General features: G+C 36.6%; 4 protein-coding genes across 4 annotated transcripts; all 4 read right to left on the reverse strand.

Moving 5' to 3' along the window:
- Positions 1-3,953: 3,953 nt before the first annotated feature.
- On the reverse strand, positions 3,954-66,653 carry Zdhhc21 (zDHHC palmitoyltransferase 21). Its single transcript, XM_077797855.1, has 9 exons — positions 66,573-66,653; positions 58,821-58,952; positions 52,518-52,716; positions 51,206-51,304; positions 43,050-43,161; positions 39,727-39,865; positions 17,481-17,597; positions 5,492-5,535; positions 3,954-4,939 (listed from the first exon to the last, which is right to left on the reverse strand). The coding sequence occupies exons 3-9, from the start codon at positions 52,669-52,671 to the stop codon at positions 4,807-4,809; spliced, it is 798 nt and encodes a 265-aa protein (XP_077653981.1). The 5' UTR covers positions 52,672-52,716; positions 58,821-58,952; positions 66,573-66,653; the 3' UTR covers positions 3,954-4,806.
- A 17,002-nt stretch (positions 66,654-83,655) lies between these two features.
- Positions 83,656-86,102, reverse strand: Cer1 (cerberus 1, DAN family BMP antagonist). Its single transcript, XM_026398604.2, has 2 exons — positions 85,596-86,102; positions 83,656-83,952 (listed from the first exon to the last, which is right to left on the reverse strand). The coding sequence occupies exons 1-2, from the start codon at positions 86,100-86,102 to the stop codon at positions 83,656-83,658; spliced, it is 804 nt and encodes a 267-aa protein (XP_026254389.2).
- Positions 86,103-103,061: 16,959 nt separating this feature from the next.
- Positions 103,062-150,320, reverse strand: LOC144254549 (FRAS1-related extracellular matrix protein 1-like). The gene is made up of 14 exons (XM_077797856.1): positions 150,236-150,320; positions 142,075-142,539; positions 137,466-137,667; positions 136,607-136,751; positions 125,543-125,672; positions 122,697-122,769; positions 116,591-116,740; positions 114,742-114,980; positions 113,908-113,955; positions 113,507-113,671; positions 113,058-113,186; positions 112,503-112,618; positions 105,288-105,373; positions 103,062-103,261 (listed from the first exon to the last, which is right to left on the reverse strand). Exons 2-14 carry the CDS (start codon positions 142,537-142,539, stop codon positions 103,062-103,064), a joined length of 2,148 nt encoding a protein of 715 aa, XP_077653982.1. The 5' UTR covers positions 150,236-150,320.
- Positions 145,709-229,106, reverse strand: LOC113189689 (FRAS1-related extracellular matrix protein 1). Its single transcript, XM_077797334.1, has 25 exons — positions 228,873-229,106; positions 223,538-223,632; positions 220,778-221,094; positions 219,252-219,463; positions 213,127-213,450; positions 209,363-209,471; positions 205,329-205,460; positions 201,090-201,602; positions 200,286-200,428; positions 186,928-187,124; positions 186,167-186,257; positions 184,670-184,837; positions 180,927-181,135; positions 178,519-178,612; positions 177,310-177,408; positions 174,969-175,221; positions 168,889-169,083; positions 167,572-167,757; positions 166,157-166,353; positions 162,979-163,201; positions 160,269-160,413; positions 156,409-156,550; positions 153,120-153,315; positions 150,236-150,500; positions 145,709-145,805 (listed from the first exon to the last, which is right to left on the reverse strand). The coding sequence occupies exons 1-25, from the start codon at positions 229,104-229,106 to the stop codon at positions 145,709-145,711; spliced, it is 4,836 nt and encodes a 1,611-aa protein (XP_077653460.1).
- Between the last annotated feature and the right edge of the window lie 59,252 nt (positions 229,107-288,358).

A 288,358-nucleotide genomic window follows, 5' to 3' on the forward strand; every position in this document is an offset into this window, starting at 1 on the left:
ATTAAGTTCCCCACTCTCTCTCCAATTTTTTGGCTATTCACTACTCATTGATTCCTGTCATCTAGAGTATCAAGGGGAAAGGACATAATAATAGTAAAACTTATGATAATGGAAAATATCAGTAATACCAGTGATTTAAGAATCCTAAATATTGTAACTTCTGTTTCAAATTAGCACTAGAAGGCAGTATTTGCAACTTCTGAAAAACAGATAAAAACACAGTGAATTCTGTTGTTAAAAAATTGCAAAATGATAATGCAAGAAGTCAGAGAAAAGTCACTATCTTAGAGATAAACCTTCACCATTCCAAAGATAGCAGAAATGCTAAATATTCATTGACAATATAACATTGGTTCAAAATACTTCAAGCAAGTAGGTTCTAATACTTTCTCATACTCTACTGTAGAAGATTCTAGAATTCAACTGAGAATGGCTAAAAATAGAATATACTAAGATCTTTCATTTATAGACAAATTCAGATGTTGATTCTTAGAACAGAAAGCAGCAAATATGGGCATTAAATAACACATTCATTAGTTAATTATATGGTTAATAATACTAGCAAGTAGTACAGACTAAATGTACTTGACTTATTAAATACTTATAATTTTTCAAAGCAAGCATAGTAGAGCTTGGATGAAATCTAATACATGTGCCTATGTAAATTACTTAATGTTTTTAAGTATAAGCTTCAAATAAATTCTAGATATATCTATGTATACTAGAGATCACATCAAAAACTTGCTTAAAGAAGTTACTACACTTTAGTAAACTTGAGCTAAGTAATCTATTAATACATGAAGCACAAGAGAAGTACTCATATACTTGAGAAAGTCCAGAGAGAAACTAGCAGCAATGTTAATGAATATTAATGCCATATTAAACCACAGCTAGACACATTATAATTTAATAGTAATATTGTGAGAATACTAGAACTGCCCCATGATTTAACAATAGAAAATCGTGTGGTCATAATCTAATTAGTTCACACTTCCTAGTTGGAAGTATTGTCCTAACTTAAGTCTTTGTAATTAGCATTCAGAATTTAAAAACCCTTTTGAGCAAAACGTATCTCTAACTAGTTAACTTGTGTGGAAGTGACTTGAAAATCTGAGAATAGTTAGAATTAGGCACCATACTTAGTGAAAATTCCTGTATGCATTAGTAAAAATGCACTGATGTTAATTCTGACAGAAATTATATTCAGTTGTCATACTGAATTTTTTGCATGCTGATATTAACTACTCCATTTTTCTTTTATTTTTTGGTGCTGGGGATTGGACCCAGGCCTAGCATGTGTCCTACCACTACACTACACCTTCAAGCCTCTACTTCACTATTATAAAAGGAAACTATTTATCTTCTAAAAGAAAGGTTAATATGTTAACTATAATTTTAAATAGCTGTCTCTTATGTTAATCACAATTTTTAAAATATGACTTAAGTAAAATAATATTTTCATTACAATGACATATAGGCTAACTTAATATTTTTAAACTTTAAGTTTAGGTTACAAAGTACGATAACTCTTTAGCCAAATGCTTACTTTAAGGATTCTGAACTCCGTTCATTTCTGCCTATAATTTTGAGCCTCTATTGAACCCATAAACATTTCTGTTTGCAGACAACAACAAATATGATTGTTCATGAGTTACAACTGTATCCTAGAAGAACCTTTCCTCTCCAAAAGCCAAGTTAATGACTCTTCCAATGTAAAAAATTCTTTAATTTATATTTGGCTAAAATTTAATGGAAAATTCATAAAGAAAGCTTTAGTCCAACCTGTAGATTACATTAGTAATCTTACTACTCCTAATTATTTTCTAATGCTCAACACCTTTAGTTATCTTTGTGGTTATCCGGAACACATAATAAACTGCCTACTACAACTAGAGGTATAATTCTGACCAAAGAAGTTAAAAAAGAACAAAGAAAAAAAGTATAGCAAGAATTACTAATCTCTTTTTAGTTGTTTTCAGTCAAGAGTGCCAGTTTAAAAAAAAAATCATTCCAAAATTTGAGAATGAGAAAACTAAATGTATTTTTTAGATATTCAGTAAGACATTCTAGATACTTAGATGCCTTTATAACTATAAAAATTTGTGTTTTATAATAAACTAACTTTTAAGGTAATGGCTTTTCTAAGTGTCAAGAATTAATTTGCCAAAATACGATTTAAAATAAAATACATGAAATGGCTTAGTTTGTCCTGATCTAAATTTGTGATTTACAGTAAGAATTATACTAAGAATATACTTAATGAAGCAAAGTAAGCATAACATTCTTTTGGGCTAGAAATAACATTGTCAACAGTGACACATTCATTTTCACAAAACTTTATATTTTTGTACATGAACGCCTTCTTAGTGTGTACCTCTGACATGTTCAGAATTTACTTATGGGACAGTAAACCTCTAGAGCCAGTATAATTACATCAATTAGCCAAAAGAGGGCGCAGAAAGAACACCAGAGTTTAAACAATCCCTAGGAAACTGCCAACTGGCTACTATCAATCAGATAGTCTAACAGCAACTACAAATCTCACAGTCCGGTTAAGTGTGCTAACTTGAGAATACTATAAGTTACATCATAAGCCTATATAGATATACTTTAATATATATTTTTATATAAATGTTGATATGTAGCACTTCTGACACTCAAACAAAATGATTATATGCTTATCTAGTGTATTAGTTTGTAGTCCACTAACTTAAGAGGAAATGGGTACAGACGGAGCAGGACCAAGGAGGGTAAAGAGAAAGAAAGGAAGAGAATATGCCCTAAAAACGATAAATCTAAGAAAATAAAAAATATATGTCCTTGGAATGGGAAATAGACTTCTCTCATTACCTTTCAGTGTAGCTACTGTTAACTATGTGAAATATGTCCATAAAGCTCTGTACAGGGTCTTCACTTGGTTCCGCTGTTTTCTCAAAGTCTTTTTGTAAAAGGAATATATACAATATAAAGTATTCAACTGATATCTACCTACATAATAGCTACAATACTTCCTTTTAATAGTTGGGCCACAACGTCAAATTTGGTCAGTTAGCTTGCACAAAATTCAATCCAACTGCTTAACACACATACTAATTTTTATAAATATATTTCTTATATTACATTTACTATGCTTCTGATTAGCACCAATAAATACCTTCATCTGCCACTTCTAAGTTTTAAAATATTAACACATTATAATTAAAACATAAAAACATGTTATTATTTTTGAGGAGAGTTGATTCTATTATTTTAGGATATTTTATAAGATATTTACAATTTCTGAATGAACTAGCCATAGTATAGCTAATTGGCTGACAATGGTCACCTTCTGTTTCATTAGTTCCCAGGTGTGATTTTTTTCTTTCCAAAGTAACCAAAGAAAAATATTAATATGGTCCAAGAATAGTAGACAATTTCAATATTCTCTTCAAGTAAATGTAAGTACATAAATTTTTTTAAAAAGCATGGATTTTGCAGTATTCCAATGGAAAAAAAATTAAAATCTGAATTTCCTTCAAGCACACTAAATGACTTTTTACCCAAATGTTCTGTGCTTTCCAATCACTATTAGCAACTTAAATTTGTATAATGCTAATGATAAATATAGATTATTCTATGTTATTATTTTAAGGTCATTTCCTAACAGCTACTGATAAAAGGTGTTTAGAAATACAAATTGTAGCTGGCCAATGAAAATTTAATTTCAATTTAGGTGATTATAGGTACATGAAAGTTAATAACTTACTTTTACTAGTACCTTCTTATAAATAAAATTTCAATGAGTTGGCCACTATCTATTACATAAATGTCCAATGAATAGTTTTAGATTCACTAGTAGATAAATAAAAGTAAAAAGGATATATATTTTTAAAAGCACAATACTCTTCTTTACACTGTACATTATATAGTATCTAGTTATACTGGCATTTTAAAAACATATGCATTCTAATATAATTGCACTAGAAAAGTAACTGGAATTATTGCAAATTTTCTACCCTTTCCTCATTAAAATTTTAGGGTAAATAGGAATGTATGCCCACTGGTCACAAATTTCTCTTGGAAGCAAATATACTAAAAACAATCAATAATTACAACAGTAAAGGGAAAAAATACAGAAAATTAATGTGGAAAAAAATCAACCTTTTCTTTATTATAAGGTAGGTAGCTGGTGTTTTACTTTTGTGGTGTTTTATTTTGGTTCTGGGGAGGAGAAAAAGAGAAAACATTAGGAAGCAACTCCTAAGAAAACACTGCCCTTTGTTGTTATTCACTTCTACACTGCATTAAAAAAAAAAAAAACTTGCAGCACATATAAAAAGAAGTATTAAGTATTTTAACTTGTATTTGAAAAAGGAAATTTACATATAAGAAGGTATATATCAAGTTTTGTAAAATCTGAATAATTAAATTCAGATTTCATTAGTACTGCTTAAAGGTGAAAATTTAAATAAACATCTGAAATTTCCCATAAATTAAAATCTGTAACACAGTCAGTACTAAAAGGAACTTATGTACAATTATTTCATCCTAATCGCTGCCTTTTGAGTTTAATAACAAAAGCATTTATAGAAATCTCTGTGGAAAGCTAATTTGAAAGTAAACATGCTTTAAAACTTAAATATAGATCTTGTATTAGTCCCACAACAGGATCAAGATCACTATTAAAATAAAGCCTGGGGCACATTATGATGCCTAAGATTGGTGGGTGGATTTTAATTGACTTGAAGACTGTCATAGTTCTATTATCATAAAACCTGTAACGCATTTCCAGCATGGAGGACCCATCTGTGCCCACCATCCATCTGTTTAGACGTGATTGGCAAAGTGGTAGGGAACGCGCAGTGGTTGCCTCTGCCTGAAAGGAATGAACCACAGGATCTTCCAACGAGTGCCAAAAACTTCTGAGAAGGTCTGCTGCCATGGCTTTCGGGGCCTCGATCTACAGAAGACAGCATTATTAGTGAAAGACAGCACTCCCATGGTGCACTTCAGTCAGCTAAAACAATACAGGTTGGCTGGGGATCCATTACTGGACTCTGATGAATTGTGTCCCAGCATCACAAATACAGCTTTTCTTTCATTGTGGCATGCAGCTGAGTTTTAACTCTGGATAGCAGATATTGTATCTGCATCGTCAATCAACCTAGAGCAACTTTTGAAGCAGAGGAGAATCTCAGGATTAATAGAATAAGTGTCAACAACACAGTGGCAAATCTCTTTTGATGTACTTTCGGGACAAATAATTTAACTTACTTTAGTTAGACAAGGAACAAAAATGATCACTACTTATTTTGTTTAAAAATTATCCTGGCTGGAAGACCCCTTACTATAAGACTGGAGTATGTCTGTCTAGCTAGCTCCAGCCTCAGACAAGGCTCCAAGAAAAAGTCATTATTATATTACCTTTCCATTACATATACATGGTTTTCAAGTGTGGCCAGCTGTTTCAATTTTTAAATAAGAGCACTACACAGTTCACTTTTATACTTACATCTCTTCGCAACAGTTTGACATCTTTTCAATAGATGTTGTATCCTATTAAAAATAAAAAAATACTCAGATGTAACAAATTTATTTTTATTCTTATCTATTTTATGATTTAAATCCTATTCATAGAATATTCTGAAGATTTAAAATTTTAAATATATGCACCGAGAATTTTAAATGATGTATATACACTGTTGCAGTTCCCTTGGAAAAACAGAATCAATATTACATTATGACCCCAAATTATTCAAATACAAAACCTCACAAAAATTGTGGGAGTATGACTTCATTAAAATATAAGAGTTGCTTTCTTGATCATTCTTTTAAGTCTGGTACTTATTTTCAATTCAGTAAACATGCATTTTAAAATGGCATTATTAAAGACACTAATGAACAAAGAACTAGTAAGAGTCAAAGTACAACTAGTTCTAGATTTCTGTAAATAACAAAATTCAACAAGGCAGTTTATGAATTTGCCATATCACAACATATATTGCTCTGAAAACTAAAGTTAGCTCATTAATATTATTTGGTCAAAACAATTTCTTTTTTTTCAATAGAAAAATCATTCTTCATAGTAATACAATTTCTTATTATGTGTTTTCTAAAAGACTCTAATAAAATATAAAAGAAAAATAACAAACAGAAAGAAGACAGCTTCTAGAAATGCTGGTTTAAACTGTGCTAAAAGAAGTCCTGTCATTAGATTGGCAAATTACTATAAATCATACCAAAATAATCAACACACAGATGAACAATCCTAATTTCAGTTAAAAGTTTATATTTCAAACATACTTTAAAGCAGTACAGAATATATTCTTTCAAGTATACAAAAACATTGGCTAAGTCTTACTCTCTCCCCCTTTGCTTTACCTGAATTCCTAGTTCATATAGGGCAGAAGGCAGACTGCACCATTATTAAGTAGAATGATACATACAAATACTTATGGATGCAACTCAAATTTATCTGGTTGTAGAGCTTTTTTTTTTTCCCAATGATGCTAACAAATAACACCTTTATTTTTTAAAAAAAACCTCTTTTTAGAGAAGTTATGTAAAAGAACTAGAAAGGTTAATTATAAATAGAATTGTTTTTAGATATCATGAATTTCAAAGCATGATAAAAAACTAATATGGAATATGTAGCGAATCTATCATTTCTTTACAAATCCCTAGAAAATCTGTAAATGAAGTTCTGTTATTGGCTACTAGTTATCTAAAAAGCAGATGTATTTAATCTTATGTATGCTTAACTGTGGTTATTCAACTGTTCATGCATGAGAAGTTAATACTATGAACTATGTTGCATAACTTCTTCAAAACAATGTGGTCTTTATCTGTTTATGAAAAGATAATCTACAAATACACAAGATATTAATTGGGGACTTTGACAAAACTTGGGCTTAAGGTTTCACATTTGTAAAAGAAGTGAATGAAGTCATTTTGATGGTTTCTTAAAGTCCAAAGCAATTAAGACAGCTCATGCAAAAGCATAAAACAAAAGAACAGAAATCAAGAAGCTCTCAGGCAAGGTGTTTGGATGGCCTAAAATCCACGGGCATGGATAACACCTAAAACCTAGACACATTTCAGGATAATTTCAGGATAATTGTAAAGTCTATCACTTCCAAGATTATCATCAGCTAATATTAAAGAATTTTTTTGCTATGTAGAAATTTACAACTTGATTATAACCTTAAGGAATACATTTGTGGCATTGAAAGAATCAATTTTGGATTTCATGTAGAAAAAGCTTTAATTTTTATGTGTTTTTGATAACTTTCCAGAATCTATTTTAGGAAATAACTAGAATTCTACTTTTTATTTATTTTTAATTTTTTTTATTACACATGGACACAGTATCTTTATTTTTGTTTGTTTATTTATTTATTTTTAAACATTTATTTTTTAGTTGTAGGTAGACACAATACCTTTATTTTATTTTTATGTGGTGCTGAGGATCCAACCCAGTGCCTCATGCATGCTAGGCAAGTGCTCTTCAGCCGAGCCACAACCCCAGGAGAATTCTACTTTTTAAATCATCAGGAGTAGGTTACTCTTTCAAAGCATGTGACATGTACTACCACTTTATGAACAGAATTCATGAGGCTGGCCAAAATAGGTTATTTTTTCACCTCTAGAAATGGCCAATGTTCATCTCTCTAAAAGTCAGCTATTCAAAAAACTGTTAAAAGAAAAAAGTACGATTTGCATTTGGGCATCCAAACATGTCATCAAGTTTTTGTTCTGACATTTACACAATATATTATAGCAACACAAGTTATGTTAACACATTCACAAGCAATGCAGAAACAGCAAATAAGAAGAGGGGAGATCTTACTACTGCCAGAAAGAGCAAAAACCACTTGAGTTATTCTCAAGTGCTAAATTAGAAAAATAAATTAGGTTTTATTTACCTTTTGTTTTGTTTACATAAAAAAGTGGAATTTTTTAAATACTAAAAGTAATTGAAATATTTCGATGCAAAATAACTCGATTAAATACAACAACCAACACAAAGTGTCCATCAGTAAAGGACCAATAAGACATCAAATCTCAGAGTACAAATGCAGTTTATAAACTCGGGTATTCCCGCCCCTGCCAATTCATTCTTCCAGAAATGATAAAAAACAAGTATTTACTGTAAATTACTATAATAAGGTTCTCTTCCTTCCTGAGAAGTATATATGTCTAATATGGCCTAATGATCAAAATACCTCAAACTTTCATCAGTCTGCATAACATGAGAATTCTTTGCACTGGAAGTTTTGGCTTCACAAAAATATAGGTCTTACTCATTTTATTAATCAATACTTTATCTTTTCATGATGACTAATCTTAGCCTAAGGAATGATCTTTCAGGTTTAGTCCAAAAACTAAGGTGGACTATAAAAGAAAATTGAATCCCAACTAATAAGACTATAAGTGAAATGGGGGGGGGGTTCTAGCAGAAGGAGAGAGATGAATCTATTGGTTGGATGTTAGAAAAATGAAGGATAGGGTGGGGAAAGTTGAAGAGCAAGAATTTATCATCAGAGGTTTCCTTGTTAATAAGCCTGATACTGGTAAAGATAAATTGATGTTGTCCATCCAACCAACTCATCCTGCTTTGAGTTCATTCTCACCAAGCAACACTTTGCCACATGTGTTGTTGCATAGAAGAAGGAATATACTGGAGTCCTTTAGCACCCCTAACAATGGTACATAAAGAAATAAACTATCTCTTTTAGAGTCACGGCCTCTGGGCCCAATAAACTTTGGAAACAGTTTCAAAATGGAGTTTCTAGGCCTGACAAACTGGAAGGCCTGTGAAAGTAAAAACATTGCATCAGTAGAAAATCCTCAAAGACAGTTCCATCTAACCTCAGTCAGTGATCATCTCTATTCTTGCTATATTGGTCTTATTGATGTGTCTAACTCTGCTGCTCATAGTTATCTAATTCAATGACTACATATTGAATTAATCTAGAGTTTAAAACACTATTCAGCAAAAATTTTTCACAACTAGAAACAATATACCTGTTTTATCTATTACTAATTACTCCCAACTGTAAGAAAGTTTTTCATTTGACTTCTTAGCACCTCTGGTCAGTGTACAAATAGCAGCTCATTTTATTTTGAGTTTAAATTTTTATAAAGCATCTAGAATGGGTAACAATATAATTTGCAGCACTAAATTCATTTCACCTGACCCAAAATAGCATTCCTTATTTTTAATTAAAGACAGAAAATGTTCTCTTAATCTTAAATCACTCTCCTCCTTGAAAGCCAGAACTATTTCCTCATTTGAAACGAATGGTTCTTTAAGCTTTCAGCTCCAACAGAAGATTAGCTATGTCTTTTATTTGGGATATAAAGTTCACATAATTGTTTAAACAATCACAAAACCAAAGTGAGAAGGCAACAGATTTTAAGTCTTCAGCCACTGAAAATCTCTTTCCAAAATAATTGCCATACTCCTCTTTCTCAAGCCATGTTCTGGCTCTGTAGCCTTAAGAAAATTCCTTAAAAACTCTCCCTCAATTTCCAAATAATAATTCTTACCTGCTAGGTTTTTATGGTGATTAAATTGGCTAATATGTGAAAAGCACCTAGTAACTCCTCAATAAACAAAAGTCCTAGTTTTTATTGCTAATGCCTACTAAACACTTTGAGCGTGCCTGAGGACAGTGTCTCAATTACATCAGAATATAATGCTTCAAAATTATGTCTAAACTAAACAAAAAAGTTCGTACAATGAAAGATAAAGTGACAGAGACTTACTTTTTATATGTGGGGAACTATTTATATAAAATTCTGTGACCACAAGGAGTTTATAATCCATTTGAAAAAACAAGTCCCAAGTATAAAAACCATAATTCATTTACTCACTGTACATCTATCAAACATTTACTAAGTATGTATTTATGACACATCCTCAGCATGAAGGAACTTACAAGCAGTCAAGTTTACAAGAAAAAAATTACATAGGAAGCCAGAAGAGATGATTATTATATACAATAATCTGTTGTATAAATAAATCTTACACTAAATAGAATATCTGAAACAGCTGGAAAATTATGCCCATAATCAATACTCAAATAATTCAACTACTCTTACATTTTTAACACCAAAATTATTCTTTTGATAAGGATTTTGGTTATTAACAGAAAATGGGTATTTAAAAAAAATTTTTTTAGTTGTTGATATTTTATTCATTTATATGCAGTGCTGAGAATCGAACCTAGTGCCTCACACATGCCACGCAAGTGCACTACTGCTGAGCCCCAATCCCAACCCCCAGAAGATGAATATTTAATGTGTCCCTTTTGCTGGGGTTTGGGAAAGAACTAATATAGCAACAGAATATGACAGAAAGAAGCATATGAATCACTGTGGCAAAAGATCACAAGTAAACTATAAGATACACCACTGTTTCCAATTACATGATGTTTTAAAATCAGGCTAAACATTCAGTAGATTTAGATCATAAAATGAATATTTGGGGAAAATTCCAATTAAAAACAAAATTTGTAAATGTTTAGTTTCCTTATCAAAAAATGCAACTATTTAATCACTCAGCAATTAGTAATCCTTTAAGAAAATTAAAAGTACTATTCTATTAAAAATTATAGAAACAGACTTGTTTTTAATTGCTTTAATTTTATTAGAAATAGTTCCAAGTAGTTGATTACACTGAGCAATGAGAATGCACTATAAATATACTTTTATATAGGAACATATTTAAGCTAAGGAGCAATTTATCTCCACACATCATAATTTTAGAGATAGCAATAATTTTGATGATGATTCTTTTTTAAGAAGACTGTCTTGATATTCTATGAAACATAACTTGATATTTAAACTAATACCATAGCAAGGGAGAACCTAGTTTCTATAAAATTCTTTATCCAAAATTCAAAGAAGTCATTATAGTCAATATTAGAATACGACATTAAAGGCATCTAAGAAGAGTGATGAATTTTTCAATTGTAATAATTTTTCTAGGTTTTTATAAAGGTACTGAGAAGATACTTCATATAATATTACAACTGGAAATACTGCATTGGAAATATATTTATTTTCTTTTATTAAACAAAAAGATAATTCAGAAAAGGAAGCAAAAATGCTACACAGAGCTCCCTTTGTAGAACTATAAGTGGGCTAGCTTCAGCATAATTAGCAAATGATTTGCATATCTGCAATGCTGAGTTGGAGTTGAGTAGATCAAACATAATTTGGATAGAGATTGTACTAAATGCTGCTAATTCACCACACTAATTCATTGGAATACTTGGCAAAATTTAATTACAAGAATTAATAATCTCAAGCCTATATTTCTGGGTACATATTAAAAAGCAAGTAAATCCACTAATTGATTAATGAAATGCTATTTAATAGATAATCTTCTTTAAACTGATTTAACATTTTAAACATAAGATACTTTTTATTGCACAATATAACCAAGTTAAAATTAAGTCACCTTTGCATTTGTGATTCTTTCTACAGTTATTTAGGCAAATATTAACTCTGCAAGTTAAACATGAGCAGATACATAGGAGAAAATATTTTCCTTCTTAATGTGAAAAGCTTTCTTTTAAGCTATCTTTAGTAATTCAAACAGAATGCAACAATAGTAGCTATGAGACAAAAGTACAAAAAAATCACAGATTTTTACTTTGTGAAATTAAAGCCTTTTATAAAACTGCAACTAAATACATCTTTCTCACCCTACCCCCAACCTCACCACAACTGAGAAAAGCACTAAGCTCCAGAGACACCATCAAAAGCTTATTCTATTATGTAAACTCCACAGTGCCCAGGAAACAAAAATGCTTGTATACAAAATTTAGATAAACTGTCAGAGGAGTGTCATGGTAGACAATAGCTCACTGTCAGAACCTCACCAGAATGCGCTGGACCAGCTGTTACAGCACTTCTCCATTAACTCTCTCCAAGCCCAGTCACTGAAAACATGACTAACACAACCACCCATCACTATTAGTACTCATTCCCATCAGAATGGACATTACTTTTGGCTGTGTGATCTACTGCTATTCAGAAACAGCAAAAAAGGGAGTTAAATAGTGTAATTAAGAAATAGTTGGAATAATTTGTTCCCCTAAATAAAAAAGAATGTCTCAAAGCAGATTATTTTTAAAAACATCTTAACTCCAATATTAATTTTGGTAAAAATACACAAATACATACATTTAAATTCTGTTTAAAATTAAATAAAAAAGTAATCAAAGTAATCCTTTAAAATCAGGCTTCAGATTAGTCTATTTAACAGAAACATCTGGTTATGTTGAGATCTTTTAACCTTGGAAATGAGATTAGAAATCCACTATTTTTAAGTAATTTCTAATTATTTTTTCTGGGTCACAGATAATCTACTCTTTCTAGGTTTAAAACATCAGATTATCATTGCTATGATTATCCTGTTATCTTCCACCAATAGGATGATGAGACTTCTCTTTTTATACTTGAGATAAATGATTTATATTTATTCCAAGTTAAAATGAATAATGGAGAAAAATTACTGAAAACTGACATACTGTTTCCCTGAAATCTCAAGCTAAACCTAAAGAGAGAGCATTTGTTTTGGCTGTTTATCTAATAGGCTTGTAATCAAGCTATGCAATTTTATATAATGAACTGACATCCCCACCAGTGTTATCCCAAAATGCCTCTTGGATCTTTGAGGTACAGGGATAGGGGATGGAGGAAAACTTCAGTGAAATTATTAAATATTTCTTTTCTTTCTTATGCTACCTGACAAATTCATCACTTCTCACAAAAACATATCCAGATGTGAAATTTCCTGTAGGTAATCTTAATTTTACCATTAAACAAAACAGAAAAAAAGCACTTTACAAAGAAAGTATAATCTATATTGTAATCTTAATTAAAATATTAAATACTATTTTAGTAAGATGCTAATAATTCATTAGATTAAAAATTAAACACTGAATACTAACAACTTTAAATAACTAAGCCTTAAAGAATTTGCATCAATGTGGGAGGAGGACATTCTGGGAACTCATGAATACTGTTTTTCTAATTCAAAAAAAGTAGTGGTTGAGATGCACTATGAAGGTACAAGTAAATGCAATTAAAATTGACAATAATTTATATTGTATTTGCATTCAAGAGTAACTAAAAGTGACTCAAGATCAGACTAACAAATAGAATATAATCTCTTTCAATACTTATTTTTCTATGAATGTTTCACAGATATGCAATTTCCTTAGATAGAGCTCTGCCTGGTACAGAATGTTCCGAGAGGTATTTCATGCATGCAAAAGAGATAAAGCTTTTGGATAGATCATTATTTAACAAATGTGGTTTCTACACTGTTTTAGAAATATCACATCAGAACTCAACATCCCTCCTTTATACAATGAAATGTTCAATATTACAACAACAACAAAATAAAACTGTGCAACTTGAGAATGAATATTATTCATTAAATTCTATTTGCAGAATGGAATAGTCAGAATAGTACTTGATATATACGATCTTTAAAAATGAACAAAAATAACAAACAACTTACTATGTCCAACTCAGAAAAGAATATTAAAATTTTAGAGTAAGGGTCTTCAAAAGATCTTAAAACCTTAACTATCTGAAGCTATGGAGCTAGGAGGTGGGAAGGAAATTGTTATCCTCTGCTATTAACCCCTAGTTTACAGTCCTCACTAGGTACATGTACTCTTTGTTGTTATATTCCCAAGGTCCATTTCCCACTCATTAATGGTTAAGCACTGGAAAAATCCTGTTACAGGAATACAAGTATATATCAATGATTTGGGTAAATTCAAAAAAGCAGATTCCAAAGATGCAAGCATAACCTGTCAATTTTGACAAGACTTATGAACTAGGAGTTCATTATTCTAAATTATGAACAAGTATAAAAGCAGAAAAAGATATTTTAGGGAATAACTTCCTCTCATCTTTGGTAATGTCACTAATACAACGTTATTTATCATCATCATTATTAGAGAAATCACAAGGGATACTAAAAAGTATTTCAAACTCAATAATGAAATATTCAGACATTTCTCAAAGATCTATGAAATGCTAAAAAGCACACAAAGAAGTGTTTGACACCATTAATCATCAGGGAAATTCAAATTAAAACAAGATAGTATTTAAAACTACCAGAATAACTACAATTAAAAAGACTGGCAACAGCAAATGATAAGGAAGATATGAAACAACCAGAATTCTCATATATTATTGGTAGTAATGAAAGATGGCAGAACCATTTGGGTACAAGGTCTGATAGTTTCTTATAAGATGAACCAATCTTATGTGACCTAGTAATTTCAGCTCTAGAATATGTTCATCACCCCATAAAAAAATCCATGTACCCCATAGCTATCATCCTCTGTCCACCAGCCCTAGTCAAACATTAATCTATTTTCTGTCTATATAAATTTTCCTATTCTGTATATTTTGTATAAATGGAATCATAAAGATGGGATCTTCTTTCAGTTAGCATAATATTTTCAAGGTTCACCCATGTTGTAGCATGTATCAGTACTTCGTTTCTTCCATATTTTCATGGACAAATAATATTCTATTAGATGGATACATCACATTTTGTGTATTCATTATCAAATGATGGACATTTAGATTATTTTCAGTTTAGGTTATTATGAATAATGCTGCCATAAATCTGCAAGTTTTTGTGTGGATACAGGCATATAGAACTGCTGAGTCTAATGGTAATTCTACGTTTAACTTTCAAAGAACTGCCAGACTATTTTTTAAAGTGGCTGCACCCTTTTACATCACCATTACCAGCGTATGAGAGTTCTGATTACTCCATATCCTTACCAACAATTCTTATTATCAGCCTTTAGCCACTCTAGTAGTTTTGGAGTAGTATATCATCACAGTTTTGATTTGCATTTCCCTGACAACTAATGAGGTTGAGTATCTGTTCATGTGCTTACTGTCCATCTGCATATTTTCTTTGGATAAATCCTCTCGCCATATTTTAGTTGAGTTGCCTTTTTATTATTATATTATAAAAGTTCTTTATATACTCCAAACACAAGTTCCTGGTCAGATATATGATTTGCAAATATTTTCTATCATTCTCTGAACTGTCTTTGAATTTCTTGATAAGTGTCCTTCGAAGTACAAAAATTTATAAATTTGATTAAGTCCAACTTATATGATATTTTTTTCTTTGGTAGTTTATGATATATTTAAGATACTACCATTGCTTAGTCCAAGGCCACCAAAGTTTACTCCTGTGTTTTCTTCTAAGAGTTATTGTTCAATCATCCGAGACTATGATCCATTTTTAATTAATTTATTGTTTATTCTGTGAAGAAGAGGTCTATTCATTCTTCTGCTTATGGATATATAAAATGCATAGCCCTTCTGACCAACCTGTTTAATGCAACAGCCTTTGGAGTGGCTACCTATTTGAACATGTGTAATCATGTATTCTAAAAAGGTCTCCAGAATTACATAACCTACATGTCATGCATGAAAAATTGTTTACCAGAATATAAATAGTAAAAAAAAATAAATAAATTGGACTTAATAAAAATTTTAAAAAAACTTTTGTGTTTCAAAGGACACAAGAAAGTGAAAAGACAGCTTACAGAATGAGAAAATAGTATCATTTATTGAAAAGACTTTTTTCTCCACTGAATTGTCTTGGCACCTTTGCTGAATATCAACTCACTATTCATATAACAACAGTACTTGCATAGTTGGCCTTCCATATCTGTGGGTTCCACACCCATAGATTTAATTAAACAACCATTGATTGAAAATATTTTGGGGAAAAAAAAACTGTGTCTCTAATGAATATGCACAGATTTTTCTTTTTGGTCACGATTCCCTAAACAATACAGTATAGCAACCATCTACACAGCATTTCTGTTATATTAGGTATTATAAGTAATCTAGAGATAATTTAAAGTATACAGTGGGATGTGTATGCAAATATTAATGCCAATTCATATAAGGGAAATGAGCACTCACCACAAATTTCAGTATCCACAGGGTATTCTGGAACCAATCCCCTCTAGATAGCAAGGGACAACTATATTTTTGGACTCTCAATTCTATTTATCTATGTCTATCCTTATGCCAATACCACATTTTTCTTGTTGATTTATGATAGTGTTGATACATTTTTCTTACTATATTTTTTTCACTGTATATTATGTATTTTGGTAACAACAATTTTTATACATAATATATATACATATATGTTATGTATAATGCTGGAGACCTTTAGCTACCTGTTTACACACAAATAAATAGCTTATAAGAAACAACTTTGTGGGACAGTCAAAAAGGCTGTGTATTTCAAATTTTGAAAGACGTTGACAATTTGCTCAACGAGGTTAAGCCAATTTATTCTCCCATCAATAATGTACAAGAAAATTTATATGCTCTATATTTTGTATAATATAGTATATTATCTTTTAAATTCTTAATAGGATTTTTCTCATTTTTAAAAAATCTTTTCTGCTATGGTAAAGGGATCATCTCTGCATGAAGAAAAAGCATGGTACTATAATGTATATTTCTATCTTACTCTTTCATGGCTTACATGCCTATAGTCTCAAATTGACCTATGAAACATAAAAATAAGTGCACCCCTGAGGGAACTAGTACCTAATATAATACTTCTTGTGTTCAATACAATTGTTCCAGTTAGGCAGTGTGAAAAAAAAATGAAAAGGCAAATAAACAAGTAAATAGTTTTTAAGTTCATATAAAAATAGATGACACTATTTCAAGATTTTTCTGTACCAAACATAAAATGAGATGATGTCAATCAGCCTTTCAGACATCCTAGATAAGCAATGACAATCACTTATTGCTAGTTTGTATATCAAACTAAAAATACATGCAAAAATAAAAAAAATTACTAATGAAGTGTACTAGCAACTCAATTTTTGAGAATTTAGTCTAAATAGTTTAAAGAGAAAAAAAAGAGGGCTGGGGATGTGGCTCAAGCGGTAGCACGCTCGCCTGGCATGCCTGCGGCCCGGGTTTGATCCTCAGCACCACATACAAACAAAGATGTTGTGTCCGCCAAAAAACTAAAAAATAAATAGTAAAAATATTCTCTCTCTCTCTTTAAAAAAAAAAAAAGAGATGAAAACAGTGCTATCTTTAATATAGAAAAAGTGACTGCATGTTAGATGCCAATCAACAATAAAATAGTTAATTAAAATATAGTATATTCATTAAACAGAGAATATATAACTATTTTAAAAAGCTGTAAACACAAAGTATGTAGTCATGCAAAAATACTGTTAATCTTCAAAAACAGGATACAAAATCTTATATACACTCTCCTGAACCTCATTATAACTTTCTTAAAATTATATACAAGCATATGAAGGAAATATATTAAAGATTATAGGTGATTCCTCCTTTGATGTCTAAATTTTTTGTAACTTTAGAATTAAGCTCATAATTAGGTAATATGTTCATACAATGTCACTTCACATTAAAAATATACTTACTGTGATAATACCAATTAGTTGTGTATAAAAGAGTCCAGTTATTCCAACTAACATAGTAATACCCATAAAGGCAGCTAGTCTCATTATGGCCAATTCATGTCTAACAACAAAGAGGTCCTATAAAGAAAAAAGAAAAGAAAGTCTCAAAAACAATTTGAAGAGTTGACTGTTATTGCAATAAAAATCCAGATTTGAGCCTTAATACATGGCCCCATTATTATTTTAAAAGAACTACCTCCCCCACTCTTGAGCTTGTGCCCCTTAATCAATATATCAATATTTGAAAATTTTTTTCAATAGATGAATGGATAAAAAAAAAGTGGCATTTATACACCATGGAGTATTACGCAGCACTAAAAAATGACAAAATCATGGAATCTGCAGGGAAATGGATGGCACTAGAGCAGATTATGCTTAGTGAAGCTACCCAATCCCTAAAAAACAAATACCAAATGTCTTCTTTGATATAATGAGAGCAACTAAGAACAGAGCAGGGAGGAAGAGCAGGAATAAAAGATTAACATTAAACAGAGACATGAGGTGGGAGGGAAAGGGAGAAAAAAGGGAAATTGCATGGAAATGGAGGGAGACCCTCATTGTTATACAAAATTATATATAAGAGGTTGTGAGGGGAATGGGATAATAAACAAGGAGGGAAATGAATTACAGTAGATGGGGTAGAGAGAGAAGATGGGAGAGGAGGGGAGGGGGGATAGTAGAGGATAGGAAAGGTAGCAGAATACAACAGTCACTAATATGGCAGTATGTAAAAATGTGGATGTGTAACCGATGTGATTCTGCAATCTGTATTTGGGGTAAAAATGGGAGTTCATAACCCACTTGATTCTAATGTATGAAATATGATATGTCAAGAGCTTTGTAATGTTGTGAACAACCAATAAATAAATAAATAAAAATTTCAATTTACAATAGTAAGCTGAAAAACAAAAGATTTCATTACTCTATTATGTCAAAAACCCTTCGATCCCAGGGCTGCAAGTTACCCTATTTGTTTTTTAATCTATTTGTAGGAAAAACACAAATGAATCCCAGATGATACACAATTTCGGTCTACAAAGAAAATTTTATTTCACTGCTAAAAATGTTGAATGAAAAGCATGTAGATAAAATAATGCATAAGAAACAAAATTCTTGTAATGCTCAAGTTTTTGCTTAATGAAGCAATCATGTTGGAATAAATTTGTATTTTTAAATAGAATTATAGCAGAACTTTCTGTATTTAGGAGTCCCATCTTTTCATTTTTATATGTTTAATAAGGATTCTGAATTAGTTTTTTTTAAGTCAAAAAGTTTTTGAAATGACTGTCTTAATATTCGACGGCTATATAACACTTTAAGTGTCTTGGTGAATTTTAAGTTTTTTCAGGCTAATGAATAAGTGATTTGGGTGCACATTATTATTAGCATATTATTAAATATGCATATTAGCATGTTATTAAATATATTAGCACATTATTAAAGTTCAAGTAACCAAAATACCTATAAATTATCTAACTTTGTCAAAATAAGGGGAGAACATGTGTAATAGAATCACAAGGATCCTAATTCAAGCCTGCTTCATTCATTTTTTCTATCCCACTACCCAACTACCACCGTCATGCTCTGGGATATGTAGAAGAAATGTAAAAATGATACATAGTTCTCCATGCCCTCAACAAGTACAGTTTATTTAGAGAGAAAACTCAACATTTCAGAACTCCAAATGCTATAACAGGGATGTGTGCAGAAAGTACTGTAGAAATGAAAAGCAGTGTCTAGTAGGGACAGCTGGATATGCTGCAAGGGAAAACTAATTTTTCTGGCTCAAGGTGAAGATCCTGAAAGTGAGGCAGGTACACGACACGAAAACAAAAAATATTTCATTCACCATCACTCCTACCAACCAAATATACCACAGGAGGGAATCAAAGAATTCAGATTTCTTCAGGAAACCAGTTGTTGCTAAGCTTTGGAGTAACAAAGCCACAGTGAATAAAAGCAACAAGTAGACTAGAAAAACTACCCCTCTACCCCCAGCCAAAAAACCCCACAAGCACCCACATGCTTTCTCTTATACTGATCATGGTTACTAAGTAAAGGTATTCTGGAAGCAATACCAAAAGTAGGGAGGCCACTGAAAATAATGCTTAAGACGAAGAAGTGATACTTCTCTGTGTATCACATCAATAAACCACTACACTCAGGTAAAAATCTGGTACCATGCTTATTGTAGTGTCTATGTATTTCTTAACCATTTAATATGAATAAAATTGTACTGCTATTTTTACTAGATTCTTTTTTTTTTTTTTTTTTTTGGTACTAGGGATTGAACTCAGGGCACTCAACCACTGAGCCCCAGGCACAGCCCTATTTTGTATTTTATTTAGAGACAGGGTGTCATTGAGTTTCTAAGTGCCTTGCTAAGTTGCTGAGGCTGGTTTTGAACTCACAATCCTCCTGTTTCAGCCTCCCAAGCCACGGGGATATTTTTACAGTATTTATATAAAACAGGAAAATGTTTTGATCTACAAGGTTCTTATCCTTGTATCACTGAAGAAGTTTTTGAGTATTGTGCCTCCATTTTCTCTTAGCTTTGTGGTCTTGCTGCATGGGTTTACATAGTATAGTAATTTTTAAAAATATATATACTGCATTATAGTAGAGTTTACTGTACTAAAATTACCATTTTGGGTAATATAATATAATAATATACAAATAAAATCCATCCTCTCTTTTCCCAGTGAAAAGATTTTTAAAAAAATTTTTGCCAAGTACAATTTATAAATGCCAGAGATGGTGATAAGACTAAAAGATCTAGTCATAATATTAGATTTATTCATTTGACTAAACATTTACAGTATTTATATAAAACAGGAAAATGTTTTGATCTAGAAATTACTGTTTATTACCTTTACACTTTCAAAAACCAATTATATTCCAAGTACACACATGCATAACTAACACCAACACTAAATCCATATTTTAAGTCATTTAACACTGTTCTCCTGAGTATATCTTTAGTTCTATCTTAGATTTTTTTAGATATAGCACTCTCTGAATCTAAAACATTGGCTTAAGAAACTTTATCAAAATCCCAAAAACTTATTCACTATTCAAGATCTTTACAAAATGGGCTGTACTGTACCCACCCAAAACTCATGTGTTTAAGTCCTAAACTCCAGTGCCTCAGAATGTGACTACATTTGAAGATAAGCCTTTAAAGCAGTAACTAAATCAAACTGAGACTTTCAGGGCAGACGCTAAACCAACTCAACTGCTGTTCTTATAAGAAGGAGAAATCTGGTCACACAAAGAGACACTAGGGACACTCCCACATAGAAGAAAGACCATGTAAGAACACAGCGAGAAGGTGGCCATGTGCAAGCCAAAAAGAAAGGCCCAAACTGGTGACACCATATTCTTATCGACTTTCAGCCTTCAGAGCTTAAAGAATATAAATTTCTGTTTAAACTATCGAGTCTATGGTATTTTGTTATGGTAGCCCTAGCAAAATAATATAATCAGTAACTATCCCTTATTGTTTTGATTTCTTCCTATTTTTCATTAAGACATGCTGACACACTATCCTCTTAAGAATGAGGATACCTGAAACCACACATAGCCTCCAGCACATTTCTTCTCATCACAATCTTCCTCTTACCCCTACCAAAAGGTAAAGGATACTGATTCATTCTTCTGCATCAAAAAAAAAAAAATCTTATTTATTTATTTATAGAAGAAAAAGTAGGCCCTAATCTCCATCATGTGGGATTAGGCCCTAACTTCCTTAATAAGACTCCTGTGGCATAAGAATTAAAACCAAGAATCAATAAATGGGATGGACCCAAACTAAAAAGTTTCTTCTCAGCAAAAGAAACAATCTGTGAGGTGAACAGAGAGCCCTACATCTGGGGAACAAATCTTTACCCCTCACACATCAAATAGAGCACTAATCACTAGGATATATGAAGAACTCAAAAAAACTAGACACCAAAAAAACAAATAACCCAATCAATAAATGGGCCAAGGACCTGAAGAGACACTTCTCAGGAGATGATGTACAATCAATCAACAAACACATGAAAAAATGTTCATCATCACTAGCAAATAGAGAAATGCAAATCAAAACCACTCTAAGATTTCATCTCACTCCAGTCAGAATGGCAGCTATTATGCATACCATCAACAATAAGTGTTGGCGAGGATGTGGGGAAAAAGGTACACACATACACTGCTGGTGGGACTGCAAACTGGTGTAGCCAATATGGAAAGCAGTATGGAGATTTCTTAGAGAACTGGGAATGGAACCACCGTTTGACCCAGCTATCCCTCTCCTCGGTCTATACCCAAAGGACTTAAAAACAGCATAATACAGGGACACAGCCACATCAATGTTCACAGCAGCACAACTCACAATAGCTAAATTGTGGAACCAACCTAGATGCCCTTCAATAGATGAATGGAAAAAAAATGTTGCATATATATCCAGTGGAATATTACTCAGCAATAAAAAAAATAAAATCATGGCATTTGCAGGTAAATGGATAGAGTTAGAGAAGATAATGCTAAGTGAAGTTAGCTAATCCCCCAAAAACAAATATCGAATGTTTTCTTTGATAAAGGAAGCTGATTCATAGTGGGACAGAGAGGGGGAGCATGGGAGGAATAGACGAACTCTAGATAGGGCAGAGGGGTGGGAGGGGGAAGGAGGGGGCATGGGGTAATTAATGATGGTTGAATGTGATGATCATTATTATCCAAAGTACATGTATGAGGACACAAATTGGTGTGAGTATACTATATATACAACCAGAGATATAAAAAATTGAACTCTATATATGTAATTAGAGTTGTAATTAGAGTTGTTACATATAAATAAAAAAGAAAGAAATGTTAGGAAAAAAAGGTATCGGCCAAGTAAGTCTTTCCAAGTTTTCCTAACAATCAAGTGAAGTCATAAATATTAAAATGACCTATATACTTAAAAATATTTATTTATTTATTTATTTATTTTTTATTTAGTGGTGCTGGGGATTGAACCCATGGTCTTGTACTTGCAAGGGAAGCACTCTAACAACTGAGCTATACTCCCAGCCCTCTTCATGCATTTTTGATACTATGTTTGCACACTGCAAATGCCTTCTCTCATTAAGAAACTTTTCTTTATGGTATTTTTTGACAACTCCAAATGCTTAAGTTTAATGTAGTCCAATTTATCTTTTCTTGTATCAATTTTTGGGGAGAGGGTGAATCAGGGTTGAAATCAGAGGCACTTGACCACTGAACCACAACCCCAGTCCTATTTTTGTATTTTATTTAGAGTTGCTTAGCACCTCGCTTTTGCTGAGGCTGGCTTTGAACTCACAAACCTCCTGCCTCAGCCTCCCAAGCCTCTGGGATTATAGGTGTGCCTTGCCCCTGTATCTATTTTTATATCCTGTTTAAGAAGTTTTTATTGACCCTGAACTAATAATAATATTCTCCTCTATTATCTTCTCAAAAGTCTTTTTAAAAGTTTTATAAGTTTTACCTTTCACATTGAGGTTACTAATCCACTTAGCTGTTGGTACACCATGAAAGACAGGGATCTGAATTTACTTTTACTGTATGGATATTCAATTATTCCAGAATAATTTATTTGAAAAGCTGTCTTTTCCTCAATAATTAGAGATCAAGTATCCATACATATATGGGATCTGATTTGGCCTATTTAGTTCCTTCAGTTGGTTTATTTGTTTATCCCTGTGCCAGTGACAAGTATCTTAGTTACTATGACTTCGTAATACATCTTGACACCTGGTAGGCTAAGTGACACCATCTTGATTTTCTGTAATTGCTTATTCTAGATAATATGGATTTCTATAAAAATTTATATTAAAATCTTAAAGTTGGATTTTCAAGTTACAACACACAAACGTATATTCACAAATAACATTTTCTTTTCCTTAAGTTCCCCAAGTTTCCCCCTGGATATTTTGTACTTTTTTTTGTCGGATTTAATTCAAGAACTTTGTTGGTTTTTTATTCTATTTGTCAGATTTAATTCAAGAACTTTTTTTTCTTATTCAATTCAGACATCTGCTATTGATTTCATTAACTAAAGGTTTGTGAGCAAAAATTTTTTTCTGAATAAAAATAGAATTAGTTTTTAAAAATACTGTTTTGAAATCACTAGGTAAACTTTCTTTAAAACCCAAATTGTTTCCACAATATATCATCTGCAAGTAATTTTATTTATTTATTTCAGTTTATTTCTTTCAGCAGTTATACCGTCTCTTTCTTTCTCTTGCCCTATGGCACTAGCTACAACTTTTAGAACTATATTCAACAAATACAGTGGCAGTGGGTCTCAATGTCTTGTCTCCCAATTCAGAGGAAAAGAAGTCAATAATTCATTTTGGCATGCTGTAGTTGGCAGAGGAGTATTTTTGTTCACATATTTTCAGAAACATTTTATCTTTCATTTGCTTAAGGAAGTTCTCATCTAATTCTACTTTGGAAAGATTTATACATGAACAAATGCTGAATTGTATCTTCATAAATTGAGAGATCAGCATTTTTAAAATCTAATTTGTTAATGTAATAAAATATACTGACTGGTATTCAAATGTAAAAAAAAAAAACACCTTTCATTCCTAGGATAAACTCAACTTGGTTAGGCTGGTTATTATATAATTCTATTCAGTCTACTAGTATTTTGTTTAGGAGTTGTTAATCTATGTTCACAATCAGACTAGTCTATAATTTTCTTTCTCACATTTTCCTTGATTGGTTATATACCCATGAGAAGCTATCTACATAAAATAAGTTGGGAAGATTTTACTCTTTTGTTATCCTCTGAAAGAATTTGTGACTGAAATTATCATTTTCTTTCATATTTGACAGAGCTAGAACTTACTGATCAACCTATAAGTATTTACTGCAGGAAAAATTGTAGCTACTCCTTATGACTATAGGACTACCTGTTTCCAATTTCTTCTTGAAGCTATATTATGTCTGTAGATCAGGAAATTAGATCACATAAAAAATGACAACTATCTGAACTGATCAAGAGAATTAATATAATCCTAAGAAAAGATCCCCACTACAGTAGAGAACATACTCTACTAGTAGGAGTTTTCTGTTTTGGTTTGTACGAACTGATATGCTGTTTCTAAATTTTATGGGGAGGTTGAGCAAACACAAAGGAGAACAAGTAGGAGGGTCTGTTCCACTGCGTATATTTTCAACAGGGCCAGTACCATCCCCAAGAGGAAAGATCTTAGCTATTTCAATAATTTGGGGCCCTACTCAAATCCTATAAACACAATCTTATTCCTTAGTATTAAACTTCATTGGAGGGTTGGAGAAAAAATGTCCATAAAACCCCAAACACTGAAAAATATTGCTTTACTGTCTAATATGATTTATTATAAAAGAGTAATAAAGCTATAATTATGATAATATGGTATAATTACAAGAAGAAGTAAACAGACCAATAGACTAGAGAAGAGATAGAAACATATATACACACATATGGATCTTGATTCATGACAAAGTGGACACTGTACATAGAGGAGAAAGAATTATCACTTCAATAAATGCTGACAAAATCAACTGACTATTCATCTGTGAAACAATGAAATCCTTAATCCTATCTCTAGTTAGAATTTAAAAAAACAATTCTAACTACAAATGGGAAAGACAGAAAAATATAGTATCTAGATGACAATATGGGAGAATTATATCAGTGATTTTAGGCTAGAGTAAGACTTCTTAAATTGAACTCAAAAAAGTGCTACCCAAAAAGAAAAAGACTGGTGATTTAGAATACATTTAAATTAAAAACTTCTATCAAAAACTACCATTAACAGATTGGAAAGGTAAACCACAGAGTGGAATATTTATAATATATACAATTTTTAAAAAAGTGCTAATCTAAAACTTCCTACAATTACAAGAAAAAAAGTTAAATGGACAAAATACTTAAAACAGGTATATCTCACCAAAAAGTTATTCATAGGCTCACTAAATACATGAAAAGGGGCTCAATCCCAGTAGTCATCAGAGAAATGCAAATTAAAACACAATGAAGTATAGTTCACATGCACCTAACTGCCAATGTCAGAAGAATTTAAACAGGTATTAGTGAGGTTGTTAGCAACTTCAACTTACACAGTCTACTAGTCGAAGTTAAAGTCTTACAACTACTTTGGAAAACTGTTTTAACAATATTTAAAGGACACACACATAACTTCTGACCACTAGCACTTTTAGCTGTACATCCAAGTGAAACATGTGCACACAGAGAGCAAGAGATATGAACAAGGATGCTTAATGCTAGCATTGTATGTAATAATCCCAAACTGGAAACAATGTAAATGTTCATCAACAGATTGAGTAAATTATTTTATTTGACATGAAATACTCTGAATATTTATGGCAATGTTTAGAGTAATGAATATTAACTATACCTAGCTCAACAACTTACAAATGTTGTCCAAAGAAGCCCTGGAAGAATCCACTGATTTATGTATTTTAATTTTGGGGTACTCTGCCATAGGTATATCTTATTTTATTTTTGTACTAGAGACTGAACCCAGAGTGCTAAACCAATGAGCCAGATCCCCAGCCCTTACTTATATTTTATTTAGAGACAGGGTCTCACCGAATAGGACATTGCTAAGTTGCTGAGGCTGGCTTTGAACTTGCTATCCTCCTGTCTCAGCCTCCCAAGCTGCTGGGATTACAGGTATGTGCCACTGTGCCCCCCTGATATATTGTATTTTATAATATAAAGAATTCAAAATGAAATTATAGTAGAAAAGACAGTTATAGTAATAAAATAAAGAATATAAAACATTTTATTGGTTTTAGAAAAAACAGAAATCTTTAAAAAAATAATAAAAGTAAAATATTTAGTTGCAAATGACTTGTGAAAGGAGAGAAAAAATATACCATATAAGATACAGAAAAGGACACAGAGACAAAGGAAAAATAGAAGAGTCAGAGGGACTCTGATCTCATCTGCCACTGTCTTGGCTCATGCTGATCCATTCTCACTGACCTTGCTCTTTCTCAAATATATCTGGCCAATTCTCATATTAGGGCCATTATATTTGTTCTTCCCAGAAAACTCTCCAGATATCCACATACTTATCCCCTCATTTTCTTCACGTCTTTGCTTAAATATCACTATAGAAAATACAGAGTACAGATTATCCCAACATTCCCTATCTCCTCGCCCTTTTTCACTTTTTCCAAAGGAATTATTTCAATCTGATACAAGATTATTTATTTATTTGTGGTTTGTCTCTCTTAGCAGTAAATATATGTCTTGAAGATGGGGATTTGGGCATGTCTTGTTCAGTGATGAGTCCCTGGAGCCAAGAATGGGCTCTATCTCATAGCAGGTACTTAAAATATTGAACAAATGAATAAAAATGAAGAACAATGCTGGACACAAAAAGCAAGTCTCCTCCCCCTGAGGAGACAGGGATTACTGACAAGATTTTTCCACACATGTAGTGGCAGGGATAAACACAGAAAAAGTAACTGTAGGCAACACATACACAGACATACATGTCCTCACGCACAAACCAAGAGAGAAGAGGGGCAGTTCCATGAAATAGTATCCCTATCCTGCTATAATCTTTTGGAATGATATATAAAATTCCAAAGGTGGTGTAGAACTAGACAGTAGTGAGGGCATCACTGCTTGATGAAAGTGAAACGAAATAATTCAGAGTTAGATTTGGCTACTTTGGATCTAGCAAATAATTCTTCCAATACCTGGTCTATGAATTCCTTGAACTTATTTCTTCTTACTATCTTGTCTTGTATAAGTTTTAATCCATTCTAAGACTATATCCTATATCATTCCCAATAATTCTTTCCATAACATAACTGCAGTGTCAAGTGTACCACTCTTGACACTTGTACCTCCTTCTATCTTTCAAGTTAACTCCCTGTAGGCCATTAATGCTAACAAATTCTCAACCTCAGTGGGACCTCCAATTTGTTGATCCAACCATCACTTCATTTTCTATTGTTGGCTTCCCCTAGAACATTCATTCACCTTCTACTTGTTCCCATTCTATGGACCACTGTTAAAATTCCTCTTTCAATATGCAATCAACATTCTTGACTCTTTCTTGCCATTCTTCTCCTGTTTCATTGACTGTTCATTCTTAGTTACCTTTCTTTTTCCTCCTTACCTTTATGACTCAAAATTTATGAGTAAAGAGGGCTTGCCCTCTAGATCACTATTCTTCTCTATCTATACGTACACTCAAAGATATCTCTAATAAAGTTCATGGCTTTAAACCTCATCTTTAAACTGAAAGCTACTAACTCATACAACTCGGCTGAAATTCGATTCCCTATCTAACAGCCTAGAATCCCTTCTTGGATGTCAAATAGATACTCAAAGTAGACAAGCATAAACCAAATCTTTTAATTTTTTACTAAAACCTACTCTTTCCTCATCTTAGTATATGGTATCTGCACACTTCCAGTTGTCTAAGCCCTGAAACCTTGAAATCACCTGCAACTCTTCACCTTTTATCTCCACAACCAAATCATCAACAAACCCTGTTAACTCTTCAAACTCTTAACAGGCCACTTCTTAACACTTTTACCCCCACTGTAATCATCTCATGCTTGGACTATATTTTTTTTCTTTTTGCTTCTTTGCTTTTCTATTTCTTTTTTAATTTTTTAAAATTTATTGGACTATATTTTAATGGCCTAATTTTTAGCAGTCTTCCTGCTGTCATTCTAGTCCCTAAATTTATTCTTCTCAATAGTTGGAATTTTCTTTCTAAAATCTAAATGAGATTGTGTAAATCTACACAAAGCCTTCAATAGCTCCCAAAGCACAACCATTAAACATCTTAACAAACAAGGGTCCACCTGCCATGTAGAGCTTGGTGCACTCAATCCAATCAATGCCTATTACTCTCCCTAACTCACTCTGCTTCAGACATACTGATCTCCTGGCTGATCCTCAAAAAACTCAGGTAGGCTCTACTTTGGGGTATTGTCACTGGTTCTTTCCTCTGCCTAAAATGTTCTTGTTCCTGATAACGGTGGCTTGCTTGAGTTCTCAAGAGTCATATAAGAAAGGCCTTCCCTGACTACATCATCAATTACCACTCTCCATCCCTGTATCCTTTATTATGCTTTAAAATACTTACTTTGTTTGCCATACTTTTGCTTACTGCCTGTTTCCTACAATTAGAACGTAAGCTCCTTAAATGCAAACTTGGAACAGAGACCAGTACACACATTAAGCATGCAACAAATATTTGTTGAATAACCAAATGAATGTGTTTCTCAATTTGTTTTACAAATAAAATTTTACACATAAAATAATGGTTTTCTATCAATTCACTATGAAACAATTTTCAATTACAATCTACTGTCTCTAAGTAATTTTATATGTTTTAATGAGACTAACCAGGAAAGTAACAATTCATGATCTTCCATCTACTGAAGGGTTTATCAACTTCAGCACTACTGACAACTGGAGCTGGATAATTCTGTTGTGAAGAACTTCCCTCTGCATTGTAGGATACTTAATAGCATCCCTGGCCTATGCCCACAAAATACCAGTAGTCCCCAACTGTCAAATCAAGAATGTCTCTAGACATCTCCCAATATCCCCCAGGGAACAATATCTCCCATATCCCTACAGAGAATCAGCACATTATTAGTAAGGATTTTATTTTTCCTGTTTTTCAAGAAGAGAAATAGTTTAGACATCTGAGATGGCAATTTTCACAGATTTGAATATTCAAAATGACTAAATAATTTAACTTGCTGAGGGTAAGTTCAGATGATAATTACACTTACATTAAAATAATTTTAATTTAATCCTAAAATAAAATTCTATTACATCTTTATGCTTTTTTGCACATTTTAGAATAAATGCACTTAAGTTTAATAATTCCAAAATACAGGTAAAGAAGTTACAGATGAATTCTGTACAACCCTCTCCATACACGAATCCCTCTAGTCCTGAGGTAAAATACACATTTTTCAGTCTTATTACATTCTAAAGTAAATTAACATTTAAGGAGGAAAAGAATCATTATTTATTACCTCTCTAGTGACTCTCACTGAGTGTTCAGAATTAAACATTACATTTTGGTGCAGACATGGATGCAACTATCTTATAGAGCAAATTTTAATGGCACCTCACTGCAGGCAGAAAGTAAATATTTCATAAAAATTATTTTGCCTGCCTTGCCATATTCTGGCAGTAAATTTTCTAGAAAAGTTAGAGGAATTCAATAAGAAAATACGGTAACATATTTTCTTGCTAAATTTACCTCTTAATGTAGTGCTACAGTGTTTGTAAAAGAGTGACAAAAAAATTGCTGCCAAGTTTTAACAATTTAACCATTTAATCTTAAAAAGATTAAAAAGAGTCTCACAGAGAAATAAAAACTGCAAAATCTTCTATGTTAAATGCTATTGCATTTGTAATTAATATGCTATATAAACACATTTAATAAGAAAATATATTAGTTACTTGGTACTGCAGTACAAGGACAAGATTTATTATAAGGTTTCTGAATCCCATCTGTCAGTAAAAGCACAGGGATATACTGACAAATGTAACTATTATTAGAATAACTATTATTAGAATTATAGAATAGTCTAAAACTAGTTCTGTCTACAAACTACATACCTGACACCATGCCTTTCAAGAGAAAAACAAGACCAAAAATGTTACTAAGGGACAATATCTCTACTAGCATTTCAGAATACATGAACAAAAAAGCCAAATTATTTTCATACTACCATTAAAAATAATTTTCATCTCATATTGATTTTAATTCCATAGTGTTCTCTGTTACTCTTATCAAAAATTCAAAAAGCTTATATTTCAGCAATCTTATCCATTCATTCATGACCATAATAAATAAATTACCTTGTATGTATTAAGAAAACCAAGATTTTTTAAAATATAAAATATTTTTACAAATAGCAATATACTCAGGATTCTTTAAGATTATACAAAAAGATTAAAATGAATTAGGAAGAGATTTACCAATATTAAAAGCTACCTGCAACCAAGTCTTCTGGCTATTTCTATTCTTTGTTAGCCAAAAGCCTAGGCGAATAATTTTGTGGCACAGTTCTGACATCAAATCCCTAGCAACGCTATTAGACATCAGCCAATTGGAATAATAATAACGTATCTTCCTAGCAGAAGAGTTGGCTGGGCTACTAAACATTATTTATTTTCCTTTTCTGAATTTTGGCAGCAGGTCCTTTATTGAAATTCTCCTCTCTTCTCCTTCTGTCACCCCATGCTCTCATAGCCTTGAATGCAGTTAGTATGTTAGTTTTTGTCCTTGCCATAAAAATACAAAACAATCCATTTGAAATCATCTGAATCTATTTCATAAAAAAAAATTTTAAAAATACAACTTTAGAAGTAAAGTGATATGCCACAAATGACTAACTACCTTAATACTAATAACCACAAATTATTTTTTTAAAAAAAGAGTTTGTGCTTCCTCATATGGAGAAATAATAATCATTGTCTACAATACCTGACTGCCAGCAGGTTTAAGTGTTTTTTAGAGTATGTTTTAACCTACTAGAATGCCTTTAGAAGATATATTGAACAATCTTTATACAAAATACTGAAGCAGGGTTGCCTCCATTAAAAAAAAGAAAACATCAAGCCAGGCACAGTGGCATATACCCATAATCTCACCACCTTGGGAGGTTGAAGCAAGAGGATTCCAAGTTCAAGGGCAGTCTCAGCAATTTAGTGAGACCCTTGGCAACTTAGAGAGACCCTGTCTTAAAATGAAAAATAAAAAGGACTGGGGATATAGCTGAATGGGAAAGACTTCCTGATTCAATCCAAAAGAAGGAAGAAAAGACCAACCAACCTATCAAAAAGTACACTGAACATTCTTTGAAGAGCAGATTTTGTGATACTTTATTATTTATCAATCTGGTTTTTTTTAATGAAAAGCTATGCTACAATAATACTGCTTTAAAATTTTCTTCAAGCAAAAACATAAAAAGTATTTGCAAGCTTGGTATTATACCAAAGCATGACTTAGGGACAGACAAAAATCAGCCCAAATCATATCTCTGTCAAATGGTTATTCTATGACTAGACAAGTTATTGAATCTCTCTGAATCTCAGTCATTTTACTTGTAAAATGGAAACCATATTGTTTATGCTCTCATTAATACTTCAAAAAGTAGATATTTTCTAATAATCCAAGTAATATGAAAACCCAGAATAAGATAATAAAAAGTAAAAATTATGAAATATGTGACTAATAAAATATTCTAGGACAACACATAATAAACTTAAGACAGTATACTCTTTAAATAAAATGATACCTTCCTTCGTATTTAATTAAAAAGCTGTAATTTTCTTGTATTGCTTTTGATAAACCAATATGATTATTATAATAAATTCAATAATGTACCAAATAACTAAAATTTCCTTATGAATATTTAAATAACCATATAAAATAGTCAACAAAACAGATCTTGATCAGATGAAAGTTCATTTTCTTTAATAGCCATCCATTTTACCAAATTAAAATGCCAAATCATTCCCTAATGCATAGGTTTTTAGATCCTTACAATAATTTTCATCCAAATAACTACTTAAAGACAGACATTAGTTTCAAGAAGATTTTTAAGTAAATCCAATATTATACTGTATTGGATTCAACTCTTTTTCCCATTATAAATGTAAATGAGGGTCAAGTGAGGTTAATGTCCAACATTTTAAAAACTTTTCCAGACTTTTCAAAGTTTATAAGTTTTACTGATTTCTGCTCCTCCCAAAAATGTTTAATTTATCCATACTATTCAATTTTTATCCATACTATTCAATTTATCCAAAACTATTCAATTTTCTGCAGTTTTTCTAGATATTCATTTATTTTTGCTTCTTACACTAATTGTGAACTTTGGAATTTTTTGATTACTTTTTTCAAAGAAGATAGTATATACTAATTATTTTAGGTTTGCAGCCTTTCCTTAGCATACCGCTTAGAATGCAAGTCAACATTTATAGCTTAAAAATATAAATCCAAAATTTGAGCATTGATTCATGATGAACTATAAAATCCTTACCTCCTACACTCCTTAATCCTTCTTTCCCTCAACAAAGAATATATTTATGAATTTCCTCAAAACTTCACCAAGTAAAACCAGGTAAATCTTTGAACATCCCTGACAGATAGATACTTTAAAAGTAAAGAGATTAAAAATGTAAAGGGCTGGGGAAATAGCTCAGTGGTAGAGTGCTTACCTAACATGTACAAGGACCTGGGTTCAATCCCAGCACCACAGGGTTGGGGAGGAGAGGGGAAATCTAAAAAGGATTAAGTTACTGTTACCAAATACATACATACATACATACACACACACACACACACACACACACACACACAAAAAAAAAAAAATATGTGGAAATTGCAAAGGAATTACAGTAATCCAGTTAAAAAGAGCCTTCCTGAAAACAGAAAGTGAGAAAAGAGAAATGGAGAATCAGATTTCCAAACTGTTCATATCCCAGAATTTGAGAACAGTCTGCCTTCTTTCAATTCTTTCCCATGAGCATAACTATAATGTACCAGTTTCTTCTGAGTACAAGTTAAGTTCCATCACAACAGTTAAAAGGCAACTCAGTTTTTTTTGCTTTTGTTTAATGAATAAACACTTTCACCTTAAACAAACAAACAAACTCATAAGAGTGGTTAACACTTCATTTTCCAACCTAGAAGACAAGGATTCAGCTTTGGCATTTAAAGATGGGCTACAAAAGATACTATGCTGCCATCTATCTACCTGAAAAGGCACACAGAAATTGCAGACAAGAGTGTTCACTTCAGTCTGGCTAATGGACTATAACAGAGTATAGGATCAAAGCCCATGGCATACTTTAACTTCATCATTATTTCCACAAGAAAGATGCACAGTAATCATTAGTACCACTTCCAAAGATACTTGGCGACTTTTGGTGATATTTATTCCATATTCCAAAAAACAAAAACAGTAATAATGAGAATGAATTAAAGAGGTTTCTGACACTATCTAGCCAACTTTACACACATAATCAAGAGCTGCATATACTTTTTTGTCTTTGGGAAAAATAAAGGGAAAACAAAGAAGACACTAAAAAATGATGGCAAAGAATTATTTGAAGAATATTCCACTACAAAACACTATTTAAAATATCAATAGTAATAATGGTGACTTTTGTACAGGAATAGTAATTTTTCTACCTTTGCTTTAAAAAAAAACATAATGCCATCTTCAAAAGAATTGCTATAGAGAGAACAATGTTCTATTATTTAGCCTTAGAAATATTTGGTATACAGTTAGTATTTTACAACACATTTAGCCCTAAAACTGACTGTTCTAATTGATGCCTCAAGGTATCTTGCCCAGTAATGGTTTCCCTCATCTTTTCATTTGTTTACTCTACACCTCACTTATAAATTCTCTGAGTTCAATTTCCTGAAGAATAACAGTTCCCAAAGCTTAGGGCCACAGAAGTTTTGCCTCATACTATGCTGCAGGACATCACATATGCTGATTATAACATGAGTACTGCTTCCTGAAATTGTGGATTAGGTAGAAGTGATTAGAATCACCAAAGGAGAAATTTTTAAACAAAGTCCTGTTGTCACTAATGTCTAATAGAGAATTGTTTGGATGACATCAATGCTCCTACCAAGAACCCTATAAAAAGCCAAAGAAAACCCAATTAATTAATAAACAGCTGTTAGAATTTATTGGAAAGTAGTCAAACTAGCCAGAATTTAAAAGAGAGAGTAGAAATACATTAAGATTAGTCCTACATCTGCACTGCTTTTACCTTGAACAAGTTAAACAACTGGAAGGCACAATCCATAGTAAACACCTCAATTTTTCCTGAGACACCAAAAGGATACACCATAGAAGTAAAGGCAAACTGTCCTTCACTAAAACAAAGCTAGAAATTATATATCTTTATAAAATAACAATAAATATAATACATGTCATCTTCCAAAAAACTAAAGTACTTAAACCAATGTTCTGCTATTTAGCATTAGAAAAACATGTAATAAAACTCCTGAATGAATCAAGATGAACCTTCTTTTATATCCTATATTTAAAAAGCAAACACAGAGTAAATCATATCTGGAGTTAGAACACATCAACCAGATCTTCTTATAAGTTATCAAGCAAAATCCAATAAAAATTTATGAGGCATGTCAGAATATTAGACCAAATATCTGGAAAGGAAGAGGAAAAAAGTCAATAAAAACAGACAAGGAAATCTCAAAATTGAAGTTATCTGACACAGACATTAAAATAACTTTGAGTAAAATATTTTAAAAATAGATGACAAAATGAAAAACTGTATCAGAGAAGTAACCTATGAAAAACGGGATCGAATAGAAATTATGAAACTGAAAGATGAAATAACTGAATTAAGAATTCAATAGATTAGAGCAGAAAAGCTGATTAGTAAATCAAAAGACAAATCAGTAGAAAATATCTAGACTAAACTACATAGGGAAAAAGGAAAATGCAGAAAGATAGGCAGTACAGTGAGACCTCGTGTATATTTAATTAGAATCCCAAAACTGCAAGAGAAAAAGTAGGGCAGAAGTAATATTTAAAGTGATGCAGGCCAAGAAACTTCTATAACTTAAAATTTTCATTCAGTCCACAGATTCAAAAAGTTACATAAAAGTATCCAAAAGGAAAAAAGCATCAAAAGTAACACTGAAGCACATCACAAAATTACAGAATAACTGCTAAAATACAAAGAATAAAAAGAATCATAAAAATAGCTACAGAAAAGACAAACATCATTTCTATGGAGGAAAAAATAAGCAAACACGTGGCTTTATAACACAAATTATAAGAAACCACAAGACAATGGAATAACTTAAAAAAAAGCCTGAAAGCAATTTTCAATCTGTAATTCTTTGTCAGCCAATAAATGCTTCAAAAATGGAGAAGAAATAAAGACATTTTCAGGTGTATGAAAATTGGGAGAATTTGTTTCAGCAGACTTGAAGTAAAAGGCAGGAGGAAAAGAATCCCTGAAGTGGCTTAGAAATTTATGAAGACACAAAGACTAAGAAAAGCACCAATATGTGGATCATTCAAAATAAATATTCACAATATATAATATATGCATCACAACATATAATGAATGCATAAGTAACAGCAACAGTGTTTTCTTGCCATGTGATTTTAGTTCTACATCTGCTGAATACCACACCATACCAAAAAATGATAATGGTAGGGCATGTTCTAAGGGCACTGCATTCATTATGTGGGCAATGTTCACAGTCTAACTTATATTAGACGTCCTCAAAAATATCAGGAAAACTATTTTTTTAAAGGAGTAAAAGAATAAAACCATTAGAACAGAAAAATTTCAATTTAAATGGAAAATTCCAAAATAGACAGGAAAAGGAGAAAATTGAAAACAAAGAACAGATGGGTTCAAATAGAAAATAAATAAAAAGATGACAGAATTAAACTTAATAAAAATGAACTAAGTATTTTAATTAAAAGACAATGACCATTGGGCATGGTGGTGCATGCCTATAATCCCTGTGGCTCTGAGAGTAAAGCAGGAGGATCACAAGTTCAAAGCCAGCCTTAACAACTTAGTAAGGCCCTGTCTCAAAATAAAAAGGGCTTGGGATGTGGTTCAATGGTTATGTGCCTCTGGGTTCAATCCCTGGTATCAAAAAAAAAAAGGATAATGACCAAGACTAGTTTTTTGTTTGTTTTTAATTAAAATATCTGCCATCTACAAGAAACAGAAAAGACATAAGAAAAATAAAATTTTAAAGTAAAAATTGTTTTTATCGACCATGAAATCACTCACCAAAAGAAAGCTAATACAACTAATCAAATAATGGGCAAGAATCATTACTATAGATAAGAAGTGTATTTTATAATGATACAAGAGTCAATTCACCAAGAATATATAACAATTCTAAATTTGTGTGTGCCTAGTTGTATAGCTTTACATTTTCAACACCTAAATCAATGAAATGAGTAGGATTCATCTCAATGTATACTGAACATTCATTTTGCTTCAGTTCCAGGAATATTTTGAGATATATAAATTATAAAATACTTTCTATAATTTTAGTCATAATTTTGGTCCTAGAATTTCGCTTTACTCTAATAAATTTAGTTAGAAACACTGATAGCAAACATTGCATTTTATGTATTTAAATTTGTCTAGTAAAATTATCTTTTCTTATATTGGGTAACATTGTGTTAAAGCTCCCCCCTCCATAAACCTATCTTGATAATGTATATAAATCCTTCATTCAGAGAATATATCATGTACAAGATTTTAAAATATGGATTTTTCAATAGGATGCAAAGTGATCTTAGAAATGTCATAATATAAACTCTTCGAGTTCCCATTTTATTACCTCTAATATGATGGTAAATTATAAAAACATCCCACTTAATGCAATAAGAATAATGTAAGTCAGGCTAAGAGAAGACTATCTGTTCAGCACTATTAGATATAAATAACAAATAAATTATAAGTTATTCTGGGGATCTAGACTATAATTTACTGATTATGAAAGTAACTTTTATTTTAAGTAATATCATCTAGGTTTTTTACTTTTATTTAGTAATACTATTGATTAACATATTATGACTGTTTAAAATTAAAAATTCAACAATAAATTGCTCTAAGGAAAAAATCTGGTTTGAGTTCCTAAAACCCAGTTTGTACTAACTTTTTGTATATTTTTCCCTAATATTTTTAATCTTTCAATGAACTTCTATTATATTGCTATCTTTTTGCAACATTCAGTATGCACATTAAAATTATATATGTGTACATATAAAGGTACATAGATATATTCAAATATCATCTATACTCAGTTTCTTCCTTTAAAAGAAACAAATTCTTCCTCTAATTGGCATTAATACCTCCAGATTTTCTATCTTACACTTAAAGAAAGAAATCAGTGTATAACTTCAAATGTTTTAATCCTTCAGTTAGTTACCACCATGACATTCTTATTTCATTACTGGAATTAGTATATCACGAATTTCCCAGTAACCCTACTAAATGGCCTAAAATATATTCATTAAAATTAAGAGACCAAAGAAAAACTGTTCTCTCCTTCTAAGGGCTTTCATTAAAATGAAATGTAACATAAACTGAACATCTAGTATATACCAGAAATTTTTACATAATTATCTTATTTAATCTATTATTCACATTTTTTAGAAGAAATATAATTGAAGAGGTAAAAGAACCGATCAAAGGTTATACATGTTACGAGAAAAGCTAGGCTTTGATCCTAGGTTATGTCTTGTTTATGAAACCAATATCTTTCCACTAACAGCTGGCAAATGTAAAGAACCTGATAGTTAATATTGTAGTTTTGCTGGTCACATTAGGTTCTACTGACCATAGTCTCTAACAATACTACTCAAATCTGTAGTAGCACAAAAGCAGTCATAGACAATATGTAAACAAATGAGAGCAGTTGTTTTCCAGTAAAACTTTAAAATACTTCAAACTGTCAAAAACACTTAAGAAGAGAGATATATTTAACCCAATGCCCCATAGTTTGTCAATCCGTGTTCTATACTATAATGCATTCCCTTTTAGAGATCTTTATCACTAACACCACTACATTTTCTTTTCTCTCACTTTTAAAATAATATCTCAATTTTACTGAGCCATTTTATTTTAATGCTTTTCTTATTAGGCTTAATTATATGAAACAGTTTACTCAAGAGAATTCTGACAAGTTCTAACTATAATACTCATTATACCAGAAATTAATCTATAAATAAGAACACATATTTCTAAAACCAGAATGAACAGCCCATATTTAAAATTCTCTTTTCAATTTTTTTCAGTAATTAGATTGTAATTTCAATTGCTCAAGTATATCTCAATAAATATAATCATAAGCCCTCACTGATATATACAGTGAAACACTAAATATCTAGAAAATACTTTTAAAATTCTTCAAAATGATCATGTATACTACAACAATTCAAGCACACAGAACTTAAGACTTTCTCTCGTAATTTCCCTTATTCTCAAATTCAATTCCCAAATTCTGTATCACCACAGAACCTTTTTTTTATATAAAGGTTTAAACAGTATAAACTGATATAAAAAGGAATGAAAAATTCCTTCTCCATCAGAGGTTTTATTCTTTCTCCCTTCCATCCCTACCTTGCATCCTCACCTGTAAGCCTGATCATTCTTGTCTGTCTGTCTATCTCTCTCTCTCTCTCTCTCTCTCTCTCTCACACACACACACACACAAACACACACACACACACACACACAGTATTTTTTAAAATGCAATCCAACACCAAATAAAATGGAAAGCATAATAATCAAAAAATACAAATATCAGGTTCAAACCTCAGCCCTATAACTAAAACCAGGTGAATAGTCACTTCTTAGCTTTGTGTCTTTTGGTACACCTCTATTAGTCTCTCTGTGTTCACGTGGTGTTGGAAAATTACAGGATGAGTGAAAATAAGATGTACATAGCCCAGTGTGGACACAGGGAATCAAAATTTCTTGTTACTGCCATCACCACTATCTCCACCACTGCTACTGTGGGAAGTCAATGTCTACTCCACTCCTCTACAACAGGGAAAGCACTGCCTTGAATGGTATAAACATAAGGATAACTCTTTAAAAAACACCCTGCAAACTCACCTTATTATTATTGTTAAAAGTCAAGGGCAGAAGGAATCCTTTTTCTCAAGAACTTTTGTTTGAGAACCTTTATAAAATTAAACTGTTTCTATGTTTTTTTGTTAAATTTCTTGACACATTTCTTAATAGGTACACTACAGCTGTACATAATGATGGGATCTGTTGTTACATATTAGTATATATGTGCACACAAAATAACAAGAAAATTTAGCCAATAACACTCCCCCTGGATCTTTATTCCTGAAAAAAGAATTTAACAGTTTTTTCTTTGTTTTTCATCATGTAGGTATTTTAAACCAAAATACATGTATTAAAAGATCTAATATGTTGGTTTCTAAAAAAAGCTACTCAACATTAAGAAATAATCATAAAGGGATCAGATTAAGGTCTACTTCTTAAATTCTAACAGTTTGGGGCTTATTGTTTTTTGTTTTTGTTTTTAATCTTTTGCCCTTAAAGGAACCATCATGCTAATAATTGTATGCTACAGCTACTCCAACATTAGTGTATATAAACATTTCTTACCAAATTACGCTTTTTTACTGGAAGAAAATAATAATAGTGGCAGAAAGAAAACATCAGTGCGTAGCAAGTAAGAAGTTCAGTGTAGAAACACAACTGTAGAAAAAGCCAATGATTATCTTCACCAACACAATTGTTAATCCTGAAGAAAAAAAATGAAAAAGAAAAAATATTTTAAACTTTAACAAGATGTTCATTTCAGGATCAGTAAGACTAAAATTAAACTTGCATTACTTCATATATGCTTAATTTCATTGAGATGTGCTAAAGCCACTCAAACAGAAAAACAAGCTGTATGTTAAAAAAAAGATATACCATCTTACATTTGTAAAACATTTCTTACTTAACAAAGGTAAACCCACATATATACAATAATTCTTCAACTCACAACAATCCAGTGAGGCATGAAGAACAGATATTAAGTAGTCTCCTTGTGTCATTGATGGAAACAGAAACAAAATAGTTAAACCACTAGCCAGAGAATGTACAGTTAGAAGAGCTAAGGGCCAATAGAGAAGGAAGAAAGAACCCTCTTTTGACATTCTTCTTCCAGCATAGTGTTCTAACTGTGGAGAGCAATGTGAAGTAAAACAGCTTAAATTTGCTACTCTGACATAAATGCTAAGTGTTTACAATTTTCTTTTTAAAATTCTATTCCTGGTTGCTGAAAATACAAATGTATTAAAAATCACTTAAAAATACTAAAAGCTACATTTCCAGCAACGTAACAGAGAAGTCTAAGTAGGATAAACTATTAATGTTATAATTCAAAATTTTTCAAACACTAATTTAAACTGAGTATTAAACTGTTCTTAACTTACATAATATATCCAAACTTTCAAACTATTATAAAATTCCAGGAGAAAACTCTAATTTAAAATTAACTTGTATAAATATTTTCATTTCAAAACAGTATTATACTGTCACAGAAAAAAAGAAAAAAGAGATAAAAGGTTGTGCTCCTAGTTTAAACTGTTATTTTTAAAGTATATCACTAAATTATTTTTAAGTAAAACAGAACTGGGAAACCTTGTGGAGGCATTTATTAGATTTAAGAGTACACATTTTGTAAACAAAAAGATTTACTGTTGTTATTTATAAGCAGGGTTGTAAGAGAAGTGAGCTTATGCATGCACTCAAAGATGTTCTTTAAGGGTTGGGGATATAGTTCAGTTGGTAGAGTGCTTGCCTTACATGCACAAGGCCCTGGGTTCGATCCCCAGCACACACACACACAAAAGATGTTCTTTAATAGCTGTGGTTTAAAAGATGATATCCTTGTCCCATGTTTCCTATACCCAAGAAGTTTGGCAAATAGCTGCTATGATCACTGCACTCTTAACCAGAGAACTTTAATAAGCATTAAATCTATTTAGATCCCGTCCTTTCCAATCTTATATAATCTTTTCTACTTCTCCTCTCCTACCACTACTGTGAAAACTTTAATAAAATTAGGGAAGCAATAAGCCTAGAAACAGAGAAAAATACTTCCATGATAGAATTTGGGTTAAAAGGCACTTCATTTGGTCACCAACAAGCTAGTCTTTATCTCTTAAACAAATATCACTAACTTTTAAAAATACATTTCCAAGCTGATTTCTTTTTAAATCTTTAAAACTACAGGATTCTTTTGCAAGGAAGCATCAATATCTTGGCATAATAATGTACCATGAACATTATTATATTTTTAGTTCATTAGAAACATGACTATAAAAAGTGCTTAAAACTGAGTTCTTCAGTAATTACCACTTTTCTGAATACATGTTTCACATACCTGTTTTTAATCTATTACTGTGATTGCAAACACCATTGAGGTTTAGAAAATTATTTGGGACTTAATTTGTTTAAATCTAAAGCATATTTTAAAAATAATATCTATATGTCACATTATATTATTCTGTTGATAGTTTTAGACAATGTTTAAAATTTTTACATAGTAACAAAGTGCTTTTATTTCAAGTGATCTTAATTTTCCCTAATCTTGGGAAATTATCTTCTATTTAAATAATCAATCAAATTGCCACTAACAGTTTGCTAATTAGCTGTGCCATCAAAATAAATAATCAAAAATTTGATATTTTTGGTACAAAGTAAAAATTTATTCTCTAGAATATTATATGCTGATGCTCAGAAAATACCAGAATGAAACATTTATGTTTTGAAGGATTGATTCATAAATACAAAGTTTTTATGTTGCCTTTTTGTAAAAATTGTCTCCATTCTAGAGTTTTCTTCCTATCTCTCTTCCTTATAATGTGTGAATTCTACGTTTTAACACTGGGATGTTTGAGAGCATTAAGCTAAGTGGAGAAAAATGATAAACGCAGTTATAAAGAATACTGTAATGTAGTTAACTTTGTATAAATGCATGCATGTGTGTACAAACATAAATATATATGTATATAGATATATTTATAAAGTGCTACACTATACCAGTTTAAATATTTATACAAGATCCAATGCTAGGAAAACAGAATTAAATACAATATCTTGTTCACAGATTTCAGTGACAGCTTTGAAATGAGATACAATACAGAATTCTCACAGCATTTGTTTTCAAAAATTCTACTTTTCAACTGAACATTTTAAGTTTTACAAGAGAGCCCCCTATTGACCAAAAATGTTGGCAGTTCAACAGAATCAGCTAATTACTACTTACACACATACAACATGCATGAAATCTATTTTTTTAATTTTTTAGTTGTTGATGGACCTTTATTTTATTCATTTATTTATACGCAGTGCTGAAACTCAAACCCAGTGACTCATGCAAGACAAGCACTACACCACTGAGCCATAACCATAGCACAACATGAAATCTTAATACCTACATCTAATACATAGAACTTAAAAAGGCGTATGGAGTAGAGGCAGGTTATCAGGGTATCTTTAGTTGAAAAAGAAAAGGCAAATAAAAATGATGGGATGTATATGGTTTGTTATAAGAAGAACTAACAACTACTATTTAAGTACTTCCTGCATGACAGATACTGTACCAAATGCCTCATTTAATACAAGCACCTCAGTCTTTTTGTACATTTGGGTGCATGTTAATTTTTATTGTTCTGCTCAAATATCTCCTTGTTGTTAGTAAAGGGAATCTCTGTGGAAAAAAATGCCTTTGGGAATTGACAGAACCATATGACCGAATAAAATATACATATGACCTTACTAGAAATTTTTTTTAACTGAATAACTTAATAAAATTTTTGTTTAATCCTGGCAAGTTTGAGGTTTTCACCAACTTGTTTTTTGTTTTTATTTTTCTTTACTTTTCTTTTTTCTTTTCTTTCTTTTTTGCTAAAAGTGACTTATTCTTTTCTTACCATGGACAGTGATGATCCATTCTTCTCACACAGTGGCCACAGCGGCTGCAATGATGGGAACGCTTTGGTCTCAACAAATTACACTTGTTACATAATTCCCAGAACTCCCTTTCTAGAGAAAGAAATTAAAATGCATTTAACAAAGACAAATGACTAATGCTAAAATTCAGCAACAACTGTTTAGAAGATTTTATAGGAAGTCTTCAATATCTAAGAGATTTCTAAGTCTCCAGGAAAAATGTGCCATAAATGTTGTTGTTTTAGTCTATGTCTGTCTTATTTTTGTGTTTCTAACTTTAAATATTATGAAAATAAAAGATTACTGTTATAGTCAAACTAAGGAACAGAAGCAATGTATTTAAGTTTTGCACATATTGCTAGAATATAAGTAAAATCCAATGACAAAACCCTAAAGTACAAATGAATTATTATATCAAAACAGAATTTATTTAAACAAACTAATTTATAGAAACTGTATTATCTAAAAGCAAAAGAAGAAATAACATGGAGTCCTGGGTTCAACAAATTAATAAGTTGAAATTAATCCTATAAACTCACTAGAAAAACAGAGATGGTATTCACTCCCAAACGCTTTCCATAAACCATTTTTAAAATATCAATGAATTAATCTGAGAATATGTACAGGAGCAAGTTAGAGTAGGAGATCAGAATGGTTTAGAAGTATCAAAATAGTTTCAGTAGTGAGGAAGGTTATAAAAAGATTACTATATAATGCAAATAAAGAGGCTCTTCACAAAACTGTTCTATCACTAAGCAGGGAATATTCTCTGGTATATAGTAAAAGAGCACACAATGACATTCTATGCTAAAAACATGAGGTTTGCATAAGTAAAAAGGCATTTGTTTTCATTATAAACTGTTTTAATCAGACCCATAAAATTAAGGGACAGTCATCTTCCAAGACAAATCAAGTGCTCTTATATAAATGCATCTTTTAATATGTATTGAAATGAAATTTAACTTTTATAAAATTCTTAATTTTTTTCAGCACTTATTTTATACTACCCCATATTCTGACTCTCACATTCACAGTGAATATTACTATATGCAGAATGTGACTAACATACAAAAGGTGGTCAACAAATGCTTGCTGAAGTACGAAAATTTTAAAATAAAAAAGGAAATATTCTAAATAAAAATAAAAGATATTAGAGGTTTTCTAAAATGATTTAGAAAATCATTTTCTAAATTGATTCCCCATTTGAATTCTATTATTTTAGTTTAATGGCCATGAATAAGTCAACATACTGAAATTTTATGTGGTAAAGCATCAGGGAAACATTTTCTGCTACAGATGTCTCTGAAGAAACCAGTAAGTACAAATACAACCTACATAAAATTGATTTTTCCAATAAGAAAGTTGATAACATTATCTTTTACACTTGAAATCTTATTTTAGAAGAAAATCCTTTTATTTCTTATAGTTCTTATTTTAGTAGAAACATATGTGGGACAGCAACAATATTAAAGCTGAATTTAGATACAATTAAACTAGTATTATTTAACTATAAGTGAAATGGAAACTCATCTATTATGTAACACATTATGATGTCACAAGCATATCATTTTTCTCCACTTAGCTTAATGCTCTCAAACATCCCAGTGTTAAAACGTGGAATTCACACATTATAAGGAATAGAGACAGAAAGGAAACTCTAGGAGATAATTTTCACAAAAGGGCAACATAAAAACTTTGTTTATAAATAAATCCTTCAAAACATAAATATGTTTCATTCTGGTATTTTCTGGGCATCAGTATATAATAGCCTAGAGAATAAATTTTTTATTTCATACCAAAAATGTTATATTCTATGAAAAGAAAGCATTTGGCTATGTCAGAAAAAGCCTATAATTCTGTAGTTTAGACCGCAGGCTGGCAAATTACAGTCTGTAGGAAATCCACTCCACCACCTGTTTTTGAATCCCATGAGTTAAGAATGTGATATGTCAAAGTCATATATGACATGAAAAAATATATGAACTTAAATTTCACTGTTTATAAATAAAGTTTTATTTGTTATATGCCCATTAATTTATGTATTATTCATGGCTGCTTTCTGTGCTACAATGACAAAGCTAAGTTGTGACAGAGACTTATATGGCCCATAAAGGTCAAAATATTTACTATCAGGCCTTTACAGTAAAGAAGAGCCTGACAACCTGTGGTCTGGACCATAAATTTGTTTAAAGAAAGAGCTTGGCTAAATTGAAGATACTACAGAATATCTAAAATGAGAAAGACCTACAAACAGTTATACACACATACATACGCACAATGCATCCCTATGTGTTCAGAGAATAAGTTAAAAAAAATGACTATTATAAAAATCTAGAATCATAAAGTACATCTACAATGTTTTTGCTGTGTTGCAAGTAAAAAAATCCACCTTAATTTAACCTACATACTGATAAAGCATTGCTTAGTGTCTTCTCTTTCCTTTTTCAGGGTTTACTCAGCTCAAAATAGGACCTTGGTGAATGATACAGTCTGATATCTGATGATTTACTGTTGAGATTTTTGTAGTAGCCATCTAACAATATAAAATAAAAGCCTATGGTCTGGGGCTATAGCTCAGTGGTAGAGCGCCCACCTGACACGTGTGAGGCACTGAGTTCAATTCTCAGCACCACATAAAAATAAAGATATAAAAATTATTTCAACAATTTAAAAAATAAATAAGTAAAAGCCTATGAAAGAGAGAATCCAATTGATAATTTATGGTACTTACGGAAAAATTAAAAGCAAACACATTTTTTAAGAGAGAGAAAAAAAACAAAACAAAGAGAAAAAACACAAACTGCATAAATGACTGAAGTTGTTTGAGTAAATAACATCACATTATTTAACCTGGATCTCTATTAATGCTATAAATGTCTGAATGAATATAAAGCAATGTTTGGTTTGATTTGGCTGTTTTATTCCCCTTAAGGAATCAAAGCTGGGGACATGGTTCAGTGGTAAAGCACTTGCCTAGCATACATGTGGTCCTGGGTTAGATCCTCAGCATCACAAGAAAATAAAACTTAAAAAAAAAATAAATAAGGACTCATCTTCTGTTCAAGTCTTAAATAATCACATTTTATGGGGCCCTCTCTCTTAATTACAATATTTTAAATCACAAAGTACTGTTTGAGGAAGAAAAATAATACCTGAACCAAAATCAATACAAGATTTGTATCCTAATATAGGTTTCCTAACAGAAATAGTAGGAAATAAATGTCAATAAGTCTCTTATGGAAGACATTTTAAAAACAACATAAGAGGAAGGAAAACAGTAAAACTATGTATGTCCATGATCATTAATCACACATGCATCCTTAGAGCTTGAGGTAAAATTTTGAGGGACAGCATCAAAAAAGACTATATTTAAAAAAAAAAAAAAAAAAGGAAAGAAAGAGAAAAAAACTTGGAAGGTTTTGTTCTGCAGCTCAATTCACATAGCTAAACTATGGAACCAAATCAGGTGTCCTTCAACAGATGAATGGATAAAGAAATTGTGGTATATATATACAATGGAATACTATTCAGACTTAAAGAATGAAATTATGGAATTTGCTGATAAATGGATGGAACTGGAAAATACCATGCTAAGCCAATTCCAAAGAACCAAAGGCCAAATGTTCTCTGATATGTGGATGCTAATTCACGATAAGGGTTGGGGACATAGGGAAGAATAGGGATACTTTGGATTAGACAGAGGGGAGTGAAGGGAAAAGTGGGGGTATAAGGGTAGGAATGATAGTAGAAAAAAATTGGACATTATTACCCTATGTGCATATATGATTATAGGACCCAACTCCACATTATGTACAACCAGAAGAATGAGAAGTTAAACTCCATCTATGTATGATGTGTCAATGTCATATATAACTAATTAGAATAAATTAAAATTTTTAAAAATGAAAAAAAAAAAAAGATTTTGTTCTGTAACACTATACCAAAAAGTGGCTTCAGGGTCCTGGGGATATAGCTTAGTGATAGAGTGCTTGCCTTGTACCATGAGGCCCTTGGTTCAGTCCTCAGTAATACACACACACACACACACACACACTCACAAGTGTCTTTAGAGATGACAAAAACATTGGAGTCACACACTCAAGCTAAGAACTTGACGACAAAAACTAGAGATGATTGTGGTGACAGTTGCAGATCTCTGTGAATATACTAAAAGCCACTGAATTGTACACTTTAAATAGATGATGGCATATGAATTATGCTCAACAAAGTGGTGTTTTAAAAAATCAAAAGATTGAATAAAGTCATTTCATAAAATGTGAAAGTGATAAAAAAATGATATTCTTAAATCGAGGTGTTATTTTATATTTGTTATTTCAAACATGCATGTGAAAATTTCAAATAGTATAAATAGACATGTACAATTCACTTGATTATTTCATCTACATGCCCAAAAGTTTTTTAAATCAAATTCTGGGGATTTCCTCATAAAAAAAATGGGACATTCCCTTGTATTCAACTTGCCTCATATTTAGTGGATTCCAAGTATACTAAAGTTATTCATAAACACATAAACATACACATTCAGAAAGGTATGCAAAATATTTCAGAGTAATTCAATTAAGATGGTTAAAATTGTAAAAGTATTAGGGCTTTAAGTTTCCTTTTGTGAAGAACTTAATTATATAAAACTGTTCAACCTTCAAACATTACTGAATAAATGTCACTATTCTTGGGCTTCAATACTTTATTCATGATATATTATTTTTTACCGCTAACATTTTGTTGCTCTTTTTGCCTGTTAAAATCATATTTATGCTGGGCATGGAGGCACATGCCTATAATCCTAGAGGCTTGGGAGGCTGAGGCAGGAGAATCATAGTTTCAAAGCCAGCTTCGGGAACTTAGCAAGACTATATAAGCAACGTAGTAAGATCCTGTCTCAAAATATAAAAAGGGCTGGGGAAATGGCTCAGTGGTTAAACACTTTGGATTCAATCCCTGGTACAAAAAAAAAATCATATTTACAAAAGAATCAGGTAACCAGCAACAAAAAGTATATGATGACTTCAATTTTCCCTAAAATCATAACAAAGGTGAAAAAGAACTAAAATTATTCATCTGTACATAGATCTATGGTAAAAAGATAAGAGACAGGGCTCTGGGTTTCACACCAGCTCTATAACATAATAGTTGTGTACTCTAGCATAGACAATCCATGCTCCTGAGTACCCAGGCTTCCTACTTCAATTACCATGAAGATCCTGTAATATGAGACAACCACAGACTTTGAAAACATTAACATATAATACATAAATGTATTTTCTGATTGGATAAAATGGAAGTTCTTGGACTCAAAGAAAAACAGGCCAACTGTCAATTAAAACAAGATATAATGCAGATACCCAGAGTCAGAACAACATGCCATGATATCTTCCATCACTAGCATTTATAATCTAAAATAATACTGTGGTCTAATATGGACTCAGTGAGATCTACAGATATTTGTTGGTATTCAAAATGTTTTTAAAATTCTTAATTACGTTTGTTTTGTTGTTGTTGTTGTTGTTGTTGTTTACTTTTTTGGCTGTTGTTCAGGAGTGGTAGTGTTGTTGTAGTACTGGGGATTGAATCCAGATTTTTTTATGTTTTTTTGAATGATGAACTTTCTCATAAAAATTGGATTCCAGTTTGGATGTGGTTTGTCCCTCAAGGGTCCATATGCAGAAGACTGGTCCTCAGTGTGGTACAGTGACAGCTGAAACAATCTTTAAGAGGTAGGGCCTAGTGGGAATCACTCAGATAATTGGGGGTACTGTTCTTGGAAGGGAATACCAGTCTCCTAGAGTAAGTTCTCATGAGAGCAAGTTGTTAGGAAAGCCTGAGCCTGGCCCCACTAAGTAACTCTTCGGCTTCTTGTTTGGCAATGTGATTGTTCACTCCCATATGCATTCCCACCATCACCATCCACCATGATATGATGCAGCCAAAAGGGCCCTCAACAGAGCTGAGCAGATGCAGGCAGCCATTCCTGAACCTTCAGAACTGTGAGCGGAACATTTCTCTTTTGTTCATAAGTAACCTGCCTCACCTATTTCATTATAGTAATGCAAAACAAACACACACACAAAAATGGATTTCAGGAGTGGGTCTTTATTATAACTATACCTGAAAATGTGAAGTCAACTTTTGGAATGGTCATAGGTTGGAAGAGTTTTGAGAAACAGGTTAGAATAATGTAGAATGCTGTGTGATGGGCCTTATGGGAAATTCTGGTGAGTGCTCAGAAGATAAGACTAGGGAATTAGTCTTAGATGGAAAAGAAGATTCTATTGGAATAAAGCCTTGTCAGAGTGTATTTCATGTCATTTGGACTTTCAGGAGCCAAAATATCAAGCTAAATAAGCTTTTGCTTTATAAAGTTAGCCCACTTCAGGTATTTCATTATAGTGACAAAAAGCTGAATGATACACCTATTTTGACTTTTTAAATTTTAAGACCCAGCAATCTAATTGCAGGATGATTTCACAGGAACTGGCTTGTGGCTGCCACTATTAGATTCAACAGGAAAACCACAAACCTGACTCCTTTCACTAATTGGTGGTGCCTGGAGCCTGTAGGCATTTGAGTGTTTGATCATTACAAACAAAAAGAATTTATCAGAAATCCATCCAGAATTAGAAAAAGACTTCTTTTTACTTCTGGATTTAGTGTTAAAAGAGATTACACACATATACTGTATATTAGAGAGTTTTTGGCTATGCCAGTTGAGAAGAGGGATTCTAAGGCTTAAGGGTACTACCCTCTCTGCCCCTACCAAAAAACAGAAACAAATTGCAAGGTGGTATTTCTATAAGTTAATAAAAACTAAATATTTGAATGGTATTCAGAAACTTCTATAGCTACAGCCAGGCACAGTGATGCAGGTCTGTAATCCCAGCTACTAAAAGGATCACAAGCTCAAGGGCAGTCTGGGCAATATACAAGACCTTGTTCAAAATTAAGAAATAAAACGGATTATAGATGTAGCTCAGTGGTAAAGTATCTCAGGGTTTCACTCCTATTCCCCCAAAACATAAGAGAAATTTCTTCAGCTACATAAACATGCATAATATTTTCATTTAACCTCTAAAATTTTACAGCCAAGTAAGCACCTAAATGATGGATCCCAAAAAATAATAATCAGGACTTATAGGAGGCTCTATAAGTGACCTGTCACTTAACCTCAATTCACAAGGAATTACTGCATTGGTTTCCAAACTTTTAATGAAATTACTATGATCTTTTGAAAATACTGACACATGTACTGACATCCAGATATTCTCATTTAATCAATATGAGATATTTTAAAAGGCCCCTAGGTAATTCTAATGTGCAGCAAGCTTGGAAGTTACTAAATTACAACAGAAAGTATTGTAGTTCTATAGAGTACTACAAAGATATAAATTCCTTACTAGAACAAAGTACAACGTTCTCAAAATTATATAGCAAAAAAGCAAAAAGCAAGACTCAGGAGGATGAGTTTATACTATGTCTGGTATATAATAAAACAAGTAGTATATTTTTATTTACTTTTGTTATTTAAATGGTTATTATGCAAAAGGATGATCAAACATTATGTTTAAATGACACTACATTAAAAAGTTTTCAAATGTTTCACTGACTATGTTAAAACTTGGAGATATATAGGAAACAGTGTTCATAATACTACAAATATTTACTCTAGGCAATATTACATTTATAATATCATGAGGTATATGGCAACAGCAACAAAATTCCTTTCTTAAATAAAAATAGAATTTCTCAGATAATTATATTTCATTCAACAAATATTTGTTGCACATCTAAGTGACAGAGATTCTTCTAGACATTAGGGATATAGCAATAAATGAAGGAAGAAAACCCAAGGAAAATAAATCTATACTCTTACAAAGGTTATATAGATCTGGAATAGGTAAAAGGAGACAAACTGAAAAAGAGAGAAGGGAATGAGAGGGAAGTGGAAGGGACGGTTTGCAATTTTAAATAGAGAAGTCTAGAAATAAAAATGTGAGCAAAGACTTTAAAATGGTGTTAAATGATAGATACAAACACAGTATTTAATGAATACAATAAAATACATTGATAAAGATAATAATTCTTGTACCAGCAAAACTGATAAATCCAAAGAGTAGCATACCTCCATGTGGGATCTTAGGGTTCTCTGGGAGTCTTCCTGGGTCAGTTATTGAGGCCCTCACTAAGGCGACCAGACAAAATATGGCAATGCCATAAAATACTATTTAAAATAAATAAATTAATAAATTAGTCATTTACCCTTTAAAATACATTATCAACAAGCATATTTGTGTTTAAAAAGTATATATTAACTAACACTATTCAGGATAAATAATTTTTAAAAAGATGAAATGAAAAATTAAATAATCAATACTGCCCAAACTATACTACATGTTCAATTTTAAATATTATTTTGCATATTAATAACTTATAAATTTGATATAAACCAGTTTCTTTAATAAGAGTGACTTCTCATCAAAAATGATACAAATGGACCCTACTATATTTGATAGCATTTTAAAAAATATTTTACTCTTGAATTTTTCCATTAATTCTATCTTCAAAATTACTCTCAATTAGAGATGTTCAATTGTGCCTTTTGATGACTCTTAAGATGCTTGAGAATAAAGAATTAGAAACTTTTTAATTTTAAAATTAAAAATCAGGAAAAAATAGCAAGGGAAAACAGATTCAGTCTATAATTTCACAATTTAAATTAGTAAGACACATGCATTTTGTTGAGGGAATAAAAACAAAACACACTGCACATGTAAAAGGAAACAATTTGAGTGCTCACTCCTGGACTAACTGCATAGCTATAAGTCAGTTTTATCATCTGTATAAAAGAAATTATATAACCCATAGCTCTTTTGAAGTAGAAATGAGGTAAAGTACATAAAAACAATGTACATGTACATATACATGTAAAATATATCATTCTGATCTATTTTAATCATAAGCAAACCATTAACATGTATTTTATAGCAAAAATTAATTATTCAGAAGTTCAAAGTGAGGTCATAATCAACTTCATAATCAAAATCAATGATTTTAGTAGAATGAAACTCTCATTTCCCAATAATGTACACTACCATCCCCATTCTTAGAACTTCCATATTTGCAATTAAATACAAAACAGAAACATTAAAAATGCAAACATAAACTGCTGTGTTTTTTTTAGCAAAATGGTCTTTATGTGTATTTTTCAGACTTAGATAAATATGGAGATAGCTCTTCAATATGCAAATATATAAAAACTATTATTTTAAAAACTTATTTAATTTTAAAACTTATTTAATTTATAATAATAATAACACTACTAAAATAATAAATACATTAAAAGGAAGATTATCATAGTGGCACTACTCTTCAAAAACATACACAATGAAAAAACTTTAATTATAAAGAAAACAAATAAAGATCTAAAAACTTACTTATTATTACTATGCCTGGAATATGTCCTTCTTCATAGTGAGGAAAGAGGACAATTTTGGGAATTAAAACAATATTGTATAACCAGACAAAGACAATCAAACCCATGCAGCACCAACCATGTGGGTCAACAACAAAGTGAATCCGGAGACCCATTTTGCAGTCCTATAACTGCCTGCTAACCCACAAGGAAAGACAATCCTAAGAAGAAGGGGGGGGAAAAAAAAGTTACAAACATAGAAAAAATTACTTGACTAAAAACTGCATTTCTGGCACCTATAAAATGCATTTACTAACTTTTTTGTATATTTGATTTTTTAACAATAAACACTTATGAAAACAGAAACTTCTAGGTATTAAATTTCACCAAAAGCTTCAAATAATTTAATTTCAACTGTTCATTATGAATTTCTATTACGAGTGTAAACTGGTATTATCTGCTGAAATTAAAACAATATTTGCTCTAACCCTACAATTTCATGTATAAACCCAAGAGAAATAAGTGTACATGTCCAGCAAAAGATTTATAAAAAATTTTTAGATTTAACTGTAAGACTACTGATGGTCACACAAGTCAAAATAGTGTTTATCCTGTAACGAAAGGGTGTGTATTAACTGAAAAGGAGTGTGTTTTAAACTCTGAAGGGCTAAAAATGTTTATATCTTGATGTGGATGGTACCCTGTGGATATATACATATAGAAACATTCACTGAGCTGTATACTGAAGGCTTGTGCAGTTCAGTTTAATTTTAAAACACAATAAAATGTTTTTAAAATCATGTACAAATTGCTAGAAACATTAAAATTCATAAAGCCCAACTAATTTTACTACTATCTACTCAAGAAGACTCTTGTTTAAATGGGGCTTTGTTTTCAATTGAGTATTAATGATCCACCAACAGATCTCCAAATGAGACACTTAATAAGTTAAGATATATTTCAACTATAGATATCAATGAAATGACTTAAAATATATCTACATTTATAATGCTTAAACAATAACACTTAGAATATAAGATTTAGTGGGCACTTTTTATATCAAATATATAGAAATAACAATAAACCAGGACAATGGTTCTTGAACTTGTAAGAAACCAGAATCAACTGAGAAGCTTTAAAAGAATATATATTCCCATTGCAATCTAATAAATCTTAATTCTTCATAGAGTTCAAAAACCAATAAAACAATTTAAAGTGCTTTCCAGGTGTCTGATACAGCTGACTGTTATCTAGAAACCATTAAACCTGAATCTTTACAAAGATGTCAATACTACAGCTATGAGTTGAATTTACTCAACTCAGTAAATATTGACTGAGTCTCTGCTATACACCAGTCACTTGTTAGACATTAAAGATGCAACTAAGACTAAGATATGGTCTTTGCTTAAAGAAACTAACAGTCTAATGGTAAAGAGTCACAAAAATATTTAGTATAATATAGTAAGTTCCAGATATGTACTCAAGTTGTCAGTAGGGGCACAAAAGAAGGAAATAGTTAAATGCGGATTTAAGCAAGACTTTCTATAACAAATGAAAACTGAGTTCAGTCTTAAAAGATGAGAAGAAGTTATCCAAGAAAGGAAAGTGACAATAATACCACAAACAAAAGAAGAGCTGGAGATATATAAGAGTAAAAACTGCAGGAAGTATTACTAACAACAAATCATAAAGCTTTCTGTGACTGGGCACAGTGACATACGCCTATAATCTTAGAGATTAGGGAGGCTGAGGCAGGAGGATCCAAGTTCAAAACAAGTCTCAGTAACTTAGCAAGGCCCTAAGCAACTCAATAAAAGGACTGGGGACAAAGGACCCCTGAAAGGACCCCTGGGTGTAATCCAAGTACCAAAAAAAAAAAAAAAAAAAAAAGTTTCTATGGATAGTGACTGGTAAGAAATGAGAAATAAAGGGCTACAGCAGGAAGGACACAAAGATGACATTTAAAATGCTAAGACTTCATTCTTAGGCAAAGGAAACCTATCAAAGCAGGAGGTTAACCTGATGAATTTGTTTTAAATAAGTTAGTGAAGCTTTGGTATGGAGGATAAAATTAAAGACAAAGATCAGTTAGGCTAAGAGAATACAAAAGCCAAACTTAGTTTTAGACAAGGGCCAACTAAAGAAATAGAATCAAACCAGTGAGTCTTATTAATTGATTCAATATTAGGAGTTGCAGAGAAAAGAGTCAAGGATGACTACTAGACTTCCAACTTATATCCCAACTATTTTATTCTAAGAGTAATTTATCTTCAATTGAAAAGCCTCAAAGTACCATTAGAGGCCTAGGATCTAGAGACTATCATGCTAAATGAAATACACCAATCCCAAAAAAACAAAGATCAAATGTTTTCTCAATATGTGGATGCTAACACACAACAGGGGTGGGAAGAATAATAGTTCAGTGGATTAGACAAGGGGGAATAGGAAAGACAGTGGAATGAATCTGACATAACTTTCCTGTGTACATGTATGAATATACCACAATGAATCTCAACATAGTGTACAAGACTGCGATCCTAATTAGAGTAAGATTTCATGCTTGTATAAATATATCAAAACAGAGTCTACCATCATGTATAACTAAAACACACACACATATAACAGAAAATAAAAATAAAAATAAATAAAGCTACCAAAATAAAGATTAAGGAGCTATTTAATTCTTAAAGGAATAATCTGTCTCTCCTTCCTAGATCCTGCAAATACTGGGAAATGAAGGGAGGTGGGGAGACAAGAACTCAAATGCAATACCATTCAACAGTTTTAGTCAGATATGGCCCAAATTAGTATTTGCATAAGACTTCCAAAACAGGAATAGTACCCAGGTTTTTAAAAGTAAAAGCTAAATTTCACTATCCCTTCATTAGAAAATGAAAAGACAGATCAGTTATCATTAAAGAAAATCAGAGAGGATAAAGCTTAATATCTGTGTAATTTGATAGGAATCAGTATTTTAAAAACTAAAGAAGTTCATATGCAAATGGTAAGCTATTTACACAGCTAAAAAGAGAAACATTCCAAAGAATGTTAATTTTTTACAGCCTTGCCAACTACCAAGTGCTAAAAGAAATGACAGAAGGTTCTGTTTCTCAACATGTTCAATATTATTAACTTCATGTACCTTTTTGTCCTTTAATGTTTCAGTTCTGTTCAGGACTAAAAAACAGAATGTGAATTCTAATAATTACACAGAATAGAGTAATTTCATTATTTATTTCTAATTTTATTAACATTAGAAACAGAAAAGCATACAAACCAGCAAAACAAGTGGGAAAATTAACAAATACTCATTCATTTTTTAAACTGTTTTCATTTCTCTCTACCAGAAAATAGCAAAATTTTCTCATCCATAAAAGAGCCTCACAACAGAAAATACTGCATAGTAAAAAGTATCATTTAAAAATGTGTCCATTTTTTCCTGAATGCAAAAATGATAAGCTCTAAAAGAACAAGCAACCCCAATTAACAATGAGCACAGGATAGAAAAATAAAACAATGAACAAGATGTTGAATATTTAAATAAATACCTGGTGAGAGAAAATTAGTGCCACATAATCCTTAAAACAGGGTTGTAGAGAAGAAAACGGTTGTCCAAAGAGCTCCAAATCTGATTACAACTACAAACACATAACTGGTAGAGTTGTAGGATCACTCCAGTCAGTTAATATCTACCAGTCGTGGCTTATGGCTGAACAGAAACTATTACACATCCTGAGCAACAAGCAAGCTGAATACAATGCTGCTGCTTGGTCTTAAGGGTGGCATTTTGTTAAGTACTTTCATTAGCAACATACTAATTTATAATATTAAGTGGTGAACTCATAACTCAAACTTTGATGTGACTAGTAGATACACTGGTATTTCAAGATTTTTAAAGATTACTATCTAGTAACTAAACTTGAGTGTAATGACTAATTTCATAATGATGTAAATTACTACAGCACAAACTATTTTTAAAGAAATTATAATTCAACTCTAATTAAACTACACTGAGTAAATATTTACGATGTTCAGATTTTTCCAATGGGATGGATACCACCTTTCCTTTTCTGCCTTTTCAGGCAACTGTATTTCACCACATATTTTCCTCAGGAAGAATATTTATGGAATTAGGAAAAGAAAAATAACAGAAAACTACTATATGACAGAAAATGGTAACATCAGAATGCAGAAATTAGAAAATCATAAAGATTAGCCAAAATAATTATAAGAAATCTTGTCACAGTATATCCCCAAACACAGTTTTGTATGACTCATCATCTTGGCCAAAGTGGTTTGATGGCAGTTCTATGAATATGAAAAACACATTCCATCATTCATTACTCCTGTCTGAAATGTCCCCACTATTCTCCTTAACTCTATTTAAGTTTAACTCACAATTCAGGACAATTTGAATCTCATTTTCCATATGAAATTTTTCCTGGCACTTCAATTCCAATGATCTTTTGGTTCTTAATTTCAATAAAAAGCAAAATTAGAAGAAGAAAACAGCCAATGGTTTTAAAAGCTTGGAATGAGGATGGCCTTCACAAAACCCATAATTTCCACCACATAAAAATTAAAATTCCTGATTCCAAAACACACCAAACACCAAGTCAAAAGATACAGTATCCATGGAGAAAATACTATAACACATGAACGATAAGAGACATACAAAGGAAATACATTAAAAGGCAATTCAAAAATAGAAAATAAAATCCAATAGCTAATCATTACTGATTAGGAAATGTAAAATAACTAGGTATATTTTTCATCAATTTATTAAAAAACTTTCAAGAAGACAGATGATATTCAATGTTGAGAGGACACAGGGAAAGGGCACTCTCATAAATTACCAATGTGCATATAAACTGATACAATCATATGGGGAGGGTAATTTGGCAGTATATATCAAAACGTAAAACCCGTTTACCCAGCAGTTTTATTTTTAGTAATATCGGCAAAGGTACTCGTGAGAGTATACAAGTATACATACATAAAAGGCGGTATAAAGGACACAGCACTTCTTGTAAATTAGAAAAATATAGCACAGCCTACATGTCCATGTAGAAGAGGGGAATGATCAAATAAGTTATAATACATCCATAGTGTAGACTATTCCCAAGTTATTGCAATTTTGAGGGGGAAAAAAAAAGGAAGGCAGACCTATATGTGCATGTCACTACCTATAATGTACTACTGAATTAATAAATTAAGTTTTATGGTGGGAAGGGGGGAAATTTTAACAGTAGCTTTTCTAGAAGAGAAGGGATAGGGGCAGACTAAGAAGAGGCATAAGGGAACTTTCTGTAGTGCTAATAAAGATCTATACCATGATATGGAGTCTGAGTTATACAAGTATGTGAATTTGTCAAAACTCAGCAAATGTACACTTCCAATTATTGCATTTCATGGTATGTAAACTAACCTTACAAAACCCCTGTAAATCAATACTGAACTCTAGTTAATGACATATATTAAAGTATGTGGAGGAGGAAGTATACTGATACCTGCAATTTACTTTGTAATGGATCAAAAAATAATAATAAAACTGATTGATGGATAGACAGAGATGAATATGTGATGAAGTCCAATAATAATAGTTATAAAATCTAAATGATGGGTATTCAGATTTAACACTATAAAATTGATTTCCACATTTCTGTTTAAAGTTTTCAAAATTAAATGTTGGGAAGATAAGTTGAAGAATAGTTCCTATAACTTTTTTTTTTTTTTTTTTAGCAAAAACTACACATAAGTAATTTCTGCATGTGTATAGAGGGGAAAAGTTGTTTGAAGAAAACAGATCAACCAAACTGGATTATCACTGAACTGAAAGAGAAAGAGGAGTGAGGAAGAAGGCTTTCCTAGTTTATGTATATATTTATATGTTCTTCTAAGTTTATCAGTATTATATACAATTCTAAATTATTTTCAAAATAATTTAGAATTATTATGATAATAATTAGTCTATTAAAAATAGACTAAGTGACAGCATTAGTGTTATAAATGTTTAATTTGAGCCTCTATCACTATATATTATTTTTAAAATTAGGATTTTTAAAAACTGCTGTGTGGAAGGATCTGCCATAAAACAACGTAATATTTGCAATTTAGAAAGATATTCCTGTGACTCGTATTATTTACAGCTTATTTCTTTATAAAAAGTCTAATTTAAAAAAATACGCTTAGTTAAAATGTAATATAAAATTTGTAAACAAACTATATTTGCTAATGTACAATTAAGTGCATACAAACATTAGACTCCAAGGATACTATACTAAATAAATGAGAAACATAGTCCCACCGTAAAATGAAAACTTACCACTTGCAAATTCACTGGGATGTGTTGTAATTTTTCTGGTACTTGCATCTAGAAGTTTTATCTTGATTCATTCTTTTTGCATTACACTCCACCAAATGGACCCTCTCTTCAATAACTGTTCTCCATGAGAATCTATTAATGGTTTAACAAACAATCATCTCTCACAAAGATAAAAATTGTAAGCAGCTAAACATTCTATGAAAATGACAATTAAAAAACTTTTAAATTAAAAAATAAGATGATTCAATTCCACCTGATTCAATGCTTTCATATGCCATTCATCCCTGCAGAATTTGCACTTGATCACCATTACAGATGAAAGTTCTCTCTTTTGAAATCACCTAATTCCCATAAAACCAAAAAAGCATTACGTGTCCAGCATTTGGGCATCATCAAATTTCCTTGACCACAAATTTCAAAGTAAAATTTAGATTCTGAGATCACTTACATGACAAAATGCAAGTAATATCTTCCAAGATATGAGGTTAGAAGCATCTACTCACAATTAATAAACAGAAAACAGAAGAGTTTAAAATAGAAATTTTGGTTTAAAATATTCTAAGAAAAAAGTTATCCTCCTACAGTGAAACCACCACCAGAAGAGTCAACCATAAAAGTTAGATCCTATAGCTAAAGCTTAAAATAATAAGTTCTACAATAACGCATACCAATTAACTGTTATTAATTCAATCAATATTTATTAACTTTATATTATGCTTTGACACAGGATATAGATGAAAGAGACACTATACTCAGTGGAGACTGACCAGTAAAGAGACAAGATCAATTATGATGTAAAAGAAGCTAAGAAAGAGGGCAAAAATGCATCTCACATAGTAAGGGTATTAGTTCATAGAACATTTTTCAGGTTTCTGAAGATGCATGTGTGTGCTGGGATGCATTACAATCAACTTCTTTCTTATGGTAAGCTGTCATCAGGGAAAGATTTTCAGAGACAATGAAGCCTGTGAATGAGCTCAATGAAAAACAGAAGCTTTTTCAAACCGAGAGAATAGAACAAGAAAAGATGTAAAAGCAAGCAGAGGAAATAGAAGTAAATGGAAATGACAAGAATCACTGCATCTGGAACATAGGTTAAGATGTGACAACCCTGGGCTGAGACTGTAGCTCAGTGGCAGAGCGCTAGCCTGGCATGCATGAGGCACTGGGTTCCATCCTTAGCACCACATAAAAATAAACAAATAAAAGTATTCTGTCCATCTACAACTACAAAAAAGCTTTTTTTTAAAGAGAGAGAAAGAGAATTTTTAATATTTATTTTTTAGTTTTCGGCGGACACAACATCTTCATTTGTATGTGGTGCTGAGGATCGAACCCGAGCCACACGCATGCCAGGCGAACGCGCTACCGCTTGAGCCACATCCCCAGCCCCTACAAAAAATTACTTTTTTAATTAAAAAAAAGATGTGACAACCTCCTGACCATAATCAATTCAAAGAAATAAATTCCGCAACACTATCAGTATACACAAAAATATATGAATAACTAAAGAAAGACATTTTACCCTTTCTACATAAGATGCACTCTGATACTGCTATTCGATTTTACTTCATCAAAAATATATGATGCTGGTCACAGCCTACTAAACAGAATTCATGACACCAAATAAAGAGTGATCCTCAAATTAAAAAGCACTATGAAATGAAATCATGTCAATGAGTCTGGACTTCATCCTGAATGCAATGGAAAACCATTAAAGGATTTTAGGGAGCAAATCCCAGAATCAAATTTGTATTTGGAGAAGAAAAGCAAAGATCCTATGGCTAAGTTTGGGTAGATGGATAAAGTACTGAAACTGACTTAACAAACAACAAACTAGTATGTCACCTAAGAAATGATGAAGGACACCAAGTGCAGCACACACCTGCAATCCCAGCAGCTCAGGAAGCTGAAGCAGGAGGATCATGAGTTCAAAGCCAGTCTCAGCAATTTAGCGAGACCCTGTCTCTAAATAAAATATTTTAAAAAGCCTGGGGGTGTGGCTTAGTGGTTAAGCACCCTTGGTTCAATCATCAGTACAACAAAGAGAAAGAAAAATGGTGAGAAACATGGTAAGCATCCCAGAAATGCTTATTTATAAGGGCTATGGGGTATGTCTGTGTTATGAAGTGACACAACAGAAAACATACTGGAAAGAGGACAGATCTAGAAGAACTTTAATGAAAAAAAACTGATAGGACATAGTGGTCAAATGAAGTAAAGGGCAGATTATATGATTAGTCCTAAATCTCTGGCTTAGGGACTAAATAAAGTTGGTATCATTCTCCAAGACAGGAAATAAAGAACAAGCTATGAATTTATGAAGTGCACTGTTTACCAATGCAACAACAAAATTATAACATAGTGAGAATGTGAAAAATACATCAATGATTATCAATACATTTCCATTCTCCCTTATAAACTTATAAAACGAACAATACCTGTATTTTCTCCCAAGGTCAATTTTTCTATGCAGCATGATTATTAGATTGTCAAATGTCATTTCTTTCTACTCCAACTTTTTAACCTAATTTAAAGTGGTCTCCTTGCTGTACCTTGCTTCTAAAAACAAAATACCATATGACAAAGTTAAGGAGCTGCTACCCTAATGGCAAATGAATGTATTTTTTAAAAAAATTCAAACACAATTAGATGTGGAACAACAAAAAGTTCTGAAACATAGCCAAAGTGAGCAATGCCACTAAGGCCATAACTCTAGGGTGGCTTCCTAATGTTTCAACAAAACAGTAGTTTCTGTAAGTAACATTAGGTAATACCACTGGCAAATCATCCATGAGTCAAACCCACATCACTCACTGGCTTAACATCAAGAAAATTCTCAACAAACATTTACAGTTATTAGAGCTCTATTACAGATATAGCATGCAAAATGCAACTAACATTTCCGTGCTAGATCAATACCACTGTCACTACGTTGAAATTAAATTTCATCTATGTAGTATGAAAATAATAGTAACCTCAAAAATCCTAAAAATTTTGGGATTACAATATTACAAAGTTTCAAAACTATGACATTAAACATTTTTAACATAGCTATGTCAGAAAAAATATAGTCAATTCACAGAGTAAGTTACCAAACATACCAAAAAAATTTTTTTGCAAGGGCCAAGAGAAAATTAATACTATTCTAGATCAATATATGAAATTTTAAACATTATTACAAGCAAAAATTAGTTTAGAAAACAAAGTTACAGCTGTGTATCTTTAAATATACTTATAAAGCTATTTGATTTGATTTATCCTACTCTGCAAAATGGTTAATCATGGCATTTAGCTCTACTTAAACATGAGGCTCTAGCTGCCTGTAATACTTAACCAATAAAGTAATTTTTAAGATATCATGTAGGTATTCCATTTATTATCAACAGAGTAGTAAATATATCTTGTACAGATGTTAAAACAGAGAAGCATGTTCAAATGGTAATACAGCTGCTTGCTTTCCAAGCTCTGTTTGGCCATCTTTAAAATGGGGCTAAAAATATCAATCTTACAGGGTTGTAATCATGCTTAAATGAGAAGTTGCCTGGCAAAGAAATATCTCCAAAATAGTAACTTTAAAGGGAAGTGTGAAGTAGGGGAGAGAGGGGAACTTAAAGATGAGTTTTACTTCTCCTTTTAAAACTCTAGAATGAAACAGTGTTTCAGGGTCCTATCCTTAAAAGTAGTGATACATATTAACCATACCTCAGCTAATTTACTTCCTCCCCCACCAAAATCTGTCAACTACTTGTTATGGGGAAAATTTTTTTTTTCAAAAAGTATAGCCTTTCAGCTAGTGTTATACCACAAGCGTGTAGTAAAGTTATATTTCTACATGTTTCCCTGGGATTTCTTCAAGCACAAAACCAAAAATAGAAGTTTGATCTAAAACAGAATAATCGAACTAAAAAAGCCCCTAATCTAATCTCTTTCAAGTGCAAGCAGGATGGTAAAAGGAGAAATGAAGCATGGAAGAAAATCATCCTTGATTTCAGAAGCTAATGAGACTATATAATTAAAGCAGGGTATTCTGAATCAATTGCTAAATTCTCCAAGAAGATTTTTGTAAAAACATGGGTGGGGCAAAGTGTCAAAGCATAACATTCTTGCACCATCAATGATTTCAAGAATCTACAGTGTAGAACAAGTATCTAAGCCACTACATTCTGGACAAAACTAAACATAAGCTGTTGTTCTTCACATAAACCTGCTCTTCTGGACACCTGCCTCAGGAGTGAAAAATAAATAAAAATACTGCATCTCTATTAATAATACTGCACTACAGTGACGTATTTCATCTGAATCTTCTAACAAATAGTAGAAATAACTTAGAAGATATGGGATGACAGCAATTAAAACTACCAAATGTTGTTTTAGTCAGTACCAAATATCTATGTGGGGAATATTCATTTAGGAAGGAAGGAATGTGGGAGAAAGGATAGAAAAAGCAAGATTCAATGTAGAATAGAGACAGGAAGCAATGAGAATCTTTGCTTCAAAAATGGTACAAAGAAGCTGGGCACAGTGGTTCATGCTTATAATCCCACCTAGCAGGGAGTCTAAGTCAGGATTCTAAGTTCAAGGTCAACCTGGGCAACTTAGACCCTGTCTTTAAAATACACACACACACACACACACACACACACACACACACACACATATACGCACATATGTGTGTGTGTATGTGACACATTTCATCTGAACATATACACACACACAAACACACATACACGTGTGTGTGTGTGTGTGTTTGTATGTGTGTGTGTGTGTGTGTGTGTGTGTATTAAATTAAATAAGAAAGTAAAAGGAAAAAAACTTCAGGTATGGTAAAAGCTAGACTTGAAGAGGCTAAGGTTTTTCCTGGGTATAAATAAGGCATGTCTTCCAAATAGTAAGGTAGGCCAGCTTCTGGCCACCTAATACCCACTGTACCAAGATATACTGGAAGAATAAAAAAGAAACTAAATTAGACTGTCTTTGCACCAGAATTAACCAAAGCAGGCCTAATCTAAAAACACTAACACTAGATGGAAAATCTCTCCTCACCTACTTGCTGAAGCTGAAAATCCTGCATATGTGAAAGTTATTCATTCTATAATTATAATTTAAGGCTTTCAGAAGTCCAGTTAAGATCATACTTGAGCATTTTAAGTTAGAATTAAAAGCAAAGTATATATGAATGGTATAATACCAATTTATCTAACCTGACCTTTTGTGAAAGGAGCAGCACATAGGTGAGGAGAGTTGATGTTGATTTAGCCTCCAAAATGGAGAAGAAGGTTAATTTACACAGGGAGGAATAATACAAAGGAAAAGAAGGCCTAAAGGGCAGATGACAAACTTGGAAAACATCACATTTTGCCTAGGGTAGATCTAAAAAGGGCAACAAAATAAGCAAATTACCATTATACTAAGGTAGCTATCAATGCAGCTTCACAGGTCCATGAAAATGTGCTTTTTAAACTAGTTGATCCAATTTATCAGGAATTCTTGACCAACAAATCACTATTCTGGCAATAAGACTGGTATTTTTCCAATTCTTTCTCCTATTTATTACTATTATTATTATTATTGATTCAAAATATGTCAAACATTTTCAAATTTGATGAGGTATTTATAAACTGATTATGCCAATAGGTGCTAAATTTTCTTTTATTTCTAACACATTTGAAAATTTGAATCTTAGACTTAATACTTTGCCAAAGTTATATTCTTTATTCAAAAAGTAAAGCTGAATTTACTAATAACCTTCAGGCAATAAAAACAGCTTTTCCTCTGCTTTCCCTGTTAAGCCTGGTACTGACACTATCACTGTGTAGCCTTTTATGCTGAAAAATTTTCATTGACTCAATCTTAATTACAATTCCAGGAAAATAGCTCCATGGAGACACTACTAGATTTCTCAATCAGTTTCTTTCCTAATCCATGGCATTATTTTATTCAAGAACTTTTTCACAGGTTCTGAATCACACACTATGAATTAAAACATAGATTTAAATCAGGCAGTGGGAAAATAAGTAAAAGTTTTATGATTCGCTGATTACTTTTTGTCTTAGAATCTAACTTATTAAGCTGATGGTTATATATATTTATTTTTAAATGTTTAAACTTCTTTTATTAAACGAAGTATGCTATAGACAGGCAACATGACATAATTCTTATCACCCATTTTCAAAACATGCTTTGTTTCATTTACTCCAACCACAGCTTCTAACATATGTTTAAACTAACAGAAATCTCAACAGTTTGAAGAGACCCAGCATAGTTCTATTGTTTTACGTGCAAAATGATGAATTCTAAAGTTGATCTATTCTAGCACTATCTCAAAATTTTACTAATATTTTTCATCAGGTGAATGTTTTAAATATACCTTCCACATGTTAAGAGTCTTACAAACATGGCAATTTTCGAAAATAAAAAGTGGAAAAGCTTTAAAATAAAGAATAAGCCTTAAGGAATTTAGTCTTGACTCCTTAGCTGTATGGATAAGAAAACAACCTGGGTCACTGACCTACCAATGACCCCACAGCTGGATAGTAACAGAAATGGGAATAGAATCTGGTTTTACTTTCCACAAAACCAAATCTCATTTGGTTCTTTCCAGTTGATTTCTCACCTCATCTCTTTTTCAAAAATCTTTTTGCTATTAAGTGATAGCACAACTAAGCCAATAAAAAGAGCAATTCTCTGAATTTTATCTTTAAAATAAATCTAAAGAGTTGGAAGAAGTTAATGGAATACTACATAAAAAGCCTTTTAATCCAGGAACAGTACACTCTAAGCAGTCATCAAATGGTAAGTACTATTATTATTTTTACCACAAGTTAGGTAGTGAATGCTTTTAGGTGCACATATTAACATAGTAGCAGAAGAAACCATTTGAAACATCTTTTTAACTTGCACTTAATTATCCTTATTTGTCTTTAGACAGTAACTTTACCTATGATTTATTTATAGCCCGCCCACAATGACCTTGATTTTTTTTTCCTCTTGTACTTTTATGACTGCTGTACTGCAATATTTTCAAGAAATAATTGGTCAAGTCCTCTTAGCCCTGGAGATACAGACATTCTCCACTGACTCACAAGAGATCTAAAAATGTGACCAAAATATAGCTTGAAAAAGACCATAATTTAAATGGTCTCTCCAGTTAAAATCCAGCAACCTATAAGGGGGAATGGTAACAAGTGCAAACTGCTGCCATCCACCCATAAGAAATTTTCTCTAAAACCCCTTTGGTTGGGGATGGGGGAAGAAGGTCAATAAAAGAGCCAACTATTTCTCCTCCTGGTAGTCCTTTGCCGCTTCTCGCCAGCGGTCTGAGAATGAATGAAAGGTTCTGTCACAGCAGAGAGAAATCCGGAATCCTGGTGCAGGTCTCCGGGAGGGAGTGCAGAAAGGGAAACTGGTTTACAGGGAGGAAACTCCAGGCATTGACTTTGTTTTTTAACTAACCCAAAATCACATCCACTAGAGCAGGAACCCACCCATCACCAGTTATGGGAGGGGCACCGGCGGGTGGCTCCGGTGCTGGCAGAAGGTGCTCTGAAAACCGCCAGGCCTGGGGCTGGGAGGGCGCGGAGAAGTCCCGAGGTTCCCAGCCCGGGTTCCGAGCGCGCGCGGGGACAGGTGCAGCTAGGGCTAGGGAGGCACCGCGAGGGCGCTGGGAGCCGGGTCGGTGGCCCGGCGCCCCGCGGGGAGGGCGGGGCCGGCGGGGGCGTCCCCCTCCCCCCCGCGCCTGCACACACTTACCGGCGCCGGCTGGCTAGCCTCTCGCCGCCGCTGCTCACGCGACCGCCCGCGACTCTACCCACGCCTTTTTCTCCCGCGCCGCCGCCCAGGCCCGGCCGCTCTCCTCTTCCGCTTCCGGGAGCCCCAGCGCCAGGACCGGCCGACTGGGTGTCCGCATGCCCGCGCGCCCGCGCGGGGAGGGATCGGCCGCCGCCGCCGCCGCCGCCTCCGTAGCAGTCTCCGCTTCGCGCCCAGGAGCCGCGATGGGAGCCGCGGAGGGCCGAAAGACCAGAAATCGCGCGGTGGGCCGCCATCACCGGAACACTCTACCTGAAGTACCTCAGTGTCTCCGCCCTTCCCTTTGGTCCCCTTCCTGGCTTTGCCCAGGTCGTCCTTCTCGTCCCCACACCCTTCACTGCACCGGGTTGGGGCCTAATCCTTAAGGATTGCAAGTATCCTCCTTTCTTCAGAGGATATGGCCAACAGGCCTCTCTCCCCCCTGACGTGTTCTTGACGTCCCCCGGTACCTTGCTTCAAGTATGGTCTGCAGCATCCTCTGGAACTTGTAGGAAGTGCATAATATCAGGCCTACTGAATCAGTACCTGCATTTTAACAGGATCTCCGGCTGATTTTTAGGAGTGCACCTTAATCATTGCAAAGTACTGCACTGTAGTGCTTGCTTTACCCATTTTTGACCCTCTGTTTGGGATACTACAGCCATCCAAGATTTTTCCTATTCCTATTGGTAACCTCCATCCGTAGCCAAATAAGCCTTACTTTTATTTCAGAACTCCACAGGTTGTCAGCTCTTCTATCCGTGTAGGATAGGAAAAATAATTTAACTGAGCAATGCTAACAACACATCCCGGTAGAATTTGGTATCTTCACCAAACCTACGAAATACACTAAAAAAACCTTTCCCATCTCATCCCAGCTAAAAGGAATTTGAAAAGCTCAAACTTTCTGCAGTGATGGGCAGCTGGTGTGGATGGAAGAAATAGTTCCTGCTGTATGAAGTCTGTACATAAGATGGAATTGAAAGCCTTCTACCAATAGGTTCCTTCCTACCTCTCAAGTCTTAGCTCCAACTAAATTGGTTTATTTCCTCATATTATGAATGTCTTCCATCTTCTCTCCGATCATTTTAATCCTGATCCAACTTGAAAGTCAGCTGAAATCCTGACATCCCAGAATTCCCCCTCACCACTATTCTTGGACCACATTCATTGTAGCTTTGGGGAACCCTTATGTTACCTTGTATTGCTAGGGTTTTAAAAATATATTTTATCCAGATTGAAATGATTACAAACCCCTTGTGATCTTAAAGACATAGATTAGTTGTTTTCAAAGTATAGATCCTAGACCAACAGCAGCAGTAGCACCTGGGAACTTGTGAGAAATCATTCTCCAGCCTCCACCCCAAATCTATAGTAATAGAAATTTTGGAGGTAGAAGCTAGCAATATGTGTTCTAACAAGTCTTCCAAGATTCTAGTGCACACTAACATTTCAGAATTGCTGACCTAAAGTATTGTATTCCAAAAGAACCCAAATGATAGTGATTGGTTTGACCCCATTCATACAGAGATAGGTTTGAAGACTAGTCACAATTCCTTTTGGAAGAATTAGCTTGGATTTTCATAATTCATTTGATATAGTAGGATTTTTGTAACTTGGGTTGTTTGGATAGGAAAAAAAAAAAACATTAGATAAAAGGAGTCACTTTGAAGGAAAACACATAGAAACCCCTTCCCCAAATCCTGCTACCTGAATTGCATATTGTTTTGCTCTCTCTTCATTTACCCCTGTGAAAGGGAATAATTAAGGTCAAATGATCTCAACATGCCCAAATCAGAATTAATTGAAAGGCATATGAATGTGAATCAAAAGTGTTTATATTTCCAATGCCTTTATGTGTGTGTGAGTTAACATTCTCATATCAGCCAAGTCAATTCCACAGGAATGAGAGAAGTGTTGGTAAAAATATTTTCAAATCATGAAACATTTTTAGCATGGGCAGTTAAGACTATAAGTCCTGTCTATCCTCTGTACTGAAGGTCAAGTCATTTCATCCTAAGCATCAGACACCTGTGTCATCAGATAATCTTTTCATATTTACTGTAAGGATGGAAAGAATACATATATTGCAGTGATGTGCAGTTAGATTATTGTGCCTTCCTGCCACAGAAGATAGTATGTGGAAATATAGATATAGATAGACAGATAATATCAATCACAGTATATTTTTCTTCCAAAATTCCAGTCTGTTTTATGGACCTGTGATGGACTGAAATGTGATTATTAACTAAATTCATATTTATCTAAAAAATAGATGAGGACAATGACATTGCTTCCACTGCTAACTTAGCTCTTAACAAAGGCATACTCAGGGCATTTAGGTAGATAAATTCAGTCAACTATTGTGCTTCTGTGCCATGACTAAGGAGGACTGGATTTTACTGCAATTTTCAAAAGTCAGTGCAATCCAGAGTTTAATCATACAGGCTAATAGCCCTTGGCAGCTTTGGGTGGATGGCGTTCTCCACCTGCCCAGATGGGTTCCATGCCCTTTGCACCCACATTTGATGCACATTCGTGATTTCTTGGTTGCTTATACTCATCTCCTCCATCTGTTTGAGTGGCAGAATGCCCATTCCACAGTAGTCTAATATAATCTAAAAGTTGTTCTTAATTTTTTTTTGGGGGGGATAACATATCTCTGAGCATGTGATGAAAGTTGATGATTCTCTCCACAAATACATACACACACACAATGTATGTAAACATGTACATACATTTATGGACAAAGTTTTACACACTGCCCCACTGTCTCACACTTTTGAGAGCATCACAATGAAGTCATGAATTTTACATAAAGAACTCTTCCTAGGAAAAAAGGGTGAGTAAAATAACTTTTTTTTAAATATCAAAGGAAAACTATAAAACCACTGTGTGTTTAGAAGATAAGAGCAACACTGAATAATTACAAGCAAAATACTATGAAAATGCTAAAGATGCAGCTAGTAACTTCAATAGGATGGGTAAGGGTGATTACATGGAGAAAAGTTCTTGCATCAGGCAACTGGGAATAGGATATTGATTTAAGGAAGCTTGGTGATATTTTTGCAGGGGTTGGGGAGAGTTCTGGGAATTGAACCCATGATCTCATGAATGCTGAGCACACATTCTACCACTGAACTATACCCCTAGCCCCAAGAATAAGATTTTGGGACAAAAAAGGGAAAGAAATTTCAGAATGGGGGAAGTGATTGAACAAAGACATGGATACATGAAAATGCAAGGGTCCATGTGGTGTGGCTCAAATGTAGAGTACATGGAAAGAGAGAGAGGCAAATGGAAAGAAACCGTCAAGTTATGGTGAGTCTCAAAAATAATGTTATGTCTATTGAAGAACCATCAAGCTTCAGACAAGGGCAATGACCTACTTTGAGCCAGAAGAGACTGTTAGCAAGGGTAGTAGCATTATCAAAAAGCAGAGCGATAGGGCATTTGGAAAGATCTAAATGTCCTAAATTGGAACCTAGTATTTGCTTGCCATTTGCTTAAGAATTTTCTGTTAAGGTGAATTTGAGATTCTTATACTTGGTTAAGGGCCAATGAAGAAATTTATCTTGGTGAATGTTTATGTGCACTTAATCTCCACATTAACACTGAGTTAAAATCTATTTGAGATAGAAAGACTGAAAATCAACTTGAACTCAAAAGAAGTCCTGCCACTAATCAGGCTAGGAAGACAGACAAATCCAGGTGCAAAATTAACAGGATGATCTGCAAAGGTCATGCAGCAGTTCTAAAATGCCATAATGACCCCCCTCTTTGGATGATTACTGACTTCTTACAGATGACAACTCAGAAAAATTGTTATTTCCATTTGTCACTGGTGATATTTAGTTGCTCAGTCATCTTCACCTCTTGGAAACATGCAATTCCTAGTTAATTCCCTCTTCTCCTCATCCCATCTTAAAACAAACACCAACCTAATACTACTCCCTTAGACTCACCTCAGAATCCCTCAATGGGAGCATACCTCAGAGAAGATGCCACCCTTCCCACTCTTGTGTAGGAGCGCCCTTCCTCCCTGAAAGGCAGTGAATCTGATTTTGTGGAACAACAGATTTGTTCCTGGACTGATTGTGTCTTAACAACCCACTTAATGATGAAAGCTTCCCATTGTCAGGACTCAAAAATCAAGATTCTTCAGGAACCTTTCTGAGTCAATTGCACAATAAAGTAACTGTCATTTCTCATAATGAGGCTCCACAGTTTACACAAGGATTCTTCCAAGGTGGGAGGAAGAAATGTTTTGAGCAGGTCACCCTTTTCCCTTAGTCTACTTAGAAGCAGCTTAATTTAAGTAAGTGGGATGAAGAGAGTGGGAAGGTTAAATTATCTAAAAAGATGATGAAAAGTCCTGCCTTGGTAAAATGTCAAGAACAACTGTAAAATAGGGCAGGACTGAGGGTGTGGCTTAGTGGTAGAGCCTTTGCTCAACAGGCTTAAGGCCCTGCATTCAATCCCTATCCCTGCAAAATAAATAAGTAATAAAAATTGATGGATTTTGATGATTCTGCCCTTTGTACATGAAGGACGGAGATTGAGATTTCCCCTGAGAGGTTTCATTATAAAAGAGAGAAATGAGAGAGAAAAAAGAGAGAAATGTCATATCAATAGATAAAATAAGACTGGAGCAGAGATTGTAAGCAACCTCAAGGATGTTAAATGGCTTCCGGAGATCTCTACCAGCAGGAACAGTTGAGACAGTAAGAGTGGATTAGGTCACCAAAGAAAGGGGTTGTAGTAAGAGCAGAGACAAGAAGGCAGAGTCTTGAAAAGTGACTATTGTATATTTAAGTATTTGATTAAAAAAAAAAAAAAACGATTAAGAATCTCCTATGTTCCAACTATTCGCAAGTCAATATATCTAACTGTTTTCTATTGAGTTGCAGACCCAAATTCAAATAAAACCCCACCCCCAGATGTTTGTTATATGGGTTCACATAGATGCAAAGCCTTTGGGACCAGCCATGAAAGGTAAAAAAAGTTTCTCTGCCTCATTTCCTGTAAGAGAGTAGGAACAATCAAAAACAAGCCACCAACTTCTTTTTTTGTTGTTGTTGTTAGTTCTTTGTGGTGATTGAACACAGGTACACTTTACACTGAGCCACATCCTCAGTATCCTCAGCCCTTTTTGGTTTTGGTTTTTGCTGGAATTACAGGTGTGCATCATTGCACCTGCACATCAACTTAATGTTTAATCTGTTTGTCCTTTAACTATCTCCATTAATAGCTTAGGGAAAGATACTTGTCACTTTTTAATCCTGACAAGTAAGGCAAATGAGGTGGTGCTTGGTTTTATCATTGGGGGAAAAAAGGATCAGTTTCTAACATCTTATTTGCAGAAGTTTGGCTGTAAGGTACAATGGTCATTGTTCAACCCCCCACACACAAAGAAAAATATCAGCTCAGGTGACTAGAACCCTTTGGATTGAGGTCAACAAACATTCTGTAAAGGATCAGATAGGAATAGTGTGTGTGTGTGTGTGTGTGTGTGTGTGTGTGTGTGTGTGAAATAATCTTTGTAGTAACCATTTAACTTGGCCATTGTATTGCAAAGCAGCCATGGACAATATGTAAATGAGCAGGCATGGTTGTATAACAATAAAATTTTATTTTCAACAACAGGCAGCAGGCCATATTAGGCCCCCATATGTCAGAGTTTGTGGATAATTAGAAACTCAATCTCAGAAAGAGTATAATGAGAAAGAATGCCTGACTTTGTCCCCAGTCTACCTTACTTAACTACCCAATGCCTCAGTTTCTTCTTATGTAAAAGGAAGGTAACATAATAGTCATCGTGGTAGAACACCTGAGGATTAAATGAGTCAGTGTGTGCCAAGCACTTAGACATGGATCTGGTGTAAGAAGTAACTCAACTGGTATTACTCTCATGCTAAGGTAGAAGGCTAAAGACAGTATGAGTAACATCTACATATGATTTGAACATTGCTTTTGATAAGAATAAGAGTATATAAAGCCTTCTCGCTATTTTTAATTTCTTATTGTCCCCTAAACTTCTTCTCATTGGAATTTTCAAAATCAAAAGAGCCTCGTTTCAGAACAAGAACAAAACCCTAGTTATATGCTATGAAAAATTATTCTCCACATCCCTCAAAACTTCAAACCCAACATGTTCAAAAACTGATCTTTCAAAAAAATTTAAAAAGAAAGGTGAAAAAAAAACTTTCATCAAAAGCACCCTAACTCTATCCCTACCCCATATCCCAAATTCCAGAATAATTATTGCCAAAGCTAGAAAACTAGGAATGTATCTTCTCTATTTCTCTCAATCCATCTATACCCAGTCACCAAACCACCCCATCAATTCCACTTCTAGAATATGTCTTGAAACAATTCATTCCTTCCATCCCTACAACACTATCTTAGTTCACGTTGCCATTTTTTTTACCCCAAACTGCAGTAGTACATTTCTACCTCCAATCTTACTCCTACCCCCACTTATTCTCTATACTGTCATTCATGCACTTGTCCATAAAAGCAAATCTAACCATTCTTATTCCCTGCTTCAAGTGTTTACTGTAAAACAGGACATGTTTACCATGGCATAAAATGTCATCATAATCTGGCATTTTCAGTCTTTTCCCTGTTCCCATTTCTCATCCCCTTCCTCTGCCTTGCCTTTTAATGTATATCCCCATTTTACAGATTGGCTTTCTGGACCATCATTTTCCATGCCCCCACAGCGGCTGACTGTATGCTCACCCTGCAAATGTCTGGTAGTGTCTTCCTTTGAAATAACCAGTTTAAGGCACCTTCCTTTGGGCTCCCATTGGATTCTCCTGACTCATTCATCAGGTTGGGATTATCTATGTGCTTATACATCTTCCCCACAAGACAGTGAGCTACATGGAGCACTGATCCAGTCTTATTTTTACATATCTTTCCATTCTTCTCACAATGTCGGATCCATCATGGGTGCTCAATGAGTTGGTTGAATTAATGAACAATATGAAAGAAGAGTCAGAGTGGTTGGCAGACCCTTGAGGAGGGCTCTGAGTCTGAGCTTTGTCTATCTCAGATACTGAAGGTTTGCAGAAGTCAAGGGAGGGGAGAAAAGGGATGGGTGACAGGCAGAGGAATGATCAAGAAGATGAAAGTCTGAGGAAAGGTCATGCTAAGGATCATGGGTCTTAAGGAAAGGCCATTAGATTTGGTGACTAGAATTTTCCTGGGTAATTCAATGTATGTTTAATAACTAGGTGATTTGAACTAGCAAGAAAGTGGATTACTTGGAAATTAGAGGCAGGAGGCATTATTACTGCAAGAAATTGGTAATAAAAGGAGTTAATGTTTTGTTTCCTGCTTGTGTTTTAGGATGAGGAAGACTTAGTTTATCTCTAAGACAAGATCACAAAAAGAGAAGAGACCAGTTAGAATTGGGGACAGAAGCACCAATAGAATGAAGAGCACAAGCAGGAAGGTTAGCTTTGCTAGCTACTTAATTTGCAAAGTCAAACTCTTTGTTCATTCCTTTTTCTCCTTAGTTTTTGCTGTTTTGGAAAGAACTCAGAGAAAAGCATCTATGGAACCATGTAGGCAAGTAGTGAAAAGGAGTCGACCTCAGGTTTAGAAAGTCCTGTACCCAGGAATCTTCCCCAGGCCAGCATTCTGAGAGACTTTCCCAAAGCAATCTGATGATGGTTTTGCTATCGTTTATTAATTACCACGGGAACTACCAGCTGTTATTACAAAGTCTTTTATAGGCACACTGTAAATATTAAAAGAACATATTAAAATCATACTGTGTGCAGTAGCAGCCGATATTGTTTTATGGAGATAGTATCAGAGAGCATGCAGAAGTATCACACTACAACTCCTGTGATCCCTATTTCTTATTACTCCCCTGAAATCTCATACTGACTCATGATTTTAACCCTTCAATCATAGCAGGAAGTTATTTAATGATGTATGCTGAAGCAAATCTAATCCCATAAGTCAGGGTGTGTATTTAGTCATGTAGATGCCTTAATGTACACTCACCAGTCACCTTTCTATCATAAAAATGAGGACAAGAGGATTTTCTTTGAAGTTCCCCAGAGGAGGAAAGAACTTTTCACCTTTTTTATAGTTAAGACTAGTGTGTGGGAGTGCATCCACATTGCTTTATGACCTGTCCAACTATCAAGTGGAATGGTCATTATGGCAAGATGAGACATTTGTCTGACCTGCTTTGTGAAATCTACCCAGAACCAACTTGAAACCTGTTTTGTTTGGCCTGAAGTACATCTTGCTCCCCAACGTTCTCCTCCATTTGCCCACCAGGATGTCTAAAACTTCCATAGGTATAGGTCGTATATTTGAGAGAAAACTAAAAGATGTCCATTGAGATACAAAAAAAACTAGACAATATCTTGGAAATATCTTTGAAGCAATGATATCTTTCCCCTAATTATGTAGGAGAATACCCTTATTCTGAGGAGATGCCTTTTGGAGTATTATGGGCAAAGCGTCAGGATATCCAAAATTTACTTTCACATAGTTCTGAAAAATAAAAATACATGATAAATATACTACCATGCATTCACTAAGTAGAGAAAACAAATGTGGCAAAATGAAAACAATTTTTAATTTAAAGTAGAGAACTTGAAGGTGTTCTTGGTGATATTCTTTTTTTATTTCTTTTTAAAACCATTTCATTTATTTAAAAAAAATCTACATTGTGAAAAAGTTGGAAAATTTCAAATTCCTGAGCATCTCCCAAACCCACTGAATCAGACTCACTGGGTGTGGAACCTAGGGAGAGATGCTGCTAATAAGCACCTAAAGCAAGTTTTAGGCAATAATGGTTGAAAAATCTTTGAATTATAAAGTTAAATACTAATGGAGGAATAAGTACAATAAATGTGATTTTAAAAAAACAATGTATTTTGGGGAGAATAATCAGAGACTCCTATTTTCTCTTGATATCAAACATGTAATTGAGTAGAGTGCATGCTTAGCATGTATGAGGTCCTGGGTCCAATCCCCAGCACCATTACCAACCACAACAAAAAAAAGCAATTGAGTTAATGGGGTAGGAATAATGTAACTCCTTAATTGCATAGAACTGAAAACTAAAAAAAAAACTTGGCAGAGTTTCAGTGAAAAACAACTAAAAGCATCAAGAAGAATTAGGAGAAACAGGATGACTGTGATCCCAGCCACTTGAGATAAGGAGGCAGGAGGATTTGCAAGTTCGAGGCCATCCTGGGCAACTTAGTGAGACCCTGTTGCAAACTAGAAAATAAAGAGGTTGGGAAATGTAGCATAGTGGTAGTGCATGCCTGGGTTCAATCTCCAGTACTGCAAAAACAAACAAACAAAAGGAGAAAAAGCACAATTGTTCTCTTTCTAAAAGAAATCTGAGCAACTGTTCCTAATTACTATGATCAGAAGTTTTTAGTGACTCACTAATTTCCTATTACCTGGCCTAGCAGCAAAAATGCCTGTGAAGTTTTAAAAACCTAAAGAGCAATGTCTGCTATCCACCAAGTCTGCTGACCCATTGGAACAGTATTACTGTATTTTAGATGCCCACAGATAACTAATACACAAACAGGGTTAAAAAGCAATTGCCTCTGGGATGAAATCCAACTCCTCAGCCATGCAAATTTATCTTCTCAAGGGCAGGTGCCTGTCATGGCCCTCTCGGTATCCCAGTGAGCAACCCAATGCCTAACACTAACTAGATTTTAAATAAATATTAATTGAACTAATCAATCAGTGGAATAATAGACTTTAGTTAGAAGCTCTAGGGAATTATAGATAATTTGAAAATTCAGAAATGAGGTGAACAAGGATAAGGGAGCCTGAGTTCAGAAGCAGAAAGCAGGAAAAGTAGATGCCAAAAAAAATTTTTACCTGCCTTGCAATTTTCCATAGACCTATGCCAGAGCATATAATCACTTTGAAGAACAAGCAGGAAAATGGGGCATAGTGTCTCTCTTCCTGCTATTATCTGAATATCTGGAAGCCCCTTCAATTATAGGCTTACACTATTTTCATGGTCCTGAGCTCTCTAGGGCATCATTTCTTCGTGTCCAAAGATACTATTAAGCCCTACAATCCCCAGGTCTTTTGAAAAGGGCATCCTTTCAGGGTCTAGTATGATGTAGGATATGTCTATCCATCACATTTTCACCTACTTTTTGCCTGAAGTTTGAGCAGGACTCAGGTTTCCTTTCAGTGATGTGCTTGCAAGCTACAAAGCACACGTACCAGAAAATCCTGTTCTTTGGTTTTGGGACATGAAGGAGGTGTGTTTGGCTTAGTAAGTTGACAAGAGGAGGTGGTGACAATTTCCTTGGAAAACATTAACCTAAGACCTCATCAACAAGAGGGCCACTGGTGAGAGTTTCTTTTAGAGGAAAGGAGAAGAACAAAACAATTCAAGGAAGGAAAGCAATGAATGAAAATCTAAGCCACTTCAGGAAATGTGGGTGGGGAAGTGAGGCTGGGCTATAGAAAACTAGTATTACAGGAAAGTCCATCCTTTGGTTGGGATATTATTGCTCACTCCTTTCATCACTGCAAGCTCCTGGATATGAACCTGAGATTAAACCAGGTGAAGAGCACCCACGGACATGTCTTCAAAATTTTTCCTATGTTCCCAACATGGAAACCTGACTTTCCTGAGTTCCAATTGGAAGAGTTTTGTGCACATGATTTCCAAGATTTCTTCCAGCTCTTCTGGCCTCTATGCTTTCTTTCCATTCCAATTTATTATACCCACTGCTAAAATTTTTGGCTCATGGAAACCTTTAAGAAGCTCATGAAAATTCAGGACCTTCTGAACACCCACAATATTTGCACACATTTCAGGGGGTTCACGGACTCCTCTGAAACTACTCCTGTAAACCCATACCATCCTAATCTGCTTAAAACTCCACATTGCCTACCACATACATTTTTAAAACCCGATGGCTGCTATTCAAAACTCCCCATACGTATGCTGCCTATCTTTCCAAAAGCAATTCCTAAAATTCATTCATTTAACTTACATGAATTGAATATTTACTCCCTATAAAGTATTAAAATTATAGATTTTATGTGTATGTATATATGTTTGTGTATATATGTAAATATAAAACAGAAAACAGTACAAGCAGAAAGGTATCAAAGATGCATAACATGCAGGACTTGCTGTTAAGTAGCTTACAATCTAGAGAGAAAGATAAGGAAATAAATCATGGTAACAACATTAAAAGTAGAAACAGCTGTGGCGTGATGTTGCTTGACTACCCAATAGGTATCTTCTCCTTATTTCTTGCTATAAGAACAAAGATTTTGTTCCATTATTTAGTTATTCTGGGCATAACTGATTTTATTCAGCTCTTTAAAAGAGAAATGAGTGGAAGAGAATCCTTTTGTGTGTGTATGTGGGATGGGAGTACTGGGGATTGGACCCAGGGGAACTCTACCACTAAGTTACATCTCCAGTCTTTTTTATTTTATTTTGAAGCAGTCTTGCTAGGTTGCTAAGGCTGAACTTGAACTTGTGGTCCTCCTGCCAAAGCCTCCCGAGTAGCAGGGATTATAGGCATGTGGAATTGCACCCAATGGAGAATCCCTTTTCTCTACTATGAACAGTATTATGTGAAGAGTGAAACCCATAATGTCGGGAGCTGCAACAGCACAATGTGACTGAGCAGAGTTTTAGCTTTCAGAATATCCTCAAACTGATAGAGATGAAAGAAGAAGGAACCAATAGTCCTAATGAAATGGTAGAGCTGCACTTGACCAGTTGAAGAATTAGCTGCCCTTCAGACTTCTAGTGAAATAATAAATCCCTTTATAATTTAATGCACTCTGCATTATGTTTTCTGGCACTTGAGCTGAAAGCTTCCTCAATGTTACCTGAAAACAGGCATGGATAATGGGTTTTAGGATAGATGACTAGATGAGTGAGGTGTTTAACCTTGGTTGCCATATTCTATATATGTACATTCATATATATATATATATATATATATATATATATATATATATATATAATGTATATGCATATGTATAAAAGTCTATATATACACTTATGTACATATGTAAATATACATCTTTTTCTATCTTGAATCAGTATGACATAGTAGGAAAGAAATTGAGCTTAGGAGTCATTCAGCTTCTGCCACTCCCTAGAAGTGATACTTTGAAAAGTTTATTTGTCTGAACCTTAGCATCATCAGCAATAAAATGTTCTATACTCCCTACTTCATACATTACATGAGGATTAAATTAAGTAATATAAATAATTAAATAATATAATCTTGGTACAGTTGTCTTATAGACACATGATATATGTTAAGTATATGATATCTATTGATTTTGTTTCTTACATACAAACGAAAAAATATTGTGTACTTTTCCTAGGCATTGATTACAATGATTAAAAATCCCAATATGAATCCTGTTCTCAGGAAGCTTATAGTTTGATTAATAATGATGCAAATAAAGGTATAATTCTGAATTGAGATGAGAGATATGAAGTAAAGGTAAATAGTGCCATGAAATCGTTCGTGTAAGAGATGTACCTGACTTTGTCTGGGATTAAGAAAGATTTTATTGGGAAAGTGGGGTTTGAGTTTGAGAACAGGGATGTGCTAGTGAGGTCATCATTCTAAGCTAAACAGAAAAACAAATGGAAAGCAAAAACATGCAGTTACTTGTTCCTGGATGGTAGGCTTCTAAGGTCAGATCATCTTGTAACCATTTATATTCTCTGCACCTTGCACAGTGGCTGGCTTATCATAGACAGGCATAAATATTTTGTACTGAATGAATGAACTCCTCTAAATTTCGATGTCCTTGGAGAAAGAGAGTTAAAATGTCCCCTCCTTGGAGATAAGGGATCAGAAGCATACAAACACACAGTAAGGCCTCAATAATTGGTAGCTCTTATTATTGCTACTGTTATTTTTGCCTTATAATTTGCATATATTATCTCTGCTACTACATTATCAGCCTTGGGGTGACATCTTATTTATCTTTGAATATCCTAAGGTTCTTAGCACAATGTCTTACATAGAATAAATTCTCTGTAAAAAAACAAATCAGAGAATAATTGACATCTGAATTAGAAATTCAGTTGACAGGTTAAGGAAATTATGTAGCCTACCTTGGTAGAGGATTATAATTCCAAGTCCCATTGAAATCAGGCTTGCCATATGATTTGTTTTGGACAATTAAATATGATGAAAGTCCTTTGTGGTGTATTTCAGAAAATCTTTAATAAACCATTCACCATGTTCTCACTCTCTTTGTTTCAGACAAGAAGACCATTATTATTCCTGAGTGTGGAATGGACCATTGTGCTCCAGTCCAGAGTATGGGTCCTGGAGTAATATAGTGCCAAGATAGAGCCAACCTGTGATGAATACATCCTGTGTGCAAGAAACAAACCTGTGTCTTTACACGCCCCCCAAAATACATATGCTGAGAAAATAATTTTATCAAAGCTAGGTTCAATCTTCACTGAAGGGAATGCTTAATTCCAAGTTTCTAGAATACAAATAAAATGTATAGGGAAAAAAACCTCTAAAAAACTGTTGTAAGAACAAGTCAGCATCATGTCTGGAGGAAAAAAACCTAAAAACCCTTCTGCAGAATATTCATGCAGATAATTAAAATTGCACAGCTTTAATGTCACCACTCAATCTAAAATTATCAATCTCTAGCATATTTTCCTGTTTTACTCCTTTGCATACCACTTATAGCCATCTAATATTTTTCCTTTTCAGTTGCTCGGTGGATAAATTGATTAATTTTTGAACTATGTCTCACCTTGCTGGGATGGAGGCTCCATAGTAGCAGGGATCCTATCTGACCAGTACCATTGTTGTATTCGTAGCCTCCCAGAGCTGTATGTTGCACACTAACAAATACATCCTCAAACATATAAAAATAATACCGTGTACTGATTATGGATGTGAATAGAAATGCAAAAATATAACTAGGAATTGGAAGTGTAAACAAAAATCTTCAGGGGGTGGAATGTAGGGTGGGTGGGAGTTTGAGGGATGGGACTCAGCATCCCACGGAGGGAAAATTTCTTTATATCCCAATTGGTTTAATTCTTTTTTAAAAATGACTAAATGCAGAAGATGGCAAAATGATAATCATCTATTCTGGCCATGAGAGTTTTGTATTTGTTATGGATCCTTTTCTATGCTTTTATGTCTAAAATTTCTCAAAACAAATTTTAAAAAAATAACAAAAAGAGGAAAGTCTGAAAGGAGAAAAGTGAATTAATACCTTGTGGTTTTATAGGATCTAAAGTTTCTCTGAAGTGCTGTTACCTACAGTTGATCATCATAATAATATTGAGGTAATTATTATCAACCTTTTTTTATGAGAGGAAAATGAGGCCAGGATTTATGAAGGGGCTTGCCTTGGGGACCAAGCAAGCCAGGGCAATGTTTAGCTGAAAACCTAGGGATAATTTATATTTAAGAGATGACACCAATATGCTTCAGATGTGAGAGGTAGGTAAAAGGTAAGAAATTCTCTCTGAGGCCTCTGGATAGGTGACCTCAATCTAAAGCAAATATTTTAATACAAAGAAAGCATATTCTAAGTGATTTTAGGCAAGTTTTCAAACTTTTTAAAGGCTTCTTTTTCTCCCTTATATAATGGGGTGATTACCTACATCACATGGTTTTTGCAAGGGTTAGATTTTGTACTTTCTTTAAAAGCCATCACACATTATCTGGACATTAATAGATGTCTGATATTTGTGTATTTCCTCCTAGTTTCTTACACTCCCACATATTATGATGAAACATTAAAAACTGCCCTTTTTACATGTTAAACTGGTTGTAAATAGGCCATTTCATGAGGTTCATGCTATCACTCCATTAATGTTAGCTCCAATGAAGCTATCAGCTTTCCCATCTGGAATTTACATGTGAGCAAAGGGCAGAACAGAGTTTGAATGAAAGAGAGAGCTGTTTGGAGCCTAGGCTTTAGAGTCTATTTGCAAGTACAGATAAAAGGGATATATGCAAAGATGTGAGGAAAAGGAGATTCCAATTGGGGGAGATAGGTTTACATAATCAGAGTAAGGCAGTTGCAAACTAGACAGCTGCTCAATAGCTTTTGGCATCAAAATATACTGACCAGCTGGGATAACACTAATGCTGAACAATTTTATCCTTATGACCACATATTGGCCAATTAGATTGTTTTTGACCACCAAAGGGTATAATATATTCTGTTGTAAATGTCACATGTGTATCTATGTAGCTCATATTCTATTACATTGATGTGTTTCATAATACACACTAAATATAAATGCATTTGCTTCTTTGAAACACCATGTTAGATAGTGTGATTAAAGAGGAATAGAATTAAAATTTAAATTGATTTCTTTTCAAAAAATAATTAGTTATTATTCCATGAAACATTTGTTTGTATGTATGTGTTCATGTGTGTGTGTGTGTGTGTGTGTGTGTGTGTGTGTAGGCACAAGCTCGCATGTGTATGTACTGAAGTAAAGGAATCCAAATCAAGCAATTTTTTAAATGAATTTTTGAATAATTATAAAAAATAATCTGGTTGGGAAAAGTCAATTCGGCACAATGTATGCATACAAATAAATACAGGCAGGAAAGACAATTGCTAAATGACAGGGGTTCAAAGGCTTAAACCACAGGCTGCTTACAAAGTCAGAAGAAACCCATGGGTCAGTGTCATAACCCCACAAAGACATTCAGAAACACTTCTATCTGGGTCATGTCCCAGTGGTACCTTTAAATGATGAGACAGGCAAAACAAATAAGGGCCAAATATAAGATATTTACATGCCACAACATTTCCCAGAATGCTTCATACACTAAAATTCAATACATCAAAACATTCAGAATATTGTCAGACCTTTTCATTGTGGCCTTTGCTGAGTAGAATTTATCATACAAAGTTTTATACAATACTCAAAAACAGTGATCCAAACTCAGAAACCTTTCTTATTACCTAACCCAAAAGCCATGTGGATATTTCACCATAAATTATTTCAATTTTAAATTATTTATTTACAATTTATTTAATGTGACCTCTGCTGAATTTCTTGTTTACTTTCATTAGTGTTTCTGGAGTGAGCTTTAATCATGGTTCTCATCATATAGTTTTTCTTTCTCATAATATAGGTAGCTATTTGGCTACCAAAGATTGTTCCTCTTCCCTATGTAAACTGCTAAAAGTAGCATCAATGTTACTTCTTCAAAGACAGACACCAGACATTAAGAACTTTATACAAGGAGGCCAAGTGCATGCCTGTGATCCCAGCTACGTGGGAGTCTGAGGCAGGAAGATCACAAGTTTGAGGCCCTCAGTAACTTAGCAAGACCCTGTATTAAAATAAAAAATAAAAGGCTGGGTTTGTAGCTCAGTGGTAGAGCACACCTGGGTTCAATCCCCAGTACCACCCCCCCCCAAAAAAAAAAACAATTTTAAAAAGGAGGAGGAAGATGGGAGGGGAAGAGAAACCAAGCAAGTTACTTCAAACATCTATGAATAGAATCATCTGACAGAAGAAGGCAAAACATTCCCTGAATCACAAATGCAGCTACAAGCATGAGAAATCCCTTCTAAAAATATCCCAACTTTTTTTGTTTGTTTTTTCCTGCTGGTGATTTGACAAGCTATTGAAGAAGCCCATTTTTATGATGTAGTTTATTTCTTTTCCTTAGATAGAAGGCTTTTAAAATTTTGGAGAAAATCAATCATGTACCAGTAGTGGAAAGGACTTTGGCAATCAACTGGGATAGTCTCTCATTTGTAGATGAAAAGCTTAAGATGATGCAAATTTTTACAGCTCCTTAACATTCTACAACCAGTTAGTGGTAGAGCCATCACTAGATTCCAAACATCTATCAAAAACTAGAAAAATACTATTTCTTCTAAATATTGCCATCTTGTAACTACTTTTAAAACCACCTTTCCCTTTAAGCATTATGTACCCACTTATCATTTCCAGACTGAATAACCATTGCCTTGTTGTGGTGGTTTTGCTTTTCAAAGGTAATAGTGGGAGAAGTTTTTAAGTTGAAACCTCTGGGATAAATGAATCCTGGGAGCCAGCCTGAAGGGGGTGTCCGTCTCCATGCTCTGTCGTCACCGCACACTGGCACTCCTCCACCTGCATCACTACCTTGATCACGGGAGCAAGGCCAGTGCAGTTCAGCTGCAAGTGCACTGTGGTGAACTTAGCAGGTGAGCAGTGGGAGCAGAAGGTATGGGGGTGCGGCGTCACTCCAGGAAAATGAACAGACCCGCACTTCCCAAAGCAAAGGTTATTCTGAACAACGACTTTTTCACAGTCTTCATGGGTGATGGTCTAAAAGACAAACACATTTCCATTATGTTATCTTGAGTCATTTCCCTATTGTACATGATGCAAAGAAGCTAGAGAGTGTAAATCAGGATAACAGACTAAAATTTCCATAGCTTTTCCATTTTGGATACATTTTGTAATGTCCAAGTGAGGGTATCTATTAGGGCATAAAGCCAACTTAACTAAATGTATTGAGTAAATTATTAGCCTTTTGGTATCCTCAACTTAATATGAAAATAGTTGGTACTATAAATGTCAGACTAAGACATTTTGTCTAGTTGAATGTGACCAATTGGAAAAATTCTAATGACAAACTTCTTATTTAAGTACTCTGTGTTACCATTTTATTCCTCACAGTACATTTCCCATAGTAGGCTCTCTATACATATTTTGTTCAATTGATCATAAAATAGACCAGAACATCACAAGTTTAATTCTGTCCTATTTTGCAGGAACTGTGGTGCATTCAAATCTACAAAGTTGCACGGCAAAGTTGCAATGTATGCACCTGTTACATCATCTTTACCTCTCTCGTAACCTCATACACCTAGTTTTATGTGCCTTCCAAAATATACAAGAATCAAACATCTTAATTATAATTTAATTAGCAATATAATTCAAAATAAGAATTTCAAAGGAAATTTGATGGCTCAATTCTTAGAAGTAATTTTCTAATTGCACATGGGCCACAAAGCAGTTATTATTATTTGATAATTGACTTGTCAGTGCTGCATATCCTTGCCTTTGCAGGCAGAATACTTAACTGCCTCACACAGTCAATTGTCTTATAACACTGCCTGCTTAATTGGGTAGAGTTACTGGACTGTGAAATTTTACTCTTCCCTGCATTGCTTTTGGTTCAACATCTTCATGTTTACGTATCTGATGCATTTTGTCTTAATAGAATTGGAATTGATCATGGTAAGTATATGTCAGCCAATACAACATAAATCTGGAGATTGGGTGGGGTAGGGGGTGTCATATCACATCTAGATTATTTTTTGAGAGCTTATGTAAAAATAAGTTAAACTAAATCATTTTCTATCATAATACTAGAAATAACACAGCAAACATTTGTCCCAAGAATCTCAATATAGTTTGAAGTTGTGGATAGCTTTTTAAAAGTTGGATAGCTTTGACAACTATTAAAGAAACTTTCATAAACCTATGGTTAGGTGTGAAATAGATTAAGACTGTCACAATGAATGTGAAATTTGTTTGGGGAAGAATTCAGTATGTCCCACGTCCCACCTTATCTACAGAAGGAGTTGACCTGTTCACCCACATCCCTGTGATTGCTCTATATTCCCAGTTTCCTAACTGAGGGCAGACTTACTTCTCTGGATAGGACACCCCCAGTCTAAAAATAAGTAAATAAAACAGAGCTCTGTGTCCTTTGATTATCATATTGACAGTACCATTATACCATTCTTATTGCATTTTCTGGCATGCCAAGAAATAACAGAGAGATGAGAAGGAGATGTAGGGAATAGGATCATACTTTGCCAAAACCTGTGGTGACCATCTAGGACCAAGTTTGAAGTTAAGCAAGACTGATTCCCCACAGCTGCTTCCCCTCCTTTCTCCCTGTCTCAGCTGTTTCCCATCTTGCAAACCCCAATCTACTCTACCCCCAGGACACATACCTGGCTGAAGGGCACTGTCCTACAGGTCTCCCAATGTACTTCATGGCTTTTGATGGGCAAGATGACCCCTTGAAAGGCTGGACCTTTTCTGAACATGAAGTGGTGCCAGAATTTCTTGGCTTCTTCTCGAAGAGGAGACTTCTCTATTTTCTTCCTTTCCATTGGCTGAGGGAGGGCCTGGGTCCCAGGTGGGGAGTACTCATTTTCTAAGTCCCCAAGAGGGTACAGTTCTCTCTCAGACTTCTTCCAGATCCTGCCAAACATGGACAGCATCTTCTCTTTCTGCCTCTGGTCTTCCACTGCCAGGCTGGTGCCTATCAGGTGTGGCACTGCAACAAACAGATCCGGCTTGTCCTCAGCTTCCTCTTGGTTGCTGGTGGAGAGTTCTCGGCGGCTCCTTTCTAGGAGCAGGAGGGAAAGAGAACTGTGACTTCCACGGTCATCCAGGCGCCAGCCAGCCTTCCCCAGAGGCAGGAGCACAAGCAATTGAAGTAAAAGCAGATGCATGCTATCAGAGCCCAAGATTCCTTTCGGTTCACAGATGGTGAAGCCCAAAGAGGCTCACTCTACAGGACTGTGAACAGGACAGCCTATATAGAGAGACCTGCCTGGTGGGATGGAAGGCAGGTGGTCAGTAGCCAGGCAGAGTAAACACATTGATTGTTTGCTTGAATTATGTGGTGCTAATGGTGTCCTGCCTTCACTTTGGTTTTGTGTATTTTAGAAGGCCCCAGTGAAAGCCTGAGACCCAGGGGGTAATTAACTGACAGTTTAGCTCTCTGTCTGAGACTTAAAGAGCTGTATTAGCAAAAACAGCTCATTCTTTGCTGGATTTCCCATCACTGTTATTAGAAGAAGGAAGACAGTCAGCTAACATTTGGTGTATTCCTTTACTGTGTTGGGATAGAATAGGCATGACATGTTTTTGAGAAAAGTGTATCAGATAAAAATCAAGGGCACACATTTAACAAAAGACCAGGCCTTTAGGAAAACTATTTAAACACACACACACACACACACACACACACACACACACTACTAAAGAAGTATTTCAAAATGGTATGGAAAGGAAAGAAAGAGGGATGTTAACTTTGTCGAGAAAGAGATTTATCACCTTTTACTTCTATGTGGATTAAGGTTGTTGGCTGTTGTGTAGTAACAGAGTAAAGGGAATAAATACATTCTCCCTTTCCATACATGGAAACTCATAATTCACAAGTTAATACTCGTTAAGTATCAAATACTGGGTGCTAAATTTCACAACTGGCCAATCCTCAGTAAACTTTACAATTGTCCTTAAATTTCTCAGCAAGAATCCTAAGGTATATCAGCTGACTGCTCATCAGTTTTCAATGAGGATGGAGAAATGTTCCCCAACCCCCATTATCAACTTGTTTTTCTTTCTTTAAACAAAGAGATAGACTTGGGAAGGTGGATTCTAAGAACCAGGTTTGATGGCTTGGGGTGTGAGGCTGGCTACTCAGTTCCTTACCTTTCTGAATCCACATCTTCCTCCTTTATTCTACAGTAATTGATGATCAGGTTAAATAAGATTGAGACAGACATGAGTTTTCAGGGATAAAAAGAAAACTTGTTAAATCACTATCTAAAATCAGCCAAGGGAAGAGAAACAGCTGCAAACTTGAAACCCCAGAATTGAATCCAATCAACTCACCACACCATTCCAACAGCATTCCCTCTGGGAATCAACGAAGTGCTTGCTTATATTCCTTCCCCTTTTGATTCAATCATCACATTCCCTTCTTCACAAACACAAATAATCCTGGAATATGTTTCCCTTTTTTAAAGTAACAATTAAGCTTTCTTTCCAAAGAGTGGTCCATTGGAATATTTCTTCTAGGCTTTCGTGTTCTATCTTGATACTCATGCCTGATTTCTGTGAGGTAAAGCCTCAGCTAAGTCCCTTAACTTAGAATAATGAACTATTTTTAATAGTTCAGAATTATATGAGAAAAGATACATTTTACTAGCTCCAAATACCTGTGGAACTTGTGCTAGCATTCATTTAAGGTGCCACTGAACTATAATGAATAAATCTTAATATTTGCTATTTCTTTGAAAACACATTCATTTTTCAAAAATTGCCTGCTATTTGAAATTTAGTTCCTGCTCTAATGTAGGTTAGACAGTCTAGTGATGTTATACACTCGCTATTTTTATTGTTATCTGTAGGGATGTCAACCACTTTTCATTATTTTTTTAGTCCTAAGTTCTTCTTCCTCTGAATCTGAATTTTTTGGGGAGGGGGGTGGGCAGTGCATATAGGGGCTTGAACTCAGGGGCACTTGACCACTGAGCCACATCCTCAGCCCTATTTTGTATTTTATTTAGAGACAGGGTTTCACTGGGTTGCATACTGCCTCGCTTTTTGCTGAGGCTGGCTTTGAACTTGCCATCCTCCTGCCTCAGCCTCCCAAGCCACTGGAATTACAGGCATGTGTCTCCGCACACGGCCTGAATCTGAATTTTGATGCTGATAAATGTTATTTAAAAATTACTCCTGGAGCTGGGCAGTAATGCACAACTGTAATCCCAACAAATCAGGAGGCCTTGCAAGTTCAAGGCCAGCCTCAGCAACATAGCTAGGCCCTAAGGACTTGGCAAGAGCCTGTCTCAAAATAAAAAAATAAAATAAAAATAAAAAGGATTGGTGTTGTGGCTCAGTGGTTAAGTGGCCCTGGGTTAAATCCCTGGTAATGAAAATAAAAATTAAAAATAAAAATCACTCATGGAGAATTTCCTTTTGCTGTTCTGTCATTCCTTACTGAGAAAATGTGCAAATATCCTGAAGGGTAAATCTAGAAAAGAAAAGCCTTCTGTGATGAGGACAATGAAACAAGCCTGATTCTGGTCCCTCTCTTTTGCAGCTAAGGGTAGATGACTTTTTTCACCACCACATGCTCTTACCAATTTCTAAAGGTACGTATGTGATAGTTACAGTCTACTCTTAAGAACATAAATAAATATTTTGTAGCTTTTAGCAAAACTGTGTGGTTTCTGCCAGTCTTCAGTTGGTACTGGCATATAGTTATCTCTGAGTTTGGGTTAACCAAATGGAGATAGGTCTGGAGGAGGCCTCCACACACAGCAGGAAGCTGTTGTGAAGAGAGCATCACAAATTGTTGGTGTACTATGTACCAAATGCCACAATGAAACACAGGCCTGAGCTTGCAAGTATGAGTCCAACCAAAAGGCAAAATCTGCTTCCTGGGCCAACTTCAGGCATGCTTGAGAGTAGGGGGCCAGACTCAGCATTCATTCACTCCAATTTACAAATATGCTCAACTTGTAAATATGACTTTCTGTTTTCAACTTGGCCTGGTTTTCAGAGGCTCTCAAATGTCTTCAGAATTCCTACAGGGCTTCATGAGAAGGTGCCTAAATAAATGTTTCTGTATGCTAGTGACACTTAGAAAACAGAGAGACAGGGCTGTGAAACCCAAGGTGTTGAAGATGGGCGTCTTGGTGCCTTTTCAGAGAAGCTTTTGAGAGGACAATAACAGCTACATTTTCTGTCTTTACAGAATCTCAGAAGGAAACTGGAAATGTTTAGTGCTTTCTGAAGGGAAACAGCAGGGCTTTTTCCTGAAAACCCCAATCTCAAATCAACAAGATGGGAGATGGTGTTGAGGCAGAGGATGGACACAAAGCCTAGGAGAAGGAAATTCAGGTTGATGGAATTGTGGGAGAAATATTTGGGATGTATACCATTTCCTCATAACTACTCTTCTTTTCAAAATGTAGAACAACAAAGGTATTATGAGAGTTTAGATTATTTTTAAAAACTTAAAAGGAGCATTTTTTTTTTTTTTTTTGCAGGGAGGGGACACTGGAGATTGGACCTGGAGGAACTCAACCACTGAGCTACACCCCCAGCCTTTTGTAATTTTTATTTTCAGACAGGGTCTCACCGAGTTGCCCAGGCTGACCTAGAAATTTTGATCCTCTTGCCTCAGCCTCCCAAGTACCTGGGAATACAGGCATGTGCCCAGCTGGAGAAACCTTTTTTCCTTGTTTTCCAAACCACAAAGAAAGAGGTAAAGTGAGTTATTTCCCCTTAAATGATTTTTGTCAGCAATTTAGTTTAGTGACTTATTTAAAATGTAGAACTCTTCCTGCTCCCTCCCCCTGTCTTTCTTATGGAAAGGACACAATGGAAGAGCCTCATTCTCCAGTATTTTCCATATGCAAGACTCATTCATTCATTTATTTATATAGTCTATATATGAGTGCCAGCACTGTTCGAGGTCCTGGGGATAAATGATGAGGGTGTCCTTGTCCAGGTCTCTTGGATTTGCAATCTATAGTAAAAATCTAGTTCAAAGTAAGTAATACAAGGAAATTTTATACAAGGAAAACCATTTCTGTACTTATCAAGGAAAACCATTTCTGTACTTATCAGGAATTTTCAAGTAGATCTAAATGCCAAAGACACAATCAACAGGACAGTCTTGTGTTAATTTTATTGAGTAAATGCTTTTTGAGCATGAAGGAGCCCATAAACCTGGTGCAATACATTTCTTTTATTTTGGGGGATGGGTGCTGGGCATTGAACCCAGGAGTGCTTCACTACTGATCTGCATTCCCAGTTCTTTCACTTTTAATTTTGAGATAGGGTCTTGCTAAATTGCTTAGGCTGATCCCAAATTTGTGATGTTCTTGCCTCAGTTTCCCAAGTCACTGGGATTACAGGTCTTATCTACCACATCTGGAAATTTTTGTTTGTTTCTGAGTAAATAATAAATTCATATTGTAGCAAGATTCAAATAATACAAAAATGCACATGAAAGATGGATCTTCTGACATCCTACCCTACTTGACTGCATAAGGAACCCATCCCTACTATGGAAGCAACCCTTGTCGTTGATTTTTCTTTTCTTTTTTCTTCTTCTTTTTTTAAATTTGTTTAAAGATAGACACAATATTTTCTTTACTTCATTTATTTATTATTAGTTTTTTTTTATGTGGTGCTAAGGATGGAACCCAGTGTCTTACATGTGCGAGGCAAGTTGCTACCACTGAGCTGTAACCCCAGCCCTTGTCATTGATTTTTCAATCAATCTTTTCAACTGTCACCCAAAGAGACCAATATGTGTAATTGATAGAAAAGGTCAAATCTTAAATAGTTTAACAGCCTACAAAAATTCCTCATTTTCACTGTTTTTTCTTTGGGCGGGGAGCAGTTACTGGGGAATGGACCCAGAGATGATTTACCACTGAGCTACATCCCTAGTCCTTTTTAATTTTTATTTTGAGACAGGGTCTCACCAAGTTGTTGAGGGTCTCACTAAGTTGCCAAGACTGGCATTGAACTTGCAATCCTCCTGCCTCAGCCTCCCAAGTTGCTGATATTATAGGCAAGTGCTACCACACCCATTTCCCACTTCCACTTTTAGGAACTAAATCACTAAATACAATCTGTTTGTAGTTTCAATGATCTCGTTCCCTCTGTTCAGAGAAATCCAATACCACCGAGAAGCATCTGGGTTTTTTGTTTTGTTTTGTTTTGTTTTGTTTGCAACAGAGGATGTATCTGTCATTTTACACAAGTTATAGACAATAATGTGTCTAATCAGCAGCTTACTGAAAGAACAAAAAGAATTCCCACAAATCTGAGAGGTGGGCCAAAGCAAGATGGCCTTTACTATGTGTCCCACCTTCCCAACAGCTCATTCATCCTCCACAGGACACACCTCTGCTTACATCCAGTCCAGGATGCTTCACTAAGACTAAGCCTCTGCTATCCTCCTTCTTCTTCATCTTAAATTCTGCCTTGTTTTTCATTTTACTGAAAGCTGCTTACAGAACTGAGTAATGTAAATGGAAGTAACTTTGGACGTGAAGCCAGGAAAAACTAAGTCTGATTTCTGGATCTGCTTCATACCTGGTAAACTATATGCTCTCAGGCACTAACTTTATGCATCTAAACATCGCCAGGGGCAATACTGCTCTCCTTGTCTTCCTCATCTAGCTTGTTACCTTCTGTTCACCCCAACTCCTAGAATCTCTCAGTGTCCACAGGGATGAGTCTGATAATTTTATATTGAGAGTACACTGTCAATAGAACATGGATGTGCCTTTCTGTTCCCTGGCTGAGATTCGATGACCCCCCTACTCCAGGCGGCCTCCTCACCTCATGACATTCTGACCCTTGTTATTGGGAAGAACTGCTGCCCCTCTGAACGGTATCCTTAGATCACACTGTCTCACAACCAATCCTGTCATCTCAGTTCTCTCAGTTGCTCCTTCAGCATCTGTTTTCTGCTTTATCCCCATCAGAGTACTCCCACAATGGTAATTAAATCATTTTTTTTTTTTTGGTGTTGACATTTGTTTAACATCTGTCTCCACTAGAGTTTAACTTCTATGAAAGTATCACAATATCAAGTGACTCTTTCTTAGTCACGCTCTCAGGGTGTAGAACAGTTCCTTTCACAGAGTAAATGCTCAAAATGATTGGCTTAATACTGAATGGATGAGTTAATCAATCAATGGATATCTGTAAGGCCTCTGCTCTTCATTTCCTTCCCCATCCAGCTTGGATTTCAAGATCCATCACTTCAAACCTCTGTAATAGTTTCACTTTCCTTGCCTTCACTCATTGTCTTGGACCCATCCAATATGATTCCAACCCCAGAGACTTCCAGCAGTGAACATTCCCTGGACATACACCTGGGGCCAGAGACAGTGACAAAACAGCGAAAATTGATTCTATATAAATGTCTTCAGTCTCAAATGAAATCTCCACTCTGCCCAGTGATCTCTACCTTACTATACTCTAGCCAGCTCTCTTCATTTTCTATATAGGTTACTTAAAGTCTTCCCTAATTATCTCAACCTGTTGACTACTCTACCTACTGTCATTTTTAGTAAATGACCTCACTCTTTCTTCTGCAGAGAAACATAGAAGCCATCAAAACATACCAGCTCACCTCTCCTTTCCCCTTTACTCTCCAAATCACATCCCTTCCAGCCTGCTTTGTTGTCGAGTCTTCCCCAAGTCAAACTCCTTCCCTCTCCTGGCTGCCTCCCACTAGCATTTATACAATAATTGATTTTTTCAGATTCTTTAAAAACATCTCTTTTGATTCCATAAAAGTTTTCAGGTTCTGCACTTCAGTGTCATCATGTGACATCTGTGTCCAACTGGCTCCACTGTCTCAAATCCCCTCACACCAGACCACTCAAGTCTGGCTTTTGCTCCAGCATGCCTTTAAAACTTGCTTCCCAGGATCACCCCTGCCTTCTTGTAGCTACGTAAACTCTCTACAACATTTAATTAATTTCTCATGAAATGGGTCCTAAACAGAATGGAGAAAGACAGGGAAGTCAGAGTGGGCAAAAAGCTATGAGAATCCCAAAGTTTTAGGCTACAACGAGGGCAGACCTGCCATCCAGTCAGCTCCCAAGTAGTTGAGGATTTATAAGGAAGTCATTGTGCCCATAATGCTGGGATTTTTTTTTTTTTTTGGACTCTGAAAGCTGGGTTCTTTCTTTATTCAGCCACTTAGTGATTCCTTGGGTTTGGCTTAATTTGGGTACATGTGTGTCTTCTTAAGCAGGGAGTGACAACTCTCCAAAGGCAGGGACTGTGTTCATTGGAGACTGTGTGGTTAGCAACTCTGAGCACAGGGATTTGGTTTAATTCATTTTTCTGTTTCTTTCCTGTCCCTGGCCCCTCGCTTTATAGTTAGGAGGTTAGTGAATGTTTGTTTTAACATAATGAATCTAATACAAATGTGGATGGAAACTTCTGACCCAGGTCCTTGTTGTGCTTTGACTTTCTAAGAGGTATCTCTTTGTCCTAGAGAACTTATCCTTCAATCTCTGTGTTTAGACTCTTATTTTTAAATCAAATTTGCACTGAATCAGGAAAGGCTCAGAATAAACCATTCTTTATTTCCCAGCCTGGCCACAATCTGAGAGTAGGTCTTTTGGACTTTGTCATATCGCCACAGTTCCCAGGCAAGTCTCTCCTGAAGGACAATGACACTCCTGAAAAAGGTAACTCATGCCAAGGGCTGCTATGTCTGTTAGGTAACTTCAGGAAGCTTGTAAATGGTCGCACTCCAGCTGGAAGATGGAGGTGGTATGTCACCAACAGAAATGAGTGTAGGGGCATCTGTCTGAAAACTGTTCCCCTCCTGGCCACCTTGCCAGTTTCTGCTGATACAATGCAGGCAGCTTGGGGGAACCATATTGTCCCTATAAGCTCATAACACATGGACAAATGATTAAAAACACATGGAAAACAGTTCCACAGCTAAGCTGAAATTCAGATGGGAATGGAAAATCAACTTGCAAAGCTTTCAACTGACTCAGGGCCAAATGTAGGACAGAATGCAAAGAGAAGTTGCCAAGAGAGGGAAGTTGAGTGGGGGGAGCAAGTCATGGATAGGAAACCTAAAACAATGACGCCTTTGTATTGACAACCCTTCTCTAAGGCTCCCCAAGAGTAGGCACCAAAATCAACTCTTTGGAAATATTAAAACCTCATTTCATGAAAGATTTTAGACAGATTTATATTTTCTACCCTCTATAAATAAAAGTTGGCTTGACTATCTTGGCACCACCTATGTAGAAACATAATCTTAAGTATCTGTAACATAAATATTAAAATATTACACATTTTCCCTCGGAGGTGCGGGAATTAAGTAACAAGGTGGCACGAGACAAACTGTGAAAAATCGTGACAATAAAATGCAAAAGCAAAGCAGATTTTCCAGCCAGGGTTTGCCTTCTGCTGTGTACCTGATGTTGGGCCCAGGTTTGCCATAAAGCTGAGCAGGACTTAGACATATTTGCAAAAAACTCCAATTTGGTTCAAATATGAAACTCTAAGAAGCCTTTACTAATCTAATCTAATCTAGTCTAATCTCTCAAATGACCTCAGTGATTCTGCCAGGTAGGAGAGCTGTAGGCAAGGAATCAATTTACTGGGAGCCAGTCTCTGCTGGTCCTGTCTGTTAATTAGTTTCTTTCTTGAATCCTTCCTGACTCCCACATAGAAAGAACCACTTTTCTCTCCACTTAGCACCATTTAGATCTTCAAGTGTTGATTTGGAGCATGATTTGTAAACACAGTCCTCTTCTGTATATGCAAAAAAAAAAAAAAAAGTGTCCTTAAATGCTGAATGCAAAAGGAAACTTCAAAAATGTGACTCCAGGAAGAGTCATGTTTAGAAAATAGCTATTACCCAAGTCCAGTCCATTAGCAAAGCAAACAATCCTTTATCAAGTGAAAAATTATTCCTGAGAATTTGTCTTTTTAGAATGAGAGTTGTGTGTGATGGTTCTTTTCTGAAAGAAAGGAATACTGGGGTTTTAAAAGGGCTCCCACAGTCATAAACCAAGCACAGTAAAACAAATACCATGTGATCTGCACAATCTATAGAAGTTGAGCTCATAGAAACAGAAAGTAGAACAGTGGTTAACCAGGGGCTGGGGTGAGGACTGGAGATATGCTGGTTAAAGGGAACAAAGTCTCAGAGAGGGGGAATAAGTTCGTCAGATTGACAAAACTACACCGTGACTGTAGTTAATAACAGTGTGTTGTATTCTTGAAAATTGCTGATAGATTTTAGGTACTCTCACCACAAAAAAATAAGTATAGGAGGTAATACATATGCTGATTAGTTCAACGGAACCATTAAACAATATGTACATATTTCAAACATGTTATATGCAACAAATATAGACTTTTTTTTTGTTTTTCATAAAAGCAGCGGGCGTGGGCTCCCTCATTCATCTTGATATCTCCAAAAATAAAAATATCTCCATGTTTAGCACAAATGTCCTAACATGTGGGAAAGTTCTCACTGGGAATAAAGAACCTTAAAACCCCAATCCTCCCACTCACAGCTCCTCCTTTCTGGGGAAAAAATTGATGGGAAATCACTGATGAAAACAGGTCCTGTTGGAAGTTATTGTTCTTCCAAGCAGAGGTTGGCTTTTCATCACACACACACACACACACACACCATAGAGTGAAGCTTTTAATTTTATGTTAGATTGAGGGCTTACTATGTCCAAGTCATATTCTTTATAGTTTTCACATTTAATTTTCACAGTTCTTCCAGGAAAGTATTGATATCTTCATTTTATTTGTGAAAATCCTAAGTTTGGGAAATTTAGGATTCATGGCTAGCAAACATAGAATTGAGATATGACCCCACCTCATGTTTTTCTCCCATCAGTTTGCCTATTACCATGAAGCTATTAAAAAGGTGCATATATTATTTTACATTCTATTTTAAATTAACACTATGTGAAAGAACTATCAGTTTAATGAGGCAATATAAAATTCTATTAGGTTTTTTTATCATTAGACATTTTAATCATATAATTTTGCTCCAAATATTTATGACCCTGAAATAAAGACATCTTCATGTATATCATATCATGCATATCTGCTGAAGATTTTCTAACATGTTAGAGAAATTGTTTCTTTTTTCTTTAAACAATTTTTGTTGAAGTAGATTTGACAAATAATAAACTATACATTTAAAATGTATGACTTGGTAGAATTTGACATATATAAGAGTATATATTTATATCTATGACACTATTATTGTGACCAAGATAGTGAATATATCCACCACTCTCAAAGGTTTCCTCATGACCTTCCCACCTAACATCTGATTTATTTTCTGCCACTATTACTTAGCTTACACTTTCCAGAATTTTCTATAAAGTATTATATAAATGTGTACTTTGTGCTCTTTTTTTGGTCAGGTTTCTTTCACTGAGCATAATTACTCTGAGTATCATCCACATTGTGTCAATAACTCATTTGTTTTATTCCACTGTACACACATTCCATAGGTTGCTTATTTATCCATAAGTGGACTTTTGGGTTGTTTATAGTTTTGCCTATTACAAATTAAACTACTATGAACGTTCACACGTATTTTTTTTTTTTGTACTGGATATTAACCTGGTGGGGATTACCACTGAGCTGTATCCGAAACTCCCTTCCCACCTTTTAAAACTTTGTATTTTGAAGCAAGTTCTCACTAAGTTTCTGAGACTGGCCTCAAACTTGTGATCTTCCTGCCTCAGCCTCTGGAATCTCTGGAATTATATATGTACTACAATGCCTGGATCAAGTGTTAAGTCTTTGAATAGAAATTAGGCTTTCTTTTCTCTTAGTTAAGAGATGCAATGGCTAGATCATATGGCAGGTATATGTTTAACTCTTTAAGAAACCACCGAATCATTTTTCAAAGTGGTTGTGCCATTTTATCATTCCACTAGCAGTGCACAATGGTTCCAGTTTCTCCACACCCCAACCAACAGCTGGAATAGTACATTTTTTTCATTTTAGCCATCTATAAGGTATATAGTACTATCTCATTGTAGGCTAAATTTATATTTTCCTAATGACCAATGATTTTTACATATTCTTGTGTTTTTATTTGTGATCCATATATCTTTGTGTGTGTGTGTATGAAATAATGGTTAAAATCTTCTCCCCATTTAAAAAGTCCCATTTTGAGTTTCAAGGTTTTTAAAAATATAGTCTAGATACCATTCGTTTATCAAATGTATGCATAGTAAACTTTCTCTCCCAATCTGTGACTTGTCCTTTCATTCTCTTAACAATAACTTGGTCAAGATGTATTATCCGTTTGTATATCTTGCTTTGTTTGAAATGGTCAAATTTTGTTTACAATTTTTTTCCATCAATATTCATGAGGAACTAAAGTTTTCTTTTCTGCTAATATCTTTGTATAGTTTAGTTTTAGAGTAATATTGGCACGTAATGTGGAAAGTAGTCCTTCCTTTCAATCATCTGAATGAGTGTTTTGTAGAACTGGTAATATTTCTTTCTTAAATATTTGTAGAATTCTGTAATGAAGCTACCCGAGGCTGGAGTTTTCTTTGTGAGAAAGTTTTAAACTACAAATTCAGTTATACGACTTTTTAAAGTTATTTATTTATTTATTTTTGAGCTTCTATTGTTTGTGTTTTCAAAGAACTTATTCATTTCATTTAGGTTGTTGAATTTACTTGTGTTATGCTATTTATGATATCCCCTTACTGTCCAAACTTTAAACTATAGAATCTACAATAATGCAGATTGTTAGTAATCCATGTCTTTCTTTGTCCAACTCAGTCTGGAGATTCACGCACACACACACACACACACACACATTATATACATATAAATTCTCAATGAGTCAGCTTTTGATTTCATTTGCCTTCTCTCTTGTTTTTCAGTTTGCCATTTCAGTTGATTTTCATTCTGATCTTTATAATTTCCTTTTTTCCGTTTTTCTTAAAGGGCAAGTGAGGTTATTTCTTTCTAAAAAAAGCCTTTAGTGCTATAAAATTTCCCTTAAGTATTGCCTTAATGGCATCCCACAAACTTTGATATGTTGTTTTCATTTTTATTCTGATAATCCTTCTTAATTTCTTCTTTGATTTCTTTTTTAACCTCTGTGTTAAAGAAGAATATAATTTAGTGTCTAATCACTTGGGGATCTTTCAGAAATATTTGTTATTGCTTTCTAATTTGATTCCACTATGGTCCGAGAACACATTTTGTATGACTTGAATCCTTTTAAACTTACTAAGACTTGTTTTATGTCCTACAGTATGTTCTGTTCTGGTAAATATGTCATGTGCCCTGGAAAAGAAGATACATTCTGCTGTTGTTGGGTAAAGTGTTCTATATATTTCATTCGTGTTACTTTGGTTAATAGTGCCCACACTTCTATATCCTTCTGATTTTCTAGCTATTTATTCCGACAGTTACTGAAAAAGGGGTATTAACATTTCTGACTATGAGTATAGATTGATCTATTTCTCTTTTCCATTCTACTAGCTTTTCTTCATTTATTTTTAAACTTTGTTATTAGATGCATATATGTTTTGGATAATTAGATTTTCTTAATGTATTGATGACATTCTAAAGTGCCTTTATTTATTCTTGGCAATGTTCATTCATCTAAAATCTACTCTAATATTACTATAGCTGCTTGAATTTTGACTAGGTTTAAGGTATCATATCTTTTTTCATCATCTTTTTTGGTGAATATTCTATAGAATGGCTTCATTGTGTCACATTTGCGCATACATAAAAACATAATTTGTTCAGTTTCACTGTCTAGTACCTTCCCCTCTTCCCTTCCCAGATTGTCTTCCTCTACCATACTGGTCTCCCTTCTAATTCCTCCTTTCTTTTACTTTAAATGTATTGCATATTTACATTTAAAGTATATTTCTTATGGACAGCATACAATTGAGTGTGAACATTTTTTTTTCCTTGTCAGGTAAGTTGAGATTTATTGCTTTTGGAAAGGAAAAATACAGATGGAGATAGAAGCAAGAGGTGAATTCATACATCATTGCTTGGAAAAAGTGTTGCAGGTTACCATGAGGCCTTTAATGGAAGTGTTGGTTGATTTTTGTTCCTTTCTGTCTTAAGATAAACTGAACTTTATTGCCTAGCAGAGTATAAGGCCTATAAAAACTGCTCAAAATGAACAGTTATATGTGTATGTTATGAGGATAGTATATTCATTTCCTGCATGATCCTGCTCTAAAGGCTTGTAAAGTTAATTTTAAGAAATCATGGTGTTCTGTATATTACAGACATCCAGGCACTCTCTGCCATTAGTAACATTTCTTTTCCATGATTGATGGGGAGAAAGGAGAGGGAGATCAATAAAGCAGTGCTGTAAATTTAAAAATATGTCAAATCAGCATTCCCTCTCCTTAACCAACACACACACAAATAAATAAATGAATAAATAAACAAAAATATGGGTGAGACATAGGGAAAAAATTGCAAAACGTATCTTGGATGAGTCAGATAAACACACAGCAAATACATCATCCCATTTGTAGTTTTTGAAATAAATTTTATTTGGTGATTTTTAACAGTATGTTTTATTGAGATACACTGCGTAACACAAAATAAACCAATTTAAAGTGTTCACTTTAATGGCTTTTAGTATATTTACTATGTTATCCAACTATCATCATCACCTAACTCCACATTCTCAAAAAGAAACCCTGTACCTATTAATAGTGTGTCCCAGTTCCCCAGTTCTTCCACTAATCTATTTCATCTTTATAGATTTGCCTCTTCTGGACATTTGATATAAATGGATTCATATATTATATGGTTTGGGGTCTACTTTCACTTACAATAGTGTTTTCAAGTATAAGGTAAATATTATCATACTTATCATTCAAAGGTGTTTTACTGAAATATAATAAAACCATCTGCTAAGGATAGGATACTATGTGGAACAGGGGGAGAGATGCAGCCTAGCATTAGGAAGACCTTGGTTGTAAGTACTGATTTCTTCTGAGGATCTCAGTCTTCTCATCTCTAGATGAGATGATGTCATAGATCTCTCCCTTTAATTTCTGTTGCCCCAGAAATCTCTAAGGTACAGAGATACATACTGTTTGTCATTTCACCCCCCCCCCCAAAAAGTGATACAAAATCAATTAACTACATCTGAACCCCTCATATCCTAACAATCCTGGAGACAGGAAATTTGGGACAACTGCTATCAATAACACTTTGACCTGATTATAAACTCAGGAAGTCAGCACCAGTTCCCTAATCAGGAGAGAAATATCGCAAAAGTCACCCTAAGCTGATGTATCTGAGTGTGCTTCCCTCCTATTCTAAAAAGTGATAATGTAATCAATGATTTTCACTGAGTTTCTCCCTGATAAAAAGCTTAAGGCTTAAAAAAAAAAGCTATTAGAAATTTGCATATAATTGCCAAGCTTTTATGCTTTCGGTTTCCTATCCCATTCACTACCATATCTTTATATAGAACAATGCCAGTTGCAGAGTTGACACTTATTGAATATTTGTTGAATGAATGATAGGTATATGGACGAATGGAAGTCATATAACTAGAAGCTGCTCTAAACAGTAAACACAAGAGACATACTAAGCTTTCTACCCATTCCTTCTTATAATAGACAGACTCATTGAGATTTAAAAAAAAACAAAAACCCACATGCCCCTGGGAAAAAAATATAAAATGTCAAAACTAAAGGAACAATACCTGAGAACTAGAAATAAATTTATTTTTTAAAATGTTGATACAATACTAGATAGAGTACATTTAATATGCAGCTTTGTTGCAGAAATCAACACCAATTTATGGCTTAAAATTACACAGAACCATAGTGTTCATTAAAATAGGTACATAGCTTTTGGGCTGTATTAAAATAAACAAAAACAGAAATACAAACAAATGTCACCTGGTTTATTTTTACCACTCCTTGGAAAGAGAGGAAATGATTATCATATGCCTTTAAAATGTATTTTTAGCAAATTATATGTTCTGTATTAAAGACCCATATCAACAAGATTCTGGAAAGTGACACGCTGCTGTGCTGGGTTAATGCCCTTGGATACAGGGGAACTTTCCCAGAGTCAGTGTTCAGGTGTGGGGAGGAGAGCTGGTGACACTCAGGTCCTCCTCCCTGCCATTCTTTTTCATAGCTCCCATCATCATCACCCTTTCCTACATGACCCTTCTGCTCAGCCACTCTCTTTCTCTTCTATAACCTCCATTCCTCCACTCTAATATGTCTAGTTTTTATAAAAATCAAACCAATCTCCTTTATGATAACATTTGCAATTGTGTCATTGTCAATGCAGAAAAGAGTAATAAATTTATCATGCCAAATTTATTACTCAGTTTCCACACAGTTGTTATAGTTCTAGACTTCCAGTTTTAAATAGTTTATACACTTTTAGATTTCTAGTAGGAAGTAATAGCCCTTAAATTCCTTATTCTCGGAACTTTTACTTTTTCCCTAGGATTTAACCTTTCTGTTTTTTCCCAGGAATCCCACCTTTCCACTCTGCAGAGGGCGGTGAATCACAAGGAATTGGCTAGAGCTGGTATGGAGGATGGGTTTGGCGTATTTGGGTTAAACACAGAGGATGCTTATGTCCTGTGCATATAGGAATCAGCCATCTAATGTAAGGAGCTCCCTTCCCTTACTCTGAAATCACATGGAGATTTAACTAAGAGACAGAACGTCTGAGTCTTATCATAACCTCTCTATGTAAAATTTTCCATTAGTCAAGACTTTGATAAATGAACAGAAATAAAACAAATCTGTCATGTTTTCATATCCAGAAACTGGAATAACTTTCTTAAACCATTTTTAGTGTCTACAACACTCAAGTTATTATCATAGAAAAGCACTCTGGTCTTTCAGAATCCATTTTAATTCTGAAGTTACACTGGTGCTCAGATAGCAAGTTACATTTGGCACAACCATATTTTTCAGTGATTGTGAAAACAAAAATTTTAATAAACATTTCACAAATAAAGTTCTAATTTCCCTATAATTAAGCCTTGATTTCAGAAGGGAGTTCTGTGAAGGTTACAATGTGTTCATTGCTATGAAAATGTTTCACTCAGCTGAGTTTATAAATTAATAAGGTACTTTTCCATTAGAGAGTCTAGTTAACACAGCATTTCTAAAAATATTAAAGATTTAAGGGCTAAAATTGCATCGAAATCTTTTCTGAGAATATAAGCTTTCAAAGGCTCTGTTTCCAATATTACTTTTCTTTGTTTGTCAGCATAGTTCATGGGAACACTTCTGAGGAAGCATTATTTTTCTTCCAAATGTCAAACATCACTCATAGATACTCCTTATTCCAAATGTCCTTGAGAAACACTAGTTGGTACAATAAACACCAACAAAGACGAAGAGATTACGTGACTGCAAATTTCATATGACTCTGGAAGCCTGGGGAAACCCAGTCTTTAGCTTTGGAATGGCACAATGCCAACATTCAATCTGGAAAAGGAGTTTCCTGAGTAGCGATGGGTAGGTCTCTAAAGTACAGATAGCTCCCTGAATTCTCATCTGAACTATACCTTTGAAGTTGAACCTCCATCTGCAAGATTCTTCCAACTAAAAGAGAATTTTTTACATCCACAGTTTCTAATTTTAGGTTTCACACTGAAAGGTCCCCAAAGGGATAAACCCACCCTTTGCAATTCAATGTTGACTTAATGAATGAATGGGTCGTTCCTCTGACTGAAGTGCTAGGAGCACCTGTCATCGAGGCTGCAGAATAGACTCACTTGATATAATGAGGATAAAAATATCTAAGGACCATGAACATGGGCACTGCTTAAGAAATGGAATAGGGGGAGGGAGCAGGTCTTCTGGAATAAGCAAATCTTACACCTCATAATACTGCAGGCATTTATTTTAAAAGGTACTGAAATACAAAAATTGTATTTCATCCTGTAAGAAGTATTCATTTTATCAATCTTCCTGAAATACTAACCTAGGTACTATTATTTTTACTGGATAGAATCACAAAGATGTACACACTCAGTCAAGACAATTTGTCTCCATTGAGTAATCTTCAGAAATCCTATAAATAAATAGATGAGAAATCTCTGGTGGCTTCTGTAGAGCTAGTTACATTTAGAGTTTCCTGGAGCACATGAAATTTTGAGGTTTGCCCTTCATACAGTTCTTTGTTTGCCATTTCCCTCCTCTTTGAACCAAAACACAGTTCTTTCCAGGCTTTGAGTATTGAGGGGGCTCTCTCTTCCAGTTGGTGAAGGTGACAGGTTCGCCTCCAATCCATTCCCAGTGGCCAGCGTGTGCTTGGTCATTCAAACCTAATGTGAGCCAAAAGAATGTGCCAAACAATTTTATTACATTTACACTTAGATAGCCTTCTAGTCTATTGTTCTAACCACAGTTATGACATGCCAATGTGGGTCCAGGTTCTAAAACAAAGAATAGGAACTAGGAATACTATAAGACACAATAGTGTAAGACTTTGGAATCAGACAAATTTGAGTCCCGATTCTAGCTCCACCACTTGCTAGCTAAGCCTCTTTGGGCAGGTTACTTATGCCACTGAGTTTCCTTTTTGTCGTCTAAGGAATGGGTATGAAAATACATGTAGGGCTGTTTGGAGGATTAAATAAAATAATGTATATAGAACTCTCCACATATGTGTTTAATAAACGTCAGCCAGTGTCAGGATGTGTATCATTCTACACATAGAACTCTTATCACAGGGCTATAGGTATTTTCTTGCTCCTTGTTCTTCTTCTACTTTACTTAAATGTCTTGGTTTTCATATTTGAAAGTAGCTTATGAAGTATTATTTTTAGTCTGGAGCTTAAGATGTTTCAATCTGCTACAATTCCAATAAAAAAAAACCGGTTTTCTCTTCTTGCCTCTCTATTCCTACTGGCAATTGGTGCAAATCGCATTTTAATGTTGTACAGCTTCTGTAATATTTTCTTAAAGAAGTATTCTTCCCCCTCACTCTCATTCATTATAGAAATAACAAAAGAAAAAAACTGAAGGAATCCATTTTAATAGCATGATCTAACATTTTCCAACTCAAATTTGACCCTGACAACAGTCCCAGTTACAGAGCATGTTATCTTTCCCAACTGATTTTTAGCCAATATTTTTGGGTGAAATCAACTGAAATGTTTTTGTTTAGAAATACCCTATGTTCATGTAGATTGCTTCCTTGAGTTAATGATCAGATAATAATACTATGCCTAAGTACTTTGTGAGCACAAAGTCTTAAAAAGCATGGTTAAGGATGTAGATAAAACTTATGTTGCAACTCTTAATACTCTCAATTCATTTCTGAATTTAAAGACCCACTAAGTATTACAGAAATTTTGAGAAGCCAAGACTGGATTTACCATAATTCCCTCAAATACAGTGCCTCTAAGGAGCAGTTAAGAATACTGACTTTGATGTGCCCTGAGAATTCTATTTCCTAAAGTAGCTTATAAAGAACTTGTTATTGTTGTCAAGATTATAGAAAATAGGGCTGGGGGTGTGAATCAGTGGCAGTGCAATTGACTACCATGTGTGAGGCACTGGGTTCGATTCTCAGCACCACATATAAACAAATGAATAAAATAAAGATCCATCAACAACTTTAAAAAAAATTGTAGAAAATATTTTAAAAACTTCAGAAACCAAGGAATAAAAGTAAAAGCATCTATAGTTCTTGAGTAGAGGTAAATCATTTCAAATTCTTTAGCATATATTTCTCTATATTTATACATATACCTTATGCATATGAATTTCTTTTTTATTCTAAATTATTCATTCTTATGGCTGTGGACTTTGATTTTTTTTATTCACCACCTCGTCACAAATGCAAAGCATTACATATTTTACATATAGTATGTAGCCAACATATCTTTGTTGAATCAATTAATAAACAAGCATAAGGCATTTTGTCATGCCTTTAATAGTTAAAACCTTATAAAAGCATTAAATATATTTTATTTCAATATTAAGTAAGTGTGCCTTCATATGACCATATTATAATTTAGCCATTCCCTATTTACAAATAATTTTAATTTTTAAAGTTTAGAAATATTATTGTAATATATTCTCCTAGCTATCAATCTGACCACATCCCTAATTATTTCTTGGAACAGATGTCTGAAAATGAAGTATTGTGTCAAAAGGCTTAAGACAAGGTTTAGTTTTTGGTGCTAGGAACTGCTAGTTTCAAAAGACAGATGATTAGACTAATCATCTAATCATTGCCCGTTATTGCAGACTACGATTACTTGGTTGCTAGAAGGGAGCAGGAGGTGTTGGTACCTATTCTCTTTGTGTTCTGCCTCCCTCTTCAGCATAACAGATACTTGCCTATCCAAAAGGGCTTTCTTCCACTGATGTCCCAGAGCCACTGCATGTGCTGCCTGGACAATACAGTTACGAGATTTCCCAGGTGTCTATACACAAATGAAAATAAGAATGTCAGCAACAGGGAATTGACATTTTTGCTCATACAAAATGCATAACATAATAAAAACAATAAGTTTAAAACACCAAAAAAGGTGTTATATGTAGAAAGTATTTTTCCAAGACTTTAATACTCTATTTTTTCTTTCATGAGTGTCTGCAGGGTAGGGAGAGTTGACAACAGGGAAAGTGTACTTATAGTATCTGCACTTTAAAAAGCACAGTTCAATGAGTTTCACGCATCTTTTTGTAAAATTACCAACTGCTTACTTATAAAAATTAATTACTTAATGAAAAAATACTTTATCTCTTATAAGAGATTTTTTTCTCTTATAAATTTAGCAATTATCCAGTTAATTTGATCAGTAAGGTGAGTCGATTATTCAGACAAAATGACTTAAGACCTAAATTTTGAGTTTAGTGTATTTAGTCAAATTACCCAATAATTATAACCATTTCATTATACTCAGTGAAATATGTATATCCCATTATAAAAACTTCATGTATTTTGTAGAAGTTAAAGCATCTGTTCTTATAAGCACATATAAAAAACTTCCCATAAAACAGAATTCTCTCTGAATTATTTTTGCAAACAGTTGAATTATACAATAAGGAATATTTGATTGTGCCTAACTCCCCAGCAGTTCTTATTAAAAGCTCTTTTAAGATGCTTTACTATAAAGACAATAGGTTACATCTTTTCTTAAAAAAAAAAAGTTTTAGAATACAAATCCACAATGTATACATGTATCATAACATCACATTGTGCCCCATAAATATACATGAAATTTGTCAATTAAAATTAAAAGGAATAAGTTTTTTTAAAATGTTTAAAAACTTGAAAAATCAAACAAAAAAATCTTCATGATTTCTGGCCTGGTCAATATCCATTGACATGAAAATAAGTAGAAAACAAAATTAGCAACATTTATAAGGGTTAGATGACGACTGAACTAAATTTTATACATTTTTCCAAAGTTCAGATTTATTTCTCTAATTTTGCCACATACATTAAACATAATTTGTCTGTTTCTTATTGATTTTTCCTCATTACTATCATTGCTTTGCTGCTCTATAATGCAATGTTGCCTTCCTGGTCCCTGAAATATGTAAGACTCTTTGCCCTTCCACCAAATGACTTCAGATACTGAATTTGGGTTTTATGACTTGGTTCTGATCTCATTATTTACTGTCAGCTCCTGTCTGACAGTTACAGCAGGTAGGATGGGGCAGCTTTCCTCCCCTTTTTCTCACATCCAATATGGTCATTCTAATGTTCTGTGGGCTTAGAACACAGAATATCAAACTCTGTTCAGTGTAGGCCAAGGGAGGGCTTGAGTGGCTGCCTCAGCCAGTATTGTGTAGTGGACAGAGCAAGGGACATGAGGGCTCCACTTCCTTTTCTACCCCTTCGGTCCTTACTGAACTCCCTGATTTCCTTACTGAACTAATTTCCTTATTTCACCAACCTCACACACTCAACTTCATCATCAGGAAGCAATGGGTTTATTCAAGTATATTCAGCTTTCCTCTAGCTTGAAGATTGCTGAAACTATCTTTAAAACAGACTTTGTAAGTTATGTTTTAGCTGCTTAAATACAATTTCAGTTTTCTATCTGATTCTCCAAAAAGCAGGACATCCCATAAAAGAACCAGATAGGAAAATAGCTTTACTTCAGATTGGTCAAGTGCTAGAGTGCAGTTATATACAAAAGAAATATTTGTGTATTTGCATGATGATTATTTTATAAAAATACCATTCCTTTCATTTTTGCTCATAGACCCATAAAATATTGTGAATATTGTCTTATAAAAATGTGCATTGTAGGTATAAAAATGAAACATATAGCCACACATACACAAATAAAAATCCTTTGGAACCTCTGAAATTTGAAGGCATTCAAAGTACAAAATTAAAAACAACGCCTAATTTTTCTGGTTGTAGAAATAAACACCTTATTGTACACACATACAAATATATAACAACAAATCCCATCAATATGTAATACCATAATGCACCAATAAAATGTGGAAAGCGAAAGAAAGAAAGGAAGGAAGGAAGGAAGGAAGGAAGGAAGGAAGGAAGGAAGGAAGGAAGGAAGGAACATCTATTTCTTCTAAAGTTTTTGATTAAGTATCAGTATATTTCAGGGGGATTCTTTAAGAATCAGCCAGCAGGGGTTCCAGACACTCCTGTGGGAAGACAAAATGGTTTCATAGATAATGATCTATAATAATAGAATTACCAATGTACAGTGACTGCCTTAGGAAATGAGCAGATGAGATTACAATATGTAAATTCAAGAAATGCCTAATCCAGGAGTCTGGCTCCTTTGGGTTATAAAAATAATAAAATACCAATGGGGAGGAAAAGAGATTGGAGATAAAGATTGAGTTGAGCTACTAATCTGATTAGGAACAAGGGATGAAGTAAAATGTGCTGTTCTTATTGAAACAGAGGCATTATAAATGACCCTCTGTAAAAGATCTTCCAGAATATATACTAGTGAGGGAGCCCCAGAACAGAATTGAATAATGGCCCCTAGGACTTCAGCATAATATATGCATACTAATCCTAATTACAGAATATAAAACCATTTTCTAAAATACATAATAAGAATGTAAATATCCAGGTTATAAAATGTTAAACTGTGACTTTGACCCAAAAGGAACGGACAATTCCAGAGGAGTACCCATTTCTAAGCCAACAGAGTAAATACAATGAACCAGGAAAGTAATGAATGGTGGGAAGCGTGAGTGCCCAAAGGATGAACAAAAATATGCTGAAAGGGAGGAGGGGACTTTGGGGTTCAGTAAAAACTTATTCTGAGGAAGTGGCCTTACCACCCAAAAATGTTGTTCCTGGAATGATTGATCCAAGGGAATATGATGATCTTTTATTTTTATTTACTTTTAATCTGCTAGTAGACAATTTTTGAAATATCTGTAACTAGTACATATAAGTGTAGTCATTCTTTTTGTCCTTTTGAAATAAATGCATGTTGAAGCATCATGCAAATGCAATCAATGGAAAGGTTTATATTTACATCCACTCAGTTTTTACATCCATTCTTTCAATTAAAAGTATAAGATTAGAAGTTTTAAGTGATGTTTTAAAAATACCACACCACGTGTATTTTCTTTACTTCCCTTACACACCCTGGAATATCATCAGGAATGGTATTTGAGAGATATTTTAGTTTCTGAATCAATATGGGGGATAGGTAATATATAATTTGAAAAAGTTTATTTTACTGATAATGAGTTGTTTTTCTAAACTATGGTGTAAAAGCTCCAGGTGTCCTTAAATTTTTTCTCTTGTTCTGAGAGTTTTTTTCAGTTTTATATCTAAAAAGAAGTCACAGTTTAAAATTATTTCCTGAGACTAGAGTTTATCAAAATAATTCCAAAATAATTTGAGTAATAGTAGTTCTGAATCTGCTTATAAAAATACTGTTGGATGTGCTTGCTATGAACACTCAGATAGATTAGCAGGGGAGGTGGGAATTCTTTAGCTATTATCATGGATTTCATAATGGGTTATTCCAGAGCAAAATGTTTTTCCGCTTCCAGTATTTCTAAACTCATTTATTTTCTAAAATAAGTAATCAATAAATATTGCTTGCAGCTCATATTATTGCATTTAGGTCCAGGGAGCTTCTTAATTGGACCTAGAGTAAGACATCAGATCAATAAATACTAAATACTGTTTTAAAATTCAGTGTTTTTCATATTCTTCACAGGGAAGGGAATGTGGTAAGGAATGACCAAATTATGACATTAATGATGTAAAATGTAGTATTTTTCGACTTGCCACAGAGGACAGCTGGATCTGGAGAGTTATTATGTCTATTTCTTTGATGAATAAGGAATTATTTAGTTATTGGATTGTGGGGCCAATACAAAAGAATAGTACTGTAAAAAATATGGTCTGGGGCTGGGGTCATAGCTCAGCGGTACAGTGCTTGCCTTGCACATGCAAGGCACTGGGTTCGATCCTCAGCACCACATAAAGTAAAGAAATAAAATAAATAAAGTAGGGGCTGTGGCTCAGTTATAAGGCACTTGTCTGGCATGTGTGAGGAGGCACTGGGTTTGAGTCTCAGCACCACATATAAATAAATAAAATAAAGGTTTGTCAACAACTAAAAATAATAATAAATAAATAAAGGAAAGATATTGTATCCATCTTAAAAAAATCTTTAAAAAAATATGGTCTGGTGCTAAAGGTTTAGCTCAGTGTCAGATCACTTGCCTAGCATGTATGAGGCCCTAGATTCTGTTTCCAGCACTTCAAAAAACAACCGACCAACTCAACCTCATCAAAGTATGGCCTGATCTAGCCATTTCCAGTTCAATAAATGCCCAATAAACATCTGTTGAATGAATGAATCTATAAACTCAGAACTTGATTTTACCTTAGGTTTGCCCTGAAAGGTTAGCTTGATTTAAGTCCAAAGAAAATTTGGAAATCATAATTTAATAAAAATCTTAATAGTTCTTTGCTGTGAGAGATACAAAAGTTCTAGCACATAATTTTGAAAACCAACTTTTGGTTAGCCCAACACAAAGATAAGAAATCCCCTGTACTGATGGAGCTAATTGGAGATTATAATGGAAAAGTAAGTCCTATCTCTTTCATTTACTTACTTAGATGACCATAAATGAATGTTTTTCCTTCCTTGAAACTTTTTAATTTTAATCTGTAAACTGTAGCTAATAATACCTGCTTTCCTCACAAAAGTGATGGGAGGATCAAATAAGCTAATACAGGTGAAAGAATTCTGTAAAATATAAAGCATGACATAAAAGTAAGGCGTTATCGGCAAGAAGGCACATAGAACTGGGTCAGGCTAGTGTAGGTCATGGGTGACAATGCTTAAAACCAAGTTGCAGATGAAATCTTGGGTCAAGTATGTGAGGAAGTAGGAAGGCTTTTAAATTAATTTGGGCCTTAAGTTTATTATTGGTAAGATTGAATTGTACAATATTAATGGATCTGTGAAGAAACTCTGTAATTAGTGTTGCTACTCACCATTAAAAGCTAGTTGCAATTAAACTGACTGATGATAATAATTTTAGGGTATCAACAAGAAGTCATCAACAATTTTACTGTCAGTTTCCAATATTTTATAAAAATGATTTTTAAAACCAAAAAGCTAGAAGATCATCATCTCAGAATAAAGAATAGTCTTTCTAATTAAAGATAATTGGCAACCGTACATTAACACCTGTGAATGGGTGAGAAGACATTTCTCAACACATGCTGTCCTTATTTTCTCACAATATTAAGACCCAATAAAAGCTTCCCTGGAGACCAGTGGTTACCAGCACTGTCCTTTGAGAACCATTGGAAGATGACCAATAAAGGGTCCTCCAAACTCAAAGTTGGCAGGGTTGGGAGTGAGGGGGAGTCCTGTCCATCTACACTTTTCTAAAATATTTTTTTAGTTGTTGATGGAAACTTTATTTTATTCATTTATTTATATGCAGTGCTGAGAATCGAACCCAGTGCCTCACACATGTAAGGCAAGCATTCTACCACTGAGCCGCAACTCCAGGCCTGTCTATCTACATATTACCAGAAAATCCTTGCAATGACTTAATCTTGATAACCTTGACTGAAGTACAGTTACATTTGCCTTCATTTCCTCAATAAAGAAACTGTAATTCTCCCTTTGGCAGCTTTTTGCAATCTTCTCCTTATCCATCCATGCAACAATTATCCAGAATAAGACATAGAACCTTCCATCACTCTAGAATATTACTTTGTGCTCAACTCACAATCCCTGCCAGCGATGATCATTTGTTAATAGCAAGATTAATTAGATTTTCCTATTCAAATAAATGGAAATATACAACATGTATTTTGCTGCACAAGGCTGTTTTCTCTATATCTGGTTTTTGATTTATCAATAATTCAACCACATAGTTAGAAGTTACAGCATTTCATTGCTTAAAGAAATTATAGAAAAATTTATTCTCTTGTCAATGGAGAAAATATCAAGCACTTCTACAAATCAATATCAAGAAGACAAATGGCCCAATTATTATTACTATGAATAATTATTATGAAATCCTTTCATATTTCTTAGCATATGTTTTTATTTCTCTTGTTTTAATACCTAGGAGTAGAATTGCCAGGTATAGGGTACATAGCTTTGTAAAAAACTTTCAGACATTTCTACAAAGTAGATGCACCACTGTATACTTCCATCAACAATACATGAGAAATAATTGCTCTGTGCCCTCTTTAGCACTTGATGTTGTCATCTTTATGATTTGACCTTTTTAGCAAGTATGAAATGATATTTCACTGTGGTTTGAATTTTCATTTACAGATATCTAGTGGCACTGAGGACCTTTTAATTTACTTATGAACCATCTTCCAGTTTCCTGTTCAGTCTCTAAGTCATGTGTGAGGCCCTTGTCTTAATGGTGTCTTTGGACAAGCCTAACTTTTAAAATTTGGTGAAGAATAAGATCTGATCAATATTAACCAGGTATCCCTCTAGTCTCAATTTCCAGCTGTAGAGCACATTAGGTTAATTGCATTGTTTGGATAATATCTAGGTTGGCAAGTAAAAAGGAGGGTCAGGGATGGTTGCATATACATTTTAAAAGTCCTTCTGGACTAGATAAGTTTTGTTGTCATTATCTGACGTGAGTCTTCCTTCACTAAATGCTCTATTTCCCAGTGAGCCTTCATCTAGTTTGGCTTTATAAGCATCAGTACTTATTGTCAGAAGCCTGATGCTGTAAGGAGGCCTTTCATTACTATTTCAAATCAAGTATTTTCAAATCAAGGGGCAGGAATTCCTAGCACATAAAGAAAAAAGAAAAAAAAAAAAAAGGTACCAGAACTTAAAATGCTGCTGACTCAGAAAAGCTCCTGTGACTTTCTCAAAAAGACTAAGACAGAGAAAAGGAAGAAATATATACATTATTAAGGTTAATCACACATTCATTCTAAACTACAAGCTCCTCCAGGCTCCTCAAACAAAGCCAGGCAGATATGAGAGAGTACTGTTGAAAGAATGAATCTGACTTGCAATTCCATGAGAAAACAGAGAAATTATGCAAGAGAGGATCAGTCAAATGTGAAAGAGGGTTCCTTACTGTTCCCTGCAAGCTCGGGTAGCCATGGTCCAGGTGCCTTTCTGCTTTGGGATCAAGGTGTGACAGTAGCCTGAATGAAGGTGCCATCCAACTGGACAAGATTTGTCTTCCACTTCCTGAAAAATAGTTGTCTGTGTTCACACAACAAGGGACTTTACAGTCTAGAGTCTGCTCTCAACATAAGGAGTTGTATGAATCACTTGACTCCAATGTCATCACCACAGTCACCCTAATTCCACTCGTCATATTGAAAAATGCAATGGCTTCATATAGAAAACACTACCACTGTAAGCAAAGTTTCAGTGTTACACCTTGGACATTCTGGTTAACTAAACAAAATAAGTAAACATCTTTTAAAGTCATCTCTGTTTAATAATGTATTTTGTGATAAAAAAAAATAAACAAACACTTAGGGGCATTATTCCTCTTGACCCTTTAGGTGTAATAAGGACAGGCAGGAAAGCATGGTGGGTAGTCACACACCAGACCATTCTACTAGCCCATCACAGGGCACACTGCAGGTAAAGGCGCTTGTCAGTTCAGCCTGTTTCCCACCTTGGTTTGGGGGCTCCAGGATTTCCAGGCAATCCCATTGCATCCATACAGCTTTTGGGTGCTTTCTTCAAAATGGAAGAGTCCCTTTAATTCCATTGTGCAATTCTTTGGAAATAAGGGCAACTGGTCCTAAGGGAAGAAAAGGCAATTTGGAATTGTCTTCATGTAAGTTGATAACACACTTACCTCCTTTGGATCTTCATTTGTTGGGTAGCTGTTTGTGTTGAGTATAGGATCTCCAAGCTTGGAGGCTATTTTGTGAATTAAGTGTGTTTGTTGTTAAAATTTGGTGAACAATAAGATCTGATCAATATTAACCAGGTATCCCTCTAGTCTCAATTTCCAGCTGTGGAGCACATTAGGTTAATTGCATTGTTTGGATAATATTTTACTGCTTTGCTATTCCAGTTTGTTATAAAGTCAATAGGAAGAAAAAAAGATTTTCCTACCTGTCTGGGGAAGTGAGAGTCAGTTGTGGATTCTACCTTATCTACTGCAGGCAGCTCTGCCACTTTCATTGTCTTTTGTGGCTGACTAATAATGGATACTTTGGCCTTCCTTTGGGGAGGTGGGGCACTGTCATCTTCCAGTTTCAAGGAAGCTATCCCATGATACTTGAGGAGAGCAAAAAGTAACAATAAAGAAAACGCTAAGATAGTAAATACAAAATTTTGTTATAAAAATGAATAAGTTCAAAAATTGTTTCCAAGTAAAAAAATTTTTTCCTACTATTCAATCTTCTAAGACAAATTTCAAAGTAAAATTTTTTAATAAATACATAAATAATAGTTTCATAAATATTTTACATCTATAAATATAAGAAATTTAGCAATTCTCTGACTATGCTTACATTATAGATGATGTCTGTTCTGTTTCTATAAACAGAAGATGGATGAACCTGAAATCACAAAGGACAACATGAACAAAATTGGCTTGAATAGTGATAAGCAATAGAGTAAAACCCTTCCAGTAAGATATTAATGTTCAAACGTTTTAAAAGCCTGATAACTAAGTTTTTTTCATGCCCAATCACTGGAATTTTATTTAAAAATATTTTTAGTTGTAGATGGACACAACACCTTTATTTTATTTATTTATTTTTATGTGGTGCTGAGGATTGAACCCACTGCCTCACATGTGCTAGGCAAGTGCTCTACTAAGCTACAGCCCCAGCCCAATCATTAGAATTTTAAAAGGTATTAGGTCTAAACCACAACTGATAATTGTGTTGATTCATGGATATATGTCTCAGGGAGAAAAGATAACTTTATTTTTTAACACATCTGTAGCACACAAAGAAGACACACATACACACTCTCAAGAGTGTGGCTAGTTAGAATGCTGTGCCGATAAGGTCAAAGTCATGGCTTCCACACTCAAGTGTATCCCTTCATCTCTTTTTGTTCTAGGGTCCCTGGTTATTTTCTGTTTCCATCACAAAAGGAACCAAAGCAGAAATCATGATGAATTAATGTATGGATGAATCAATGGATCTATCACCTCAATTAGAATAATTAACAAAATGAGGTGGTATTGTGACTTTTGCATATAAAAGGCACCACATGACTCTGCAAGAAATCATGGTTCCCACTCACTCCGAGAATCCATACAGCTTCTTCGGTGTTTCAGAATGCTTATTAGCATGTATCACACACATCCACTCCCACAAGGTCCCCATCCTTACTGCTTTGCCGTTCCAGTGGGTTCTCAGCTTCCTCTGAGAAAGAGCTGTGGAGTCAAAGCCCTGTAGGGAGTCTCCCCTGGTGGTCGCCAGCTGCTTGGAAGATGGAGGGGGTCTTCTTTCCAGATGAAGGGAACCAGAAGTGGTGGGCGAGGGAGACCCTGGATGCAACGGGCGCCAAATGCCCTTCTCCCATGTGTTGGGCTTGCTTTGGTTGGAGGAGTATGAAGGATGGCATTGTCCTGGAGGCATGCAAGATGGCAGGCGGTCAGTACACTTTACACAAACAGATAAGCGATCACATTGACACAGCTCCTGGAGCAGCCTGTCATTAAACTTAGATGGATGGATTTCCCACCAGATGTTGCCTTTTTGCCATTTGCCAGAAACGCCTTTACTCTCCATCAGTTTCCACCCAGGAAAGCAGTGCCCTTCTGCACACCTGTGGGGTGATTATGAAGTCGTGAAATTGATTTCACAAATCAGAAATGAAAATCTTTGTCATGGTTTTATGGTCATTCTGTACACTTGGGAAATAGTCTCATTCTGCTTCCTCCCACAGTTCTTCTCAACATTCCAGGCTTATTCCCTGATCAAGTATTTTTCCACAAGCAGAGTTCAGTTTTTCCCTGATCTCTTACAGGTAGAAACTGGAATTGCTGAAAGAGTCCTGTATTCAAGTAATAGTCATAAAAATTTGCATTCAACTATTACAAAACAAAAACTTAGTCAATCTTATCAGAGCTGCTTCTATAAGAAATCTTCCAATTAGTATTCCTGGGAGAATATGAAAAAAAAAATCTAAGACCAGAACCCTCACCTGGGTATTTTGCTTGTTTTGTTTATATTATATTTTGAAGTGCTGGGGTCAAACCCAGGCCCTCCCACATGCTGGGCAAGCACTGTACCACTGAGCTACACCCCTAGCCCAAGGTACTTTCTATTTCATATAAAAATGTTTAATTCATATATGTTGTGTAGTTAATGTAACCAGGAAATTCTACTGGAAAATAAATTTGGTGAGGAGATAGGTGGAAGGCAGAGATGCTGAGAAAACATGGCTATTATTAGGAAAGAAGATAGTGCCCATTTTAGTATGAGGAGAAAAGAAAAAGGAGACAGTAGATTCCAGGTTTAAAAAATAAAATACAGACCACAGAGCATGGCAGGTGTGAAAGCGGGGCATGGGATGGTGTCTAGTACTGGACACTTGTCAAATACTAAACAGACAAGACACTAGAAGGGATTTTGGAAGAAAAAAAAATCAGAGCACCAAAAACATTTACTGCTCTTCGTTTTATTTGGTTCACAGGTTGTTCTTTAGTGTATACTACCCAGGACCTGCTTGGCTCTGTAACCCAAAGTTATTCATTAATATTCTCCAGCTGCTTCTGAATCCCCGAGCCAGCTGCATCTTCGCATCTATTTTGCTCCAATTCCTTCCCTTCTTAGAATTTTCCTGGTCACACTGCAGTGGGAGCTCGGGTTTGGGGCTTTGAGAGCTCTCTTTAACCGAGGAAGATAATTACAGCCCTTCAAACTCTGGGGGAAAATAATTGTCGATAGATTCTCACCAACATTGTTTCCCCCTCGGTGAGAACAACAAACGGTTAGGAAAAAAAACAACCACGGTGCTGACTTGTTGCTTTTCTCAAGCGATAGTTCTTAGCAGGAGGAAAACCACATGAAGCAGAAACTAGCATAAAAGGCCTGCATCATGACGGAGGCTGCTTTCTTGACAAGAAATTAAGCATTCTGATTTGAAGGTGTTATCAAGCATGTTGGCTGTTGAAAGCAAGCAGCCATGGCGCCAGGACCGCTCCTGATTTCAAAATGAGGATCAAAAGAATACCTCCTTTTGAGTCCAAAATTTTCACTGCAGCTTTTGTCTTCGTGCCAAGAACTGCATTCACAGGGGAGTTCAGAATTACTTCAAAGACCTCATCATCTTCCTCTAATCCGTCATAGGTAATTGCTATATTCCACATCTTAGTTGACATTCCTACAAGAAGTAAACATTTTAATTACTCTTTAATTGCTATTTCAATCACCTAGGTGTCAGAGAAATATATTAATTAACATGTCTACAGCTAGACTGCAGTAGCCTGAGTGAGCTATTGTGTTGCCACCAACTCGCTGAAGCCCTGCTGTTCTCCCCAGTACTATGAAAAGACCACATTTGTTCCTGGACAATGATGATTCGGTTTCAATGCAAACACTGTAACAAAAAAGTAAGCCGCACTATGCAAGTGATGAAAAAAAAAATGGCTAGTAGATGAGATCCAAGATGTAATTTCCCCCCCCAACCTGTCCCTTCTCAAGAATAAACAAGTTCTATAATCTTTCAAAAATCTCAAGGTGTTGATGCAGACAGAAGTGATTATTGGATGGTACTTCATGCCATTCATGGAACTCTTGAAATGATGGATTTCTACAGACAGCTGCCCGCATCAGTTGCTCTACTTCCTGTGATCCTTCCAGCCCACAAATGCTTTTTCTGATGATGTAATACCCAGCAGTTTGATATCCTCCTAGAGAGAATTTACAGGCTGGGGATTCCAGAAACAGACTGAGGAGCCCACGTATTTCCCTCCTCCTGTCCCTCTGTATTCATGGAGTTATAGCTGAGCTTGTAACTTTGTAAACTTAACAAGACAGTTTTGATGTTACCAATATATCCCAGCCATCTTCTCACCCTGAGGATAGGAGGTAAAGCAACCCCAGAGACACAAAATATGAAGTTGGAGAAGCTTTAGAGATTGTCTAATCTGGAACAGTTTTCACGATGTGGATTGCAGGACATCTTCCTGAGTTTATTTAGAAGAGAAAGTGGAGGCAGGAAGTAGAGAATGCTGTTTAGTGGAGAAAGTAGGCTCAAGCTTATGGTTTAACTCATAGGGTTAAATTTGAAAAGCTCTCTCTGCCATGTACTCGTGGCCCATTTGAATGCTTTTGCTCCCATAAATCTTTCTGTATAAGGCCGTTAAACATTTCCTAGCCTTCTCTTCTAAAAGTACGACTCTTTTTTTTGCTTCAGATTGCCTTCTATGATTTATGCCTCTCGATTGTGTCATCTACATGACAGCCCCTTTCTTGAAAGTATGTTTTATGTAGATCTCATGACCTAATCAAAGTCTCATTAATCCTCAACAGAATCCAAGGAAAGATGAAACTGTTCACTTATCCTATTCTTGGCTGCACTTACAGGGGAAAATTAGGTGTAGTTGGAATAATTTTATTTTAAAAAATTAGACTTACAGCTAATTTATTAAACTTTCAGTTATTGACTATATTCTTAAGTCAATTATATTTGCAGTCTTTACAAAAACAGAAGTTGATGCACCTAATACAAAATACTATATAATTCCCATCTTGTGGATGGATGAATCAATCCACCAAAATATACATTTTTATACTTAAGTGCTTACTTTTGCATTAGATGCTATGGAGAATACCAGAAGTATAACATAAGCCAAACTCTAACCTAAAGGAATTTAAAACTTCTCAGAAGACACAAGACAATTATGTCCATGAGCATCCACAAAGGATCAGCTCCAAGATCCTCCTCAGACACCAAAATGTGCAGCAAACACTCTAGTTACTTACATAAACTGGCATAGTACTTAGACATAGCCTATATATATCCTCTTGTATACTCTAAATCATCTCTAGATTGCTTATAATACCCAACACAACGTAAATTCCATGTAAATAGTCATTATACAGTATGGCTTAGGGAATCAAAACATAAAAGTCTGTGTATGTGCAGTACAGATGTAATGTTTTTCAATAATTTTTATCTGTGGTTGGTTGAATAGGTGGATGAAGAACCTGTACCTACACAGGACCAATTGTACCAGAAAAGTCAAATAACTAATCAAAGCTATGTATGTTTAGCTGCCAAAAGATACAGAATAGGTGGCATAGATTTATATATATGCCATCCACAGTTGGAAGGATTTGGAGGGAGGAAACAGGAAAACAACATCAACAACTGCAGAAAGTTAGTAAAGTTGAAGCCTTGATGAGGGAAGGGTGAAGAGATAACCGTCTGAAAGGCAGAGCTCACATGGGTGAACAAGAGGCCACAAAGCTGCAGAGATAGTCTGTGGCCAGGTGCAGAGAGCCCTGGACCCCAGGGGGCCAGATGCAAACTTTAAACAACAGGCAACAGACTTGTCTCACGCAGACAGTTGACATTCTGTGAGTGGATGGTTTAACAAAATGAACTTGAAAATGTTACCTGTGAAGGTTTGGGCATCAAAGCAGGTAGACGAAGAGGCTGAAATTTGGGAGACCACCCAAGGCAGCCATTGCAATAAAATGGGCATGAAAAGATCAGAGTTGGACAGTAAAAAAAGCATATGGATACTAAGATCTTCAGTATTCACAGAATTGTTTTGACCCTCAAGCCCCATAAAGTTAAGCATTATTTAAATAAAAATCCGGTAAAAATATTTCCAAGTCTCAATCAATTGTCCTCTTATTTTAAGAATCATTTTGTAAAAATTATAGTATTCCCACTCCTAGAAAAGAAACTCAAAAGTTTTTGTTGGGCTTTGTGGAGTAGAACCAGGTGGTTGGAGAAAGTCCATGCTGAGTTTCATTTAAGTGCTTCTGATTTGTTTGTCTGTATTTCAGCTTTGTCTCTGTGCCTACCAGGTGTGTGCAGGGGACCTTCTTATTTAGGTTAATGAGATTGGAAGTAAACTTCATTGTTGTTGTTTCCCTTTCCTCTTCCCCTGTCAAGGTGCAAAGTATTTGTTAAGTCTCTGATATACACCTGCATTTTCAGAAGGCTTGACCTGATCTCCTCTCAGTTTCCACAAAACAAAAGGTGCTGAAGAGGATAGAGAAGGTGTCATTGTATACAGACACGTCCCACTTTACTGAGTAGGAACTCCTGGATATTCTCCTCTCTACTGGAAGACATTTTTTCTTTCTCTTTCTTTCTTTCTTCTTTTTTTTTTTTCAATAAATGCCACATTATAGATTTGTTCCTTTGGGAAACATTTTGACTCTCAGGAATGATGAAGTTTCAATTAAGAATTTAGCAAACCTTTCAAGAACACACATTTTAAAGGAAAACAATCATTTTCTTAAGACTATTTACACATCCACTCTAGATTAGTCACAATAGCTGAAATGCAAAGTAGTTAGAATTTTTCAACCTTACACTACCCCGCCATTCTTGATTGCATGTGTCCTCTCCCCCTCAGATCAAGGTACCTGTTATTTTTAGAAAAATGAATTGGTTTGCTCTGGGGACAAGGGCTTGAAACACCAGACCCGAAAGAGTCGAGGATTAACAACACAGGAGCACATCCCTGGACTGACTGGTGGGCATGGGGAGTTTCATGACTATTTCTGACTTCATAAAATCCCAAACAGCAAAGAGTCAAGCATGTGGGTTTTTTTTTTAATTTATAAGATATGTTTATGTTGTTTTTAAATTTTTAAATAATTTCTAAAATCATAAGACTATTCAGAGCCCCCAGAAGTCATTACTGTCTACTCAAAACAGCATGTGAACTCTTCTAGACAAATAGGTATTTATCTTATCCAATGAAATCTCTAAGAGGTAAATTTCAGAGCTGCCCTAGTGTGATACGTTCTAGTTCCTATCAATCCAAACAGAGCACCTGGTGGGCTGCTCAAAACTAATGGAAGCCAAAATCACTCCTGATCTTGTAACAACCAGACATCAATCATAAACAGGGCATACGGCAAAGACTCTTGACTCTCAAGGCTGAAAGTGCCCTCGTATGAAAGACAAAAGGGAGAATGCGGCTGGGCACAGGGCCCTGTAATCCCAGTGGCTCAGGAGGCTGAGACAGGAGGATCACAAGTTCAAGGCCAGCCTCAGCAATTTAGCAAGGCCCTAAACAACTTAATGAAACTCTGTCTCAAAATAAAAAATTAATAGGGCTGCGGACATACTTCAGTTGATAAGTGCCCCAGGTAAAATCCCTGGTACTACTACTACTAATAATAATAATGTGGGAGATGAGGAGGCACAGAATACAAATGTATCAAACCTTTTCATATTACAGTTGCCTCGGACAGAAGAGCCTACAGAAACCTAGGGGCAAACCCCAAACACATAACAAGAGTAGAGCTTCCTGACCTCCTAGGTCAGAAAGCTAAATTTACAGGAAGGAGGAAAATAATAACACTTGGGTTCCTGCCTGTCAACTGAAGGCTCCTGTGTCATGCTGAATTGTGTCCCTCAAAAATTTATATGCCCAAATCCTCACATCCAGCACCTCAGAATGTGACCTCAGCAGACAAGTCTGTTGCCTGTTGTTTAAATGGGGTCATGGCAGGTGAAATTAGTTAATATGAGGTCCTACTGGCATAGAGTGGGTCCCTAACCCATTATGACTTATGGCCTTATAAAAAAAAAAAAAGGGAAATTTTGTCCACAGACATGCACCCAGAGAACACCATGTGAAGATGAAGACAGAGACTGAGGGGCTGGGGCTGGGGCTCAGTGGTAGAGCACTCACCTAGCATGAGTGAGGCACTGGGTTCGATCCTCAGCACTACATAAAAATAAAATAAAGGTATTGTGTCCACCTACAACTAAAAATGTATTTTTTTTAAAAAAAAAGACAGAGACTGAGGTGATACAGCAGAAACCGAGGAACACCAAAGACTGTCAGGAAACTGTTTGAAGCATGAAAGACAGGCAAAGATATCTTCTCCCTCCCAGCCCTCAGAAGAAATCATCTCTGCCAACATCTTGATCTTGGACTCGTAGTCTCCAGAACTGTAAAACCATCAACATGTATTTTCTCAGCTACCCTGTTGGTGATACTTTGTGACAGGCAGCCCTGGGAAACCAGCACAATTGTCAAATGCCATACTATTTAGGATGACCTGCAGAGTGGCTTTCCCTCATTGTATAATGATGGTCAGTTTAGGGGGCACTGATGGTATTTAGGCCATTTTCTTTTGCCTTTGCACAAAACTTGATGTGTTAGTGGTGGACAGCGTCAGGCGTTTGGACTAGGTCAACTCTTCTCTCAGAGTTGCAGGACAACTCCTCTGTAGAAAAGCACAACACTTTCCTGAAGCTTTTCCCTTGGAAACTGACCCAGGTCCATTTCCATAAGGGAAGAGAAAAGCATGCAGAGCAGTGAGGTAGACCTCCTAGCCCCGTCCACAGAAGCCAGAGGGAAAGGATGCTGCCCAACCTTGGTGTGTGGGTGCCCAAACGTGTGTGGGTACTTTTGTGGTCGTTCTTCAACCTGGCATTTCCCCATCTACCTGCTAGAATGCTGCCTCCCCTGAGAAGTCTCCCAGGATTTTCTTTAGTCAGAACAATGGTTCACCCTTTGAATCTCAATGAACTATTACTGTTTTCAAGTTTATGTGTCATACAATATAACATTCTTGAGACCTGAGATAGGCTTTTTTCCAACACTGGAAATGGAACTCAGGCCCTTGCACATGCCAGGCAAGCACTCTACCACTGAGCTATGTCACCAGCCCCACACCACACAAAAACAAAGCCACTGCTATTTAACTAAATAATAATTTCCCCTGGAATCATCTCAGATCAAACTATTTCGAAAGGGATGATTTAGGAATCCATGCAAATACAACATTCTAAAAATTTTCATCACAATATGAGCCAGTTAGATTATTACAGCTTTGTCCCAGGATTTTAAATCATTTTTAAATGATTTTTTTTTCTGGATGGTTTTGGATGTTTGCTTGGATATTTGATATTTGTTATGCTCTTTCTTCTCATTTTAAATACATATTAACTTGCAATAAAAAAAAATAGGAGGGTAGAATATCAGGCCCAAGCTCCTCTTGTCTGGAGTGGGGTGATCTGGCTCCCTGAGGGGCTTCTGATTGGTTGAGGTTGATGATAGCCTGTCATCTGCAAATGGCATCTGCAGACTTGCTCACCAAAACATGAAACAAGCTGTAGATACAAAACCTACCTGGGTCAAACTGAATCAGTTTGGATGGAGTCACGGTGAAATCTTTTCCAGCTGCAGCTGACACTTGATTGACCTTAAGAGGAAAAAAATGTCTTTTTAAAATAAAAATAAATATGCTGTAATAGAGAAACATTTATTCTTCTCAATACTAAACGAAACTCCTGCTCCCAAATCTGCTTTTAATAATAAGTAGCAGTTTTTTTTAATTCTAATAAACCATTTTAGAGGCTATAAGGATCTTTCTTAGAGTTAACTTTTTGTTTTTCCAATGATTCAATCATTGGGAAAGCAGAATAGATTTTAAAACTTCATTTTTCTCTTTGTTATGAGCACAGTTTTATTTCATGACCTTCCCTTTACCCCCGCTTGGTTTTAAAATAGAACCTCAATGGAGAGGGGGAGAGAGAAGTGAGAAGAGAGTATACACTCCCAACAACCTGTGTGATGGCCTGGCAGTCTCTGTAAAGGATCTGCAGGCTCCAGGGCCCTGAAAACCTTTAGACCAGATTAACTTGAACAAGTCTGCTCCATTTTCCGGTCTGGATGAAGCCATTGCTCTTCACGGACATGAATGAGAGCTTTGTGGGATGGACAGACCTGGCAGAGAGCTGTGTAAAGGCAATCCACACCCAGACCCCTTGTCATTAGAGGACTCCAACCAGTAAGTCATAAAAAAGAAAAACTGCCCTAAACAGACTTTTGACTGTGTCCCTGCTTCACCAACTCCAGTATGAGAAACCAAGCAGTTGATTTTAGGGCTCTGAAGTCTTGGGCTTAAATTCCCCCCAGAGGGTGCCTAAATATGTGTTAAGAGGTGTCATCAGCTGATTTGAAAAAGAACTCCTTGAACAAGATCCTGTGTAAGCATAGGAGGTGTTTGTTATTTCTGTGGATTTTTGAGATGTTGAAGATGGTTAAGAAAGTGAATTAATATATTTTCATGTCTTTTTTACAAAGGAATGAAGTGAGTGCATATTTTAAAACTTTAAATTTCCTATCTGTATGACCTCAGACAATGTCTCTATTTCAAATCAAAGGCCCCAACACATATTAATGGGTCTGCAGTAGAAATATTTTGCTGAAGAAGAGTAGCACCTCCTAGACTTCCATTTGCTCTTTGTCCACAATGCCAAGGCTCCCCCTGAACCTCCTTTCATTAGGAAAAGGCAGCCCATTGTACACCTGTATCCGCCATATGCTGGAAGTGATATTTCCCTGCATGGTTCTTGCGCGTGCAATTACCTAGTATTTACCACCACTGAGTTTACAGAATCCTGAGAGAAGCAGTGGTCTGAGGCAAGGTGTTTAGAGAAATGAGCCAGGTGATTCAAATGAGGGAAAACAGCATGGGGTAAAAGTATCTCCTCTTTCTCTGTTCCTGGTCATGTGAGCATCAAGCTTTTGTGTAAGGTGGCAGGTCGCTCTCTGAATGAAATAGTCCCTGAAGACTCAAGGACCGTGTTTGATGGAGGCCTGCACACTCCGCTGGCAGGATCCTGGTGCTCCTTCACTTAAGTATACATAAGGCCTATGTAGGTTCTTTCTACCTGGCAAGGTGAGTGGCAGAGTGGCCCAAAACTCCAGACTAGAGAATATGGTATTTTCTATGGAGGACCAGGGGATTATTAGAAAGCCATCCAGGTACCTTCTTTCCTTTGCCTTAAGTCATCTCCTGGAAAATTACAGGGCACACCAAGTGTTCCACTGGTTTAATAGCAATAAGCTACCAACATGCCTCGAAAAGAAAGCACCTGTGTTCACTGGAAAGAGAACACTGAGTCTGGACTTAGGCAGTTTGAGGTGCACCCTGTCCTAAGGTTATCTGCCTTTGCTATTATAATTGAGATTCAACTGATGCCCTTTTTCCCCCAGGGGATGGTATCAGTGCTTTTTCTATCAGACTGAGGAGTCTTCCCATCAACGCTGTGTACTTTCTTTTCATGCTCACCTTGTCTTGATGGGCTATTGCTATGATGACTCCTAAAAACCTTTCAGTTCTAGAAACCAGAGACTGTGCTCTATGTTGATGTCAATGGAAAGAAATAGCAGGTTGATGAATCCAAAAGCTATTACCTGAAAATTCTTCATATTTGGGGGCACCCATATTAATATATGCTCTCCTAATTTTTCGTGATTGGCTAGCCCTTAAAATGGGCTTAAGTTTCCTGTTTGACTCACCCACTGTGACCATGGAAAGCAATCCTGTCGCATACTGGGAGATGGCCATTAGGGGACTGAACTTTGCTCTGGGCATACCACAGAATGCATTCTCTATGACTTTTCTTTTCAAAGCAGAATTGAGTCTAGTTTCACTAAGTTCAATACAACCCACTGTGAAATCAAACTTTAAAACTTGAAGAGTAGGGCTGAGGATGTGGCTCAAGTGGTAGCGCGTTTGCCTAGCAGGCGTGAGGCATTGGGTTCGATTCTCGGCACCACATAAAAATATAATAAAGATGTTGTGTCCTCCTAAAACTAAAAAATAAATATTTTAAAAAAACCTTGAAGAGTATATAGAAAATAATGATCTGATTTCAGAAGTAAACATGTGTTTTGAAAAACTCTATCCAGTAGTTGAAATGTAGCTCAGTGGTACAGTGCTTGCCCAGTATGTGTGTAGTCCCAGGTTCAAACCCTTGCATCATAAAATGAACACCTCTATCTAGGAGCTGGTGAACCTAGATGAAGGTGGGGAGACAAGGAAAATTTGCACTTAGAATATACAGAATAGTGTCACACCCTGCAGTTTGAAATTTTCTCGGGAACTCTAAATTTTGCTAAGAAAATCATCAAAGGCACCAACTAATAAGTTTTAACTTTGACAATGTGCATTTCAGTGTTGTTACCTTTACTCCCACAAAGGCTGAGTCCATGGAATATCCCCTTCTGGTAACTTCTAAGGACAACATGCCCACATTCTCACAGACCTCATATTCAGTTTGTGACCATTCAATATGAGACCACTTCAACTCCAAACTGTGCATGAAAGGAAAAAAAAAAAAAAAGGAAAGAGAAAGAGATCATAAGATATATATATATAATTGACATCTGTTGAAATTCTCTGCTGGATGAGAGACTGAGCAACTGGTTCCGCTTAGAGTGGCAAAAGTGGTTGATCAATCTATGCCAATGACAGAAACTCTTCACACATATTTGGTACATTTCAGTTCACAATGAACTTTTACTAACATTATCTTATTCCATCCTTACAGTGACTTTGTAAGGTAGACAGAGCAAGTTTTATAAATTTGTTTTTAAAATAAAGAAACTAAGGTTAAAATACTGCCACTGTTACTAATGACACAAAAAGGGCCCATCAGTGGTCAAGTTCAAGGAAATACTTATTTTTGGAAAACACATTGATGTGAAATCTCTTTTTTCCTCATTGGTACAAGATCAGTTTCAGACACAGATCTTTTCTGAACTTGGGTTCAGGTTAATAATGAGTTATCCTTCAGGATATGCCCAGCAATTAAAATGTTCTCGAGTTTTGTTACTATGAAACTATGTAGGGCTGGGAGGGTAGCTCAGTGGGAGAGCACTTGTCTAGCATGTACAAAGCCATGGGTTCACCCTGAGCACTGCAACACACAAACAGACAAACAAAAGATAAAAGAACTGTAATAGAATGTGGCTTGGTGACAACTGTAGTCATCTCTCAATATGGAGTATTGGTTCCAGGACCCTCACCCTCACCCCGCAGACAACAAAATCTGCAAGCACCTAACTCCCTATGTAAATGGTGTAGTATTTGCATATAATTTTGCCCATCCTCCTGTATTCTGTAAATCATCTCTTGATTATTTATAAAACCTAATATCATGTAAACATCATGTAAATAGTTGTTAAATCTGTTGTTTAGGAAATAAAGAAAAAACACTGTTCATGTTCAGTACAGATGCAAATATTTTTTTCTGAATATTTTTGACAAGTGGTTGGTTTAACCCATGAAACTGGTGGGATATGAAGGATCTACTGCAGGCAATTGAATAAATCTGATAAATAGAAGGTGGTCTTTTTTTTTTCCTACAATGTATTTAATGAATCTAACATTTGATGGTTATTATCTTCACTGATCCTTATCAGGCTAGAGAGGAAACTTCCTCCCCCACCCCACCCCCCAAAAAAACCCACAAAAAAAACCAAACCTCAGAAAAGATTAGATAACTAGCTCAAAGACCAAAAGCTATGACAAAGCAAGGCAGCAGAATAATATTCAAGCATAAATTTGATGCTAAATCTTCTATGCCTCCTCTACCATTTCCTTCTAATTGAAATGTTTGAGCTCAAGCAAAGCAACACGATTTTATTATTACCTTGCAATATTTCCCTTTTTTGGCATGGGAGTACGTGAATGTTTCACTTACACGTTTCTCACTAACCTTGTCCTGGCATTTCTTACTCCCTTTATTTTTATACAACATTATACAGGACATGAGCAATCTTCGCCATACCCGTTGTTTTATTTGTTCCTCTTTTATTCTGGAGTTACAAAACCTTTGTGGTCACTTCTTAGTGCACTTCCCAAACTTCCAATCAGAGTTGAACTTTCAAGTTTAAATTTATTTTTCACAATAGCTTTTTTTCAGAACTAGAAATTCTGGGTTCTACCACGTAGAATATGAGTTCACACATTTCACGGTCTCCCAGGCTTTCCTAGGGCCCACCAACATCAGGGTGTGTCACAATCACATCCTGTAAATAAAATTCACTAGCAATGGGAGGAATAGATGAATTATAAATAGGGAAGAGGGGTGGGAGGGAAAGGGAGGGGGCAGGGGATTAGCAAGGATGGTGGAATGTGATGGACATCATTATCCAAAGTACAGGTATGAAGACACGAATTGGGTGTCAACATACTTTATATACAAACAGAGATTACAAAAATTGTGGTATATATGTGTATTAAGAATTGTAATGCAAAAAAAAAGTACATGTATAAAGGCAAAAAAAAAAAAAGAATAGCATTACCTTAGATTAGGTAGAGGGAAGTGAAAGTAGGGGAAGGCAGGGGATGTGGGTATAAGAAAGATAGTAGAATGAAACAGACACTATTATTCTATGTATATATGTGACTATATGACCAATATGATTATACAATATGAATACTCAGAAAAATGAGAAATTACATCCCATCTATGTATGATATATCAAAGTATATAAGTGCATTCTACTGTCATGTATAACTAATTAAAACAAATAAAAAATTTAGAAAAAGAAAGAAATTCACTAGCAAAAGGAACTCAGTAACACTGGTTCATATCTGAGGATCATGGGCCTCAGGGAAGAGTACTGTTGGAACATGGGATTATTATAGGAGGTTCATGCATCTATATAAACATACATGTTTATTCAGTCCATAGATAATGAAACATAGTTCCTGCATGCTAGACTTCATAAAATCCTTGACATAAAAATAAGATTTTTAAAAAATGTATAATTTTTTATCTTATAAATTAAATTTATTTACAGAATTATCACCATGTTAATCTTTTTATTGGGGGGGGGTTATCAGGGATTGAACCCAGGGGCATTCAACCACAGAGCCACATCCCCAGCCCTATTTTGTATTTTATTTAGAGACAGGGTCTCACTGAGTTGCTTAGCACCTCACTTTTGCTGAGGCTGGCTTTGAACGAAAGATCCTCCTATCTCAGCCTCCTGAGCCACTGGGATTACAGGTGTGTGCCACCATGCCCAGTACCATGTTAATCTTAATGTGATTTTGCCCTGGAAAAAACACACTGATCAAAAACAATGAAAGCTTTTGTATTATTGTACAAAGACTCTGAGAAAGACTGTACTAATGATTAGTGAAGTCTTGGAAAATTTCAAAATGAGATGGTAAATAGAAATCTATGAAATTTATCATAATTTGGTTTTCACTAAAGAAATGCAAATTTCTCTCTGCAATCCAAACATTAAATATATTCATATTTATTACATATAGTTTTATATGGAAAACAAGATCTTTATATTGAAAACCTCATTGATATTTGATGCAACTGAATTTAAATGAATCATATCAAACATGAATCAGATCAAGAAGTATAGAAATAAATAGGTATGAAGAATTACAAGATATCAAGCAACAAGGACAGCACAAATGCTAATAGAAATATGTTGCAAAAAAAAAAACTCCTAAAGGACCCCAGTAAATGAGAAAGGAAGAATGTCAGCAAGAGGAATTAGGGGAGAAGACAGGAAGAAGAAATGAGAAGGAAAGGAAGGTGGTGGGGGAAAATGAAACAGATAAATTTGAATGGATTTAAGCTAAGTCTTGGTAAGGTTCAAGTGAATTTCAATGTCTGGTTCAGAGAATCCATCCGTTGCTGATTCTCACCAGGACACACACAAATCCATCAATGCCATTCTGCAGATCCAAGAGACCTCAAAGCCTGAAACTAAGTGCAATCTGATTGCTGATCTAGATCCAGAAGGGAATAATTCAGAGTACTGTTTGGTTTCACAGTACAAAGGTCTCAGTGTTTGGGAATGCACGTAGATTTCCCTGATGCACCATCAGAGCATTGCATAATGCTTATAGGTTAAGGTTGTCATTACACAGCGTTCTATTTTATTTTCTTAAAACCATTCACTACAAATAATAAAGCTCTATTTAAAAGCCATGAAATTTAAGCCAGGCTATATATTTTCCAGAAAAAAAAATTTAAATAGCAAAGCCCTCGATAACCTACAGGATATGTGCAACACATGTTTTGAATGCAATTTTTTTTTTTTTGCAATACCGTATCTGAGATCTTTCTATACTGAGACTGTGATTGCTTAAACTCTAAATAAACACTTGAAAGAAAAATAAGAGATATAGACAATCATTTGGGAATTCTCCCTGCAAGAAGTCAAAAAATTATGTTTAGCATCAGATAAATATCCAGATGCAGGAGTCCAGGAGAGCAATCTGGAAAGTTCTGGATGTGTAGGCATCATGTGCATAAGGGTTGGTTCATGTCTTTACATTTTAATGATCCCTTCATTCTCCCATTACCGTCCAGTAAAGCTCATTCTAAGGTCAGAAATAAAGGTTACCAACACACTATATGTGAAACCACATAGCAACCATTTCAAATCATTTAGCAGGAGGTGAAAACTCCTCTCACCCTCAGCACTACTGACATTTGGGAAGTTATCCTCTGTATTTGAAGATGTTTGATAGCAACCCTGATCATTACACATTAGACACAGTAGCACTTCCCCAGAGTCACAACCACCAACACTATTTTTAGACATTGCCCAAAATCCCTTGGGAGGAAAGTCACCCCCCCCCCAGTTGAGAATTATCTCCACAAGTAGTTCTGGGCTACTCATCACAATAGAAAAGCTGGTTCAAAGGAAAAGCTAAATTTTGGCCCCCAACAACCACTTTTGGAAATGGAAGACATAGCATGGAGGAGTTGAGTTAAAATTGGGTTCAAGTTTATGAGATTTTGGATCCTTTTGCGACTCATTAACTCTAAGCAATCAGGTATAAGAAAAGCTGTTTGGACACCCAATTTAACATTTTCACTTATTTGCCAAAGCCTTTGATCCCCTTTATCTTGGCCATCATTTTTTTGGTTGTCATTGTATTTTATTTACTTTTTGGTACAGAGATTGAACCCAGGGGTGCTTAACCACTGAGCCATATCCCCATTCCCCTCAATTTTTTTTTTTTTTTTTAATTTTGAGACAAGGCCTTTCTAAGTTGCTTGCTTAAAGCCTCACTTAGATGCTGTGGCTGGCCTTGAACTTGGGATCTTCCTCTTCAGCTTCCTGAGCTGCTAAGATTACAGATGTGCGCTATCACATTGACCAACATTTTCATCTTCCAAAATAGACATCATATATAACCTGTAATCTAGTTTACTTAGATACTATGTGTACTCTACAGAAACACAGGTCTTTGGTTCACTGATGCATTCCAAGTCTCTTGCAGAGTGTGTAGACATAAAAAGTATTCAACAGATATATGTTAATTGAATGAAAGGATCTTATTTAGCCTACTGTTTCTTAAACTAAGTTGACAATCAAAAATGCTTTTTATTACTTGGAATGGAACCACCGTTTGACCCAGCTATCCCACTTCTCGGTTTATACCCAAAGGACTTAAAAACAGCATACTACAGGGACACAGCCACATCAATGTTTATAGCAGCACAATTCACAACAGCTAAATTGTGGAACCAACCCAGACGCCCTTCAGTAGATGAATGGATAAGGAAACTTTGGTATATATACACAATGGAACATTACTCAGCAATAAAAGAGAATAAAATCATGGCATTTGCAGGCAAATGGATGGAATTGGAGGATATAATGCTAAGTGAAGCAAGCCAATTCCAAAAACCAAAGGCCAAGTGTTTTCTTTGATATGCGGATGCTGACTCATAATGGGGATGGGGGAGGGGGCATAGGAGGATTGGAGAAACTTTAGCTTAGGACAAAGGGGAGGGAGGGAAATGGAGGGGGCAGGGGGTAGGAAAGATGGTGGAATGAGTTAGACATCATTACCCTAAGTACATGTGTATAAAGACACAAATGGTGTGAAAATACTTTGTGTACAACCATTGACTTGAAAAATTGTGCTCTACATGTGTAATATGAAATGAATTGTATTCTGCCATCATATATAACAAATTATAATAAAAAATAATTTAATAAAAAAGTTATATGCTAAAATAAATTAAAAATGTTTTTTATTCCCCAACCTTATTAACATCATCTTTCATACAGCTTTTTAAAAAAAATCTAGGCTAGAAGATTCTTGCAAGTTCTTTTTAACCCTGACTTACTCTGGATTCTTTGACTACTATTACACTTCATTGGGGAGAAAGGTGACATTGATGAAGGCATTCCATCATAAATCACGATTTCTCACACATTGTTTTCTAAAGGGTATGTGTCGTTCTCAACATTTGGCAATGTCCGGAGACAAGTGCTGATTGCCACAACTGGCAAGAGGCTGGTACTGGCATTCAGTGGGTAGAGGCCAGGGATCCTGCAGTACACAGGATGTTGCCCCACAACAAAGAACTATCCCTTCCAAAATGCCAATAGTACCGAGGTTGAGAGACTCTGTTCCAGAGCAAGAAATCTGTACTTTCTGATATTTTATTTTGTGACCATTTGATTCATTTACATGAAGGAACTGAAACATCTTGGGTTGAAACACCAGTTTGGGATTTGGGACATTAATCTAGGTTAATAAGAGTCTGTGAAAAAGGTACTTAGCCTCTGTATGCCTCAGTTTCCTTACTTCCCAAAGTGTAATAAGGATGGCTTCCTACTTCAAAGGGGTTAAATAAACCTCCATGAGTGCTAATTAACTATTAGCTTCTCAGTAAAATGTTTTATAGAAATTGTGGTTCAATTTTTTATTATTATAAGTAGATCTTCATTTGTAATCAAGTAGCATGACTTCAGAAAATTAAAATGTTAAAAAATATTCTTTCAAATTCGGTTTAAGATTTTTCAATTCAAAGATGATGCTATTAAGCTCCACAATCTAATGCTTTGAACACCTGTTTTCAGTTTTTTCATTTTCCCTCGATAATGGGGAAACAGTGCTTAGCCAAGAAGCACTATAACGAGTACTCAAAACAAGTTCTTTGGGGGGAACACACCTTGCAACTAGTTATTAGTGTGTGAATATGGTCAGTTCCTCAGTCTCTCCAGGCTCAAGTTTTCATTATCTTAAAATGAGAAGAATTATGCTCATGTCACATGATTATGATCAAAATTAGTTAATATATATAAAGCACCTGTACACAGTGGGTGCTTAATAAGTGGCATTTTCTTTTCCTTCCTCTGTGCTTTCCTAAGATCTAGTCTAGAGACAATCACATTCTGGCTTGCAGGTAATGGGCAGGCACTAGCAAGCCAATAGTTTCAACCTCTTCCCCTACAAGGTGTTTCATAAAAGCTGCTCAAACATTACAAAGTTTGCCTGATAAAAATTCCTTTTTACTTCTTCCATCCCTTCTCTTCCCAAGCCAAGAATGAATATTAGAACAGCCAGGATGTAGGCTGTTAGAGGGAGGATGGGAATCACAGTGGAGAAGCAGCCACAGAGTTACCAAGAACATCAGCATGGATCAACAATTCTTTTGAAGTTAATTATTTTCAGTGGGCACAAGGAAAAGGTTTACATGGAAGATATATTAGGAAAATTGTGGCCTACAATGGTGTTTTCAATGAGCCATGTGAGTCCTGCGTATCTTAGTTTGGGGGTCCTGCAGATCACCTTAGGGTCCTGCAGAATATCTTGGACTAGAGAATACTCAAGCTTGTGAGTGAGCCACACTTCAGTGTGTCTTCTTTGAGGTCTGCAGGGCAAGGTTCATTTTCATCTCTGTTAAGTCTTCCCGTGACCTTGGGATAATCTTTTGAGCCCAATTTCCTTATTGCCCTCACGTGATTATGTTTTGTAGTTTAAATGAGATAACACATGTGAAAGCACCTAGCATAGCACCTGAAATTTAGGCTCATAGCCAAATCTAAATCCTTAAGCAAACTTAAGCAAACCGCCCAAGGATTTCAGTGTTATTAAATAATTTCTATTTACAACAAAGTATCTTCCAAATGTATTTGATAAAAAAAAATTTGTTCCCCAAGCTTTTCTGGAGAGGGGATGGGGAATGGTAGTTCCATAGCCTGGTTAGGTTGAAATCTGCTACATAATGATACCCCTGTCTCAGGGATCCCAATCCATGCAAACATCTTGATGATTCTGGAATGTGATGCAGTTAAATTTAAAAAAAAACATGGAAATTAGTCAGCTGGCAATAACTTGATTAATTTCACCTAAAACAACATTGCCCTATATTTGTAAAATAAAATCTCGACTGATCCTTCAGGACTGACACTACATAGAAATACTACAATAGCATGACACAGCATTTGGCTTATTGATTAATAATCATATGATTGTACAGACTGTGAATCACCCCAGAATCAATTTCTAATTAGAGCTGAACTTTCAAATCCAGCAAATGTTTCCAGAATACTTCTTCAGTCAACTGAATTAACACAAACACCCACACGAATTAACAACAATAGTAAGCATCACCCCAAGTCGAATTTGTTAAGGACTTAAAGTACACAAGAGACTTTCATATATTTTATCTCACTTGTTTCCTCTAAATTGTGGTATTGTCCTGTTTCACAGAAGGTAACTAGGCGAATGGAAGAACTAGAACTCAGATTCTGTCCTTCAGCTCCAAGTCCAGTGGTTTATTATCTATTATCTATACCATAATTCCTAGGGATACTTATAATTCATATTTAAAAACGAAAATAATCTTGACAGGTAAGAATTTTTTTCTTTCTTGCTGCCTGGCCAACCAAGGTCTGCAGAAAAAGAAGGGCAAGGGCAATAAACCTCCTGTTGGATTCCCTTAGTCATCTTAGCAGTTGTTAAAAGTGGACAAGAAGTTTGTTAGTTAGCACAGTGGGAAAACAGTGCACTCTTAAGCCACACTTCCTGGGCTGAATTCCAGCTCCCTCACTCATTAATTGCATTAAGCTGGAAAAAGTTACTTCCCGGCTCTGTGCTACAGTTTTCTCATCTGTATGTTGGATTATAATGGTACCTAGCTCAGGTGGTTGTGGTTATTGAATGAATAGCATGAAATAGAGGGAAAAAAATTAAATTACAAATGCCAGTGACTTACATTGTACATATAGCTAGGCTATTGCTGGTTGTCTTGAGAAGATAAACCACTATTCAGAACATTGTTTCTTATCAGAAAAATGTGCACCAAGTTCTAGGAAATATTGACTTAAAAATGAGATTGGGGAGGCAGCAAATATTCCAGTAAAAAATTGTAAAGATAAATACTGAGTTCTACCTCCTTCTGCCCACTCTAAAGAAAATAACCTAAAGTGCATCAGAGTCAAATCAAAGTTATTTCTGTATTTCGTCCTGGGTAGACGTATATTGTAGCATTGTTTCCAATTGCTTAGATTTGAATTAGAAGCATCTTCAGCCTAGGTACATGAAAACTGATGCCCAGCACAAGCAGGAGACTCTTTAAAATAGCCTCAATTAAGATTATCACTGCACTAAGTAGATTTTGCTGTGATTCTCACATGACTTTTAGGGTTATTTTAAAACATAAATCATCCTCAAGAAGCAATGTCCTTGGTAACAACAAGGAATAAAAAGGGCACATGGGTGAAGCAATATCAATCTACTGCCACTGCTAGGGAAAGAAGATTACTATCTACCTTACATTCACATGTGGAGGACAAGAGGTCAGCAATTGGTCAGTGACAAGTCTGAATCAATATTATGTTTTTCGAGTTAAACTATTAAAAAAACCTGTTAAACCAAATAATGCCAATTTATCATTTTTGGAATAGAATTTTTAAAAAAGTTTTCTTAAGAATTACAGAATTTATTTGGAGTTGCAAATAGTTGGTATGCTTTCTTTAAAGGATGTGATACTTGTGGAGATCTCTTGGCCCACACCTGTAATTCCAGCTATTCAGAAGGTAGAGTAGGAGGTTAACAAGTTCAAGGTCCAGCCTGAGCAATTTAGGGAGAACATGTCTCAACCTAAAAAAAGAGATGGGGATGTAACTTAGTGGTAAAACCCCCAGTAGATAGACACAAACACACACACACACACACACACACACACACGAAATTTATATAGAATATATATAATGATATGAGGAATCCTTTCTCTTAGGCAAAGGCATTTAATGGGGAGGGGGTCATTCATTTTAGTTTTATAACTTCAGGAATATATTTTAATTTCAGAGGCCAGGTCTTGCTTGTTCACTCCTATTTCCCAGCTTTATATGTGCCTGGCATATACTAGCCACTTAGAAAAAGTCTGTGGAGTCTATAAATCTGGGCGAGGAACTGTACTTTATCAGGGAAATGGAGGTGGGACTGTGGGAACGCAGTTATGGGCACCAATTTTTCCTACCAATGACTATACAGACCTCTGCTGGCAAATGTTGGAACTGCAATTCAAGATGGGGAAGAAAAAGAATGAAAAGTGAGAAGGGTTTCTCAGTTTTCTTCTCCTCCTTTGATCATATTTTATTATAAAGGGACTATAGAAGAACTGTACTCATGTGTAGTTAAGTACGTATAAGATATGATGAATATTAAAACAAGAATGAATAACAACTTTTCTTCGAGGTGTCTGGGAAAGGCATCAAATAAAAAAGGAAAAATCACACCCAAGAAGTAAACTGACCATTTTATGACCATGTGCCAGTTAATCAATCATTCAAGGTCTATATTCCAGAGAAATCTATAGTAGGGAACCAGTCTGTGAAATTACTATAGCCTATTAATCTTGCTAATTCTGAGAACTTGTTATTCTTAGCATTGTACATTTTACATACTTCCAAATGTCACTTTATACCCAAGACTATCTTCCTCCTCACTCTATCTTATCTGTAGTAGACTTATCAACTTGTGAAGGCAGTTTAAAGTATTGGTTTGGTTTCATTTTTGGTGAGACAAGATGTTTGGCCAACCCTTCTTCAGTGCTTCATTCTTCCCTGTCGTAGATATTTTAGGCGACTATAGTTACTAAAATGGTCCTAGAGTGACATCTGGCTGCAGGTTTACACATGCGCCAGCAAGATCAGCCCTGGATACCAGAGAACTGGCAGGACAGTACCTGTGTGTGTGGAAGTGTGCATTTCCACACACAACATGAATGACACTGTACAACTTGCCTTTAACGTTTCCATACTCTGTGAGGTTATTAGCTTTCCATTACTAGGCAGTAATCAAAAGAAATTTCCTTTTCCAAAATTCTATGAGCTTATGAAATGGTCTATCAATTTATGTTCTTAGATTGTGTTTGAAAAGATCATTTCACTTTTAAAATCAGATACATTTTGGATATTTCAAGCAGGACTTTTGAATAATCAAAAGAATTTACATTTGAGGAGTGGCAGAATTCCCTGTGGGGTCCATGATTTGAAATTCCACGATATCTGAATTTACTTCCAAAGATGGGTTTATGATGTAAAGAATGGTCTTACTGTATAAGTCCTTTTGGCTAAATTTCTCATGGATAAATTCACCTACAAAAAAAGAAATCAATAAATCTCATGGATAATCATCAAAACATTACATTAGAGCTGATAAAACTGTATGACTATTTTATTTGAAACACAGCTTCAGAGATTAGCCAAAGTACATTGAAAAAAATAATTAACATTGCTGCAACTTATCTTAAAATTCAAATGCAATGAACCCAAATTAAGCTTTACATTTACTATTCTCCAGAAATATTTGCCTTTAAAAATATAAAAATATTGGGAAGAGTAGCAGGAAGATGTAGTAATAAATATCTATAATTCTGAACCATCCTGTTTAGTTATATATTATGATCATTGTCTTCATAAAGTAGAAATAATATACAATACAGAAAAACTGTTAGGAAACTCATTTTTTAAAGGACACATATCATTTAGAATTCATGACAGAAGTAAACATTAGTTACAAATATGAATCTGGCCCTGGCACTGTGGGTTCTTCTGAATATATTACAATCTGGCTGTTAAAAAAATAACTATAAACAGCAAACAGCTGTATATCAGTTTCTGATTCTCCTGTCAAGGTGAATTTAGCTTCAAACCCTCTTTAGCACCAATATTGATTTATAAGCTGCACGTATCAGTAAGCCCTGGAGAGTGTTTACCAAACGGACCTGCCCTTAATTAAATTACTCTCCAGTCCTGCCAGCCACTGGGTATTTTAAAATGGGCAGTTAAAAGGATTAAGGAAGCCAGTACCTGTTGTTGTGTTCTCCAAATGTCCGTGTAGTGGGCCTCGTAAAATCTTAAAGATTATCTGATGGTCCTCAGTGTCAGGGTCCGATGCCTTCAACACTCGGGAAGTGATGTAAATCCCATAATAGCCATTTTTCAGGAGTCCCACTTGTGAAGGGGAACGCAAGAGTGTGATCCGGGGGGCTATTTTATCCAAATGCTCCACCTGAATCATCAATAATTATGTACAATGTTATCCAAAAAGGTTTCCTCACCCCATGGGCTGTAGGGCTTTCGTGGTCCAACAATGACAAACTCAAATTTCAGGTTGCTCATGCTCATTTGTTGATTTCTGCTGAAGACTATCTAGTTCACAATATCCTCAGTGAATACCAGTGTCTGGAACAAAAGCCAAGTTTCTGCCAAGCTAAGTTTGTCTAATGTCTGACTCTCCCACAGGATGTAAGTTGCATGAGGGCAAAACACCATGGCTCAAGGCCTGGGCCATACCAAAGCCCAGGGAATATTCCTTGAACAAATACAAGAATTACATTGCATACTTAATATTAGTACAACAAAAGGATTTCCATATTTTTTCAGTGTTCAATGATTTATAGAAACAGTTATAAAGGTTCAAGAATACATAGATTTTTTTTAACATGCTTTTGTTCAAATGGTGAAAATGTTGAATAAAAATAGAAATTCCATAGAACTGTTATGGTTTGGATGTGAGGTGTTCCCCAAAAGTTCATGTGTGGGACGACACAAAAAGGTTTAGAGGAGCAATAATTGGGTTATGAGAGCCTTAACCCAGTCAGTGAATTAATCCCCTGATGGGATTACCCAAGTGGTGACTGGTGGTGAGAAGGGTGCAGATGGAGGAGGTGAGTCATTGGAGGTGTGCCTTTTGGGTACATATTTTATTATCTGGAATGGAGTGTCTCTCTCTGCTTCCTGTTCATCGTGTGAGCCATTTTCCTCCACCACACTCTTCCGCCTCACCTTGAGCCCCAAGGAATGCAACCAGCTGTCTATAGACTAAGACCTCTGAAACCATGAGCCCCCAAATAAACTTTTCCTCCTCTACAATGGTTCTGGTTAGGTCTTTTAGTCACAGCAGCAAAACAGCTGACTAAAACAATAAGAAAATTGTGAAATGATTTTTTTTTCATACTTGTTTCATTGAGAATGAGGACCACGTGACACAAAGTAGCTTGGTTTTGTGAGGACGTGGAAGGGCGATCCATCATGAGTGGGAACAGGAGCATGTGTTCTAACTCTACAAAGGACTTCGTCCAGGTGTGGTGGCATGGAGCTCAGTCCATCTTGAAAATGACCGTGGTTGTTAGGGATGAACAGGTTTGGATAAATGAACACAAATTCAACATCAGTACCAGAAAATGGGCACAAGAGTACTGCCATCATTCAACCCACTCCTCATCTCACAATTCCCGATTTTTTCTTACCCCCAAATGATACTATCATAAGCCTTAGTTCACCCTAGTGAACCAAAGAATTCATGTCAATGGTAACATCCTACATATTCTTGTATATTATGATAAGATGAATAAGTAATAATAAGTTATTTTTCAGTTTTTCCAGAGAAGCTCCCACCCCCATGATGGCCAGTAAGAGAGATGGCTCATGGACAGAGTGCCATGTAAGAAATCCCCGAAGACAATCAAGAGCTGAATGTAGGATGGTTGTTTTAATTTTTTTGATGTCACATTTTCTTTAAAAGCAAGTGTTAAAAATGCAATCAATGCTTGTTGTAGTGTTTTGTTTAAAAAATAATAATATCTGAACTTTAGTTACATGGTCTCCTGTTGTGTCTCTGGGCATTCTCAGGCTCAAATATACCCTTGTCTTATTAAACTTCTGGCTTCTTCAAAAGCAGGTCTTCTGGATCAGTATACCAGAAGCATTTCTAAATGCTGGAGGGCAAGACTTTTAAAACAGACTACATCCCATGATAACTTGTGTTAGATTTATGCAAAACATCCCACCTATGCCAGAACCATAGAACACAGGCAGGCTCCTTTCTCCTTCACCCCAAACCCTGTCCCCCTCTATAAGAGGACTACAGGTTGCATCAATATTGGTTGATGGACATGATGAATGTTAGGTTATGCCTGCTGGTATCAGTCAAGTCCATCTGTGGTTTGCATGTATTCTTGCCCTCCATTACCCAGGTACCACCATAAAAGTTGTTCACTCATGCTTAGTAGATTTATTTGGACTAATTCATCACTCAGTGGCAGTTGAGGTCATATTGTCTCAGCAGAAAGAACTCTTACAGTCAGTAGACAAGGGTGCCATCTCTCCTACACTGCTGAAAGGGCCTGTCACTTCCTAACCGCGTTACCACTACTCGGAGAGAGCAGGAGCTTCATAGGCATTTGAGAACAAAGTATGAGGCTCTTCTCATGAGGCTTTTACACATAATAATACTGTTTTTTAAAGGAAAACCTTGTTCTTTTGATGGAAAATAAGCCTTACAACATATATCCAACATTTTTCTATCAGTAAATTCCACAACTTCCAAGAGATAACTCTATTAGAGCAAGGTCCTTAAAACAAGTTGCTGGTGTTGGGAGAGACCTGATTTAAATTCTGGTACATTCTCCAAACTCTACCCAACTTTTCCATCTCTGCTCTGAACTATAGGAAGGAACTCTTATGTCTGCACACAGAATTTATAACTCTTATAAATCTGCAGCCAAACAGACCATAAAACTATTCACTGTGGCAGGTGACACTTCTCAAACTGGAGTGGAAAGTGAGAAATCAAGAAAAAGATACTAATGACCCAAAGAATGGGAAGGAACTAATAACAATTAAGACATTAATTTAAAAATAAACGAAAGCAATGGTTTTTAAAAGTACAACTTACTTCTCACATATTGTATCAGTGACATCAAAACCTTCTCTTCTTTCCCAGCACATCATCATCTCCTTACGTTTCCCAGACCTCCCTCATGCCAAAGACAATCCAGTACCTACTCGATGTTACCATGACTCCCTGCCTTAGATAGAGACTGTGAAGGTTAATTGTATGTGTCAACACTGCTAGGCTCTGCTTTAGAGGCAATTAATGTTTTAATCAGTAGACTTTTGAGTAAAGCAGATTGCTCTCTGTAGTGTGAGTGGGCCTCATCCAATCCATTGCAGGCCTTACAAGAAAAGACCAAGTTCCCGCAAAGAGGAAGGAACTTGTCCAAGAGCACCCTTGGACTCAAGGCTTCAACATCATCTCCTGCTAGAATTTTTATCAGCCAGCCTGCTCTAGGTATCTTGGATATGCCAGGCTCTGCAGTAGCATGAACCAGTTCTTTAAAGGAGATCAACCTCTCTCTGTGTCTCTCTCAGACTTTCTACATGTATCTATATTATCTCTATACCCATAGATAAAGGTATAGATATGTGCATACTGTGTATCATTTACACACATACACACACACACACACACAGTCTATTCTGTGTTTTTATAGAAAATTCTAACTAACATAGAGACTAAAGAGCAAGGAAAAAATGATTATTTTACTAGTCAGAGAGTACTCTGAACAAAGAGGCAAAATTATACATATTTTGCCATTGGTGGAAGTGTGTAGAAAGGGGTGAACTCCACCCAAGGAGGGTAGATTCCAGGGTTGCAGAGCCAGAACATACTTGATGTGCTTTGATTAAAAGAAGAAAAAACACATTGTACCCTTCAGGAATCATTGTAAAAGTCAACAAAAGTGGAGGTGTAGTGCCAGAGAAAGAACACAGAATTGGGGATCAGAAAGACTTGAGGTCTTTGTATGTATTGGATCAAATTATTGAACTTCTGAACCTCAGTTCCTTCATCTCTAAAATGTAGATAACAAAGCATACTTCATAGGACTTTTATGAGAACCAAAAGAGATTCACGTGAAGTGGGTCTGATCTTCAGTTAACAATAATTGTAGCTGCTGCTATTATTATGTTCATTATTGTTGTACAGGTAATAGAAATTCTGTCTTGTAAGTTTTCGTATGTTTAGTTGAAAAGAGAAGGCTGGGGATATAGCTCAGAAATAGAGGGCATGCTTAGCGCACATCAGGCACTGGATTTGATCCTCACGACACATTTGCACATGTGTGCCTGTGCAAGCACACACACACACACACACACACACACACACAGGAAAACTGTAAAATTCCAGTAGATGATATGGACCAATAATAATAGCATAGTTATTCATGTCTTATAACTGAATATCAAATATGTTTCAGGCCACATGCTAGTGCCTTGGACACCGAATCTTATTTAATTCCTATCATAGTGCCGAAGGCATGTTTTTCAAGGAAGGAAAGGTAGATCCAGCAGAGCTAAAGAAACTTTTAAAGTCACACAGCAAATATGTGACAAAGCAGGAATTCAAACCTAAGTTTGTCTGACTCTGAGGCTCATGTTGTTCCTTTCTATACTACTGCCCACTCCTAAGGTCAGTCCCTAGGCCATATACAGGGACCACATTGTTTTAGTCACATGAATGTACCTGGCATGCTGTAGATGCACAATCCATATCTGACTGGAAATGGGAAGGAAATAAAGGTTAAAGCTACTTTCCTCATATCCCTGCCTGGGACTGCACAATCGCCATACTTACCTGAATGGTGAATGGAACAGGCTCTTCTAGCACCCTCCCATCCACAACAAAGCCTTGGTGTGTCCTATCTGTGGCCATGAAAGTGAAGTGGTCAATCTGGGAGCTGCCTCCAGAGTGCTGATAGGCCACATTCCCGCTGTCCACATCCCACTGGGTGAAGTTGTGTCGAAGCAGTACAGTTCCCCGCAGGTAGAGCCGGCCGTGCTGTGGGAGCTGGACCAGGAGGAAGGTGAGGTTTTCGGCAGGAGTGTCAGGGTCAGTCAGCTGGAGGAGGTCAGGAGAAAGCAGGCCCATGGCCCCCTCGGCCAGCCTCATCCCCTTGTTCCTGGTGACCACAGGCAAGGCTCTGTCTACAGTCTCCAGTGTGATCTCAAACACCCCATGCTTGGTCCACAGTCCGTTGCTGACGATGAATCTGGCAAAGAGAGGCAAGGCAGCCTTCAGCATGGATTCTTGTGTCACCATCTACTGGAATGAAACGATAATAATACACACCTTTACTAAAAGATATGTCGTACTGTGCCTCATAAGAAAAATCAAGGACAGATCTTTCAGAAGATGCCTTTCTATCATTAAACCAATCACTGGGTAACATATAAATTGACCATTCTATGACCAGGTGTATTTTCTCAGAAACTTTGGTGATGGATTCTTGGGATGGAAGAGGTAGGCTTGTCACTACTTAGTGTTATTCCCTGTCCCAAATAGGAATTATACACATCCAACCAGACCCATTATAGGAGTTTCAAGGGTATACTCACTTTATGTAATTAAAATTTTGCAATTGTACTTTTTCTTGGAAATGTTAATAACCTAAATTTTTAAGACTAAGAGTTGGAGAACCAATATAATGAAGAGCTGAATAGACAGAAATTGCTTAACTCATTCTATTTGTGTTTTCTTGGTAAATCTCCTAAAAGAAGAGCACATTAATCAGACATGTAATCTTACCTAACTCATCTCCCCTTTCTGGTTCTCATTTTCCCTCTTCCGTAAATTTCATGGAATGAATCAGATGATCACCAAGTACCATTCAACTCAACAATAATATAACAGGTGCTTGTTTCTTATGGTTTGAATGCTCTTTTTAAAATGTGTAGAAATCAGAAAAAGAATGTGTAGGAGTCAGAGTAGACAAGGATTTTTTTTCCCTGATTAAAAGTAAGATTCAAAAATTTTGTGGGAAATCATGAGGAAGGTAGGAGATGGACTGGGACTTGAACTCAGATGTTTTGATCAACACCCTTTGATCTCATAGAGTTTCTAATAAATGCTGGTTTAGCAATCTACCAAGAAAGAGTTGTGGCACCTGAGCACAAATGCAAAATTATAAAAAGAAAGCTGAAAGGATACACATTCAAGGTAAGTCAATCCTCTTATAATCTTGGTCTTGTGATACCGTAATGTGCTTTTGTGTATTTTGATCACTAAAACATACCCTACCCACTGCAATCCGCCTCACAATCATACTAATTTAAATGATCTTTATAACATTTCAATGTAGTATTTAAATTTCAAAGAAAATTGAGTTTACTATAAAATTATACAAACAAACCACAATATTAAAACTCCAAAAAGTTAGGAAAATCAGTACTATCAGATGAGATTAACAAATGTACCATAGACCAAAGAAATGTATTTAGAATTAATCACAGAGCTGTATGTTGTTATGGTTTGGATCTAAAATGTCTCCCAAAGTCTTACATGCTCAGAGGTTGGGCTTGGGGGCTCTGACTTCATCCATGGATTAATGGGTTACTGGAAGGTGAGACCTTATTGGAGGAAGTAGGTTACTGGAGATGTGCTGAGGAAGGGTCTCTCTCTCTCTCTCTCTCTTTCTCTCTCTTTTTTTCTCTCTCTCTCTCTCTCTCTCTCTCTCTCTCTCTCTCTCTCTCTCTCGTCTCTCTCTTTCTCTCTCTCTCTCTCTCCCAGCTATCCTGAACTGGGCAGCTTTCCTCTGGCCCTGTCCTGCCATGATGTCATGCCTCACCTCAGGACCAGAGCAGACCATGGACTGATCCTAGAATAAACCTTTCCTCCTTCAAGTTGTTCCTGTCAAGTATTTTGTTCATAGAAATGACAAGCTGACTAACACATACATCTTATTAGTTTTTCCTCCATGTACAAGAGTTAGAAATATTCATGAAGGAAGGATACCCTCTTATGTTTACTCATGTAAAAATCTTTAAAAATATTGTACTATAATATAACATTAAATTATATAAAACTGTCTTTAACAGGTTTTTTTTTTTTACCTAGAGAAGGCATGGGTTATATTTGTTTTACTAACCTGGCAAATATGACTAACAAATCATTCTTTGCAATTATGTCTCATCCTTCAGAGTTCGAGGTTTGTTGCTTTAATATATATATTGGACTTTTATTTTTATCTGTTGAACATCTATTTTTATTTATTAATTTATATGCCATGTTGAGAATCAAACCCAGTGCCTCACACATGCGAGGCAAGTGCTCTACTACTGAGCCACAACCTCGCCCTGTTGCTTTACTTTTGACCATGATGGAACCTGAAACCAAACCAGGAGAGCACAGCAAGTCACCCAGCCTGCCTGTACAGGAGTCCAGGAAAAGAACAATTAGATAAAAAGTAAAGAGAGAGGAGGCTGGCTGAGTACAGATTTTGCTTTGAAGGCTAGGCTAAAGTTTTTGAGCTTTTAAATTATCTAGTTACTAAGACTGCTTACAAGGAAAACATGTGATACATAGAAAAAGGAATGTGATCTTTTTTTTCCTTTTTTATTTATAGCATCATTTTTGTACAGTTTGAATAAAGCTATTTAATACCCTCAGAATTTTAGACTGAGCCAAATTAGTTTCCTTAAAACAAATCAATCAGATTTCCTTTTGTAAAGCTAAAGCTTTGATTAATATATCCTAAGCAACTTGTTCAATTTTGTTACTAGAGTAAGAGGTATTTATAAAATTAATTTTTTACAAAAAACAAAAAGTGCACCTAGAAAACATCTGTGTGTTCTTGAAACTTCTTACTTGAATCACTCTGACAATACCAAAGATATGCATGTTTAGGGATTTAAAATGATGCTCTTTTTCACAGCCTTTCATGGAGTGCTGCCTTGATTCTATTTTTTTCCTATTACTTTTTTCATATTCTCCTTTCCCCCTACATCTCTTCATCTGACCCAAGATAAGAAGATGGCTAGGCATCTCCTCAGTACCTCCAAATTCTTCTTTTCCATTTTCCTCCTCCTGGAATGTGTTTTACACCTCCTTTTTCACAAATAAAGTGGCTCTCTGTTCCCTACCAGATCCCTATGTCTAACGTATCCTTGTAGAGAGTTTTAAACCAGCCAAAGGACTTGCATTTTTTAGTATTCGCATTAACTGTGGGGTTAAAGACTTTGTGCCCCCATTAAAAGTGTGTCAAATGTCAGCAGAGAAGGAAGGAGAAGAAAGGGTAAAGGGTGGAAAGACAGACAGGGAGATTCAATGTGAGCTCAGGTGAGCACCAGGGCTCCATCCAAGGTGGCCATTTTTGATATCTGACTCTGACTTCCCTCTCTGGAGACTTGGTTCTGAAAATGTCCTTTCGGGAAGGGGTCCTCAAAGCTCTGTGACAGCACCACTGCATTTACTTGATGTGTGTGTGTGATTTCTATGAGGGCACTGAAGTTGTCTCACGACCCTGGCTGTCCACCTCAAACTCATCTCTTCCTGGTGACTGGGATGTGACCTCATGGGAAATAGGCAGCCTGCCATCAGACAGATGGGAATGAGGGCAAACAGGCCAGGGACCCTGGAAGGGTAAGAAAGATGTTTACTGAGGCCGGTGCTCCCAGCTGGGACGCCAAGGCAGCTGTCGGCACTGACCTAAAGCTAATAAGCCAGGGGTGAAAAGGATGCAATTTCTAAACATGACTGGATCAAATACATCATTCCACTTTCATGAGTAACAATGCAAACTACTCCCAGGCAGAGAGACATTATCAGAGAGAGAGAGAGAGACAGAGTGAATGGTTATGGTTGGTTTCCCAGTCAAAATGAAGCTAGCAGAGCAAGTGAAACAAGGTCAGTACTGCTGCTGTCTGCAGCCGTCAACCAGAGGATCTTCTAAAAGCTGCACCCCCCATCCAGTAAAAGTCTGGTAAATATATTCTCAAGATTTAAAGCTGTGTTGATACCCACTCTGAGGTGAGGACACTGGTAGTATAGAGGTGGCAGCTCCTTCTGTGGGTCTGTTTTGTTTAATTCCCTTATTGCAAACCCCCACCCCCCACCCCCACCGCCACCAACAGAGGGACACGCAGCCAAGATGACCACCATTCTCATGAAATTTGGGGAATGACTCTCAGATTTGTCTGGGGTGTCTGCCTGGTCTGATTTCACCATTGCCACGGTGCTTTCAAGCTTTCTGCATTTCCTGGCATTAGAGTTGGCTGAAGAATCTGCCATCTGTCATGGCATTTAAAAGATAAAAATGGAATCATAAATAGTGCCAGCTCCTCAGGAAAAAAAAAAAAAAAAGTCCAGCCGGCATGTCAAAATGGAGGACATTAGCATGTTCTTTTAGTACCCGGCTGCCAGCAGCTGAAGTCAGCTTGCTAATCACTTGGTGTCATCTGTCCTAGAACATGCTGCCAAATCTCTCTTCCAGGCCAGCAGCACCAAACAATGCAGGGGAAATTTATGATTCACAAAATATTTTTGCAGAAGGTAAAATCTGACCATTAAACTCCCCTGTTTAATTAATGCTGCCATATCTTACATTCAAAAGGAAGGGGGAAAAAATCCTCTGCCACAGAATTTATCTCTTCTACCCAGCCAAATTCCTTGCCAAATTTAACAGCAAGCAACATAAATTTAGGTGATTAGATTGGTTGCATATATTTAATTTTTAAAAAGCACCATGATCACACTTTCATTAAAACAGACTTTCGGCTTTGGTTTAGCGCCACTTGACAAACAACACAGCAGTCCACGATTGGGTTAGTGAAATGACAAGATTAAAAAGCGGGTCTTGGGCAGATGCTAGGCTCTTCCCTTATAAATATGTAAAACTGCTGGCCAAAACCCAGAAGGACACATTGAGGAGGTTCCTTTGCACAAACTCAGAGTCTCCACGAATTTTGGGTACAACAAGGTAGAATGGAAAGAACTCTCCAAGGGAAATGAACCCTTATCCCCAAACTTAGTTTTGATACTCAGTGATGTCAATTTAGGTGGCTTCCTTTGTCTCTTGGTACTTTGGATTTCTCATGCATACAATGGTAACAACTGAGTCTCTCCCAAGGTGGGGGTGCGAGGCATAAGGGAAATAACGTACAGAAAAAAGGCTGGTACATTGCCTTGCATGCTGTAGGTGCTCAAGCAATGCTGGCTTCTTACAAGTAAACCAAGAGATTGGTTTGTTTCTCCCTGTATCCCTGTTTCCTGATCTTAAGTCATTTCAAGACCACTATCATAATTTTTGTCAACATGCCTGTACTAACTATACTCTTGTTATTTAATATTTTGTTCTATACTGATTTATTTTGTTTACATAAAGAAATTTACTTACAAGGAACTCTTTTAACTACTAAAAACTGTAAGTTTTATGTTCTAAAAACTTGATTCCATAAATACTGCAAAAATTAATATAAGAAAACAATATTTTTAATTCCAGCTAGATATTATTTTCCAATGGTTCAGAGTCTGAGGCCTGCACACTGTTAAAAAGGGAAAACTAAATGTGAAGGGATGGTAAAGACATAGCACCAACCTGAGACTTCCCCCTTGAACATCAGAAAGGTAGAGAGAACTGACAAGGAATAGTTCCTCACTCTTGATTCCCTGTTCTGTAATCAGTACCTGGGTCTGTACCAGCCTACAGCATCTCTATATCCCTGGGATACAAAGCATGGGCTTTAGGAAATAGAACCACAGCCTTTTTGCTAAAGAAAATCTTACCCAGAAGCCAAATGTATAATACAAACTAGAAAACAAAGAATCAAAAAACAAACAAAACAAATTAAAGGAAGGGCCCAAAGCACCATCCATTCAGCCTCCTCATCTTCTGTCTCTGGGAGGGCCTGCCAGGGCTTCTGGAAATTCTCAAGGCTCCTTGGAATATACTCAGATCAAAGGACTAGACCACCCAATGACTGCTAGTCCTGACCGTCAGAAGTGCCGGTGGGGCCACTACAAATTCAGAACCTGGGACTGAACAGAGATTACCAAAGCTGCCTCTATGGGATGAGACCCAAGAATTTGTATTTCGTAATTCTTCTTGGTAATTCTAAGGATCTTGAAATGTTGAAATTCCTGGGATAAATTTTTTCCAAAATGCTATCTAATATGAATTTCTATGGCTGCAAATGAGGAAAATTTCTGTAATATCACCCATCCTTACACAAAGAGATTTTATCTTCTAGCCTCACCATTAGATTAGGACCTAGCCTTTATTTCTCAACATCTATGCACATTCACTCATTGGCTTCTGTAGCAGGGTACTGGTTTCTCCAATGGCCATTAATGTTTTCAGCAGATTCTCCTATGGGCCTTGACTGGGGGGAGCAGGAGTGGAGTGAAGCAAGAAGTCCAGAAACAGGTGTAAAAAAAAAGCCCTGGATCTGATATTCATGTGTTAAGCCAAGAATCCCCTGACTACATCAGCAAACAGGAGGAAAAGAATAAGCACTATTCCTCTCTGTAACTCCCTGCCTCCTTAAGGACCATGTTTGATATTGTAAAAGGAGGAAAGGGGTCAAGGAAAGAATAAAATAAAAATGACAACCACAATAAGAGCACTAATGACAGCAGCTATTACCTGTTTAGTTCTCCCTATGTGCCAGATACTGTTTTACATACTTTACAGGTATAAGGTCATTTATACCTGTATACATACATGACTCGGTTAAGATAGTGTTGAACTAAATGATTGTCTGTTTGTTAAAGGACATCTGTCAAGAGATGAAAGAAGATATTTGTTCAGCTTCCCTGGATTTTTTGTTAGTTAAACTGTTGGACTATCCAGATCATCTTTCAAAAATCACTTTAAATACTCAAAAGATGAAGTCATCTTTACTGACATCTAGACAGTACTTATCACCATGATCTATTGAAGGTGGAAGAGTAGATGCCAGAGAGGAGTGATATTTAAACATGGGCATGCCCATAGTGCTTAATATTTTATGGGAATACACTAAATAGTATAGGAATTTGCCACATTTATATCATTTTATAATTTTCTTTAGAAGGTTGTATTGGACATGGTGAAAATTGTACTGGAAGCCAGAAGCCCCATGTGTATGCAGACAAATCTAGGCTCTTGGACTCTCCTTCTTAATCAGTAAAATTCAGGGTAGATTATGTGCCATGGTTCCCCAAAAGGCTATAACAACTTCCCAACCCTCACCCCTGCTTGGAGTCTGCACTTTGTCAAGAACCTCAAGTTTGGCCAGTTTTGAGAGCTGCTGGATGATAGATCTTCTTGAGTTTCTCCTGTTTCATGTGACTTGAAACAAATTTCCACATTTTAAATGAATATACATTTTCATTAATGTTGTATCTTTGCCTTTTCACCAGATTGCTATTCATCCCAATGATTTATTTGATGCTGAATCCTTGAACAGGTGCACAGTCTCCAATTATAACATTGTTTCTGTGGGGAAACATGATCTACTTTGTGACAACATGATTTATGACACAGTTATGGGAACATGTTGTGTCAGAAGTCAGTGTCTACTTATGCCAAACTTATTATGCTAATAAATGCCTTTTCCTCAGACAGAAAACATACTTTAAAAAGGAGGGAAATTACTTTTCTATGTGTATCCTTAGCTAGGACCCTCAACTGTTCATGCTCCTACTCACAGAAGAGCTTGCATTTGTATCTGCTTATTGCATTTATTCTTCAGCAACAGGCCCTGATTTCTTGTCTTTTTGCTGTCATTTTAAGGTTCATTTTATGAGCCTTTACCTTTCATATAGCAAGGCAGGAAAAGAGGACACTGGAAAAGCACTCAATTCTGCTTTCTTCTTTTTTTTAAAATAAATTTTATGGTACGCATTTAAGATATATAAAAGGACATCATAAGACACAAAGAATAAAATGTTACTATAAGAAAACTCATTAATATACTCCTTTTCTCTTTCTAAGCATTAATCCAAAGAAAGGGTTCAGAGAACTTTTCATAGGTCTCACCTGAAGCTGTCACTGGGCACAGCTGCCCCACTCTTAGGTATGTAGCAGACCGTCTGCCCCGCTATGTCCATTTGGCTGAAGCTTGTAATGGGGACCCCGGGATAGCGGACATATTCCACCTGGCCATACCGCGGCAGAGAGGTAATGGCATACAGCAGTTCCTCAGGCCTGTCTGTTCCATCCACAGCCAGAAGAGTGGCGGTCGTCAAGAACCCTCTGTCGCCTTTAGATACCACAAGTGGTTTTGCAAGAAGGACAATATCACCTGCAGGGCAGAAGAGACTGTGGTCAAGAATCCTATTTAAAAACACAGAATGTTCCAAGAAAAGGTAAAAGACAAAGGCCTGATGTCAAAATTGAATTAAACACAATATAGGAAGGTTTATGTAATTTTTTTTTTTTTTTTTTTGGTACCAGGGATTGAACCCTGGGGTGCTTGACCACTGAGACACTTCCTAGCCCTTTTATGTTTATTTTGAGACAGAGTCTCATTAAGTTGCTTAAGGCCTCACTAAGTGGTGGAGGCTGGCTCTGAACTTGTGATCCTCCTGTGCCACTGGGATTACAGGCATGCACCACTACATCTGGCTTATGTAACTATCATAAATAAAATGCAAAAGAAATGATCAGGCATTTCACATGAAGAGGAAATATGTGTGGCCAATAAGGATATAAAAAAGATGATTGATCTCATTAGTAATTGTGGAAATACAAACAAGATCACAATCAATTGCCATCTTATAACTCTCTGATGAGCAAAGATGTAGAAGTCTGATTATATTAAGTATTAAAGAGGATGTAGGTCAAAATAATCTTACGTACAACAAGGAAGGGAGTGTAAATTGACACACAATTTGAACTATTTTGTATAATTGGCCATTCACATATACCTTGGCCCTGCCATTGTACTCCAGGGGTGTACTGGAGAGAAACTCTTATACCTCAGGAGACATGTACCAAAATGGTCAATGAGCTCTATTTGTATTGAAAAAACTGGAGACAACCCAAATGCCTCTTCAAAAATGAACATATAAAACAAACAAACAAAAAAGTGGACATAAAACAAGTGTGGTCTATTCACACAACTGACTCATGCGGTAGAAAAATGAATGGACTACAGCTACAAATGGCAACACAGATGTACCCTGTAAACATTTTCTAGTTGCATGAATAAGTCAAGAAAACTATAAGGAAAAATTAGAAGACAACACCAAATTCAGGATAATGGTTGTCCTGGAAGATGGGAACAGATGTCTGTTATTGCCTTATTTCAGGCCCTATTGTGTGGTAGTTGCACACACGTTTGTTGTATATTTTTAAAATATTTGTTTATACACTCATGTCCATAGCAGGATTATTCACAATTTCCAGAAGGTGGGAACTACCTGAGTCCCCTCCATGGATGAATGGAGAAACAAAATGTAATGCACGTATACAATGGAATATTATTTAGCCATAAAAAGAAGGTGGATTCTGCCATATGCTACAGCACAGATGAACCTGAGAGCATTATGCTAAGTGAAACTAGCCAGTCACCAAAAAACAAATATCAGATGATATCACTTATATTAAGCACCTAGCCTGGAGTCAAATTCTTAGAAACAAATGGTGGTTGACAGGGACCAGGGGAAAGGAAAATAGGGAATTATATTGAGTATGGAGTCTTCATTTAGCAAGATAAAAACATCCTGGAGATTAGTTACACAACAATATGCATATAATTAATACTACTGAACTGTACACTCAAAACAGCTAAGATTGTACATTTTAAGATATGCATATTTTACCTTAATTTTAAAGAAAATACATAACTGTGTGATGATTAGATACTGCAGAAACAGATCATGTGTGGGCCAATGATATTCACCTGAGATCCATTAAAAACAATCGTATCTACAGAATTTATTCTTTGTATCAGGCACAGGACTAAGGGCTCTTACATGTTCATAACCATCCTGTGAGATACAGTAATGTCATGTTCCCAGATCATAAATAAGGAAACTAAAGTATAGAAATGCTAATTAACCTGCTCATGTCTACACAATTAGTAAAAAGGTGGAGATCCAATTTGTACTCAAGACATTTGAAATGAGAGCACAAACTCTTAAACACCATATTGCTTTGTTCCTCTCTCTAATATATAGGGAGTTCTGTATGAATACTTTAAGGTGAATATCCAAAAGGAAAAAATATGTGAAGTAAATACCAAGTCATTTCTGCATTGAAAAACACAAATGGTCAATAAGATCTTGAAGATATTCAATCTCATGAGAAAACAAAAAACAAAAAAGGAAAAATAAAATTAAACATGGAGATGGTATAATTTTTCCCTTGCTCTGCTTAATGAATTCAACTGTATCCTTTATTGCTGCGGAGTGTACCCTAGCACTTTCAAAGTGAAAAGAGTGACAACCTCGATCTTTTTCAATTTCAAAGTTTCTTTTTGTTATTTCTTTAATTTAAAAACACATTTGCTTTACTTCCTTTCATGTTATTGCATTGGACATATTTTTCTTTGTAACTCTATTTTCAAATGATACTGTGTTTCCGGAAGATAAAACTAGAGTTAGCACATCAATTTGGTAAGATTTTAGTTAAAGCAAAAAGTCCTGACTATTAAATTAGCCTGTGGAGTTGTATCGTGAGCAAGGCTGGATTTCTAATAGAAATAGGATTGGCTACTCCTGTGAACTTCATAGATCCAGGAGAAGCAGGTGTGGAGTTATAGCATTGAATCATGAATGATGGAACTTCAGGAATGAAGGATAGAAGGAAGAGAGGAAATGAGGGATACAGGGAGAAGGAACAAATGTTGAGTACCTGTAGCAGCTCCTTTCCATTTATAAAAACTAATCCCAATAAATACTGGTAAACATCCTTTTACCTTTTCCCATATCCTTGATGATGATATGACAGTCAAATGAAGGTGATCTGTTGTCACCATCCCAGAGGTAAAAGGTGAAGCTATCTCGATTCTGGGAATCCATTGCCCCGGTGTGCGTGTATCTCAGCAAATTCAGATCCACTTCTTCCTGGGTGCATTTCATGCCCGGGGAGAGAGAAACCCAGTCTCTCCCTATCTGAAAGGTACCAGAATTAGACAGCTGCCCATGTTTTTTTTCCCCCAGCTGAATTAGTGAATATGTTATACATATCCTCTGAAACCCTCTAATAGAAATAATATTTCAGAATAATTTTCAGAGAAATTTCAAAATATATTTTTCCATGTTACTTTGTTTTTCTATTTTCTAAGAAATATGTTACAATAAATCAAGATCGTGGCTAAAAAAAACGAGTTTGAACCAAAGGATTTTTGACATAGTCATGTGACAATTTAATAGCATTGATTCTTTCAAGGTATTTATCATCAGCAATCATAGCTGATTAAATATTCCAATTAATGAGAGCAGGTGGGTAATCGAGCTGCTGGAATGTGTTCTTTAGAAATTAGATGTGTTTCTTTTGGAGTTCCCTTTTTTAGTTCCTATCATTGTACAACTAATCAAACCTATTTTTGCAAAGTGGTTCATTACTAGGCTTCTCTGATAAGACAAAAATAGAATGAATGCATTTTATTCTCCAGTCCATTTTCTAGTTTTACTGAAGCCTGAAGAAAATGATCCAGACCCCTGTCACTCCCTACATTTATATCCTAAATCAGCAAAAAATATAATCTGCAAATATCACATGTACTATTTTTATCAGAATCTTCTAAAAACCAGCCAACATCTATTCTGTAGAGTTCGGTACAGAAATTGTGGCATTTTCAATTTAAAGAGGTTCTTATGCTGGAGGGTTGGTTTACAACAGAGAGAGAAAGAGTATTAGAAAGTGAAATAATAAATCTGTATCTTATTAATAATCCTGTTACTGTTTTAAGATATACACATGGCTTTCCCTAAGAATAGCTCATAAAAAAGTAATTTGATATAACTGAAGAAAACGTCGTTTTAAAATTTTACAGTATGAACTATATTGCACTTTTTCTGTCTGATTTAAGTAACTAAGACAGAAACATGAATCATTCGCCTTTTATGTCCTTTCAATACATTATCCCACCAATTCCGGGCTTCTAGAAGAGAAGCTCTGTCCTGCTCTCTCCTTATAATCTTGCCACTTGTCTCTCTGTCATTCTACTTGATGAGGTTTCTTCCTCTTTAATACTCTTGCCCATCTGATGCTTGCAACATACGTTCAGCCCCAGGGCTCATGGGTGAAAGTTAATTATATTGTAGTAGTTAAGCTCAGTGTTCATTTCCATAATAAGATCTATTTGCAAATACATTTTTTTTCCAAGCAGATTCTTTTTCTGGTTTTAAACTAGACAGTCTACAGTTATATTTAACTTTTCCTCGTTGTAACCTTGTCCAGGAAAATAAATACAGAATACCAAATCTTTTGCTCTCTCTTGCCTTTACCAAACTCTTCTCTTACACTCTCAAAAGGGAATTTGATCTGACAGAATCATCTAAAAGCCAAAAAGAGGGAGAAAATAAGAACTGGACTCGAAATGAGAAAAACTAAGGAAAGCCAACAAGAAAACTTGATCTCTTGAGACAGTCCAGGAGGCCTGGAATCCTGGTCCCCAGCCTAGGGGAGCCTGAAGGAGGTGCAAGAGAATGGTGGGGAGCCCTACTGGGAATCTGAACCCATCTGGATTTTCACATATCCAAAACAGTTCAGTTCCCAAGCCACCCAAATGTGTGAGCTTTCGCTGCATTTCTGCTTCATTACTCTTCAAAATGAAATAAGGACCCAGCTGCACCTCAATTTAAATCAGCAATTGCTCTTCACTCTGATTCTCTATAGTGCCCACACTCTAAGACAACCAAGCTGTTCCACACAGAAAGCATCCTCGCTGCTTCAGAGGACTGTGTTAAGAAATCAGTTGAACCATCACACCAGGCATTGCTAGTGGTCGTTGCTGGTCTGACTCCACTATTCAATAAACATTTTGGCGGATTACTGGACTGACCTTCTCAAGGGACTAATCCTTAAGAATCATTCACATGGTCTGAATAGACTGAAATCTGGCCCATTCTAGGACTAACGTGAAACAAGGAGGTACTGTCAGATCACAAGCAGTTGGAAGAGTTAGCAATAGAATCCACTATTAGGATCCCCTAACGTTTCCATGCTTATAGTTTCCTGATACAAATCAGGGATGTGAATTACTACGTCGTGCAGTTTACTGGATTCAGGTATGGCAGCTGTCACAATCTGGGGTGGGATGGCCTCCACATGAAGTTTCTGCCCAGGGTTTTTGGTGCAAGATGTTACTCACTGGAACCTTTGCATGAGGTCTCTGGGGTGGCAAGGGAAAGTGGGATTGCAGAGTAAGGGCACCAACCCTCCAGCTAACCCTCCAGATAACCCTCCTTCATCTCATCCAAAACACAGAACAATTTGGTAAATGTACAGTGAACTGTCTCCCTAGAGAAGAGACAGGATTGTCACTGCTTGGAGAGGAGGATGAAGTTTGAGAAAGAAACGTGAAGGTTCCCTTTGCTGAGACTCATTGAAAAGGCAGAAGGTGATAACACTAAGGTAAGGTTTGGAGTCCCACGTGGAGAGAGGCTTGATCCCTCGGCTGCACTCTCAGGTCCCTGCATTATAGTGTCAGGGGACAGAGGCTTCATTTGTTAGGGGACTAGAGCAGAAGGAGCTGGAGACACTCTCTTCATATTTTCCTAGGCCTAACTGTCATGAAAAAAAATCAATTTTTTCATCTTTCTGAAAATGATCTGCATCTTAGCTGGGAGAGAGAGAGGTTGCTGGTAGATTTGAAGGAGTTTTGCACTTGACATGGTAGATGGTAAAGAGAAAAGTTACTCGGGTCATAAGAAAAAAAAATCTGGTGGGAATGAAGATATCTCAGAAGAAGCTAGATTCTTCAGAACCAGACAACTTCCTTTACCTGGTAACTTCCTCCCTCAGCATTTAGGGAAAAGCTCTGGGGAAGGGAGCAATAAAGAACCTTAATATTGGTTGAATTTACCTTTTAATTGACTTGAAAATTTAGAAGGACATGAGTTCACCCTGGTTGAGGAAAATTCATCTCTGGATAAAAAATATGACTAAGAATAAATTCCATTGCACAAATGTGTGTGTTGAGCAAATTTAGAACTGCTATATTAATTTCAAAAAAAAAAATAAGCCTTAAAACCACTAACCTTAAGCTGAAGTTGTCCATGTTGGGGAAGCCTTTCAAATAAATAGTAAATCTTCTCCCTGGGTGAGTCTTTGTCTACAGCGGAAAGAACAGCGCTAGAAATAATACGGGTATCCCCCATATTCATTTCAATTTCAGCCTTCCTGCAAAAAGGGAAATGCCTGAGTTGATATGAAAACGGAAGCTGTTCCTTTAACAGGGAAAACTTATATTGACTCTCACAGTTCCCACCCTTCAACACCTGAGGAAGGACTTTCAATAGCCAAAGTGACAAGAATGAAGTGCAGACATGAAAAAAAGCTCTCATTTCACTTTACGTGCTAAAGTCTAAAAAGAAATGAGGCAGCAGCAATGAATAGAGTAGCACAAAATTAAAAACCATTCCAACTGCTAACATGTGTAGAACTTATAATTTTATAAGAAAAATTCAGTTCAGCCAGGCATGGTGGTGCACACCTGTAATCCCAGCAGATTGGGAGGCTAAGAGGCAGGAGAATCAAGAGTTCAAAGCCAGCCTCAGCGAAAGCGAAGTGCTAAGCAACTCAGTGAGATCCTGTTTCTAAATAAAATACAAAGTAGGGCTGGGGATGTGGCTCAATGGTTGAATGCCTCTGAGTTAAATTCCTGGTACAAAAAAAAAAAATTCAGTTCATAAAATGATTATTTCTAATATTTCATTTAACACTCACTGCAATAGCTCCATAAGTAATGGGCCAGGTACTATCACTGTAATTTTATAGACAGAAGCTTACTGAAAGAGATTAAGTGACTTATACACAGTGTTCCAGTACCCTTTGTGATATGCCATTCTGAGTTTGGTAGTATTTAGGTAATCTGGGGGCCTCTAATATACTCTTTGTCTCTGTGGTTATGTTCTGGTAGCCTGTGTTCTCTTTATCATGCTTCATCTCTGCCCAGTGCTTGGGCCACCAGGTAGCTGCTGGCATCTTGAGCTGCAGGCTGGCACAGCAAGCAGGCTTGGGTGAGAACAGCTGGTGCTTCTAACCTGGACGCTGCTGCTGTGGTTTTTGCAGGGCCTCTGTGGTGCTGCTGCTTCTACAGCCAATATGGCCACTTTCCCTAGTCTCATCCAAGGGAAGAGACCTCCTCCCACCAGTGCTTCTAGCTCTCAACCATGGACATTACACATGCCTACTCTGTCCACCCTAGCGGGCTTGTTTCTGAGAAATATTGAGACATGTGAATTACTCGGGATTCAGAGCAAGGAATTTGAGCATCACCAACCGGCACCAACAAACAGCCTTCCGGTCCTCTGCCGTGAAACCAAGGTCAGGACACTTCAGTTTCAACCTGACTAGGGGAGGTTTCTTGTCCACCAGGACTGATATCCCCCTTGGCAGTAAGAGGAGACTTTGGTCTATCTTTTTACCGGAGAGTATATTAGTCCCATTATTCTAGAAGGCAAAGGGATCTGTTGCATCTGTTGGTTGGGGGCTTAGGGAGATTAGTGGTGCTTTTTATCAAAAGAGACAGAAGAATCTAAACAGGAAGCCAGAATGATGAAGGCGGAAATTTGGTGAGAAGAAAAGTGTCAGTAATAAATATCGAGAAGAAAAGAGGTGTCTGTAAAAGAGACCCTGGACAAAGACTGTGGTGCAAGTAATTTGTTTGAGAGGCAATCTCGGGAAGAAGGAGAGAAGCAGGGAGTGAGAAAAGAAAAGACAACAAAGGGTATATTTCCTGAGTGGGTAGCTGGGCTCAAACCTACTAGGAATACTTTTTTTTTTTTTTTCCCTTTTCAAGAGACAGGATCTTGCTGTGTTGTCAGGCAGCCCTAACATCTAGGCTTAAGAGATCCTCTTGCCTCCGTCTTCCAAATAGCTGGGGTAATAGGCATGTGTTATACACTCCAGTTGCTGGGGATCTCTTGAGGAGCCATGGAGGATGTCACTAAGATTGTGCTTCTGGAGGACAGGAAGCTAGCACATTTATCTCATTTGTTAGCTCCTGAGGCTAAGGGCTGTCCCTACAGTGCTCTCTGCTGTACCTGAATGTGGGCCAAATGAGCCACTGCAGCTCAGAGAAAGACCCAAATTTGAAAAGTGGAGCAGGGCACTGTGGGCATCTGAGGTGGGGTGCTAATACTGAGCAGGGTACATTCCCCCACAACCATCAAGAGAATCACAAGTGGGCTGAGGGGCTGTGACTCAAGGAACTAGAATGTTGACCCAGCACCTAAGAGGACCACCATACAAATGATATCATAGGCTCTACCAGGGTCCAGTGAGGTGACAAGGGTCACGGGATTTGGTGGGAAAGCCAAGGGTAACTTCTAAGGGAACAGCTTTAATAGAGTGGTAAAGGTTGGTTAGAGACATTGGCAGAAATGGAAGAAACCAGAACAAGCTACTCTCGCAAAAAGTTTGGCAGTAAAATGAGTGTGGGACTGGGTTGTCTGAGTCCTCAGAATGAAGACAGTTACTTACAATAGTGACGATAATGAACACTTAAGATTGTGCATGAGCCGGGCACAATGGTGCATGCCTGTAATCCCAGCAACTCAGAAGGCTGAGGCAGAAGGATAGTTCAAACCCAGCCCCAGCAACTTAGTGAGGCCCTAAGCAACTCAGAAAGACCCCGACTCTAATAAAATATTTTTAAAAGGGCTGGGGATGTGGCTTGGTAGTTAAGCATCCCTGGATTCAATTCCTGGTCCCCCCCCCAAAAAAAAAAAGATTCTGCACAATGTTTTAGCCATTCTTTTAAGCGCTTTTAAGTGTTTTTTGTTCATTTAATCCTTGCAATAGCCTATGAAGAGGATAAAACATTATCCCCATTCACAGAGAGGTTAGCAGATACAATGAAGTAGTGTACTCAAGATCATACCACCACACCAAAGTACAGAATTACTGAGTCAACATGACTCCAGAATTTGCTCTCTTAACTACTAACCATATCCCTGTGTCTTATTGATAGAAGGAAGGAAAAGGGAGAAATTGAAGATGCAGGAGGGGAAAAATTATGGAGGATGTACTAGAAGGAGGCAAAAGGTGATTTATTCAAGGACACATGGGAGATAAAGGGAGAACATCGCTTCCTCTCCACAAAACAGAATGAAAGAGAAAGATAAGAGAAAGGAGGAATTTGCAAAAATTATAAACATCTGAGGTAATAGAAATCCCAGTTACCCAGACCCAATCATTACACCTTGTATACCTATATTAAAACATCATACTGAATCCCATAAAAGTGTACAATTATTATGTCAACTAAAAATAAAAATGTATTTTAAAAAGAAAAAAAAGGGATTCTGAAGCAATCAAAGAGGTGTAGTAATTTTGTAGCTATGACTATCTCAGGAAGTTTAGTAGCAAGGATGTGGCCTTCTATTACCAAAAGGGGTGTTGATACATGTGGAACTTGGTAGAAATATGGTAGATCACGAAGAACCAAGATGATGAAAGGAGTATGATTGCTTATTTCCCTCTGTCACTCTTATTTAAAAGTTTGAGCAAGTCCATTGTGAGGACTGTTTGCAGTTAACATTACCACTCTTGAGTAGAATACACATATTGATTGAACTTTGGTGCATGTGGGCATAGGTCTAAATATTTACTAGCATATCCCTTCTATGCTGTATGCTCAGTCATTCTTATTTTTTTATACCTACTTGGAAATTTTAGAAGAAAATCAAATAATTAAAGAACTTGTTAAGAGGAGGTTTCATTCACTGGCATTTACATTAAGTGTTCCAGGTGCCTGTGTGGGTGGAGCAAGTTAAGATGGACCAAATGATGGAATACTGGCTTCCTTAGGGGACACACACTTGTTCTTCACCCAGGATCACAGATTTCACAGAGCTTCATAAAAATCAGGGAGGGACTCTCTTAGGTGGCTTACTTGCTTAGCATTGGTTTCTCATCATTAACCGGAGTGATCTCTACTGAAATGGTTTTAAGTATCTTGTGTTTCCCATCTGACAATTGGATTGTAAAGTCATCAGCAAAGCTCTCAGAGTCATCATGCACATAGGTCAACCTCATTCCTAGAAAAGGAGAAAAAGAAAGTAAAACTCACTTAGGATTGAACCATCCCAACACACATCACAGGTAATCTGTTTTAAATCTGAGGAACTGGTACTAGCAAGATTTCATGGGGACCAGTGGTGTAGCTCACTGAGCAGTTGGCTAGCAAGACAAGGTCCTGGCTAGTTTCCCCTGCATGGGGGAAAAGGTATACTAATCAGTACACTAGGGTGAAATAAAACTTGTCTTAGAAAATTAAAAAGTACCTTCCTATCCCATTATAAATTCTTTATTTTAAATAATTTAGAATTTGACAGGGGTCTTGTTCTAAATCAATGAGAAAAAGATGTATTATTAAGTAAACCATATAAAAACAAAGGTGTCAGAGAGTTTAAATGAAACAAAAACTTAATTACTTGGGAAAAATTAGAGAGATATAGCCCTATCTTGAGCCAGTCCCCAAGATAAAAGCTTAAATATTAAAAGCCATATTTAACTATATTTTTTAAACCCAGAATAACCAAGTCTTATGAATTGGTGCAACCACTCTGTAAAGCAAAATGGAGATTGCTCAGAAAACTTGGAATGGACCACCACTTGACCTAGCTATCTCACTCATCAGTATATACCCAAAGGACTTAAAATCAGTATGCTACAGTGACACTGCCACATCAATGTTTATAGCAACTCAATTCACAATGGCTAAACTATGAAACCAACCTAGAGCTGAATGGATAAAGAAAATGTGATATATATATATATATATATACACACACACACACACACACACATACATATACATACATATACATACAATAAAATATTACTCAGCCTCTAAGAAGAATAAAATTATGGCATTTGCAGGTAAATGGATGGAGGTGGAGAATATCATGCTAAGTGAAATAAGCCCATCTCAGAAAACCCGAAGGCTGAATGTTTTCTCTGATAAGCACATGCTGAACCATAATGGCAGGGGTGGAATGAAGGAACTTTGGATTGGGTAAAGAAGAGTGAGGGGACAGAGTGTGGGATGGGAAGGACAGTGGAATGAGATGAACATTATCACCCTATACACATGTATAATTACACTACCAGTGTGACTCTGCCCCATGTCCAGCCAGAGGAAGGAGAATTGTGCTCCATTTGTGTATAATGTGTCAAAATGCATTCTAGTGTCATATATAACTAATCAGAACAATTTTTTAAAATACAATTAAAAAAAAAGACAACATGGAGAAGAAACGGGTGGGCAACCCAGGGGAAACTGACAGGAAGCTGCATTCTGAAGGCATGTCCTGGGCTAGCCCAAAAGGAGAAGGACCCTGCAGACTGGGAAAAGAAAACAGGTAGAGAAGGAAGGAGAATGAGAGTAGGCAGTAATTCTGAAACTGAACCATTTGGTCACATTTTTTTAAAGTATTTTTATAAGTGGGAAATGGGATAAGATCAGTGTTTTTTAAAGGAGAAAAGTAATTAAAAAATAATTCAGGCTGCTATTTCGATGTGTCATTTCCCTAAAGAGCAAATTATCTCCTCAGAGACTAATGAGTCCTTATTATATGTGGTTCTATATTTGTTTCAACTATGGAAATTTTGGCAGACAAAGCTCTTAAAATTTAGTTCCATGATCTCATTAATTTTAAAAGGGGATTTTTTATTATGACATAAAAGTTTACATTAAAATACCAAAAATTGCAAATATTATTTTTAATGGTTCCCTAAAAGTGAAAGAAAATATGTTATTGCCTTTCCAATAAGCTATTATTTCTAGCCAGGACTTCATGCCTATCAATATTCTAGAGCCCAGAAGTAACGCTGGAGGGATTAAAAATAAAGTGAATGCTATTTCTTCACCCTCTATTTCTATGATTTATAATCATCTTTGCTCTGTTAAATTACATTCTAAAAATATTTGTTCCATATATCTATATAATATATACATTATAATGTATATATATAAATTGTAGATGGAAACAATTATTTTTTTAATTTATTTTATGTATTTTTATGTGGTGCTGAGGATCAAACCCAGTGCCTCACACGTGCTAGGCAAGCTCTCTACCACTGAGCTACAACCCCAGCCCCTTAAATTACTTTTTAATTTGTTAAACTGATAAATAAAAATTATATGTAATTATAATATACAACATGACTTTTGATCTATGTGATATACTTGATATATATTATATACATATACACACATTGTGATATGGTTAAATCAAAATAATTAACATGTATTACTTTATAATTTGTCTCTGTGTATGTATGTGTGTGTGTGTGTGTGTGTGTGTGTGTGTGCTGAGAATACTTAAGATCTATTCTTTAACAATTTTCAAGTACACAATATATTTTAGCAACCATAGTCACCAATGATGTACAATAGATATCTTAAACGTAATCCTTCTGTCTAAATGAAATTTTGTACTCTTTGACTAGCGTCTCCCCATTCCTCCCATCCCCCAGCCTCTGGAAACCATCATTCTACTCTCCACTTCAGTGAGTTAGATTTTTAGAGTCCACATGTAAGTCCAAATTAAATTATTAAATCAATAGCAACAAATGAATGGAAGTGGGACATGATATACCAGTCTTGAAAAGTTCCAAGGAAAAGCTGTGAACAAGTTCCTGCTTCTGGTCAGGGTTGGCTGGCTGCTTATTCTGAGGAGAGTCTTTGCTGAGCATCCTATTGATGAGGAGACCATGACGTGGTTTCTGAATGATGCTGAACAATAAGGGGTCCTTGGGAATGTCCAGGTCAGCAGCACTGATGACAGAAGAATCCAGCTCTGTCGTCTGACCCTCACACACCTAACAGGAACAAGTCCAAAAAGTCAGCTGTGTGTGCAATAGAATCTGTCCACTAGTTTCTTCTGACAAACTACTAAAATTGTCATTTGAAGATACCGTATTGCAGATTTTTCCATAACATTTATATATAATGAGTCCTAAAAAGAAATTGCTCGTTCAATAGGAACATAAAAAGAAACACCAAATCTATTAATTTCCCTCATATTTTTTGAAGATTTTAAAGCAATTTTCATTTCCATGAACAAAAAGAACATATGATTTTAAATGAATATATTACTCAAAAGTTTTAAAATTGGGGGGAAAAAGCAACCAAAGAATGCATAGTCTTTAGAAGTCAGAAAAGTTCAGTTGTAAAATCAAATCTAGAACCTTCACCTTCAGATACCAATCTGTTATTGTAACCTCCTGGACCTCATCCTTTCTACAATTCTTAGGTTTCTAACTGTTTTAGGAATAGCACAAATATCTATGTATACTGCATGTATTTGGTGTTTTAACTTTTATTATAGCAGTAATATCTTCTTTATTTATTTCAGTCAACAATTGAGAAGGATGCTTCTGGCAGCAGATAGTGTGTATTTTAATTCTGGGTCTTTCATCTTTCCCTAATCCTCACACCTCAAATTTTCCTGACCCATTTTCCCACACCCCACTTCAGGTTTGTAATCCTTAAAGCACAAAGAGAGTGGAATGTTCATGATTTCATGCAGGATCTAGTCATTTAAACAATATGATACATAGATATCCTGACCTCCCCCCCCCATAGTGAGGATAGGGAGAACAAGGAAATATTTTTGCTTCCTATTTTGAAATATGGCAGGATTTCAGTAATAAAAGAGAACAAATTCTATACATGCTTCTTGGGAATCTGCAATATCACTATGCTACATGCTGTGGAGAATATGAATATTCTCAAGAATTTAAGTCAGGAGAGACTGAAGGCCTCTCCACCAATAACTGTATTATGAGGAAGACAACACCCAGCACTGCTAGATACCAATAAACAAGAAGCACAGTAGGGTGGAGGACACCAGGATATCTTTATGGCTGAGAGTACAATCAAAGCTTGAAGGACAAATATGGCTTAGAATCTCATGGACTTTGAAGGGAACCCTCCTGTAACCACTTTTTACAGAATGCACATAAAGAAGAGTTACTTACCATACATGATGCCTGAGCTAAAATGATGCTAATTTTAATTTATCTGACCTCACTTATTAAGGACTGAGGCAGTATCATAGATTAATTCATAATGATACACTTATAAAAATTTTTCTTTGATCACAATTCACCTATTTTTCAAAAAACTTTAATAAAGCAACTTAAAAATATATTATTAATTATTATTCATCATAGAAATTAACTATGAAGCCTTTCCCCCCTGACATACTGTATAGGACAATGTTTCTTATTTACAAAATGGTAAGTTCATTCACAAGGGTACTAGGAAATTTTACTGAAAAAATGTGGTATTCTTTGTTGGAGATTGGATTATTTATTGAGATTATGACAATGCAAAATTTAGATCAATACTCATAAAAGGCAGACATTTGTAAGTTGACGGGTTTGGAATGGATTACAATAAACTAAAATTTCAAGTGTTTTTATAGCACCATGGGATAAAAGTCCAGCTATCCACAAAATAAATATATTTTCTCACAAGAAAGAAAAATATTCCTTGAAGTTTAGTCGCCTCTGCCAATGACACTGGTACTCCATATTTGTTACCCTATAACAGCTTTCTCTAAGGAAGACACACTTAAAAAGCATGATTACTTCTAAAGAGCAAGGGACAACTTCCTAGTAGCCTAATTATTTCTGAGGCCCCAACCCTAGACACATACAGCACAATGGAGGTAAGTATAGAAGAAATCTTTTGTATATTTTTTTTTTGTCTCACATAATTACTGAGGGGCTCTCCAGAGAAACCCATGTGCCAACAAAATAGGAAAGGCAGGAGCTGCCTCTTAAATTTAATACTGAGGTGACTCTCATGTACCATTAAGATTCAGTAGAAAATTAAAAACAAACAAAGACTTTCACATTTAAAATGTAATTTTTTTTTAGCAGGAAAAAAACCACAAAATAATGATTTTGGTCAATAACAGAAAAAAGATAACAAATACAACAATGACAATAATAATGATGACAACTGTTCATTAAGCGTCTGCTCTGTGCCTGGCCATCTCAATCATCATGGCTAACCCTCAAAGAAGACTTTATACACAGTTTGCAGATGAGGAAACAGAAGCCCAAGATCATATACCTATGAAAAGCAAGACCCCCAAGTCCCTCTAATTCCAAAGCCTGTGTTCATCCTATTTCTTTAGGATTTGCTAATACATATGTCTGGATTAAATAATCATTTACATTTATATGTACTTATACATATAAGTTGCTTAAAAAGAGTTATATACTAATATGAAAGATTTTAAATCTACATAATTTTGTTTTTAGGAAACAAACTATAGAGTAGTAAATAAAATTTATCCCTATTTAAAAATTAAAAATAAAAACAAATCACAATATCATACCCATTACTAGTATGTGCAAGAATTATTTAGGCTATTTAGTTAACCTCATTAAGCCTAATTTCTTTAGCTACAAAATGACAATAATAATGCCATCCTCTTAAGAGTCAACAGTGAGGATTAAATACGAATACATATAAAGGGCTTGGAATCTACAATGTAGTAAGTACTCCATTCTATACATATGCAATGTAGTAATCGTATCCATGCAATTGCCCAATGCTAGCAATAATTATGATTATTGCCATTATTGTTATTATTAGAGTAATAGCTTTCAAGTAATCACATGACATAGGTTACTGTGTTCCCTACCCCTCACCAAATCAGTGTGTTTAGAGCTTCTGAACCAATTTAAATGGACTAGGTTAAAATAAAGATAAAAAAATGATGAGTGAGAAATGGAATATTATGATAAGGTTCTTACAGTAATATTCTGCACTACAAAGTCAGGAACTTCATCATTTGTGGGGTTGATTATAACATAAAATGGAGTCTGCAAGGAGCGTCGCTTCCCATCTGTGACGTACACCACAAACTGGTCAGTGGTCGGTTCCATCCTCAGGTGTCTGGATTGCACATAGTTGATGTGCAAAGCCTTCATATCTTTCCAGTGAAAGGAAGCTAGAGCACACCAAGATGGAACAGGTAAGTAAGAAAAGCATTATTTACGAGGTACTGGTCCTTATCTTGAACCCAATAACACCCTGTTTTTCAGCAAAACCAATAAAAGATCATGGCAGTTCACCTAAGTATCTGCTGTCAGGGACAGCTACAACATCTGCCAACCATTAACATAAAAACAGATAATCATAGATCAAAAGATTCAAATATACAGGGAGAACAGAAGAGCAATAGCTACAAACCAGGATGCAGAGGAACTTCCTGACCACTCTTCAGATCCTCGGAATGAATGCTGGGAGACCATTATCTGACCACTGCTGCTGCCTGAGCAGCTCATGTTATACTTCGGTAAGAAAGAGCCCACCTCTTTCACATAGAGGCAAAACAGGAGACGATTCTTGACCTACTTGATGTGCACATCAAGCACCTGATTGAATTGAGTGGAATTAGCTGATGTAATGTTTGGGTATTAAGATGTAGCCTTAAATCAAAAAAGGGTTCCATGTGTGAATTAAGTCACAGGAAAAATTGGGCAATGTTTGATGCAATTAATCTTAAATCCAGACTTTCTCATATTTAAAGTAGATATGCCTCAAAAAGGGCTCGCAGAATCATATACTTCTAAAGTAACTTAAAAATATATTATTAATTATTATTATTATCTTAGGAAAATTTGGATTTTTGCTTTCTGCTTTTGTTTTGGTTGTTTTGTTTTTGCCTCAAATACAGGAGCTATTTTATTATCTGAGACACATTTTGATTTCAAAATTAATGTTATCTGCTTAAACTTTTCAGACTTTCTTTCTATATAACACTCATAGTATGTTTTCCAATCTTTTCCACCAGTATATATTAAAATGATGAAAACTTGTGAGTCTGAGACCTTGTAAGCTCCCACCAGATAAATTCTATTACAGCATTCTGTGCTACTATAAGGGCCTTTAAAAACATTATCTCTTTAATATATATTCTCATTTCTTCATATATGAAATCTCCACTTAGTTTGATGTTAACTCATATGCATAGGAAAAATAAGAATAAAAATTTAAAAATAATAGATTCAAAAGTATCAGCAATAATCATATTGATAATAATAATTTCTTGAATGTACATGGTGCTTTGAACCTTTTTGGACTCCTTGCCCAGTTATTAAGCATGATCTGGCCAATTACATCCATAAATAAAACAGTTAATGCTAGCCACGAAACCATCACTTACCTATACTTATGCCCATATTGCTTTTCTCAAAACCCACAGAAGGAAGTGTGTTTTCAAGGTAACCAAATTGGGGAGGAGAAACCAAAACAAATTCCAAGTCATCTGCAGCAGTGTCAGGATCATTGGCAGACAAATGGTTAATGGTAAGGGCTGCTGAGAACCCCTCATCTACAAGGAACAAGGTACCTGCATACAAATAACAACACAATCATGAATTAGCATGAAATCTTCTAATCAGAATAGGGAAGACAAAAGGGAGTGATTGAAGTTCCAATTCAGAGACGCCTCCCCTACGCAAATACACTTCCATGGGAGATGTTCACTTCCTTTGGCATAATTCTCTTTACAGTGAAAATATTCAGGGATAACGGGTGGAATTTAATTTGACTTATGGAATTATATCTTTTTTCTTGTACAAGCAAGCCAGACAATAATTGAAAGACAGCCGAAATACTAACTATTCCTGCACAGCCTTTTAGTCATTCTCAAGGAACTCTGATTTCCCTTGTGTCTCTACAGAAGTGACAAATGAAAATGCGAATTGCCAAACTGTTTTAATGATAAGCCACTAAATGTAGTTTATGTACTCTTCAAGATCAGTTGTTACCTCTGTTTGTCAGAGTGTTAATTGCCTGAGAGCTATTATGAATTGCTCATAACGAACGTTTTTTTCATGCCTTGGTGCTTAATTATTCTGCTGGGATAATGCTTCCTTTCCAGAACATTGCTTGGGAGATAGTTTGCAAATTACAATAACATTCATACATATGCTTATATTTTTTTTCTGAGGGACAGAACGTATACATAATGCTTATGAAGAAGAGATGACTTTCTAAATAGCAAATAAGGTTAAAAGTATATAAATGGTCTCTCTGGTATACTTATTCTTTTCTAATAGAAATTACTATGGATAAAATAAATTACTCTTTCTCTCTCTCTCCAGCAGGCAAATAATATTTTCCCACATGAAATCAAACCAGAATATTTGAGGATTCCAGTGTTGTCCTTGTCCCAACGTGTTCACATGCGTGCACATGCACACACACACACACACACACACACACACACACACACATTCTCTCTCCATGAAGAAGTAACTAAATTTCTAAACAAGTGAATTCTTTTGTCATATAATCTTTTACAGATTTGGGGTTTTCCACAAATTTCTGATGAGCCAGTTATTTGAGGGTAATTGTTGTATGATGGTTTTCTATTATGACTCTAAGTAAAATGTATTATTTCACTGAACCACGGCTATGACCCTAGACAAGATAACAGTACTTTTACAGAAAAAAAAAAAAAAAAAAACATTGTTACCTATTGCAATTGAAGGTGGCTGATTGTCTACTGGATGTACAGTGATGTTGAGATCATACACTGGAAAGGACTCATGGAGAGGAACAGATGGATTAGGTCCATTGTAACAACAGCCATTCACAAAAGGGCCAGCTTCTCCATCCGAAATCACCAAAGTAATGGTATCGAAACAAGGCACCAGGCCAATCTCACCACCTGGAAAACACAACTATGGTTGAAACCTGACTTTTTAAAAATTACAGGATACCAAGATGGAATCTACTCACACCTCCTCTGTCAGCATTGAACAGCAAGGAAAGGAACTTATGAGAATAAGTGTAAAAATGTAAAGCCCAATTTTATCACTATAAAATGAAGTACTGTCATGAAAATAATGTGAAAATGCTTGTCCATCTGTTGCCTCGGGTGAAATTCCTGCCAGCCATCAATCACCATATGGAGGGGCAACCCAGGGCAAACCAGGGTCTGACGGTTCACAAATGAACAAGGGAGAGGCACGAAGCTGACTAGTGATGGTTTTATTCCTCCAGCATAATTCTTCAGGGGTTAGGAAGACCAACCTCAGGCAGAGGCAGAACACACCCTCGTCCCCTTGGTAATTGCCCTTCCTTTTATTCCAACCACCTTGAATTTATAACCATCAGCCACACAGCAGTTATGAGAATCAGAGGACACTGGATAGGTGAAAGTCAACAACACTCCAAATTTTGATCATTTCCTTCAATGTTTTCTTCTTTTTATATATTGGCCAAGATGTTTTTAAAAAGTAGCAACAGTGCCTTGAAAAAAAGTGGCATTTACTTTCACCTTCTTCCTATTACTTGTTAGATCTTACTCTCTACCATCCAAAGTGGCCTCAACTTGAGCCTTGAGAGATAGAAGGAAGAAAAAGCCAGGGCTAGATAGCTTATCTGGAAGAGGACAATCTCCTCCAAGTTGCTAATGAACAGCATGGAGCCAGAGTGCTTGCTCTCCAGGGGGCAGAAAAGCCCTGCAAGTGTGCTCTTGGTAATTCTCACGTCTCACCATTAAAAAGCAATTAATGCTGGGAGCATCCATGAGACTAGGGCACAAAAGAAATGTCATATCTTCTCACCATTCACACTACCCAAATTGGCAGAGTCCTGTGCGTGGGATTATTTTCCCAGTTTAAAGAAAAAAAAAAATGACACGAAAAACCTACAGATGATATCATTAAGCAACCAGATGATTAAAGCATGAAAAATTGGAAAACACAGAGTTGAGTTCTGAGAGTTAGAAATGATCAGTCTTCAACTCTGGGAGTGTCAACAGTAAGAGGCCTCTCACCTGTTTATAATGATAAAAAAAAAAAAAAAACAGCAAATTGTCCGAAAAACATTGATTCATCAGTTATTTAGTCAATAAATATCTATTTAAGGACCACTGTGGGATGATTTGTATACTGGATACCCCATCAGAGAAAAAGGTGGACATATCACAACTATCAAAGGTATTTTAAAGGAATGTGAAATGTCAAAAGACCCACTATGTGTTGGACATAGTCTAAAGGTAGAGAAGTAAATAGTGTGATCAAGATTTCATAGATTTATGCATTAGTTTGAGTCACACCAAATTGATGCAATTAAATAATTTCTTATCTATGAAGTGGCAATTTCGTATACAGTAGGCCTTCTTTATACACACCTTCCAAATCCATGAATTCAATCAATTGCAGGTCAAAGATACTTAGAAAAATATTGCATTGGGACTGAATACATAGATATTTTTCTTGTCATTATTCCCTAAACAATATGGTATAACAACTATTTACATAGCATTAGTATTTTAAGGAATCTAGAGATGATTTAAAGTATATGAGAGGATTGTATAGGTTATGGGGCACACAGTAGGCCATTTGATAAGGGACTTGAGCATCCAGGGATTCTCTCTATGGGGGTCCTGAAACTAACCCCCTGAGATAGCTAGTGACAATTGTGTATCAGCCCTGTAATATGCAAGATGCTGAAAAAAAATGAGAGTTTTGCCTGACAATGACCTGGGCCAAGGCATGTATGCCAGTAGAAAAAAAATCTTTCAGCCCCTATCTCTCACCATGGACAAAACTCAACTCAATGTGGATCAAGGATCTAGGAATTAAACCAGAGACACTGTGCCTAATAGAAGAAAAAGTAGGCCCAAATCTCCACCATGTCAGATTAGGCCCTGACTTCCTTAATAAGACTCCTATAGCACAGGAATCAAAATCAAGAATCAATAAATGGGATGGATTCAAACCAAAAAGCTTCTTCTCAGCAAAAGAAACAATCAATGAGGTGAATAGAGAGCCTACATTTTGGGAGCAAATTTTTACCACATGCACATCAGATAGCGCACTTGTCTCTAGGATACATAAAGAACTCAAAAATCTTAACACCAAAAAAAATCAATAAATGGGCCAAGAAATTGAACAGATACTTCACAGAAGATGAGATATAATCAATCAACAAATATATATATATATATATATATATATATATATATATATATATATATATATAAATGTTCAACATCTCTAGCAATTGGAGAAATGCAAATCAAAACTACTCTTACGATTTCATCTCACTCCAATCAGAATGGCAGCTATTAAGAATACAAACAACAATAAGTGTTGGGAAAAAGGCACATTCATACATTGCTGGTGGGATGCAAATTGGTGCAGCCAGTATGGAAAGCAGTATGGAGATTCCTTGGAAAACTGGGAGGAACCACTATTTAACCCAGCTATCCCACTCCTCGGTCTCTACCCAAAGGACTTACAAACAGCATACTACAGGGACACAGCCACATTAATGTTTATAGCAGCACAATTCACAATAGCTAAACTGTGGGACCAACTTAGATGCCCTTCAGTAGATGAATGGATAATGAAAATGTGGTATATGTACACAATGAAATACTATTCAGCATTAAAAAAGAATAAAATCATGGCATTTGCAGGTAAATGGATGGAGTTGGAGAATATAATGCTAAGTGAAGTTAGCCAATCCCAAAAAAACAAATGCCGAATGTGTTCTCTGATATAAGGATGCTGATTCCTAATGGGGTTGGTGGGGAGCATGGGAGGATTAGACGAACTCTAGATAGAGCAAGGGGAAGGAAGGGAAAGGGAGGGGGGCACAGGGGTAGGAAAGACAGTGGAATGAGATGGACATCATTACCCTAAGTACATGTATGAAGACATGAATGGTGTGACTCTATGTACAACCAGAGATATGAAAAACTATGCTCTATATGTGTAATATGAATTGTAATGTATTCTGCTATCATATATAACAAATTAGAATTTAAAAAATTTAAGAAAAAAGAAAAGTCTTTCAGGATGGTTTCACTGGCTTTGTTCTGTGTGTTAAAGGGTAAGTAAAAGCCTGTCAAGCAGATAAGGCAAGGAACTGGGAGGCAGGAGAGAAGAACAGAAGAATATTTACAAAAAAAAAAAAAAAAGGCAAACATTCAGTAACTGCCATTTCTCTATGATAGAAGCATAGGATATATCTATAGCAATAGCTAGAAAAGTAGGCTGAGCATTAAATCACTAAAAAGGCTACAGTATAGATGGGAAAACTCTTTACCTTGGAATGAATATAGGCTAAGGACATGATTTACACTTAAAATGTCAATCATATTATATTAGCATTATGTAAAAGAAAAATTTTGAATGACCCCGTTTTTAACATTAGGAAATTAATTTTGTACTTTTATAGTAAAATACTATTCAATTACTAAAACATTTATAATAACAATATCATTTAATAGATATTTGGATAAACATTTTAGATGATAATCTAAATGAAAAAAGTAACTAATAAAAGTACATATATATCATGATTGTAACTAAGTGAAAAGTAACACCCCAAAAATTAAATAACTGTAATACTTTAATGTTAACAGTGATATCTTTGAGAGGTATAATACAGTGTTATTTGAAACTTCATTACACTTTTCAATTCTTTTTGAGTTTTCTGCAATGAGCAAGCATTATTTTTATAATTACAGAAAGCAAATAAATAATGCTAGTAAAATTATTCATGGGTAGTTTTATAATCAACATATAGAAGCAATAGTGGAGTCAGACAATTCACTTCAGATACTAACCAGACTGGGATTCTTTCCATTGATTCTGTCATAGTGTTAAGTAACTACCTATTGAATAAACGAGTGAATATTACAATATCAAATTGTCCTCTGACTCTAGTATTTCTCCTAATGTTATAACAAAAGAAAATCTTTTTAAACTAATTTAACCCAATATCTTTCTAGATTTCATTAGCTAATAATTCTTTGCATGGCCATTACACTAGAAGAGATTTAGACACTTGAATACCCTCTGGTTAGCACTTGGAATGAGGTAGTGGAAGAAAATGTAACCCATGTCACCCTAATTCATCTGTACTTTATGATCCTGCCAAAGGTGTTGAAATTATAACAAACAACAACCACTAATCTTTGAATCCCTGTCCTGCAAGGTGATTTGAGATCTACTGAGGAAACATAAAGAAGTATGTAGTTGTGAACTCTTAAGAGATATCAAGCAAGTCCAAAATATGCTCCCCAAGCAAGGAAATAACCAGTGAAACCTTTCCTAAGTCTACACATGCAGATAAGAGGGAGACACCATTTAAAGAAAAAAGCTGTTTGGCAGCATGAAAAAAAATGTCCCATGTTCATTAATTATCCTTGAGACAACTGGTATCCTGATAAATTGCTGTTTTCCAAGATACATATGAAAACATATTATTTCAAAGTGTTTTCTACCATTTCCAAATTAATCCTTAGCAATCTCAATATTTCTCCTTGAGCCCCCTCTCCACCTCACTAATTGAATTTTCTCTACATCATTTCAAATAAGAAAATTACTTGAATTCTGAAAGCTCTTACAGCCTCTACTACTCAGCTGGCCTTATACACCCAATTATACTTCCACCATGGAATTTTCAGTTAAAAGAGGCATATCGATGAGTAAACAGGAAATTGAAATAGTGTGCAATTAACTCCAGTAAGAGGAAATCTATGGTATTATTACTGAGGAAATGCCCCTAACCCAGACCTCAGAAGAGTACAGGGGAGATGATGTCATGATGGGCAGATTTGTCATTCTGTCATCTGAAAGGATTTTGTCTGCCTGCTTGAGTGAATCGTCCTGCATGGCAGGATCTGGATTTACACTCCATTGGAGCCCCATGGGGCTTGGTGATGTCCTTGCAGATATCAGATGATGAATCAATATTTTCTTTAGTTGAACAGTTTATATGAGGAATAAGTGTCACCCAGGAAACAACATAATGTGATGCCATAAATATAAGCACAGTGCCTATAAACAAGCACTTCCTGAAGATTTAAACTGTGTTCAAGCTAACAGTACTGTGGGCAAGTCCCACAAAGTGTAAGAGATCATCTTTGCTTCTTAGGAACTCAAAAAGCTGACTAGTTACTTCTTAGGAGTTAGCTGGTCATCAGTAGACTTTTAAAATTCATCATATCATTTACTTAAGAAGTTTACTTCAAGAATTTCTATTATGATTTATGGATCCATAAGCTGAAGGGACCAATTTAAGTCCTTAAATTGACCCAAAAGTAGGTGTATGTGGTAGCATCAACAACAGCAGCAAGCTGGGCACCGTGGCACATGCCTACAATCTCAATGGCTCAGGAGGCTGAGACAGGTGGATCACGAGTTCAAAGCCAGTTGCAGCAACTTAGTGAGGTCCTAAGCAACTCAGCAAGATTCTGTCTCAAAATAAAATATAAAAAGGAGCTAGGAATGTGGTTCAGTGATTAAGCACCACTGGGTTAAATTCTTGGTACCAAAAAAAAAACAGTGGCAAGTGACACCTGATTTTTCTCAACCCTTCAAAATTAACTATAATATTGAGATCAGAAACACTCCTAAATATGGTAACTGTAATTGAGAAGTGGGTGCAGTTTGCAGCTGCATCTTTTACTCTATTTTTTTAAATTGAAGCCAGCATTAAGACTGTTAGATTATCAGAGCTACAGCAATAAGTGGAATAAGGCTCTCATATGGCTTGTGTTTCCTCACTAGTCACAATGCCGTCACTTACCTGTGTGTTTATATGTCACAGCCCCTGAGATAATATCTCCCTGAGAGAACTGGTCTACTTGAACACCAGCCTTCCACACCACCCCATGCTGAGGTTCTCGGGCAATCATAACCATCAGTTTCAAGTCATCACTGTCCATATCAGTAGCAAAAATGTGTTCAGGGGTGATGACCACCTCTCCACCCTCTGAGCAATGCATCATGGGGATGAGGTCAGCCTTCAGGATCGGTGGCTCATCATTTATAGGAAACACCTGAGCAGGGGAAAAAAAAAAAAAACACATGCTTTCAAGAAAAAGAAAGAAATGACAAATTGCCCAACTGGCAACTCCTAGCTCAAAGTCACAGTGACAGGGATTTTCGATCTTCCAGACACATGAAACAATAGCTGTGGAATTTGGCCAAGCAGCCTGTTTTTAACTTCCCCCTACTTACCATCTTGCAAGGAATACTCCACATGAGAGGCATTTTAGGGAGAAATGGAAGAAATACGTTTATGGTTTGGGACTCGAAACTCTATCTCCTTTTAAACAGACAAAACATAAATGTGATATACAACATTCCTCATCAAAGCCTCTATCCTTCCTTCTTTGTCAAAGTCACACATATTCCTGAGGGATTCTGGTCCTTGTGGTGTGATACTGGTACATTCACAGTGTCCAGGTTATTTTTATTTTGCATTATCTGGTGATTACAAAGCTTCTCTCCACCCTCAATTTCCTGCCACCCATGAAGTTGGGTTCACAATAAGCCACAGCTGCATTTCAAATGGTTTGCATTACATGTGAAACTCCATTAGCCAGGTTTCAACTTGAAAAAAAAAAAATGCTTTCCTCTCACTCAAGAAAACAAAGCTCCAAGATGAAAGGAAGGAGAAACAACATGGGATCACACTGGCTCTCTGGCTTTGAAAAGACCACACTGAAAATTTTAAAAGACGGGTCTTTTAAAGGGAACAAAGAGCACTTCTCCTTGGAATTCATAGCCACAACCTGGGATGGGCTGCAAGGTTTATCTTGTCAGGTTGGGCCATGAGTCTGCTCAACTTTACATTTCCTTCCTCTGCACTGTGGCCAAAGGGGTCTGTTTTAAATGTCCATTTCAAGCTGCTGCCTTGTTGGGACCTTCATTGGCTTCCCAGTGCTCCTCCTGGGAGTCACTGGCTCATCCATGCTCTGGGATGTGCTGGCCACCTCCCTTTTCACCCCAGCACACCTTCCTTGCCATCTCGGGGCCTGTGCAGCATCTCCTGCCTCTGCCCAGCATGCCCTGTCCCTAACTCTTGGCTAATTCCTGCTTTATGTTCCGTGTGAATCCCCCAGGGAAGCTCTCCTTGACTTGGGCTCATTTAGGAGCTTCTATTACTTAGTTCCCCTACTTATTTATAGAACACATATAAAAATCAATTCATTATTTGGGTGATGATCTGTTTAATGCCTGTCTTTACCCCTGGTCTGTAACCTCTAGAAGAATAGGGTCCCTGTTTGTCTGCCTTGGTCATCACTGTATTTCAAGTATAGAAGATCCAGCATAAAAGAAGGCACTTACAAAACATTGGCTGAATAAATGAATATAACTTTGTATCTAGACCCTGAGAATCCTGATATTTAAACAGGCTAACATCTGTAAACAAATACACATGAAATATATGAAATTATCAACACTTTCCTTTATGGGTAGCGGCATGGATTGATAGAACCCCTAACTTAGTTATTTAATCAAAGATTTTTTTAAAAAGCATACAATATTCTCTATTTTTATGTTGTCTTATTAAGGAAAAAGTTTCTTTTTTCAAGTTTTCTGTGCAAATTCAGTAAAGATCTCTATTATTGTTCTTGACTCTGTCTAGGGAATTTCACCAATTAATTCAAATGGATAATAAAATTTAAAGGAGAAACAATTAAGAATATTCCTGGGACTGGGGTTGTGGCTCAGTGGTAGAGTGCTTGCCTGGCATGTGTAAGGCATTGGGTTCAATTCTTAGCACCCCATATAAATAAATAATATTTTAAAAAATGTGTGAGGCCCTGTATTAAAAAAAAAAAAAGAATATCCCTTTTTGGTAAAATCACAAACACAAACATTGTGTCCCTGGCTTTCAAAGACCATGCCCTTTTATTTTAAAAGTATCAATAAATATATTCTTCTCCCAAATTTCTCTGCCTATTACCAGTAATAAGAAAGTCATGAATGAAAGATAGGGTTGGGGGGCCTTTCCTTTGAAATTTACTTTTCAGGATAAACAAAAGCAAAATTTTAGAAGAGATTTCTCTGCACATAAAAATCTGCCAACAAAGAATTTTTTTTTTGAAGTGAAATAATGTACAGCTTTTCATCAAGACCTCCAAGGCCATTAAGAGGACAAAGTGGAGGAGCATGAGGAAGATGATCCACACTGTGCCTGGCACAAAATGGTACTCGGACCTGCTGGCATCAGTCACCTGGAAAGGTAGAAGTATGGCATGGCAAGAAGGAAGAACACTTCTAGCTACCGGAGTGTGGAGATGCCAGACCACATTATACTGTCAGGCACATGACTTTGGGCAGGTTGTCAAAACTTTCTTGGGCCTTAGTGTCCTTATCTATAAAATGGGAATAATTGCTTCCCTATCTGCTTCATAAAACGATACACACATGTGAACATTATTTTTTAATAACAATTACAAAATATCTTACAAACACATTGTTACCACTAATAGTAAGTGTGTATCACAAAAATCTGGACAATATTCAAACCAAAAGAGACAGAATTTAGCACAATGAGAATAATTAATGGCTCTTCAGGGAATGTGGCGAGTTTTTCTGCAGACCTTTCTTGGTCACGAGTTATAAATAACCACAAATCTTATGATTTGTGCTCATGAACTTGGGTAACCACTCAACAGAGAAATCCCAGAGTCCTCAGAAGTCCTTTGGGTATATGAACATATTTTTCTTTGTTTGTTAAAAGGTAGAAGAAACATGGCCTCAAACAGACCTTCTACCAGGGCTACATGGTGCAGAAATTCACAAAAGAACACCACAAACCTACACACATGGCTTCTTCCATAGGCCAGGAACCCCCAGAGATGCCAGCCTAACCTGCTGAGCTGCTAAATAAACATTTCTGAGTGTTAGTGTTCAAAATCATTATAAATAATTTATATATGGAACCCCTTACTTTGGGGGGGGGATTCTTACTGGGGATTGGACTCAGGGGTGCTCTATCACTAAGCTATATCCCAACTTTTTTAAAAATTTTGAGACAGGGTCTCATTAAGTTGCCTAGGCTGCCCTTGAACTTACAATCCTCCAGTTTGAGCCTCCAGAGTAGCTATTACTTTTTAAATTAAGTATCTGTGTTTTAGGTCAGAATGTTTCTACTCTATTTTGATTGGGGAGAGATTAGTATGTTCAACCCATCAGTATAACCATGTGCCTGGCTCAAGATATACAAAGACATAAGGAGGCATCCTCTTGCTCTGGGATTTAAGTTATATTAGGGACTCAGGGAGATTTTCAAAATAGACATTTTATTTTTATATGACTCAGGGAAGAAACATTCTACCCACCTCAACGTGTAACACAAATTCTGCTGAATTTGTGCCATCTGTGACCTCCAAACGTATGTCATCCTGAAGAACCTCAGATCCATCATGTTGATACCTATGAGGATAATATTTGTAACTAGTCTCTCAAGAACACTGTTAGACTAAATTGAGATGCATGATACAAGAGCTCTTCTTGTGTCATGTGTTCATTAAATAAATAAGTAAGAAAAAACCAGCATAATCATGAAGTCACATATTTAACCACTCAAGTACCCGTCAACATAAAATTGCTCCACCTTAGGAAAATCTGTTATATGCATTGATAATTTATATTCATCCCCAAATCAAAAAGTGGTCCTTCAGTTGCCACTGTGACAACAGAAACCATTTTGTTGTAGCTCTGCCTACTTGCAGAATACACTGGTTGGGGCCAGAGAGAGACCCTGAGAATGAGCATAGACAAGGAAAAGTGGGACACTATGTGGAACTGGTGACTCCTTCCCCACTTTCAAGGCTAATCGTTCTGCCAGTGTTCAGGATCTACTAGGCTCTTCTCTAAAACCCTGATCCCTGAGTTCTGTATTGCCTCCCTCCATTCTCTCTCTTCCATTTACAAGCTTTCCTCCTCTCAACTCATAAAGAATTTCAACACTCTCCCAGATTTAAAAATACCTTTCCCTGGTCTAGGCTTGGCCTTATATTCCTTTAAGACTCCGCCAAAATCTTGAAGGACTAATTTTGCTCCTTAGAATTCTTGGCTATTCTTGGCTTTCCATACACTCCCCAGCCTACTGTGGGGATGCCCAGTAAATTCTAAATAGCTGTTGGATTTATTTGAGCCAATTTTTTAACATATTAATGATCTGTTTGAGATACTAGGGAATGGAAATAAGTCCTAAGAATTTAAAATTAAAATTGCATTAAAATTAGCATAGTATATAGAACCTATATGATATTCACCTATGGAAAAAAATAGGGCTGTACCTTACTCAGAACTAGTTTCACCAATAGGGTGATATGAATTCAGGTGTGAGAAGGTCCTCATCCCTATTACTTTCCTTCCACACACTACCTTCTATGGTTTATTTGCCATGCTCCCTGCTATTTTTATCAAAAATATATTTACAAGTGATCATATACTAATAGTATATTACTATGCTAAAACTTCCCAAAGGGTCAAGAGCACACATCCTAAATCACGGCTGTGGAGTAAAGAAGTTCTTTGAAAACCTGCCTCCTTCACATACCAGCTCAGTGACCTTGAACAAACTCCTTAACCTCTTTGTACTTAGTTCTTCAACTATGAGAACAGAACTATCCACTTTGTCAGGTTTTATTACTATGAAGATTAAATAAACAAATAAAACATTGATTGCAAATCTCTAGCAGAGTACTTGACCCTATAGTTCTGGAAAATAATGGAACTTTTATTTTTTGATCCATCACTCACTCCCTAGCAAGAACTGTCTAACCAAAGTCTCTTTCTAACATGTAGCTCAGAGCTAAGATCTCAAAAATAAATAAGGAAAACTACAGTAGAAAAGAAATCAAAAAATTGGAAATTATTAATCAAGCTATAACTGAATTATCAAAATTAAGCCAACTACTTGTGCACAAATCTTGGTTCCTAATCAACTTTCTAGTCAAAGTACGAAGCTAAGTTTTTTATGTCTAATACTTCCTCCTATATGTTATCAAAAGGGCCAAAGTTTCCATTTATAACTGGTGTTTATAAGTGAGAAATCAGTCTGTCCATCTAGCCATTGTTTTTAAGTAGTTTATGTTGTTTTCCAGAAAAGATGTTTTTCTACAGTGTGTAGAAAAGTTTCTTGCACAACTGCATTACGTAGAAGAAATGAAAGACTTAAGGTGAGGATACTATAGGACCATGAGGTAGGGATTTCTCTATTCCTGGCTCTCAGAGATCCGAGTTCTACTCCATGGCCTACTTACCCAGACTACTCCACTTGTTCACCTGCAAATCCCTGCCCTAGTAGAATGGACTAAAGATTACACTAAAGACATGGATCAACAGAACTCTGTCCCAGAGTGTCTAGGGTATGAAATTGGCTCCTAGAGCTGAGTTCAATTATGTAGATTAGTCCCACAGATGATTTCAGTCTCTGTTCATCTAGTTTCTATGGCCTCTTGTGATATGTGCAGTTGTAGCAAATTTAATATTCATGGTAATTAATTTTTGTTGTTCACATAGCCATAAAGTCATCCCCACTAGTACAGTAAGCCAGAGGGAAAGAAACTATCTGGAGGAAAATGAAAAATTTGTCATTTCTAATTTTTAACTATTGAAATTAGTAAGTGGCATATTGGTATTCCTGAAAGAATTTGATGCATTTCTTTTTTCTTGCTCTGTCTCACAACTGATCCAGATGGAGAGCTAAGTTATATAAAGAACACATTACATTTCTAACCTAACTTTTAAGGTGTGAAGGTCTCTCCAAGAAAATGTGCCCCCAGCATCTAGAGGAAATCCATTCAACTCCAGCCTTCCGTGCAGAGGCAGACCCTGCAGGGCAATGTAGATATTGTCCAACATGGTATCCACATCAGAAACCAGAATGTGCTCTGTGCTGATGACGCACTGGCCTCCCTCAGCCACTCTCAGAGGGGTGGTGGATACCTAGAAAGAAGGAACAAACATTCAAAGCCTATTCCATGAGGTACCCCTGCAGACAGAACTCATTGGATTACCATGAAACTTCCAGAATCATCTTCATATGTCTACTAAATTTTCAGGAGTATGATTCAGGGACAAATTCATAACTGGAGTTTGGGGATGAAAAATATATTTAACTATAAATGTTCCCAATTCCAAGTGTTGATGTACACAAAGAAGCAAGACAGATCTATAAACCTGAAAGTATCTACATTTTATTTATCCCAGAGCCTGTATCATAGAATCAGCAAATTGTTGACTATATAGAGTTCTGACTTAGAGAAATAATAACTTTCATCCTGACCATTTAAATCATTGTTTGACACATATCCATCTCAGTCTATAACAAACAAAACCTGTGCTAAATTCTCCTGAAGAAAAGAATCCATCTCCTTTTTGCACTCTAAAACTTCTTAAAGACTTGTGAAACATATTGAAGCTTCTTTTGTGTTATTTTGAAATTAAAATTGGAAATCTAAGATTCCATGGAAAATAGATTCATTTAAACATTAGACTTAAATATCAAAGCCACAAATATAACTTTAAATAAGGAAAAAACCCAAGGCTCAACTGACTAATAATTCATTTGTAAGTAAAAAAAAAATCAAGTTAGAATGGCTTAGAATATTTTATCACCACACTGGGAGAGGGCAAGAAGTGTCCTATGATCAAATCAGTCTAGAAAACACAGACAATATCCTCACCCTGGAGGTTTATAAGGCACATATGCATGTTCAAAGCTTTGACACTTAGGGTAGGAAAACCTGTTAACTTTGCTTAATCTAATTTTTTTCAAATTGGTAATACTACCCAAAAGCAAGAGCAAGAAGATGAATTTGAGATATGAAATCATGGGCTCTAAGGTCCCTCTCAGATGGTCTGAGGTGACTGCCGTGCAAATTGGAGGACACCGTGTTCTCCTAGGGAGCAATTGCTCTCCTCAGAGCAGCTGCCACTCCCGAAGAGGAGAATGTTCCCTAAGGACAGAGTTGGTAAAAGGCAGGGAGGAGCAGGGAGAGACACAGCCAGGCACATGGAAAGGAAGCAAGATGAAGCAGAGGGCTCGGCTACAGGGTCCACTCTCTCCTCCTGCAACTGTGCAAAGTGCTGGGCGGAGCTCCATTCCAAGACACCAGGGGCACTAGAGGATGTCCTAAAGGGTCATGGAAACTAGGAGAGTGCCATAGAGGTGGCTGTCTTCTATGCTATCACCAGAAAAAAATTAAATAAAATGATAGACTTTTCTCTCTATATTCACCCCCACGCCAACCTTTCCAAGTGTCTCATTTTACCAAACCTATATTTTCACTGTAGGAGGGAGGAGGAAAGGGAGCTCTCACTCAGGGTATTACCTTTAACCAAGGTCTGCATTTGCCAGCCTCGCTTTCCTGAGTAGGTTACAAATAAGTATCTCAAGATGACAATGTTTCATAAAATATAATTTATACTTTAGATGATCTTTCAAATCTCTCTTTTAGAGAAAACTTTAAAAAATAAAAACATGAGACTAATTTCCCCTTCCTCACTAATCATTAAATTCTCAGGCCCAGTTCTCAGAGGCTGGGGACTTCAAGTTAGCATGGGGTCAGTTTCCCCTAATGATCATCACTCAACTTGTCTTTTTTTTTTTTTTTTTTTAAAGAGAGAGTGAGAGAGGGGGGAGAGAGAGAGGAGAGAGAGAGAATTTTTTTAATATTTATTATGTTTTAGTTCTCGGCGGACACAACATCTTTGTTGGTATGTGGTGCTGAGGATCGAACCCGGGCCGCACGCATGCCAGGCGAGCGCGCTACTGCTTGAGCCACATCCCCAGCCCTCAACTTGTCTTTATGTGGTATTTTTTTTAAGTTGTAGATGGACACAATACCTTTATTTTATTTATTCATTTTTATGTGGTGCTGATGATTGAACCCAGTGCCTCACACATGCAAGGCAAGTGCCCTACCTCTGAGCCGCAACCCCAGCCCTTTATGTGATTTTTCATATCAGAGACCCATTCCTGTGGCTGGTTCCACTGAAACTACAACTTTAATTTTATTTCTAATATCCTGTTTCTTTGAAGCTCTGTGTCATTTGATCCATGTGCCACATATAAAAGAGAGAAACCACGATGCCATTTTAGACCCAAGTCCTCCCGATTATTCTCTCTGCTTTCAAATGAAGGTAACTTTTCCCTTTGGCCTTTATATATTCCTCCATACCTCATCCTTCTCTTTCAAAAGGCCTGGATTCCTTGGCATAAAAGATTATTTCCCCATGATTATGCTGAAAAAAGTTTTGGCTTCTTCAGATGCTAGGCTATTTCAGGGCCTACATCTCATACACAGAAAGGGGCACTTCAACTAAACTCTAACAACATTAGCTCCACAGACATTCCAAACCATTTTCATCCCAAGGAATTTGATCTGGTCCCTGAGGGAGAAGTTATAAAAGGATGGAGCTTGTTTAGATTCCTCAGTTTGGACGCTTCCATAGCCTTCTATCAAAGATTGCAAGCTCACCAAGCTGAGAAGTCAGGTCAGTGATATAAGTGAGTATGGTAAGTTGGTAGGGATGCTGGTGGTTGGGCTCAGTATTGCCAGAGCTTCCAGAGGTTCAAGAGGAACCCCAAGTCAGAACTGATAGGAAATCTTTTTGTTTTTAAATGTTGCAACTTATTATTTTAAAATACAGTTTAGATCCATTAGAAAACTTTTGCATATTGGACAGCCCCCCCAGTCCTCAGAGAAGCCCTCTGTTCCACAACCTCAGGCGCATGGAGAGATGGTGAGGAGAGACCAGGAAAAAGAACAGCAGGATTGGCTGTATTTCAGGCCAGTACCTGGGAAGGATGACCTCTCTCCTTAGGGAACAGGTTTGGGTAGGCTCTGGGCCCCTCTGGTTTGTAATACATGGGAAATGCTCCTTTGTCCTTCCACTTGTAGGGGGAAATAAACCAAATAATAGCTTCACTAATTAAGTATAGCATTCTGACAGCAGAGAGTGGACAGGGTACAGGAAAAACTCTCAGCATGACACAGTCTCACAGAGAAGACCCCAAGGTAGCATTGCCTTTGCAGTTGGGTTTTAATGAAAGACCCAAGTCCTTCAAGACTTACATAAACATGGGGCAGTGGGACAGAGTAGAACAAAAGGGTCCATCTTAATTCATTTTGGAAAATTAAAGAGCCTCTTTGGATTACACAACAGCATACTTGGCCTGCGGTGAGAGCAAATAAGCCCTTCTGGTTGCTAAGAGACCCATAATTTAATCCCCTTCCCCTGATCTACATGTGAAGCCCAGCAGAAAGAAAAAGGAATGAAAGCGATTTTGATAAAGCTTTGAAAATAATGCCAAATCCAGCAACGAGAAAATCTTACCTTTTGGATGGAAAGTTCCACAGGAGGTGAAAGAGTCCCCTCCCCCTGCTTTTTTTCCTATACTGCAGCTGCAAAATTAAAAAGTTTGCTTTTCTTTCTTTCCCTCCTTCCATCCTCCATATCAAACATGGTGCATACCTCAGGAACTTGATTGTCCACTGGGAGAATTGTAATGTTAAAGCAGATCCCGTGCAAAGTGCCACCATGCTGGTTACTGATGGAAAAGGTGAACTGGACATGTCGGAGATGAGGGCCTATATCTTGCATGGGTGGCATGTAGGCCACTTTCATATAGTTCACAGCATGCTGCAAAGCAAATTGAGATGGACATATGAGTACTGATTTGCAAGGATCCGAAATCTGTGTCCCAAGAAAATCATCATGCTAACTGATATTGAATACTGTAAATACCACCATCACCAATTTAAAGATTCTCAAAAGTTCTATGTAATAAATCACATTTTCTATACATAAGGAAGAAAAATGAAAAAGAAATTAAAACGTCTAGTGCATAAAGCCAGCCAACTCTATAAAAGGAAGGAGACTAGGGTGAAATACTAGGATGAAACACCTCTGCCTTCTAGTAATTGTGTGATATGGGCCCAGCTGCTTAAATGTGTTAGGCCTGTTTTTTTTTTATTTGTGAAATATAAAAAAAAGTACTTACCACATGGGGTTCACATACTCATTTACAACCTCTAACTATGAGGAGATTAAGCCTAATTAGCTCCAAACCACAGAAGTATCTGCTGCCTAAGCACTCATCACCATTACTGTGACTCCCATAGGATCATCAGAGTACAGTCCACAGGTGAACACGCAGTGAAGGATTTTGGAAGGTGGTTAAGTATTATGAAATGAATTGTGCCCACTTCATCACCCTGCCAAAAAACAGATATGATGAAGTCCCAACCCTTCCTACCTCCAAATGTGAACTTACTTGGAAACAGTGTCATTATGTATGTAATTAGATAAGATGGGGCCATCCCAGGGTAGGGTGGACCCTTAATCCAACGTATCTGTTGTCCTTGAAATAGGAGGAGAGAAAGACACAGGGAGTCGTGTGATAACAGAGGCATGAGAGTGACATATCTCCAGGCCAACTAGAAACTAAAGATTGCAGGCCAACTGCCAGAAGTTAAAAAGAAGCAAGGAAAGACTGCCCTAGAGGGTTTCAGAAGGAGCACCACCCTGCCAGTATTGTGATTTCAGACCTCTGGCTTCCAAAGCTATGAGGAAATAAGTCTCATAGCTTTACACCACCCAATTGGTGGTATGTTGTCATGGCAGCCCTAGGACACTAATGGAGGAAAAACAACGAGTGAAGTGAATTTGGTGGAATAAAAATTCAGGCGTGGGGGGTCCCAAATCAGTGTCTTGCTGCTGGAAAAATAGAGGGGATGGGGAGCTGTATTAAATTATGACAAGATTCTAAAATCATACCCAACCTGATAAAGCACTTTCAAATAGATGACACATGCTTAGTAAAAACAAAACGTGCAAGCAGAATGAATAAAAAACCTCAAGCATTTGTGGCAGATGGCAAGAGCCAACATCCTCAGGTGCGACACTAAGCATGTCATATCTTCTCAGAGGACACGTCATGTGGTTCAACATTATAGCAAATCATCATACCTGAGTAAATGACCTCAGCCCCAGGGCTGTAGGATTTTTGGTTAGCTTTGGTATGCTGTCCACCATGAATAATTTCCCAGCATCCAAATATCTAAAGAGAAATACAGGAAAGAATATATCAGCTAATTTTCCAGCTAAGAAAGGTGAAGTCAGATGGCTAATACCAAATTTTCAAAAACTAAAAGACCTTACCATGAGAAGAAATAAAGTGTTCCATCTTTATATTCCCTTCTTATGCTGGGGGCTACTGGCCTTAGGTCCAGTATCACTAATTCTACCCTCATCATGATTGCAGAAAGTATGTACAAATTTTTTTGCTTTACCATCATGAAAGGGAATAATTATCCTAAACATTCTAAAATTTTTCCTTGTTACCATGAATACAGTACCAACCTAAAATATATTCATGTTACTTTTCTGGATTGAGATCATAGAATATGATAATTTCATGGCCTGTAATACCTAAAAAAATAATGTTATGAAGACCTTAATACATTTTACCAGAAAGAAAAATCAATATTATTTTTAGAAAATAGGAATTGAAGACCATTTTCAGCTACCTATGCTGAAAACAATGCAAACACTTACTAAGGAATAAAACTTTAAAAGGGAGGTATGATACAAGTTTGAGGCAAAAGTAAATGCTAAATTGGATATAAGTTCCCACTGGCCAACAAAGCAATTGAATCATAGTACTACTATATATGGACACTTTTGTTTGTCCAACCCCAGTAGACCATATGATGACTATTCAGATATACCTGTCATTGAAAGAGAAACAGGGAGGAGTGGTTATTGTGTAGAGCAGCTCCCTATCGTAAGATTCTGTATCTAGGAAATGTAGATGCTTCTTCGTTATGTAGGCCACCTCTGTTTCCTTGACAACCAAATGCCGAGAAACCCCAGGAGCCTCTTTTGGAAGCTGGTCATCCACTGGAGTGATATGGATGGTCACCACCTGGAATGAAAATACACTATTCATTTAGAAAACACCAAAGAGGATGTCCCACAAACACCTAGTCACAGTTAAGATGACATTCAAAAACTGTCATTGATAATACACCTCTGTCAAAGGATTCAGGAGCTACTAAGGAGGTGATCTAAAAATGGAAATCCTTTACTCATTGGATATTGTATTTTTAAAATATAATTATCACAATTATAGTTAATTCAACCAGAAGGGCTATTGAAAGGGCATAGAAAGCACAAAATAGGATCTTGATTTTGATTTCCATCTCCCAACAATCTGTGCTTTCTCTGATACTTCCTACTACTCAATCATTGATCCTAGCAACATTAATATACCTCTTGATTCCTCCTTCTCCACTCACATTGAACACATCACCAAGCTTCTACTTGTAAAATCTCCCTTAGAGAAACTACCCCAATCTGCAGGTGTCATTCCTACTTACACTGGCCTAGATCTTATCACTTCTTCCTTGACTGCTCCAGTCTTCTGTTAGCCCTAACTCCAATCACTGATCTAGGTTTTTCATATCCCTAGTGTTATCTTTTAAAAACACAAGTCAAACCTCCTTAAAAATCTTAAACAAGCACCCAGGGAATATAGAAGTATTCAAAATCCTTAGCCTGGCATTTGAGATCCTTCACACATCCTCTATTTTCAACTATATTTTTTACCAACTTTCAACATTAATTCAAAACTCTTGTTGCACACAGTGGTGGACCATGGCTAGCCCCTAAGGACATGTCTATGTTTTGTATCATGTTTCTTCAATCTGCTTCACTCTGCTTTTGCTTTCTTTAGCAATCTGTCTCTATCACCCTTCAAGGCTCTTCTTCAAAACATCCTTCAATTTCTCAGTTGGAATTAATTGTGTTCTGAATTTTGTCCTAAACATTCTAAAAATATTTCCTTGTTATCAATGTATATAGTACCAGCCTAAAGTATACCTTATTATGGTTTAAATGCTGTGTCCCCTCCAAAATTAATGTTAAAACTTAATCTCCAATGCAATGGTGTGAAGAGGTGGGGCTTTCATGGGGCAGTTGTGTCATGAGGGCTCTGCTATGGATTAGTGCTTTATAAAAAGGCTTGAGGGCATGAATTCATCCTTCCATCCTTTCTGCTTTGTAAAGACACAACATTCACCCTCTCCAAAGGATGCAGCGACAAGGAGCCATCTTAGAAGCAGAGAGCAGCCCTCACCAGATTCGGAACCTGCTGGTGCCTCGATCCTGAACTTTCCATCCAGAATTTTGAGGATTATGTTTCTAGTATTTATTAATTACCCATTCTCAGATATTTTGTTATAGCATTGTGAATATGACTAAGGCATCACTTAAATAACATACTTATGTCATCATCTTGTATTGTCTTTTTCTTAGACTGAAAATTTCATGAGGACAGGATCATGGTACAGTACAAACTACATTAAATGAAACAGTAAGCAATCAAAGTCCTTAGTGTGCTGTTTACATACTATCAGTTAATTGACCTTGAACATGTTACTCAACTTTTTTTGCTGTCAATTTTCTTATTTCTAAGTTAAGCTAAATATTAACCTCACAAAATTCTACAAAGATCAAATATCGTTATGTAGTTCAGATGTCTGGCATGTGAGTAGATGCTCAATGAATATTACACTCATCTCTGTATCTCCACAACATCTTGCACAATACCTTGTGGAGAGGAAGCATTTCATCAACGACGCTAACTGAATCAGTCAACAGACCCTGTTGGTGATTTTAAGCAGTCTAAACCACACTCACAGGTTTGGGTCATGCTAGATAGTAAAAAGAACTGGCCAAGCTGCTTTTGCCATCACCATCAACTCTTTAGAGTAACCCATGCTTGGCTACAAGAACGCTGTGACTTCCTCCCTCTGGAAATGGCACACTGCATATTGCTTAACATTGTGGTCTTTTCACATTCTGCCACATGAAAATATTCTTACCTTGGTTTTGATTTATTTTGATGTTGTCATTGAAGCACAGATCAGCAATGGCAATTTTGTCTACAACAATGGTGTTTACTATACCAATTTGAAAATGAAGATAATTCCCTTTTAGACTAACATGAAAATCAGAAACTAAAACATGATTAAGCTTTTGTTATGATATAAAAAGACCTAAACATCAGTCAAGCCTATAAGCTGTGCTCCCTGGCAGAGATCATTTAACCCCTTGGGGACTCAATTTTCTTCTTTTTCTGTACATTAGACAATAACAATGGCTTTTATTATGAGATATATTGTCAGGATCAAACAAGACAGCAGCACAGTGAGTACTAGTACTTAGTAGGTGCTCACAAAGTTAATTCCTTGTCTATATCCTTTCATTATTTTTACAAAAGCTTACAGATGTTTACTATCCATTATGAAGCATTTTTTGATAATTAAAAACTAAAGCTGGTTATCAAAATAAAGGAACACAATGATAGTCATTTCTCTAGTCTCCTGGAATCTGTGTCATGATTTTTTTCTCTAATTATAGTATTTTGCTAATCTACAAAGTTCAGAAATTCTCTATGGGACCTCCCAGCCATACTGTGGATCAGTGAGTCCCCACTTAATTGAAAAACTGGATTTAATAAGGAAACAATAGTTATTGTGCCTTCAAAGAGACCATTTTCCATGCTAATTTATTCTCCGACGTATTCTTTATGTAAAAAGAATGTACAACCATGCTTTTTTATACCCCTGTAGTAATTCTTGGTGGGCACATTTTTCAACATGCTTTATGATTGCCTAAGTTGATGTTTCTTTAAATATTTATGCATGTTCAAACAATTATTGTGTGTTTGTCTGTGGGTGACAAAAATCCTATTTTAACAAAATCCACAGAGAAATAAAGCATTCTCTTTGTTCTGAAATCTGGTTATAACAAAAGACATTATTAAACACCCATTCCCAGGCAAAGAGTGGAGAACTAGTGCTCAAGCCAATCACTAGGCCTTTTGCCCGCTATATTCCCCCAACTCCCTGCAGTCACACACAGACTTGTAAGGAACCTGAACATAATCAGAAAGTGAAAAATCAGCATTCAAAATGATACAGTCTGACCTTGGCCTCAAATTCAGGCTCTAATATAATATTCCACCAGCTGGCACCTGACTTTCTTATAGGCCTGAATTCTTGATCCTTCCTCTGCCCTAAGCTCTGATTTCTGCCTGATTGTTATTTTGCTTCTTCTTTTGAGAATATTCAGAATCATTTCTCACTCTTGTGAACTACTTTCAGGGTCTTTTGCCCGCCCTTCTAGATACAGTAGTTTGTGCAAGTTTTTATGGAAATACACTAAGTGTTTCTTTTAACAAGGTGACTTTAAAATGCTGTTGAGATAGACATGTAGTAGTGTCAAATGAAGCTGAGGACATAGACAAGTGTAAGCTAGAGAAATAGTCATCCTCTGGTATCTGCAGGGAATAGGCTCCTGGACCCCTCATGGATGACAAATCTGTGGATGTTCAAGTCCCTTATATAAAATTGAATGGTATTTTCATAAAACTTAGGCACATCCTCCCATAAGCTTCACGTCATTTCTAGATTTCTCATCATATCTAATATGATATAAATGTTATAAATACTAGTAGTATAGTATTATTTAGAGAATAATGAGGGGAAAATAGTCTATATTTTCAGTACAGATCCAATTCTTTTTCTAGTATTCCCTATCTTTAGTTGGCTAAATTTGTGAATGCAAAACAGACAGACAGCCAACTTATTTGGGAGACAGGATACGTGGTACATAAAGACAGAACAAATGTGTAGACTTGTCTGTCTCTTAAAATAAGTTAAGAAGGAAGCAGGGCTGGGACACTGATGCATTCAGATAATTCCTGCAACTTGGGAAGCTGAGGCAGGAGGATAGCAAATTCCAGGCCAGCCTCAGCAACTTGGCAAATCCCTCACTTAGAGAGACACTGTCTCAAAATAAAATAAAAAGGCTGGGGATTTAGCTCAGTGGTAAAGTGCCCCTGGATTCTATCCCTAGTACTACCAAAAAAAATTATTATATTTATATATATAAATTATATATATATATGTATATATAATACATATATACACACACAGATATATATAAAATAATTTAAAGGAAGCAGATGAAAATGTGGTTATGACCTCTTTAAAAATTTATCCATCATAGGGATAAATTTATATAAGCAGATCTACAAAGTTTAGTCTGATTTATTTGACCAGATTTAGAAATAATTCTCTTTGATTGTTTCTATTACCTTGGACTTTACTGAAGAGAGATCTCACATTCATATTTGTGCATATCACACAATGATGTATAAAATATGCAGCAACAAAGGAAGATAAAAGAAGTCAGCTGGGTATGGTGGTGCACGCCTGTAATCCCAGTGCTCAGGAGGCTGAAGGAGGATCATAAATTTAAAGCCAGCCTCAACAATTTAGCAAGGTCCCGAGCAAATCAGCAAGATCCTGTCTCAAAATAAAAAGTAAAAAATAAAAAGGCTGGGGATGTGGCTCAGTGGTTAAGCATCCCTGGGTTCAATCCCTGGTACCAAAAAAGAAAAAGGAAAAGTCCTAAAGATTTACTTTTAAAAAGACACAGAGTCTTCTGAAAGTAATATGGTGTTCTAACTCAGGATGAATAGATACAAAAGATTAAGAAATAAATCCTATTAATAATTTCCATTTTAACTTATCAAGTCAACTAAGGAATCAAAAAAATTTAACAAAGAAATGCAGTATAATACAGTGATGAAAAGAAAGGGTTGTTATTTGAAAAGTATTTGACTAGTTAGTCCAAAGGCAGATGAACTGAGAGTTTTATTCATTCCTCAGTCCATCTTAAAAGGAATAGTGAAGATCCCTCAATTTCAAAGCTCCCTGACATCATTCTTTCTTATCATCTCCTTCCATTAAGTCATTGTACAGATCAATAGCTCAATCATCTGTACATTAGCTAATCTCAGTGACTGTGAAATTATGAGAAGATATCATATGACAAACAAGACACATGCTTTCAGTAGTCATTCTAGAACAGGTTTGAGATTTGCTTCCATCCATAAACATGTTACCTTTGAAGATAATAGGTATAAAATGCCTGGCACAAAATACCATATATAGTAGATGTTTACTTCATTTTGGCTGTCCTTGATTATTTTATTTGTTGTTTTTATATATACATGACAGTAGGATGTATTTTGACATATTATATATACCTTGGGTATAACCTATGTGGCTTCATCACTATAGTAAGCTGATTTCAAGTCCTTTGGATATACACCAAGGAGTAGGATAACTGGCCTAAATGATGGTTTCATTCCAAGTTTTATGAGGAATCTCCATACTGCTTTCCAGAGTGGTTGCACCAATTTGCAGTCCTACCACAATGTATGAGTGTACCCTTTTCCCCACATCCTTGCTAATCTTTATTGTTACTTGTATTCTTCATAATTGCTATTCTGACTGGAGTGAGATGGAATCTCGGTGCAATTTTAATTCTCTAATTGCTAGAGATATTAAACACTTTTTCATATATTTTTTGATCATTTGTATTTCTGTTCAGTTCTTTTGCCCATTTATTGATTTGTTTTTGTTTTGTTTTATTTTTGGTGTTAAGTTTTTTGAGCTCTTTTTATATCCTGGAGATTAATGGTCTATAATGAGGTGCAGGTGGTAAAGATTTTCTCCCATTCTGTAGGCTCTCTGTTCATGCTTTTGATAGTTTCCTTTGTTGTCAAGAAGCTTTTAGTTTGATACCATCCCATTTATTGATTCCTGATTTTACTTCTTGTGCTTTAATAAGAGTCTTATTGAGGAAGTCTATTCCTGAGCCAATATGATAGAGAGTTAGGCCTACTTTTTACTCTAGTAGGTGCAGGATCTCTGGTCTAATGCCAAGGTCCTTGATCCACTTTGAGTTAAGTTTTGTGCAGGGTTCAATGTGGGGATTCAATCTTAATTTACTATATATGGATTTCCAGTTTTCCCCAACACAATTTGTTGAAGATGTTATCTTTTCTCTAATGTATGTTTATGGAACTTCTGTCTAACCTGAGATAGGTATGTGGGTGGGTCTCTGAGGTGTCTTCTATTCTGTTCCATTGGTCTTCAATTCTATTTTTGTGTCAACACCATGCCATTTTTCTTACTATAGTCCTATAGTATAATTTGAAGTCTTGTTTCATGATGCCTTCTGCATTACTTTTCTCACTAAGGACTGCTTTGGCTATTCTTGGCCTCCTGTTTTTCCAAATGAATTTTATGATTGTTTTTTTTCTATTTCTATGAAGAACATCACTGGAATTTTAATGGGAATTGTATTAAATCTGTATAGCACTTTGGGTAGTATGGTCATTTGACAATATTAATTCTGTCTATCAGGGCTGGGGTTGTAGCCCAGTGGTAGAACGCTTGCCTTGTATGTGTGAGGCCCTGGGTTCAATCCTCAGCATCACATAAAGATAAACAAATAAAAATAAAGTTAGTGTGTCCCTCTACAACTAAAAAATTTAAAAAAAATAATTCTGCCTACCCAAGAAAATGGGAAATCTTTCCATTTTCTAAGACCTTCTTCAATTTCTTTCATTAGCATTCTGTAGTTTTCATTGTAGAGGTCTTTCACCTCCTTTTGTAGATTAATCCCCAAGTTGTTGTTATTGTTATTTGAGGGTGGTTTTTTTTTTGAGGCTATTGTGAATGGAACAGTTTTCCTGATTTCTCTCTTTCAGCTGATTCACCATGGGTGTATAGGAATGCAATTGTTTACAGCTGTTAATTTTTATATCCTGCTACTTTGCTGAATTTATTTCTGAGTTCAAGAAGCTTTTTGGTGGAGGTTTTTTGAATTTTTTATATTTCTTCTAAATACAGAATAATGTCATCTGAAAACAGGGATAGTTTAAGCTCTTCTTTTCCTATTTGTATACCTTTAATATTTTTCTAGTAATTGCTCTGGCTAGGGTTTCAAGGACAATATTGAATAGAAGTGGTGAAAGAGGGTATCCATGTCTTGTCCCAGTTTTTAGAGGGAATATATCCAATTTTTCTTCATTTAGAATGATATTGGGCAGAGGTTTAGCGTACCTTTTACAAAGTTAAGGATGTTCCTACTATCCCTGGTTTTTCTAGTGTCTTGAACACAAATGAATGCTGAATTTTGTCAAACTTTTCTGCATCTGTTGAGATAATTATGTGATTCTTTAAGTCTATTGATGTGATGAATTACATTTCTTGATTTCCATATATTGAATCAACTTTGAATCCCTGGAATGAACCCCACTTGATCATGGTACACCACCTTTTTAATATGTTTTTGTATATGATTGGCTAGTATTTTAATGAGAATTTTTGCATCCATGTTCATCAGGGATATTGGTCTGAAGTTCCTTCCTTAAGGTGTCTTTGTCAGGTTTTGGTATCAGGGTCAAACTAACTCATAAAATGAGTTTGGAAGGACTCCCTCCTTTTCTATTTCATAGAATAATTTGAGGAGTATTGGTGTAAGTTCTTCTTTGGAGGTCTGGTAGAACTTAGCTGAAAATACATCTGGTATTGGGGCTTTTCTGTGTTGGTAAGCTTCTTATGCCATCTTCAATTTCATTGCTTGAAATTGATCTGTTTAAATTTTCTATATCCCATTGATTCAATTTGGATAGGTCATATGTCTCTAGAAATTTGTTAATGTCTTCAAGATTTTCTTTTATTGGAGTACAGATTTTCAAAGTAGCTTCTGATTATTCTCTGTATTTCAATAATATCCATGGTGATATTTCCTTTTCACCACAAATTTTAGTGATTTGAGTTTTCTCTCTTTTTTTTTCATTAGCTTGGCTAAGGGTTTATCAATTTTGTTTATTTTTTCCAAATCCAACTTTTTGTTTTGTCTATTTTTTGAGTTGTTTTGTTATTACTGTTTCAGTTTCATTGATTTGTGCTCTGATTTTAATTATTTCCCATCTTCTATTGCTTTTATGTTGATTTGTCTTTCTTTTCATAGGGCTTTGAGATGTAATGTTAGGTTATTTATTTGGTGACATTCTATTCTTTTAAAGTATGCACCTAGTAAAATGAACTTTCCTCTTAGAACTGCCTTCATAGTATCCCAGAGATTTTGACAAGTTGTGTCATGATTCTCATTTACCTCTGAATATTTTTTTTATTTCACCCCTCATTTTTTTCTACTATCTACTGGTCATTCAATAGTGTATTATTTAGTCTTCAGTTGTTAGAGTAGCTTCTATTTTTTATTTTAATGTTGATTTCTAATTTCATTCTATTATGATCTGATAGAATGTAAGGTATTATCTCTAGTTTTGGGGTTTGTTTTTGATTTTGTTTTTTTGTATTTTCTAAGAGTTGCTTTGTGGCCTTAAAGTATGGTCTGTTTTATAGAGGATCCATGTACTTCTGAGAAGAAAGTGCTTTCAGTCCTTAATGGATGAAATATTCTATATTTGTCAGTTAAGTCTAAATTATTAATTGTATTTTTTAGTTCTATAGCTTCTTTATTTAGTTTTTGTTTGGAGGATCTATCTAGTGATGAGAGATGCAAGTTAAAGTAACCAAGTATTATTGTGTTGTGGTCTATTTTATTCTTGAAATTGAAAAGGGTTTGTTTGATGCATGTAGGTGCTCCACTGTTTGGGGCATAGATATTTACAATTATTATGTCTTGTTGGTGTATGGTTTCCTTAAGCAGTAAGAAATTATCTTTTTGGTCTCTTCTGATTAACTTTGGTTTGAAGTCCACTTTAACTGATATGAGGATAGAAACCCTTGCTCAGTTGCAAGATCCATGTGGATGATATGTTTTCCCCCATGCCTTTACACAGTCTGTGAATGTCTTTGATTATGAGGTGAGTGTCTTGGTGATAACATATTGTTGGGTCTTGTTTTTTAATCCAATCTGCCAGTCTGTATCTTTTGTTGATGAGTTTATGCCATTTACATTCAATGTTATTATTGAGATATGATATTATTCCGTGTAATTTTAATTTATTTATTTTTAATTTGAATTAGTTTCTCCTTTGATTGATTATGCTTCTAATATAGCTCCTCCCTTTGCTAGTTTTCATTTCTTCTTCATGAAATACTTTATTGAGTATATTTTGTAGTGCAGGCTTTCTGGTTGTGAATTCTTTTAACTTTTGTTCATCATGAAAGGTTTTTATTTTGTAACCAATTCTGAAGCTTATTTTACTGAGTTGGTATTCTTGTTGGCATCCATTTTCTTTCAGAGATTAGGATATATTATTCTAAGACTTTCTAGCTTTGAGGGTCTGGGTTAAGAAACCAGCTGAGACTCAAATTGGTTTCCCTGTAAATTTTGCCTGTCACTTTTCTTTGGAAGGCTTTAAAATTCTATCCTTATTCTGATTAACTTTGGTTTGAAGTCCACTTTATCTGACATGAGGATAGAAACCCTATGGTAGGCATTTTCACAATGTGCGTTGGTGTGGGTCTGTTATAATTTTGTATATTTGGGGTCCTATAAGCCTCCTGCATTTGGTTTTCCATTTTATTCTTAAGGTTTAGGAAATTTTCAAACATTATTTCACTGAAAAGATTATGTATTCCTTTGGTTTGTATCTCCAAGCATTCATCTATCCTGATAAATCTTAATGGGTCTTTCATGTTATCCCATATTGCTTGAAATTTCTCTTCATGGTCTCTTAACATTTTTTCCCCATGTTCAACTTTATTTTCTTGATCATTTATTTTTTCTTCTTTGCCTGAAACTGTCTTGTCTATTGGTGATGCTTTCAATTGAATTCTTAATTTGGCTATTGTTATCTTCATTTCAAGGATTTCTGAATGATTCTTCTTCAGGATTTCTATTTCCTCGTTGTAGTGATCTTTCACTTATTGTACTTTCTCTCTGATTTCATTTCTTACATCATCTTTTATCTCATAGATCAGTTTAACCATGAACTTTCTGAACTATATTTCTGACATTTCCTGCACTGTGGTATCAATGGAGTCTACTGTTGAGTTAGTTTGTGTTGTTTGGGATGGTTTGTTCCCTTGATTTTTATATCGTTTATATATCTACCCATCTATCTGGATGGATCTGATGCTGCAGAGTTTCTATCTTATGGGTTTTTAGTGTCCCTCTGTCACTAGTATCTCACAGATTGGTGAGGGGGGTGATAGTAACAATGTATGCAAACAATATATAGGAGTAGAGTAGGTCCTGTTTTGATGTCTAGTTCCTATTTTGATATCTAGTGTTAATTGGTATAATATGTAGGAATAGTGGGATCAGCAATTTCCATCAGTAAAAATAGTTCATAATCACGTATTATGTCTGGCTTAAATCAAACAATAGGTATTGTCTTTGCCTTCTGTTGTATTGATTATTGCTGTGTCATTGGTGGTAGGGGTAGACACTATGTACCTCAAGTAGTATTAAGAAGTGTTAAGGATAGAGTTGAGTATAAGGAAAGAAGAAAAGAAAGGAGGGTAAAAAAGTGTTTGCAATTTCAAAGGGTAAATAGGACAGATGCAGTGATAACTTAGGCTATGTTGTTAGTCTGAAAGGGGATGGAAAATAGAAGAATATAAAGAAGGAAAGAGAGAATGGAATTTGGATATGAGGAATAGAGAAATGAGAGAGGGAGACAAGGAGGAGAGAGTAGTGATAGAAATGATATGAAACAAAATCCAAACAAGTTAAACCTAAGTCATAACCCTTAAAATACAGAACATGAAAAAATAACACATTTGGGGAAAAAATGAAAGAAAGAAGAAAAAAAGAAAAACAAGGCAAGAAATGAGGAGAAACAAGTATAAATATGTATAAGAGTTCTTGAATCAGTCAGTATACCTTCAAATAAAACAAAAGTTCAATATGGAAACTCCAAATCAAAAGGCAACACAGAACTACTGCCACAACGAACAAGTCACAAGAACCAAAAAAAGAAAAAAAGATAGAAATAGATAGATTGATAGATTGATTGATTAATCAATCGATCTTGGTGAAACATTAAGGATTTAAGGAGTTGTATCTACTATGGTGAACAAAATAGTCAGTAAGCACATGTGTTCACTGACTGTGCCCACCTGGTTTTCTTTTCATTTCTTCTTGAGGTATGATCTAAGCTTGCAAGTATGGGCCATGGGTTGTGCATCCTTCCTTTTATTGTGTTGCTCACCGTGTTGAAGGTTGGGGTTTAAGACTTTCTAATTCTCTTCTTGGGAGAGTAGTGTAGGCAGGCCAGGCTGCAGGGTTGGAGGCAAAGTGGTGTTCTGGGGAACCTGGACTGTGGATGGATAGAAAAGCAGCTGGCCCATCCAGGTGGCAGGTGTATCAGGGCCTGGCACTGGATCCTGTGAGGCTGTGTGCTGGACTGGGCGAGTCTGACAACTAAGCAGCATGTGGGGCAAGTTGGGGCCCAGCCATATCAGGGGCCTACCTGTTCTGCACCAGGTGGGTCAGGCCCCGTATCTACGGGCCAGCCATGAAGCTGTGTGCTAGACCAGGTGGGTCTGGTGGTGAAGCAGTGGCCTGGCATGCAGAGCTATGGGCCCATGGCTATGCTGTGGGCCTAATCTCAGAGCAATGGGCTGGGTTGGGGGCCAGGAAGGGATTGAGGCCAGGACACTGTGGACTGGAGAGCCTGTTGATGCCAGACTGATGCCAGACCTGACAGTTCCCAGGGACCAGTGGATGCCAGACTTGGGAGGGAGTCAGGGACCAGGTTGGGGCCAGGACCCAGCAAATGCCAGCCCCAGGGGGCCCCAGGAACCCAGTGGGTGCTGGACCAGCTGGCTGTGTGAGCTGAGAGAAAAATGCCCTCACACTCTCTTTTCTAACCTTCTAACCCACTAAAACCAGCCCCATCAGTCCCCATGAGCCACAGGACTCACAGAGCTAGGAAGAGCCCAGCTCTCTCCAGCCTCTCTAACTTATGTTCCCCTGGGCAAAATGCTCCTGGTTTCTGACTTTCCACAGGTGCTAGGCTCAGATAAGCCCACACAGGCCTAGTTGCAAACTCACAGACCTGGGTTTCCAGTCTCCATAGGCTCCCAAGAGGGCTCCCACCCATATGGGCTCTCCACAGATGGCTGAGAAACTCCAGTGGAGAGGGTTTTTTTTTTATCCAATTAAAGAGTCAAGCAGTTTGTGGTTCAGCTAGGGCAGGCTGCCCCTCTAGTCTCGGGATCTCTTTACTTTAAGCTTCAAGGAGATGTGGTATTCCTGCTGTTTGAGTTCTGAGTAGCCAATCTAAGAGAAATGCTGCCTCACACTAATCCTCCATCTTGCCCCTCCCTGGCTGTCCTTTTTATAACCCCTACTACTTATTACACTCTCCTTGCAAAAAAAAAATCTACCCTTTCACAATTTTCCAGACACTACACTGGCTCCATTTTATGTAATTTATATATGACAATGTTGGCTTAAGCCCAATTTCTGCATTCTATACATACATTATAACCTCTATGTATCATATATGATATATAGCTCTCTATCTTCTAAAACTCTTAGTTTTTCAAAATAATATATAATAATAAAATTTATTTTGAGTGTTTACCATGCACCAGAAAGTTCAACACTTTGTGATTATTATGTCACACCCTCACAATAATTCTGTAAGTAAGGTTCTATTGTTACCTGTTTTTCATACAAAGAAAGAAGAGCACAGGTTGCCCAGTTAGTATCAAGATCAGGAGGAAACTTGAGTTTATATTTTAACTGCTATATATGAGATAAGTATTTTCTTGAATGTCAGGAAGCAAGCAAAGTTTTATATAAAAGGGTCCCAAGATTAAGTAATGTTGAATTCATAGATAATCACAAAACTCTTTAAAAAGAAAGTACTCAGGCAGGCATGGTAGTACATGCCTATGATCCCAGTGGCTCAGGAGGCTGAGGCAGGAGGATCGCAAGTTCAAAGCCAGTCTCAGCAACAGTGGGGTGCTAAGCAACTCAGTGAGACTATACAAAATAGTGCTGGGTATGTGGTTGAGTGGTTGAGTGCCCCTGAGTTCAATCTCCCATACCCCCCACCCCAAAAAAGCAAGTACCTAAGTAGTCACATTGCAAAGAAACCTGACTTATTTTGCTTAATCCATTGCTTCTCAAACTTTGAGTCTCACAACCTCTTTTTGCATACTTTCTGGAGACAGAGCTGATAACTATGTAGAAGACATTGGATAAGTGTTCAGAAATAGTTTCTTACCTGTGGCACTGAGAGATTTGGAGGTTCGTGGCTGTCCCACAGGACAAATTCGAAAGAATCTTCAAAGATTTCTCCACCAAAGTGATGATAGTAAATGATCCCATTAAACAGATCCCTCTGAAGAAAGCCAGAGACAGGATAGCCTAACGGGTCCACAAAATACCACACACTTTTAGGTGTCTGGGCACAATGGTATGGGACTTACCTCCCCAAGTCTTCTCTGCCTAGTAGGTTATATGCATTCAAAGAATCGGATTAATTTTTTTTTAATCAAAGCTTATAAATAACAATACAGTCAAGCTAAAATGTCTACCCCTCTCTTAATATGTAGAAAAGCTACCACTGGAAAAATATTTCAAGAAACATAGTCTTACTTCAAAAGAACCAAGTAACATTATTTACTCAATTCCTATTTTGTCAAACCTGTGGCCTACCTACTTCAAGAAGTACTTATAAAATGATTATCAGTATGTGTCAATCATCTAGAACAGGCATAATGTCTCCCTTTGGACTTATTTGTTCTGCACTTTGCTTGCTAACTTAACTTTTCATAGTGCAGTGGTTACCTTGAGGCTTAGCTCTAGAATTTTCTAGATGCACAACCTTGGCTATATTAATTTCTCTGAGCCTCAGCCTTCCCATCTAAAAAAATGGGAATTATAATAGTATTTTACTTTATACATATGATGTCTACCTTGGCACAAGGTATTCTGGGACACAATTTCAACAAACTCACAGGAGCACAGAAAGTTCTCTATTGAAGAATCGGTTCCACTCAAACGATCCTAACTGCCTAGAACTTACCTATCAGCCCTGGCCCTGGCTTCTTCATGATCTCTCCAGCCTGCGGGGGTTTTGTGATGTTGAAGAAGATGTAGTCGTCACTGGAGTCCATGTCTGAGGCTCTCAGCATGGAACCCTGCACCAGGATGGTCTGTCCTTCTTCCAGTTCAATCACAACATTGGTTATGAGGAATGGGGGACTGTCATCCTTGGGCAAGATGTTGATAGGAAACTTGTGACGGATGCTGTGATGGCCATCGAAGATCCTGAAGACCACAAAGTCTTTAGTGGAGTCGCTGTCGTCATGGTGATAGCGAACAACTCCAGTCTGAAGGTCAGCCACCGTGAAGAGAAATCCTTTCCCCCCTGGAGGAGAGAGCAGAGATGAAGCCGACCGACCGGGCAAGGAGCCCAGAGGCAGCGGCTGCCAGGAAGGCTTCACTGCAGGAGAGGGTGTGAGGGAAAGAGGTGCTGCCTGACCTCCCTCGCTGGGGGAGATGGCACGGATGCTCCTTGACTGACAATGGGGTAATGCTCCCATAAAGCCAATACAAGCCAAAAATATCATAAATCGAAAACTCCTTTAGACCAGCCATGATGGTACACATCTGTTAATCTCAGCAACTCGAAAGGCTGAGGCAGGAAGATCACAAGTTCAAGGCCAGTATCAGCAACTTAGCAAGACCCTGTCTCAAAATTTTTAAAAATGGCACTAGGGATTGAATTCAGCAGCACTTTACCACTGAACTACATTCCCAGCCCTTTTTATTTATTTGTTTTTTATTGTGAGACAGGTTCTTGCTGAATTGCTGAGGTTGGCCTCAAAGTTGTAATCCTCCTGCCTCAGTCTCCTGAGTTGCTGGGATCACAGAAATGAGCCACCACGCCTAGCTCAACATAAAATTTAAGAAATGGTCTGGGGATATAGTTCAGTGGTAGAGCACTTGGAGTTCAATCACTCACCAGTATCTTTATTTCAGAGTCTCTCTCTCTCTCTCTCTCTCTCTCTCTCTCTCTCTCTCTCTCTCTCTCTCTCTCTTGCCTTTAACAGCTCCAACAAACCACTCAAAAAAGCATCCTAAGTCAGGGACTGTCTGTGGATTGTTCAGTGGGGCTCTGGGACACCACATCATTGGTCAAGCTATTTATTTGACTCATCTGTAAAACAGGGATAACTATACTGTGACAGTAAACTTTAAATGCCAACTTAACTGGCCTACGGGATGCCCAGATATCTGTCAAAAAAATTATTTCTGCATATTTCTGTGAGGACAGTATTTCTGGAAGAGATTAGTATTTAAATCAGTAGACTGATGATCTGTCCTCATCAATGTGGGTGGTTATCATTCAATCTATTGAGGACAGAATAAGTCAAAATGGCAGAGGAAGGGTGATATCTATCTTTCTCTCTCTCTCTCTCTCTCTCTCTCTCTCTCTCTCTCTCTCTCTCTCTCATGTGTAGGAACATCCATCTTTTTCTACACTCCAACATCAGAGCTCCTGGTTCTTGTGCCTTGGACCTTCAGACTCTGTAACTCCTGCCAGCCAATCTCCCATCTCCCCTGCCAAAATCCTCCTTGCTTCTCAGGCCTTTGGCCTTGGATTGGGAGTTACACCATCAGCTGCCCTTGTTCTTGGAACTTGAGTTAGAACTGAATTATTCCTTGGGCCTTTTTGGTTCTCCAACAGCATTATCATGATACTTCTCAGTCTCCATAGTTGCATAAGCCAATTCCCTTAATAAATCGCCTCTTGTATGTGCTGATAAACATCCTATTGGTTTTCTCTGGAGATCACTGATGTTAGTAATACAAATTCCTACCTATGTTTCGTAGCAAGGATGAGAGAACCTAAATAATAGAGAGCCTATAATAAACACTGTTTATTCTCCAACTTATTGTTGGCATTCTGCCTGGCAGCAGTTCCTGCAGGAGGGATCTCAAACCAACAGCATCAGCACTATCTGGGAAACTATTAGAAATGCATATTCTCAGGCTCTGCCCTGGACCTACTGAATCATTAATTCAGGAGATGGGACACAATGATCTGTGTCTTATCAAGTCCTTCTTGGGAATCTAATGCATGCTCAAGTTTGAGAGTCACTGGCTTAAGGGTCAAGAGCAACAGCTCTAATATCAAATACAATGGTTCAACTCCTAGTTCTGCCACTTTCTAGGGTTTGACTGTAGATGAGTCAACTTCTCTAAGTCACAGATTCCCCATTTGTAAAAATAGGAATCCTAATAATATCTCATTTCATAAAGTTGAAATTATATTCAGTGAGACAAAGCATATAGAATGCTTTGCATAATATCTCCCACAAGTAAATGATCAATGACAAAATAAATAACTACTTTCTACCTTCTCTGATCCAAGAACATCATTGCAAATGTGGACTGCTGTTATGGTGTGGATGTGAGGTATTCCTCAAAAACTCACGTGTGAAACAACACAAGAAGGTTCAGAGGAGAAATGATTGGGCTGTGAGAGTCATAATCCAATCAGTGGATTAATCCCCTGATAGGAATTAACTGAGTGGTAATTGAAGTGTTTTAAGGTGTGGCTGGAGGAGGTAGAGATAGGGGGCGTGGCTTTGGGGAATATATTTGAATCTATCCAGTGGAGATTGCTCTTTCTGCTTTTTGATCATCATGTGAGTTGCTTCCCTCGACCACACTCCTCTGCCATGTTGTTCAACCTCACCTGGAGCCCTGAGGAATGGAGTGGGCTATCTGTGGACTGAGACCTTTGAAACTGTAAGCCCTCAAATAAACTTTTCCTCCTATACAGTTGTTCTGGTTGGGTCTTTTAGTCACAGCAGTGAAAAAGCTGACTAAAACACTGCTACTCCCAATTTAATTTCTTTGGAGTTAATAAACAGTGTTTTGTTTTCTGCACTGACTATAACAGTTCTCAGTGGCAGGTGCACCCTATTACTCTCTTCACACCACACGGCTGCATTAAAGACCTCAGAAGAATAAATGATTAGATACTTAATGTAACAATGGACATTACTATTTCCTTGCCTAGTAACCACTTTCTGCTTCTTCCTCACTCCTAGAATCCCAGTTTTGTTTGACATGGCAATATAACCATTTGAATAAGTTCCAGGTTCCATTGTGACAGTGGGTTATATGTGGCATAACTAGGTGAGAAGGCAGAAGTGAAAGTTGTCATATTGGGCTCCTAGAAACTTGCTAAAGAAACAAACTGAAATGCCATGATTTCTTTCATTTCCCTTCTATCTCTTTCAATCTGGAAGACATGAAGAAAATAAATCTAATTATTAAGCCAATATAATTGGGTTACTTTTACATGCAACTGAATACCCCCTCTAACTGACATGCCCACGATTAAACTGGCCTCCCACTATCCTGAGATTTGACAGGAGAATTTATCATAATTTATCATTTTGTAAATTTCAAAATTCCCTAATGACAAATGATGATAAATGAGACCTACCTCCTTTCTTTACAGTTAGGCAAACTAAGAGGCTAATGAAATCAAATCCTCTGAGCTCATTATAAAGAACAGATTTTTTTGTCATAAAGTGTGAATATCATCTTAATCAGGGCTACTATCTTGTTAACTATCATCCTTATAATTATAAATCCATTTATTTTAAACTGTGGCAACTAGTGATAATAACATAATAACATCATTATTATTGAAGTATTTAAATAAATAAGATTTTTGTTTTGCAGTGTATTTCTTTGAAGCAGGAAAATATTTTGTCATCCAACTGGATAAAAACATTAGTGAAGAAGATATCTTGACAAAGTTCTATGTGACATACAGAAGTCAAAACTGAGATTTAAATAAGAAGCCAAGTACTCAATACCTTTCATTAATGCTTATACCTTGATTTTAGCATCTTACACCTGAGCTCAAGATCTCCAGATTTTTTGGACATGACAATTTCACTTAGAAATGGAACCCAAGAGATGCTACATGAGTCCTCTCCAATACAATTTGTTTTTGAAGAAAATACTTCTTGAGCCAGGTATAGTGGTGTATGCCAGTTACTCAAAAGACTAACACAGGAGAATGGCAAGTTCAAGGCCAGCTTTGGCAACTTAGCAAGACTCTGTCTCAACTAAAATAAAAAAGACTGGGGACGTAGCTCAGTGGTAGAATATCCTTGAGTTCAATCCTCAATACTGTGAAACTGAAGAGGAAGAGGAAGAAAAGGAGGAAGAGGAAGGGGAGGAAGAAAATCCTTCTTGGGTTCTTTTCTAGGTCTGCAGGTAGACCACTCACCTCTCACTGTAAGCTGTCCGTGATGCAGGCCATCAACAGTGACCAACTGGACGGCACCAATGTCATCATTGTCAACAATCTGAAACTGTTCCCAAGTGATAGCCCGAGACTGTCCCTCCAGGAGATTCAGACCTACAAGAGTAAAGCAGAAAAATGTCTTGGGAAGTCCTGTGGCATCCAACATCCCTGCTTAAGGAAAAACTAAGAAAATCTACTTATGAAACTGAAAAATCATATTTCAGATGCTTTTAAAGAAACCATTCCAGCTATATTCCATAGATTTTGCTTCTACTAATATATTTTAGTATATTTCAATATAAGAACTGGTTCCTATTTTTTTTTATTTTTTTCAATGCTGGGGGTCAAACCCAAACTCATACATGCTATGCAAGCACCCTACCACTGAGTGACATCCCCATCCCCACGATAAATCCTTAAGAAGCATGATGATGCCAAAAACTACTGAAAGAAAGAAGAGATATGTTCACAGTGGTCTCAAGTTCAAAAATTTCCATAGGGAATTTCTCAAAGGTTGTATTCAGATATTTTAAGTAGGCAAGAGACATAATTTATGAGAACATGCACAGCCTGCAGTAAAGTGGTTCAGATGCATGTACAGAGCTATTGTGCCTAAGGGTACTCAACAGTGTTAGATGTGAAATGCCAGAAACTTTGCAGAGTTTAGACTATATTAAGGAAGGGGCTTGTGTAACTGAAGGATTAAAATAAAACTTTCTTCTTGGACCCAATATGCCAGAGGAAATCTGTGGAGAGAGAATTGTTTGCTGATCAGAGCAAGAAAAATATATACTCTAAACTCAACATTCAGGTTATAGACAGGGAGCTGTGGCATCATCGAACAGCCCAATACAGTTGGGTACTGAAAGCTTGTCCAACCTTTATCCTTCCTCCCTTCAACTCTTCCCAGATGTGTGGTTCCATCTGCTCCCAGGAGACAGTAGCACTACAGAGCAATCTACTTTATCTAGTGACCAGCTCAATCATATTGTCTGCTGTACTGCAGATCTTGAATGTGCTCCAAAGGCCCCTCTGTTAAAGGCTTCATCCTCAGGGTGGTGCTATTGGAAAGTGATGAAACCTTAAAGAGGTGGGGCCTAATGAGAGGCTTTTAGGTCACTGGGAGCATGCCCTTGAAGAATAGTGTGGGACCCTGGTCTCTTCTTCCTTTCTTTTTTTGCTCCCTGACTATGATGTAAACAGTTTTGCTCCACCATATGTTCCCACCATGATACGCTACCTCACCTCAGGTCCAAAGCAATGGGGCCACTCAATTGTGGACTGGAACCTCCAAAGCAGAGTCAAAATAAACCTTTTATTTTTATAAGTTGATTATCTCAGGTATTTGTTATAGTGACTGAAAGCTGACTAATACACCACATATTATTTGCTTTCCCCTTAGTCTGAATTTCAGTGTAAGGTTAGTACATATGATCTGCCTCAGGGTCTCTTTTCTACAGAAAATAAACTAAAACATACAATATATAAATGAAAGAAAAAGAGAAGGAAGGGAAAGAGAGGAAGAAAGGAAGGAAGGTAGGAAAAAAGGAGGAGAGGAAGAAAGGAAAAAGAAAGAAGAAACAGAAAGGGAAGGGGGAAAGAGAAGAGAGAAAGGAAACAAGTGGGGAGAGGGAAGGCAAAAGGGAGAGGGGAGAAAAGGAAGAAGGGAAGATGGACATCACATGTTTAAAAGAATTTCCATGACTGGTGTACAGTGTTTTCTTTTTTCTTTCTTTTTCCTTTGGTGGCACTAGCAATTTAATTTAGTAAGGATTTTGAAGCCACAAGTACACAGTGCAGCACATGACAGACATCATAGGACACAGCAGACAAGCAACCAAGAAGACTAGAAAACTATATAGCAAAATAGTACTATAGGTATACCTTCACAGTGGGATAATAAATAATTTTAATTCTATTTAATGTGTTCTCCAAATTTTCAAAGATGGCAAGCACTAAGTTTATAATAAGTAAAAAGTCATTTTAACAAGAATTCTAAATGCCCAAAGTAGGCAAAACCAGACCTGGAGCTCCCTCAACAACCACATACACATAGACTATCCCATCTCCACACTCAAGCAATGATCTAGGTAATATGTGATTATTCCTAAACTTCAGGTAAACAATTCCTGCCTTTCTCTCATTATCCTTCAACAGAGGTATAGTGGGACATGGAGCCAGATTTATAAATCATGGCCTCTCAGCCAATGTTCTCCATTTCTATTAAAATTCACACATATAAATACATGTGGAGGATTCAAGATGGTGGACTAGAGGAAGACTGCATCCCTAGTCACTCTGTGGGATTCAAGCAACAGGAGTACCACCTCTTTGTCAGTTGGGTGAAAGAGGGATTTCACTAAAACTCAATATTGGACAGTCAGAGTGTCTTAGAGACTCAGAAATTTGGGTACATTGAACAAAGAAGAAAGAGTACATTGGAACCACACCAGTTGCAGCAGCAGCAGTGGTACTGGTTCAGCACAGAGGGACAAAGGACACAGAAAGGAATATAATGGACAGATTTAGTATAGAAACGCTTGAGATCATGAAAGCACCCTGTCCTTGGCTTATTTAGAGGATGTACTGTGCACTGGTGGTTGAAAAGTCTCCCATGTTTCCCATCTGGCCACAGAGAGTTGGGGTGGGAGCCATCTTGACCACACCTATGAGGGGTCTCCATCTAGATCACTCTAGGACTCTTTGGCAAGTGAAGACTGTTTCCTAAGAAGGCCCACACATAAGAGTGGAAGAAAAATCCCTCCAACAGATGCATAAAGCCCAACACAGGAATACAAGAAATATGAAAAAATAAGCTAACACAAAAGTTCATAATTTATCAGCAAATGAGCCCCAAAATACTGAAGTAGAGGAAAAATTGGATAAGGAACTCAAAATAAAATAACCACTATAAATTAATTAAAATTAACCACGATAAAAATGATTAATGAATTCCAAGAGAACACAGAAAAACAACTAAATGAATTAAGGAAGTCAGTACAGACTATGAATGAGACACTCAATAAGGAGATAGAAATATTGAAAAAGAATCAAACCGAAGTCTTGGAAATGAAAGACACAATAAATCCATAAAATGTTCAGCTGAAAGTCTTTCTAGTAGAGTTGACCATGGTGAAGACAGAATCTCAGAACTGGATGACAAAGTGGCCAACCTTGAACATTCAGACAGCAAGAAAGAAAATAAAATAAGTAACCACAATCAGAATATTCAAGAACTGTGGCAGAACACGAAGAGACCAAATTTAAGAATCATTGGAACTGAGAAGGGCTATGAGATACAAACTAATAGAATGGATAAACTCTTCAGGGAAATAATAACAGAAAATTTCGAAACATATAAAGGTGTACACACACACACACACACACACACACACACGGCAATGTGGTTAAGCTGCCACCTGAGTATTTAAGTCATAGACATCTTCCCCCTAATGCATCCTTATACACATGTTTTGAATGCTATTAATGGTATTAGTGATAAAGGGAAAACCTTCATTTACACTCACATTTACATCTGATCTAAGTATATACATCACATTATGAGTCCATTTAGTATGGAGAAGCAAAGTCTTTTTTTTAAAGCAGCTGATGCTCTTATTTATGTATTTGAGTTTCTATGCAACCCAACATAAAAATAGGAAACTGCATCCCAGTCTGTACCTTCCTTCCATTCCTCTAAACAATCTGAGTTAGGGCCTTTGCTCTCAGTCCAGCTGTGGTTCAATATCACAAATAGTCTTTTTTTTTTCTTCTTTCAGTTGAAAGGTGTCCTTTTGGCCCATCTCCCCCAAGAGGCAAGAATATGGCCTCAGACATGAGGATACTGGATTTTAATTTCTCATCTGGCCACTAGGATAAAACAAAACAACTATCTGACATCCTTAGCCTGTATCTCATGCGTGAACTGGGAGTAAAACTACCCTTCTTTCCTGACCCATGACTTTCTGGTGCTGTCTTCGGGGCTTTGCTGGCTGTTGCCTCATTCTGGGCTTCACCTGTATTCCAGGACACCCGGGGGGCGTTGGTGTCTGCTGTTCTGATGGAGATATGGACTGTGACAGGTGCACTCCTTCCAAAGAAGAAGTCATATACCTCCAACTCCACCTGCAAGCAAACAGATGTACAGGAAACACACACTGAGAAGTTCAAGTATCAAATACCACTAATGCTGGGGTCATACCCATGGGTGGAAGGAAAAATGGACTCCACTTCTGGCTCCTGAATGTTTCTCTTTTACCAAGTTGTACAGCCTTCACATAAAGTTAAGAAGGATTTCCATCACCTCAGAAAGTCCTTATGCTCATCCCTGTCAATTCTCCTCACTGTCTAACCCACCCAGGCGCCAGCAATCTGCTTTCAGTCTCCATAGATTTGCCTTTTCTAGAAATTTCATTTGAATGAAGACATACAACATGTGGTCCTTCATACCTAGCTTCTTTCTCTTAATGTTTTAAGATTTATTTGTGTCATAGCATGTTGTCAACAGTTCTTTCCTTTTAATTGCAAATAGTTCCATTGTAAGGATATACCACATTTTATTTGTCCATGATGAACATTTAAATTGTTTCAAATTATTAGTCATTTTGTAAGAATATTCACATGAAAGACTTTTTTTCCATTTTTTTTTTCTTCAGTGCTGGGGATCAAACTCAGGGCCTCACACATGCTAGGTAGATGCTCTTCCACGGAGCTACACCCACAGTTCCTAGGTACTATTTTTAATTGTTGTTTTAAATATTTTGATTTTTAATTGACACAATTATACATATATATAAGGTTTATTATGACACTGCAATGCATGTATACAATGTGTAATGATCAGATCAGGTTTACTGTTATAAACATCTCTTCAATATATAATTTCTATGTGTTGGGAACATGCAAAATCCTCTCTACTAGAGGATTTTTTAGTTAGATATTGAAATATCTAACTAAATGTTGTCAACCACAGTTGACAATCTTATTGTCCTTCAGAGTTATCCCCCTCAACCAACTGGATCTCTGAACCTAATAATGATCCCCCTTCTCAATTTCTCTCTATTTCTTTTCTCTTTTCTTTTTTTTAACAACCTGATTTTACTTTTTCAGACCCCAGATTTTGTTCCTTACTTTATCAGTATTTTTAAATTTTGTTCTTCATAGAATTTACTAATCTGAAATTAGCAAGTATGTTGGAGAAGTATCCCTTCATTTGCTAAAGAAACTGCCCTTAGTCCAACATGAGACCACTCCAATGTTTCTCTAAGGGAGAGACTTTATAGCACTGAGTCTCAACTGAGGGCGGTTTTGTGTCACCCCACCCCAGGAGATATTTGGGAACATCTAGAGATACTTTTGGTTTCACAAATAGTTGCATGGAGTGTGGTGCTACTGGCATCTAATGGGTCAGGGCCAGGGATGCCAATATCCTGCACTCACTGCAAAGTATTATCTGATTCAAAATGTCAATGGTGCTGATTTTAAGAAACCCTAACCTACAGGTGCTATCCTGTTAAACATATTTTTAAATATTTTTTAAAAATTTAAGTATAGGGCTGGGGTAGTGGCTAAGTGGTAGAGCACTTGCCTTGCATGTGTGGGACCCTGACTTCTATCCTCAGCACCACATATAAATAGATAAATAAATAAAATAAAAAGATCCATTGACAATTAAAAAAAGAATAGCCGGTGCTCACACCTATAATCTCAGGGGCTTGGGAGGCTGAGGCAGGAGGATCGCAAGTTTAAAGCCAGCCTCAGCAATGGCAAGGTGCTAAGCAACTCAGTGAGACCCTGTCTCTAAATAAAATACAAAATAGGGCTGGGGATGAGGCTCAGTGGTTGAGTGTCTCTGAGTTCAATCCCTGGTACCCAGAAAAAAAAAAAGTGCACCCACCATGAAGAAAAACATTTAAGTAACAAGATTTTTTTTTGCTTAGTTGTGCTTATGAGTTATGAAGTTCATAACTAATAAGTAGAAGTCATGTGATAAGATTTGAGCTACACGCTATGTTTACATAGCACCACATTCTTGAAAAGAAGGATGAACTATAACAGAGGATTACAAGAGACACTACTTATTTCTGAAGAATGTGGGGTCCATTTGAGAAGATAAAAAAAATAATTAGTAGCAACATATCCCCAAATACTGAATAACAAAAGAAACCAATTCAAGGTGCCAAAGTAACAATCTAAAAATGAAACTCAACAGGGACACGAGATGACTTTTTGAAAGGTGTAAATACACATTAGATTGGGCCCTAGGTCCAGGGCTTTCTGCCCACAAACTTGAAAAATGCATAATCTCCACTGAGAAAATTGGGAGTTACCGACTAATAAAAAAAAAAGAAAAAGAAAAAGACCACATTTGGACAGGTTTTGCTCTAAGATTACATTATATAATGCCAGAAAATACACATAGAACACAGCCGGAATGGCAGTGCTTTGTTTGTGAGCTCAGGGTAAAACTGGATGTATAATGAAAAATTACTTCATACCAGGGAAGGAATGAGAGGCCAGGGAAGGAAAATACAGCTGCCACACACTATTAAAAAGGGAAGAAAATAAAAGCAAAGGGCAATGCATAGCTCTTACAGCCTGAAGCCTTTGGATTGCCCTTGAAGCTAAATGCTGCAAATGCCTAAATTACATGGAAGACAGTCTGGTAACCCCAGGAACACTCATTTTCCTTAATAAACCTGAACTCAAGTCTTTCTCAATCTGCTCATTTAAATTTTCCATCCTGTCTGAATGTCTTGCTGGTAGGTCTTTAAGGATGTGAAGTGTTATCATAGGCAAGACAGTAACCAGCTGCTCTCAACTTCCACTGAATCCAAAACAAGAGGAAAGAGGCTGAACCTGCAGCAAAGGGGATTTAGATCAGATAGAAGGAGGACTATTTGCTATTTGATAGCAAAATGAGTTATCAGATCAGACTATGGCTTCTCCTTCCTTGAGTCAATATTGTTAATTATAAACAAGATAAAAAGAGAAGGTATTAATAAAAAAGATAAAAAGAGAAGTTATTAATAAAAAAAAAGTCATGAACAAATTCATCTCTAACTTCAGCGGTCTATATAATGCAAGAAGGCTGTAGGGGGACACCAGAGTTCTCAAACTGGCAAGCCCTGGGTGAGATGTGGCCCTCAGAAAGACTTTGTTGTTGGCAAAATATTTTTTACAATTTTTATGTTTTCTATATTTAGAAGGTGAAGATATTTTTATAAGAAACTATAGATTTCCAGCTCCTCTGGACAGATGAGAACTATGGTGAAAAGAGACCCATGTGGCTCTAATGGCAACAACCAGTGAGAGCTGAGTTGCAGCTGCTTGCGGAGGGACCAGCTCTCTCTTCAGCAGGCCACCACCATGTCTCTCTGGGTTGTCTCTGCATGGCTTCCCCTGGCATTTAGTCTGCATCCTGAGTTACACTGGTGATTCTCTTTCGGAAGCAAAGAATGTATCAACATAACGGAGGATTGACAGAAGTAGCCTCTCTTCTTTTTTTGGAGGGGGCACGGGTTACAGGGAGTGAACCCAGGGCCACTTAACCACTGAGCCACATCCCCAGCCTTTTTTAGTTTTTATTTTTGAACCAAGTCTCGCTAAGTTGCTTAGAGCCTTACTAAGTTTCTGAGGCTGCTTTGAACTTGAGATCCTCCTGCCTCAGCCTCCCAAGCCTCTAGGATTACGGGTATGTGCTACATCATCCAGTCAGAAATGGCCTCTGGAATCATTGAATAAAAATGAGGCTGGAGACTCTGCCTCTCTTCCTTCTTACCTCGTAATTTCTCCTCTCAGAATGGCTGCTGTTAGGAGGCTGATAGGCAATCTGCATGTCGCTGAGATCCTGCCAGGTGAATGAGGAGACCGGTCTGGTGTGATCCAACAGGTGAGTCATGTAGCCCTGGAGTGGGGCTTTCGTAATGTTGAACACCAGCAAGGGTTTGGGGGTCTCATCCTCTTCACAGTCCAGAACTGACGTAGTCAAAGAGGTCAGGATGAACTGATCCACTTCCAGAATAAACATGGCCATGAACGCAGCCCTTGGAATCTGGTTCGGAATGCCAGCTCTGATGTAGACAGGCAACCACGCACTCTCTGACTTTTGAAGGAGAAGGAAAATAGGAAGAGGGAAATCATATGAATAGAGCTATAATGCACAGGATTAACGGCATGATATGTAATAAAGCTACAGCCCAAAGGACACATCCAGCTGTGATCGCAATCCTGGCTGCACATTAGAATCACCTGGAGAGTTTTAACACATGACAGCCAGAATCCATCTCCTAAGGTTCTCACTTAACTGTTCCAAGGAGGGGGTCAGAAAAGTAGTATTTGGTATTTTTAGAGCTCCCCAGTGACTCCAATATGCATCAAGGGTTAAGAAGGGAACACCTATTTTGGCATCAGAAATAACTGTGCTCATGATTCCATCTCCTGCACTTGTAATTTGTGTGACTTTAGACAAGTTCTCTAACTTCCAAATCTTATTTTGCTCCCATATATAAATGGGAATTCTAGACTCCCAAGTATCTAGTAAGGATTAAATGAAATAGTCACAACAGAGCACGTGGCAGTGTCTGGCACGCACACCAGCTCCCTCCGGCCACCCTGTCCACCTTCTGACACGTGGTTTTAAGGAAGTGGGGGGGGGGGAAATGAAGGAAGAATGTCTTTATGACTCTGTACTTGTGCAATTGAAGGAGGCTCACTCTGTTTAGTAGCAAGTATACACTCGAGCTAAAAAAAGCATCTCAAAAATTGGGAGCTACGGCTGGTTGCAGTGGCGCCTGTCTATAATCTCAGCAGCTCGGGAGGCTGAGTCAGGAGGGTCTCGAGCTCAAAGCCATCCTCAGCAATGGTGAGGCACTAAGCAGCTCAGTGAGATCCTGTCTCTAAATAAAATACATATAGGGCTGGGGGTGTGGTTCAGTTGTTGAGTGCCCTAAATTCAATCCCTGGTACCAAAAAATAAATAAATAAATAACAAAACAACAACAACAACAACAACAAAAAAAAAAAGCATTGGGAGCTACACATAAGAGAGCTTTCAAAAGAAACCATGCAATTGCATAATAGAATCTGCGGTCTCAATGAACACCTTGGGTGGGAAGAATCCTCACAGCAGTAGATGCTGCCTGTCACAGAATGTGATGGATCCCACTGTTGACAGAACCAGGCTCAATTAGCCAGTGTCATGCTGCTGGACACTGGCCTGGACTAGGAGTGGTCATCTATATGCAACACAAAGTTAAAAATGGAATTCTTGGCTCAATCTCAAATGACATTCCAATAGAAGGGACATCAGATTTCTAAGTGAGTGTGAGACAGATCCCATATTCAAAATTTACCTAGCAAATTGTCTACGAATGGTTCTAGACTCTAAGACTCTCTCCTCTGTTATAAGAATACCAAAATGTTGAGAGAGGTACATATGAAACAGAGACAGAGGAACCCTCTGCTATGTGGACTCACTTTCCCCACACACACACCACACACCCCTCAAGGCAGGAAAGATGGGTCAATGGCACATCCCTTGTCTAAGGTGTCAGAAGAGAAGTTTCCTTGAGATAGCCTGTAAGTGTGCTCTATAGGTGGGGACACAGAAGGAAATTCTAGGCTCATACCTGAGCAAGGGCAGAGGCCAGAGCAGAAGAACAATGGTGGCGGTGCTGGGAGCAGCCTGTCATTTTTGTGGCAATAAGGGACATATGAGGGCTTCCAGATGTGAGCCATGTGGGACAGAGGGTTGATTGGGGGTTATCCTGGACCCTGACCTTTAGGGAGCATCCTTCAGAGGCCAAAAGTCTAGCAGCATAAAGCTAGAAATAGGAATCACATCCTAGGGACTACGAGAAAATTTGCAAATGACCATTCAGGTTAGAAATGCATCCTCTAAGAGAGCTAGAAGGAGAGACCCCTGTGACAGGGCTGTCCAAAGAAACCATGAACTTGCTCCTGAGACATTGAAGCAGCTTGAAACATCTGTCAGATGCACAGAACATGAAACCAGACTCCATCAGCACCTGAGAAAACAAGGCCCCTCTCTCTCCAACAGCCCCCAAAAGCACCAGCCCAAAAGTTCAGAAAGTAGCCAGCAAAGCTTGGAAGAAGAGAGAACTGCAAGAGAGAATCAGAGAAGACAACCCCTCCTCTTCCCACTGCACGGCTACACGGGCAAACGAATGACATCCAAAGATATACAGATTCTTCATGTGCCATGGGAAAAATATTATTTGAAGATGCATAGTATAAAAAGTCAAAAAATGGTAAATCATGATTTAAAAGGACCAGTATAATACACTGAGATCAATTAAGTCTTAAGTCTAAATAAATGTTATTTTAAATGTTAATTAAAATGGATACCAATGTCAAAAAATGCTTACTTAAGAGATAGATGATATGAGAAATAATAAGGTATCACGATCATAAATTAGAACAGAAATTGAAAATTATATAAACAAAGCAGGGGAGTTGGGCAATTGCCAGGAGAAAGGATCAACTGCATTCACCCTCAGCATACCTAGGAAGGATCCAAGAGACCCCATAAAATATAAAATGAGATAAAGGACTTCTATAAACAGGTAAGATAAAGGCAAAGAAAGTATAAATTGTGTGTGTGTGTGTGTGTGTGTGCGCGTGTTTGTGGGTGGTACTGGGGATTGTACCTAGGGCTTTGTGCATGTGAGGCAAGCACTCTACCAACTGAGCTATATCCCCATCCCTTAACCTATTTTGCAAGACAAATTTTTTGTGTCTGTGGTTCTGAAGATGGAACTCAGGGCCTTGTACATGGTGATAAGCAAAAATGTTTTCAATTAGCATGAAGGCATAAAAACAAGAAAAGTAAGAAACACATGTATCCATTATTACCACAAATATAAATAGTTTGTATTTCCTTATTTGAGAAAATTCTTATGAAATTCTGTGAAAATACTTAGTTAAATGTACCTTATAGAAAGGAACTGAAAGTTATACTGAAAGATCAAAAGTGAAAGGATGACCCACACATACCATGTTAAGGAAGAAAAGCAGAATAACCACATTAATTTCAAACAAAGATGAACTTAAGGCAAGAAGCACTGAAAAAGTCAAGGTAGGTCATTAAGATGGATAAAATATACAAGGCAAAGATGCTTGTAAGCAATATTTTATTTAATGTATTCTGGTCAAACCTGTGGGGAATAGAGTTGAAGAGGAAAAATTACAGGAAAAGACCAAAATTATCACCATTTGTGATAAGATGTAATTATGGTCTTTGAAAGTGCAAAGAATTTTTTAAAAAAACACTTTAAATAATTAAATTCAGGAAAGAAGCCAGATAAATGAAAATGATACCAAAAAATAGCTTTCCTGTTTTTCATCAATAACCAATGAGAAGATATCATGGGGGTGGAATTCTATTCACAACAGTTTCACAAAAATAAACTGCCCAGGACTGGGTTTAATTTTTGTGCTCAACTTACATGAAGGAAATTATACACATTATAGAAATGTATAACATTTGCCCAGATAAAGTGAGATACCTTATTTCTGGACAAGAAGATTTAATATCCTAAATGCCATAAGATTCTAACTCTGCCTCAAAGAATTTATAGTTTTAATCCAATACTGATAAACTCCTTAGGGCTTAAAAAAAAAACTAACATAAATTATTTAATTATTTATTTGGGACTAAAAATAGGGGGAAACGGCTTTCCAGAGGAAAGAGCGTGACAGACTGATTATACATAGGATGATGTGGTACCAGCATGACAATAAGTAGATCAACCTAAAGAACGAAAGAGCCAGCCTTGAAACAGCATTCTCTATATCTCACCACCCAATAGAAGAATCATTAATATCATTGGGAAGCAAGGGGGTTGTCCAACAAATAGTGAAGGGAATTTGGCTACTGGAAGAAAAAGAATTCCTTATGTTCCACCATATAATAAAATTTATTTCAGATGAGTCAAAAGGCAAATGTAAAGAGAAAGACCTTTAAAAATGTACAAGAAGTTATGGCTAAATGGTCATATAGTTACTTTATGAGGATGAACTCTACAGTCATAAAAATAACAAAAGAACTATGTACAAAACTTCATGTGTAATATAAATTCAATTTCATAAAACCAGTTCTGGTATGTGTACCTCCCCTCTGGGTATGTCTCTGTATGTAAAAATGGTAGCAAAACAGCTCATTTTATTTTCTTCTTACTTTGTTCTGTTTTTTAATATTCTCTGCCATGAGCATATTCATCTTCAGAAATGGATCTGCTGTGAAAAACCAAATTGACTATAGGTTAATGCTAAATAAAGTATGGAGGTCACTCAAAGGGATAACCTCCCAATGAAACAGATCTAAAAATATAGTAAAACCCTAACTCAATAGACTGAGAAAAATAAGAAAAATCAGCTGGAAAGAAAAGTGTCTCTAAGTTTTTAGACTGAGATGAGAAATCATTGAAAAGGAAAAGAGTTTGTGTCAAAACAAACAGAAAACATCTAGACCTAGAGTTTTGATCACTACATGCATAAAACAGGCATGCATGTGTGGGCCAGGTACATAATTTCTCTGCGTCACCACTGTCAAAAAAGGGGGCTTAGACTCAACCAATTACTTCCAAACCTGGCTTATCCTAAACTTTTTACTCAGTGGCTTTTTAAACTAGCAAAACATAAATATGCTTAATATGGGTCTGGCTTTGTGCCAAGCACAAATATGGTTTTATTTATAAGTATGGTTTTATTATCTCTTTTAATCCTCTAGTTTCTCTAAGAAAGAGGTACTACTATCCTTATTTTAAGCTGAAGAAAATGAACCATGAAGTCCAAAGTCACATGGATGGATAAGCAGACATTTGAACCTAGGCAAGTGTTCAGATATTAGACTCAGAAATCCATCCTTTAAAAGCTCCTAATAAATTAGACCCGACTACCTGGAAGTGATTTTTCCAGATCTTAAATCTAAAATTCCATGATCTTGTTTTGTCATGTCTTTATTACTTCTTGAATTATCAATTCCATGGGGTAATAATGTTCACTATTTCACTGAGCCTCTTAGGACAGATCCTAGGGGGAAGGCAGATTGTAAAAATGGAAGTCTTTCCAGATGTCATCCTGGCTCATCTTACACCAGCACAAACCGAGCTTTCTAAGCAGGTGTACTCTTGTCCCCAGTTTCCCGAATAAGCAGACTGTAGAGTAACAAGCGTGTTAGACACTTCATAAAAGTTGATTCCACTTCCAGTCGTCATTTCAGTGTGAAGAAATCAAGAAGAGGTGGGGGCAAGAGAAATTAATGGGAGACAGGCTGGGACGACCCAGACCTCTGTCCTAAAGTCTGAATAGTGACAATGAGATCCTTGGTCACAACCATGGAAGTGGGACTGAGGTTCCCCTCCCTCCTGGTTGCCTGTGGGTTTGCACAGTGGAGTCCCTGATGTCAAGGAAAAAGGAAATATCAAAGAGAAGGTGCCACAGAGGGCCAACCAAGAGGTTGAAAAGTGTTGGAAGGGCTGCTGGGGGATGTAAAAGTGTTGCTGGGGGATGCAGTTCAGTGGTAGAGTGCATGCTTAGCATGTGCAAGGCACCGGGTTCAATTCCCAGCACTAGAGCATGGGGCGGGGGAAGTACTGCTGGTAAAGAGCAAAAATGGTTGTTAACATGTAACCAACCCCAATCCTTTCCAAGCTGCCTTAGTCATCGAGAACCAGAGAGAGAAATTACCTAATATCACACATAAAAGATATCACTTTAAGCACTTGTTGGCAGAACAAATAGGCCTGCAGTTGCATTGAGATGCCAGGCAGTGTTACCCTCCAGGGCCCAGGAACCTGGCCTGGGAAGTGGCATGAGCCCTTCTGTGCAGTTGACTGTCTTCCTGTGAATCAGCCAGGTCATCAACCCATAACCCCACTGTACCTTGTATACGATTTGACTCCTGCTATCTGTGAGGTCCAGTTGGATGGAGATATAATCAATGTTGGGAGAAGGGGGTTGCATGTGTTGATAACGAAGCCCCATCATCAGGAACTCCTCACAGCTCACTTGGAGACTTGCTATTTTCTTCAATTCCAGGGTACAGCTTCCGCCTGGACACTTCAGTTCCATTCCCAGTTCTAAAATGAACAATGCTGCATTAGGCTTGCCACTTGAATACCACAGGTGTAAAGACAAAAACCCACCTTTAGACATTTATTCATTCTTACAGACCCCAGGAATACTCAGATGTACCTTCCAATCCCTTCCTAGGGTTAGCATTATTCTGAAAGCTTATAATTTCCTTCAGTGAAAAGAACAAGAGACCAGTTCTCTTGCCCATCCAAAGTTAGACTGAGAGGAAAAAAATAAAACATGTTTTCTGGTGACTGAATGTCTCTAACTAACAGGCCAGTGGCTCACTATAGTACGCCTACTATTTAGCTCTCGTCTTCCCTTGAGAGCATCAGCTTCATGGCTCCATCATGCAATCTCTACTAGACTGTTCTACTCACCAAAATGCTCTCCCCACAGTGCTCATCACACACTCAAGTCCTGCATGTCCTTCTCAGTCTAATTAATCTTTTTTTTTTTTTTCTAAACCTTCCCTTAAACACTCAGTGAACCACCTGGACCAACCTGTGCTGTCTTACCAAAAACCATAATTCTCTCTCCAGTAGTCTTTGTGTCTCTACCCAACTGCATTTTTCACTTGTTAGGTGTATGACACTCATAGGCTAGTTATTTTTTGAGTTTCATTTCCATGTCACATAAAACAGATAATCCATTTTATAGACAGGTGGTTGTGAAGAGGAAATGAGATGATTTTTGTTCAAGTGTATCTTTGGTGGTAAACTTCTGTCCAAATGCAAGATATTACTACAAGTATGATTATTCCTTATATTTCTTGTTCTTCTCATAGTTCCTAAGACATTATTATGCATATAGGAAGTATCCAACATATTGATTGAATGACTAATGGAAGGAACCTTATCCATTAATGCTTCCTGATTTAAACCATGCTACCTACCAGCTCTACTTCAAGCTAGATCACAATGCAATAATATCTAATGAAGTATAAATAAACCACTCTTACTGCTGCTGCCATTGCTTTCACTATAACAATTGATAATTAATGAAGACTTCCTATGAGCCGAACACTGTGTTAAGCCCATCCTGTGTGTGATCTCCTTTACTCCCATCCTTATTTAACTCTATGGAGCAGCTATTATCTTTTCCCATCTCCCAGAGGCTTAGGCAGAAGATTCATAACCAAAATAACACAGAAAATGAATAGCAGAAGGAGTTTTCACATCCAGATCTTTCTGATTCCAAAATCCATGCACTTAACCACTAACCTACATTTTCTTCCCAAGATGCTAAAATTATATTAAGTTGAACTATTTGTCTAGCGGAAGGTGATCATTCATGGATATTTTTGTCAGTTTTAGTAATATCCAGATAAATACTGAAAGGTATCATACGGGACTCAGGGAAAAAACTGTGTGGCTGATCTCCACGGGGTCCTTCTGGGCGAGGCTCCACCACAACCATCTGGCCATGAGCTGGCAGCCTAGTCCTCAAAGGGTCCAGTCTGACGGTACACTCCAGGCCCACCGTCCTCTCATAGTCGAATCTGAGCAGGTTCTTATCAATGGCTCGGGACAGGCCATAGAATTCAGACACCTCCAGGACATTGCTACTCATGCGGATAATATTGCAGTCTGGCTCCATGAGATAGACCCGCAGGGTAAAAGTTTCAGTGAAGGTGTCTGTCTCAGTGAATCTGTAGAGAGGACAAAGCAAAGGAAATAAGTATTGGTGCTCAGACACTTCTGATACCTGAGCACTTAGCTCGAAGCTTAAAAACCGGCCTTCACACACTTTTGCATCAGGTGGAGTTTTGATTTAACTTCCTGCTGTACTCTCAACCTCTCAGGTCTCATCCCTTCTCTTTACTTTGGTGTTGATGCTTTTCCTGCTGCTTCTTCCTCCAATCCTTTTCTTTCAATGCCTGCTCTCAAGCTCATCATCCATACTGACAGGTAAGAACTGCGGAGACCTTGGAGTCTCACCTCCAACATAACAAATTTAGGGGTATAGGGCCTATATTCTTTATGGATTGAGTTTTAATTCAGGAGTGAAGGGGCAAGGAGTTTCTGTAGTATCAAGGCCCTTTTGCTCTTCAGAAATACCACAAAACGGGTGGACATTCAGGTCTGCTTGCCATGAAAATCGTATCAGCAATGGTTACTTCCACTACTTCTATCCTCTGCGGACTCTGTTCTCAGGGTATTTGCAGAGGCTAATAGAGATGTGTTGTCATGTGGTTTTGTTGTTGTTGTTTGTTTTGTTTTTTGAGAGTTTGAAATTAATGAGTGATGTATTTGCATTAATAATTCAGCTCTTCGTTGACATGCTTTTATTGAGACCCATAACACACTAAACTCTATGCTGAACTCCTTACTGCGGTATCTTTTTCAGTACTTAGAAGAACTTATTGAAGGCATTTTCAGTCTTACTTTGCAATGATGAAACTGAGGCACAGAGAAATCAAATCAATTGCCATAGAAGCTGGAGAAGAGGGAGGAGGGAAACAAACATGCTCCCTGGTCTCTGCTCCCAACTATGCTGGATATTCTATTTCAAATGTCATCAAACGACAAGCAGTGGCAGCCTTCCTGCGTGTACTTGACCAATCTTCTTCCCCCAGGGAAACTCAAGGAAGGAGTAGGAGCAGCTAGAATTCATCAGCCTTTCAGCCCTTCCCAGCAAGATCTTTGAAGTCTGTCTTTTAACACTAAAGTCTTGGAAAGCCTTGCATGATGATTTTTAGCTTTCTAAGGAAAGTGGGTGCCACTTGATTTTCTGAGCACAGTATTTTGCCTTTTTCGAGGCATTTGTGGCCTCTGCATTCTAATTATCTGCCCATCTTTCGCATTTAACCATGAGCACCAAGAGTTTGTGCATCTTCATCCTTGAGTTTCCTATGGTCTGTGTGGACCCTGATCTGTAGTGGGTGGTTTTAAATGTTGTAGAATGATTCACGGTTCCAAAGTCTTCTTCAAAACTCTAAAGCATTGTTATAGTACTTACAATAAATTTATACCAACCTGTTTTAATCAAATACTCTTAAGAATAAAAAAAGATAAGTAAACAATTATATAAAGGTCTACTCCACCTACCCTGTCCTCACTTGCTTCTATGAAGTCTGAAATACCATAACTATAACCTTAAAATTAATTTTTTATATAATTCACATATCATGAAATTTATTCTTTTAAAAGGTACAACTCAATGGTTTTTAATATATTCACAAAGTTATATAAATATCTCAACTATCTAATTCCATAATACTTTCGTCACCCCAAAAAGACATCCATACCCATGTAGTCACTCCCCAATGGCCCCTAACCCAGCCTCTGGCAACCACTAATCTACTGTTCCTATGGATTTGCCTACTTTGGACATTTCATATAAATGAAACCATACAATATTTGTCCTTTTGTGTCTGACTTTTTTCACTTAGCATAATGTTTTCAAAGATCAGCCAAGTTGTCCCATGAATCCACGCTTCATTCCTTTTCATGTCTGAATAATATTATATTATATAGATTTGTCAGTTGAATTCGTACAACTTTTTGGCTGCTATGAATAATGCTGTCATGACATTCCTGTACAAGTGTTTGTACAAACATAGGCTTTCATTTCTCTTTTATATATACCTAGAAGGGAAATTACTGGGTCATATGATCACTCTATGTTTAGCTTTGTAACTGATTTTAAGCACATTTGAATTATTTAATGTTTAAAAGTGGAAGATATTGTACTTCCTGTAACTGAACAGCTAGTCATCAAAAAAAAATTTTCATTCAATTTTGGAGCATATTTCCTAATTGATTCTCATGAAGAATTTGCTATTTGTAACTTTTTTTTTCTTATTATAGATGATAGGTTGGAATAGCAGAGATACTTGCATAAGAACACTAAATAGAAACAGGATGGAGTTAGTAATTTGTAGAAAAGCCCCAAGACAATAATTCAAATGAAGATGATTGAAAATTGGCCACAATTCTTGCCTTACCACTCAGGCCTCCAATGTCTATTGATTACTTTCTTGTTTAGAATCTATTAACTCCCCTCATAATAATATATAGGGACAGAAATAAACCCTAAGTAAACAGAATGGTTGTCTGGCAACACATAATCAGAGCTCCTAGTCCACTCACCTGTAAAGTCGAAGCTTCACTGTGTCTTCATCAAGAATCGGGCAACCGTTGTGAACATACCTGACTTCATTGGGAAGGAAATGGCAGTCAAAGACCTAGTTCACATGAAAAATGGATAAATATACGTGAGAAAATTGGTACAAAGTTTTCTTTTTTTTTTTTTTAGTTTTCGGCAGACACAACATCTTTGTTGGTATGTGGTGCTGAGGATCGAACCCGGGCCGCACGCATGCCAGGCGAGCGCGCTACCGCTTGAGCCACATCCCCAGCCCACAAAGTTTTCTTTTTCCAGATCTCAAGTACCTCCTGGAAAAACTATGGCCTGTGAGTGGTATGCACACGTGTGTGTGTGTGTGTGTTTGTGCGCACACTTGCACGTATTAACTACCACCTCTATCCTACCCCATGCCCACTCACCGTACAGCTGAGTCTTGTTCAGTAAATATCTAAATTATGAAAATCCAAGCAGATCAAACAAGTAAATTAGGGGTAATTACTGCCTAAATGGCTACCTTTTTTGCAGACTTTTAAAATATGGTTCCATTTATCAAAACTTCTATTTACTCCCTTCAGGGGTTTCTAGCAATTGGGTAAAAGGGATCTTTCTGTGTGTCTGTATGAAAAGGCAAGCATTAACCCACCCACCAACAAACTGTATTTGTTCTGTATACATGTGTTCTCCTGTTTTTTCTTTCTTTTCCAAATAGCATTTTTACATTCAAAGAGGAAGCCACTGTGGGGAGGTGGGGGGGTGCTCTTGTGGTTGATCAGAGTCAAATATGAACCATAATTATTTCTTATATACTTGCAAAAGACAGCTTTTATTAGTTATATAATAGCAGAAATGGATGATGAGACATAGAATTCTAAAGGCAACTTCTAGTCAAATAAAGATAATTAACCACACCACCTCATTCAAAATGATTAAGGAAATGCTGGTTTGGGGGGAATCCTACTTTTGAAAGAAAAGTCTTCTCTTTCAGACTCAGCATGACCTTCATTCTGCCCAATCTGAGTTGGTAGAAGGCTGAGAAATACCCCTGAGGTTTTACACATCCTCGCTATGGAGCTGATGGTGTCCAGTCTTTACCTTTTTCAGTCTCAACCATTTTCAGACAACAGAATCCACCCTGAGAAGATGTTATTACCAATAAAAATGACTTTCTTGTCTTACAGATATCACTGGCTCTCCTCTTCATTTGATAACTAGGGAGGAGATAAAGAGAAGCCCTTCCCCACCCCATTGACAAATAGTCGTGGTAATAAAGAGACAATCTGCTTTGCTAAAAGAAACATCTGTTTAATGTTTCGTAATATGTTTTCCTTTTATAAAAGGCGACAACCATAATTGTCCATAAATTTACTAACTAAAACAAAGGAGAGCTAAATCCTTTTCTAATTACTGTCTAGCTTTGTTTTTTTCCACTTCAACTGCTTTTCAATTACAATTTATAATTAAATTGTCACACATTCCTAACTCATTACTCACTTTAACGACAGTAAACTAGTTCAAACTAGAGATATTTTCTTACTGCTTTATTTCCCATTCAAAAAAAAAAAGCAAGCTCAGCGCTAAACTAAGGTGCTTTTCCACCCAGGAAACTTCTTGCTCTGGGTCAGGTGTCAGAACTGCTAAGTGAGGCTGTCTTGTCCTAAAACAGGAGTACGACACACGGCCATCGACCTTGTCTAATTGACTCTATCAAGGGGGTGATCTCAACAGAAGGCACTGGCATGTACCCACTGAAGTCCCTTTCCAAATATCTAGTAGGAAAATGAACCTGTTGGTTCTAAGACAAACTTCAGTAATGAAATGAAAACACTAATTGAACAGATGTTAAGCAAAACATTTTCTGTGCAAATCACATGAAACTGTTCATTACACAGCAGGGTGTTGTTAATACAGTCATCTTGCTAGAAATGGGTTCACATAAGCCTAGCTTTAAGCTTAATATTAAGCTCTATTAAAGAATAATGTTTAGGGCTGGGGTTGTGGTTCAGTGGTAGAGCACTTGCCTCGCATGTGTGAGGCACTGAGTTCGATACTCAGTACCACATAAAAAAATAAAGCACAATAAAGTTATAAAAAACAGTGTTTGTAAATATATATATTATATATTTATATATGAATAATATTTAGGCTGTGTGTGTGTGTGTGTGTGTGTGTGTGTGAACTTGGCTATGCTTAATTTCAAGAACTCTATAAGCAATAAATCTCTGGAGAGGGCTGAACCAGCTGGGGTTAAAAACCAAGCACAAATTCCCTTCAACTCAGACTTTACATGAGAATCTAGTTTTTTATAGAAATTATCAGAAATTTAAAAAATAGATGGCTGGAGAAACTGTTTTCTCACTATATAACATTTTCTATGGCACAAAGTTCTGCTATTTGGTAAACTGGAGATGAGACTCTACATTTTAATGGACTCCTATACAATAGAATAATTTTTTTGTACTAGGGATTTAACCCAGGGAAATTTCATCTCAGCCCTTTTTTATTTTTTATTTTGAGACACAGTCTCACTGAGTTGCTTAGGGTTTCACTAGGTTGCTGAGGCTGGCCTTGAACTTGTGATCCTCCTGCCTTAGCTTCCTGATTTACTGGTATCATAGAATCAATTTTGGAAGATAAAAATCACATATCTACTTTAGATTATGTAAATCAACTTGAGACATCATATGTACTTCTAGAAATGCACACACTGAACATTCAGAACTTAATAATACTTTTTTAACATGAGCAATAGCACACTAAGGGATCAATAATACTTTTCTTTTCTTTTTTAAGTTATCGATGGACTTTTACTTTATTTCTTTATATGCAGTGCTGAGAATCAAACCCAGGGCCTCACACATGCTAGGCAAGCGCTCTACCACTGAGCCACACCCCAGCCCTCAATAATATTTTTTAAAAATGAGAACAGAAACAAAAGGATCAATGTGGTTTGGGATATTTCCAAGCAGTCAAGAATTTCCTAAATCAGCCAGGCATTTTGTTATTTCTGTTCCAGATTATCTATCTAGTAACCAGAGTTTTGCCCTAAAATCTGAAAGAGATGATTCAGAGGTCTACTCCAACCCTTCATCCTTGTGACCACATAGGATTTTTATCTAGTTCTCATCACCTGGATCCCTTTCTGCTCCCCTGTGCCTCAGCACCAAAGAAGCAGAACCATTAAAACTCACTATCTCGGAGGGGACTTTGTTATTCTCAGAGAGTGCCACAGTATTAAGGAGTCTTAGGGTTATCTGGGGTGGGAAGAGGACTGACCTCAGAGGCTGCTAGGTAGTAACAGATTCTTTCCAAATTGCCTTCAAGGAGGAGAAACTGGTGAATGACAGGGCTTTGTCCTGCTTGCATGGGACAACAGCTTAGACAGCTTGCTCCTGCTGGCTCTCAGTAGGAATTTACTTCTCTCTCCCCAAAAATAATGTCATTTCTAAGTGTTGGACCCTTTTTAAAAACTATATTTATTGGAAAGGGTAGCATATTAACAATTGATCATCTTTATAAGGTGTCCATATTTGTATTAGTACTGCACTGGGTCCATGCCTTATCAAGGACTCCAAGCCACTAGGACCAAGGTGCCATCTTGCTGCTCCTAATTCTTCACTTGGCTTTTGACCCCAATCCCTGCAGTTGCTCTGCATTGCCTGCTGCTACGTAATACAAGGAGAAGTTGGGACTACCAAACTCTCGGGAATACAACGTCTCCATACTTATGGACATGATTGTATCCTATGTTTAAGATCCTACCCAAAGGTCTTTGACTGACACAAGAAAATCTCAAAGGAATCTGGTGGGAGACATTTAGTTACTGTCACATCTGGTTTAGACATTTAGTTACCTTATACCCCCATTGTGAGACTCCCTTCCATAGAATTCACATATTTCAGAATTGGACTATAAATTTAACTATGGTAAATGAAATGCCTAGAGATAATCATTGGAGCTAGCATCTATTTAAGCCTCTTTATTCCATTTCTACAATATCGAGTACTGTTTGAATCACTTGATGAACACACTTCTTAAGCCAAACGAAGAGGAAATTGTGTTCATGGTTCAGCAATTGGAATTTGTGCATTTTCCCAAAAGCAGCAGCAGTATATTCTCAAGATTGTTTACATTGGGAGAAAGTTAAGTCACAGCAGGAACAAGTGATAAAATCAAAGGTCATTTTCTATTACGTAGAGGGGTCAACTTCTGCTTTAAGCAAAGACAATATAGGAAAATAAAAGTTTAGAAGGGAATTCTTCTCTACGAAAGAAGTGACTATAGAGCCAGGTATGGTGGTACACACCTGAAATCCCAGTGACTAAGAAGGGCTGAGGCAGGAGGATCACAAGTTCAAGGCCAGCCTCAGCAACTTAGCAAGATTCTATCACAAAAAAATAAATTAAAAAATACAAGTTAAATGACTGGGGGATACTCCTCAGTGGTAAAGCACTCTTCGGTTCTGTCCCCACGCACTCACCCCAGCCCCAAGAAGTGACCATAGAATACCCTTAAATAAAAAGGTCTCCTTTTGATTAAAGGAGGAAACATTTATGCAGACATTTTTGATAAACTGAATATTTAGTTCTCCAGGTCTCTTTTCTACTTCTCTTCCCTTACTCAAGTTTTACCCTTACTATTCTGAGGTCACAAGTATGTCCTAAAATGTTCTTGAGACCTTAATTTCTTATCAAAAGACACCCTGACTATTGGCAATGGGGGAGGTAATTTGGGGCAGGAAGAATTCCATAAGAATCTTCCATAGCACACACTGCAAGTGACTGCCCACTCCAACTCTTAAAGGCTGCCCATATTCATATTCATATTCATTCTCTCTCTCTCTCTCTCTCTCTCTCTCTCTCTCTCATAGATTAGCAATATACTCAAATGCATGTCTGTACTTCTTTTACATTATGCTTTTCCCTGGATGATTAACTACTCTATAAGATCAAGCAGTTCTCTTCAATACAAAAGGAGAAATTGGAAAGCCCTGTTGATACAGTGCATTATTAAGAAAAAAATGCAAGCATCCTTATTAGTTTGAGCCTGACCTCCTCCACAGGTGTTAGCATAATTAAGAGTAAACCCTGTCAGTGGTAGACTTAGCTAGAATCAGTCAAGGACATTGAAAAACAGCTTCCACCTCACATAGAAAAAGAGTACAATACTCTGCCTGTGAACTTCAACCCCAGCATTTCAAATGTGAACTTCTTCCCAGTACTCAACTTTGAGGGCTAGACAGGAGACCTTTGACCTCCCTCTCTCTCCCCCTCCCTCACATACTCTTGTACACGGGAACTCATCCATGCTACTGAACAGAGAATCTCAGACAGGACCCACCTGTGGCATGAGTTTCCCTGCCCTCTGGGTTATCGGCTCATTCATCACAACTTCCACTTTGCAGGCATCTTTCTCTTTGGGGATGGCAAACTTGAGGTCATCTTCTGACAGGAAGGCAGAGCTGCCCTTCATCACCCTCATCCCATGGTTCAGGCTGATGAAGGTGGGGCTGGCCCGGTCCAGGAGCAGCAGAAGCAGGAGGACACTGAGGCCACCCCGACCTCGAGAGCTCATGCTGACAGGGGCCCACTCGCTTCTGGCCATCACAGAATGTCTTCAACAGAGGAGGGCTTCTGCACTTCCTCCCACAGCTCAGGTCACAGTCCCAGGGGCAGGGCGAGGGGTCCTGACAGTGTGCCCCGAGATCTTAACATGCCCCTTTCATTCCAGACTCCCACAAGAACGCCTTTCAGCCAATCCAGGGGCTTTTAATAAAACTTGCTGATCACTCCTGACAACGCCAGCAAGATTAATGTGCCTCCCAAGTGCTTTTCTAATCCTGCAAACAGAAGAAGGGGTTAGAAGAAAGCGAGAGACGGAAAAATTCGTGCAGCTACTCAAAGGATCACCACTCACAGAGGGATCTTTCATCCAGCCTATAATTTCAGCTTAATTAAAAAACAAATAAACTAACTTGACCTTCAGGCAAAACAGACATTTCATTACCCGGCTTGTAGCTGTTGCTTCCGGATGCAACAGACCCCAACTGGGATGTCACCTGTGTGGTCCAACAGGAGACAGGCGGCCTCCCTGTCATCCTTTGAGTTCAGAGAAAGGGGCTCAACTTGCTTCCATTTCCTCGTTAGTTAAATGGGGACTACAATAAAATCTGTGTGCAAGCTGATGGGATTATTTGCACACTGATTGAAAACATGATTAACTCTGAATCAACACAGCCCAACTAAGAAATAAGCTTCACTGTTTGTTGCATTGACTGTCTAGCAATGAAGACTCCTAAGACACACTTGATGAGAAACTGGAGAAAAAAACTTTTTTCCTAAGTGAGCATTCAACTTTTTGTGTATGTGTGATGAGGACCATGAATTGAGTGGCATAGTTTTAATATACAGAGTTAATGATATGGGTGTGTGTACATTGTATTTATATCATCTACAATACTACCTATAATGTACTCAATTTGCACTACTGGAGTCTGTTTCTACTTCCCTCACTTAGAATTTTATGATTATTTCTCTGTTCTAAAGAATTGAAAAGATTTTATCCAAAGTAAAATGTATCAGAGTATCTCCTTAAATTCAGAGTATATTTAAGTGAACCAGTGGTGGATTCTCATGCCCATAAAAAAGTTAACAGTTTAATGATTTTCATAAATGTCTCTATATAACCAGTAGATACTGAAATAAATGTTTGCTAGAGGATATACACAAAATGTCTCTGGCACCCCCCCCAAGCCATATCCTGTGCCACCTGCTCTACACATCCAGTTGTGCCCACCATGGCCACCATCTTGCAGCTGGTAGGAAGATGGCGCCTGCTAAAGAGCAGAGGCATTGTTGAGCACGTGAGGGAGCAGGAGTGGGAATTGCTCTTCCAAAAATGGGTTCAGTGGCTAAACAGATGGTGTTGCCTCATGTGGTAACAAATACATCACCACAAAAACCAAGAGCACTTCAGAAGCAGAGTTTTCTCATAACCTGGGAGAGAAGTGTGAACACACTTCTCAGGCTGCTGACAACTTTCCAAACAGCATATTGGTTCAACATCAGGAATGAGAGGGGAAGGCAAGCACAGAAGCCCAAAAATTGGAAGATGGAAAATGAGTGGTAGGATGCATCATGAACAATGTCTCTTGTACTCGAGACTATGAAAAAGTAGAATGAAATCCCATCATCACTTTGAATCAGAACAAGCTCAGTTCAATGAGCAATCTCTATTTGCTGCTTCTTTTTGTTCATTATCTTTATTGCAAGCATTTTACATGCAACTATTTCAAAGTGCTAGTTTAATTACGATCATCTCTTTGGTTGATGAATAAATGTGTTTGTGCTAATTTTAAAAATGCCCCTATTAACTACCTTTATGAATACATCAGGGGAAGACAGCTTATGATGCCACTGTTTGAAACCTTTCACTTTGGAGGAAGCACCTGACCTGTGTCACTGAAGGACAAGTATGCTTACAGATTAGCCTGATTTTTATGGTGTCGGTCCCAAAATAAAACTGTTCACACACTCCCACTGATCCTGTTGCCCAGAGTTAGCCTAAATTTGTCTGGCTTATTTATGCAAAAATGCAAACTTGGTTGTTGAACTTCCACAAAATACAATCTTTTTTCCCATTTACATATGGCATCTAAGTCCATACTGAAAAGCAGTACATTTAGAGACTCTTAGGTAACTGAGCAGATAGGTGTCTTCCAAACAGGGAGATGAACAAGTAAACTGCTTTCTGAGATTTGAACCGGTTAAATCAACACATAAAAACAGCAAGGGCCCCACCCTCTCCTGCATGCTTATCTCAGTGTCCTTCACTGGCTCTTCCTATACTGCCTGACTTTTTAATATTGGAGATGGACCAGTGCTTGGACTGGCTTTCTGTCTACCCTCATTCCTCTTGATCTCATTTCTTGTCTTTAAGTACCACTTTAAAGTTTGTTTTAGTTCATTTTTTCATGAGTGTGACCAAAAGACCTGACAAGAACAATTAAAGTAGGAAAAGTTTATTTGGGGCTCATGGTTTCAGAGGTCTCAGTCCACGGTTGGCCACCCCCATAGCTCTGGACCTGTGATGAGGCAGAAGGATGTGGCAGAGGAAAGTAGCTCCAGCATGGCCAGGAAACAGAGAACCTTCTGTTCACCAGGGACAAAGGCACAATTCCAGTGACCAACCTCTTCCAGCAATGCCCTAACTGCCCAGTTAATCCACAGAATGGATTAATGCACTAATTAGGTTAAGGCTCTCATAACCCATATGCAACTCTCCTTAATATCTTCATGTGGGCGTGTAACAGTTATCTCAATCCTTATATAGCCAGAATCAAACTCTCCATCTTTCCTCCTTTGGTCTTACCTAATGACAACTCCAACTTTTTAGCTGTTCCTTTCTTTGTCTCTCTATGCCCAAATAAAAATTCCTTCTGGTTCTTTGTGATGGACAGACCTTAGGGTAACCACCAATAATCTAGCTTCCTAGTAACCAGAAGTTCCTACTCCTTGAGTGCCAGCAGATATTGTGACATTTCAGGCAACAGGATAAGGCAAAGGTGATTACATGTCACCACACAGAGGACTCTGTCATGACTGAATGGAGCCAGAGGCTCTGCTGCTGCACTGGAAGCAGAAAGGCTCTGGAGTTCTGCTGCCACAACAAAATGACTCTGTCAACAACCTGAATGAGCTTGAAAATGGATTATTCCAAGTGAAGTCTCCCAATATGAATGGAGCTCAGTTAACACTTTGATTGACACCAGGTCACAACCTGAATCAGAGAACCCAGCCAGGTCACAACCAACCCCAGACCAATGGAAACTATGAGATAAGAAATACATGTGGCAATGTTGAAACTCTTCTGCCTCAAAAATCAACTACTAGATGGGTAGACATATAAACAACATGGAAAAGTAAGATAACAAATTGCCTTAAACAAACCAAATGCATCAAAAATCCAATCTGTCAACACCACAATGAAAGAAATGTCAGAGAAGGAGTTTAGAATGTTCATAGTTAAACTGTCTTCAAGGTAAAGGATGATGTAAGGGAGCAAATAAAGGAAGAAAAAGATCACTTCAATAAAGAGATAGATACTCTGGGGGAAAAAAAACAGAAACCCTCAAAATGAAGGACTCAATAAATCAAATCAAAAATTCATTGGAAACTATGGCCAGCAGACTAGACCATTTGCAAGACAGAGTCTTAGACAGAAACAAAATATATAATCTTGAAAATAAAGTTGAACATGAAGACAGTAAGAGAGCATAAACAGAACTTCCAAGAAATATGGAATAACATGAAAAGACCAAATTTAAGATTTATTAGGATAGATAAAGGCTTGGAGATACAAACCAAAGGAATGCATAATCATTTCAGTGAAATAATGTCTGAAAATTTCCCAAGCCTTAAAGATGAAATGGAAAATCAGATACAGGAAGTTTCTAGGACCCCAAATATACAAAATTACAACAGACCTACACCAAGTCACATTATGATGAAGATGCCTAACATACAACATAAGGATAGAATTCTTAAGGCTTCCAGAGATAAAAAGTCAAGTAACATTTAGAGGGACACCAAGTCAGATCTCAGCTGATTTTTCAACCCAGACCCTTAAAACTAGGAAGTTTTGTAATAATGTATAGCAAACTCTGAAAGAAAATGGATAACAACTAAGAATATTATACCCTGTAAAACTAAGATTCAGATTTGATGATGAAATAAAAAACTTTCATGATTAAAAAAAAAAAGTTAAAACTAAAAAACCTGTTCTACAGAACATTCTCAACAAACTATTTCATGAAAAAGAAATAAAAAATAAAAATGAAATCCAGCAAAGGTAGGGACTATACTAGAAGAATAGTCAATCAAAAAAGAAGGTAATTCAAATTAAATACCAGAAATAATTCAAAATGACAGAGAATAAGAATCATTTCTCAATAATAACATTCAATGTAAATGGCCTAAACTCATGGAACAAAAGACAGACTGGCAGACTTGATTAAAAAGTAAGCCCAAAAATAAACAAAATAAAGGTATTGTGTCCAACTACAATTAAAAAATAAATATTAAAAAAAATTTTAAAAAGGGGCTGGGGTTGTGGCTCAGAAGTAGAGCACTTGCCTAGCACGTGTAAGGCCCTGGGTTCAATCCTCAGCACCACATAAAAATAAATAAAATAAAGGTATTGTGTCCAACTACAATTAAAAAAATATTTAAAAAAAGTAAGCCCCAACCATATGCTCTCTGCAAGAGACTCACCTCATAGGCAAAGACATCCACAGACATTGTAAAAGGATGGAGGAAAACATATCATCCACATGGATCTTGTAAACAAGCAGGGGTTTCTATCCTCATGTCTGATAAAGTGGACTTCAAGTCAAAATTATCAGAAGGGACAAACAAGGCCATTTCACACTGCTTAAGAGAACTATACATTGACAAGATATAATAATCTTAAATATTTATGCCCCAAACAGTGGAGCATCTACATACATCAAACAATCCTTCACAATCTCAAGAATCAAATAGATAAGAATACAATAATACTGGGTGACTTCAACATGCCTCTCTCACTAATTGATAGATCTTCAGATCAAAAACTAAACAAAGAAGCTATAGAACTAAAAAGTAAAATTATAATTTAGACTTTACAGACATATATAGAATATTTCATCCATCAATGAATAAAAACACTTTCTTTTCAGCAGCAAATGGAACATTCTGTGAATGTCAGTCTACATCTTAGTCCACAAAGCAACTCTTAGCAAATAAAAAAAATAGAGATAATACCTTGCATTCTATCAGCTCAAAATGGAATGAAATTAGAGATCCACCCACACCTGCAGCCTGTGTGGGTCCAAGGCTCTCAGGAGGCCCAGTACACTCCCGGGCAGGGCAGATACCAGCCAGAGCCTAGCCTCTGGGACAAGACTGCCCTTTCTGACCAACAGACTACCGAGGGAGGTCAAGCCCAGAGGCCCAGATCCACCCACACCAACTTGTGCAGGACCCAGATCCAGGAAGCAGTAGCATTCATTGAGGGACACCAGCAGTGTCTGGAAGTCCAACATCAAGGTGAGGTAGAGACAATCTGCACGGGTACTACAAGAACATAAGGAAGAAACTGTTATATCTCAGATCCACACTGCAAGAAAGAAGACACATAGACAACATGAAAAAACAAGGGAGGAAAGTGCCCCAAACAAACCAGGACACTATAATAACAGAACCCATGGACAGCGAAGTTGATGAAATGTCAGAGAAGGAGTTCAGAAGTTCATAATTAAAATGATCTGTGAATTAAAGAATGACTTAAATGAGCAAATACAGGCAAAAATTGATCACTCCAACATTGAGATAAGAGAGCAAATACAGGTAGCAAAAGATTACTTCAAGAGAGAGATACAGACTCTGGGGAAAAAAAAACAGAAATCCTTGAAATGAAGAATACAATAAATCAAATAAAAAATTCAATAGAAAGCATGACCAATACACTAGATCACTTGGAAGAAAGAACGTCAGATAATGAAGACAAAGTATACAATCTGGAAAATAAAGTTGTTCACACAGTGAAGAAAGTTAGAAACCATGAACAGAACATCCAAGAATTATGGGACAGCATGAAAAAGATCAAATCTAAGATATTGGGATAGAGGAAGGCACAGAGTTTCAAACAGAAGGAATGCACAATCTTTTCATGAGGTAATATCAGAAAATTTCTCAAGCATAAAGAACGAATTAGAAAACCAAATACAAGAGCCTTACAGGACACCAAATGTACAAAATTACAGCAGATCTACACCAAGGCACAGTATAATGAAAATGCCTAGCATACAGAATAACGATAGAATCTTAAAAGCTGCAAGAGAGAGGAATCATATCACATAGAGGGGGAGACCAATTCATATCTCAGCAGATTTTTCAACCCAGACCCTCAAAGCCAGGAGATCGTGGAACAACGTATACCAAGCTCTGAAAGAAAATGGATGCCAACCAAGAATCTTATATCCAGCAAAACTAAGCTTTAGATTTGATGATGAAATAAAAACCTTCCATGATAAACAAAGGTTAAAATAATTTAAAACTAGAAAGCCTGCACTATAGAACATCCTTAGCAAAGTATTCCAAGAAGAGGAAATGAAAAACTATGATGAAAATCAGCAGAGGGAGGGATTACACTAAAGGGAAATCTAATCAGAGGAGAAAACAAGTCACCAAAAATAAACAAAATGTCTGGGAATACAAATAATGTCTCAATAATAACCCTGAATGTTTTTTTTTTAAAGAGAGAGTGAGAGAGGAGAGAGAGAGAGAGAGAGAGAGAGAGAGAATTTTTAATATTTATTTTTTAGTTCTCGGCGGACACAACATCTTTGTTGGTATGTGGTGCTGAGGATCGAACCCGGGTCGCACGCATGCAAGGCGAGCGTGCTACCGCTTGAGCCACATCCCCAGCCCAACCCTGAATTTTAATGGCCTAAACTCACCAATCAAAAGACATAGACTAGCAGATACGATCAAAAAAAAAAAAAAAGACCCAACAATATGCTGCCTCCAAGAGACTCATCTCATAGAAAAAGACATCTACTGACTGAAGGTGAAGGATTGGGAAAAATCATACTACTCACATGGACTGTGGAAGCAAGCAGGGGTTTCCATCCTTATATCAAATAAAGTAGACTTCAAACTAAAGTCAATCAAAAAGGATAAAGAAGAACACTACATACTGCTCAAGGGAACCATACACCAACAAGACTTAACAATTATAAATATAGAGGTCCCAAACATTAGAGCATCTACATTCGTCAAACAAACCCTTCTCAAGTTCAAGAGTCAAATAGATCACACACAATAATTTTGGGTGACTTTAACACACTTCTTTCATCATTAGATAAATCTTCAAAATAAAAGCTAAACAAAGAAACTATAGAATTCCATAATATAATCAATAACTTAGACTTAACTGACATTTATAGAATATTTCATCCTTCAACGAGACAATATACTTTCTTCTCAGCAGCACATGGATCCTTCTCTAAAATAGAATATATACTATGCCACAAAGCAACTCTTAGCAAATATAAAAATGTAGAGAGACTATCCTGCATTCTATCAGATCATAATGGAATGAAATTAGAAATCAATGATAAAATAAGAAATAAAATCCACTCCAATACCTAGAGACTAAATAATATGCTACTGAATGAACAATGGGTTACAGAAGATATCAAGAGGAGATTAAAAAAAAATTAGAGGTGAATGAGAACACAGATACAACATATTGAAATCTCTGGAACACTATGAAAGCAGTTCATAGAGGAAAGTTCATTGCATGGAGTTCATTTCTTAAAAAGAAAGAAAAAGTCAACAAATAAATGACTTAATAATACAACTCAAAGCCCTAGGAAAAGAAGAACAAATCAACACAAAAGGCAGCAGAAGACAAGAAATAATTAAAAACAGAGTTGAAATCAATAAAATTGAAACAACAAAAACTTGACAAAGTTTTTTGACAAAAACTTGGTTCTTTGAAAAAATAAATAAAATTGACAGACCTTAGCCATGCTAACAAAGAGAAGAAGAGAGAAAACAAATCACTAATATATGTGATAAAAAAGGAAATATCACAACAGACACTACAGAAATACAGAAGATAATTAGAAATTATTTTGAAAACTTATACTCCAATAAAATAGAAAATATCGAAGGCATCTACAAATTTCTAGAGTCATATAATTTGCCCAAATTGAATCAGGATAAAATATACACAATTTAAACAAATCTATTTTAAGTGATGAAATAGCAGATGCCATCAAAAGTCTACCAACCAAGAAAAGCCCAGGGCTGGATGGATACACAGCTGAGGTCTACAAGACCTTTAAAGAAGAACTAATACCAATAATCTTCAATTTATTTCAGGAAATAGAAAAAGAGGCAGCACTTCCAAACTCATTCTATGAGGCCAATATCACTCTGATTCCAAAACCAGGCAAAGACACATCAAAAAAAGAAAACTTCAGGCCAATATCTCTAATGAACATAGTTGCAAAAATTCTCAATAAAATTCTGGCAAATCAAATACAAAAACATATCAAAAAGATTGTGCACCATGATCAAGTAGGATTCATCCCAAGTATGCATGGTTGGTTCAACATAAGGAAATCATTAAATGTAATTCATCACATCAATAGACTTAAAAAAAAAATAACCCAATCAATAAATGGGTCAAGGACCTGAACAGATATTTCTCAGAAGATGATATATAATCAATCAACAAATATATGAAAAAATGTTCATCATCACTAGCAATTAGAGAAATGCAAATCAAAACCACTCTAAGATTTCATCTCACTCCAAGTCAGAATGGCAGCTATTATGAAGACAAACAACAATAAGTGTTGTCGAGGAGGTAGGGAAAAAGATACACTCATACACTGCTGGCGGAACTGCAAATTGGTGCAGCCAATATGGAAAGCAGTATGGAGATTTCTTGGAAAATTGGGAATGGTACCACCATTTGACCCAACTATCCCTCTCCTTGGTCTATACCCAAAGGACTTAAAAACAGCATACTACAGGTACACATCCACATCAATGTTTATAGCAGCACAATTCACAATAGCTGAACTATGGAACCAAACTAGATGCCCTTCAATAGATGAATGGATAAAAAAAAATGTGGCATATATACACAATGGAATATTACTCAGCAATAAAAAGAATAACATCATGGCATTTGCAGGTAAATGGATGAAGTTAGAGAAGATAATGCTAAATGAAGTTAGCCAATCCCCCCCAAAAAAAACAAATGCTGAATGTTTTCTTTGATATAAGGAGGCTGATTCATAGTGGGATAGAGAGAGGGAGCATGGGAAGAATAGATGAACTCTAGATAGGGCAGAGGGGTTGGAGGGGAAGGGAGAGAAGGCATGGGGTTATAAATGATGATGGAATGGGATTATCATTATTATCCAAAGTACATGTATGAAGACAGGAATTTGTGTGAATCTACTTTGTATACAACCAGAGATATGAAAAATAGTGCTCTATATGTGTAAGAAGAATTGTAATGCATTCTGCTGTCATATATAAATTTTTTAAAAATTGAATGAAATTAGAAATTAACAATAAAATAAAAATAGAAGCTCCTCTAACACTTGGGGACTAAATAATACATTATTAAATGACCAATGGATAGCTAAAGAAATCAGGGATGAAATAAAAAAAATACTTACAGGCAAATGAGAATAGTGAGACAACATATCAAAGTCTCTGAGACATTATGAAGGCAATTCTAAGAGGACAGTTCATTGCATTGAGCTTATTCATTAAAAGAACAGAAAATCATCAAATAAAAAACCTAACTTTACATCTCAAAGCCCTAGAAAAAGAGCAAACCAGCACCAAAAGCAGTAGAGGACAGGAAATAATTAAAATCAGAGCTGAAATTAATGAAATAGAAACAAAAAAAAATTTCAAAAAAATAATGAAACAAAAAGTTAGTTCTTTGAAAAAATAAACAAAATTGATAGACCCTTAGACAAGTTAAGGAAGTAAATGAGAAAGCCCAAAGTACTAAAACTTGTGGTGAAAATATCACCACAGACACCACTGAAATACAGATGGTAATCAGAAGCTACATTGAAAAACCTATACTCCAATAAAATTAAAAATCTTGAAGACATTAATAAAATTCTAGAGACATATGGCCTACCCAAATTGAATCAAGGGGACATATTTAAACTGATCGATTTCAAGCAATGAAATTGAAAATGGCACCAGAAGCCTAACAACAAAGAAAAACCTAAGATCAGATAGATTCTCGGCCAAATTCTACCAGACTTCCAAAGACAAATTTACAGCAATACTCTTCAAATTATTCTATGAAGTAGAAAAGGAGGGAGCCCATCCAAACTCATTCTATTAGGCTAGTAATCACCCTGATACCAAAACCAGACAAAGACACCTCAAGGAAAGAAAGCTTCAGATCAATATCCCTGATGAACATAGATGAAAAAATTCTTAATAAAACACTGGCAAATCATATACAAAAACATATTAAAAATGGTGGTGCACAATGATCAAGTGGGGCTCATCCCACGGATGAAAGTTTGGTTCAACATATGGAAATCAATAAACGTAATTCATCACATCAATAGACTTAAAGACAAGAATCACATGATCATCTCAATAGATGCAGAAAAGGCATTTGACAAAATTCAGCATCCATTCATGTTCAAGCATTAGAAAAACTAGGGATAATAAGAACATACCTCAACGTTATAAAAGGTATATATGCCAAACCCAAGGCCAACATTATTCTAAATGGAGAAAAATTGGAAGCATTCCCCCTAAAAACTGGAACAAGACAGTGATGCCCTCACTTTTATTCAACATAGGCCTTGAAACCCTAGCCAGAGCAATTAGACAAAAGAAAAAAAATTAAAGGGATATGAATAGGAAAAAAAGAGCTCAAACTATCCTTATTTGCCAATGACATTAATCCATATTTAGAAAACCAAAAAAAAAAAAACTCCACTAAAAACTTTCTTGAACTCATAAATGAATTCAGCAAAGTAGCAGGATATAAGATTAACACCCATAAATCAATTGTGTTCCTACACACCAAGGACTAATGAGCTGAAAGAGAAATCAGGAAAACTATTCCATTCACAATAGCCTCAAAAAAAAAAAAAAAAAAAAAACTTGGGGATCAATTTAACAAGAGGTGAAAGACCTCTACAATGAAAACTACAGAACACTAAAGAAAGAAAATAAATAAGAACTTGGAAAATTGAAACACCTCCCATGCTCTTGGACAGGCAGAACCAATATTGTTAAAAATGGCCATACTACCAAAAGTGCTATACAGATTTAATGCAATTCCCATTAAAATTCCAATGATGTTCTTCATATAAATAGAAAAAGTAGTCATAAAATTCATTTGGAAAAATAAGAGGCCAAAAATAGCCAAAGCAATCCTTAGCAAGAAAAGTGATGCAGGAGGCATCACAATACCAGACCTTAAATCATACTACAGAGCTATAGTAACAAAAAAAGCATGGTGTTAGCCCAAAAATAGGACTGAAGACCAATGGAACAGAAGAGATGACACAGAGACACACCCACATAACTACAGTTGTCTCAGACAAAAGCACCAAAAACATACAATGGCTGCTCATCTGAGAAAAACCAGAGAACCTGATGACCCATAAAGTGCTGTGTAATGGGCTTCTGACTTCCCTCTTTCACTGCATCTCCGTTTGTCTTCTTTGCTTACTCTGCACAGCCACACTAGCATCTTTGCTTTCCCTCAAACAAATCAAGATCAGCCTTTCTACCCCTCACCCTCCCCTTCTGGAGCTTCTCACCATTCCTACTGACATGAGCTTATCCCCCAGGCATCAAATGTCACATGGGCAGTTCAGCCACATTTAACTATCTCATTAAAATTATGACATTGTTATCTCCCAGCATCCTCTTACCCTTTTTTGCTCTGTTTTTAACCTTAGAACTTATAACTGTCTAACCAGTGCATGTTTTAGATTGTTCATTGCCATTTCCCTTGTGGAGGTGTGAATTTATCTGTTTTTTATTCATAGATTTATCCTCAGTGCCTGGGACAATGTCTGATCTGTCAACAAATACTTGTTAAAGGAGTGAGTAAATTAGGGAGACATGCCTTAAATTATAAGGAACTGTCATCACCATCATCATAGTGATGATGTCATATGAAATATTGAAAGTTACCACAATGGGATATATGGGGGGAAAATTCCATTTTTTGTACCTTCAACATTGAGGTCAAGATTTCTGACTGCAAAATGCCACCGTTTGAGACATTTTGATGAGTCTCAAACTGACTAGTCAGCCAACTAGTCTTACCCAGGCAGCACCTCCAGTCAAATACCAAAAGAAAAAGAGATATAAAGTCTGAGGTAAAAAATCAGGACATACCACATTCTGTCACTTCCTTCCCCTGCAACACCGAGAATCTATTCTACAGAGATAAAAGCAGCCTTCTACTAGGATACTGGAACAAAGACGTTTGTTGCAGTTTTCTCCACACAAAGCTAACACCCATGAACAAGAAAAAAGCTACAGAGAGCAGGTATATTTATACCATCAAATACACTCTGCCTTCAAAACTGGAATTAGAGATATATCACTCAGGTTGGAGGAGTTTCTGCAAGGTATTTTAGAATTTGGAAAAGCAAAAGAGAGAAGAGAATGTATGTTTTTCTTCCATTTGGTAAAATAACAATAAAAGCTATATCTTTGTATATTCGTAGATGTATATGGAGATACATGTTGCACATAATTATGTGAATTATGTGAGCATAGAGACAAATATAGACAGATAAGCCTGAGGTCATCAAGAGGGCTTATCTGAATAGGGCAATGTATTACAGGTAGAGAGGAAAAGAGGAAGGGAGGATATTACGGACTGAATGTGCCCTGCTACCACCAAATCCATATACTGAAAACCTATCTCTATAGAGACAGGATCTGGAGGTGAATTCTTTGGGGAGGTCATCAGATTTACATTAAGTCATAGGGAGAGTCCTCATGATGGGATCCTTATAAGAGAATGAGGAAACCAAAACTTGCTTTGTTTCTCTGTTGTGGCAGAATGCAGTGAGATTTATCCCTCTACAGACCAGAGAGAAGGCCCTCTCTGGGAATCAAAGCATCTGGCACCTTGATCTTGATTCCTCCCAGCCTGCAGAACTGGGAGGAATAAATTCCTGGTATAAGAGCCATTCAGTCTATGATATTTCTGTTACAGCAGCCCAAGCTGACTCAGAACAATATTTATTTTATTTTATTTATTTATTTATTTATTTTATTAGTTCACTTTTTTTTTTTAATGTGGTGCTGAGGATCGAACCCAGTGCCTCACACTTGCTAGACAAGCACTCTACCACTAAGCAACAATCCCAGCTCCGAATAGCAATGTTTTTAGAAAATGGAAAGCATGCAATTTAAAAACATGAAACTACGTAATACAAAAATCACATATGTGCATTTGTATGAAATCATATAGTGTATGTGTGATGTAAAAAGAAACTTAAAAGCAACTTTTTGTACGTCAAAGCTTTTTTGAAAGTATGTTTGCAGAGAACCTGAAAAATAATACTCTATATTATGAACAATTTTTTTTTCTCTGACAAAGGCAATATAAAGAAGTCTGTCTCACAGGCAAACATGCCCTCATGTCATCATGTTGCTTAACAGAAAATATATTTAAGAAAATATTTATATAATTAGTTACCTGAACCAGCCATCAAGGGACAAAGGATGGATACATCTTTCTTCTCAGATGTGGCCATTCACCTAGTGGGAGGATTATGAATCCCGAATGAAACAGAAGAACACAGCAAAATGGAGAGGCACCACGGGTTTTATCCAACAGCCAACCCCAATGGGCTGTGTGTGACAGTCACAGTCCAGGGCAGAATAGGTATGTGCATGTTGTCCTAGAATAATCTTCCTCGGCCACCCACTCAGCCAACAGCTGAAACAAATCCCCTTTGGAGGCCCACAGATGTCTCATATTCTATGAACAGGCACATAAAACAAGGGCTTTGATTCAGAGCTAAGTTCCTGGTCTTTGTACATGCTGTGAACCACTGGTTAGCCTTCTCTAGCCCAGCCCCTCCCCTGACTCTTTACAACACATCCCAGCCTTGCTAACATCTCCACACTTCTAGAGCCAGACCTGGGTATACTGTGAATAAATCAATCTCAATGGAAGAAAAGTTATCTTAGAATTTTTGTCATATTTTACAAATTAGTGTTTAATAATTTTATTGTTTTGGTTGAGCACTGTTTTAATAAGAAAGGCAAGATGGACTGACATGAAACAAATCAATCAAAATCTTCTGTTTCATGTTAGCCACTTCTAATATCAAATAAGCTCTTCTCTCAGAAAAATTTTAAAGATAATAGAGCAATTATGTCCTTCCTTTCTCTTCTGGTAACTTACTACCTCTTTTCCAAAATCTATCTGTGACAAGAATGTCACAATGGATATTTTCTCACAATATCCATTCTCACCTGCCTTTTTTTCTTTTCTTTTTTTTTTTTTTAATAGTACTGGGAGTTGAACCTGGGGATGCTCTACCATGGAGCTACATCCCCAGCCCTTTTTATTTTATTTTTGAAACGGGATCTCACTAAGTTACTCAGATTGCTTTTATAGTCACCCAGAATACAGCCCCCGCCCCTTGCAGTTATCTATGATCATGTGACCAGATTCTTGTCAAAGGAATTTAAGAAAAGATGTCATGTGGCCCTTCTGAGAAAACTACTTTAAGAGGAATTGTATGTTCCTTGTCCCTTTTTCTTTATGCCTCCATTCATCTTATTGCCCAGACCGAGAGGTAGCCTTGCACATGAGAAATGTGCTACACCATAGGACAGCAGAGCTGGGAACTAGAAGGAGCCCAGTCTCTGGGACATTTGCAAAGCAGTCACCATACCAGCCCATTTCCCCAGAATTTTACATGACAAAGAATGTAAACTTCCTGTTCAGTTTGCTAGTATTTTGGATTGTTGTTGTTGTTGTTACCCATGACTCAATTTTAATTACACCTTTAAAAAATCACACTCTTCTTCAAGTTTTTATATTAACTTAGTTACTGATCAGCTGAAGATTGCAACTTCTTACCTAACAGCCCGTGGGAAATTAGCTCATTCTCCAATTATATCATAGTAAGTCCTTAACTGGGGGATGAGGTCAAAGCCCAAGTCCTTGTGTCCATCTATCAGGAAGAGGCAAGAGAGAATGGGAAGGAAATCTGTATCTGTGGTCCCAGCACCTCCATGTTGTGAGAAGACTAGACCTGAATTCTGAAAATCTGGATTCTAATCTTGACTCTTACAACATCAGTTTCCTCTTTCAAAATTGGGATCATCTACTCCACCTGCTCCAAAGTTTCCCTTTGAGACCAAATGAAATCATCAGTGCGGAAATGTTCTCTTAATTATAAAGCCCCACACAGATGTAATATTTTTATTATTACAAAATATATCAAAGAAATAAGAGAGTAAAACTTAGAAAAAACAGAGTGGCCAGAATTGGGCAAACTTGGGTTTAATGACTTCAAATAAGGTATGTTTCAGTGTTCTTCCTCATTGTCTTAAGACAGGAAGCATAACAAAAAAATTGAATTCTAACATTTCAAAAACAACCTGAAACAACACAATTTGGGGGGAAAAAAAATTTAAAAATACCCAGGGCTGGGATTGTGACTCAGAGGCAGAGTGCTTGCCTGGCACGTATGAGGTACTGGGTTTGATCCTCAGCATCAAATAGAAATAAATTAATAAAATAAAGGTATATTTTTTAAAAAAGTTATCCAAAGAAACAATTTACAAATTCAAAGTCAAACAAAATTTATCCTTCCATCAATCAGGCCTAGATGGTGACTGTAAAATTAGGTGCCACACAGAACAAAAATGCTATTTTTTAATTTCTGTTTTAATTACAGCTCAATTTTTCTTTTGTATTTTCTCTTGGTGTAGGGAACACCAAGTATGTGGAAATTCCATGGAAATGATGCTTTGATTTTTCTTTACTTCAAGAGGTGGCAGGGGGGCTGGGATTGTGGCTCAGTAGCAAGAGTGTTTGCCTTGCATGTATGAGGTACTGGGTTCTATCCTCAGCACCACATAAAAATAAATAAATAAAATAAGGCATTAAAAAAAAAGAGGTGGCAGGTGAAGGGAAAGAGAAAAGAATTGGGATGAACAAGCTAAGAAAGGGCAAAAGAGGAAAAAGAAAAATAGCAAAGAAAATAAAGATACTGAATCAAAGATGGTTTCCTAGGTGATCACGGTTCTTCTATCTCCCCCCAAATAAGATGATGGTAATTGCCTTGTCTCTGATACAAAATTGTGATGTCCAACGGCAGCCGACATTTACTTGACAATGTCCTAACAGGAAGCCCAGCACATGTGGAGAACTTAATTTTCTTGGGATCCACATAGGGCTAAGGCAGATGCTCAGAATCCATCTGTGCACAGCTTGCTGATTGCCATTTTGGACACCCAAGGAATCAGCAGAATTACTGGGGTCATTTAGAAGTATAGGTAGCAAGGCCAGTCAGTTGAATTCCCCAAGGGAGCTTATAAAATGACTTTCAGCCACAATGGACTGACTTTGATCCTGCAATAGAAACAAATTCTGTCTTTGCTTCTTGTGTGGTTCAGCTGTTTCTCAGCATTTCCCAATCCTCATGTCTCCCTTGCAAGTCAGTTCTGTTACTGACCATTTTGCCACTATTGCCTTTTTCCTTCATGTCTAAATCATGTATTCCAAGCATACCTGTACAAGTTCGTAAAAATGTTCTGAAAAGAGGAAAACCAACCTGCTTTGAATTCTTATAAAAATTCATACAGTTTTCCTTATCCAAACTTTCTTTCTTGCAAAATTTTCTGAGTAAAAAAAAAAAATTAATTCATTTAGTGGAAGAGAAATGTGTGCTCACATTTATTTCATCATTATACATTCAGTTAACTGCAGAAGTATGTATTCTTCATGTCAGTTAAACATGATGTTCCCGTCACTCATCTGATATCATCTGTGCATGAGGAAAAAAAATGGATCCCCAGCTAAACTCCAGCCTAAATGCAACAGGAATTCTTGATGGTAAGTAGTAATGATGTGTCCTGATGAGAAGAATTTTCCCTATTCTTCCGCTCTGGAATTTTACAATGGTAGCTACACAACACAACCCAAGTCTACTCCCACTCTGTGTCCAGCCCAGACACTGGGATATCAATCATATAATACAACTTTTTGCTTGCTTGTTTTGCATTTTGCAGAATTCATACATGGCTGATATTCTTCTCATTGGTGATCCAAGCAGTTATTGCCATCTGTTATAGATGACATAAGCAATAGAAGCATTCTATCTTCCATGTACATGTGTATGTAAGCGAGTTCTCCTGATCCACAGCTGTAGATCTTATAAATACCTTAAAGTTCCTTAAGAAAATAAACTAATATAAAAAATAGCAAACTCGCAATAACCCGTTTCAACCCACCAGAGCACAGACATTTTTAAATCTTTGACAATATATAAAGAAAGCCCATAAAGATGTTTTGCCTTCTACTTTACATTAAAAACTTTAAAATGCAAGCCAGAATAAACTTAGAAGCCATGATGGTATTTTTATGTTTTTTTAAATCATCAGAATTTTCATACAAATAAATTTCAAAGTAATTCATATAAATCTTATTTAAAAGTTGCAAGCATAATAAACAAATAGCTGAGTGTAATTAACAACATAACACCTGAATTGAATTCAAATCACATGTGACATAAATTGATTCCTAAAAGGACACTGAACTGAAAATCAGGAGAAGTATGTCGTCGGTAAAGAGCTAGCCACCTAAACTTAGAGTAAGTGGCTCTCGGATTTTAGTTGAGGAAATTACTGAGGGCTTCACATCCATGGCCTCCTTTAACCTTAAATCTCCCTGAGGCAGAGAAGCCTGCTCCTTGCTTCTTAGAGCAACAAAGAGTGAACTTTGCACACAGGTGGCCCCAGGTCAAACAAGAGCAGCTCTGTGGGGGAGCAATCCTGGCCAGGGGCTCTTCCGCCTACCTCCATCCTGACATCCTGACAATCCCCTTCCATTCCCTCCAACACGGAGCCCCCGAGCCCCACTATGAAAGCAGCTTCAGAAGACAACCACAAAACAGGTTGCTCTCTTTCAAGAAGTTCATAACCTCTTACAGAGCTCTAATTGCTCAGCAGCCCACCAAGGATAGAAAATTCTTGCAATCTTGCCCAACATAGGACTTTCAAAGTGAATTTTCTCAGAGAAAACAGAATAATGAAAAAAGACATGGCCTGTGACTTCTAAGATTGTTTTCATTAGCAATTTTTAGTATGCCCTGTGCCCGCATTCCTTTGTTGTTGTTGTTTGCTTACTACAACTTTCTTATTTTATATAGGCACTGAGCTACATTTTTTATATTTATATTTTCATTTATTTCTCTTAACCAACCTAAAGTAATCTCTATTATTCTTTTGATTTTATTGATAAGTGGTGACTGAAAGAAGTGACCTAATAATTATAATAAAAACTAACATTAACTGCTTACTATATAGTAGGCATAGTTCAAAGTGCTTTACATACACTGCATTGTTTGATTTCTACAATGGTTTTAGAAAGTTAATAGTGATTTTATAGATTTGGAAAATGAGGGGCACAATAATTAGATAACTTACCCAAGGTCATCAACTTGACCTTGTACTAGTAATTGGAGCCCAGCTTGCTCAGCTCTAAGAGCCCTGCACTAACTGCTCTATTCTGCTGCTTCATATTATTCCAAAAACCCTTGGCCTTTACTTTACTAGCCCTGGGCTTTTTTTTTCTACAGTATGCAAACCCTTAATAACCTCCTTTATGGTCCCAGACAGCAATGGAGGATAGCAGTGAAGTTACTTTCACTGGAGGCAATGATCTCTAAAGAAAATAGTGTTACTTCAAGAGCATAATGAATACCCATGCCCTGTCAAACAGCTAAGATGTTGGGTTCCAGGTCCTTACCCTCCAAGTACGGTTTAAATGCCTCAAGGCAAATAGGCCACTTCATAACTCCAGTCTATTAAATCAATAAAATATATATTGATTCTGTTCATAACAGTTTTCTCCTTTGGCAATTTTTTCTAAACTGTAATCTAAATCACAGAATGTATGGTTTTAAAGGAGTCTTGGAAACCAACTAGTCCATATCCTTCATTTTACTTATCAATTTATTTGCTTTTTTCTGAAAATAAGTGTTCTATAGTTTTTTGTTTGTTTGTTTTGAGTACAAAAGATATGTATCTTCACTCACTAAAGGATAAAATTCAGCAACCTATAGAAAAAGAAAAATGCACTTCCCAATATCCAAAGAAAACATTCAGGGGTGTGTGTGTGGGGGCGGGGTGCACACACACGCAGTCATTAAACTTAGTTGGAATCATACTACAAAAAGAGCTGTATATCATTCTTTTCTATTAATATAACATAGTATTTCCATGTCATTAAATAGTCCTCATGGTCTTATTTTGAATCTGTGTACTGCATACACCACATGGATGTACCATGGTTTCTTTTTTATCCCACTGTTATACTGAAGTAATTAATAGTCTATCGAGAGATGATCATGAAAAAAAAAACTTTATTATAAATCAGTCTATTTTGCTGGATTTTCCTTTTAATTGAATTATAATGTTGACAGGTGTAAAGTTACGTTAAGGCTATTGATACACACATTTTTCTGAGAGTAAGTTACCTACTTACATGTACCCTACCAACCTTCCTCCCTGATGGCATTCAGTATTATTCTTTTTAATCTTTATTCAATTCCCAAGTGAAATGTATCCCATCATTATTTTAATTTGCATTTCCTTCGTTTCGTTGGGAGATTTAGCTTTCTTTTCTGTTCTAATCTCCAGTAGTCCTTTGTATTTTCTATTTTAGAAGTCCCTTCACGTTATAGATGAAAAGAAGTCCTATGGCAGTTGAGAGACTACCAAGATCACCCAGCTACCTGCACCTCTAGCCTGGAATGAAACCCCAGTTCTGACATTCAGTCCATATCCCATGCAGCTTCCATACATCACAGATGCTGGGCCCAGAAATACCTCTCTTAGCTGATCAACTCTGGACTATGAGTGCAGAGAGTCCTCCCCCAGACTGTGCCATCAGGACAGGAGGGGAGGAAAAACATCCTTCCCTTCTCCCCATCTTCTATCCATCTTAGGTTCATAAGCTGGGGTCCTATAAATTGGACTGAATAGAGACAAATGAGTAAGAGAAGAATGGACTGATTTTTTTTTAATGTACCGTGAGACATGGGAGCATTCACAAAGGAAATGAAAGCCAGAGGAAACATTAAGTATTTTTATATCAGGTTGGATGAAGAGTGGAAACTTGTACAGAAATGAGATAGGACAAAGGGGCCTGAGCTGGGGGGAGTGGCAAGTCCTATTGTTCAAGTTCCTCTTGGTGTCCCTCCATTCTCAGAAGTAAGGATGCTCCTTTCCTCTGGGTACAGGGACAGCGCTTTCACATGAAAGGCAACCATCTGCTGTTCAGAGAAGATCAGGGCATGCTTTTGGCACTTGACATTTCTCAAATTCCTTCAGATTAAGATATTCCACATACCAAGGTATTATATATTGGGGTACCATGTTCTGAACCCCATCACGACCAAGATTGTAAGGACAGATGAACCTGACTGCTACACAAACTCTTGGGGATGCTGTCCCTAGATTTTCAACCAATCAACATCTATCTTTTTTTTTTTAAAGAGAGAGAGAGAGAGAGAGAGAATTTTTTAATATTTATTTTTTAGTTTTTGGCAGACACAACATCTTTGTTTGTATGTGGTGCTGAGGATGGAACCCGGGCCTCACGCATGCCAGGCAAGCGCGCTACCGCTTGAGCCACATCCCCAGCCCCAACATCTATCTTGTTAATAAATAAATTATTGCAATAATCCTCCTGTATTGCAAAGGATTCTCCTGAAAATACATACTTTGAAGATATTAAAGTGTTGCACAAAATGTCTCCTATATCCAAATATGTTTGAAGAACAGAAAGCTAAAATATTTTAAAAATTCACAACATAATGTGATCATAGTAAAGGTTCTAAGAAGCTCCCAAGAAAGAAAACTTTTAAGTCCAAAGTCTTCAAGTTATAGAAAACTTCCTGATCTTTCTCATTAAGATTAAAAAAAAAAAAAACAGGTTATTTGAGAAATTATTTAGGAAATACTAGATTAGAGAAAGAACATATGGTTGAAATAGATGGCCAAATGACAGCTTCATAATTTCTGGCCAGGCCTGATAAAATCATATTTGATGTATCTATGTCCGAAATCCAAGTTTCAGGCTGCCCTTGGGCAACTGGACCCCTAGCCAATCTCTACAGAGGCCTCCTACTAAAGCTACCTTCAAAGTAGAGAAAACTGAATAGAAAAGGAAAAGATTCCATGCCATCTCTTACATTTCTGTTTTTAATGACTATTAAGGTTTCATAAACATTAAAAGTAATTTCTAGCTGGACACAGTGGCATAGGCCTATAATCCCAGTGGCTCAGGAGGCTAAGGTAAGAGGATTGAGAACTTCAAAGCCAGCCTTAGCAATGGTGAGATGCTAAGCAACTCAGTGAGACTCTGTCTCTAAATAAACTACAAAATAGGGCTAGGGATGTGGCTCAGTGGTTGAGTGTCCCTGAGTTCAGTCCCCAGTACCAAACCCGCCCCCCAAAAAAATAGTACTTCCTTAAAAATTAGAAAGTAGCCATAATTTACATTCATTTTGCTTTCAGAGACAAATTTTCACAACAGTTGGCTTTAACTGAATTAATTTAAACAGAATGAAAAACACTGTCACTCACTATTGTTGACTACGCTTCCTTCTTGACCTGGGACTAACCCTGGGCATGTATCCAAACTCAGTCTCCCTGACTGAAATTGCTTTTCCTCTCCTTGAGTAAATTCTACATTTCTTAATTCACAGCTATATATCAAATTATGCAAAAGTGGGATTGTGTTTAAATTCACATTAAATCATGTTCATCTTGGTGACTAACCCCATTTTCAGAACACATCTAGGTTCTTTACTTGGATAGGACACATTCATCTGTCCGCTCATTGTGCAAACACTTGTTGAGTACCCACATCCAAACCATAATCGGAACTCAGTACTTTCCCCAATTTTTCTGTACACCTAAATCTTTTCCAAAAAATAAAGTTTATTCATTTTTTAAAAGTTGTCCCTTTGGGCCAGGTGTGGTGGAGCATGCCTATAATTCCAGTGATTCAGGAAGTAGGAGCAGAAGGATCACAAGTTAGAGGCCAGCCTCAGTAATTTAGTGAGGCCCTAAGCAACTTAGCAAGAACCTGTCCAAAATAAAAAATAAAAGGGACTGGGGATGCAGTTCAATGGTTAAGCACCCCTGGATTTAATCTCTGGTACAAACACACACACACACACACACACACACACACACACACAAAAGGTTACCCATTGAGCCATTGTTTGACACGTCTAATGAGTTAGGTTGAATCTAATGAGTTAGGTTGAATCGACTCTTGTGACTCCAGGCAGAGCCAGAACACTTTCCATAGGAGCAGGGCAGGGCTATAAGAACAACAACAACAAAAAAAAAAAAAAAAAAAAAAGCAAACCACAGCCAGGTCTTGCTCATCACACTTCCTGACATTTGGGACTGAGCTTAGCCAGGTTTTATAACTCCATCCTTTCCGGGGATCTGCATGTTCCCCAGCTACTCAGATACTATCAGGTTCATGAACCCACAGGACATACCCCATGTTGAGGCCCCACATGTGAACACACACTGCACATGTCCAACTCCTGGTGCAGCTGTGGCTCACCAAGCCTAATGGCATTAATAAAAGTGAAACTTAGTCTGCTTACATTGGAAAAATTGGCTGGGGGTGGGGCACTACAGAGAGCAGGGGGTGGGAGGGTGTTCTCAAGCACTGGGATTAAACATGCTTCAAATACTAGTTCAAAAACAAAATTTCCATAAACATCACAGGCTGAAAATAAAGGATCCGAATGTCTGATTAGATGCTTCATTATTGAATAAAGATGTGCAGAAGGACAGTGCCATGTATAAGCAGTGTGTTGTCTAAGAATTGCAAATACCAATAAGTAGAGAAATGTTTTTAAAGAAAGAAAAATACGAAGCACACAAGCAATCTTGGCTCAAACACTTTTGTGGAGTCTCCAAGACATCAACAGACCATATTCACAACTTTGGTTTGCAGTTTGTCAAGAAGTGGGAACATATTTTCCCTAGGCACAATGTCCAGACTAGCTGACAAATGTGGTTCAAACTGTGATGTCCCTGAGCACTGCATAAACTCCTCATGGTGGAAAACATTCCTGAGGAAAAACACGCCAACACATCTGTCCTGTGTAGCGTTCATTGATCAGAGGTGTTCAGACTCCTTTCCTGGGCTTTGCTCAGTTCAGGGGAACATTCATATTGTAACCATGCTCCAGGGGGACCAGGACACTGTGTACGTAGACCATTGTGTGAATAGTGCCCCTGGAGTACTGCAACGTGGTGCTCACTCACACAGGCTGAGGAAAATCGTCACTGATAAAAGACATCATTGCCATTGCTTCAGCCCTACCGTACCCCTGGAAAGAAGGAAGCAGGCCTGTGAAGGATTATGAGGGTCTGCACTGTTCATGACAATGACAACTCAAATGAAAGGCTCTAAAGAGCCCTCTATACTAGTGGGTCCCATCTCTAGCTTCATATCACAATCACCCAAGCAGCACTCACAGAATCTCTGATTTAATTGTCTGGGTGGAACACAAACAGGTGGTTAATGGTAATCCAGGAGCGAGACCCACTGCTGTCAAAGACTGCACTTGGTCTTTGTCTCCCCTAAGTATAAGAGATAGGAGAAACTTTAGTACCCAAAGACTAAAGTTAGATTATTGGATGTGTCTGACAACTGTCAGACTTAGTCTCTGGGTCAGGGTAGAGAAAGGCAGTGAGACTACTAGAGCTGGCAATGTTACCTCCAGAATCAAACCAGGAAGAGACTGAAAGCAAGACCCAGTGTGTTGGTGATTGGGGGAGGGATAGGAAAGAGAAGCAAGAGGTAAGATAGCCCCAGACACAGAGTCTGGCACATTGATTTAAAAAAAAGGCAGTAGCCCTACATCTAGCATCACAAGGGGCGGGGGAAACTTTCATTGACAGCCTGGTCGATGGCCATTCCTAGAAAGCCAGCCACATATGTAAGATGTACATACAAAGTCAGTGGCTTCCTGAATTATCAGAAAGAAATCAAAGTCTAAAATTAAAGAAATTAATAGTTTAACTACAATTTCTAGTATCAAGAGTTTCTATTGCATTTTAACTTTATCTTGTGCTGTGAATTTTTTTTTTTTTAAACCAAGGCTTGAACCCAGGGGCATTTAAGCACTGAGCCACATTCTCAGCACTTTTTATATTTTATTTTGAGACAGAGTCTCCCTAAGTTTCTTAGGACCATGCTAAGTTGCTGAGGCTGGTTTTGAACTTGCCATCCTCCTGCCTCAGCCTCCTGAGTTGCTGGGATTTCAGGGGTGGGCCACTGCACCCTGATGTGCTGTGAATTTAAAACAAAGGTAAAAACTTTTCCTTGCTTCCCCCCCACCCCAATATGATATTTCAGGGAAAAATAGAAATAGGTATATTCAGATTTATAGATCTTCCTAAAATTATTATTTGCTATCAATCTACTATTGATAACAGAAACAAATTTGAGGCTATATGCTCCATCATCTGTTGCAAAGCAGAAAAATTCAAACCTTCTGGTCTATAAATTAAAAACTGCACATACCCTTCCAAATTATAATTCTCCTCTGTTTCTTCATGTACCAATTTCCTATTGTTGACTCATCAGTGAAATAATGGCCATTATCCCACACCCCTATGACACACTTTAACTTGTTCACAGACCTTGATCTTGTCCATTTGAGCCCATTTCACTATCTCTAGCCTTCTAGCCTTCTGTTTGGATGAACAATATGATCTTTTCTTTTCTCTCTCTCTCTTTTTTTCCCCAGGATGGAGATTGAACCCAATGGTGTTCTACCAATGCGCCACATCCCAGAACTTTTTCATTTTGGTGGTGGGCGGGGGGGGCACAGGTGACCCTCCTACCTTAGTCTCCCAAGTAGCTGAGGTTACAGGCATGCACCGCTGTGCCTGGCCATCTCTAATGTAGGCAAATACTAAAGTGGAAGGAGGGATAGGCCAGGACCCTAAAGTCTTCCTACCAACATTTCACATAACCTGTGGTTTCTATGCACGATAAGGGATCTGGCACCATAGCAATTTACAAAGAACAGGAAATGTCTCTTTACAGGTTAAATGAAGACCAATAGTTTCCAGCAAAGCAACTGAGCAACCATCAACAAGTAGGCCACATAACATCTATAATGCAAAATGGCACACACTGCACTCTTCTCCGTCCTCACTGGAACAGTCGAATCAGCACCACATGGGTTTTACGGCCAAATGAGAAAGATAAAATGGATTCCATCTGGGGTTTTTAAAAGACTTTGAGAAAGTGCAAAACTAGCTATTAACCTTGCCTGAGGAAGTTTTTCTGTGATCCTATTCTGTAGTCAAATTCTTAAGTCCAGAGCATATTATGAATTGATTTTTTTTTTAATGTGGGTCTATGTGGCTACAGGTTTTCTTTTATTTCCTTTTGCTGTAGTAATGTCTTCACAGTTTAGAAGATCCACTAACAGCAGGAGGAGGTGCTATGGACATGGCTGTATGGTGAACAGGAAATGAACAGGATATAAAATGCAGTGTTAAACTCTGGGTACTACTTAAAACAATCAAATGGCCATTCAACTCCTGTCCTCCTACTGATAAATCACCCACAAGTAACATTTTAATCACCAATCAGTACCTTCAGCAGCTGCTGGGTTCTTTTCCATATTTTTATTGCTGCATTATAATGATACATAATATTGTAACATAACATAGTCACATATTCTTACATGCACACAATTTGACAACGTAATTTGCTTATTATTGTTCCCCAGTATCTCTCTTTTCTCTTCCCTCCTCCCTCCCTGATCCCTTTTCTCTACTGGTCTCTTTCTATTTTCATGAGATAACCACCCACCTCTCTCCCTCCACCCTTTTCCTCTTTAGCTTCCAAATATAAGAGAAAACATACAACCCTTGACTGAGTTCAGCTTAATTTTACTTAACAAAATGCTCTCAAGGGGCTGGGGATGAGACTCAAGCAGTAGCGTGCTCGCCTGGTATGCGTGTGTCCCGGGTTCGATCCTCAGCACCACACACAAAGATGTTGTGTCCACCGAAAACTAAAAAATAAATAAATAAATATTAAAACTCTCTCTCTCTCTCTCTAAAAAAAAAAATGCTCTCAAATTCCATCCACTTGCCTGCATAAGACATAATTTCATTCCTCTTTTTGACTGAATAAAACTCTATTGTGAATATATATCCCAGTTTCTTTATCCATTCATCTGTTGATGGACAGCTAGGCTGGTTCCATAATTTGGCTATTGTGAATTGTGCTGTTATAAACATGGGTATTCATCTATTGCTACAGTACGCTGACTTAATTTCCTAGGATAAATACCAAGGAGTGGTATAGCTGGGTAACATGGTAGCTATTTTGTTTGACTATTTCAAAATTTCTAAGGGTTTGAGATATTAGCTACTTTCCAAACCTAGTAAAATCATTTTTATAAAGAGCTGTGTCGTTTCATTCTGATCTATTGTGTCAAATAGGTACTAAAGTAACAGAGGCCACCGTCAGTCAGTCTGGAGACCCAAGTTACTGGGGCTTGGCATATGGTAAGGAAGAATCCCATTTCCTTAAAATGAAGAAAATGTTCAAATAAGGTAAAGAGAATGAAAGTTGAGGAAAGCAAGAGAAAAAGCAATTGGTCTGTAATTCTGAATGGGTTGCTAATGTCTGGATGCCAGGGAACTGATCATGACATCATTTTATGTTAAATGACAACAGATGCACATTAAAAGGTGCTATTTTATATTACCTGGAATGTCCTTGCTTTACCTCCCCCAGGATGCCCTGAGACCTAATCATCCCATTTAGAAAGTTTCCCTTCTTACCACTGCAGAAGTTTTATTTTTTGTTTTTTGTTTATTTTTTAATTTAAACCCATCATGGATGTTTACCCCATCCTACCTGGCAGTACTACTTATCTATTTGTTTTGAAACCAGAGGATAAACCTGTCTATTGTATGTAGTATGCAGTTGACTTCTGGGTCAATAAATGAAATAAAAAATGAAGTGTACCTTTCACGATCTTGTAAAAAGATTGTTCCTACTGAACTTAGAATTTCTATGATTGTGGGTTCGAGAGTCACTGTGACTATTTTCCTCTTCAAAAAGAAAAAAAGAGAAGGGACATCATCACACTTAAGAGATACAGAGTTGTGCCTCAGCTCTGTTTTTACTTTCTCTCGTTAAACATTTTTTAAATCCTTAAACAAAGATACAGAAGACAAGCTTATCCAATTCACAGACAGCACAAATCCCCGAGGGTTGACTTATCACCGAGGACACAGTCAAGATCCACAGCCTTGATAATCGGAGGCAGGAATGATGGACTAAAGCCAGTAAATTAGCTTTCAATAAACAAAAATGTGTAACTCTATATTTCCAAAAATTAACTGCATATGTATGAGAAAAAGCAGACCTGCTTTGGCAGCAATTTATACAGGGAAGAAAAAAAAAAAGTTTGTCTTCAAATATTTGAAGAAGGAAAGACTTTATTCTGTGGTTCCAGGGTGCAGAAACAGGGAAAATGGGTAGAAGTCTCCACTTATTTTCAGATTGTTCCCTCAGTGTTGCCTGATAATGGTAAGGGCTGAGGTATAGACAGACACAAGCCAGGGGTCCTTGTTATCGGGAAGAAGTATAGATGATGTGCTTTCTGGGTCCCTATAAGCTGTGAGACTGGATTTCCCCTGCACACCTCTCCAGCTTCTTCTTTTTTTTTAATATTTATTTTTTAGTTGTAGTTGGACACAATATCTTTAGTTTATTTATTTTTATGTGGTGCTAAGGATCGAACCGAGGGCCTTGCACATGCTAGGTGAGTGCTCTACCGCTAAGCCACGATCATCATTGTCTTCCTGGCCATTGATGGGCTAGTCAAACGGGCTTCTTCCCTTCCTTGGACTCCCCATACTCCCCGCCAGCTTCTGAGTTTTTTTGTGCTACTCCTTTTACCATGAATGCCCCTCTTCCACTCCACAACCATTCCATTTGCCTGGCTAAACTCTACCCATTCTTCTGGTCTCAACCTCCCAGATCGATTTTATCTGCTCACACAGAATCCTGTAATACCGCATCTGCAGGCATTTTATTATTTATTTGTATCCATTTAAAAACTATCTCCCTGCTTTTTCCCCTGGTCTACAAGCTCCTTGAAGGTGAAAACCATGCTCATCCGAGTTTCTCCAGAGCTAGTGTTGAGTCTAACACAGAAATGCACAGTAAACATAAGTGCCTGACCCCAGTGCAAATATCAGATAGACGAAAAAAAAAAAAATGGTGGGGGAGAGTATACTCCACACATCTGAACAACTATGTTCTTCCATTTGGTGACAGTTCACAGGCTCACTATGGGATAACCTCTGCGTTTCAAATTCTCAGACAAACATTTCTCCCTGAAGCTGAGTCCCTGGCTACAAAGGAGCAAAATCCTGAGAAAAAATGCTTCCTCTCCTGTACATTTACCTAAAGCAGCTATAAAATTCTCCAAAGCCTCAGGGTCAGGAAGAATGAAGACAGAATGACTTCCACCCTGCCCTGATTCTCCATAGTAGTCACTTTGATGGTTTGTGAGTTCACAAACCTGTTTCAGGCAACTCGGTCTATGAGAAAGAATCAGGCAAGAACCATGCTGCTAGCCTGAGTAAAGGCCAGGGGAGTGGAAGGCTGAGCTCTGCTCTGACCAGTCAGCGGCATTTGGAAGAAAGTTTTGTTGACAATTTCTCCTTTCTTCTCACCTATAAATCAGGTAAGTGCCACATCCTGTATCAGTCCTCTCTCAAAGAAGAAATGTTTACTGAACATTTATACATCATGCATCACACAGAGACATGAAGCACGGTAAGTATTAATACTCTTATTTTACTTCCAAGGAGCTGGCTAAGTAAGCTAAGGTTACAGAAAGAAAAAAAAAAACCTGAACCCAAGATTAGAATTTAATTGAAATATATTCAAAGGCCATTCTTTATTTTTTTTCCTACTAGACCTCTCTGATTTAACATTCAGACTCTTGTATCAGTGCTTTTAGTTTCAAAACAATCACTTATGTTTATTAGATGAAATAGTAACATCCTAACAAGTTATAAAAGAGGGAGTATGTTATATAAAATAGAATTAAAATACTGTTACTGTGTTGTCATTCTAAGAAGTAGAATCATGCTGGGTGCAGGGGCACATACCTGTAATACCAGCAAATGGGAAGGCTGAGGCAGGAGGAATCCAAGTTCAAAGTCAGCCTCAGCAACTTAGCAAGGCCCTAAGCAACTCAGCGAGACCCTATCTCTAAATAAAATATAGAAAGGACTGGAAATGTGGCTCAGTGGTTAAGTGCCCTTGGGTTCAAGTCCTCATACCAAGAAAACAGAAGAAATAAGATCGATTTTTTAGGAAAGAAAAATCAGGGCTCTGAATCCCCAAAAAACAAATGCTGAATGTCTTCTCTGATTTAAGAGGGGTGACTCAAAATGGGGTAGGGAGGAAGAGCATGGGAAGAAGATTACCTCCAGATAGGGAGGAGGGGTGGGAGGGAAAGGAAGGAAGAAGGGGAATTGCATGGATGGTGGAAGGAGATCCTCATTGTGGTACAAATTACATGTATGAAGATGTGAATTTGGTGTCAACATATCTTGTATACAGAGATGTGATAAATTGTGGTATAAAGGTATATTAAGAATTGTAATGCAATAATAATAATAATAATAAGAGAGCTCATGTAAAAAAAGAAATAAATAAATAAAAATTTTAAAAAATCAGGGCTCTGAAAGGGATTTTATGAGAAATTCTCAAAAACTTTGAAGCATTTGGATGAGTCTACATCTGGAGGTTTCTATTCTCTCTGAAAACTTTCTAACTTTATAGAGGTTTTGGTCTACAATTTCAAAATAAGGAAATTTACATGTGTGTGCTAACAAGAAATACAGGCCTTGGAATGAAGACCCCATGACATTGAGCGGGGGCCCTTCTGAGACAAAGATGTGGCTTTATCTTCGGAGTGCAGGGAGCCTTTGTAAGCACCAAGCAGCTGATAGCATTGATGGAATGCAGAGATGGGTCCCAGGGAGGGCCTCTGGGTTTAGGCCTGGAGTGTTTATCTCTCTAGGAAGCCAGACAGGAAAGTTTCCAGGATGAAGTTGAGAGTGCAAAGTGTCAAGCAATCTCAGCAGCTTTTGGGTAATGCCCCAAAGGAGCAATTTCTGACATGTCCATACAAATTTCCAAATATCGTCAACCCCATACAAAGAGGCAGGAATATGAGTGAAAACAAAACTCTGTTTTCTTTCTCCTGTAAAAACTAGCCAATGAGGGGCAGAGAACATTCAGTTAAAAATGTCCTAACTTTGCAAGATCCCTGTCCTTGTCCTCCAGTCAACAGTTTCCCACCCAAACCTAGACCTTCAGACAGCTGGAGGCTGCACTTAGTAGAACAGCACATAGGTCTTCTCTCTATTGCCGGCCAAGTTTTAGAGGCTTTGAAATGGTGTCCCAGCCACCACCACAAGAGAAGCTACATCACGGACAAAATTCAGTACAGACAATTTTTCCGTTAGGGAGTGGGGATTTTGATTGCTTTTTGTCTTTCCAGACCCTCAAAGGTTTCAGATGGAGCCTCTCACCTGGCTGCACACAAGCCAGAGAATGGCTTAAATGAAAGTATCAGGTTGCAAGTCATGCACTTTGGAAACTGGCAAGCCCTCTCAGACCACCCAGCTCTCTAAAGGGAACCAACATCAGATTCAGACAAGATAAGAGGCTGCCCCCGGGAATGACCTGGCCCAGGGAAACAGCCTTTCTGGTGAGTTACATGATCCCATTGTGAGGGAGGGTTACGTGCTCTGTAAAGGTGGCATTTGTCTGACTGGGTATACTGGTTGAGTCTTGGTTTTTTGTCAAAGGAAAAAAAAAATTTAAGATATAATGGTTAAATTTTGAAGAAAAGAAGTAGGCCAAGTGTTGAGGCCTGTTCCCAAAGCAAATGCTAAAACAGATCCCATCTTCCATATCTGCATGTAGAAGACTGAACCATTTCTATCAGTGTCAGATATCAGAGATAGAAAGATACCTAACCTCATTAATTCAACTCATTTTACAGAATGGAGGCCGTAAAGCTTAGAATACTTTGGTGACTCATTCAAGGCTGGTTGGCAACAGCTGAGATTGGAACCACCTTGAGGACAAGGACCTGTCCATACTATTCACGCTGGTCACTTAGAAATCCTTAGAAACTAGCACTGAGCCTGGCACATAGCATATGACCCCCCAAATACTTGAAATGAGGAAAAGCGAGAAAGGAAAGAGCTTTAAAGACTACATCCTGTTCTTTTTACTTTAAATATTAAATGCCATAAAAACGTGAGGTTGGGATTAGAGGCTGAGTTCTGGCTTTAATGTGTGGTCAAATGAGGACTTTAACCTGATGGACAAACCATTTCCTGTTTTTTCAATCCCTGGGGGTTGCTCCAATATAACTGTTTCTAGAAAGAAGTTTCCTCCTGAAATTTTCCAAGAAATCCAACTCAGCTCAGAGCAACTAAGACCAGCCCCAGGAACAGAGCATCCCCAGAAAGCTGATAATAAATTAAAAACAGCCCCAGGTTTCAAGTGTCCAACACAAATATTGCTTAGCCATGCAGGGGCAGGTCAGTCTATAGCCCAGCACCTGACAGCAAGGAGACATGGTTTTCAGGTTTCAGCTCCTTTTCAAACTCACAGGAATGGAAAAGCAGAGATGGAAAAGGGAGGAAGGGAAAAGAAAGATGAGACTGGTGGAAAAACTGGTTAAAAGCCCTGATTCGGCAGCCAAGCATGCAAAAACCATGTTGCACTTAAGTTAGTTTCAACATGAGCTCAAACTCAGGTTTATCATTTAGACATGAGATTTGGTATTAACCAAGTACATGACAAGAATTTTAACTGCTAAGCACCAGGTAGTACAATGTTTACCCAAGTGTGATGTCACCTGATTTAGATTCACCTGAGCAGATTCCCAGCCTCACACAGGCCTAAAATCCTTTAGGGGTGAGTACTAAGAATCTGCTTTTCCACCAAGCCCCCAGGAGGTTCTCACCCACTTTAAATTTTGAAGAGTCCCAGTGGACAAAAAGAGCAAAGGTCCTTTGCATTTTCCTAGACATACACAGAAGTCACTTTTAATATGTGGAGGTGGAGATGGGGGCTAGGATGCAACTCTTCAACTTAGCTAGAGCCCAGGATGCTAACAATTGTCCAAAGCAGAGACCTGAAAAGAAGCTGTATTAGTGGATCTGGTCTCCAAAACAGCCCTGAAAAGGTTAATCTCTCCAGCAAGATTTCCAGCCCATAAACACCAGCCAGCCTCCCCGGAAATGCTCTTTTTAAGCTTTGTAATTCACACCAGCAGCAAGACTGAAGGCAATAGTTTAAAAATAAGCAAACAAACAAACAAAACTAAAATCAAATGCCTTAAAACTCATTCCTTGTGATTCCAGATGAAAACTCAAAGAAATGATTTCTACAGCACCAAAATCTCTGGGCCAAATCTCAGTAATGAGCAGAAAGTCTAAAAAATCAGAAACAAAAACTTTAGAACAATGTGATTTCTTTGCCTTCCCAACTCTATCTCTCAAGTCTTTTAGAGGTCATATTTTTAAATAATACATCCAAATATAACTAAACTTAAGCAAAGGTATCCAGAAATCATCTCCAAATTTCTAGATTTTTATATCCTGGGGATATTGTCTGTTCTGTTCACTTTTGCAACTCTTTCCTTGGCTATTTCATTTAGCTGAGAAGAAACATTTTAACTTAAGGGAGAAAATACAAAATTCAAAAATGGTTACTTCATTGGTGAATACCATTGGCAATGAATTCAGAAGAGAATTAGAAATGGGTGTCAGCATTTGGTTTGCTAGCAATGTAATTGCCCACCTTCTGAGTTAACAGGAGAATTAAACTTTTGCAAACTGCCACTGCAGACTTCTTGCATTGTTACTTAGTGTTAATGATCATATGCAAACAGCCTCTGGGGCATTCTGCTAACAGAACATTCACAGTCAGAAGGAGAGGAAGCCCGGAAAGCGGATACTTACAGGTAGTGGTTTTCCTTTCCAAGCCAAAAAGCTACAAACCCTTGAAACTGGCGGGCTGGGTAAGAGTCACTGACCCGGTAATCTGGTTTAAAGGGCTTTGAGAGGAAGGGGGAGGAAAACTATCCCAGGGAAGGAAAAGAGCTGAAATTCCAGTCTTTCAAGTCAGCTGGGTTTGAGTTTTCTTTGTAGTAAAAATCCATTAACCCACACAACCAAAAAAAAAAAAAACATAAAATTGAAGTTCACATACACGCTGCACTCCCTTTGCTGGTCTTCTCCAAGGCTGCTGCTGTGGCTTTGAAAACTTCCCGAGCACCCAGCTTCAGAACTCCCAGAGAGACGGGCATGATGAGGTTGCCTGCAACTGTTTGCAGAGAGCCCTAGCTCCCAGCTCCCTGGCTGAGAGCCACAGCTCGCCTGTCCCTTCTGCTGGTCGGGTCTGCAGGGACAAGCTGAGCTTTTGTTAATAGGTTGGTTGCTTCTCTTCCTAGCCTCTTCCCAGCTTGCTTTCTCACTATTAGTGATGTACTAACTGCTCTGCCACTGGCTGAGCCCAAGAAGCTCTCCCGCCTGCAGTAGAGAGGCGCGCCCCCGCGTACACACACACACACACACACACACACACACACACACACACGACATGCATATACACTCAGCCACACAACCACAGGCAAACACATACACAGGCATGCACACATTGCCACCTGCATCCTTGTGTGCATGCATACTCACAATGCTACTCACACATCCACTCCTATACACACACTCACACTCTTCAAACACACTTCTTTTTTCTTGCATCTCTTTTCTTTGAACAAATTCCCAACCTGAAAGATCTGTATTCAAATTCAGATGAAAAGTACAACCTTCAAGAAGGAGGGGGAAGGGAGGGGTGCCTTTTAACTTTTGTTATGGCATTTAAAGGAAAAGAAGGAAGAAGGGTCTAGATCCTAGAGTGCTGTTTTTAAATACCACCTCAGTTCTTCATTTATCAAGATTTTTGTGTCTGGTTCTTTTGGAAAACCCACATAAATCTCATTTTTCTGATTCTATTTGCATATAGCTTATGATCCCACTGATTCAGATATATGGCATGTCAAGAGCTGTTCTCTCAACAGAGATTCATTAGCTACACTTCTCAGGACTCAGTGGGTGGGTGAATCTTTCCTTAACAACTGTTTAATAAAATGCTTCCTCATGTTTCAGCCCACCAGGGGGGAAAAAAAAAGGACAATGGCATGTTATTCGGCCTAACTTTAACAGTGACCATAAATGAAGAAGTTGGAATGTTCTCTCACTTTGAGGGAACTGCTCATTTGACACTTGTCTGTCTAGCCTAAACCTTAGCCCCAAACAGGAGGTACTAGATTTTTATATCCTGGAGATATCCATCCAGTTCAACCAGAATTGTGCTATCCCCAACAAAGTCACTCCTTTCTTCAGAAGCAGAGAGGGGAAGAAAGAGGGAAATGAAAAAAAAAGGAGAAGAAAATTCTGAGAGCAAGGAAGGAAGAGATGGATGGATGGGGGGAAAGTAAAGAAGAAAAGAACTGAAAAAGATGCAAAAGAAGAAAACAACTATTGTATTTTTTAAAAAAGTGTTTTATGGATACTTTGGCAATGAAGGTGTGTATACACAAAGTCAATAGAGATTTAAAGACCTAAAGAATTTTCTGATTAATTTTAATTGCTCTGATAACAAATGGGTAAAATTTAAAGAATAACTTACCTTTAAATAAATACTGTTTATAAACTTAATTAAATATGGTGATAATATATGAGTCATGAATTAATCTTAAAGGGTAAGAAATAAAACCATAATGACAGACCAAAAAACACAACAGTAAAGACAATTTACTCTCTAACTGAATCTAAAAATTGCCCAAGTTTTAATATCTCACCTACAAAGAAACAGAGAGGTTTTTGTGTGCTGTGAGTTGAGGTTCCAAGTCCATCTGACAAAGGAATAACAGGCCACTGTGGGTATGGCATCAATGTGCCTCTGTACCATGGGTGGGAAAAGGCTTATGAATTAGTTTCAAAACAGAAACACGTGTTTTATAAAACTCCTCTGGGAAAAAATACCTTCAATAGTCTAAGCAATAAATAAACAAACAGATTAAAACACATTTCAAAGATATCTGCAGTAAATATAATGGTTGGCATGACCGTGTTGGACATATCCTAGAATAGATCATCAAAACGTCCTCACGCCTGAAGTACCATTTATGCAAGGAAGTTACTATTTCTCTTTTATCTTCCACAAATGGAGGGGGGGTGCTGTTGAAATAATACAGTCATCAATTTTAATCAACAAAGTAGGCTTTGAACAAGTTGAAATGCAAAGCCAGGGTATTTTAAAAGAAACAACAAGAAAGCATAGGCTGCAGAACTTAGTGCTAGAACTAATGCATTTAAAGAAATCATTTTATTTCTAATTTTGGTTGGAATGGTACAAAAAAATAAAAAATGACAGGTGTGGGAGATTAGCATATGCTTTTAGATTGTAAACATGAATGATTTTTTGTGAATTGCTGTACAGTGTAGCATTCTCTGAGAAGCACAGGTAAGGCTCAACAATGATTCATATAAAAGAATTAGGAGTGTGCAAAGAGGTGAAATTCATTCTACCATGAAAGTGGTTTTTCACTGAGTTTATAAAATCAAATGGCAATGTGAAACGATATTTGACCAAAGAAGAATATCAGCACAGGAGTAGAAAGTTTTTACAAACCTACACTGAATGGATAAACATTAAAAAAAAAAAAAATTTAAGCAAAATAAGCCTGGCACAGTAGCACATGTCTGTAATCCCAGTGGTTCGGGAGGCTGAGACAGGAGGATCAAGAGTTCAAAGCCAGCCTCAGCAACTCAGCAAGGCCCTAAGCAACTCAGTAAGACCCTTTCTTTAAATAAAATACAAAAAAAAAAAAAAAAAGGGTTGGGGATGTGGCTCAGCACTTAAGAGCCCGGAGTTCAATCCCTGGTACAAAACAAAAGGAAAATAAATACCTTCATGTGTCATAAAAGACCAGAAACACAGCTCAGGAAAGTGTAGGGAGGGAGAGGCTAGCTGACTCTGTTCAGAGCTGACCCAGTGGCTCAGGACTATCAGGGAATTAACCTCTGATGGAGGCAGAAGAGAGGCATGCTTGCTTGAAATCAAAAGAGTATAGACAAACTTCACTTTTAAATATAAGTTTAAATCCTAAATAACATTTGCAAAACAAATCCAGCTCTGCATTTTTAAAAGATATTATGACCAATAAGGTTGTTTTTGTTTGTTTGGTTTTGGTTTTCAGGATTGCAAGGATGTTTCAAAATTAGAACATTCAACAATTTAATATATTAAAGGCGGGGGAAGACACATTTTGTTGTTGTTGTTGTTGTTTGGGTACCGGGGATTGAATTCAGGGGCATTCAACCACTGAGCCACATCCCCAGACCTATTTTGTGTTTATTTAGAGACAGGGTCCCACTGAGTTGCTTAGCGCCTCTCCATTGCCGAGGCTGGCTTTGAACTTGCGTTCCTCCTGCCTCAGCCTCCCCAGCCACTGGGATTACAGGTGCGCATCACTGTGCCCAGCAAAAAGACACATCTTTATTATTATAATTTTGATTTGAAATGCCCTCAAAGTCCCATGTGCTGTAGACTTGGTGGCCAGCCTGTGGCACTATTGGGAGATGGTGGTACCTCTAGGAGGCCGGACCTAGTAGAAGGAAGTTCTACACCTTGGGTGTGCCCTTGAAGGAGCTATTGGAACTCCAGCCGCTTCTCTTTCCCTGTCTACCTCCTGGCTGCCATGAGGTAAGTGGCTCTGCTCCTGTCACACTCCCCATCAGGTTATTCCACCTTGCCGCAGAGCCCACCAACCATGGACTGAAACCTCTGAAATCAGGAACCAAAATCAACCTTTCCTCCTTCAAGTTGTTAATCTTAGGCATATTGTCACAACAATGGAAAGCAAGCACATTAATAAAGAAAAGAGACATTGAGTAAAAGTCTATCACCTGCTCATTAAAAAAAAAAAAAAAAAAAGCCAAAAGGAAGACTTTTTAACCTTTCCAAGAGCATCTTGCAGGCTGGGACTGTGGCTCAGCAGAAGCGCATTTGCCTGGCATGTGTGAGGCACTGGGTTCGATTCTCAGCACCACATATAAATAAGTAAAATAAGGATCTATCAACAACTAAGAAAAAAATTTTAAAAGGAAAATTTTCAGAAAAAAAAGAGCATCTTGCTACAATTTTCACAAGTCAATATTGGATAGGAAATCTGAAGCAACATAGTATCAGAAAAAATGAAGCATGGAGATTTCAAAGGAAGAAAATAGGCCTCTTTTTATGTGTAAAAGGTACAAGTCTTTGTATAAAATATGCAAAACAATTCACTATTTAAAATACTAAAGTAGTTCAGCAAATTTGTGGAATATAAGACAAACACTCAAAGATCCATGGCACTAATGTGTATCAGTAACAACTAATCACTAAACATGTTTTGTTTTTTTTTTTCATCTTTATTTTGTTTATTTATTTATTTTTTTAATGTGGTGCTGAAGATGGAACCCAGGGTCTCACACATGCGAGGTGAGCGCTCTAGCACTGAGCTACAACCCCAGACCCAATAAATATGTTTTCAAAAGACAGTTTACATGATAGCAACAGAACTTTGATAAGCCTGAGAGTTAATCCAAATTAATTAAATTTAGGTGACCTTTTTATGAAGAAAATGAAAAATCGTTAAATACATAGAAGATCTAAATAAATGATTAGCATGTCTAATGGAATGAGAAGATTCACTTCTATAAAATCCTGGTTCTCTCCAAACTAAAATCCCAATGCAATGCAACAGAAATTACAAAAAGTCACTATTTACACACACACACACACACACACACACACACACGACAAGCTGATTTTAAAATTTGTATAAAAAAGTAAAGGCCAAGAATGGCTAAGACAAATCAAAGAAGACAAATTTAAAGATGAATGTTATAAAGTACATCCTAGTATTTTATATTATAAAATTTTAGTAAGTAGAAAATGTGCAATTGACGCAGTGACAGAAAAAAAGCAAAGAAAGAGATTAGCAATGATTGAAGCAGCTTAGTCATATATAGCAACCTGATATACAACCAAGATCAAAACAGAAGTCAGTGGGCCAGGTATGGTGGTATACGTCTATAATCCCAGCTACTCAGGAGGCTGAGATAGGAGGATCCCAAGTTAAAGGCCAGCCTCAGCAATTTAGTGAGACCCTGTCTCAAAAATTAAAAAAAAAAAAAAAGGTTGGGGCCTTGTCTAAATTCAATCCCCAGTACTAAATTCAATCCCCAGTACCAGGGGAAAAGTATAGAAGTCAGCGAATAAATCATGGACAATTCAATAACTGATACTGAGCAATTGGTTATGTTGTGGAAAATAACACACTAGATTTTTACCTCTCACTATATATCAAAATAAATTATAGTTGGGACAGAACTCACACAGCATAAAATTCACCCATTGAAAGTATCCACTTCACTGAGTTTTTTTTATTATTATTATTTCCTTATTTTTGTATTGATGAATTATGGTGGTACACGTTGAGGACTTTTTTTGTTACATATTTGTACATAAATACAGTATAACAATATAATTTGGCCAATATCATTCCCAGCACTTCCCCCTCTCCCTCCCTATTTCCCACCCTTTATGAGTATCTTCTTGTTATGGAGCCAGGAAGGATTTCTTAACTAAGACACCCTTAAGTAAAAACTATAAAAGAAAAACTTTATCTGATTATTTTATATTACAGTTAAAATTTTCTATAGACCAAACTACAAAGATTTTTTAAAAACACAAATTGGGGGATGGGATTGTGGCTCAGTGGTAGAGCACTCGCCTAGCACATGCAAGGCCCTGGGTTTGATCCTCAGCACCACATAAAAATAAATAAAATAAAGGTATTGTGTCCAACTAAAACTAAAAAAAATAAATATTTTTTAAAAAACAAATTGGGAGAAGGTACTTACAAAGTAACTAACCTACAAAAACTTTGTTTGGGATTAAAGAACCTCTAGAAACCCACAGAAATCATTTTTTAAACTTAATATTCGTTTTTCAGAAAAGAATACACACAGTTAGTATGTACAGGTATGTGCTACATGATGACATGCGGTCAATGATGGTGTCCTATAAGATTATAACTCCTAGGACATTAGTGACATTGTGTTAAGTGCCATCACATCCACACAATGATGGAATTACCTAACTACACATTTCTTAGAAAATATCCCTATCATCAACTGAGGCTCAACTGTACATGAAAGCATCCGAAACCTCACTAGTCATCAGGAAAACACAAATAGAGACTAAAAATGATTCTATCAGATATGCAAAGTTGTTAGATCCTGTAATATCACATTTGGTCACAGATGACAGTGGAAAATTTCCTACTGGACCATTTTAAATCTTTAAATTCTTACCTATCAACTCTTAAATAATTGCAAACAGTGAGCAAGTTGACAATTTCTAGTAAATCTGAATATTTTAAAAAATTTCAACAAAACACTTCAACTTAAATTCTCATATGTGTACAAGGAGTCTTGTATATTCCTTGTTATTGTGATTTAAAGATACTGAAATACTCTCATCCAAATCCAAGAGATGTTGAGTGAAGAAACCAAGTTGCAAAAATATAGTGATAGATCATATCTTTATTTTAAAAAAATTTTTTGGAAAGTGAAGAGAATTCATTTTTGCTGTTATTTTTTTTAAAAAAAAGGTGAAACATAACGTCCCCCATGTACACCTGTAAGTTTTATGAAGAGACAGCAGAAGGACTGTGGGCACATTTGCCCAAAGTAGGCTGCCTACACCTGCTACTTCTGTGAAAGAGGTGTCCTCATGGTACCAGGCCTGCGGCAGGAATCACCAGGTCAGGGCTGCCAGCTCCTGGGCCCTCATAACAGGTTCCTTCCTGCTCTCGCAGGGAGGTACTCCCCCTCCCACAAGGGAGGTCTTTTTTTTTTTGCAGGGAGGTCTTAATGGGGTGAAGAAACTGTAAAATGCTAAAAAGGAAATGGGGGTGGGGGCTGAGGCTGTGTCTCAGTGCTAGAGCACTTGCTTGGCATGTGTGGGGCACTGGGTTCAATTCTTAGCACCACATAAAATAAATAAATAGAGGTATTGTGTGCATAAAAAAAAATTAAGAAAACAAGGAAATGAGAAGATTTCTTCATGACATTAATTTTAGCAATGATTTCATGGATATAACACCAAAAGCCAAATTAGACAAATGGGACTACACCAAAATAAAAATCTTCCTCATAGCAAAGGTAATAATCAGAGTAAAAAGGAAAACTTACAAGAGAAAATATTTTCAAACCATGTGGCTGATAAGCAACTTCTGCAACTCAACAGCAAAAAAAAAAAAAAAAAAAAAAAAAAAAAATTAAATTGGCAAAAGACTTGAATAAAAATTTTCTAAATTTTTTAAATGGCCAATATATTTATTTAAAAAAATGCTCAATGTTGCTAATCATCAGGAAAATGCAAATCAAAACCACCATGAGATATCACCTCCTACCTGTTAGGATCGATATCACAAAGTACACACACACACAGGGAAAAAAGTGTTGGTGAAGATGTAGAAGAATTGGAATGCTTGTACACTGTTGGTTGGTGGTTCCTCAAGAAGTCAAAAGCAAACCACCATTTGATCCAGCAGTACTACTTTTGGTTATATTATACAAAAGAATTGAAATCAGGGCCTCAAAGAATATATGCCTTCCCACATTCAGTGCAGCTTTGTTCACAATAGCCAAGATATGGAAACAACCATGGACAGAGGAATAAAGAAAAGGTAATTTATAGAGACAATGGAATAGTGTTCAGTCTTTAAAAATAAAGAAATCCTGTCATATGTGATAATATGGGTGGACCACTAGGACATTAAGCTAAGTGAAATAACACAGTCCGAGAGGGACAAATACTTCGAGATTCCACTTATATGAGGTATTTCAGGTAGTCAGACCCAGAAACAGTAGAATGGTCATTTCAGGGATGAGGGGGAGGGGGAAATGGAGAGTTGCAATTCACTGGATATAAAGTTTCAGCTACCAAGATGTGCAATTTCTATATAGCACTGAACCTATAGTTCACAATACTGTTATGCATGTATTATGTATTTTTTAGTTTGTTAAGAGAATAGAACTCATGAGAAGTGTTTCCTAAAAAAAATAAAAATAAGAATATTAAAAAACTTTTGAAGGTGAGCAATACATCTATTACCTTGATTATGGAGTACACGTATGCATAAATCCATCAAATTGTACATAATAAATATGTACAGCTTTTTGTATATCAGTTATACCGCAATAAAGCTGTTTAAAAATACATGTACTTTTAAATCCACATCATGTAGATTTTTAAACTCAAAATTAATATAATATATTGCTTATTGATATATCCATGATAACAATATTAAAATAGAGATGTAAAAGACACACACCAATTTCAATATGGCAACCACCTCTGAAAATATAATTATAATTATAGAAGAAAGAAGATAGTGGTATGGGAAAGCAAGAACCTTTAACTGTACCTATAATATTTTATTTTTTAAAAGGTTTGAACATAGCCAAATGCCAAATTATATTCATGTAGAGTGATATTTCATAAAATTATTTACATGTTGGAAACTTTTATAGCTAAACAACATTAACATATTGTGTTTATTTTATATGAAGAAAATCAAAGTCTTGTAAAGCAATAATAGTATGAGATGGCAGGGAAAGCATGGATTCTGGAACTAAAGAATCTGGGACTAAGGCCTAGCCAATTATCTTAATCATTTAACCTCCCTTGGCCTCGATTATATCATCTGTGAAACAGGAACAATAATAATAACATTGATCTCGAAGGGTTGTTGAACAACACCCATGTGTTAATATATTTTTTTAAGAAAATATTTAAAGAGGAAATGATAAGCCATTTGAGTTTCTCAAAAGCGATAACATCAAGCATGAGTTTTATGTATCAGTATTTCTTGCAGAAAGAGGAAATACAAATTGGGAAGGGAAGAAACTAGGAACAGGCCCCCAAGCAGCAAGCTATTGCAATAATTCAAACAAGAAGCTTTCAAGAAGTGGCCTGAATGAGGGATTTGGAAGAGGATGCTCCTGCCCCGAAAGATATTGAAGGACTTTCCCAAAAGCACACATGCACACAACATGCAAGCATGTAACTGCTAGTAACAAAAGAATCTCTCTCCCATGCTTTCTTTCTGGAGTTAATGGTCCAGCTGGATCTCTGAAAGGATGAAGGATTTGGCAATTCCCAAATCATGTGCTTCAGTGAATCTATTTAAGCAAGTTTTTTAACCTCATATTCAAGGCAATCAGTTGAGGACATGGGAACTTCAGTCTGAAAATTCTATTCATCATATTAGCATTTCCATATTTGCCTACTAAATTTAGCCAGGAAATTGAAATAAACTGACTCATTCCATCGAACTCTGCCCCTTACAATGGAAATCAAGCAAGCTGTGCATTTTCCTCATTAATGATTAACCAGAACACAGCTTCAAATCCTAGCATTAAACAGACATTAAGCTTTTGCAAAGACATGAAAAACTCATTAGAAATCCTTCTTCTATATACCAGAGGCAATATGAAAGATTTAATTTCAAAATGCTTTCCATTTGTTTTGGGGATTGGGAGTGATTTGGTCTTTTCATAGCTTACCACCAGGATCAATTTTATCTTTCCAAGCACAGGTCATGGAGTCATGGAGTTGAGAGTCTGCTTACTGACTTTTTAAAAAATATGATTCCAAAAACATTTTCTAACTGCAGCTCACTCAAAAACAATGCATTCGATGTCTGGGCTGGCTCAGTAGGAACTGGAGCAAGTCTGATGGTTGACAGTCCAGAAGGGCCTAAGCTGAGATGGCTTCTCTGCTCCTCACCACCCTCCATGGTCAGGGTAGGGTCCACAGAGCTGCAAGTCCCAAGCACAGACGCCTTCCACACCTCTTGCTGTGTCATATCTGCTAATCTCTTCTGAAAGCACTGGGGGAAAGAGACCACTTCTTAAGGAGAAGGGGAGCAAAGCCACGTTGCAAAGGGGTGAGCACAGGGGAAAGGAAGAAATTATGGCCATTTCTTCAAGCAGAGGACGGAAAATTGGTATCACCTGACATGTAAGCCAGAAAATAAAATAAAAATTAGCCAGCATTACTAAAAATAAGACAATGCATTTTACATGATGAAAAATAAAAGTTGTTATATACAAACATTATGGGAGCTTAGTCCAAGTCCAAACCACTCTGAAATTAACAAAACAAAACCACAGGCAAGTGATGCTTTTCACATCTTAGGGGTAAATGGCATAACTCTACTGAAAAATCACAAATTTGTTTATAAAGATGAGGCTGCAGCCAGACATTAGCTGCGTCTCACAGGAACCAGAATGTGCTGATCCCTTCCATGAGAGCTATTGAACCTTAGTAGAAGCTAGGTGCTGCTGATTGCTGAAGGGGCAGAGATGAGTGAGAAGTAGTAGCCTCTCTCAAACACGATACAATCTTGTTGAAGATAAGAAGACACAGAGGGCTAGGCATGCAACTCAGGGCTTAAGACCATGTGCTTCACATGTATGAGGCCCAGGTTTGATCTCTAGCGCCCCACACCCCCAAAAAAGAAAATACATATAAATATTCTATATGAACATGTTGTTAAGGATAACTAGTAATGATTAAACATGTACACTCTAGTGTACATTTCAATTTACATGCATTTATTAACCAACTCTAATAATTCAGACGCATCTAGAAATTCAAATCTGAGTATCAGTCCTCTCTCCTTCAAAGTAAGGCTCTGCCTTTGCTTTTCTATGCATATTAATTTTATTTTCCCCTGCCATATACAAGCTTTTTCATGGGCAATAAGAGTTTTAGCAGTCCAGACCTGCATTCCTATAACTTGAATCCATAAGGAACAGAAAAATCCCCAGGCAACTGGGGGAGGAGGTTGGATGTTACATATTAGATGGGAAAAGATTTTCCAAATGGAAGCAAGGAAAGGGGATGGGAAAACAGCTGGGCAGGACAGTCAGGCACTGTGAACGATGTCTAGTTCAATCTTTGAAGCAATAAGGGAGCCACTGAAAGTTCTCAGTAGGAGATGGCTATGTCTCTAATCCATCCAATGAATGGACATTGCCCAATGATCAGAATATGCATCTTCCCATGGCTTTGCTATTCTCATTGAATATATGATCTCCATAAATTTCCAAATCAATTTTTGGATAAAGTATTATTTCCCCTATTTTAGAGGTGAAGAAATTAAATGTTATCTTTAGAGATTTTTGAATTTCAAAAATCTAAATATATATAAATATTATATATGAACATGTTATTAAGGATAGCTAACAATGACTAAACAAGTATACTCTAGTGTACATTTCTATCTACATGCATTTATTAATTAATTTTGGTCCTGATAACAACAAAGCATTTTACATGAAGAAAAATAAAAGTTGTTATATTCAAACATTATGGCAGCTATTTTAACACTCATGTTCATCACAGCATTGTTCACAATAGCCATGATGTGGAAGCAACCTCAGTATTTATAGAAGGGCAAATGAATAAAGAAAATGTGTAATATGCATACAATATAATATGGTCCAACCTTAAAAAGGGAGGGAATTTTGGTTTATGATACAACCCATGAGTGAACCTAGAGGACACTATGAAAGAAGTCACTCACCAAAAGACAAACACTGTGTGATTCCACACATGTGAAGTATATAAAGTAGTCAAATTCATAGTAACTACAATAATGATCACCAGGGGCTGTGGGAAGAGAGAAAAAGGGGCTGTTCAGTGGTTATGGAGTTCCAGATATATAAGGTGAACAAATTCTGGAGACCTAACTTACAATAATATGAATATCTTAACAGTATTGAAATGTACACTTAGAAGGTTTAAGATGGTTTTTTAAAAAGAACATCAATATTCACAAATTAAAAAAAAAAGAATTTCACAAGGAACTCTTACCCTATAACCCTGAAATCACTAAGACTCTAGCATCATTTGAAGACTGACCAACCATACATTGACCCTTCTTTATTTTTTTTTAATTCATCCTTTTACTTACAGATGCAGTTACAAGTTCTCAAGTTGCTTCCAATCAACTCGTTCAACCAACTCTGTTCAGGATGCAAGTAGGCAGTATGATAAAGTTATTTTCCCTAAAAAATTTTGGTTCAGGATTTCAAATTATTATTTACTACTGAATGTGAAAACCAGCAGTACTTATTTAATTTTTTTAAATTTTTTAATTTTTTTAAATTTTAATTTGTTATATATGACAACAGCATGCATTAAATTCATATTACACATATAGAGCACAATTTTTCATATCTCTGGTTGTACACAAAGTAGAGTCATATCCTTCATGTCGTCATACATGTACTTAGGGTAATGATGACCATCGCATTCCACCATCTTTCCTACCCCTATGCCCCTACATTTCCCTCCCTCCCCTTTTCCCCTTTGCTCTATCTAGAGTTCATTTAATCCTCCCATTCCCCCTCCCCACAGCATATTATGAATCAGCATCCTTAAATCAGAAATCATTCAGCATTTGTTTTTTTGGGATTGGCTAATTTCACTTAGCATTATATTCTCCAACTCCATTCATTTACCTGCAAATGCCATGATTTTATTCTCTTTTAATGCTGAATAATATTCCACTGTGTATATATACCACATTCTGGGAAAATTGTAAATCCATATGCAACAAAATGAAACTAAACCCCTATCTCTCACCAAGCACAAAACTCAACTCAAAGTGGATCAAGGACCTAGGAATTAAACCAGAAACACTGCATCTATTAGAAGAAAAAGTAGGCCCAAATCTCCATCATGTCAGATTAGGCCCCAACTTCCTTAATAAGACTCTATAGTGTAAGACTTAATAATAAGAATCAATAAATGGGATGGATTCAAACTAAAAAGCTTCTTCTCCGAAAAAGAAACAATCAGTGAGGTGAATAGAGAGCCTACTAATTGGGAACAAATTCTTACCACACGCATGTCAGATAGAGCACTAATCTCTAAAATACATAAAAAAAACTTATTTAATATTTTTAATTAAACACATTTTGTAAATAAGAGTATTTTCCAATACCTAGGAATCATTTTCAGAGCTTCTCTAGAATAAGATCAAACACACTTCTCAAGTCTTTTGCATGGAGTGGTAACTGTAAACCCATGCAGTGGCGTAAGCCTGTAATCCAGCAACTTGGGAAGCTGAGGCAGGAGGACCGCAAGTTCAAGGCCAACCTGGGCAACATGGTGAAACCCTGTCTCAAAAACATAAAAGGATAAAGTAATAACCCCAAAACTAGTAACATTTAAGATGAAAAGTATGTCATTCATGTGAGCAGAATGTTCTTGGCTTCAAACAAGAGGTGCAAAATTTATAAGACAGCTTTTCTACAGTATGCAGACCTGTTCTCTGGTTCTTTTTCTCTGAACAGGAGACCTTCGTCATCTTCTTTTACCTTCTAAACTCATGACTACATTTTGCTCTCTTAAGTGGGAACCAGGTAAGAATATGCAATTTCACAAACTCATCCCAGCATTTCAGACATAAATTACATGCACCAAGCCTTGTCCACAACACTTTAGTCACAGCCTTTCTTTAACCTCAGCACTGTAAAATTCTGTGGTTTGTGTAGCCTGTTTAATGCACTGTGCTTTTAATGTTTATTTTTAAGATTAATAATTCAAAGGAATTACATAAACTATACAGTTTAATTGTATGAAACGTATCTGTGCATCTTGCCTAGAAAGCACATAATATAGTGACAATTTGTGTTCATACTCCAAATCAGTATCACAAAAGGGCCGGTCTGAGCTCTCTCCTCGCATCAACAAAAATGTATTTAGGGAACAAATACAAATGTATTTAGGGAGCTGTGTTGGAAATCCATGGAAGAAATGTTGGAGATGGCTAAGCAGAAGCGTAGGTGACATTGCAATGAAATGGTCTCCTTGTGCTGCTTTCTTTGATTTTTATTCTGCAACAAAAATCCAATTCCTTCCTTCATTTAACATTTATTAAACTCTAAACTGAAGACCTTGGTGCTGAAAGTGTAATAATGCATATATTGCATATAAGAACTATGGAGAGTCTGGGATTTTCTCCTATGTGCAAGTGAACGAGTTATCCTGCACTATATAATGGACACTAGCAGAAGGCACAAGACTTGTGGTTCTTGGACAAAGGACAGTTAATCCTTCACAGCAATAGCAGTAATCAGTGTCTTAACACTTACACCACTTTCCTAAAATTAAGGCAAAGCTCCACAAGGACAGATAATACCTGTTTCTGCCGTGGCAAGCATCATGAGAGAAAGCAGAAGTTTGAAGAACCCAAATATTTTATTATGAGAAGCATATCAACTTGCCTTCCCTTTGTCCTGGAGTAAGATATTACTTTCATTATACTGAACAGTAAACAAACATCTGTTTGCTCCTCTATCTGCTAACACTGTTTGCTCAAACATCCCTGAAAGGGTAGGACAAAACAAAGGAAATGAGTGCCTTTGCTCATAAGACAAGCTATACGTTGGGACAATTGTCTTCCCAAAATAGACCCTGCCCCCCAAGAAACTTTGTGTCTAAAATAGGGATCAGAACTGTTAAAATAACCCATACAAGATGGCAGGTAAAATGACAGGATATATCCAAGACATCACAGGAGCATCAAGGATGAGCTCTTACCAGCCAAAATTGTGGAAAGGATCATTCAGAGACTTCTCAGAGGACCTAAATGCCAGGGTTGATTCTGAGAGAATAGATTCTGGGGTAGAAATAGAAAGGGATAAAGGTCATTTAATCAGTGGTCTGCAAGATTGAAGGACATGAGGGCAGTTTGTTACAAGTAGAAAACTGCAAAAAATCAGGGTTGCTGAAGCTAAAGGCAGAAGGCCAAGGGTGATGGAAGATGAACTGAGGCAAGCAAGCAAGACCCGGAGTTTGGAGGGCTTTTTCTCTCTTGGCCAATGGGCTTTGGAAGCTCCTGTAGGGCATAAGCCAATGGTTAAATTTACATTGGATAGAACAGAAAGGCATTCATACCTCTGGTTTAGGATTGTGATGTGGATAAGATACAGCGGACCCCCAGTAATCTCCTGCAATCTCTGATACCACATGACCCTGTGTATGATTGCCACGGGCCACCCCTGCTTATGTGTCTTTATAATGGGGGAAGGGCAGTTCGCTCTTCTTTCAGTCCTGATAAAAGTGCTCTTGCTCTCACAGTCAGCTTGTCTCCCAGAGTGCACTGTGACTGTGTTTATTACAGCATTCTTATCAACCCCACTGTTTTGGGAGTAGTTTTATAACTTTGTTCCCTGGAATTCACAGTCAATCGTGAAGGTAACCGATTCAGCATTTTTCTATAATCTAATTTAACCTCTGACAAATACTGTCACTGAAAATGATAGTGCATTTCCTGACACATTCTGTTTCCCTTACTGTGGTCCCTCCAGGGTATTTCAGCATGTGCTGTCGATGGGAGCCCGAGACTCTGTAGAAGTGTGCAGACACCACGGTCTCCACAGCTAGAGAGAAAAAAGGAACGAAAAATTTTCTTATGAAAATAGAAGGGTGACCTGTAGAGTAGAGGATGGCAACCTGATTCAAAATTATCTCTAGAGAGAGTACCAGTTTTCGAATTTTCTAAAACACATTTTGCAGAACAATGTATAAATCAAAGTACCTTAATCTTTTTTTTTTTTTTTTTTTTTTTTGTACCAGGATTTAACCCAGGGGTGTTTAACCACTAAGCCACATCCCTAGTCCTTTTTATATTTTGAGACAGGGTCTGCCTAGGTTGCTTAGGGCCTCACTAAATTACTGAGGCTGGCTTTGAACTTGTGATCCGCCTGTCTCAGCCTCTGGAGTCACTGGGATTACAGGCATTCACAACCACAGCCACAAGTATGTCAATCTTAAGTGCAGATCTTGATGAATTTCCACACCCTCTACACTCATGTAACTGTCACTCAGACCAAAAGGCAGGACATCTTCAGCACCCCAAAAGATTCCCTCATTTCTCTGCCCAATCAGCATCCTCCCCACATTATCCAGCCTCAACACTACAGATTAGTTTGCCTGTCCTTGGACTTTGTCTACACACAACCATACCATAGATGCTGTCCTGTGTCTGACTTCTTTCAGTCACCATAAGACTCATGAGATTCATCTGTTTTTCACATTCAAATAGTTTCTTCCTTTATTGCTATGTAATGTGCTACTGAATGAATATTCAACATTTTCTATTATCCATTCTCTGTTGATGGACATTTGGATTGTTTCCAGTTTGGGGTCATTATGAATAAAGTTGTTTTGAATATGCATGTGCTTTATGTACTAATTTCTCTTGGGTATATATTTGGCCTGAAATTGCTATGTCATAAAGTAGTTATAGGTTTTAGCTGTAGCATTTTGAAGCAGGATTTTAAAACATAGTACTAAACTTCCAAGTTCAGTCAAACAACCCGACTCTAATTCTCTGGGCTAATTACACTGTCATTAATTCAACAAATGTTTGCTTAGCATCCATGGATATGGGAGTGGCATTGTAATGGTTAATTTTATGTGTCAACTGGACAGGGCTAAGGCATATCCAGATAGCTTGTAAAACATTATATCGAGGTATGTCTGTGACTGTGTTTCTGGAAGAGATTAGCATTTTAATTGGTAGGCTGAATAAAAAAGCTCTTTCATGGAGGTAGGCCTCAGCCAGTCCACGGAGGCCGCGGATGCAGATGAAGGACAAGCTTACCCGCTGCTTCAACATGAAAGTCTGTTTCATTCTGCCTTCAGACATTGATGTTCCTGGTTCTCCCACGTTGGCACTCAGACTGAGACTTACACCATCAGTGTCCCTGGTTCTAGGCCCTCGGGTTTGTAACTAGACATATACCACCGGATTTCCTGGGTCTCCAGGAAATCCTCAATCTCCAGATGGCAAATCATGAGACTTCTCAGCTTCCAAAACTGCATGAGCCAATCCACCATAACCAATATCTTTTTATATGTCTATATATCTCTTATTGTTTCTGCTTCTCTGGAGAACCTGACTAAATTACAGGATTATAGCAATGAATAAGGCAGATGTGAGCCTGCCTTCATGAGCATGACCAGTTAGGGGGACATTAAAACTAGAAACTAAAACATGAGGAGCATTATGAAGAGGAAGGGGAAGTCACTGTGGGAGCTTGTAACACCAGTTCTGCCTGGTCTGAGATTGAGGGATTCCCCCCTTTCTACTAGTTTGCAAACCAAATGGGCAAGAATGAGTCAAGATAAAAGCACTTTCAGTTCTATTTACAGTTTTTTCATCAAGGCAGTTTTGTGACCTGAGGCAAATCCTTCCCTCCTGGAGTCTCATCTGCAGGAAGAATACTATCTTAAAATTGTAAGAAAGTGAATGGTTGATTCATCATAACTTATATGAAGAAGTGAGTTTGTAATCTAGTCACTGATTATACAAATAAGCCAGAAGAGAAATAAGCCAGGCAAGGGATATTGATGCTTTTCTGACCTAAAAAAGATTCTTATTCATTCCTGTATGTGCAAGTGAAGTCACAGAACACTCAGTTCCCCTGAAAACAAATTTGTCTGTATTTTTGTATCTTTGGCTATAAAGATACATGTCAAATTCATAGGGGATTATCATTCACTTAGAGGGTCTTTATATAACAGCCCAGAAGATTTTTATGAGTACTAAATCAGATTTAAGTACAGGTCATTCTGACACAAGGTACTCTTTTCACAACTTAGGATGCAATGTGTGTGCCCTCAGATCACAAAGTAGTCACGGACATGCCTGGGGTCCCTGAGACCAGGGGATCCAGGAGGTCGACATTATTTTTATAATAATACTCAGATATTCTTTTCCTTATTCACTCACATTCTCTCATGAGTATAGAATGTAATTTTCCAGAGACTACATGACATGTGATAATCACAAGAGATTGAATACAGAAACAGATGTGAAGATCCAGCTGTTTTCTGCTAAGCCAGAGAATTGTAAAAATGCAAAACACCACTTTTTAATTAATATTTTGTTTTGAAAAATGGTTATTGTTCATCGAAATATCTATTTGTAAACTATAAATAAACATTTTTAGTTTTTGTTTTCTAGTGCACAAAAACAAATAGATACATCTCGAGTAAACAAAAGCTCTTTAGGGTCTTTAATCATTTCTCAGGATGAAAAGCAACCCTGAGGCCAACGAGTCTGAGAACTTTTGGTATTATTAAGAGAGAAAGAACAAGATTTGATGGGTGGAACAGAGAGTGTGATAAAAATTTTCCTTCAAAATAACCTTCTTAAATTCGACTAGAGAATTCCAAGCCACCCATACCACGATTAAAATGGAAGATTACAAATTTGCCAGATTTTGCTGATTCGGAATTGTTTTTATAAACAGAATGATGAAACATTATACTTTCCAAGAACAAAACAAGAGCATGAGGAGGGAAAAATCCCCCAGTCTCTGCACAAAGTGCCTTCGGGTTATCAGGGAATGGCAAATCAACACTAAGTGGCATTTTCTCCTAAGCAAGTCACATTTCAGCAGCAATTTAGCTTTAGCAAAGACAATAATAAATTATTTCTCTAAAAATGTCAACCAGTACAGTCACAGCTTAGACCATATGGTCATCAGAGAATAAGAAGATAAAGCAAGCTTTGAAAAATGTGACCCCCTAAGTTTTGCTCACTGCCAAACCTGGCCACAGTAAAGTGCTCCTGGACACTGGAAGGGCTAGAAAAGCAATTTCATGAAAATAGTGGATGAAAGTCCCCATTTCTTCTCATAGCTGCCACAAAGACTCTTCACCTGGATTTGAGCATCACTGAATTTCTCTCTCCATTAAACAGAAGTCATCATCAATGTAAATGAATGGCCCTCTAGTCCACAGATTAAAAGGTCGGGAATTTAGAAAAGAGGTATCATCCAAAGAGGACTGGAATTTCTTTTTCTTCAAACCACCTTCTATTTCTATGTCCAGGCAACAGCGAAATGGCACATTATTTTCTCACTCCATATAAAAAATTCACAGCATATATTTTCAAGTCATTTACTAGTATGCATAAATATTAATTAAATGGATGGCTTCTTTTAAGATTAGGTTTAATTTCACTGTAACATAAATCTTGGCAAAGTAAATATCTTCAGACATTTATGGAAGATTCTGCCCCACAGGCTGTTTTCTTGAGCTCTGCTGGGAAGTGCAGCATCTGCTTACTATCAAGAGGCAAGGGAAAGCATTTTATGGGGACTGCTTCCTGGAGAGATAAATAGAAAGGAAAAAAAAAAAGCCTAATTTTTCAACATCCATCCTTTGAAACCTTAAATTAGCAGCACTTTCATAACCACTGATCTGCTTTTACAATGGGAAACTAGAGCTGGGGGAAATGTATTTCCTTTATATCATTTCAAGAAGACAATGACTCTGGCGGGGTGGGGGGAGTCTATTAGATGTCTTTACAAAACTAATTTTAAGAAACCTGAAATAGTCACATCTTTTCAAACAGGTCTGAATCCTAGGTAATTTAAGTATTGTTTCACAGCATTTTTATGCAAACAAAACTGTTGGTTTTGTTTCCTTTGGTATCAAACCAAATAAAACTCTTCTGTTTTAAAAAGTCTTACATCAGAATCTAATTAGGAGGAGGCTCTTTGTTGGTGGTCTCCTGGGCATGTGCAGGAATGTAGTCAAACATTTAGGGTACAGTCATCTGGCAAGCAGATCAAGCTTCAGTTTGTTACTAAGTTGCAGTCCCCGGAGTCATGGATTCTAATCCTGGGGCAAAATTGCTTTCCTTGGGTTGTGTTTTAGTCAGCTTTTTTGCTGCTGCAACTGAAAGACCCAACCAGAACAATTATAGAGGAGGAAAGGTTTATTTGGGGGTTCACAGTTTCAGAGTTCTCAGTCCATTAAAAGGCTGGCTCCATTCCTCCGGACTCAAGGCGAGGCAGGACATCATGGTGGAATAATGTGGCAGAGGGAAGCAGCTCACATGATGATGAGGCAGCAGAGAGAGATTCCACTCACCAGATACAAACATATACCCCAAAGGCATGCCACCAATGCTCTACCTCCTCCAGCCACACTCCACCTGCCTTCAGTGACTACTCAATTAATCCCATCTGATAAATTCACTGACTGAGTTAAGACTCTTGCAACCCAATCATTTCTTCTCTGAGCCTTCTTGCATTATCTCATACATGAGCTTTCTGGGGGGACACCTCATATCCAAACCATAACAGTTTGCACATTGGCAATATTCTCCTGATTTACACGAAGGGATAATTATGTATAAGTGAATACCCACTGTTGCACTTATTATAAGATTGTGACTTTGAAAGTATTGTTAGTTGCATGATGAATTTTAAACTAACATTTGTAAAGTTTTTTAGTATGTTACTTTTTTCATATTAAAAAGACAAACTGAGGCATAATAAGATTTTTAGAGTTATTTGAGCAAACAACAATTCTGGAATTAGGCAGAAATGGCCCTGGAGCTTCACCCAAGGAACACAAGGAGAGGTTGTATATAACAAATACAATACTTGCAAAGAAAATACTTGCTTGGTTACAATTTTTTTTGGACATACTGGGGATCTAACTCAGGGGCACTCAACCACTGAGCCACATCCCCAGCCCTATTTTGTATTTTATTTAGAGACAGGGTCTCACTGAGTTGCTTAGCACCTCACTGTTGCTGAGGCTGGCTTTGAACCTGCGATCCTCCTGCCTCAGCCTCCTAAGCCACTGGGATTACAGGCATGCCTCACCGCGCCCAGCTTGGTTACAGTTTTACTGGGACTAATTTCATCTATCCTGCAGGAAAGTCCCTAGTTATATAATCATAAGTTTGTTGGCTGATTCTGATTGGTTTGAGCTTAGGTTCTATTTTCCTTAATTACAGGAATTTATAAGAAATAGCTCAAGTTAAGTTCCACATATGTTGAGTTCACTTATGACGCCTAACGACTTTGTCTGCCCGAAGACTCTTCAGACCTCTCCAATTTAATTTAAGATAATGTCCATGATATCTCATGTGAACTTTGCAAAAACACTGTGAGCAAGGTTTTTTTGTTTTTGTTTTTGTTTTTTTTTAACTAGGGATTAAACCCAGGGGTGCTTAATCAGTGAGCTACATCCCTAGCCCATTTTTATTTGTTTATTTTTCAACATCCATCCTTTGAGTTGCTTAGGGCCTTGCTTGGCTGAGGCTGGCTCTGCACTTGTGATTCCTACGCTTCACCCTCCCGGGCCACTGGAATTACAGCACACCATAATTACAGTGCACCACCACACCTGGCCAGGAAGTCACTTTCATTCTGCTTTTGCCCAAAGGAAACAAAGACTTAGAAAGGCCCAATAACTTGCCCATGAAGATAAGGTAATAAATGTGAAAACCAAGACTAGACCCAGGTCTCTCTGATGCTCCAAACCAGTTATTGCTGACAATAACCAAATGAGACCTTCCTGGAAAATCTCCCTCTCATCTGCTCACCTGAGAGGCTAATTTTCCGGGGTCAGCTTGCTTTTCTTTGAGAAAACAAAACCCAAAGTCCCATCCCCCACAGCGGACACTCCACCGAGGGAGTCAGCGGCCACCATCCGGGAAAGCTGAAGGATACACCGCCACTCTCCTTCAGAGTGCAACATCAAAACAGCGGACACTCCATCCAGGCAGTCAGCGGCCACCATCCGGGAAAGCTGAAGAATACACCACCACTCTCCAACAGCTTGGAACACCAAAACAGCCAGCAGCAGGACCCTGGAGATCCAGGCCAACTGATTCGCGCGGCCTGCCCCGCAGCTACAGAAGGCGTGGCGCCTCAGAGAAGCCATTAATTAGCAAGCAGGGAGGTTAGGGACTGCCATTAGGTGGAATCCCGCCAGCGAAGCCCACCGCCCACGCCCGGAACAGGCCCAGCGACCTGCCAGCATTGTAGTCACGACACCCCAATTGGAATAGGGACAGAGCAGAGCCGCCTTCCACTCCCGGAACAGGCCCAGAGAGCCGCCAGCGTGGTAGACACGTCACCCCAATTGGAGTAGGGGCACAGCCGCCGCCCGCACCTGCAAGGGAGACTTTTCAAGTATACAAGAGCAACATAAATAAATAGGGGGTAAATTTCAAAACACAACAGTTGCACCAAGCAGAAAGAAACGCGAGCAGTATGAAAAGACAAGGAAAGAAAGGACCACAAGCAATGCAGGTCAACTCAACTTTAGAAGAGGTAATAGCTGCAACAGATGGAATATCAGATAAAGAGTTCAGGATATATATGCTTCAGATGATCTGGAGTCTCAAGGAAGACATGAGACAGCAAAATCAGACAATGAAAGATCACATTGACAAACAAATCCAGGAAGTAAAAGATCAATTTCACAGGGAGATAGAGGTAATAAAAAACAAACAAATTGAAATTCTAGAAATGCAGGAAACAATAAACCAACTTAAAAACTCAATTGAGAATACTACCAGCAGAGTAGATCACTTAGAAGAGAGAACATCAGACAATGAAGACAAAGTATTTCAACTGGAAAAGAACATAGACAGCTCAGCAAGTCTGCTAAGAAACCATGAGCAGAACATCCAAGAATTATGGGACAATATCAAAAGACCAAATTTAAGAGTCATTGGGATACAGGAAGGCACAGAGCTCCATTCCAAAGGAATAAACAGTCTATTCAGTGAAATAATACGAGAAAACTTCCCAGAATTGAAGAATGAGACAGAATCCCAAATCCTAGAAGCCTACAGGACGCCGAATGTGCAAAATCATAAGAGATCCACACCTAGACACATTATAATGAAGATGTCCAACATACAGAATAAGGAGAGAATTTTAAAAGCTGCAAGAGAAAGAAAGCAGATTACATTTAGGGGTAAACCAATCAGGATAACAGCTGATCTCTCAACACAGACTCTGAAAGCTAGAAGATCCTGGAATAACATATTTCAAACACTGAAAGACAATGGGCTCCAACCAAGAATCGTGTATCCGGCGAAATTAAGCTTCAGGTTAGAAGATGAAATTAAAACCTTCCACAATAAACAAAAGTTAAAAGAATTTGCAGCTAGAAAACCTTCTCTTCAAAAAATCCTTGGCAAAACATTACAGGAAGAGGAAATGGAAAATAACATTGAAAACCAACAATGGGAGGTAGGACAGTAAAGGGGGGAAAGTAGTCAAAGAGGATAACAAATCAGGTTTAGTAACATCAATAAACAAATATGGATAGAAGTACAAACCATATCTCAATAATAACCCTAAATGTTAATGGCTTAAACTCACCAATTAAGAGACACAGGCTAGTAGAATGGATCAAAAAACAAGACCCAACAATATGCTGTCTACAGGAGATGCATTTGATAGGAAAAGATATACATAGACTGAAGGTGAAAGGTTGGGAAAAATCATATCACTCATATGGACCGCGGAAACAAGCAGGAGTGTCCATACTCATATCTAATAAAATAGATTTCAAGCCAAAGCTAATCAAAAGGGATATAGAAGGACACTTCATACTGCTCAAGGGAACCATACACCAACAAGACATAACAATCATAAATATATATGCCCCAAATAATGGTGCAGCTGTGTTCATCAAGCAAACTCTTCTCAAGTTCAAGAGTCTAATAGACCAACATACAATAATCATGGGAGACTTCAACACACCTCTCTCACCACTGGACAGATCTTCCAAACAAAAGTTAAATAAGGAAACTATAGAACTCAATAACACAATTAACAACCTAGACTTAATTGACATATATAGACTATACCACCCAACATCAAGTAGCTACACTTTTTTCTCAGCAGCACATGGAACCTTCTCAAAAATAGACCATATACTATGTCACAGGGCAACTCTTAGACAATACAAAGGGGTAGAGATAATACCATGCATCTTATCTGATCATAATGGAATGAAACTGAAAATCAATGATAAAAGAAGAAAGGAAAAATCAAGCATCACCTGGAGAATGAACAATAGGTTGCTGAGTGATCAATGGGTTTTAGAAGACATCAAGGAGGAAATTAAAAAATTCCTAGAGTTAAATGAAAACACAGACACAACATATCGGAATCTATGGGACACATTGAAAGCAGTTCTAAGAGGAAAATTCATTGCTTGGAGTTCATTCCTCAAAAAAAGAAAAAACCAACAAATAAATGATCTCATACTTCATCTCAAAATCCTAGAAAAAGAAGAGCAAAACAACAGCAAAAGAAGTAGAAGGCAAGAAATAATTAAAATCAGAGCTGAAATTAATGAAATTGAAACAAAAGAAACAATTGAAAAAATTGACAAAACTAAAAGCTGGTTCTTTGAAAAAATAAATAAAATTGACAGACCCTTAGCCATGCTAACGAAGAGAAGAAGAGAGAGAACCCAAATTACTAGCATACGGGATGAAAAAGGCAATATCACAACAGACACTTCAGAAATACAGAAGATAATCAGAAATTACTTTGAATCCTTATACTCCAATAAAATAGAAGATAGTGAAGGCATAGATAAATTCCTTCAGTCCTATGATCTGCCCAGATTGAGCCAGGAGGATATAGACAACCTAAACAGACCAATAACAATAGAGGAAATAGAAGAAACCATCAAAAGACTACCAACTAAGAAAAGCCCAGGACCGGATGGGTATACAGCAGAGTTTTACAAAACCTTTAAAGAGGAACTAACACCAATACTTTTCAAGCTATTTCAGGAAATAGAAAAAGAGGGAGAACTTCCAAATTCATTCTACGAGGCCAACATCACCCTGATTCCGAAACCAGACAAAGACACATCAAAGAAGGAAAACTACAGACCAATATCTCTAATGAACCTTGACGCAAAAATCCTCAATAAAATTCTGGCGAATCGGATTCAAATACATATCAAAAAAATTATACATCATGATCAAGTAGGATTCATCCCTGGGATGCAAGGCTGGTTTAATATACGGAAATCAATAAATGTTATTCACCACATCAATAGACTTAAAAATAAGAACCATATGATCATCTCAATAGATGCAGAAAAAGCATTCGACAAAGTACAGCATCCCTTTATGTTCAAAACGCTAGAAAAATTAGGGATAACAGGATCATACCTCAACATTGTAAAAGCAATCTATGATAAGCCACAGGCCAGCATCATTCTGAATGGAGAAAAATTGAAGGCATTCCCTCTAAGATCTGGTACAAGACAGGGATGCCCTCTCTCACCACTTCTGTTCAACATAGTCCTCGAAACACTGGCCAGAGCAATTAGACAGTCAAAAGAAATTAAAGGCATAAAAATAGGAAAAGAAGAACTTAAATTATCACTATTTGCAGATGATATGATTCTATACCTAGCAGACCCAAAAGGGTCTACAAAGAAGCTATTAGAGCTAATAAATGAATTCAGCAAAGTGGCAGGATATAAGATCAACACGCATAAATCAAAGGCATTCCTGTATATGAGCGACAAATCCTCTGAAACGGAAATGAGGACAACTACTCCATTCACAATATCCCCCCCAAAAATAAAATACTTGGGAATCAACCTAACAAAAGAGGTGAAAGATTTATACAATGAAAATTACAGAACCCTAAAGAAAGACATAGAAGAAGACCTTAGAAGATGGAAAAACATGGATAGGCAGAACTAACATCATCAAAATGGCGATATTACCAAAAGTTCTCTATAAGTTCAATGCAATGCCAATCAAAATCCCAACAGCATATCTTGTAGAAATAGATAAAAGAATCATGAAATTCATATGGAATAATAAAAGACCCAGAATAGCAAAAACAATA

The sequence above is a fragment of the Urocitellus parryii genome, chromosome 4 (genome assembly GCF_045843805.1).
Source record: "Urocitellus parryii isolate mUroPar1 chromosome 4, mUroPar1.hap1, whole genome shotgun sequence".
Taxonomy (NCBI): domain Eukaryota; kingdom Metazoa; phylum Chordata; class Mammalia; order Rodentia; family Sciuridae; genus Urocitellus; species Urocitellus parryii.

Bases quoted from the DNA above. Each gene is read 5' to 3' on its own strand.
- Zdhhc21 (XM_077797855.1), bottom strand. From the start codon at position 52,671: ATGGGTCTCCGGATTCACTTTGTTGTTGACCCACATGGTTGGTGCTGC. The intron at 43,162-51,205 runs GTATGCTACTCT...TTCTTTCTCTAG, and splicing joins CCCTAAGATCCCACATGGAG to AAAGGGAGTTCTGGGAATTA. The intron at 4,940-5,491 runs GTAAGTATAAAA...TGTCTTCTGTAG, and splicing joins TCAAACTGTTGCGAAGAGAT to ATCGAGGCCCCGAAAGCCAT.
- Cer1 (XM_026398604.2), bottom strand. From the start codon at position 86,102: ATGCATCTGCTTTTACTTCAATTGCTTGTGCTCCTGCCTCTGGGGAAG. The intron at 83,953-85,595 runs GTATGTGTCCTG...TTTGTCTTTTAG, and splicing joins GGACAGTGCCCTTCAGCCAG to ACCATCACCCATGAAGACTG.
- LOC144254549 (XM_077797856.1), bottom strand. From the start codon at position 142,539: ATGGTGACACAAGAATCCATGCTGAAGGCTGCCTTGCCTCTCTTTGCC. The intron at 137,668-142,074 runs GTAAGTATGGCG...TTGATGATTCAG, and splicing joins CTGTTCCATTCACCATTCAG to GTGGAGCATTTGGATAAAAT. The intron at 116,741-122,696 runs GTAGGTTTTGTA...TACTTCTTGTAG, and splicing joins ACTGATTCAGTTTGACCCAG to GAATGTCAACTAAGATGTGG.
- LOC113189689 (XM_077797334.1), bottom strand. From the start codon at position 229,106: ATGAGCTCTCGAGGTCGGGGTGGCCTCAGTGTCCTCCTGCTTCTGCTG. The intron at 219,464-220,777 runs GTATTTATCTGG...AGCCTAATGCAG, and splicing joins GTCCCGTATGATACCTTTCA to CATTGTTCATTTTAGAACTG. The intron at 213,451-219,251 runs GTACAGTGGGGT...CTCCTTCAAAAG, and splicing joins GGAGTCAAATCGTATACAAG to TCAGAGAGTGCGTGGTTGCC.